Source organism: Accipiter gentilis, chromosome 3 (assembly GCF_929443795.1).
Source record: "Accipiter gentilis chromosome 3, bAccGen1.1, whole genome shotgun sequence".
NCBI classification, from domain to species: domain Eukaryota; kingdom Metazoa; phylum Chordata; class Aves; order Accipitriformes; family Accipitridae; genus Astur; species Astur gentilis.
The window spans coordinates 21397410-21669982 of NC_064882.1; the positions used below are offsets into that span (position 1 = coordinate 21397410).

Sequence of the window (272573 nt, forward strand, 5' to 3'; positions counted from 1 at the left end):
GAACTCCATCCCCGTCTCACTTTGCCAGCAAACACTCCCTACACACTCTCTAAAGCTTCATTTTCTCTCTAGACTCATCAATACTGAATTTATTCCTGAAGCCTGTGACCTCCCAACAGGTGTAGGCATGAAATGAGTCCCTAGATGCTCAGGCAAACCAGAATGGTAATGCCTGCGGTCACAAGCAGCTGCAGAGCTTCAAGCATCTGAGGAGGCTTTCTGGCCAAGATTTTGGAAACGCAGGCTCAAATCTTTCAGCAATTAGGTGGGGCTTATTGCAACTTTCTTTTGAACAACAGGCATGAAAATACTGCTCTGCAGCCCAAGTAAAATCACAATTCTTGTGACTAAACTCTAAAATTACTTATTTTCCACCTACAAAACAGAAACACAAATGATTAGTGGCATTTCATAGCGCTAGTGGTTGCCACACTTCTTTCTAAAATGAGGTGATTTGCTGTATTATCAACTAGTATTATTCACACAGAAAAAAAATAGGAAAAAGTAAGAAGTTGCAAGAGTTAAAATGCATTGCTTCTCATCTTTCAGAGTAGAAAAACAGCTTGTATCAAAGTCTTTACTAATTTTGAATACAGTTATAAGACACCTTGTGAAATTCAACTTGGGAGGGGGGGGGGGTTGAACCACACTGATTATGATACAGCCACCTGTCCACAGAAGCTTTGATAACAAATATAGTTCATTATTACTAAAACCTGACTTAGAACTAAGAACATTCTGTAGCAGCATGAATATTTCAAAATACCTTTTATGGAATTGTCCAAACAGGGCTGCAAGATACCTGGTGAAATCATTTAGCCTGTTACCTACCCCAAAGTTAACTGTATCATAGTGTTTCCATGATTATCTGAGTGATCTCCTCTTAGAAACCTGCAGTAATTAACTTTGTTCATATTCTTTTTTTTAATTAAATAATAAAACCTAAATGCCCTGCAATTAATTGCCACAAATAAAAAAATCTGAGCTTCTATAACAGAAATATTTTTCACAACACTTTCATAATATTTTTATCTCCTCCAATTGATGTTATATATTCTTTAACATACAAAGCATTTTATTCCTATTGCAGGCAATGGGAAAGCTTGTATTGCCTGTAGTGCAAAGGATATGAAACTGAGTGATTTAAAAAGTTAATGTAGCATTGAATAAATGCAGAATTAATCAGTACCACATTTTAAAAACATTCCAAATACTGTTAGCATCTTGTTCTCTGTTACTAGGAAATTAGCTCATCGTGTAGTTTCATGGCAATTCCATTATTCAGTGGGAAATATTTTTATGTCTGGTTATGAGAAGTGAGAAACTGTATGCACAGTTTTCTCTGCAGAAAAATAGTTAAGCACAGTGGAGCATGCCCCTTTACAGAGGCATTTACACACATAAGATTTCATCTTGATGTTCCAGCTGTGGACCTTCTCTGAGCAAACATGTGACTTTGGGGGCAAGTGCACATAGCCAGCAGGAAGCAGATTACAGACTCTAAACTGATCGTATTCATGACAGAAGACATTTGAGAATTCAAAGACCTGAAATGCACATATTTGTACTATCTGCTGGGTGCATGTTCTCAAGAAAGGCAGAAAGGATGGAACTTGACTAAACATCTCTGTCCCTCCTATAGAATAAAATCTGTAGTAAATGTTGACACTAACTCCACCTACCGAGTTTGATGCTGCACCCTGTCAGCTGTTATATTTGTGTTTATCATTTTCTAACTTCTCTAAACAAACTTCTTTTCATTCAGAAGGTTATTTCATTTAATGAGCAGTAACCATTAAAACATAATGTGGTGGGGTTTTGCAGTAATGAGCTCTTTCTTACCTGTAATTATGACTCTTCCTGAATTGTTTGGCTGTTGTTAATTTTTGTTTCTGCTTAATTTGGTTCTAATGTACTGTCATTGATTAACTCAAGGTCAGAGGGTCCATCAAGCATAAAGTTGAAGCACACAGAGGAAAAAGTTGTCGCTACAGAGATCTCTCCTGAATAGAGAAGCATTCTGTAAAAAAACACCTGGAAAGAAGATATTACATTCATTGCCTCTTCTTTGACTCTGTCTCATCTCACAAGGAACTGGACCAACCCATTACCTTGATGTTGTGCTAAATAATATGGTTTCCAGTAAAATCGTCACATTTTATCTTGTTCAAATTACCACTAAGTTGAAAGGAACAAAGAAGATGATGCTTCTGCTAGTTTTTGACTTCTAATGCTTCTTCTTGACACAGAGTCAAGATAACAGTACTGGATGAAGCCCAGGGGACAGATGCTGTATGTATAGTGCAGCCTTGAAAGACAAACATCTGCTCTGAGACAGACATCTGAGAATCTTCCACACTCAATGCAAGAAGGTGCCTGCAGAGGGCAATTCATCACATCTTTCTTCCATGACAGAGAAAGCAGGGAAAGTCTAGCTAATAAGCTTAGTCTGAATATTTACCTTTTAAATGACTGAAATTAGGTCAGGTGAGTCAAACTCTTTAATACTTTTAAGATTAAAAGTTTGAACTAAGCTAAAGTAGCAATCACATTATGCCAAGTGAGACCTTTATAGCTGTATCAGAGCTATAGAGAATAAAGAGCAGTAGAGAATAGAAGGAAATTCTAGTCTCATTTATAACCCTGACACAATTTCTTTAATATGTAGGTGAGATCTAGCTGTCGGAGTTCATCATATATATATAAACCTATATATGCTTCAATTTCAGCAGCTTATACAAGTAGAGAATCTGTCCTAGGCACTCCATTTCTGTAAGTTTGGAGCACTACCAGCTTCACCTCTGGAAAGGACTACAAATCAATAATATTAAACTGTAGCAAAATGCTTGAAAGAGTATCTAGCCATATGTATTAAGCAGCACAGATTGTTTGCATTTTGCTGAAGAAATGTAGAGTGGGCTATTTGAAACTACTGTAAAAATGGACCTCATGACATTCCCATTGATCCAAGAATAAAAGGTATAAAAAACTGTTAGAATTGGTAGTATTAAAGTAGCAGTGAAATGAAACCTGAATCATGAAAATGAGACTTTAGGAAGAAAATAGGTGTCCAAAAAAGAAATAAACTAGGTTGAAAGCAACAACTGCCTTGTTCATTTCTGAATATGTGATAATTTTAATAGAGTAGTTTACCCTATGACAAAGTGTTACTCTGGTTTGATGCACAGTGTAAGTGGGGCCATTTTGCCTTACGTATTTGCAGGTTACTAAGTATATATAGCAAATCTGTAGGTTGACTTGAAACCATTCACACTGGTGTCATTGATCATTAGACAGATGGCATGAATTCACAGTGACATGCCTTGTGATACTAATTTGCTTCACTCTACAAAGTCAGTGTGCAACTGCCTCTGACTTTATTACACTTGTAGTAATCAGAAGCATATTCTGTAATCTCTAATTGTTAATGCACAATTAGCAGAGCAATCATCAGGACCCAAATATTCAAGAGCCCTAGATTTCCCATCTGTTGTTGGGAAGCAAGTACTTTGTTTTGTAAAGGCACATGTGGAAAGTTGAGTTTGTTTATTCTGTTACAACTAAGTAAAGTTTGTGAAGAACATGCTCTACGCTTTAGAGATTACAAAAGCAGATATTTGAACAGCAAATGCTAAAATTGCTTCTAGCTGAGACAGATTTAGTGCATTTCTCACTTCCTCAGAGAAGGAATGTTCCCATTTGCTAAGCTGGCAAAACATCTATCTACTTTTCTGCAGGTCCAGAATAACATTTTAACTGTAGTGAAGTTCAGGAGGACACACAGAACATGTTCGGGTACCCATCAAGGAACTCTTGCATCTGGCAGTTGTTTGTCAGGCATAGCAGCTGCTAAACAGAAACACTACAGATGAGAACAGACCAAGCATACTGTTGCTATTATAATGTCTAATTATTCATATGACAAGTGCTTGACACTGCCATTTCATTTCATTTGTAGATTTCATTTAACTTCTGTTAAACAACTGTTAGAATGGCAGGGTTTCTGTGCCTATGTTTCTGCTTACATTAGTGAGTTGAATGCGTTGTTTCTTCAATTTATTTAATGAAGAGGGTAAATGAATGAGGAAATCAAGACATGTATCTAGGCCATGCACACAAGCGCACAAGGAGGTAAGAGGACATATGGGATCTTTCTGCTACCCTTTTTGCCAGGGGTAGCAGAAAGCCTCCATTTCCAAACTCTTCAGGGAGAAATGCTCTACATTGTATCTGGAAAGGTAGTCAACAATTATCTTTAACTTGAAATTCACAGACATTTCAGCATAGTTCTTTCATTTCTGCTTTTTCCACAGTAGGTTTCTGTAGGAGCCAAGCTGCTGAGCTAAACGCAGAAGCAGTGGTTCATGAAGAGCTTCTGTCTTTACGTGGTAGTTCAGCTTCTGCTGAAAACTTAGTTTGTTTATTTACTCTCTGAACAAAGTAAAAGGTCAGCTCTTAAATGTGTTAAATATCTGAGTTATACGAGGCACAGACCAGTTTTCCTTCTTCAGAAAAGCCTGTCAAATACTTCTAGCCTACTGACTACGGTAGTAAGAATAGTGGCTGGAAACTTTGATCCATGTCAGATGGCTGATAAAAGGCATAATTGTTTATTTCATCTCTTACACAGCCAGTCTCAAAATCCGTTCTTTGTAGCTCCATTTTTTCTAGTCATGTAAGTGGTCATCATAGGATGTGTGTGTTAGCTGCCTCTGCAGAAGCTTTAGGCGGTAGTTGGCCACCAAAATTTGTGGTGGTCACAAATTTTAGAGTTCAGAATAGGATTGAATTTATATGCTGATCTCCATTAAGAGCTTTGGTATATTTTCTCAAATGTTCTAGTTTAACAGGTAAAAACAGTGAGAGAAAAATATTGCCACTATAGCAGCAATTTGTAGAGGAAAGAACAACTGTGTTATGAAAAAAAAATTGTTTTATAGATACTACACATCAGGGAAAAAAAAATCTCAAATTCAGCAGAGAACAAAGCAGCATGTCATAAGAGGTAGTTGCTCAGCCAGACTGTTCCCTCGTTAGTGTACTGGCTAGATATTAAGCTAGACGTTAAGTTCTGTCTACCTAAGCAACACCACAGTGAATTGTGAACCTACCAGTTTGGGGAGCCACATATACAGTCCAGACATGTCCTGCTCGGTGTAGGATTAAGAACAGAGTGTGCACCTCTTCACCAAGCCACCTACCAACTGAACATGACAAGTGCCAGGGAAGGAGGTCTGGATGCCAGAATCCAGCATAGAACACATTTGAGGGTCACTGTCAACTAAAGGGCTGCTACACTGCGGAGCAACCATGAAAAAAATATGACAAAAATGTTGTTTTCTGTCTGATGATTCCACAATGGCTCTGCTTGAGCCCATCTCAGATCGGGTTTACTGTCATTAATACTGGAAACTGTATGTGAGGCCATGTTGCAAAAGAGAAAACTGGAGATTAGAAGACATTAATGGTAGAAGAAAATATTTGTACAAATTTCTTGTAAGTTCTGCTTAAATTTCCTAAATGTGAAAATGTGCTCCCATCTTTTTTTGGTGTGGTTTATAACACATTTGTTTGAACTCTGGTCTAAAATCTGATAGTCCTTCTCCATCAAATGTCACAATCCAAATATTACCGAAGATTTGGAAGAAGAACCTGCTACAGTAAGCATTGATTCGCTAGGAAGAATATCCTTTCCTGTACCCATACTTCATTTATCATTGTTTCAGTGACAAAGGAACAACCAGGAACTTTTAAAAGAGATTTGTTCTTTACTTGGAAAGAAAAATGATACTTAGACTCATGATAGTTTTCAAGGCTAATTTTCAGGGACTGCAAACAGTCCCTCTTCACTGTGAACAAAGATAACAAAATCAACATGAAAGTTTCAGAGAGTCATTTCCATTCTCAGAGTTCCACATGGAACAGCCTCAGCAGCAGCAGCGATACCTGAACCCTGTCCTGAGATTCCTCATACATCTATTTCTCTTAGCTCCCACTAGACACACAGGCCATCTTTCTGTGTTGAGCCCATTGTTGAAAAGTGAAAATAACACAAGTATAGGGATTAAAAGGATCTGGCATTCAGTTACATTGGAATAAAATGGGTGGAAATAACTAACACACTAGTGAAATTCACTTTAGTACTGCTCTTCCTCGTGTGATTTATTATGATTTGTTAAGTACCCCAAGTACACTTTTGAGCCAATGCATGTTCACGGATAGCATCTCTGGATAATATCAGCTAAATAAAGTTTAAAACAAATTCTAACAAACTACTGTCATTTCTGACTCATAAATACTTATATTCATATGTATACCAGACACAAAATCCCTATAGCCCTTTTTAAAAGGTTAGGTATGTTAGGCCTGCATGTTGCTTTCAGTATTTTGGACAAATTCCAATTAGATCATTGAATGCTGCATTGTTAAATTTTGGATGTGGTGGTCTTCCCCTTGCGTTGCTATGTTCTGTTAAACAGCTGCTGAGTCCTGCTGCTGAGTCCTACTTCTGAGCTGTCAACACTTCATTAGCAAGTGACCTTATTTAAACACATCTCTTAAATGTTCCTTGGAGACAAGGAAGATTTAATTATATAGTTTTACTGGAATTACTCTGAGACTCTTATAAAGAAACAGAAAGAATTTATAAGTACTGTGAGTAGGCTTATGGTTTTTTAAATTTTATTCTTAGATTATGAAAATGTTTTCCAGGTCTGTTTATATCCAACCTGGGGGTTTGGATGAGTGATATTTATTTTGGGAATTTAGCTCTGAGGGAATCAATGCTAACAACATGTAAGCAGCCCTTTTTTAGTCAGATTTATTCTTTTGTGGGAGTACATACAAGTTACTGCTTGCAGACTGTATGGAAATTCTGCTGATGAGCATGCAAATGTCTGCCAAAACCCTATATCTGACTTGAAGCACAGATCTTGCATGCGTCTCTCAAACTTTCCACTATGTAGCATTTTTGACATATATTTTTGAGCCAAAAATATGTCTACTAGTGATATAGGTTTGTTTTTTGGGGTTTTTTTTTTGCATCTCTGGCTTTCATAGAAGAAAATCATATTCAGTGTTTTCTTCCTATCATTTTTTTTCTCCTTAGAAAACCACATCATTATTGTAGACAGTAGATATACTAGAGATAATAACATATAATAATGCAGCTTAGCTCTCATTTCACACATGGGAATAAAAGTGATGAAAATAAGATAAAGGACTTTCATTTAGTTCCATTGTTACTGGCTAATGTTACCACCAGTATTCTTTCTGTGGGTTTCTTTTATTCAAAACTTGAAAAATCCTTAGATGCTCTTTGTTCTCCATGTCTTCAGATCATTGCTGAGAAAAGAAAGACTCCAAAATCTTGTGAAGTTGGGTTTTTTTCCAACTGCTGTTCATGTATGTAACAGCAGACTGACTCCTGTATAAGGAAGATGATCTGCATATACTGTGATTTCCCATATGGCCACTAGCTGATAAGAAAAGTCATCCAATCCCTGGATTGCTGTGCTATTTTTAATTTAAGACAGGGTGGATATCAGTTTTGGTGAAGGAAATATTTATGTATATACAAATGTATTAAATCTTAGATGGAAAGGGAAGGATAGCATTTCATACAGCCTTCACGATGACAGAAACATATCAGCTTTGCCTTGCGTGCCCCTGAGGAGAGTTTAATAGCCATGACTTCCCTGTGGTGGGCTGACCCTGGCCGAACACCAGGTGCCCACCAAGCCGTTCTATCACTCCCCTCCTCAGCTGGACAGGGGAGAGAAAATATAACAAAGAGCTTGTGGGTCAAGATAAGGTCAGAAGATATCACTCACCGATTACTGTCACGGGCAAAACAGACTCAACTTGGGGAAAATTAACTCAATTTATTACCAATCAACCAGAGTGGGGTAATGAGAAGTAAAACCAAATCTCAGAACACCTTCCCTCCACCCCTCCCTTCTTCCCAGGCACAACCTCACTCCCGGATTCTCTACCTAACCCCCCCCAGTGGCGCAGGGGGACAGGGAATGCGGGTTACATTTTTTCTGCTGCTCCATCCTCCTCAGGGGCAGGACTCATCACACTCTTCCCCTGCTCCAGCGTGGGGTCCCTCCCACAGGAAACAGTCTTCCATGAACTTCTCCATCGTGGGTCCTTCCCATGGGCTGCAGTTCTTCACAAACTGCTTCAGCCTGGGTCCCTTCCACAGGGTGCAGTCCTTCAGGCACAGACTGCTCCAGTGTGGGTCCCCCACGGGGTCACAGGTCCTGCCAGGAGCCTGCTCCAGCGCGGGGTTCCCATGTGGTCACAGCCTCCTTTGGGCATCCACCTGCTCCGGCGTGGGGTCCTCCACGGGCTGCAGGTGGACATCTGCTCCACCATGGGCCTCCCTGGGCTGCAGGGGGACAGCCTGCCTCACCATGGTCTTCCCCATGGGGTGCAGGGGAATCTCTGCTCCGGCGACTGGAGCACCTCCTCCCCCTCCTTCTTCACTGACCTGGGGGTCTGCAGGGTTGTTTCTCTTCCATGTTCTCACTCCTCTCTCTGGCTGCCATTTCTGCCTGTCCCCACAACTTTTTTCCCTTCTTAAATCTGTTATCCCAGAGGCACTACCACTGTCACTGATGGGCTTGGCCTTGGCCAGCGGCGGGTCCGTCTTGGAGCCAGCTGGCATCGGGTCTGTTGGACACAGGGGAAGCTTAGAGCAGCTTCTCACAGAAGCCACCCCTGTAACCCCCACAGCCACCCCCCTACCAAAACCTTGCCATACAAAGCCAATACACTTCCCAAAGGTAAATCTTTATGAGATCTGGAGGCAGAAGAGCCATCCATCCATGGACACAGGAGAGATGAGACTGGTTTGACTTTTCTGCATGACAGTAACCCATAACCAAGTCTAGAGGTGAACAGAGGAAGACCAGGTGGAGGGCAGGGAAGTAGGGTATTGGTCTGTTTAATGGATGAGCTAATTGCAAGATGGATAAATCATTAAGTCATTTAGGCTCTGTGGATCTCGGCCACCAGTCCAGGAATTGCCTCACTCAGTTTGATTTAGACAAATCCTTACTATGAGCAGAGAAATAATGTCAGCAAATGCTTGTCAGGCCTGACTGATGAAATCGCTGCCTTATACCAACAGAAATTCGGAGCTTAGTCAGTGCAAACGGAGGATCCTGGACTGGTGATGCACCCATTGGCACAGGGATGTCAGGTCCCGTCCAGCCGGTCTCTGGGTAAGGCTGGCACACAGGAGCCACAGGCAGGGGCAGAGGGGGCTGGAGACGCACCACCAACAGAGGAGAGAGGCCTTCCTTTTCTGTCCGCTAACAGAAAAACAGGTACTTTTTGATCTATAGAGGAAGGAAAAGCTTGGGAGAACAGATTATGCTTTCTTCTTTTAACACCTATTGCTTCAAAATCATTGGGAACAAATGGTGCAGTGCTGCCCAGCTCTTTCCCCACATTTTGGTGCACTGTTGTAATCATAAATCCAGTTATTCATGACTCCAATTTGCAGTCACTTCCCTGGGCCACTCATCTGCTGTTTAAAAAAAGAGATGCCAAACATTGTCCAGAAGGATACGCACATATCATAGCACTGGGGGGAAAAAGAAAAATACAATGCCTTCTCCTTTAGCTACCCTCAATCTCTTTAGAACCGGGAAACACTGACTCACCAGCTGAGTACCCAGCACTCTGATATTTGAACACTGTTTAATACGTTGGTTTGTACATTATAATGAATCATATGTCTTCAGTCACATATTCTTTTGTTGTTGTTGTTGTTATTATTTCAGTCTTACTGCATTCCTCAGGAAACCAAAGGCACCAAAACAAGTATAGCCTTCATACACTATTCTAATCTTGTTTTCTTTTCATTTCAGCTTGGATTTTGAGCACTTAGACTCAGCTAATTCAATTTACAGGCTCATTAACCAGGCTGCAAATGAAAGGGGAAGACACTGTGTCTCCACAGGAATCATCAATGGTCCCTGGGTTTTAAAACCTCAGGAGCTCCTGGTGCAGCATCAGTCTGATTTCTCATACCTGCAATTCAAAATAGGATCCAATAGGTAAAGAAAGTGGCAAAGAAACTGACAGGAAAATTGTAATGTTTCTTCCTCCAGTGAATATTCAATTGTGTGTGAATTTCTCTATAGGCTTCCTGGTCAAACCTTTACAAATAATGACTGACTTGCCAACAGGCTTTTATCGTAAATCACCTTTTTTTTTCTGATTGATCTTAAAGCTGTTTCAAAACAAAAGAAATATTTCTTTCTCTCTCTGTATCTCTCTCTTTCTAGCTCTACCTCTGTCGCAGCTGAGGGACAGTAACAGTATTCAACACTGTTTCCAGAAGGCATGTCTGAGGGCTGTGTCCTGAGCCTGCCTGTCAGAGCTCTTCAGTGCACCCAGCGCCATAACGTTCGTTACTACTGACCATGTGGTAATTCCACCTTTAAGTTAAAAGATTCTTCCCATGAATGCAAGATTGCTTAATTTATAAAATGGTTTTCTTGTAAGAACACCTTTTGGGGGGGCTTTTTGTTTTGTATTGATTTGGTTTGATTAGTTTTACTGTAACTGTTTGCTTTCTATTTCTTATTTCTTTGCTCCCTGGAGCTGAGGAGACTGTTGAATTACATCAGTTCCCAGAGGATGCAGCCTTCAGCTGAAGGCTCGGATATAAATGACTATTTCCTCTGTGGTGCATATTCATCAGAGGCAAATTCAAATGTATGCTCTCATTTTATTATTCTTACATTCGAAATATGTATTCACAAAGGCAAGATTTCAAACCACATCTTTGGCAAGGTTCAGTGGCAGTCCTAACTCTTAAGTAAGCTCAGCAGGAGCTCAGACCTCCCCATCACCCCCCATCAATGTTACTGAGCCCGAGATATTGACTGAGCTGCAGCACATTTAATTTAAAAGTTTACCTTTAGTCTCCAGTTAATAATACACACATGCAGTCTCTTCTTTCAAACAAACCCTTTTCACAAGCAGTGGCCTTTATGCCCAGCAGCTAAATGCCTGATGACTAAATGTCACCTCTTTGAATGCAAAAGCTATTTCATTGTCCAGAACTGTTCCTGAAACACTGGGCAGCGTAATGATTCCTGATAAAATAGGCACCTGGGATGTCTGATACTGCAGTGAATTTTCATCGACATGCACTGTCACTAGAATCCCTTTTTATTGTGGTCTCCAAAGACTTGGACCATTTATTGGACTCAAAATCTCCCTTCTGCTGTCATTTCAGTTCCAGGCCAAGTAATTTGTGATGTTTCCCTCACAAATTTTTCTGCATCTTACATTTTGTGGGGCAGATTCTCATTTTTCTGCAGCAGGCTTCATTTATTGTCAGCAACAAAAACCCAGATCAAAGCTAAATCAGCTGGGCAGGTGAAGAGTCCTTTTAAATAAGTGAAGCATTTTGGTCGTTTAGCTCTAGCACAGATATCAGATTACATAAGGATGTCCCAGTGAGTGACCTGAATGAATCTTAGTCACCAATGATACTTCCTAAATGTTCAAAAATCATGAGTCAGGCCCCCTAAAATCTTGAGACTGGGTAAACATTGTGCAATTTTAAAATGTGCATATTTCTTTTCTCTTTGATTTTGATCCTGTTATTGCATTCCTTTTATATGTTCAAGCCTTCCCCTGTAACAACATACAGAGCAATCACATTTTTCATGGAAGCTGAGATCTTCATGCAATCCTAAGTAGTCGTCATCAGTAGTTATGCACTTGCCCAGGACCATGTCTAGTCAGGTCTTAAGTATCTCCACATTTTTCACTCTTTTGCTAAAGATCACCAGTTATTGTGAAACTCACAGCAAAATTGTAAGGATTGCCAGGTTTAGCCTCTTAGGGTGAGGTGCAACAGCACCTTGCATCTCTCTTGAATATCCTCAGTACAGTCTATCGTGTAAGGTATAGGTTAACAAAATAGTCAATCATTAAGTCACACATCAAAAGTTATTCTCTTCAGCAAAAGACCACCTCAAAACCTGCCATCTGCTAATCCACCAGCCACCTGCTTACGTAGATTTCTACTGGCAGTTCTTACCAGGTCCCAATTACTGCAGTGTGTAAGCACCTAAGCTTTTTGTAGAGTATCTTCACAATGAGGTGCAAAAGCGTTCATCAGTCATCCACATTGCTTAACCTGGGAACAGCCGGGAAGCAAGTCATCACTCCTTGCTGTGGGAGGACTTGTGATCTAGAGTGACCTCTGGGGTGAGCTTCTTTACAGATGCTGGATACAGCACCACCTAGAGTTCACATGGCCTCAGTTGTCCTTCCTGGCATTTTAGTGACAGCATTTTGATATTTCATTACAGACCAGGTCAATACAGACCTTTCCCAGAGGGTTGCCCATGTTGCCTGCTACAAGGGCAGACAAGACTTACGAAGGTTGGTGTAAACACAATAGGGATGCCAGCAGCTAATAGCAGAAGCACTCTGATCTTCAAAGTAACCATACATGTCATGCCATTATACAGACTCTCAACAATATTTAGGCACTTCACTCCTACTGGACAAACCTAAGACTCAGAATAGGGGCTGGAGTCTCTGAGCAGCTCAAAGACAGATTACACAGCAAATGCGGTAACCTACAGCATCGACCTGAACTGGCCCACTGTTAGCACTCAAATGGCTGTCCCAGTCTTTCTTGGTGAAAAAATTGAACTCTAGACCACCTGTCAAATTTTATTTTTGTTGTTTCAGTCCTTCTTTCCTTTAAAAATATCAGAAGCATGCAGTAAGCCACAAGGTTAAAGCCACACTGAAACAAGAGAGGGTCAAGTGCTAAAGCGGGGGCTTTTTCTGCTCTCTCCTTCAGGCAGCTTGACAGCGGAGGGCAACACAGAGTGCAGCAGGGAACCGAGTCATCATTCACATAAGCAAATAGGATAAAGTTCACTTCAGGAACACTAAGGGCAGTGTTTTTTCGCTTTGGAAACTCAGCTACAGCTTTAACACTGTATTTGCTTAGAGGTAACATTAAAATACTGCTTTTTAAAAAAGACTAATTTGTCAAGTTTGGAGCAAAAATGAAGAAATTCTCACAGAATGCCTTTCCATGTTTTTACAAGCTCTGTATTACCATTATTTGTCCATGTAATACAGATTGATTATTTTTCTGAGACCCAAGGATGTCATTTTTCATGTAGATGGTGCCCACAATTATACAGAGAATACTTTAAGCAAATACTGTAGCTGGAAAAATAAGAAATTTGTACACCTTTGATTACTATATTTCTGTTACTTATGACATTACTTATTGTGGTTCATAGGTCTGAAAAATTGCTCAACAAGGTATAAAAGTAAGCATATAGTGTGATGATATATCTTACAAGAATACCATTATTGTATTACTGAAAACACATAAGGTGGTAATTTTACAGTACATATACTGATAAATACTTGATTAGAACAAACCTGAAGTTTAAGTCCAAGTTTTGGTTGTCCATGACTACAGCTTGCATAGATGTGCACACATGCACACCCACTGGAATGAAATGCCTGAATGTGTCTTGTTATTTTCCTTTTTGGAAGAAAAGGAAAATCGCTTCCTCCCTGTCAGTGCATAGTTGTAACCTTTATTTATTTCTTAAGACCACACTAGCCATCATACATGAGATGACTGATTTCAAGAGTTGGTAGGTTTCCTTGTGCAAAGTAATTGAATTTGGTGTCAGCAGCTGGAGCCAGAAGAGTCTCACTTTACCTCAGAGTAAATTAAAAATGCTGGTGACCTTTCTTTTTTCAAAAACACTTATTGATGTATTTCACATGTATATCACAATTTCTTTGGCATATGTTGTTCAGTTTGACACACTATTTGTACACCTGTTAGTGCTCCTGTTTCAGTGTCATATTTACTGTCCTTGTACCTCCCTTTCTCTGTCCAAACTTCTCCCAACTTCAAACATTTTCCTCTAACTGTCAGGCACCATTAACTAGAAAATAAAGCAGAGTGCAAAAGATTAACACAATAATTGAGAAAGATATTAGTTTGCATAATAATTTCATTTAGTTTCTTATGTAATGATTTCATTATGAGCAAATATTTTGTTATGATCAATTTTTTGAAAGCCTTTTAATCAAATTCAAAATTCATGGCAAATAAAGTAGTCAGAGCAGAAATGTTTGGATATTGAGCACAGCTTCCACAGTCCCAGTTTTTATTTTCTTCATTGCTCTGATCCCCTGCTCAGTCTGCTTCCCCCATCCCTCAGCCTCACCACTTTGCCTGCCTCCTATGTCTGACCTCCTTCCTGGAACTTTCCTTGGAGGAGTTAAATCTCTACACTACTTTTCACAGTAAAATAAAATTATTATTTAGAATGTCTAGTTTGTAAACTTTCAGCAGTATAGGTATTTGTATTCAGTAAAGTCCTGGTTTATTAGCTATATACAAGAAATACACAGTTCCTCTGACCGGAACAAGATAGATTATAGCCAAGACATTTCCCAACAAATTATCAAACTACGGAATCTGCTGTTTCATGATCAATAGATGGTGTAATGCAAGTAGTAATTTCATACCTCTCTGGCTCCTGCAATGAAATAATTTTATTATACCAGAATTATATGTATTATCCTCAAACTAACTGTACAGCTGAATGTGTTGTCTTGGGAAACATACATATCCCCAAAGTGAACTGGCTGATGCTTTAACAGTGCTTTCTTTTCCAACTTGTTGGCCTGAGAAAGCAATCTGTCTTGACTGTTTCTAAGAACCTAGTGCTTTAAGGGAAGAAGCGTAGTATTTCATTTGATCTGGGCATTTCAATTATTATTTCCTTTGCTGGAAACAAGAAAGAACCAGAATTTATGTAGGAATAAGAAATTAAAAGATCTTTTCAAATGGAGCTTGAATTGAGGCAATTACTGTAATTCCCATTGATTGAACTGATTTCTTGTTTAAATATTTAAACAGTCTGACAAGGCAGACAGCCATTTTTGTACCTAAGGTCCAACACTGCAAAATAAGAGCTGGTATTTACATCTTTGCTGGTTTAAGTATATTCTCTTTTGGACATTGTTGCTTCATGGGTCTAACTTACACCCTCTAACCTGCAGGCTTGAAATATTACTGATGTAAGAGACTACAATGATTAAGCATTTGCTGATTAAGCAGTGCGCTACTAACAAAGTAATTGCCTAATAATATAATTAAATAATAAGCATATCACTACTACTGATTTAGTTATATCATTTTGCATAATTATTGCATACCATTATAAAGCTATTATCACTCAAGTATTATGAAACACACACAACTACTACTGAATTACTGCTCTATCACCCTTCTCTCCCCCTACCACTTAGTACTTGGCTGCAAATCCATCTGTCTTTACCATACCCCACACCAAGTCTTTCAGACTCCATAGAGCTGACGGAAAGTTCAGTGGGTTGTCTACGAGAGCTCCCTCCAGCACCCCAGAAGATGGGCCAGCATCCCAGTCCACAGATCACCTTCACTAGTGTTTGTGGAGACATGCGCTCCAAGCATCGGAAGATTCACCCCCTCCTGTGTTCCTTACCTGATTTTATACCTTATTCCAAATTACTGAATTTCCAGAGCCACCTTTCTGCCATTCTTGCACTTCCTTTCCTCTGACCAAACTCTTTCTATGGACCAGAGGTGGACCAGATCCTTTGCTTGAAGACATATCCAGCTCCTCCTCACCTTTGAGTGTAGTGGACCTATTTTGTACTTGTAAGTCCTTCGATGGGGCAAGATCCTTCCTCTTGGTGCTAGAAGTCACCAGCTTCCACCCTTTCCCTTCTCCAGAGGTTGCACTTAACATAAGACTAGGTGCGGACACTGCCTAGTTCTCTACTGCAGTTAGGGTCCAGGCCTATTCAAGCTGCTGCATCTCAGAGAAGATCCCATATGTCCAATACTGCAGAGCCTGCTCTCTTCCTTCTTTAACTCTTCCACTTGGTAGCACATCTCCTCCAAGGTGACACAGCTCCTGCAGGACAAAAGGTCACCTCTCCTGGCATCAGAGAGAGGCTCCAGGCACTCCTGCAGTTTGGGAGTTGTAGGACTGCATCTGCCATCTGAAGATCAGTCTGTGCCAAAGCCTCTGCCCCAGCACAGACAGCTGCCCAAACACCTCCTGGAGAAACTGCCCTACCACATATCACCACTACAACTAAGCGCCCAGCTCTTACATAAGCCCATCCCAAGCACTGGCTAAAAAGGTGTTTGATCCTTCCTAACTGGGGGCAGCTGCAACAAAAGCTTCAGTCACTTTGCGTCAAGAGTAGCTGATCATGCTTGTTAGAAGCTGCTAGAGCTTCCTTGGGATTGCACCCTTGTATCTCCCCTTACCTCGTCCTTACCCAGGAGTAGCAGGCACCCTTAGGTTTCTCAGAGGTTTCCCAGGCATTCACCAGTGATACTGGACTTTGTCCCCAGAAGATCCAGAAGCTCCCGAAGCAGAACCCGCAGAGTGACACACAAACTGTTCCATCTGTGGCTGCCTCAGTTAGCTGTGCTCATGAGGGTCCCCATAACAGAAATTACTGAAACACCACAGAGAAGCTAAAAAAAACCGGACCCCCACCAGCTTAGACCAGCTCAGAGATAAGCAAGCCCCCTGAAGTTGTGTAGAAGGGAGATATCCGTTAGATAACCCCAAATACCTGGAAAAGCCTAAGCAATCTCTGTATAGGCAAGCTCTGAATTTGGAGGGGAAACATTTGCTGTTCTGGTTTTTCATGGTTGTTTTCCTAGACCAACCACAATGCAAATCCAAACTTAAACTGTGAATGGGGGATATACTAAATTAAAAGGCTGTTTCTTAAGGCAGTCTATTGGCAATCCTATGACACTGGTAGCAGAAGTAGGGCACAAAAGCCCTTGCCCAAAGCCTTTGACCTACTTGTTGTATTGACCTGATGCTGCAGGTTATCTGGTTGTGGACTGACACTCAGGACAGCCAGAATTTTTGGACTCTGGCATGCATCTATGTGACACACCATCACAAGGACTTTTCTTTGTGGCCTCATACTTTGTTGTATCCCCTGATGGTAAAGTTGTAGTTTGGTACTTACTACATGTGCAGACCTGGCATTCATCTATTTATTTGCCTCTCAGGCTGTATAATGGAAGATTTTGCAGACACCCAACTAACCTATTGACCACTAAAAGAGAAGAAAAAGAAAGCAGCCATGAGATCAGGCACAGATCTACAAGAAAGCCTTTTCTCTAAGACTGAGTAGCCTCAAACTTCTCTGTCTTTAAGCTTTGCAATTTTTTAAAATCCCAGTGATTGCATGTACACTGCTATGTGGAGCATACTATAGGTCAAACTTGAAGTCCAGATAGATGTTCCTCTACATTGCTGCACTGTAGGATGCCCCCATGATCCACAAAGTTGTGAGTTTTCAGGCTAAAGGGAAATCTTGGGTATAGACAGCATTTAAAGTGTCTCTTACAGCTTACTTGTCCTATGGACAGGATCAGGCATCTTTCTACCCAACATATCCTCAGGATAGCCGTGACAGACGATACAAAAATTGCTGGTATAGTGCAGATGAAGCATTTGCAGTCAAGATGTCCAGCAGCAGAGTTTTCTTACATGCTTGTTTGCAGTTCATTCATGAGGACCTTTGCACAGATGGCAGAAAATTAAACAATAAAGTCTGAAGAATGTAAATATGCTCAGGGCAAACAGAAACCTGTGGAGACCTATAAAGGGAAATCACTACATTCTCAGCCTCCATTTTATCAATGTTTTGTTTACTATACAAATGTAGGAGAGGCAGAGGTGATGGGGCATTTGCTCAGGAATTATTCAGCACCATCTGGCACCTTGAGGTAATTAGTCTGCACTGTACCTCCTTTGGAAACCATAGCAACTCTACAATAACTTAATTGTGTTCTCTGATGATGGCATAATAAATAATAAGTGCCACTGCTGTAATATACTAATTAATGCATTCTCAACTGCCCAGCTGCTGTATACAAATGCACTGTCTATTATGGGTTTCTTGGTAAGAAGTGTTTGCAAAACAGAAAAAGAAAAGGATTCAAAAAGAGCATAATTTTGCATGACATCAGTCCTGGATAAAAGCAAAGAGAAGCTGGTACATGATTTAATTGATTAACAATTGCAGGAATGTAATTAATGTCAGTCAACATGGTTTTATGGGAAATAGATCCATTTTGTCAAACAAATCTAATTGCATTCTTTAAGAGCATAAGTTTTGTTGTTTTAAAATAACTAAGCAGATGTAATCCACACATCTCTGTAAGGTATTTGATGTACTGCAACATGACCACCAATCAGTGTTACATAGTATCAATAAAGTGCATGTTAAAAAAGATAAAGAAACAGCTAACAAATCAGAGAGGGGAAAGCCAAACCTCAAAACCACAGTTCAACTCAGCAAAATGTAGGTTTTTACATCTAGAAACAATGAATACAAGCTATACAGCCAAAACGAATGAATCAGAAAAGTAGTGAATCTGAAAAATATCTCTAAGTAACACTAGATTCAGAAATTCATCTAGAATGTTGGAAAAATAATACAAGCTAGTGGAACCAGTATTGATAAACCTGGTGTCAGAATATGGTAATAAAGTTCAGGTGCATGCTTGCATGCAGTGCAGGCAAGAGTGAAAGAAATGATTCAAGATTGGAGGAAGTACTCTAAAGCATAAAAATGTGGACATGCTGCAGCACTGGCCAAGATACTGTTTGTCAAGCTAGCAGCGGAATGTCGTACAGCCACAGCAGCGCAGTGCAAACAAGCCCAGTGTCATCTCCTCCTCAATTGCTTCCAGAATTTGTGCTAGTACTTCAGCATAAGGCTGCCCTACATAGTGAACCCATGCCAGCTTGCTCAAAACTAGCCCAGGGATCTCTGACCAAGCACAGCATCACGTTATTTAGACGTAGCAATACTCTGCTGAGTTTGTGTCCAATTCCATTCAGACACCACGGAATATGAGAAACTGAAGCCAAATGCACATTAATGTCCTCAATTCAAATAGAATACCTTTCAGGAACACCCAAGGGACTGGGCTCAGTCCAGGAGTAGATAGAAGAAATACAGTGGGCTGTGATACATTGAGGATGTTACAAGAAATGATCACATGGCCCCAATCAGTGAAGATAAACCTATGATTTCATAAAAATATACAGTCACCCCATTCCCAGTCCGTGATTACCACCATTACACTGTCACACTGTGGAAAACCAGCAATGTGATGATCCAGTCCTGGCACAGTACAAAATTTGTAAATACCGTGTTTTCGTTGAGCCTGAATTTAATTAGTCAGACATATTTTAAAATCAGGTATTTGTCAGCAAAATAGCTCCAGTAAAACCGGCATTCCTCAATAATAGCAAACTGAATTCTGAAATTTGTATAGGAAAAAAGTGAGATTTATCCAACAGAACACTCTTTAATGAGAGTTAAGTAAAAGTGCCATTGCCATGCATTAAGAATGGCAAGACAAATCTCTCCTTAGTGACAACCATATTCATTTTGTAAAACATTGGCACAAAACATCATGTTTATACTTCTCTTATCCTCTCCCCAGGCCTGTCGGTAGTGTTAGTTTTGACCCACCTTTTTTCCTAATGTAGATATGACTGTGTTGTTTTCCCAGCTCCCTAAGAATGAATGCACATTATGAAATCCAGTGCGAGTAAATACACTTGTATTCAAAGTGGTGACGGAAATATTTTATAACCTTATTATTACAATGCCCAGTCCCATGCTAGCTTAGGCCTAAACTGTGCCTCGATCCCTCACAATAGACCTAGCATGCTTTTATGGCAGTATAAATGGTGAGTTATGAACAGCTGTAGAACAAAGATATTGAAGATACTATCCTATACTGTAAAGAAAAATATTTGTGGTTCAAAAATGTGATGACAGGTTAAACACCACCAAAAAAATTTAGCGAAACATATACACAGGGCTTTCAGAAAGAGCAAATAATCACAAAACATTCAGGAATTATGCTTCTACCCATCATGATTCATATTTGACTCATCTGGTAAGTGAAATTAATTTGAGTCACAGGCGTAAGTGCGAATACTTTTTCCTGTGGGAAGCTAAGAGTTGTTTTGACTCATTATTAGTACTGTCCCAGATGGCCATTCCCAAATATCTAGGGAAAACCAAAATCCCACGAGGCCTAATTCTGCTGAACTCATCCCCATTCAGGCTCACAGAAAGAAACAGGAAAGCGATTGAGCAGTTTCTTCCCTTCTCCGGCAGCCGACCCTTCCTTTAGATACATGTCGTAACATCTATTTATGTTGATTTTTGCCACAGTGGTGGCAAAGGTCTTTTGAAGATTTCCAAGCCTCACCTTTTGCGCGTCGATGCAATACATGCGGTCTGCCACAGGAGGGTACGCGTCCCAGTAAATAAACACACTACTCCATCATTTACACCTTGCCCTGACCAGAAGGAACTGATGGCACTACGAGCCGGGGGTATTTTCTGAGGGCAGCAATATCTCACTCCCACCAGCTCTGTGTCAGAAGGACACACAGCAACATCACAGCAAGAGCTCTTGGGCAAAAACAACTTTTCACCACTTGCAAGACGACCACAATTATTTGACAGGCTCAGACAAAAATCTATAGCTTTACATCTACTTCTGTGAAAAGCAGATGATAGTGTAATAATTTCATGCAAGCAAGTAAATAGAAATTTGTTAAATTGATTTCTATCTTTTCAAATACTGAAAAAGCTAAAGGGCTACAATTACCTTCAGTTGAACTAGTCTCAGCCCAGGGCTGAGGAACAGGCTTCCCCATACATGCTATAGACCTGTGTAACTGAGCCAGAATTCAATGATGCATGTATTTTTTCCTGATTCCATGATATGAGCATACTTCATTGTTCATTTTCAGATATACTGAGAGTTAAGCATAAAAATAACAGTAACTGTGTCTATGTAATGTGTGGAGTGGGAGGAAAAGGGGGACTTTGAAACAATTTCAGAATTAATAATGGTGTGCTATTCTAAGCACTGCTATTTTATACTAACTTCACAGAAAGTTCAAAATTGTTTAAATGCCTTTTGTCAGATGAGCAATACTAACTGCACAAAGTATCTCATGTTCTTTGCAGAAGGAGGGAAGGGGATTACTCCATTTCCCTTCCTTTCCCCTTCTTTCCCAACCTTCTCCTTTCCTTCCTCCTTCCTCACATTTCCGCAACTTGCATTTTCATGTTAGAAGTAACTCTTAGCTTCACAACCTCAATAGCACTAAGCTAATAGCCAGCTATCTAGCGATCACCAGAGCAGCTAGCTGGGGCTTTGTCCTTACTAGACATTTATGGATATGTGCTGAACACTAAAAGTTTGTTCCAGATGAAATCCAGCCTGAACAATTCAATGGATCTCACCCCTACTAATAAGTCTAAGTGAGATACTTCAGCAGCTTGTGTTGACAGCCATCATCAATCACAACACAGAAAGCAGTTCACATCATTTACTGCTTAGACAGGTTGAGATCTTCCTCCATGACTCTAAATCCACAGCGTCACTTAGGTAAACTTAGCCTCATTTCCAAGAATAGATGGATAGATGCTAGCTGCCCTGGTTTAGATATCTTTCCAGGCAACTTAAAAATAGATCTAGAATATCTAAAAGTTCAGATCCAATTTTGTTGGGAAATGTCCCTCCACAGACACTGCTGCCCAAGGACCATCAAGATAGAATAAGGTGTTAGACCTTATGCTTCATGGCAGAAATTCACATGCCACATTCCCAGGCTGCTTTAATTCTCTGTCTCTCTTTCTGGTCTAGATAAAACACTGACTGACAAACTAATCCTGTTTGCTTCTTTCTCCTATGACACATGAGATACCATAGCTAGCGCCATTGGGAAATGCTATCTAAAAGACGCAAAAGAGGAATTGCGAAAGCTTTTTGTTGGTCACAAAGTAAATATAAGGAACTACAGTTTATGCCATGAACAAGAAAGCAATGACATATCAATGATTTCATTTCTTGTTGTAAACAGGTCATTTTCCCTCCCGTTTGGGTACAAGCACACTGCCAAAGTGAAAGCCCTCAAGCCTCGTTTATAGAGCCTTTGCTAATTTAGTACCCTCCCAGTAATCGGAGAGTAAAGGCTTGAATATGTTATGTGAACAATATCTTTTTAATAAATTACTGAATTAAAACTAATGGCCCTGGAATTCCTATGACATATGCAGCCATGTAGCTGTTACAACTTGGTGTTCTCTGTGCCATGCGTTTAGTTTTCTAAGCATTGACCTCTTCTCGGGGTTGCTGTCGTGCTACAGTGTAGTTGATGAAGACAAAGGCAGCACATGGTAGAGAAAATACTCCTTTCAGGCGAGCTTAACTTTTTCCTACCATGTTTCTGCCATTTCTTCTCATCTGAAATAGAAGGAACTCAACCCTAAAATAAGAGGGTGCTCTTCAAAGTTAACCGAAACCTCTAAGGAACACCTCAAAAAGGGAAAATGTTCAGGGATGATTAAGGCAGAGGTGTTCTGACAAAGACAACGTCTCATCTGGATCTGCAAGGGAAGTGTACAGTGCCAGGAATTTTCACAGCTTTCACCCTGAGGACTCTCACGCTCGAGACAGCCTTGGCTCTCCAGCTCCCCCAGAGAACGTGCTACCCTGGCTCTCCTCCTCCTGCCTCCCACAAGCTAACATCTGCTAGCATTAGTTAACGCCAGTTAGCAATAGCTGACATTCTCTAGAGAAGCAGTAGCTTCTTGAAAAGTTTCAGCCCAGCACCTCAGCAGCCGGCAGAGGTCTGCCTGCAGACAGAACTGCCGCCGACCCGCTCCCATCCTCTCCAGGTCTCAGTCCCGCTTCGCGCTTGCTGAAGTCCTGCCACAGCCTCCCCAGGAGCACACTGCATGGCTCACAGCCTACTTGGACGACAGCATGTCCTTGCCCCGTGCTCCTGCGGAGGGGTCGGTCTGGGCCAGGCACCGGGCTGTGCGATCTGCTGGACTGCCTTCATGTAGAGCAATGAGAAGGTTCTGTCAGACCACATTTCAGGGCTTCGTTCTAATCTTTGGTTTTGCTAGACTAAAATCACAAGCGATTTCCATAACCCCATTAGGCAAGGTAGTTCAGGAAACACTGACAACCTACATTATATGATTATTGTAATAATGAGGTCTTTCATCAGGGAAGTCTATGAATAATTAATTCTAATTAAGTAGCTGATAGACACAGTAAATCATTCATCAGTGCTTGAGCCCTGCACATTACAGACTGTAATAATTTTCCTGTTAGCGTAAATGCTGAGCAAGAGAGTCTAATCAATGAAAACATTATTAAAGATTTGTGTCACTGCTAAGAAACAAATTGGAAAATTTCTCCTCTGCCTTTGTTTTCCTTATTTGCTCTTGCAATATTAGGCGGCAGTTGTCCTTGGCCAATGACTCATTCTTACTGCAGCATTATTTGAAAAATAGGAGTGAAGCAGTAAGTACAACAGTAGGAAGAATAAGGAAAAGAAGAAGAAAGATAGGCTACAGACAGAATGTCGCTGGCTTTCTCTATTAAGAAAAGTGATGAGGAAAATTTTTCTAGAAAGTGCTGAGCCAAAGATAGTAGACACAGCAAGTCTATTTTGTAGAGCTTTACGTTCTCTGGACTGTCATGACACCTACTGCATATAATTCACACTTTTGGATTAATAAGGTAGCACATTATACCTAACTCTGGGATCAGATACCCCTGAATTGTCCAGGCTCTGTCAGTAAATTCTGCAAAAATTTATGCATATTTGAAAACTAATGGCAAAATCAATGTAATAAATATGGCTGTGATTACATATAGAACCATAACGCAAGAAACTATAAATATTAACACAGGATCCATATTAACTCAAAGTCTGTGTATATATATATCTCCATTATCTATGTCAACTGGACAAAGCTCTCCTTAAACCCCAGTGCTCACACCCTGCACCAGAGAGGGAACAAGAGCACACAAAGAATTCTGGCAATGTTGCAGGCGAGGAGATAACGCATGGAGGAGCAGTGGCTGGGCCACTATCTCTTTGATAAATGCTGAGCCTTTAGACAGGCTGGCTTAAGATTTATGAGTTAGAATGCTGTTGAAGTTTTTGTCTTTTGACTTGTGAATTCTGCTGTTTTCATAGTGCCAATCTTACTTTTTTTTTTTTTTTTTTTTTTTCCCAGAAATGGAATAATAATCTAACTCCAGGAAGGAAAGCTTTATTGAGATTCTCCAAGTATCCTGAGACTCTATATAAAGCCATGACAGACAGCAACTTTTGCAGTAGCTTAGACATTTAGAATTTAGTTAAGAATCCAGGTCTTAATGTGCTTGGGATATGAGATAATAAAAGCAGGCTTTCACTGTTGCATCCAATGTGAATAAAATGGAGAAAGTATAAGTCAAACTACATAATATAATTTTTAGAGAAAAACCCTAATTACAAAAGGCAATAGCAGCAAATGTAAGAAGCAATTTCAAAAAAAATGCATCAAGAAGATTAAGGATGATTCAAAAAAATTTAAATTGCCAAGTCTGTGAAGAAAAAACCATGTAAAATCAATGCCCATTAAAAAAAAAAGAAAAAAAAAAAGGTAGTAATGCAACTATACGAGAAGTAATTCCTCAACAATTTTCCTATTTTTTATAAGTTTTCAATTTTTGATGATAGCAATATTAAAAAATACAGGAATTTTAATAGATGCCTACCAAGAAACCAGAACCTGAAAAACGGAAACACCAGTATAATTTAAAAAAAGCAAACCTGTAAACAAAAGTCTCAGATTTTATGACAACATTCCTCCAACAGGATATTTGCCTATTTTGTATTTTCACAGCACTGCAGTAGCCACTGCCATAGGAGACACTGATCACCCCATAGTTATGTTTTTTCACTACTGTGAATTGTATGTATTGTCAGAAACATATCTTTTTATCTGGAGCGGAAAATAAAAACCTCGATAGCATACAAGTGCCTACTTGCTCAGACCTGTAAGTACAAGCATAATGTTGGTCTGCAAGAAAGCAAATGACATTTGCATCTGTCTTTGTAGAATCAAGGCTGGAAGTTCCCATTGATGTAGAAGAAAAAAGATTTATATGGCAGCTGGAAGAAATGCTAAATCACGCAGCACACTTCTCTGGCATGAAATTGCAATAAATATTGTACCTTTCTTTCCTTCCCTTTCAGCGAGTATATACTTTGCCATCTCTAGTTACACACCAACACAAACTCAGAAATAGGTTTTTTTAATTTTCAAATGTGCTCACACAGCATTAAGGAGGCTATCAGTTATCTGCAATACCTGGGCATAGCTCAAGGTGGAACTCTCTTATTTTCCTTCATCTTGGCAAACAAAAAATACCAATAGTGACATTTTTTTAGTAATATGAACAAAAATATCAAAGCCCGTGTATTCCTCAATAACATTTTCTTCCTTGAAAAACAATCTATTTCCCAAGAAGCAGAAAAAAAGTCCAGGGAAAACGGATAAAGCAGTGTTTTAATACTTTTCTCTGTTTTACTTGATAAAAACTGTTTTGCCTGTTTTGAGGCCAAGTGGAATGATCCAGCAAAAAGAGAACAAAGCTCTGAGCCAAATCCACGGCGTCAATGGAAAGCACCTCACTGATTCAATAATATTACAGTGTGTTGAATATTACATTCGCTGTTCAACAAATATTGAATGCCATCATCTTCCATACGAGCCAGATTAATCCTAGTTTAGTTCTCTTGACATTAGTTTACTGTCTAAAATGTATCATTTTCCGCTTGAGAGATTCCACCCTCGTTTTTTTCAGAATGCCTCCATTAGGAGAAGGCGGAGTAATGTCAGTGTGCGGGAGCTGAAGAGGCTGCAGGTGCCCTGTGGCACTTCAGTCGGCTGGTGCTTTGTCACCTGGCCATGGAGAGAAGGGTCCCCCACTGATGACAGCCAAGTGAGCTGCGGTCTACCCGGCAGGCTTTACAGAGCCTTCCTCTCATCAGCAGGTGTTTTATGCGTGGCGTAAAAGGAGCACAAAAATCCCGTGCGTATTCCAAAGTGCAGTAGGGCTTCCAGAGGATACGCTGAATCGACCCGCACAAGAGTAGGGCTCTTATTGCTGAAGGAGGCACGGAGGAAGGTCTAGCAGGCGAATGAATTAAAACTTCCACGTATCCGCAGTTACACGAATAAGGTGTTTAACAAACGAGCCGACGAAGACGGGATCTGCCACAATGCTAAGCAGCAAGCCAGCCACCGCACAAGGTCTCCCTCTTGTTTTAACAAGATGGACCCGTGCTTCTTGCAAGTAAACCCCATTACCATGGGATTCGTGAGTCATGCAGTCATTTCTAATGTAAATCTTCTTGTCTGAGAACATTAATATGACGGTTGATGTTCCACTGGCAGGGCTGGCAGACTACAGAATGGGAACTGGTGTACAGAGGCCACCTCTGGTTTTATGAGCAATACCTTTATAGACTATGGGGTTATAATGTTTACCAGAAATTTTTACTGTGTCCTTCAATATTTGGTCAGCTCTATGAGTCCACAAACGGCTGAGTATCTTTTCTGGGTTTAATTCATATCCTGTACATTGAAACGGCCAATCTAAATGTTACTTTCAAGTTAAAAATGTGTATCTAAGTTACAAACACTAAACCCCATCCTCAGGCAAACATAATTTGTAATTCCCATTTACCACTTTCACATTTTAAGCCAGTCACATTTAATTAAAACTGCAGAAGCAGTCTATTTGTTGTAAATCCTAGTACAGCCAATACATCAACAACACTGTAAAAAATAAATAAATCAATGCTGCTTTTACTTAACCAAGTTTTCAAGCACATGATGCATGATTGCTTTAGTTTAATCTTTTAACTCCTCCAGAGATTAGAAGAATGTTTCAGGATTGTTGCAATCAGGAGAAAGAAAGTCAGTAGTAACACACATGGGAAAATGTTTCATTCCTTTTGCAATCAAATTTACAGGGTAATAATACAGTAGCTCTTGAACACGTAAGTTTGAAAATGAATGTATTTCAGATGCACTGAGAATACAGGCTCCATTATCTTTATTGTGTAAGAGCAAAAGACACTCTATAAAATGAATCCATGTATTTTACAGGAGAAGTTTATAACTCTTCTTTATACTGGAGCATTATTATAACTCCCAAGTATTTCTATATTGAAAGAGTGGCTATTTCCTTGCAAAGTTATATTAATTTAGTATTTCCTAGAAGAGAAAAATTCCATTTTTTTGAAACTGCTTTTTAAAAACATCTGTATCAAGGACTGTATCAAGTCAGAGGACCAAAAGTCCTTCTAACTTGATAACCAGGCTCAGGCAATAACCAGTAATGGAGGCCTAGGAATGTTCTTTACTTTTGCCATTCCCAGAAAATCTCAAAAGAAACAGAAAAAAATTATGGAGGGAGTAAGAATTTTCTCCCCTGTATTTCCTTACTGTTATGACTAACTGCATCTAGTTTTAAACTATAGTTATGCAAAAGTTTGTTCAAATCATCCATTCCTTTACTGAGATTTTGTGCAATAATCACAAGTAAAAATATCTAACTAAACAGGCAGATAATCAATCACCAGTGCATGAAATTGCACCCAAGTGTCAAACTGCACATGAAACCTGAAACTCTATGGTCACATTTTTGCATAACTTTGATACAGATTTCAGACCTTCTTTCTGAAAAGTTAAAACATTATGTGTCATGGAAGTTTTATATGATATGAAGAAATTATGCTAAATACTCCCCATTAATTATGTTATCTAAAGCCACAAAATGTTTTGGAATAAAATTAGTGTAAAGCAATCATCTGAGTTATTCTCTTACTACATTACCTTTTTTTCTCATTTATGGAAAAAAAAACAACCAACATTAGAAAAGACCAATTACATGGGGTGTACGTGGAATACTTCTGCCTGACAGTACAAAGTGCCCTGTGACATTTAATTGCTATTAAAACAGTTCACAGAAATTGCAGATGTCTATTTATGACACTTCTAACACAATGCAGATGCATGCTTCTCATATACATAATAGGATTTATATATATGTCTAACAAATCTATTTGCTGCATACCTGCAGCTAAAATTTCATTACAAAACTTGGCAATAAGGTAATACCCTAAGTTGCCTAACAGGGCAGCAGACAATCTTAGTCTGTTTCCAGAAAAGTGACAAAAGCAATTTTTTTTTTTTTTTTTTTCCCCACACACAAAATCAAAGTAGAGTTCTAGGTAAAATCCTTTGAGTTCTTTGAAACTGATAAACTGGCTTCTACTGAGAATAAGACAAGGACATAAGAAACAATAGCAGCCTGGGGCACCTGGCAATGATAGCATTAAGACATTCTGTACATCTCCCAGCTGAGTGTTTTTCCTAAGGTTGTTGAATTAGCCACTTTAAAAACGAAAGCACAATAACAGTGGTTTGAACAAACTGAAGTTTTGTACCAAGGTCACTTGGTCATGCCCACGTGGAGCCAGTGATTGCTATACTATTTCTTGGTATGTAATTCTACGTTGGCAAAGTACGTAAACAGAAATGAATTTATAAAAATAATTGCACTGTGACCTTGAATAGAATCTGAACTCTGATTCGATTTCAAAGTTGTGATCTCTGGAGTGCCTCATCTACTTTCATTCTTGGAGTGAGACCTGGGAGACTGAAATCACTGCATATATCTCCCCTACTTAGGGGAAAACAGTAGTACAACTAAGGTGAAGAGGTAAGTAAGTGTGCCTGCTACAAGGAATTTTAAAGCAGCTGTTCACAGAGAAAGTAGAAGTTCCACATAGAAGCTCAAAGTGAAAGACAGTTCTCCATCTCGAGTACTTACATGATCAAGAGCAAAATTATTTGATCTTGTTCTGCTGTTACTGTTTGGAGGATGTTCTGGAGACAAATACTGAGTTCAAAAACAATTGTGGCAATGATCTTTCTTTCAAGGCCTTGATGAAAAGCTGGATAAACAAAGCTTCTGCCTGCCACCAAATTAATGACAGTCTTTTATGATAATAATCAAAGAAGGCAAGGGTGATTCAAAGTCCCAAATTTAGATAAAAGATGACTTCTCACAACAATAACCCATCAGTTCTCTAACCACTGCTTCCCCCAGTGAGCACTCTGAAGAGGAATCTACAAGATTTTCCTCCAAGTAAACAATCTCCTAGTCATCTGCCTCACTGTCTTTACTGCTCCTCTTCTTCTAGGCATTGACCTACAAGAACTTGTTTTCTAAGGGTTAATATAAGTTCTTAAGTTTAGAGCAGGACACATTACAACACTGCAATAACAATATCCTCTTGCAGCTAATATATAAATTTCATCTTTTTTTGTATCAGGTGCTCCACAAAAGATTAATAGTGCTTTTAGGCTGGCTTTGTTTTCTTTGTCGCTTCTTTTTCACTTGAGCACTGTGTTCAGCCTCTTATTAGAAGCCCAAGGGACAGTGCCATTTTAAAGATCAACTCAGTCGGAGACGATGACCTATTAGGGCACAAGAACTGGCCATAAGCTGTGTATATATTGCCCTTTGGTAGGATCACGCAATTTTTGGCCAGTTTTCCAGGCTCAGTGATGCTCTTCCACCCATCCCAGCTGCATCTTCACTGAAGGGTGTCCATACAACACTTTGGCAAGGAGGCACACAAGGTTTGCCTACGCTTGTTCACCTTGCCCTTCGTGCCTTTCTGGCATGACAGACACCAGCTAAACCAGGGCTGAAGTCCTACCTGAACAAGAGGAAAGCCTGTCCTTGGGTCTTCAGTTGCCTCCTGGCTTTCAAGATCCTGGCTTTCAGGCTATCAAAGCCAAACCAGAAAGACAGGTCTCATGCAACACATGAAAATGAGACTACATGAACATGGTGGCTACCCCGCAAAGCATTTCAGCCAACTTTTTCTCACTAAAGTAAGTGTCCTGGAGCAGTGAATAACACCAGTGATACTGCTTATAGCTTTGTTTTTAAAGCATGGCTGTTCTGCTCATAGGTGTGCCAGGAAATGTCTTCCATGAAGGCATCCTATTTGTCATAAGAATGCACATACACAAGAAAAGAGAAAGTACTCTAGAGCACGCAGCATGAGTGGCATAGAGATGGATGGGGACGTGCCTTAGGACAAGGCAGGCTTTGTAAGGTCATCTCATCCAATACTTGCAATACTAGTAAAGGTGCTTTAATATCTCTGATATGAAACCTAAGAATGGCACCGATTTGGTGCCATTCTTCTAAAGACTATGCAATTGTCTAATTGTTGAGTAAGTTCACTCCTCCTTTGAGCTTAAAAGCCACAGTAGATCATTTCCCGTACCAGGGTAGGTGGTTTGAAAATGACTGCCTCTTTCTTATTTTGGACAGTGATTTGGATCTTAATGTTGTCTGGAGAATAAGAGAATAACTTACTAAACATACCACAGGACAGATGCCTGTTAAATGCAGCCTTAAACTCAGATCTGACATTGCCATCAATAACCTTTCACCACTTCATCAGTTCTTCTGTTCTCTCTTAAACAAATGTTAAACTTATTTTTTAACTAAATAACCCACTCCACTAGATCTCTTTCCAGTTTCAGTTTTCAAGTTACATTCATTCCACAGGGCATCTCTCAGCATTACAAGTCAGCTACTTTTGCTTCACTGAGTTACCTGTCTTACTGAAAGCTGCTGCTCTCCCTCTCCTTTTATTAAAAAAATAAAATGTCACCACCATAAAATATCAAACTTGCTTCAGGCTAAATAAGCATTACGCATGTCTGTAGCCCTACTTTCAGTATTGCCCTCTTCTTAGAGCACTTTGCTAACTACCTTGCTTCAGTGGTTTCCTGACTGTCTCCTTGCAGCTTAGTATGGGGTCATCTAATATCACCTTCTATTGGATCTCAAGGCTGATTTTGATATTATCACTTGCTTTTCTTCACTGTCTACAAATGCGGTGGGAGAAAACTGTACAAATGTATCTATTGCATGGGAGATACAAGCCGTAAAAGAGCAGCAGGAAAGGAAATAGTAATTTAAAAAACAAAAAACAATAAACAAACTGTTGGATATTCTACAAGAATGTGTTTTGTGTCTTGAAGTGAAAAACACAGCAGGTTTCTCTCATATGTTTTTAGTTGCTCATCTTGATATCTTTACCTAGTAGGAGATTGCCTTAGAGTGAGAATTATAGCCATTTTCCAGATGATTTCACCCCCTGTTACAACATTGTTTCGGTTGTTTCGGAAGCAGTGAATCTCCTCCGTCTTGCCACATATCCAGATCCGTACCTCCTCTTTCCTCACCATTGCGGCTTTTTCCAACCACCTTTAACTATGCCATTTTATGACAATCATTCTTTAATTTTTTAGACTCCCATCTTTGGAGATTGCATCTCAGGCCAATGAGAGAGGAACTGCCCAATAGAAAAGACAGGTCAAGGGTGAAATGGGTCCGGGAAAGAGAAGAGGATTGACTAAGACTACAAAAGTTATGAGTGGAAATAAGGCAAATTAAGGACAAAAAGGCCCTGATGAAGGAAAAGAAGAAAAAAGTAAAAAGAAAAAAAAAAAACAAACAAACCAAAAAAAGAAAGCCCAACACTGAAGTTTAAACAGATTATGAGAGTCAACTTAAATCCCCAAAAGCTCACACACATATGCTAACTTGACTCTTCTGGGAACGGCATGGAAGTTGTGTGAGAAAAATATTTTACTGTATAAAGATCTTAAGATGACAGCAGGTCAGTGGCAAAACCATGATGATAATTTGCACACAGGGTGACAACAAGTCCCAGAAAATCAAGTGAGATAATCCCTGTTTATTTAGAGAAACAAAGCTCATGATTCACTATATGAAATGTAGAAGCAATGGGCCAGAGCTCGACATTAAATCTTATATCTACAGGCACTATGCCAACAAATGCAAAAGCAGACCTGAGGAAAGAAGATAGAGAATGAATTATACATAAGCATTTCTGCAACATTACAGGCATTTAAAAAAAGGAAATATAGGAATGAATATGCAAGTAACTCCTTTCTATGTTGCAAGGTCTACTTAATAGCCTGGTGTAACTGAAACCCTACCTATTGCACCTCAGTGTCCCCAGGGCACATGCAGGGCCTCGAGACTAGCTCTTAAGAGGAGACATGCTGCACTGTGTAAGAGAAGATGCAAGAAGGAGACTGCTGGGAAGGATCTCTACAACACTCCCTGATGTCTCTTCCCCGAAGCCAGTATCCTGGCAGTGTATTCCTGAAATCTTCACAAGGCAGGATTCTCGAACATATATATACGTATACATTTACATATATAGACCAGGAACATACATATCTTTACATATATTGTAAACTATTGCCATTACTGAACAAAACCGTGGAGCACATAGCTACCCAGGTAGCAGAGACCTTGAAACTGAAGTCAGTGGAAGGTCTGTACAAAGAGCTCCTTATAATACAGAGATGGAAGATGAAGATTTGTAGGCACTATGTGTGTCCAGATAAGTATGTCATTTCAGGTATTTAGGTTTAGAGTTAGAGTTTGTAACTTTAACATTTTCCCACTTAGAAAAAAAAAACTTTTTTTTTGCTTCTGTGTTCTTACCTAATATGTTTTACTTTAATGCATCTTTCAGAAACGGCCAGGCTATGTGTAACGGGCAAAGAATGCAGTGTGTCTTCCTTCTAGAAATGAGAACAGAAAACACGGGAGCTGCAATCGCAGATATTTTTAAAAGAGTACATGATCTGCAGGTACATGGGCATTCAACAAGAAACACAGTAATTTTACCGGAATCTCTTCCCCTGCATGTGAACATACCCTATTGACAGTAGCAGCCATGTTGTACTACGTACAGCTACAATATAAAGGACAGACAAGACCAACATCTCCTGAGAAAATGATGAATATTTTTGGTTAGACTTTAATCTGTTCCATTTAAATTCATGACTCACTTCTTATGTGTAGCTGAGATTTAAGGAACTACATTTAAATCAAAGACAGTGAAATTACAATATTTTGACAAAGCAAAATGGTTAGTGTTCAAAGTTTTCTACTTCAATAGCACCACAGATTTTTAATATGTTAAAATTAGCAAAGTATTATTAGAAATTATTCAGTGGTTTTAATGGCATGGTCTTGTCCCCATTAAATAAAAAAAAGAGAAATTTCAACAGACATTTACATCAAATAGGCAACTGTTTAAAACCCTTACTGTATGTTTAATTTCCATTAAACTTCTCCTCTAAAATTTCAGCGTGATGGTGATGAGTACTGGCTTGGACTGAGCCCACCCCAGTAGATCTCCTGGCCATGCTTACACCTCCATAGCACTACATGCCTCTCTTTCCCACCCTGCCTGAGAACTGGCCAGCATTTGGCAATTCCACCCCAAATATGATCTATCTTAGGTGTTTATTCCTATGATTGTCTGGATATAGGCAAATCTACCCTATCATTTCTCCTCCTCTAATGCTGTCTCCAAGTCAGAATCATGGTCCCAGCACCCATAGTACCCCAGATATTAGACACACATAGTCATGGCTTCTTCCCAGTATCTAAAAAACCCACAGTCAGTCCACTCCCAAGTAGGACTGCAGGTAGTTGGTTTCCAAGAGGGTTTACTCCCACGATAGACAGAAGGGGAGGTGATAGAGACAGATCAGCAAAGCACCTCTTCTGTGAGCAGGCTGAGCCATGTAGAAGACTAGATTTTGGAGACCTCAAGTCTGCCACAGCAGAAAAAGGAATGCAACCTCCTTGCGGCAAGCTCCTGTACGGATCCCAAGAAGCCACAGTGTCTGTGAAGAAAGACTTCAGTGATAGCTGATGTGATCAGTAAACACCACTCCAGCAAGTATGTTCACTGTTCAAGAGAACAAAAACAGCCGTTAGCTTGCACCTGCATCAGCTGACAGTAGATGGATGGGTTGCATGGCAGTTTCTGCATGAAGTCCAGGAAGCTGTGGTGTGCTGGGTTTTTTTCTGTCATCTATACAGCTTTGCAAAAGACCTCCAGATATGCAATACAAAGGTATTGTCTCTGGTTTTGACCCTACTCTCTACTGTGTGCTCAAAGGTGCTGGAAAACTGATAAACTGATGATGCAGGAGTTAGTTGCTAAGTCAGGAGATACAGACGCTGGTCCGGCAGAGAAGGGAGCTGACTCAGCAGGACTGGCACTAGTAGCAGAGAGATTAGATGAATCTGGAGCCAGAAGTGGGAAACAGTTCTTTCTCAGCAGCCAGCCTGCAACAGCAGTTTCTTGTTTATGAGCCCTGAGGGAGACCTGGATCGACAGCAGCTGCAAGACCTGTTTGTCAGGACCTTTCAGTCTGGTCCTGAATCTTCCCTTACTCTTTGCCATTTCCAGTGAAAGCTAAATGGCAGAAGTCCTGGGCGAACCTAGCTGACTCAGGAGGACGTGGGGCTGGAGTGACCTCTCTGGCTGGTCCCTCAGCTCTCAGGGTCCTGGGAAGTGCTGAGCATGAGGTTGGAAACTCTTCCTGGGCAGGTGAGTGGGCAGGATTCAGCTGAGCGTCCAGCCAGCAGTCAGGCTTGGGCACCCAAGGAAGGTCCTCAAGGCATATTCCTAAGCTCTCTTGGGAGGGGCTGGGGTTAATAGGGCTTGTTGCATGTGTCTCCTCTCCTGACTATTGTACAGGGAAAAAGGAGGACCCATCGTTCGATTTATATTTTTCTGCACTGACTGAAAATAAGCCATTTCTTAAATATGTTTTCATCAAGGCACCACCAGCTTGGATGGTGGTCTCAGCTGTGTTCCGCGGCGGGGCCATTGGCTGGAACTGGCTGTGTCCAGCACAGGGCAGCCCCCAGTCCCTCCTCAGAGGCCACACTGCAGCCCACCCACTACCAACACCTTTCCACCAACACCCAGTACACCTGGGCTTGACCGGCTTATGGGACGGCACTAGACACAGTCAGAGCTGCCTCTCATGGCAAGTATTTGCCAAAACTATGTTCTCTGTAGGATTTCAACAAACTCAACGCTTACAGCATTGGAAAGGCATGGATTAATTAATTTTCAGCTTTTCCAAAATATCTGACTGTTCATGGAGTATGTGACACGACATAATGCCTACTTAATACTCTAAGGAAAAAGGTGTTTCGCTTCCACAGCTGGACTAGGTATGGATATTGAGAAGAGCAGAGGCCAAGAGTCTTAGGAAACAAACTAAGAGATCCCCCCCACAATAGCATAAAAGAAGTCTACATGGTAGATAGCAGAAGTGAGATTAACAGCATGTGACAGGCTCTCCAGAGGGATGTCTGCATCTAAGGAGATACCTGTAGCATTGTCTTCAGTGAATATAGTGAGATGTCTTTCAGATCTCTTTTTTGTACCTTCAGTGTCTGCCTGGAGACATCACTTGTAGCTGTTTTGCTGGTGCTTTCAAATAACCCACCCAAGTTTCTCTCAGGCAGGCAGAGAACCCCTTGTCACTGTGACCACAGAGGCTGGTATGCAAAATATCTCAAGTTAAAATTGTACTGTAAAGCATTACTTCATAGTCTAGACTTACCTCTTCTGCAACAATTCAAGGGAGGTTACGTAAGTTACATAAAGCTCTTCATTAGAAGAAGATAAGCCTTACCAGAGTTTCATAATAAAGCATAATAGTGTGTACTGATGGGGGGGGAATTAGTTTCCATAGCAATAGGAAAAGTGTGAATAGTTTTCAAGGTCTTTGCTTTCTTTCTTTTATCGTTACTGCTGGTTGTAAAATATCTGAAGGAGGAACAGCTAAGGTGCCTCTACCCCAGAAGGAGATACAGGGATCCATCATTCAAATTACATCATCCATCAGGGGTTAGTTTCCAGCAGTCTGGGTTGGTGTGGCTTGAAAAATTACTTTAGGCAGTTCATGGGCGGGAAGGGACGCGTATAGCAAAAACAGCAAAGCAAACACCAACCTTCCTCCAACCAGCAGTACTGAAACAGTAACATTAGATTTCCAGCTAAATATTGTCTCTGTATTCAAATGTTCTCAGGACTCATTCTATTGTACAGCTCAATAACACAGAGCCTCCTGCAGTCAAGGTTAAAAAACCTCTGCCCTGAAGTTTATCTGAGATTCTTTCAGCTAAGCCTGCTCTGCATTAGCTGAAAGTGGTTTGGGACCTTTCACCCCCTTTGTACAGCTGTGTAAGGTAGAGCCATCAGAGGCCAGGCATCCCAGGAAAGGTGAAGAGATACAGCTGCAAAAGAGCCTCTCCCACAGTCTCCACCAGCCAGGGAAGCCTTGCTCTTATTCTCCCATTAGGACTCCAGCATCAGTCCGGCCGTTGCATGAAATTGCTAAGTTCCTGAGGCTGCTGTTGCCACCTGGCCTCTCTGAGAGCTGTTTTTGGGACAGCCAGCCTCACGTCACTGGAAAAGGGTGCTGGACTCCCAGATCATCTCTATATAGTCCCAATCAGTTTGCAGGATGTTCTTATGCACATGCAACCCACCAGACGAACAGAGATGAGTCTGTGGAGGAGGTGGTAGAAAACAAGTCCAGCTATATTTCTTATTGTTGTGGTGGTTGTTGTTACTGTTTTCAACTGCATGTGGATTTTGTGATGGAACTGCCTTCCATCTCTCTCCACCACTATCAAACAGGGTAAAAAGCACTCATTCCTGGAGCAATGCACTACTTAGTCATCTACTATTACTATTAGTAGTAGTACACTCAGTCTACTCAGTCTAACATGGCAAGGACTCAAATGTCTGGTGGGGGGCAAGATGGCAGTTCTACTTCAGTCTCAGGTCAGCCAACGAGTATCATTTTCTTCACTGTGAGTACTTTGGGGGAGAGAAAGGGGTGTTCTAGGGTAAAGCTCCCCTCTAACAAGGGAGAAAGGCTGAGCTGGTAGGATGGGGTAGATTACAAATTGTATTTGTTTGACTAGAAGGTGGGAGAGGCTATTTGCCACTTGTTCTGTAGAAAAGGCCACTTTTACTTAAGGATTGCCCATGACAAGGAGCTATTTATGTGATTAACCCCTGAAAGACTTGTATAAGACATTCAGAAGATCTTTTTATTTCAGTAAAAATATTAGAGTTTTCTTTTTGCTTTGAGCTAAAAGGATAATTACTTTTTCCTAACAGGTATTGAGGTAGCTGTAATTTTAAGTGTGTTACGCTACATCAGTATCTTCTAAGTATGCTAGTCAGTTCATGAGTACAAGTTTCTTCTTGTCTTCTTGAGAACTACCTGTCTTTCTCTACTTTTTCCCTTTTTTCATTTAAGCATTTTACATTGCTCCTTTGGCTGTCTTTAAAATGGTGCATAATTATTTATGGTCTGAGACCCAGCAGAATACTTAAATCGCTTACTAGTGTATGAATGTTACACATTTACTAAAGAGTAATATAAAATCAAAAAATGTCACCTAGCTAATTGTTTAATAATACTCATGCATTCGTTATGCTACATCCTGCCACGGATGCCAATAAAATGGAAAACATCTGAACAGCTATAGGCAACTTACAGAGAGAGACTCAAACGCCCTTGGTCAAGTCTTCCTTTCCTCTGAGCTTGCCCCAGTGAGCACAGTGTGTGCACAAAGGCTGAATATACATGGCGGTAGACAGACCTGGTAATACCACCTATTGTCAGTTGCCTGACAGTTTCCATTGAAAGATCCTGTTTTGGTTGTTTATATCTCCGCCTAAGTATTTGGACTAAAATTTTCTATGCCAGGTTGTCCGCCTCGGGCTGAGTTTTATTGGAAGCATCACAAGGAAAAAAATGCTCTGCTGTGTCAGACAGCAGAGCTGATGGAGGAGGGGAATGTGCTGCTTTTTCCACATTAGTGAAACAGGTCAATTAACTAAATGGGAATCTGCTTGCTGTTGTTTTTCCCACTCCTTGTGAGGTGCTGCAGCTGATCAAGTGGCTGGTTCTGTGTGACTATGGAAAAAAAAACCCACCTGGATGCTGAAAGGTGCAGCAGAGTAGAGGTGCTTGAGTAAAGCAAGGTTCACATCTCCATTTTGGTTTCAGGGACGCTATTCCCAGCTAGAAAAAGAGGCTGGCTCTAACCATTTTGAGATAAATTGGTGTCTCAAAGCAGAGAAGGAGGAGAGAGTATTGGGATGAGACAGAAAGAATCTGCACTTGAGGGAGGGAGAAGGCAAAGGGGAAAAGAGAAGCACAGCCTTGGACTTGCACCAGGCAGCACTCTCTGCTTCAGACCCTGATGGAGCCAGAGATCACCAGATTACCCATCCTTCCACTCCTAGCAGAAGGTCATCTTGTTCTCATCATATGGCTGCTCCGTGAACAGTGACAAGCTGTTATCTCACACAGTGATAGAGTCAAGAGATTCGTGTATTAGATCTAAAATGTTCAATACTGCTGATTGATTGACCCTGCCATGTTATTACAGTCGATGTGATTTTTCTATGGCAGCATTGGTTTCCTCAGTTCTTGGAGTGGTTACATGTAGGAAGTATGCAGGAAAAAACATACAGATAAGTTGCAAAGTCAGCGACAACAAAGTTCTAGAAAACTAGATTAAAGACTGACTCTGTCTTTCCCACCACATCTCACGTGGGATTGCTCCCTTTAATTTCTCACAGCATTTAGCTGCCAAATTCTGCTTACATGCTTGGAGCAGAGAGAAACATTGACTGATGGTCTAGAATGGGCAGAAGGGCTGAGGGGAAGAGTCTGGGCAATTCTCAGTCCCTCTGGCTCTCGCTCTCTCTCAAAAGTAAGGGGACAATTGGGTTTCCATCTATCATTTAAAACCAAACAGCTGGTAACCTTCCTGTTAAACGTATTTGCATATATAATTTACCATTCCTCTTAACTTTAAACCTCCATTTTAAGCTCTTTCAACAGAGAACAGATTTCTCTGGACAGATTTTTTTTTTTTAATTTCCTACCTTCATACTTGATCTGCCACAGGCAGTGAAGTGCTAGAGTCCTCTCTTCTTCCCCATCTCACATGGAGGATGTATTTACAAATCACGTTTTACAGGAGGCTTCCAGACTCTAAACACCCATAAGCAATGTAATGAATCACAAGCACAGACGTAATGCTGTGTTCACAGGAAGCAACTGAAGTCACTGAAGAAAGTAACTGAAAAAATGAACATGTTCTGTGGTGGGGTTGGAAGTGATGGAGAGGGAGGAAATGCTCATTTCTGAACCCATTCATTCTGAGGTATTTCAGGTGTCATGAGGAAAACAGCCAGCAACATTACCTTCCACACGTGATGTCTTTCATCAGATAAAGGATGCCAGGCAGAGACTAACAGCTTCATCAGCTGTCAGACTCAATGCGCTCTTCCCCAGCTCTCACGAAAATGGGCTTTGCAGTCACATTGGCTAGGAAAAAAAAAAGGGGGAGGGGGGCATTTTTAGTGGTATCCATTTGAATCATAGTCAAATATCCTGCAATTCACCAACCAGCATCCAACCCTCAGGCCTTGTGCAGGTGGAGACTCGGTGTATCTCTGAGGTGGCACACTAGCCAAGGGCAAGAGGCAGGAGCCAGCTGGCCCCCCGGCAAGTGCGGCTCTAGGCGAGCAGCCTCAGGAGAAGGAGCTGCCACTGCTTTAGCTACCCAGGAGGAGGACTGGCGGAGGGGGAAAAGCACTCTCCCAGCGTGGACCAGCCAGCCAAATGCCTCCTGTTCCCCTTCATTGGATAGATGATCAGACTCAAAGTCAAAAGCAGTTGTCTTGGTCATTTTTCTTCCACAACCCGCCCCAAATAGTAGATTTCACGATAGCCTGAACAGATGAGTTCTAACAAATCAAACAGGAAAGCCCATTCAGGGAGCATCAGCTGCGTATGCACTTTTGCATCAGACCCACTGCTTCGGGACCTGCTCTGTGCCCTCCTTCAGCTCCTTGTGTGCAGCCAGATGTGCACTACTGAAGTGCACTGTCATTCGCTCAATGCAGTCCGTGAGGTGACTCGGATCTAGTGTGCTTATCAAAGATTGAACAACAATACGAATACATTAATAGGACACAGATTTCAGGGCATATCAACAGTTACCTGGAGCACTATACAAGTCTTGATAGAAACGGTGTTCATGCACATGAAAGAGATTGAGAGCTAAAAATCAGTTAATGGTAAAACGGAAAAATACAAAGGAATACCGCAAATAAAACCCATCTCTGCTGTGGGCATATTTCTCTTTAGTGAAGAGAAGAGAAGATCATTTCCAGAAGCTGCAGGAGGAAACAATTGTGAGAGTCTGCCAGACAATCTGCGACACAAAAGCCTGGAGTGGAATGATAACCAGAGAAAAGCACTTTATTCCCTTTACGTGATGCGTTTTTTTCCATCAGAAACCACAGAGCCACGATAAGCTGCTTGTTAGGATTCTGCAGATCTTCCCTTGTGATGGATAGTTAATGAATGGAACATCGCTATTCTAAAAACTTCTGCCTTACTTTATTATTTGGGGGTGAAGTTTAGCCTTCCCTGTCCCCGGTCAAGGAAAGGCTCTTTTTAACTACACAGATAGCATCTCTTGGGTGCAAGACAGCACACGGCATACGCAGGTCTTGCCATAAACTAGTGCAGGAAGGCAAGCAATTCTGGTAACTAAGAAAGGGCTTCCCGGAGCTTATTGCTATTCTGGGACTGCAGTTGTTTTATAGTTTTATAGGAAGATTTCTTCCTCCACTGCAATTTCCAGCAGATTCCCTGCAAACAGCTCATTTGCTTGAGCTACGGGTGAGAGAGACATTTCACTTTTAAATAGCAATATCTGACCTAAAAACATTTTGGAAAGGAATGGGGAAGTGAGTCGGGAAAGGTATTTTTTGTAGAAAGCAGTGTAATGTTTCTTTCTTTCCATGATGTGTATGAGTGTTTTCCACAGGCTAGAAACCCCCAGGGAAAGACAGTCCTCTGAAGCGATACACAGCAGGAGCAAGGTCCTGCTCTGAAGTGCGTTACTGCATGCTTAGCAGAACAGAAGCGGTTTATCATGTTATGCAACACATAAAGCTCTCATTTGAATTAGCCATGTAAATTACAAATATGGTTAGCAGCCCAAATGAACCTGCCGAAATTTAAATGAGCAGAATGTAATTAATGACTTACTTATATCGACAATGAAACTAGCTATGTTAATCTTTCAAAGACGGTCATTAAATTTTTCCTAAGCACAGTCAGTATACAGATCAACAGGCAAAGTCAAAAAATTGTTTTCTTCATGAAGTTCCTTACAACAGAGATTTCCAAGCTGCAGAGAGCTGGTTAGTGAGGTATTCATTCCATTTTCTGTTAGCTATTAAGTGTAAGGGGGTGCAGCAGAGGAAAAGAGAGAAGGAAATTAAATAAGCATGTGCGTGCGGAAGTACACGGAGTAATTTAAAAAAAATAAAAATTAAAAAACTCCACATGCATTCTTTTCTAATGTTATTATACCTAATTATATCTTGTGGTTATCAAGGGGATGTTCTCAACTGCAAACAGGAGGAAAACCATTCACTTGAGACTGGAAATAGAAGAGGTTGTGCAGTTTCTCTGAATGCAGTCCGTGCTCTGAAAATGCAAAACTTCTTTCTATGTAATGCATTGAATAATCTTTGTCAGTACTGAGTTAGCTGTATCCATATTAACATGGGGCCTACACCATAGATTTTCTTTGAAATTAAGTGACCAGGTTTTTTTCTCTGCAGCTACAGAAAATTAATAACATAACGCATTACAGCATTTTGTTTTCCTCTCCTCCTCCTTTTTTTGGTATACATATTTAAAAAAAAAAAAAGTTTAGAGAGGAAATAAAAGCTCTTTCAACATTTACCCCATCTCCAAAGTAACGCATACCACATAAAGGTTCTGTTTGCCGCTTTTGTTAACACTTGAGTAAGCCCTCATTCTTGCCACTGTTTGGTATATGGCTTTTGACGGATACCTCACAGTACTCTCATAGTTTGTCCATCGGGAAGTTCGCAGACCCTGCTGCTTAAGGATGCTAGTTTTGCAGAATTCGCAGTGTCCCCTTTTGCTTCTGAGCTGTGCCAGGATTCTTGTGCCTGAGGCTGAAGCCCGCTTCTTTAGGATGCACTCTGAGAAGAAGTTCTGCTCCTCAACAACGTTTTGAAAGTAAACTGCTTCCAATCACATGTAGAGTCTGTTTGAAAGTCTGAATCAGAAAAAAACAAAGTTATGACTGCTATCTCGCAGTGCATGTTTCTGACCGCCCACAAAGCAAAAGGAGCCTGCCCTGGGCAGCCTCTACTTTAAACAAGTATAGCTAGAATCTGAAAAAGCTGAATTGTTGAGAAGCAAAATCTGTTCACTGTAATGCAGTTGTTTAATCTGCTGCAAACTAACAGAATGTTTGACCAACATCAGATTTCCAGAGTATACAGCAAATGTGGACCTGTGCTGGCTCTTTAGAAAGTCTTGGAAATGTTTACATCTCATAGTGCTTGATTCCTTCTGCTTACCTAGTAAACGTAGGAAAAAAGAAAGAGCATGATGATTTAAAGTAGTCAGCCTTCTGTCATTGATTAATTTCTTTAGACATCTAAAGGAGTTTATACTCTGCAGCTACAGAAATTCCCAGATCCTGGTCTTATTGTGGACCCCTGCAAGCACAGGTTGCCTCTGTGTGATTAGAGTAGAGGTACGGAAATAACCTGATGCAAAATCTGAATTCTAACTTATAAACTAAACAACAGAACACACTCAGGATATAGCTGTGTTTAAAAGTCTAAAATCTTTGTTTGACAACCTCGGATGACCTTTAGTCTGAAACCAGAGAATTAACCTGCAAATAAAGATCTTATCAAACTGGAGTGGTGGATATTATTGCGCATTACCTTAGCAAGGTGGCAAGTTGCTACTCAGTGACACTTATTGAGTGGTACAATTTCTTTGCACTTGCCACTCAGGGATCTCTGCTCTCCTCTGGTAAAACCTAGCTGTAGCTTCGTCCTGCCAAACAAATGAAAAATAGCTATCTTAAATAGCTAAAAGAGATAAGTAGTCTAAAGTTAAGGAAAGCATGCCACCTCTTTTGCTCAGGTGTTCCTGCCGAGTTGCATGAAGGGCTGCACTTTACATCTGGGTCAGGTTAATGGTAGTGCTTTTCCCTGCCCTTTGGCTGCATCAAACCCTCTCCCTACAACACACCCACAGCCATAGTGCTGCAATCATAAATTCTTCTCCCAAGGAAATAACAGGAGAAACCTTAACTTTTCTGTCACCTTGTTGATAACCAGTGAGCAGGGTAAAACAAGTTGAGGTTTTAACAGCAGCTGCTCTGGAAAAGTACTCCCGTATTTACATGAAATGGTGCAGGACCACCACCAATACCCTAAGAAGGAAAAAATGATATCTGAGTAACTAAATGCGGTGTAGTATGGCTATGACATTGCTGTAACACCAGTTTTTCCAGCCCTTGCAGTGATACAAGGCTTGCTAGATTCTGTCCCTCTTGTCAGCCTCCAGCACTACCTGCTCTGGGAAGTTTTGTTTCATATTTGATCTTTCCTCCAGCAATTGTGTCTACAGGTGTGGATTTCATAGTATCTACAAGGAAAATAAGTACATGAAAATGAACAATGTTAGGCCTGAAGTTGCACACTGATTGTGGATAGTAAGAAAAGAGGTAGCTAGAATACCATAGACAGTAACACAAGGTTGATCACAGACCCGTATTAGTCTGTGTCTTTCTGCGGAGTGGAGCACAGGCCCTGTGTCATGTTGCCCAGGGTGCTGACAGATAAAAAAACACTGAGGGGCATTACTGTCTCTCCCATCATCCTGTCTTTAATGACCATGCATTCAACCCAGTAATCTGTCATGGTGCATGATGCAAGACGGCACAGAATTGCTTCAAGTAATGTGGGTAATATCTGACATAGAGGGAATAGCTTAGATCAGTGTTTAAAATTTAATATCCTAGCCATTTCAAATTATTCCTCACTTAACACTCTTTTAATATTTAAATATAAATCTCTTCAGTGAAGGGGAGATGGAGGAAGTGTGAGTGTGATGCCAAGAATGACTGGGTGGTTAGAATGAAGCAGCTAATGTAGAAAGTTAAAGCAATATAGAAGACTGAACGATTCTCGCAACTGTGCTTATCGACTAAAGTGGAAAAATCACATAGATGACTTTACTGCCTTGAAAGTTAACTGTTGAGTTGAATGTGATAAGACATTGCTGGTTCAGAAGATAGGGTGGTTTCACTATGAACCTGACCTGTATAATCCTCAGTTTCTCAGCTCCTGAGAGCTCCTAGCCCATCATGGTCTCTGCTCTCATTAGAGCTTGTAGCAAAAACAGAAGGCGAACAGCAAGGGAAAAGGATCTTCCAAAAAAAGTGAGGGGCACAAAATCAAAAATTCTTCCACTTTTTCTCGTTATCATTGTTACAGAAATTTATTATCCCCTCAAGAACCAACTGAAGCAGATTTGCCATCTTTCAGATGTAAGGAACAAATTAAATGAACCAGAACTACTAAAATTGTTCTGAATGAAAAAAATAAACCCTAACCATCCTGCTGAATGTGGGATACTGAAGAGAAAAGACTTAAAGGAAGTGAGAGAATGAGAGTACCGCCAAAAAAAATACAGACTTGCTTTCCCCCTGTTGCCTGTGCAGGGCCCATCAGAGAAACAGACTGCAGTGACGGGAGTCATGGGCTGGTCCCCAGAGCTTGTAACATCATCAGTAGTAGCCACTCCATCAAGACGGATACAAAGGCTCAAATGTCATTTTCTACGTGGACAGTCCCACCTGTGCTGGTTTAACACAAGAGAACAAACTCATTCAAATTATCTCCACAGTGGAGGCATGTCCAGTGTTGCATGCGATATACAGAGCCTGGGGGATGTTTGGACACCAGAGACAAATTCGACCACTCCCCCAGAAAACGAAATAAGCCATAAAGAATGAAGAATGCTCAACACTTCTATAATCAAGCACTAGGAATCTGCTGCTGTGACATCGTTGGCAGTTGAGAGAAATGTTTCTTTTCTAATCCTGGAGGAACCTGTGCAATGTGCAATGTCTTCTTCTGCTTTCCTCCTGTTCTGGTGGTCATCAGCAATACCGACAGAACACCTTCTGCTATCACGCATGCTCACCATTTATCTCTGAAAGCAGTGCTTTGTAGCTTCACCTTTCCTAATTAAAAAAAAAAAAAAAAAAAAAACTAACAAAAAAACCCCCACAAACAACCCACATATTTTCAAGGGTAGCATTAAAATGTAACTGCAATTCTTTGTCATAGTGTCAGGGGACTTTACTGTATTTTTAGAAACTAGTCAACCAAAAATAGAAGAGTAGGTCTAATATTAGTCTCCTCTCATGACATATAAGCAATTACACAACCAGTTTAATCAGATTTTTTAAATTAATCTGAAAACACTTTTTCTTTTCTTATTTTACACTGCCAATTGCTCAATCAAACTATAAACTGTAATATCTCTTGATAGAACAATGTACAATAGAATTTAAGTTATATCTTATTACTTTTCAAAGCTCAAGGCAGTGAAATAATCATCTGCTAGACACTTTAAAGAACAAGAGTGCAAGAGTTTCTTTTTAAAAAGGGAGGGGAGGAGAAAATCTCAGATATAGTTTTTACCATCTCTATCCATAATTGTTTATGTTAGATGCTCAAAGGTTTTGAAATGCTATGATAAGAGGAAGTGGGGGAAATTGGGGGAGGGGGGCGGGGGGCAAAAGGAAGCAGCAAATGCTTTGAACTGGAACTGCTGAGGGCAGAGTTTGGTCAGTTAATCTGGATGCAATCAGATTCCCAGTCCTTTCTGGACATTGCTTTGCTAAGGTCACTTAGCTTAAAAAAAAAAAAAAAAAAAAAAGGCTTGAAGTACAACTGAATTTCAGTGTTATGGCTACTACTATTATGTTTGAGAGATAGACTAATATTATCTTATTACCTTAGCTTCTCAGGTCATAAAAGAGCAATGTAGGCAAAGCCAGGAGATAAGGCAAAATCACTATACTTGAAGTTCAGAGGGATCCTGAATTTCTAGAGTGAGGCTTTCATTTTTCACTCACTATCGTCTCTCAAATATTTTTTTTTCTCATTTGGTATAGTGTGTAACTATATTTCAAGAAAGAAGAAACTGATGAAAAGTAAAATATTTTTTCAGAGCAAAGAAAAGTTGCCATATAAAATAGCTCCAGGAACTGAGAAAAAAAAATGATACAATAGTATATAAACTTTAAATGCGTCCTCCAAAAAAGAAGCAGAATCAACAGCCCAAGCAAAACAGCTGACTTATTTGACCAGCTTTTCTCCTGTGTTCTAGGACATTCAGGTGTGAAGGGGTGAAAAAAAAATGTTTTCTTAAAAAAGGAAGATAGGAGTTCTCATTGTGTTGGAACAGGTGGCCTGGAGTGACAAAGGAAGAAACCAATGTATCCTTTACTATTAAGTGAGAAGTAAAAGTCTTTACTATCTTCTAATTTACAAAAGAAAGCTTATCTGGATGAATTATTATCCTTGCTAGCAGAAATAATTTGAGAAGTATTCCATAAGGTGAGTTAATGAAACTTAACCACCAAAAACCAGCAGATAAAAAGAGAAAGCACAGATGAATAAAAATTTGGCAAGGTTAGAAAATGCACGATTAACATCTTGTTGAAAATGTTTAATACAGGGGATGCATCCAATATCTCTCAGGGATGGGAGGGGAAGGCAAAGAAAGGTAACTGAAGCAATGCATTTCTGTAAAAAGCATATATTCAGCACAATGCTAGCGCTTTGGTGGCGAAAAAATAATCAAGTGGGAAAAAGCCTCAGGATACTTCAGTCCTGCTATGGAAAATAAAATTTGACCCAAATTTCCTAAATTAGAAGGTTAGTGAAGCCAAATCCTATGTAGTCCTGCACTCTTGCATTCTTAAAGCAGTTTTGTTTATGTGACACCTAACTGTAACTCAGACTTTTTCCAGCCAGGTCCAACACTGATCACCAGCACATTCCACAGTGGAGAGTTCCTAGGCTAAACAAAATAAAACACTAGGCAAATGTTAGGACTTTTATGGTTACTTTTCTTTTCCTTCTTTCTTTCTAGTGTCTGTCTCAGTTTGTAAAAATAACAAACACAGACAAGAAAAGTAATTAGGAAGAAAATAACCCCACTGGCAAATGAACTTAATGGTGTCATAAAATCAATGTATGCAAGGAAGATTCAGGTCGAGTGGAATTATAATGATGTAAAACCCAGGAGGAGAATTCAAGGCCTACTTGGAAACACGAGGGGAAATACTATCGCTGTATTAAAGCATCCATCATTTCCTTCCTCTTCTCCACAGAAATAAGAATTTCCAGAGAATAACATACAATTATAGCATCACAGCTGTATATACAGCTCAGAGAATGGTTACTTTTTAATTCTTACAAAATATATCTCTGATAAACAGTACTTTATTTGAAGCTGCATTCCTTTTTGTCTTTTGTCTCTAATGATTAACAAAATACCTGGGATCTGGGCACCCGAAATCAACTGAAATTATTTCCTTCTTTGTTTTCATAAAGAAATATAGGCTTATATCTAGTGTGTGTCCCCGTACATGCATGCACATGTGCATACACACAAAAGCCATTTCATACCCTATTTTGAGGGCTCAGACTTTGTCCTTTTTCTCATACTGAGACAGAAAAAGCTTTCAGGAAGATGTGAGTCTGGCAATAGGGCCAGGGAGGCCTGGCAGGGCAGGGACTGCTCCGCTGTATGCGAAACCTGCATTGGGGATGGCAGCTAAACCACCCGTGCAGGTGCCCCAAGCACAGGGACTGTGGAGAAACTGTGTTAATCTTCTGTTACAATAGTCATCTCTGATCACCAAAACTGATTCTTGCGCATATCCTTTTTTCACTTATTTTAATTTATTTCCAGGTGGATCGTCAGTTAGATACTGAATACTCTTCTATGGTTAGCCTGGTGGCAGAATTATCAAGCCCTGTCCTGATATACATGCTCTTCCTCATATTTTCAGAATAACCGGGTACGTTCACATTGCGATGCCATCAGATAAATACTTTTGACAGGGACTCTTTCAGCCAGCTCGCCTTGCTGTCCCAAAGACAGAGTCTGTGTCAGGTCGAACAATCCTCAGATCTTTTACAAGAGGACGAGACAGATTAAGCACACGCTGAGAATAAGAGATGTTTCGGGGCGGGGAGGGTGAAGGGCAGCTTTTTTCCTAGAAAGCAAGTGCTTAGGAAAACTACTGGCATTTTTGTCAGCGTGCTAGCTCTTGATCCTAGCACGCAGCTGACAAATGCGTTTGCTCGGCCCGCCGTGACTGCACACGGGCAGCGGTGAGTCCAATGCTGCAGTGAAACGGAGGAGTTCCCAACACAGTAAAGTTGCTCTTCAGCCACTTAACTGTCTGCTGCAGGGATACAGTAAGGGACTGACTGCACAAGTAAAAATTGCATCAGGTAAAGGGCACGTCCCATTTCACCGTGTAATAGAAGCTCTTCACTGCATCCCTTTTGCTCCCACCTTAATCAGGGCATAATTTTAGTAAGAAAGGCACTCACCAGAGCAGTGACGTCTTCACTTTAACCATATAAACAGTGGGTTTGGACCAATATACTAAGTATTGCATGGTAAAAAAAGAAGCAAATTGGGTCATCTATAAAATACGTGGACCGATTTAAAAAGAATGTCAAGTGCATCTGAAGTCTGCAGAAGGACAGAGCACTGAGAGTTGCAGCCCTGCGACAAAGCGCAAGGTAGCAGTAGCCTGTGCCATAAGGCACCACTGCATGGTACTCCAGCAAGCACTTTAAAATCAGCCAAATCTTTTTCACCTAAATGTGTAATGAGGATTTGTTCAGTACTTTGCCAGACTGTTCATCAAATGTATTGATTTTTATCAGTTCATAAACACATATCAGTTTGAACTTTACATCACTGTCAACATAAGACCTAGTTTAAAAATAAAGTTTAAAACCTAATGAAAGTGTTCCAGGCATGAAGAGTCCAGATAAGCTGTGTTTACTTGGTGGCTGACAGATACTGTTAATATCTGAGACAGAATGTCTACAATAGACTTTTAAAACATCAATTTTTTTTTTAATGGGTTCATTTCAGAAGACTTGTCAAGTAGAAACACAGATGGGGGTGGTTCTTGTAAACTCAGTGATAAGAAGCAAAACACAGGAACTAAAACAATAATATTTGGCATTCTGGAAAAGCAAATTTGAAGCCTGTCAAACATCAAACTAAATTAATAAATACCATAGCATGTGCTCCTATAGCATGCAACATTTATCTCCCCGGACAGGATTAACTGAATAATTCGTAAGTGCTGTGGAATGGGGAGTGAATGGGTTTCCTGTACTAATTCTTGTAAAAGTGATTACCAGCATCTCATGGGGGTCCCACTACTCCCCTTTACTCTGTGAATGAATGTCCAACTTCAGTTTCATAAATGACCACTCACAATTGGTTTTTTCCCCCTGCGCCATCCTTACGTATGGAACATACGTAATAAGAGGATTGTTGCCAGGTAAGATTTTTTTTTTCTTCTTCTTCTCTTGCAGTTTATATTCTTTTCAAAAATGGTGCAGTATCACAATTGGCCATTCGTCTTCCATAGAAGCAGAGGATTTTCATGCACAGGACTAAAATCAAACTCTCACTGTACAGAAAAAAGCATGCTAAAGTTGTTGTTTGGGTCAGAGATTGTAAGGATAAGCTCACGACCGCTTCTTTTACTCTCAGCTATGCGCGCAAAGGCAGGGACTTCAACCGATAATCGGAATTTTATTACCTGTCAAATGCAGTTTATAACTGGTGCTTTTTCAGTGACAGCATCCCCCGTCCCCAGGATGATTTAATCAGAAAGCCAAGTAAAGATAACGTTCTTGTGCAACCAACGAGAAAATTAGTGTATGTGTCTCCTTGGTTTTATCTTAGCCCTTCAGGCATTAAGAAAGGGAACCAGCTTTCGCAGCCTCTGTCTCGGCCTTGTGCAAGCCAACCTTCCTCGAAGCAGCGGCGCTTTGCACGGACCAGCACACCCGCACCACGCCGTGCGTTTGCACGACTCCTCGGCCTCCCCTTTACACTGGGCCTGCATCTATCTTTGCTTTCCATGGGGGATCGTACTGCCCGCATATATCTGACCCCCTAGCACGGCAATTGTAGCAGAGGCTACGGTTTTCTCTCCAGGTGGCAACAGGCAGGTCCCCTTAGGAAGAGGAAGGCAGTAAGAGCGAAAGTGCTGGGAGCGAGGCGGCTGGCCCCGCTCACAGAGAGACCCGAGAGCGGGGGAGGCAGAGCCCGCAGGAGCCTGAGCACGTTTCTGTTCCTCTCTGCTCCCTCCCCATGGCGGAAAGGAATCCATTTCTTTTCATCGCTACATTTTCTTTGGGACGGGAAAGTAAGGCAAAGGTCACGTGCTGAACGCTGAGTCACTGCTTTGATTGAAGAGCCCGTTGCAGTTTGTGTGCGATCACTGCATGTTGAGCGATGATTCGACATTGCCAATCATTAGAGTCAAGTCATCTCCTCAGCTAAAATGGTTCTCCATGAATATACAGGAAATGCTCAGTATGACTGTAAAAGAACACACAAATGTATAGATGGCTATTTTATAAACTCGGTTTGGTTAGTTTTCTACATTTGCCCCTTCACTAGAGAAGAAAGAATGAAAATTGAGCAATGCTGTTCATTTGTTCTAAACTAAGAATTTTATAATGTTACCAAAAACTATTATCGGCTACGTAAAGAGCTGGTAAAGAGACAATTGTGGAAATCACTGCAGGAAATGAGAGGCATTATCTGGAGCTAAATTCATGTCTGCTTTCTAGCTAGTGAAGAGAGCAAGTAAATAAAGGGGGATGCTGTCAGTGGGATGCATGCTGCTCTTCCATAATGGAGGGTACAGCACCTCCCCTTTCCCAGAAAAGCATCCAGTTTAGCAAAAAATCATCTTCTTTCCTGGTTTTCTCGCATTTATCTTTAGTAAACTACAGTGTCCCCTTAAATCAGCTCTGCGTAAAGTTCCATTTGGTTCAAGACCACTCGGTTCTCTGGGTTCTAAGCACGCTGCAGCTGTTCCTGGTATTGCTGAAATATAAATAGATTACCATCTCAGTGGGTTTTAAAGCCACAGCTAAGACTATTAAAATTGAGGCATTGCATAAACCACATTCATTTCTACTAATTCTGATCTTTACATTCAGTAACACTGAATTCAGTTTATTCCAGAGCATTGCAGGGAGAAATGGCAGTTAAAGTGATCTCTCTGGGCCTAAGTTTACAGCAAGTACTTCTCTGAGCAGGAATAGCCTCCTTTTCAGCAGGCTAATGTTTGAGAATTAAAAGAATGTATAAAGCTTTTTCTTTTTCTTTTTTTTTTTTTTTTTTTTTTTTTTTTTTTTTGCTTGGAGGAAGCTAATCTTTATATCCTAGCATGCATCAAATCAGCTTGCTAAGAGACACAAAATGAAAACTGGCATTGCTGAAGCTGGTAGAGCTTTTGCAGCTGACATTAGATGAACTAGTTAAACTTCACCCATGGTCAATACTGTTCTGTATTTCAAAATCTGACTAATTATCTGCTTTAATTTCCAAACATCTGATGTAATAGTGCTTTCACTTGGTAATCTACATTTTATGATCCTTTTCTCCCAGATAAACATTAGATTAGTCTCATGGAGTCTAAATAGATGTTGGTATCTCTAGAGAACTAAAAGAGAAATGGAAATGGAACACTCAGAGAAAATGCTTTTTTCATTTCCCCTTCAATTTTCCTTTTCTGGGATAATAGAGCTTTTTGACTTCTCTGAAATCTTACCAACCTTCCACTATATTTGCATCTTGTTACAGATTTATTTATATTTAGCATTTTTCTTTGGCCAGCAGAATAGGCTATGATGCTGGATTAGTGCTTTGTTCATAGTAGGATTTCAGATGAGTCACAGATATATCTCTGCAGCAGCTGTTGCAGACCTTGTAATGCCATTAGGCTCTGACTCAGAGATGTTGCACTGGCATACTGTGGCTATAGTCTTAGTGATCTCTACAACACAGAAGCCATTCAAGGTAGATGATGGGGAAGTATCAATGACGTTTTGGAGAGCATGTCCTGAAGGCATAATGCACAAAACAGGCACTTCACGAGTTTTGTGACCTTTTCGGAACTTAGGTGGAAAAACACTGCAGAAGATGAGGAAATTCTACTTGCAGAAGTTTCTGACTGCTTCCTGTCAAAAAAGATTCACTTCCTACCTCGTGGTAAAAAAACATTTCCTAGCTCATGGTAAAAAAAAGCAAAACAACACCAACAAATAAAAAAAACACGAAACCACTTCTTTGCTCATAGTAAAAAAAAAAAAAAAAACAACAAAAAAAAAAACCCAAAAAAAAAACCCCCAACAATCCCTTGCTGATGATTAAAAAAAAAATCCCACTTCCTTGCCTATGGTAAAAAGCCTCTGCAGACCCACTGGGGACCTTTAGCGTCCATGAGAACCTTTAGAGGTCCTGCTGAAAACCTATGCATTCATAATACAGAAGAAAAAAAGGTCCCATGTGATACCAGAAATTTGGTCAGGATTTTAGCTGGATGTCTGCAGAGGATCAGAAAGCTTCTTACATATTGCCGACACTATTATAAAAGTTACAGTTTCTGAGTTCATAGACACAGATAATGCTTGGCATTTTCAGCTTCAATGCCAAGAACTCTGCTAAGCCTCCACCCTTGAGTGATGCCATCTGTACAGAAACATTAAGCCCATCTTTACCTCTAAGGTCTCATATGTTAAACTGACACACTCAGCTAAATTCAGATTTAGAGCAGATAACCTGCTACACCTGGGAACGGGTACATAAAGTACAGCCACTTGTCCTAAGTGCTTGATAAGTAAGAGCTGTAATAATCTTGTTTCTGCCAAGTCATCCAGTCCGACAGCAGGCATTATTTTGGACTAATGGAAGACACATACCTGGCTCCTTGCACACCTTTCTAACACTCCACTTGCCAGTCAATGCTTATTTCATCTGATTTCATTCCACTGCCTTTATCTGAATATATCTGGAATGAATCTAGTCTATGAAGATATAAACAAAGTAATAGAGGACATGCATACAGACTAATCATGTAACAAGTTATGTTTCTGAAAAACAGAAATAGAACAGCACATAATTATTATAGTGTGAAGATACATAAATAAAAAGGGAGCAGAAGAGAATGAGCTAAATCATGTTACACTGTTGATTACCCAGACTGACAGAGATTTTTTGGCATGTCAAACATCTCAAAAATAAGACATGAATTCTCACCTCCTTAACACAGAAGAATGGGCATCTGTCATGTTACATTCACTTGATCTATATTAGAACCTCTCAAAGTTTTTCAGAGACTCCTACAATGCTGCATGTTTTCATTTTGTAATGAACCCAGCACAAGGACATTATTTTGTTTAAAGGTCATGCAAAGTATTAGCTGAGTACACTCTTTAAGAAAACTATTTCATAAATGCACATGGTTAGAATATTTCATAAGGGCCCAGTGTTGCAAAGTTTTGAGTACACGAGGGATGATCTCATTCCTCAGAATTGTCTGTATTTATTGCCCGTGTAAAAGAGAATACGCATTGTAAATGCTTACAATCACATCCACACAACGAATCAGTCTATCGGAGAGATAAACAGACGAAAATAATGCTGTTCTATAAAGGTAAATATTACCTCTGGGCGACTAGGTATATGCTAGATCCAGTCTGTGCAAGCAAATGGGTACTGTTGAAGTGGGATGTTTTAGTCCCTCACATTGGTTGTTTGAAAGCTCCTGAAACAAAATACGTAAGAATCTTCTTTTTTGAATGCATTATGGCTGCCTTTCTATCTAGGTAGTCCTACATCACTCTTCACTGTGATGCTGCAGAGCTAAATGAATGCTGAAGATGGAATTTATTGCATTAGAAAGTAAAATACCATGTCATGTACATCCAACACAGGCTATACATTCTTCATTTAGTAATACCATTCTTTTAAAGATTACATGAGAATGTCCTCTGCCCTTCGTCTTTTTTTAATTGCCCTACACTACCTTGCTGTAGAGGACAGAAAGAAAATGGATAATGCAACAGGTCAGATCATTGCAGAATAATACTGATTTATAGCATAACATCATTTGACACTGTATTTTTTGTTAGAAGAGGTTTGTGGTTTGCTTTTACAGACTAGATAGTAATATGATGGGTTTAAAACTACTGAAAAAATTCTGGGCAGTATCCTTGCACTCCTAAGGTCAATAGCAAAAAGGACGGTCATGTTCAGCATATCTAGGATTTCTTTCTGAGCTTTTCTTTTTACTGAAGGGTGTGGAAGATGTCAAAAGAAAGTTTTCACAAAAGCAGTAAGAAAAGGAAACTTCTTTGGGAACTAGGGAAAAGTGACCAAAGTCTAAAAGGGGCAGTGTTTCATGCATGTGTTAAAGCCTGTAAGGTTCAACAGGCAGCCAGAGAGCTGTGACTTCTGACAAATTGGCTCTGTAACCTTACAATGCAACTTCCTATATTTTTAAAGGCATTCTAGAATCAAAGATTTAAAAAATCCATTATGCAGGTTATTTTCACTTTTCATTAAAACTATTAGATGTAAATCTCAACCATTCGATGTCATTATTGCAAAGTTATCTTTTTATAGATGGACTAACATCCTCCTGGAATCACTTGCTGAAGTGTGCGGTTAACTCCATGAGTATCCTGATAGTCACAAGTTTCAAACCTTACCTGTTGCTGGAATTGTTAGATATTTGGTTATTACCCAAACAATCCAAGAGCTGAGACTCTTAACCAAGGACTACGACAAGCACCCACCTCAGTGTCAAACACCAGACATTTGTCCATGAGTCTGCAGAAAGCATGACTTTCTTGATGTCCCAGAAGAGGTGTACTTTGGTAACTAAAGACACTTTATCCATTGTTTTAACTGCCAGGCCAGACCTCTCCCACTTTGATTTGTACGATGTTCCCTTACTCTTATCTTCCCTACGCACAACTATTTCCTGACTCCAGTCCCCAATGCTGCAATAAAACTTCATCCTCCTTGGCACACAGTTGTCTCCAGTAGTGACACTGAAAAGCACAGGAAGTTTAATTTGTTTCTTGGTTGAACGTTAGTCTAGTAATGGCCCTCCTGATACTGGGGTAGACGCTGGGAAGAGCTATTACAAAAGGGAATCCTGCTCTCTCCCTGTACTCCCTGCAAACTGTGTAACCTATGGAGAATGTTGACTGCGCTGAGAATCTGCAAGCTCAGATGTTCAGAGCCACGACTTGCCCAGTTTCAGCTGACTTTATCTTCAATTTCTTCTGAGCAATGTCATAAAGCATTCCTCTGATGATCAGGTAGATCACCTGCATCTCTGCAAAGGCTCTGCAGTTTCTCAACTAAAGGATCAGTTAATATTTAACATAGGAGTCTGACACCACACACTATTTTCTCTCGCTTACAGGGCTGTCTGCTCGTATTTGGGTGCAGTGAAAGCAGGGAGAGAGAAGGAGGCATGGAGATGTGTTTCCAAGCTCAAATCTGTTACACTGCAGGACAACAGCCAGTGCCTGTTGTACTGCCCTGCTACTACAGAGAGAGTGACACCTGCTCGCTCTCTCCAAAACACAGAGCTGACTCATGCACTACATTGCTTTGTTTAACAGCATCTATTCTGCTTTGGGTAGATTTCAGATTGATGATGCATTTTTTGCTTATGGTTTCCTTCTCTTTACTAACGTTTGAATATTCCTGCTACCGTAGCTCCTGATGGTATCTATATCAATAGCTATTTAAATCTCTTATAAGTGCGTTTTGTAACTGACTGCCTGGAAAATTGAAAGCATTTATTTTGACAGAGGTTCTTCCTATTGTCCCTCCTTGCTCTCCCAGAAACCTGCATCTAATTACATATAAGCATTTTAACAATGCTATCGGAAAAGTATCTGCAGCTGTTTTAAATTTAAACTACAGGGGCCTCATTCACCATCCAGTTATTTCACATTTACAGTGTCATAATATCTTTAAAATTTAAAGTGTTAAAGCCAGCATAAAATGGAGGAAAGCAGCAAATTATACTATTGCCATCAATGTAAAGCCATATAACTTAAATTTGCACTGCTTTCTTGAAGTTAAAGTGATCGCTGAACAGCAGGGTTAAATGGTCATGCTGTATAAGACCTGTGTATGCTACTTGTCACTACCCTTTCAGCATTTTCTTACATGGTTTGCCCTCACAGAAGAAACCAATCTAATAGAAACATCTGCATTTTATTTCTCTTCTGTGGTTTTAGTCCAGTATTTGCATAAGCGTGTGGTTAGCCACACAGAGGCCATCTGGTTGGCCACGCTTATCCCGATCCATTTTCTTTTTGTGCCAGCAATGCTTGCTCCTGTGCCACGTTCCTTGTGTGATAAATCTGCTTGCCACAATATTGAAAACTGAAACTACCAGCACGACTGTTTCGGTTTCTGTCTGCTGAGCAATGGGTGCTTGTGTGTTTGTCACAGCTTCACAAACATCAAGGAACGCCTGCAGAATGCTAAAATAGCCTTGAACCCACTATGAACGCCAAGTACTCGGCAAGAGTTCAAATCTTTGCCTTGTTTTCTGGCAGAGCTTTTATTTCAGGCATGATGTTTTTCCTCCTCATACTTTCTACAGCTATGAGTGACTATCAGGAGAGTCACATACAGACCTGGACTTTCATGTTCTCCTTATAGCTGTCTGCTTTTGTATGACTGCTTTTCCTGTTTACCCTGTTGTAGCATATGAGGTCCTGTGGGTACAGCAGCTACTTACCGGCAATCCTGTAAGAAACTGTCTCTACCGTGGACGTATATCCACTACTTAAGACCATGGAAGGCCAAGATGAAGATCATTTCAGCCCAGCCTCGCATGGTATTGAACACCTCCTGTGAAAGTCTAAGCATTGTTGTTAGCACTGTTACTGAGGCCAGGACCCCACTGTAGTGGGGCTGGCGCTATTCAAATGAGTATCGAGAGAGAAACTTTCCTGCAAACAGCTCAAATCGCAAAGAAATGGAATTAAAGCAGCAGGGAAGTGTTTATCCAAGGTCACACAACAGGTCCCTCGGCACACTCAGGAAGAGAATATAGGTATCTCATTTCTTCACACTCCTGTAAAAGTAATAGTACAAATAAATAGGCAGTTCCCAAACGTGCATCTCTTGCTATGTCATAGTTACCCTAAAATCCATTCAAAAGATAAAAGCAAGCTTCCAAAGTTGAGAATTTGGAAGCCATGTGTGACAACTGCTGTAGAAGTATATGGCACAGTTGAGACAGCAGAGGTCCCCAAGGATTTCTTCTCACATGGCCTTTGTCTCTGTCTATAGCCATCCCATCATTCTGATGTGCAAACTGAGTTATAGGAAAGCCTATTTTGGAAAAAGAAAAATAATAACTTCCCTTCCCTCCACTTGTTAAAAAAAAAAAAAAAAAAGATATGATGCTCATGATGCCCACCTTCTTCTCAGAAAAGGATAATGAGGTGGATTTGAAGAAGTATTGATACATTCACCTTTGTTGACCAGAAGGAATGTTCCTGATGGCCCATTTAATAGTATCTGTACTGTCTTTCCAAGGCCAAGCTACAAACCAGACAAAGAACTGACCACAACTGCATTGCACCATTGTGGACATCTGTAGGTTGGCTGCTTCCAACTACCACAGTTCCTTTTAGCATGTAAGATCATGTCTTTTCAGGAACTAGTGTGCCTGATGTGGGCCATTTGATGCTGCCACAAGTTGTTACAGAATGCACACCAGAGAACTTGTCCTTGCACGTTTCCACTGCAAGCAACTGTGAGTTTCAGTCTGTGCTATGGAATTATGTATCCCTAAGTCTTTTTCCTCCAGTGCCCTGAATGAGAATCTAACAGTGTACAGAGGAAATTTGAGTAAATGACATTTAGGCTCAGGTGTAGAGCTGGGTCTACAAAGAAAAGGACATATAGATGTATCCTCTCTTTGTTACACTTTGGATCTGCTTTGGTTTTGTTTGTCTGGGGTTTTTTGCTTCCCTATGCTTTGCTTATACACTCAGGCACTGCTACAGCAGCTGAGTGAGAAACTAATGGGAATGCCTTCATGGGTTTCTATAAATCAGCCTAGAGGTTGAATTATCTGATGTGTTTTGTGGTATGTTCTATATGTCTAAATATCCACTTTAGGGGTTTGAGGTTTCTTTTATTAACATGTCTTGCCTCAGGGAAGGAGAAGTTTTGTTTTTCATAATCATAAAGGATACACACAATATAAATTTACACTGGCTTGTACCGATCAAACACATTCTATAAGGAAAACTTCACAGCCTGTTTCCACAGGTGATCTATTTTTAGGCTAGAGGGATGGGGTACTGAACAGTTAAGGGCAAAGCATCATTACATAAACAACAGCAAGTAGAAGACAAATAATTTTTCATATCTTACAGTGAGATATTGATAAGTACATGTGAACACAGGATAGATTTGCTGGCTTAGACAGTATAGGCTAGTTGATGTATTTGATGTCACATTTGGGCAAACAAAAGATTTGTTGGTTTCTGTTAAACCACGCAGAGAACTGTCAGGAGTTTCACCAGGAGTACGTGAAATATCAGCAAAAATAGTCAAATAATTTAAATAAGCTTGCTTTGGAGATATATGTGTCTGAGAAGATTAAACAAAGCTAACATGAGAGATTTCAAAGTTTAGAAAACACCAAAGAGTTAACATACAGTTTCGTAAATAAAACATCTTGTCACCATTTTAATGGCTTCAGGTAGAATTTCAAAGCACTTTATCTGATCTGCTTACAGAATTAGATAGGAGAAGCTTATGCTTAGACATACGCACAATGGATTTAAAAATCAGTACACAAAGCCTGCAAGTGTTTTCCTTTCAGAGGGTCAAAGAGGGTAAAGAAAGCAAGAATGTGCTTTTCCTCCTTTGAGCACAGCACTGGTTTACTCTTCGGCAATACCATACATAGTCTCTTAGCTGATAGGCAAATTATAGACTCATCTGAGCCAAAATGGTTGCTTCCCTGTACCTTTTCAAATTTTAGATCTGGCTATTTATAAAATTTCATTAGAAACTTCCCATGCTATGGGAGTATTTTATGTATTAAACTACAAAGGTATGGGTTAAAATATTGAGAGTTTGAGATTAACTGCACAGCCTCCAGATGCTGCAATATCTTATGAAGCAGAAAAAGACATATGCCAGAAATCCTTTCCAGACAAGTCTGGAAAAGAAGACGCAGTTACACTATTGATTTTCCCTTCCACTATTGTATGAAACCTGGCCACCTGTTTTCTGACAGTATACCACAAAGGAAAATTGCACCACTTCATATACATTAATACCATTACAGGAAAAATTTAAGTTTTTATATATGTGAAGTTTGTGAAAATTGCGTGCCTGCAGACCTCATTTTCCCTGTTTATACATCCATTCATTTTAAAGAGAGTATTTCTTACTATGGGAGGCTACTACAGCGGACAGTTGGTACATCATAAATAATGGAAACTTCTATCCTTAAAGTTCTAATAAAGTAAGTGCTTACACCATTTGCAAGAACAGATTTCAGTTAAGTAGTCTACTCCACTGAAGGCCGTTACAGATGAACTGGTGAGGTAAGATTGCCTCATCATAGCTCAGCCTAATCCATAAAACTTTGAAGTATAGTATACATGATATTTTTGACACACAAATAGACTTGTAATCAAGGCCTTTCACAGTTTTCTTTTACTAGCTCAACATTTCAGCTGTTGTTGCAAGACTTTTTCTCCATCTGAAATAACTTGTTCTTCTCTGTGGATATGCAATTTTTCTGCACGTATTTAGAGAACGAGGTTTCTGTCCTCTTTTGTGCCAAAAGGTAGTGTCTGCTAATAAATTAGTGCTAATAAATTGCTATTGGTTCCACCAGAGCTTTCACATATTTCCAAATACACATTGAAATCAAAGAGGAAGCTCAATCTAGAGTGTCATCTTTAAAGCATAATATAGGCATACTGTTTAATTTACACCTTTGCTGGAAAGCTGACTAGCTTGCTTCCATTTTGCAGCCCTGTCGCGCACATTCCAAACAAGTGATGATCCAGAAACAAATACCAGATTCCTTAAACATAGAGCATACTCTCAAGTGTCTAAACTGAGCATACTCTCAGCTTAAAAAGCTGCAGAAGCCTTTTTTGACCTGTGTATATCAAAACAAGAATGGTGGTGTGTGGAGATGGAAAATGCTTAGAGTGACACAGGCTATATTCACCATAGCAGAGGTGAAGGGATGGAGCTTATATACTTGTTTTCCAAAGGAAAGAAATAAATACAAGGGCCAATTGGTTCTGCTAGCAGATCTTGTGGGGGGAAGGGAGGAAGCACAGAGGCTACTGGGCTACTCCTGCAGTAATACTGCAAGTGGATGGGGACTGTTACAAAATATAGCGCTTGAGTTTCCCATGTTTGGATGACATCTGGATAAACTGTCTGTTGTGTAACTAAATGGCTAACTGCATTTATCTTACCACTGAGGCTTTGTAGAATAAAACCTGGAAAACTGAGGAATTTCTTAAGTGATGGTAAGATTTAATAGAACCTTATTCCTTATCTTTATTCAAATATTATTCCATAATGCATAATAGATAAATGCAAAACCATAAATGCAAAAAAGGTTTTTTCTTAAAAAAAAAAAAGGGATATTAAGCATTCACAATAACTCAGAGTACAAAAATAATATACCAAGAATAAAGCTACTGATTTCGTTGCTGTGCTATTTTGTGATGTGGATAGTGGCCTTGTTTGTAAAATAACTATTCACAATTTTAAATAGCACTTGGCAGCATTGTTCTAGTATCTTCTGTACTCAAGTGTGTACATTTCCAGTTGCCCAAAGGTATCAGTAATAAGTGCCACTTGCCAGGGATCTTACAGCCAAAAAAAAGTTTAGACGTAAAATGGGATTTCAAAGTGGATTTAAGTGACAATTCTATTTGTCACTAGCAGTGCAGTGATTTGGGGGGAAATGCATGTTGACTGGCATGTATAAAAATTTACAGTGGCTTTCACTGTCTGATTGCAGCCTTTTAACAATAGTGTAGCTGCTATGAATTGCAAAAAAACCCCACACATGAGATCCTTTTTCATGAAAGGACGCTATTTATGCTGGGAGGGTTATATATATGTTGAGTCTCCTAAATGACTGCCTCAGTCAGGCTTCAACGGCATCTCAACAGAAAACTAAAAGCTGTTTCTTACAGAACGTAACTTGCATCGGCCAAGCGTCTGCCCATTGCTGACTGACCTACACCGAGTATTTCTTAAAACTGGATGAGCAGTGCCTGTTCTTTCCAGGCATTTTGGTTTCCCAGTAAAAAAGCATGAAGAGAGAGCTTTCTACGGTATTTGTTTCTGGTTCAGAAAAAAAAGAAATCAACAAAACAAACACAAAAAACCCACACAGACTGATGCATAGGATGATGCAGAAGAGCATTCTCTTTCGAAGAGGAGTCTCCAGCAGGATTTCTGGCCCATGGATTGAAAAAAAAAAAGCTGCATTTATTTTCCCATGCAGTTTTCTGTGACGCAAAGTATTCCTCTTTCCTGGCATCTGAGCTCAGCATTTAAGAAAAACAAATCCTTGGTTCACTTTTCTCCATGAATGAAGAGCTGCTTGATCGATTTACACAGATTAAGTTTAAACAATTTTATCAAACAAAAAGACTGACTCTGTTGCTGTTAAGAAAGACTATATCTATCTTCTCATAGCATGTACGTACACTCTGCAAAGAAATCAGCAGCAATCCCACATCCATAATCTGACTGTGTTACATACTTTCTGGGGGACACAATGGTAGCCTTTAGTGGACATGTCAGCTTCAAATCCTCCCAAGATTCGTGGGACAATGGTAGCTTTATTCTGTTTCATAACTTCCATCATCCTCTAGGCAGTCAGTATGCTTTATGCCTGACTGAAATGGATGCAAAACATAATTATGCCAAGAAGACCTACCTCCAAGTCCTATCACCTTTCCTATTTTCTTCCCCATCCTGTTTTACTGTGGCTGTTTTTAGCAAGACATAGGGACAACACGCCAGAGACACATTGCTCAGCCTGTTGCAGTCACCCAAGTGTCACGTTAACCGTCGAGAAGTAAAATTGCTGCTTCAGCCCGAGGCATCTGCAGCTGGGACCTCCTTTCCACCAGCCCACACAGGAGGAGCGCTTGGATTCACACTGACTCAGGGCTGTCAAACTGCGGCACTGTGGCTTATGAGAGATTAAAAATAAAAAGCTGGGCGAGAGTTTGACAGATGCCTGTCAAACAGAGAGCGGCACCAACCCTCTGCCCCCCGAATGAGGGCTTTCCAGCAACGTTTCAAATTCCCTCTCCGGACGAACGCCTCCCGCCCCCCACCGCGCCCTGCGCTTCCTTTACACCTGGCTAAGCTGACCAAGAGACCAAAGGACGGGAGGAGTCCCCTCTGCAGAAAAACAAGGATGAGCAGCCCGGGAGGCTCCCCCCGCCCCGCCGCGGCCCTGCTGCCCTCCGCGCCCGCCCCCCCTCCCCCCCCGACCTCCTCTGCCCAGGCCGCCGGGCTGCCACCGCCCCGACAAGCGTACCGCCGCCCGTGGGTCGCCAGCAGCCTCCAGCAACCCACCTCACCCCCCCCCCCCCGGGCCCCCCGAGGCTGAGCTCCGCCGTCCCGGACAGGAGCCCCCACCGGCCGGGGACAGCGACCGGCCTTCCCCAGGGCTCCCCTCGCCCGCCCCTAGTGCCGGCCAGCGGCCCAGGGCTCGGCGCGTTCCATTCCCCTCGCGTCACGGGGTGGGGGGTCACATCGGAACCCCCTCGCTCTTTCCAGAAGCGGGACGCAAACCGCCCGTAGCCCCGGTGCCCGGCTGGGCGCAGCGGCCCGGCAAGCCCGAGCCCCGGGGGGGGCGGGAGATGGCGGCGGGACGCCGCGGGCCGAGGAGGCGGGGTGCGGGGGAGGGGGGGGGAGGCAGAGTTGGTAGGTTCCGGAGGGGGCAGGCGAGCGCGGAGCGCTGGCGCCGCGGCTGTCAGTGAGGAGCGGCGGCGCGAGCGGAGGGCGGCGCAGCCGGGGCGCGAGCCTGCCGCCTCGGGCTGCCGGAGGAGCCGCCGCCCTCGCCCCGGGGCCTCGCTGCGGCGCGGGGCGCGCTCCGGCGTGCGGCAGGTGCAGGGCGCGCGGGCGGAGGCGGCGGCCCCGCCACCGCCCCCCGCCCGGCGGCGATGCCGGCGGTGCAGAAAACGGTGTCCGAGATCCGCTCCCGCGCAGAGGGTAAGTGCCGCCCGGCGCCCGCCTCTGCCCGCCCGCCCGCAGGGACGGACGGGGGAGCCCGCCCGGCGCTCCGCGACCCTCCGGCGCGGAGCCGCGGCGGGGTCTGCGCCGCCGGGCCAGGAGGAGGAGGAGGAGGAGGAGGCGGCGGCGGCGGGGGGAGCCGGTGTCGCGCCGGCTGCCGCAACGCCGCCCGCCGCGCCGCCCCTCACCGCGGCCTCCGGTCGCGCCGTGCTTCCCCCCGCCCCCCACCGCACCCGGGGCTGCGGCGGCGGGCGCTTGCGGCGGCCGCGCATCGGCCTCAGCGCCGGGGCGTGAGCGTTGCTGGCGGCGGCGGTGGTGTTCCCCGGTCGGTCTCGTATTTATGGCTGTCCATTGTCTGCCGGGGGCGGTGAGCCCCCCGGCAGCGGTTTGCGCGTCAGCGATGGCAGCGTTTCAGGGCGAGCGGTTGTTTTCTTTTTGCCGGTGTGTCTTTTTGCCGCACGGCCCGCCGGCCCCGGGGGGGGATGGGGGGGGGGGGGAGAGGCAGCGGTGGCCTGGGATGTGGCATGGCCTGGGATATTTGGCCTGGGATGGTCGACCTAGGAGTAAGTCGGCGTGCCTCCCTTATCTGTAGCACGTAGGTGTACGGTGATCATCGGAAATGAACGCTTCTGATAGAGGGAACGTGCCTGAAAGCTGCAGCCTGTGCTGGTGTTTCGTGCCTAACTAAGGGTTAGGATTGCTTAGCCTTCGGATAACAACGTGTCAAGAACTGCCTTCTGCGAAGAATCACTGCGGTGAAATTGTCCTAATGTAATATTTATTGCCTGCAAAAGTAACATCTGAAACCACTGATACCCAAGCAGCAGTCTGTTGGGGCAGCTTATGATTTTCAGTTGCTGTAGGTAATGATAGCGGTGTCACCGTAATGACCCATACTTCCTGAGACAGGTATGCAGGTTTTATGCCTTTGTCTGAAAGTTTTCGCACTTAAACCATTACACCAGGTTGATTATCTTTTGGCTTCATTTGGCTATGTAGGGAGGTAGAAACATTCTCCCTCTATTTTTCTTCCAAAAAAAAAGGATTTTTAATTTTTTTATTTTATTTTATTTTATTTTTGGCTAGGAAGAACATGAAGAAAGGTAGATTCGAAGTAGGTTGCTCTTTTCTGTTTCTCCCATGTTACATGCCTTCTTCCCCCAAAAGTAGGTTTATAGGAGGTCTGCCTCTGCCTTTACCTGCAAAATGTTAGCTGGCCAAGAAATAGAAGAATGGATCTTTTTAAGAAGAAAGGAAGAAGGTACATCCTTCCACTTTTGAAATGTGTTTACAACCAGAGCAACTGTGCTGCTATACCCGCAGTGATTAGTAGGTACATAAATGTCCAAATTTTCACTGCTTAATTTCAGTTCTTTTCCAGACAGTTGGTTTTTACTGCAAGCTTAGCACAAATAAATTGGGAATATTTATGCTCTCTTTAAATTATCTAATTACAGAAATGTTAACTGTTATTAAATGAACAAATGTGGTGTTCCCTAAAGGTAAACTTGTAGCTAAGTTGTACAGATCCAGTAAAAGGGAACAAAAAGTCTAGCTTATTTGAATAGTGTTCAAGGTTGGATGACTGTAAAACAGTTGAATACAGGCAGTTTAAGAGGTTTCTCAAAAATACTTTCTTTAGGACTGAAAATAGTTACGAAACTTCTTTAAAGGAACTTAACATTTGGAAAATGACAGTTTTTCATCATAGCGGTGGCATTATTGACTCATACTATACTATATATGTGATTACGCAAAGAAAAAGAATTTAAAAACTGATACTGTTTTCTTACTCTTAGATTAATGTGATACTTGCTAGTTTTATTTCTTTTCAGTTCAATTTATTTATACTCGGTTCATTCACAAGGAAATTCATGTCAATGAGTCTCTTATTTCTTTTTTTCTTTTTGAGATAAATGGCTTCCAATTTAGTTAGTCCACATACTTGGCCTGTGTGGCTGTCATATCTAAACAGTTCTTCGTAATTAAGTGTTACTGTTTTCTAAAAAAGAGAACTCTGGAGTTCTGCAGTGTGGGTCTCATCCTTAGCATTTTACAGTGACATAAAGGAACTGTAAAACCCTAGCTCTGGCCATCACAGGAGTCCCTTAGATAAGCGCTGTGCAAAGTGATGATAAGGCTGCCTTCTGAGACCTCCACCAAAGTCTTACCTACAGTGCAAAGTAGGAAATTCTTGTTATTGGCAGGGTCCCTGTGTGTTCTTTGGAAGTCTCTGATAATACCGTAATCACAAACAGCAGCTTCCATAAGTGCCGTCATGGCATGGACCACTCCTCAGAGTAGCCTAAGACTTGTGGGGACAAGCTTCACTTATTCTGTTTGGCGTTTTTTTTGTTTGTTTGTTTGTTTGTTTATTGTATCTTTGGGGTTAAAACCTCATTTTTCTTTCCTGTCACTGCAGTAAGTAACTTCTGCTTCAGAGACCTTTTCCGTGGATCATGAGCTACCTTATTGGCCTGGACTGCCTTGACATCATCTCAGAACTAAGCTCTGACATGAAGAGATAATAATACTGTTGTTAGAAAAAATCAGCTGTTGTGCTCAGATGAAACAAACTAAATCAGAACTGTCAGAACAATGCACACAGGTATCATTTCCAAGAGTTGGTCGACAGTCACACAGAATAATTGACACTACAGTCTGTAAATTACTACAAAATAAAAATTGTAGGTGTTTTAACATCTGTAAGACAACATGCTGCCTGCATAGAGAAAGGAATTTGATTAAAAAGGAGCTATTTTTGTGGCCTTCTTCCAAACCTGTGCAGGTTCTTCTGTTCTTCATGGCTGACAAAAGATAACCAGGCATGCTTAGAATCTTTTTAAAATAGATTTTTGTGCCTATTATCCCTATTACAAAGAACACCTGCAGTTCACCGTAAGCATAGGAAATAGAGGAGTTCTAAAGTGGTATGTGTACCAGTAAGTCTTGCTCGTGGCATGGAGGTTTTGGCCCTCCTAAACGATTCAGGCAATCTCCACATCTGTTTTCACCACCAGTAACCTGAATTCAGAATCATACCTGGGCTTCAGACAACTGGTGCAGTGGAAATAGCATCAGTATCTTGTATTTTGCAGTTGCAAAACACATGGGGAATCTTTGAGTGGTGTAGTCTACCTCTAGCCTTATTAAATACAGTAATTAACTGTGGTTGTTTTAGCTATATATAACTACACAGTTAATATATGCATCCATTAAAAATTATGAAATGGAATAATTCAAAGCGTTTTATTTCTTTTGAGAGACTCTGGGAGAGTGGAATTGTTGGCAGTTCTTACTAGGATTCTCCTGAAGATTGAAAAACATTAATGCTTTTCTTCCGTGTGTTGGTGGAGTTCAGTGAACAATATAAGGTCATTGAGAAAAGGTAGAAATTTGAGGTGCCATGGTGCTGTCTACCAACAACCATAGGTAATAACTGGTTCTTTATATTAGTGGAGATAAATGCCTATATGAAAACTAGGTGAAGCTGAACTTGTGCAAGATGAGATGACTTTAATATCTTCATCAGTGAGAAAGACAATGGGATTGAGTGCACCCTCAGCACGTTTGCAGATGGCACCAAGCTGAGTGGCGCGGTTGACGCGCCTGAGGGATGGGATGCCATCCAGAGGGACCTGGAGAAGCTTGAGAAATGGGCTCATGTGAAACTCATGAGGTTCAACAAGGCCAAGTGCAAGCTCCTGCACATGGGTTGGGGCAACCCCTGGTATCAGTACAGGCTGGGGGATGAAGAGATTGAGAGCAGCCCTGTGAGAAGGGCTTGGGGGTACTAGTGGATGAAAAGCTGGACATGAGCTGGCAATGTGAGTTTGCAGCCCAGAAGACCAACCATATCCTGGGCTGCATCAAAAGAAGTGTGGCTAGCAGGTCGAGGGAGGTGATTCTGCCCCTCTGCTCTGCTCTGGTCTGGTGAGACCCCACCTGGAGTACTGCATCCAGCTCTGGGGTCCTCAGCACAGGAAAGACATGGACCTGTTGGAGTGGGTCCAGAGGAGGGCCACAAAAACGATCAGAGGGCTGGAGCACCTCTGCTATGAAGACAGGCTGAGAGAGTTGGGGTTGTTCAGCCTGGAGAAGAGAAGGCTCTGGGGACACCTTATAGCAGCCTTCCAGTACCTAAAGGGGGCTTCTAAGAAAGATGGGGACAAACTTTTTAGCAGGGCCTGATGCGATAGGACAAGGGGTAATGGTTTTAAACTAAAAGAGGGTAGATTCAGACTAGATATAAGGAAGAAATTTTTTACAATGAGGGTGATGAAACACTGGAACAGGTTGCCCAGAGAGGTGGTAGATGCCCCATCCCTGGAAACATTCAAGGTCAGGTTGGCTGGGGCTCTGAGCAACCTGATCTAGTTGAAGATGTCCCTGCTTATTGCAGGGGGGTTGGACTAGATGACCTTCAAAGGTCCCTTCCAACCCAAACTACTCAATGATTCTATGACTTTCATATGAAGAGGGAAAGTATTTAGAAATTCCATAGTAGTCATCAGATGGTCTGCTGAAGACCATCTGTTTTTGTAATGCCTTGTAATATATCCTTAAGTGTTTCTACTCATGGACTGTAGGACTATATAGCATTGTACCATATGCAGTGCTCATTATAATTACTTGTGTCTGGTGGGGTTTTTTCCTGACAGGTCTGTTTTGCAGGCTATGTTGAGATCCCAGTACATCACAACTGGAAAAAAACTGTCTAGTTCTAGCGCAGGCTTGGCCACCTGAGCATTATCAGCAGGTTCAAGCAGGTCGTTCCAATTCCCTTCTGTGCTATGACTCCTCAGAAGGACAGTCTGATGGGTCAGGTTCCCAGTGCCTGTTCTGTTATTCAAGGTCTATCATGGCGTTATGACAAATAACTGAAGGCACCTTCTTTTTCAAAATGATACCCTCTTTGAACAGTGCTGCATTCTTCAGGAATATGAGCTAGCAGACTTATTCATACAAGACATTCTTGGCTCCAGCATGAAGTTTCAAAGCTTTTGAATGCTGTACTTTGAGAATTAAAAAGGAATTTTTAATGATTAAGGGAAGTGAATTAAAATCCTTCCGGTGGTTTGAGTGAGGGGTTTTTTTCCCTCCCTTTCTTTCCATATTATAGTGTATCTGTATTTACTCTTGTCCATTTCTTGTAATGAAAATGAGACTGTTTTAAGGAATGAAAGCTGAAATTCCTAAACTACCTACCTAAAGGAAAAATTGAATATATGGAAAATATTTGGACAGTGTTTACTCTTTAGAATTTACTGTTGTTGTTTTACTAATTTAGAAACTTTATTATCAAAACTGCTTTAAGAAGAATCACTGCAAATATGGTGGTTTGGAACAGTTACTTCTTCCAAACTTATTCTTGGAAGCAAAATACGGTCTTCAGTGGGTCTCTTGCGGGAGAACACTCAAGTTTGTTGTTTAGGGGCCTTGTTTCTTTGTTTCATTGGTTACTCATTTATTTGGGCTGTGCTGTTGTTGAAGATGTTATTTTTGCTGGCAAAACTGAAAACATGTATTCTATGCAAAATACACATTTTGCTATGAGGGTTTTTTCAGGTACAGCTTGTACCCTGGGAAGTAACTACCCAGTCTCCATATTCTCAGAATTCAGGGAAACTCTGTTTCCAACTTTGTCTTGCCTTTTCCCACTCTCACATATAATTATACTTCCATTATTTAATTTTGAACAGATTAAAAGAAATCCTGAACCAAAACCTCAGTTATTTATTGGGTGACTCTGAAGGAAATTTGTGGTGTTTTGTGCTCATCCATCAATAATTTCCAGTAATTCCTGACTTTAAACTTTAAAAAAGTCAGATGCTTTTCTGTCAGTGGGGGCATGTAAGAATGTATGTCATAGAATCTGTTTGATAGTTCAGCTGTGGTTAAATACGACCTCATCTCTGGTTAAATATCATCAATATTGCAAGCCACAGCAGAGGAAGAAAAGTTTGGGATTATATTAATTCTTCTTTCTGAATGTCAGGTTTTACTAGTACAGCATCACAGTTCCTGTCTGAAATGTGATAATTGCTGTTTTAATCTTGCTAGATATAAGACTTCAAAATGATTACTAAGAGGCACTTCAGAATTTGTTGTGGCCTTTAGGCTAAAAAGAGTGATGCTACTTCTAATTTTAAGCCCTGGAATAATGCTTTTTCGATAGCTTAAGTGTGATGAACAAGAAGTGAGTTAGATGGACATTGGTTTAATACCTGTAACACAGCAAAAAATACACTTTTTTGTTTTGTTTTTAAAGGTGAGTAGAATGATTGCTTCATTTGAAGTTCTTACTCTCATTCTTCTCGCTGTTTTTTCATAATGAAATTTTGTAACAGCTGACGCTTTGCTATTGTCTGTGCATGTGTTGTGGTTTTTTTATCCTTCCTGTCTGGATTCTGTACTTCAGGGGTTTTTATTTTTTTTTCTTCATCAACTTTCTGAACGTTTGGGTCAACATTCTTCTGTTGTCTTGGAACCTTCTGATGGATTACAGGAAGGCAACCAACTCTTTTTAATTTTTGCTGTGTCTTAAATGCATCTTTTCAAACATGCCTTTGTCAAAAAAAGCTACTTTCACCAAGAGATGATCTAGTGAAATTTCCCTTCCATTCTTAAGTATAGGTATGCTTTTATTGTTCCTGTAATTACTTGCAGGCAATATTTTTGTGACAGGCCAGCCTCTGCTTATTTAATAGGCTGAGTTCATACGAATTGGTTTGATGCCAATGGATCCTTGCTCTTCTGGAGGAAGAAATACAGCACTTAATGTAGACCTGCTGCACTGATATGTGAGACCTTTTCCTAGGTTAGTCAGCAGTTAAGCTCTAGCTTATAGTTTTGGTTTTTAAAATTTCATAAAGTTGTAGCCTGTAAGAGTCAGGGGGTGATGTAATGCAGGTAGGCTCAGGTTTGCAACTGTAGTTTGATAGATGTCCTACTTCATACCTGAAAGTGAATAGTTGAAATCTTAGACGTGATTTCCTGTAAGGTGCCGCATTGCATCAGGGATTGTAATAGTGGGACAAATATGCAGTCTTGACTTCTGTCCTCTTGGTTGTAGATTGGTAGGCATTTCAAATGAATGTATAAACCACCTCAGCTTTTAACATCCTTCCTTGTTGAAAAGCTTATCCCTTTTTAATTTTAGTTCCTGACATTATTTTGGCCCATTTGAGTACCAACCAGTTGTTGTCAAATTCTTTACTCACCTTATGAAAGAAAAATAAATTGAAGACTTCCTTTCAGGTCTTGTTTGAAAGAACGAATATACTTAAATAAAGCTTTTGATGATTTAATCTGTTTATGCTAGATGAGTGTGGGTGAGACATGGCAGAAATTGGAAATGCTTTATGATAGTTTTCTGAAGGTGCAGAATACAAACAAACCCTGGGAACATGAGAGATAATTTTTAGTTGCAATTCTAGTAAATGCATCATGTGGGGAAACTCCCAGTCACACTCAAAGTGATAGTTATGAACGTACAGTCCTATATCTGACAAATTAGCGGAAAATTTCACTTACCATAATACAGAGAATTTAAAAAACAAAAACCGAAAAAACCTGTTGCAGGGTAGGTCTGCCCAGCACATAGACCAGAGTGATATAGTGTCCCTTGAAGACATTTGGCATGCTGAGAGCCCAGAAGCAGTGCCTGAGCTTTGGCTTGCCTTGCAGCTGCGTAGCAGAGTTCTCTTTGACCTCAGGCAGCTCTAAAAATCAGCTGCTACCTGGCAAGAAGAGTCTGCCTAATTTCTGGCATTGGGCATCTATTAGCTAAGCAGGATAGATGCATAGCTGCAGAGGAGCTGAAAATCAGGTTTGCTGACTCTTGGCTGAAGTTCTTGGGTAGGTAATCCAAGCAAGATATAATGGTATTGTTGCAAAGGTTGGTACATGGATATTTAAAGAAACGGCATTGTGGGAGGGTAGGATGTAGAAGCTCTGTATCAAATGTTGAATTGGAATTCCATGTCTTTTTTTCTTTTTTTTTTTTTTGTTTTTTTGTTTTTTAACATTCTTATTGATAATCTTACATGTAAGTAGAGCATTTCAAAGAACGTTTTATGTCTCTTGTTGCTTGGAAAACATTTTAGTCATTTAAGTTAAGCAGGTTTACCATTTGAGACAACGTAACCACTTCAGTAATGTATAAGCTTTTAGATATTTTATGTATATACACATGTAGACAAACACGGAAGAAAAATTGTATCTCCTTGATACTGAGTTTTGTGTATTAATCTAGTCTGTGAACTCTAAGTGAATGTATTCTAAAGTTTAGGCAGGGAGGTGATGGGACATGTGTAACCTTTAAAGCTTTCAGGGTAGTATAATGCACCTAGGGTGGGATAGCTGGTTTTACTGAAGCTGCAGAGTAGAGAGGGCTATGTGTGAGGCTCAGAACTTAACTCCTAAGATTGCTTTTCAAGGGAAAATTGAGAAATGTGAATTCAAGGTAGTAGGAAGTAAGGCAGTGAATGTTTATGAAGCTTCTCAGAACTTTTTGCTGTCATTTTAATTAGAGGAGAACAAATAAATGCCATAATACTGATAAATGAAAATAAATTGTCTATAGTTTGGTAGTGTTTTTAACAAACAGGTAATATATAGTGTTTAATGCCTGCTAACATTTGCTTTAACTCTATTCGCTGTCAGTATACAAGGCTTATACTGGCATGAGTTTTAAAGTTAATGCTTTAAAATTAAAGTAGTACATTCCACAAATATGCAAACTCTTTCCTTATTTCCTGAACTTAGGCTATTTTCACACAGTAGTTTCCAGCTTTTTCATCCAAGTTTTCTCACAGAAGCCATATTTCATATTTGCTCCTTCATTGAGCAACTGGAAAGTAAATGTCCTATACCTGGAATGAAGGTGTGCTCACCATGTGATGGATTTGGGCTCAGTCAGGTATAAACATGTGATTGGATGTGCACCTGCAGCTTGGCTGAAAACCTAGTCATCTTGAAGATGTGCCTATATCCAGTTGTGTTATAGGGATACATGGTTATGGAGTTGTGAGCTGGAGGTTGTGCATAGCCAGTTGTGCAATGGTTGTCACTCCAAGGAGAGGTAATGACAAGAATAGGAAATGGCATGCTTAGTCTACCATGCATGCCTGTGTGATTCCTTGAGTCGAGGACTATTGTGTGAACACTTGTTCAGTTGGGCCCAGTCTGTTAGGACGGCTGCCCTTCTTCTGAAGGATCTTCTTGAGATACATACTGAAATTTGAATAGAAGTGTGTTGGATATGTACCTTTCATTGGGGGAGTTGGAAGAAAGGAAGTAAAGTCATTGCAGTGGATGAATGTAGTAGTGGGGATTTCCTGTGTAGTAATGGAATCTGTGAATTCTGAATGGGAAATAGCATGAAATTACAAGTTTCTGCTGAGTCTTTGCACAATGTGTGGAGACTTGACCTTGCAAGGTAGTGTCTGATATGTATGTTCTGGAGATAATAGGTGAGAAGCTATGTCATGGGGAGTGGACTGGAGGATGACTTGGATTTTGCATAACCTGTTTGTAAGAATTTATAGAACATGCTAGAAATAAGCTTTAAGTTTTCGTATACAGCCTTAATTACCCTTGACATGCATATACTTTATGATGAATTCAGTTGCATTCTAACATAATTTTTTTCTATGTATCTTTCTCATTTGGCATACAGAATGAACAGTGCTTATTTAACAAGCAGCTATACACACACAGATTGTTGTTACTGTTTAAAACGTTTTGGTGCCTAATTTATGCCATACCCTTATTTACTTTACAAGCTCCAACCTGAATAGATTGCTTAGGCCTGTTGGTCATCATTGTAATGGCTGAGTGATTGACAAAACATTAGTGAAAAGTCTTAAGAGAGAAGAATACATTGGTATCCCCTTTTACAGGTGAAAGTTATGATGCAGGTTGGTACAAGATTCCTCATAGCTTATAGAAGAATATATGAGAAGCTCAGCTTTCACTGAGTAGTGGAGGCAGGTGCTGAGAATGTCCGTAAGTCTAGTAATACCATTTCAAGTTAAGCCCACACAAAATGAAGAATATACTGATATCACTTCTCTGGGAATAATCTGGCTAGTGTCATGCAGAAAACTTGTAGCAGGTGAAGGAATGGTATTGCATTAACCAACAAATGCTTAGTGGTCTTGCTTCCCAAGGATCACCTCCTCCCAGGTCAAGATTATTGGTCTATCTCGGTGAGCAAGAAATCAGGTGAAGGTGGCAGTGGAGCTACATGGATGAGCAAGGAGCCCCTGACAAAACTCAGATGTAAAAAGGGAAGATAAAAGAGCTGGAAGTGAGGACAGGTGTCTGGAGAGGAGTACAGAGGGATGGGGTTAGCAAAACGAAAGCCCACCTGGGGTTTAATCTGATGAGGGATTTGTAGAAACCCTTCTTCTCCTCCAGATGTAACAGCAGGAAGAAGATGACTGTGGAAAATGTGGGCATGATGCCGAATGGGGAGGGGAACCTGGAGACAAAGGACACAGAAGTGGGTGCAGTACTTGGAGCTTTCTCCACTTTGGTCTCTACTGATATGATCAGCCTTCAGGAACCACAGGTTCCTGATGCCAGTGGGAAGGTCTGGAGCAAGAAAGGCTTACCTCAGTGGAACAGGACTGGGTTAAGGAACGCTTAAACAAACTGGGAATACGTGAGTCTGGGGCATCTGATCAGATGCATTCATGAGTGCAGAGGCAGCTGGCCGGTCTCACTGTCAGGCCACTCTTGGTTATCTTTGAAAGGCCATGGTGGTCTAGGGGGTGGTCCTGAGGACTGGAAGAATATAATTGATCTCACTGTAGGGTAGCTTACATCCGTTTCCTGTGCTTGCTTAGTTTTAATGGTGACAATGAATTTTCTATGAGTATTTCTCAGAACAGTTGATTTGTGCAAACAAATAGAGTTAGTAATTTTGATTTAAAGTAGCTATAGTACACACATGCTTTTTGTATTTAATGTCATTGTTTAGACATCCTCTTGGTAAATTGTTTTAGTACCATTGAGACTAATGGTTAAATTTTAATGAAATTTTTTATGAGAAATTTAGCTATTTGTGTGTTCTTTTGCAAACTCCTAGTTGTTACACTGTTATAGGGTGTGTGTGTTTAAAAGAAGCACAAAGGGGAAAGTGTGTTATGTGTATATGGGGCAGATATAGTGCAGGAAAACAGTATAAAATTAATTGTATAAAGGTTGTAGTAAATATCCCTTTAAATATTTGACTTTCCTGTAAATTCAGCAATGACCAATGTTAACTTTTACATGCAAAACTTGAAACTGATCTGCTGAACGATCTTGGTACAATATAGAGATCTTCTGAGCATGTAATGCTTATTTGTCAGATAACTACATTTTCTGTTGCATGTTGCCCAGAATTAACTGATACTACTGGTATATTCTTGAACTTCTTACTTTTTTCGTATGGTAGTGTTCATTTATTTCTCTTGGTGTCTTTCTTTTAAAATATTTGCCTCAGTACCGGAAGTAACTTCCAGAATTTTGCATGTTTTTATCTCAAGATCACTCGGCTGAGAGAGCTGGAAAAATTAACCCTTGTTTTGTTGTGGTCTGGGGTTGGTTTTTTTTGCTGTTGGTGTTTTGTATGTTCACTTCTGGATTCAAATGCATCAACAGACGATAGTTCATATTGCCATGAGGTATCACAAGCTATTTAAGTGTACTCATGAATTCAGCAGATTTTACAGTTATTATTCCTTATCAGGTATACAAAGCATATTGACTAGATACCTTTTATCCTCATATCTAATCAAAATTATTTAAAAGGCTGAAACTTCTTTGGTTTTAAATGAACAATATTTGTTATTGTGAGATGTGCAAATGCATTTTCACATTCATAATAGATGTCTTCTTTTTGTCATGAAGTGCCTTGAATCTTGCGCATATAAATCTATTTATATGGAAAATCATGCTGTGTTTTTTACAGGCTATGAGAAGACAGATGATGTTTCAGAGAAAACTTCTCTAGCTGATCAAGAGGAACTGAGAACTATATTCATCAATCAGCCCCAGCTAACCAAATTCTGCAATAATCATGTCAGGTATTAACTAGTGGTGGTGTTAATACATACTGAATTTCAGAATGTTGGATGGCAAAAATGAAGGAAAGACTCTGTTTATTCCACTTCTGCTATTTCCTCTGACCACTAGTTACAGTCTCAGGCTCTGGAGTAGGGAATGAAGCTGACCAACGAGAGCAGCAGAGCTGTTTCATTTACAGACCTGACCTTCCAAATTTTTAAGAACAGGGTGAGAAACATCTGGATGGTGAAAGGGTTGCCTTTACAGTTGCACCATCAGCATATCCCTGGAGCATGTATTTGTTCTTCAGCTTTCAGTTCAGTTGAAGTTCAGTTCATCTGCCTTTGAACATATTTCTGGCATCTGGTACCTGGATGCCAATTTACATGTACTTCTCTTGAGCATGACGTTGTTTGTCTTTGGAAACTCTGTCCTTTTCAGTCAACCAGCTACAAAGATGCTATGGTTGCTTATGAAACTAGTTTTGAATTTTGAGTTCAGGCTCTAGGACTCTGATGATTTATGGTGTGGGGTTTTTGTTAGCTTTTATTGAATTTTAAGTAATACACTGTATACTCATAAATGATGTATATTTAGATCTGAAAACATCCTCAGTTCTGTTGTTAAAAATCAAAGTAAATGAATGGCAAAGATAGCCCTGTCCCAAGTAGGTGTGTTTTTCTGAAGGTACCTTTGATATATTCAGAAATCTTACAGGCATTGAGAATAACACGGTAGGAGTTTTCATGGACTTGAGATTACTTTGTAATGGTTTTTGTTTGTGTACGTAACTTGCCTTTTCTGTCCTTCCCTTTGTTTCCTCACAGTGCTGAGGTTTTTGCAGGATATATTCATTCCACCTTTAAAGTGACTGATTTATGCGAAGTTAAATTAAATATTACTAACTTTAAAAGGGGTTAAAATATGCTTCCGAGTCTTTAGCTTCTAAGTTTTTGGCATGATTATTTTCACTGTTACTGTTTCAGGACCTTAGATGGTAGCAGTCTGTTCTTAACAAATGTAAGGCTGACAAAGAGCTGGCTGTTCAAACATTTCATGACGGCTTAGTAGAGATCATTACATGAGGATAAACTGTATTCTGTTCTTCCAGCTTAGCAAAACTACACTTAATAGCCAACATTTATCACTTAAAAAAAAAAAAAAAAAAAAAGTGACCTTTCCATTCAGTGAAGGGTATAGCTTTTTTATCTTTTAATAGAATTTTATAATTTTCATCATTTCTTAAATGCACCATTTAAATTAAGTTGATCCTGTTGGTGGTGTATCGTGCAAACTCATAGCCAGTGCAGAAGCTCCGCAGCTCCTCAGTCCTGATTTAGCACCCTCCTCATTATGCTTATTACACCTCCTTCCCCAGGAATTTTGTCTGAACTGGAGCCGCTGTGCAGTGCTACCTGCCCAGCGTACGCCATGGCTTGCAGGGCAGGGTACTCCTCTGGGCCCAAGAGCTGCAGGCCTGGGGCCTGCCTCACCTGCTCTCTCAATGGTGGTGGTGTAACTGCTTGCCTGCTACCTTCTCTTTGTTTCTTTTCCTCTCCTCATCACCTGTAACTGCGTGGCAGTAGGGCTTGGCTGGTTCCTACAGAGCAGGCAGAGGTGACAAGGGAACTTCTTGCCTCTACATGGAAGCCGGTGACAGTTTCTGTGGGGGGCGGGCGCTTCCCTGGGTTAGCCGGTTCATGGATGCCTGCCCATCTGTCTCCACAGAAGTCTTCCAGTTTCTCTTTTAGCCCAAACAAATATGTTTGCTAGCACAGAAATCACAAAGGTTCTGTTTGAAAACTTGTGTAACTGAGAGGGAAGGAATATATTTGAAGAGGTTTTTTGTACTGTAATAACAGCACGTGTTTTTGTCTCTTTCTCTCAGCACTGCAAAGTACAACATAATCACATTCCTGCCAAGGTTCCTTTATTCCCAGTTCAGAAGAGCTGCTAATGCATTTTTTCTTTTTATTGCATTGCTTCAGGTAAGATCAACAATAAGATGCTAATGTTTGAAACTTGTTGAGAAAGCATTTATACCGTAGGCAGTGTTTTTCAGAGATACTGAGGTTGGCGTACCGTTCTTTCTGAGCTTGTTAGCCTTGCAGAATAGCTGAATTGGGTGAACGTACCTTTAAATGTTTGGGTTTGTGGGGTTTTTTACGCCTTGGAGATAACACAATACACAGGTTTTTCTGTAAAACAGGTTAAGCGTAGCTGAAGTACTGTCAGGTGAAAAAGACTGCTGTGGCAGGAAAATCCTGTTTAAAAATATCTAGCATACACAGAAAAATGTTACCTGTGGTTGGCATTTCTCATAATGGGGGGTACTGCCTAAAAACCTGAACCTTATGAACTTCAATCCTGTAGTCTGTTTTGAGGGGTAGGAATTGCAGCTGAGAAGTGATTATTTATTCTTGGAGTGTTGCTGATAAGGATTGAAGCTGAGCCTAGATGAAGAAAAACAGCAGGGGAGTCCAGTACTATAGCAGCTATCTTGCATATCCCAGCTAGTTAGCTGTGCTGGTTAGGAAGAAAACACACAGTCTTTTTTGATACCACCACTGTAGCTTCATTCAGTATGTTTGTAAAGGGCTATCCCTGACCCAGCTTACTGAGACTTTTTTGAAGAAGTACATAATGTTTTGCAGATATATCAGAATATTTTAATTTTGCAGTAGTTGATAGTTTTTGTATACTGTTCTATGAATGCAGTAGCTGATGATGAATGAAAATTGAACTGTGGGCAGGTACAGTGATAATTACCATTGGCTAGTTCTGTATTCTTAACCATATATGATAAAACCACTCTAGTGCATATTTTAGAATGTGTTGATTTGTCTGTTGTAGAGATTATTGTGTTAGGAATTGACATACCAAACAAAAATTACTAAAATAATGGCAAGTATACTACCATGTCTACTTTTTCCTCCCTCACTTCAGATGTTTCAGCAAGTGAAAGTTGATTCGTCTGTACTTACTTCGATTTCTTTGCTTTCACTATAAGTGCTTGGAGCGGTTTCTTAGGATATATCTGGACAGGTAGCTTACACTGCTTTGTAGGTATAAAAAAATCTGAAGTTCAGAGTTTCATTAGGTTGTCTGCCTGCAAACCTCTGGCTTCTAAATAAACAGCCTTTTGACCCATCTGGCGTCTTGGACTAGTCCAGTGGTCCAGTAGCACTCTTGTGGTGCCACTGTGCGTGTCAAGCCAGTGACACAGAATGTGAGGTTTCAGAAGCTGTTTGAGGCTTGGCAATAACTGGGTGAGAGCCTGGCAGATGGGTGTTTGGGGTAGAGGAAGTGGAATGTTAGGAAGTGGAATGTTAGGGCTTACAAGTCCACCATCTTCTGTTGGGCTGTCAGTGAGACCACAGTGGCAGGAGTAAGAAATATGGGGTAGTGGAACCAGGGTACAGGCTAGTGCCCGTTTTTCTGTCATATTTTGCCTGGAAAATAATGTGTAATTGGAATGGGGGAGTTTGAGCATACATGTAGGGAGGAATGAAAGGGTAAGAGTAGCTGGTGAAGTCATAGATCCCGTTCCCTTGTAGCCAACACATAGGCACTTGCCCAACAGTAGCTTTCTGCCTGGTTTCCATGTAGTTGCTTGAAAAATGTGGTCTAGAGTAACCTGGAAAATAGATGTGAATTGGTCTTACTCCAAGAAAGATAGCATACATACATATAACATCCTGTTTTCTTTCAGATGCACGTGGTGATAGCAAAAAGAAATATATGTAATTCTTAAGTAGCATTGGCTGTTTTTCAAAATGTTTTATGATGAATTGAGGATGTCTGCTAACCACATTGATGCATCACTTATTATTGTACTCTTTTTCTTGCAAAGATCTCATTGTAGTCATATGGGCTGCATTGCCTATTAAAAATCTATGAAGGCAGCAATCCTTTCGCCTATCAATGTTGCCGTTAACAACTCTAGTCAATATAAAGATAATTGTGGCTAGTCATCCATGTATATTGCATAAGCAGCTGCATTTTCTCAGCATTTACTTTACATACACGTAGACTTGCATCATCTATGCCCATACCTGCTTAGCAAAAATGTGTTTCTTACAATAGTCTGGCAGAAAGCAGCTATTTGAAATTTCTCAATTAATAACTAGTATGATACAAAATATCTCTTAGAGATTAAAACTGTAAGGAAGTAAAAAAACTTTGGACTTGTGTCCGCGCTAACAAAAATCTAAACTGAGAAAATTAATTGTATTTTATAAATATGTATTTTAACTTAATTTGAAACACAGGAAAGGAAGGTGAATATTCTCCAGACACTAAAATCTCTGAAAGTAACTCCACTGACTGCTATGCGATTTAAAATGCAAATGTCGTTTTATTGTATCAGCTTCTTTTGTATTGAAGACAATAACACTTTCTGGGAAATAATCACCACTATGTCTAAAAAGTGAATCCAGTTGCCTTGTCTGTATTTGCGTAGAAAGTACTGCTTCTTGTATTAAAAATACCTTTCAACCAGCAATGGAAACAAATTTTTTTTCTCTTTCTCTTTTTTAATAGCAAATACCAGACGTATCACCAACAGGCCGTTACACAACATTGGTCCCTCTCTTATTTATTTTAGCTGTAGCTGCAGTGAAGGAGATAATAGAGGATATTGTAAGTATTTAATAGCAATATTTTGTAAATAGCTTTCAAATTTCTCATAGATTATATTACAAAAATTTTGTTTAATAATTCTGTGTTGAACCATTCTTGCCTTGTGATACTTCTGAAAGCTTCTAAAGCTACTTACTTCTTTAGAATACAGTGTTGTGATTTGGAAGTGTGTTTACTATATATACAAGTGATAATAACATGGTAAAACAGTGACTGTGGTGTTTATTATGTAGATTGTTTCTAGTCAAACGCTTCTCATTAATGAAGGACAAGCATATTTTTAAAGTGTGAACTGGAACCAAAGACTCCACAAAACGCAGTCAAGTCCAGAATATTGCCAGTTTTCTCAAATGAGGGCTCTGCTAAAAGAAGATTGGAAGCTACTAAGTTCATTTCAGGTGGAATCTATTTTGAAACCAAATAACCTTTAAATACTTACTTGGTTAGAAAAATATTTTTTTTTCTTCCTGCAGGAGCAGAGTCCTTTACTCCCACTAATTATACTTGTGAGCTGGATTTAAGTTCAATCTGTGAATGAGATACTAGACTAACATTTTATAGAAAAATTGTGAGAACTTCTGGCTTTAGTCCAGTCCATGCGGAAGGTAGGATTTAAAAAAAAAAAAAATCTTCCCAGAATTCTTTTTATTTTTACATCTTTATTTGAGGTGTCTTCAAAAAAATAGATAAGCCCTCAGGAGCTCAGAGTTGAGGATCTAGGAGGCTGCATAGTCTCAAGCATCTTCACTTGTCCTCCATACTTGAAACTGTATGGATTTTTGTTTCACGACTAAATTCCTGGACTTTTCTAAAAAGTGTCTTTTTACTTGCTACTGAACTTATAATGTGACACTTGTAGTATGTTTAGAATAGCAATCTATTTGGTTTAATTTATTTTAGAAGAATGAGTATAGGTCACTAATGTGCCATTTTTTAAGTTTTAAAAATGAATTTTTTCCAGTTGTCAAATTCAGGTCCGTGCATCTGATGCATCTCTTTATTTCTAAAGTCACATGCATAAAATCCTTGGTTTCACTGTTGTGGCTTTGCATGGTTTTGTAGACAGCAAGGGGAATAGGCCTTTTTCAGTTTTTCCCATTGCTCCAGCCCAGTGCAATTTACTGTTAGTCTTTCATGTCTTGGTGCTAAGTGTGATCTGCTGATGCCTGATGGCCAGGGACAGACTTGGAGTGCTTGTCCTTGTTAGGCAGGTGCCCCCACCTATGCCAAGTTTTCCTTGGCTCTCTCCAGTCAGTGTTTGTGGTAGTGGTTGTTTTGCTTTCTTGTTGCACTGAATGAAAACTTTAAAAGAGCTGGGATATTTCCATGACTTAGAAGTGTCCATCCTGACTTCTTGTATTTTGTGGGTGGGGAAAGGAATTTCAGGCTCTGTTTCACTTCATACAAAAGATGTTGGGGTTTCCTGAGTACCTTCCTGCTGGCTCTTCACTGAAGGTGTATGGTAGAACAGGTCTCTCTAATTTGCATAAAACAGTTGAGTCATTAGTTGATGACTTCTGTATCTAAGGAATTAGTCTTGATGATTTACCAAATCACTGTAGATGCTAAGAATTTCGTCTTGTAGAAGAATTTCTAAGAAGTTCTGTTTTAGTTCTGCAAATACGTTATCTTAGATACATCATAATATGGCAGAGTGCCTTGTCCACTGGAGGAGTAGTGTTCCCAATTTTTTTTATACTGTGGGCTGTTCTCTTGATTTTTGGAAAGGGTTGCAGGTAGTATAGTCTTTCCCTGCACACAAATACTAGGCTTCCTGGGAGCATCAGATTTATTGTGTTTAAGCAGAATTGCAATGTATGTGCAGAAACTTGATCACGAGGAAGAGTGGTGAGCTGCAAAGCTCTGAAATGGAGGGTGGCTGGGCACATGCTGCCTTTCCTGCTGACACAGTCAAGTCAATCTTCTCCTCAGTTACCTCTGTGAGTGGATGGTAGGCAAGTTGTATTGTCCCCCTGGTTTGTACGAAGCTCCTGTGCCACAGAGTTCAGTGGTCCTGCAAGAGACAATGACGTTTCCGTTAAATGTTTTTGTTCTGTTTTGCATTTCTAGTATCTTCTGCCCAATAGTTAGCTTCTCCTTAAGTGTCTTTTGTTGCTTTCTCTTTACATAAACAAAAGCAATTCATGTTCTTTCAGATATTTTTAACCATTCTGCTGTTAATGCTTACAGACTTACACCATCTGTCAGTGTCTAGGCAAATATAAAACTGAGGCTGCTGCTACTGTACAAAGTGTCCTTTTTAAAATTACCTCATCCACTCGTTTTTCTTTTGTCATTTGTTTCTACCGTTTGCTCTTTGCAACTTAAAGGGTACAGTTTGGGGGGCAGGGGGGGTTAAGGGTTTTTTGCATATGTCAGCTAAAACAATAAAGTTCTCATTACCAAATACTACAGAGGTACCTAGACACAAATTAAATACTATTATTCTTTCTGTTAAGTTTACATTGCCTCAACATGTAGTTAATTTCTGCTGTACTTGGTTGAAACTGAGACAGATGAAGGAGCTGACTGAGAATTTAGCTGCTAATTTAAAGGCTCTGTGTGTGTATATATATGTGTTTGTATGTGTGTATATACACAGCTGATGGTAACTTCATTAATTTCTCACTTGCACAGCTGAGTTTTACAGACTGTAGTCCAAATGAATCAATTTACTTTGTTTTTGTAGTCAAACAGGTATGAAATTTAATGTTGCCTCTGGTTATATCATGCAGGAATATTTGGCTGACTCTGACAGCTGTACTTTTTTTCCTGTGAAAGCTGACCACTTGATGCATAGTAAAATATTCAGTGTTTTCCTTTAACCTTTAGTTTTCATTATATCTTCGTTTCTTTACACAGTGAGATATCTAAGGTCTCCAGGAATGGTTGTCTTCATCTAATATTAAAGCAAGATGAAGTGGCTTATGGTTGGGAACCTTATATATCAGTATCAGTAAATACACTTATGAAAGTAATACTTCAGCTCAAGAACCAAATGCTTCCTTTTCCGGAGTGAAATCCCAGAAGCAGAAGACATTATTGATTAGCAGCATGCGTTTTCCATATATGCTTCAGAAGTGCTAGCAAAATTTGTGACATGCAGTGCTAGATTCAGCTGTTTCCAATGATTTTCACCCAGCATAGCTCAGAAAGCAACTGACATCAAATTGTTACCTTTCAAGCTGGGGGAGACTCTCCTTGTGGGCAAATAAACACCTGCTTTGGTCCCGTTATTTTGCCTTTCCATTGATCAAAGGTTATTTATCTGTGAAATCAGCCATCTTTTTGAAAGGAGAATCTGCTGATACTGTGTGAAAATCTAGTAAAAAAACCAAAGAAACACTACACCTTAACTTACTCTTTGCAAAGTCATAAGGTGGCCTTTTAAGAGGTGCTAGCTCAGTCATACCAGCATTTTATTAGAAATACATCTCTTAAGTAGCTTGATTTATTTTTCTTCCAATTTACAAAATTGCTTCTGACTGTATTTCAAAGGCATGAATTCTGCAGCTCTATTCAAAAACCTTACCTAGACTAGTTAATTCTATTTAAATTAATTTTCCAAATTACATTCCTGCTCAGGAAGAACTAAGTTCATTACTCTTAAATACTGTGTTTAAACTGGTAGTCTCCTAAGCTTTTTGTAGCTGAGTTTGATTATACCTTGAAAATGCTGGTGTTTAGTAGCTGCATCAAAAGATTTCTATGAAAAGGTTTCTCACAGCTATATTAAAACTGAGACACATCATGGGCTGTTGAGAGTGGAGGGGGTTGGATTTTTGTTTGTCTGTTTGTCCTTTGTCTTTTACTGTTGCTGAAGTGTGCAGGCATTTATGTGGAAGTGAAGTCATATGTTTACACAGTCATTGCTTGACTTCAGATCTTTATGAGACACTGGTATGAAGAATGGTTCCATGATCTTTGCTCTGGTAGAATCATTTCCCAGTTGCAGGAAAGGGCAAAGTTATGGTACACAAATAGACCACTTTTGTTATATAAGGAACTTGTTCAGATAGCGATTGCCCACATGAGAGGACATTTTAGTACAACATGATTAGCCTGGAACTGGTGTGCCTTTCCTGATGATCATAACTATGCAAGTAATCCGTAGTCCTATTTAAAGTGTTTTTTGAATTGGTTTACTGAATTGATGAGTGGGAGGGTGTAATACACATGTTTTTTATCTTAAGTGTGAAAGCTTTATTATGTCAACAGAAGTCTTTAACCACTGTGCGTTTTTAATTTAGAAAAGGCATAAAGCTGATAATGCGGTGAACAAGAAACAAACTCAAGGTAGGAAATTTTTTAAAGCCTATTAATAGAGGTTTGGGGGGGTTGTTATTTGAATTTTTTGCAAATGGTAGTAATGTAATCTGAACTGATGACAGGTAATTGAGTGGGAAATTGCTTATGCAGATTACTTCAAAATTTGGAATGTAAACAGTTGAAATAACAATTTGCAGTCACATTAGCCCCACAAATTGGAATATATTCTAGATTAAGTTTGAGGTTCCTAAGAAACTTTAAATTTACTCATTTAGCACAGGTGATGCTGTAGCAGTTAAAAGACTATAATCACCACTATATTTAGTGGGCCTAGATTATGATGAAAAGTCTGTGCATTTCTAAGTACACAAATTATAATTTTATTCAACCAGCATATCTTGAATTATTCAGTTTTGGAAAACTCTAGAATTGGAAGGAAAAGTCATAAAATGGAATTTTCTATGCTGCTTCAAAACTGTGGATAAAGATGCATGGGGTTTTTTGCTTTTGTTCTCTGTGTGTTGTTTTTAAATATGAAATCAATTTAATGGTTTGATTAGAGATAATGAGATATTTAGCCAGTGTACCCAACCCAAAACTTTGGAGTGTGATTATTTTTTTTTAAAGATTTTGATAAAGAAAAGAAGTAGTATTAAATCAGATGATTATTTTAGCTCAGAAAGGGAGGGAGATGTTGGCTAATATGTCCTAAACACGCCCGTCAGGTAGGAAGTCCAAGTTTAAGTTCCTGCACTGCTGCTCTTTAACTTTTCGTGTTACCTGAGGTAGGCCTCTCTATCAAAAGCTGATCTTGTTTTTGTAAACGGGAGGAGGAATGAGTGTCATGTGAATTTAATTGCCAAAATATGAAAAATACCACAAAGAGGAGAATCTTGCATGGAATCTTATTTAAATAGATAACAAACATAACCTTCACGTTTTTAGGGAGGGATGTAGTCACTGACTAAAGAAAATCAGAATTGTTTAGCACTGCTAACCACTAGAAATGTCTCTATTTTAAAAACATAAATTTTAAAGCCTACCTAAATTGTACATAAATCTTAAAGTTTGTGGTAAAACTTATGGGGGGTGGGGGGAAAATAGCTTATGAAACTACTGAGCATGTAGCTCAATAGGAGGTATGGAAAGATTAGGACAGGGAGACAAATCTATTGACTGAAAGCACTGGGAATAGAAAACCCCAGAGAACAGGCCTGGAGAAACAGATAACCTCTTATTTATACGTAAAAAACAAAGGAAAGCTTAATGTAGACATCCAAAACTCTTTCATCTAGCATTCATAGCTTTTGAGATTGGAACCAAGTTTTAGGTGGCAGTGAATGTTGAAGTGCCTTTTAATTATTTTTTTTTTTGTCTGGACTGTACAATGGTTTAAATTAATAAAAGACTTGTTTTACTGTCTTTCCTGCCTCTTCTCCTTGCTTACCTCTCATTAGACTCTTTGGTGACTGTTCCTAAAATTCCTGAATGTTCCATGCATGCAAAAGAGCATCTTGGAAGTTGAAAGTGTAATGAGGATACATAAAATATTGCTAGCACTGAGAAATAAGCTTCTTAAGCTAATGCAGGATTCACATAAGTACAACATTGATCCTAGTGTACTGTCAAAGCAATACTTACATGTATTGTGAAATATAGTCTATTGTCAATAATTAAAGAGTTAATCAGTATGGTACTCTCTTACTCTGTTTTCATGTATTCAGCAGTTCCATAACACTGAAAAGTAGCGATGTCCCTGGTACATTATATATCCAGCTCCTCCTTTGGTTGTCCTTTAAACATACAAAATTGTTAATGAAATGACATGTGCATGTATAGATTCTGTATATGGGTTTCTCTTCTTCTGTCTGTTCCCTAAAGACCATCTGTATCTCAGTTAACCTTAAGTAATTAACTTTCTAAATTTCCAATACCATAAAAAAACCTCTTGCAGAGGATTTTGATTATTAAGCTGCATTAGGGATGGCTTTTGTTACCTAAGGCTGCATACATATACAGCAGGACACAGTCAGACATTCTGACATGATGAAATGTGCTTTTCTGCAGTGTGGTGAAGTAATCTTCTGTAGGGCAGATGGAGCATGCTTTTGAAAATTTGTTGTTAGAGACAGCTGAAAAATGGGAGATACAGGTGTGAAAGGCTGCAGAAGACTTTATGGCACAAGTTCTCTAGCCAATTATATAATAACGTGTATAGCAACACCACTTCTTTTTCTGTTCACATGAGGAAATTGATTGAATTGAATGTCAGTGTACGTTAATTGTGCTTAAAAGCTTATTGGATCAAGCTAGGGTTAGAATACTCTTGAGATTTCAGGTGTTTCAGCATGTTTTCATGAGTCTGACTCATCCATTTGTGAGCTGACTTTAACCAGTTAAACCAGGAGGAAACAAATCCAGAAAGAAAAGCTGACAGTTTCCTCCCATTTAGTGGGTTAAACTGGCTCATCAAAGGGTCCGATCAATACCAGAGGCAGCATGCATTAAGCAGTGAGGGCACACACCTTTGCATGGGGTGAGGGCAGAAGGGGACCTTCCCTTCACAGTGGCAGTGCTATGTTAGGTCAGCTTGGCTGCAAGTGAAACAGCCCTACGATGTATTTCAGCAGTGCGAGTGCTTCTGCAGCCAGCACCTAAGCCCCTGGCCGCCTCTGGCAGCTTATTTACATTTCAGACCTGCAGAACTCCACTGTCAGTTATTCCACTGTAGCTATTTGTGAAACTTAGTCATCTGGATTGATGCGAGGTGTATTTTTAATTCTCATCAGTTCTCTCATCTGGTTGATACCATGGCCCCACAAACTACTGCTGACACAAGGGGATGGAAGCAGGTAGTTGGTGGCACAGTTACCGAATGTCTTGGGTTCCTTAGGACAGTATTACAACCAGTCCTCACTCTGGGTCTGTAGTTTTCCCAGTGAAGGGAAAAGGTTTGTCAAAATAGACTTTGTGCAGCGATCAACTGATTGGTGAGACAGTCATTAAAATATCTTGCTTACTGTCTGAAAGGGGAACGGCTCCATTTGCTATTGCCCTGAGCATATCGGCACTAATAAATTTGGGGGAAGGAAGGGTAAGAGAATTTATCTCTTCCTAAAGATTTATTAAACAGGTTAGATAATGACTCGCAGAAATCATTGAGATATACAAGAAGAGGGGTCAGTCTGGACAGAACCTCAGGAAAGCTTAGATGTAAGGGTCATATGTATTCCCAGATTTTGATCCACTTTTTTGAAATCACTACATGCTTCCCTAAGAATTGAGTCCTGGTCAGGTACTTAGATAAGCATCCTGACAGTTTGAAAGCTGGAAGACACAGTGAAAGAGAACAATCTCTTGGACTTACTTGAGTATTGATACATGGCGATATGTTTTCATTTAATTTTCTTTTTGTACATCAATCTTCAATAGCTTTTTAACTGGTGCTAATTAAAAAAAAAGCCACCTTTATTATTCTCTGAAAACGCAATCTTGGCAATTAACTGGCAAACAAGCCATGGGTTTTGTATCATAGTAGCAATACTTAAAACTAGAGTAGTGGAGTGTGCTTGCAATAGTAATTGCTACTGCCAGGGAAAATTTATACTAAATCTTACACTAAATGGCATGGGTCAGTTTGGGGGATTTCCAATATATTTACGCAGATGACTGCAACGATGTTGAAGTTCTCTGACATGCCAATAACAGTAAGAACAGCTGAAACCTAAGAAGCTGCTGGTGACTTTTTATGAAGCTTTTCTGTATGAACCTCATCAATATTTGAACTGAGGAAAAAAATTCCTGAATTGATTTCTGCCCCACCCCACTCCTCCCCAGTTTCATAACTTTTTGACTTTGGAACTTTTTATTTCAATTGCCAATTTATTTTAAAACACCACATTATCGCACCATCTATATCAGGTTTAACTGATTCTCAAACCCTGTAAAATGTTGTGATTGACTTTGTAATAAGATTCTATGGTACAAAAAACTGTTATTACAGAATGTGTGCTGTATAATTGAAATGCTTGACCTGAATTTATAGAAACAAGGCATGCTCTAAAATGTTGTGTAAATAAGCTGTGTCTGTATGGCTTTTCATAAGGAATCTAACGCATACCTGTATACTGCTGTTAGATTGTACAACTGGAAAATTCTCTTTCTTCCTTTTTTTTTTTTTTTTTTTTCAGTACTGCGAAATGGTGCATGGGAGATTGTCCACTGGGAAAAGGTGTGTGTTTATGTTGATGACTTCTAAAGCATAATGCAGGTTTAATACTTGCTTTATTTCTCCAAATAATTGTCATTGATAAGAATTAACTGGTAGGATGGGAAATGTATAATCATTTGTATTTTATTTTTTGTTTGTTAATACTTGTCTCTTAAAATGTACTTTTAAGTCAAGTCAGTTTTGATGGCATGAGTTGGGCAAAACTGCCGTTAATGATGGTCTTCAAGTTCAGTGAAAAATAATATGATTTGGGAGTATTTGCATATTGCAAAATTATTCAGTTCCTTAGTATTATTTGGTGTGCCAAAGCAGAAACTTCTTTCTGGAAACTAGTTACTTTGTGTGTTTGCTGAGCTTCTTTGGCTTAAACCATTAGAAATTTAAAGACTGTTACACCATAGTTAGGAAGCGACTGTTAAAGGTAACTCTCAAGGACTAAATGTTACAGTGTCCATCTAGTCCCTTAGTTTTCTTGGTTTCCATACCTGAAAGCTTGAACAAAACTTGACCCACAGTAATTTGGAGGCAAGGTTCAGATGAAATTGGTTTATAACATTGGAGAAGCGAGGATAAGGTATATAGCGTGATGCAACAGAGCTGTGATCTTAGGGGAAATTAATTTCTTCTTTAACTCAACTTCAGTCTTCCAATAAAATATTTTTTACAACAACTAGCAAAAGTAAAGAACAGCATAGAGAAGGTCAGGGTTAGGCCTATTGAAGAATAGATTTCCAAAGAATTCCAGGGACCTTTGAGACCTAGGCTTCTCCAAGTGTGTGAGTTTCTAACAGTCTTTCTAGCAAATTCAGCAGGTAAATATTTACTGTGCTTAAAACAAAGGGATAACATATTTGTTTGAGACCATTAACCAATTCCCAGTTTTCTTTCAGGTAGATGTTGGAGATATAGTTATAATAAAAGGCAAAGAGTATATACCTGCTGACACTGTACTGCTCTCATCAAGGTAGAGATGCCCACTGATGCTTATAGTGTAGAGGCTGGTTTCTCTACCCTGCATTTATTTATTTATTTATTTGTGATTGCTCCAAGGAAATAAGGAATAAACAAAAATGCTGCTGTTCTGAAGTATAGTCTTTTGTTCATTCAGACATTTATAATTTCAGGCAGTTTTTCTTTAAACTTTGACAATTAAAGTTTTAAAATCATACTGGCATTCAATTTACTCCTAAGAAAAATTCAGTATGTTATTTTGTTGTTGAGTATAGTACAAAAAAGGCTGATTCTCTGTCTAAAAATTGGACCTCAACTGCCATATTTGAACAGGTTGGCTTTTTGATATGTACCTAACAAATTGCATCCTATAAATTAATTAAATTTGCTACATTACAGGAAACAGAAATTTTTTTTTTAATTGATATCCTCACCAGTTTGACTGTTGAATCAGGAAAAAAAAGTGAACTTGATGTGAGCCATCAAATTAGCACTGTCTTTGAGCTGAACATTCACTTTATTACCTGATATATATATTATGAATAATTTCAGCACTGAAGGCAATACTTAATTTATAGCATGTAATGCTGTGACTTTTTTTTATGTGGACAATCAGAGGTTGTTTATCATCATTTCCTTGGACAGTTTTACTTAAGAAATCCACATATTAAGTGGAAGATGCACATTTTTTCAACATCTGTTTGATCAGGTCAATAGACAACATATTCTAAGATTTTTTTTTAAATTAAGATTATTTAAATATGATCAATTGTATCTTCATTTTATTACTGTATGTTTACAATGCAATTTCCGCATTTTTTTTCTGGCACAAGCAGAAGCATTATTGTAATGTGTATGATTATGGATTAGGTATAAACCCTCCGTGATCCCACTGAAGTTGATGAATCCACATATATGTACAGATAATAAGGCCAGGATCTTATACATTTTTGTGATAGATTGTGGTATAGACTAGTACCTTGTTTGTTCCATCTTCCAGTGTATGTCAAAATTAAGTATAGCTGTATCTAAAACACTTCTATTAAATTATTATCAAGTGTAAAGTAGTTGCCAGATAATACTGTAAATTTTCCCCACAGTCTGTCTTCAGTACTAATATTTGTCATAACTTCAGATGTTTTTATGTTGAGTATTCTCTATAAACCTTTTACTTCTGCACTTTGAGAAGCATTTATAAATTTTATTGGTGCTTCTCCACCAGGATCTTCATAGGCAATACACCATGCAACAAGAACATCTGTTCTATTGGCCTGATAATAGCTTCTGTCATGCTAACCCTAGTGTTCTGCAAGTGAAACAGATTACATCCTCTCAGAGCAGCTTCTTTATTATCTTCCTGAGTAAGCGCCTAAATTTGAGTCTTTGCCTAGATGTCTTCACTGTTTTTCCTGTATGGATTTGGAGGACGCTTGAGTCACAGTGTTCTGCAGTTGTAGTTTACACACAGAAAAATACCAGTTGTCTGCAAAGCCTTTTTTCCAAGCTTTGTCCCTCCTGAAGGAGTCCTACATCACATGGTGACAAATTGAACTAACAGTTAGCTGCTACTAGACTTGTTGGGTCTGTTACCTCTTTGTTTAACCTCACTTTACGGCCCTTGTCAGAACACACTGTCCTAACTATGACCATTACTCACCTTGGATTTTCTGTCAGGTTTTCTTCTAGGATCCAGTTTGCAAAGGGGACCCTTTGAATTCTGATTGCTTTTCTGGGCCCAGTTCGGGCCTTTCTTCCAGCTAAAACTTTCTTCTTGGTTGTATTACTACGGTCCTGTTGCAGCCCTCCTTCCAGGAGAGAGCCCTGTGCTGCTACATTACCTCTAATTCTGCCTGCATAATGGCATGAGTTCTTCTCCAGCTCTCATCTCCACGTGACCATGTATTCTCCAGGAAGACAGTCTTGCCAGTTTTGCTTTCCAGGTTATTGATGCCCAGTTACATTTTAGGTTTCAACAGCAACAAGAGCCTGTGGGCCTGGTTTTAATTTAAACTAACTATAGTTGGTTCTTTTTACCCGCAATAGCAGTTTCTGGAGAATGAGAGGATCTTAATTATTTTAGGAAACTATAATCTCATACAGTGAAAGGACACTAACCTCTGAGATTTTATTCCTTTTGGGTCTTGCTAGTTCAGTGTAAATCGAAATTCACAGAGCTGAAACAAAACATGATCATTTTCAGCATGTCTACATAGAAGGGTTCTTGTCACCTGACTCTTCTGAAAAGTTGGTGCAAAATCTTTTGTTGTGGTTTTTATTTTTTTAATTAATCTATGGAGTGGGTAGAAACTTTGTCAGTTGAGAAACAGCTTTTTATTTTTACTGTACAATATCAATGGGTTCTGCAGCTTAAAAGTGGTGCCTTACAGTAGAACAGTCCACTTGAGTAAAAATGAAAATATTCTAGCTCTTTTCTTCCTGACCTGATTAAAATAGATTTTGAAAAAATTGTCATCAGATGTTTTAATTAACATATATTGTTTGTATAATAATTTCGAACTCTGTCTTTTTGTCTTTTGTCCATTTGTTTGGTTTTGGTTCTGGTTTTGGTTGTTGTTTTTTTTCCCTGTCACTTATTTTTCTGTTCTAATCATTTTCAAACTGGGATGTGTAGGTGGCAGTAGGGGAAGTAGTGAAAGTGACCAATGGGGAACATCTCCCAGCTGATCTCATCAGTCTGTCATCAAGGTTAGAATAAACTAGTTACACAGGATACGTGTACGTGGGTCCTCGTATACCAAATATGAAGAGCACTGCCATGCTGGTAATCTTTGCTTTGCTGTTCACCTTTCCTCACCAAACCCCCAACATTTGTAAAATTAGAAAGGGTTCGGTCGATAAAAGTACACATTGTTAAAGTGTAAATACATGATAACACTCCAAGAAATGAAAATTTATTTGTCCTCTTTGTTTTTACACTATCCCCATGAAATTTTATCAGACAAGTTGTCATTGAATAAACACACAGTAAAACACCAGGATAAATATATGTTTAATTCCTTAGAGCAAATTAAGAAGAACATACATGTGTATGCCACCCCACTATTTTCAGCAAAGAATATAGCTTAATGTTGGTAGGACTGGTAGAGGACCCTCTGCACAAACTTGGATGTTGCACAATCTCTGCTGCATGCAATGGCAAAAGCAGCACTGTTCTTGTGTATTGTGACAAAATGCATGTTTCTTAGACACATCAGCTTTATGCTATTGTCTGCACTGTTACTGCACTTTGTTTTTCCCTAACAAATCAATGGGCCTGCCTTGATCTAACTGTAACTTACTTTGGAGGTCACTGCTGTCTGCTACAGTAATTACAATTAAGCATGTGTCTCACATGAAATGTCACTGCTGCCTTAGTCCATTTTAAAAGTGCTTCACAAAAATATTGTTTGGTTTTTACTATTAACTAATAAAAATGCTAGAATTGTAATAATGTTTTATACAGGTGATTCCTTCCAAAAGATCTAAACAGAAGTTGTTTACATTTTTAGAAAAGTTTGCCAAAAAGAAAATGCTAGCCTGAAAGGAGTTTATGATAATGATTTTTTTTAATACTTTTGCTTTACAAAAATGTTAAAATAACCCACATAACTTTATCCTGCAAGCATTTTAAAACTAAGTTGCTTATCAGTAGCCACTGTTGCATTAAGAAAGCAAATTTTAAAAAACACTAGATGGTTGAATTTCATGCTAGAAAAAAGGAAAATCTTAGAAGCTTTAAAGTGGTGTAGAGACTAAACGTTTATTCTTTTAAGTTGTAAGGGATTTTTATGACTCCTCTCATCCTTTACAGGAATGAACCTTCTTTCTGTTGTAGATACAAGTAGTAGGTGTTCTGTCCTTCATGTCCAGAAAATGGGAGCTGAGTGGAATATTTCAGAAATCCTGACCTGTTATTTACCAACTACTTGCAGAAAAGTAAATTTGTCCTTCTGTATCTCCGTTTTCCTAGTTAAAACTTTTATAATGGTTGTAATATGTTTTGAAATCTGAAAGTATTTTACAAAATATTGCTGTTACACATTTAAAAAAAAAGTATTGAAAAATTAAATGCAATAAGCCTTTTATCAGTATATGTCAGATAGATGAACTATTCAAATACTAAATGCTCTGCATAAACTTAAAACTTTTAATTTATAAAAAAACTTTTTAAATTGCATAGAGGACAGATATATTTCAAAAACTATTATGTTATCCATAATTTAGACTTCTTTTTATCAGAGGACCCTTTTCAAGAAAACTTCCATGTCTAAACTACTGCTGCCTACAGTAGTAGGCACTACAAATGTACTACATTTGTGCCTGTATCTTCATCTCATGTGAAAACAAAGAAAACTTACTATGTATAGCATTTTTAGCAGTGTTTCATCTCACGTGGGTAGGTTTTGGCAAACTTTTTTGAAAATGTAAAGTACTGTTGCTTTTACAGACATGGCTGTAAATTATTCTAGTTCTGAGGATTTTAGAAAAAAACCTGATTGCATAATTGGCTATTGAAAGATTACACAAAGTTCATGGATTTTCACATAATAATTTAAGAAATTTTTTTTCTTGATAGTGAACCGCAAGCTATGTGCTACATCGAAACATCTAACTTAGATGGTGAGACAAACTTAAAAATTCGACAGGTAGGAATTTCATTTTTGAGAATATTGCTAATATTATTTTAATCTATTATTGCTTATAAAAACATACTTTATGACATTAATGGCCATTTTAGAAGACTGTGAAATTTTAATGGTTTGGATAAAAAGCTGTGGGTTATTGACATCATAAAAGTTTTTGTTCTATTAATTAAGCAGAATGAACGATGGTTACTCTTAAGCTATACCTTGCACTTTTGTTTTAGGGTTTTTCTTTGGGTAAGTAGGTGGAAAGAGTTGTAGTTGGGTATTGGTTTTGGTTTTAGAGGTTAGGTGAGGGAGAAGCCCTGCAGAAAGAAACTGATAGTGCCAGTATTGTCCTTGAGGGGCAGGTAGGGAATAGCAGGTTTTGATTCAGTGTGCTGTCTCTGTGCAGGGACATTCTTGCTGAGTTATATGGTGGGTTATGAACCTGTCTTCGTCATGATGTTTTAAGATACCAAGGTGACTTTCACTGTCTATAGCATCCAGCAGAGTGACAGCGAAGTGTAGCAGTCCCGTTTTGTTCCCATAGGGATATTAGTTTTCTGGGCTTGCACTATCAAACTTAGAATACGTAGATTTACATATTGGAAAGTGATTTTTGTTTTTTTAATGTCATGACAAACTAATTTTGTTTACAGGGTTTGCCACTAACATCAGACATAAAGGACATAGAAAGCTTAATGAGACTTTCAGGCAGAATTGAATGCGAGAGCCCAAACCGACATCTCTATGACTTTGTTGGAAACATCAGATTGGATGGGCATGGGTATGTAAATCCAAGGAAGATCATCTCAGTAGATTCAATCTAACAGTAGATAGCTATATGTAGTTAAACTGCTCAAGTTAAAATACGAATAGTAAAGTCTTTATTCCGTTAAGACTAGAGAGGTAAAAATCAGAAAAGTCTAATAAAGAAGATATTATCTTTATTTTTTTAAAAAACATGAGGGGTAAAACCATACTTCTAATGTCTACAACTTTAGGTTTTTATACTAATTAACCTTCATAAAGCAATAGCTATTAATAATAGAAAGGAGTGCTAATCAAATTCTAATAGTTCTGGAATATATACCTGGTAACTCACTTCTTAACAGGCAAGGAATGAGATGCTTAAGTTTCTATTATAGAAGCTGAATAGAAGTAGTTTCTTGTCTGTTTTTTTTTATTTTTGTTTTCTTTTGTTTAAGTGTGGAGTGGAACTGAGTCCATCGCTTATATACTCAAATTCTTCTAATTTGGTAGCTGAAAGACATTTAATACCTTAGCTTAGTGAAAGTATGTTTCACTAAGAAAGTATGTTTCTGTAAAAATAGACAGCCTCAGTGCAATTACAACACACATGCTTGTAAAACTGCTTCAAAAATTCGTAAAATACTTCAGTGCTTACCAAATATTGATACTTGGAGTTTTCTGTGGGTTTGAACCGATGTATTAGGAATATGAAGTTCATTACTAGATCCAGAATTGTTGAGTCCTTCATTCCCAAAGATTTACAGGATTTGTTTTTTATTTGGTAGGCATTTATTTCTCCATATACAATATTATTCATGTTTGTGGTTTTTAAGTGATATATATAGTATTAACTAATTATTAAATACTTTTTTTTTTTTAATATTCCATTCTTTATTTACTGATTTCTTACAGATGCATTCCGGGAGTTTTCAGTCGCAAGAGTGTGGATCTATTATAATTCCACTGTACTTGTCGTTAAGAAGAGAAAAACATTTACCTGTAATTCTTCTCTGAAGGTAATAGTTATAATAGATCCACACATTCATCCTTCCTCCCTGGCTAGAGAGAAAAATATATTTTTCTTTTAAATCTAATTATTTAATTGTAAAATTTGATTTTAAAATGAAACATTGAATGTGCTGATGGCTGTTATGCCTCAAGAACGTATAGGAGCACGCCATCTGCTGGTCAAGCAATTTGCCATTTGAGAAATTCAGTTTTGGAATATTTTGAATATAGTTCTGGTGCACTAGGATAGTTCCAAAAGTGTGGCTCTAATATAATATTTACCTTCAGTGAAAAAGAATTGCAGGTAAGTAACTCTTTTTGGATCCTGATCTTATTTCCGACCTGAAAAATCGGGGATGAGTTCTCTTTCTGCTTATATTAGAGGTAGCACAGGTTCATCTAACTGGTATTTATTTATTTATCCAGATCTTTAAGACCTTCCTACCAGATTATGTAGATCCAGAAGCTGTGATTTCTGCTTTATCCACTACCATCTTAACATTTTTGCAAAGGCAGTGGAGGATACTGAGAATGTATCTCCCTCTTCTTTCTTCTTTCCCTTTAGATAACTCACTGGAGTGCCATAAATATTGTATCTGGTTGACCTTTTCAGTCTTTTTCCCTTCATGGGAGAGCAACTCCAAAAAACAAAGGTTCTCTTTCTCTTTTGGATACTCTATTCAAGGAGATAGGACTCCACTGACAGTTACTTTGCCTTTTGGCTAAATCTGTGGACTAAACGAGGCCAAAAAAGTTTTTGTGGTATCCTCATCTTTTGAGTGTGGTAACTCTTATCTCCAGAGTTTGCAGCTCTTTGTTATGCTCATGAATATACAGAAGCATGTCACTTAATTTGAGGCAATGAAGACAATTGGCTAGAGAAGGGAGAAAAGTTCTTTAGCCTGGATAAATTTTAAATTAGGATTAGACAATGGTTCAGAAAAAGGGTGAGCAAGTTAAAAACAACAGCAGATACTAGTTATCCAGACCTAAAGAAAATGTTTTCCTGAAGACATTCTTAAGAAAATTTTGGATAAGAGTGAAGTATGCTTGTTAAGAAAAACATTTTGATGTGTAAGCTTTCAAATGAGTCTTAGAAATTATTAGCTCTTAATATACCCCATTGAGAACATCCCTTGCCGAATACAACCCAACTACATTGCTGAGGAGTCATTAGTATGTAGCATACAAGAAGAATCAGATGAGTTGGAGCAGTTTTGAGAAGGCTGAGGCCAGGAAATCGAGACCTCAGAGCTCTATCAAGTCATCACACCATCACGTCATTACAGACTGGGATAAGATCACAATGTTGAGGATCAGCATGACAGCTGGCAGATCTGGGCCTTTTATGTCCCTGGTTGGTTTTCTGTTTTCATCTCCTTGATACGTGCAGCAGTTCTGCTGGAGACAACTCCCACTGGCTGCAATTTCAATTCTTTTCTGATTGTCTTCCCAATAACAGACCCTTGAGGATAAATTCCTGCCCCAAGCTGGAGAAGCGTATCTGTTTGAGAGCCAGTGTCCTGATAAAAAACAGAATCAAAGGATCCTGCAATGGAAAGGACTTTACTGCATATTCTTCACAGTTTTTAAGAGGGGAAAACAAAGAGGGGGGTCAGGAGGTGGCAGGAAGAGTCTTAGAACTCACCTGACTCTTCAAGGAGTACAGGAATTGAGAGTGGAAGGTTTTGACTTCTGCCTTCCTAGAGGCTCTTGTGTTAGTAGAAGGGACAGAAGGTCTTTTGGCATTCCAGAGAAGGTCCATAGTTGAAAAGGTTTCCAACTTATCTGTGGGGAGCTTAAAAGTAACTTTGTCTGGTTATATGCCTTTCATCTTCTGTGACATTCTTGTTAGTGTTAATAGACTGAAAATACCTAATTATTCTTGGAATGACATGTAGTCCATTCTTTAACTGAAACGTCTACGTATCGTGCTGGTGGATGGTCCAAAAGTCTTAGAATGATTCTGATCCAGGCATGCAAATAAATAAATAAATAAAAGAGCAGAAGCAATCTTTGGTGGCAACAGGAGTCCATCTTAATGATTCTTTTGTAATTCAAACCCCAGCAGTTCCTTTCATACTAGAAAGGACATTTATTCTCTTAATTTTGCCATGATATGAACACACTTCAAATACAAGAGCAGTACAGTTCAGATTTAGAAAGTAAGTAAATCTCAGTATGTTTTATATTTCTGATTCCTTGTTTTGATGAAGTGCCCGCACCTGGAAATTATTTTCCGTGGCAATATCATTCAACAATTCAGTTGCTGAAACGTACTTACTTGGTAGGGAGAATGATTACTTAAACAGGTAGTATGCTCTGTGCTAGTTTCCTAGAAAGTAAGTGGACTAAGTTGTAGTGTAGTGGTGTTCATTATTTGTTTGGGTCTTATGGAAAAGCACTCAAATATTTTTCCAGATCAAATATTTTTTTTAGTTTCTGCAAATTAACATTGCCACTGTTAATTTTAGGGGAGGAAGAATGTGTTGTTTCCTTTTTTACTTATAGTCTTTGAACTTAAAAGCTGTTTGTTTGAGAGAAGGGGACATGATGAACCAGAAAAAATTATTATCTGAAACTTACTTGCTGAGGCTGACTTTATGCTCTTTGTGCTACCAAAAATGTTACCAAATATCATGGCTTCCTCAGACTCTTTATAGCTTATGTATCAGAGATATAGTTGCTGTCATTAAGCAATTTATTTGTGATCTTCATAATGTGTTGGTTTCAAACAACTGTAGAGATAATAGGTACGAATGCCACTAGAGCACGTTGACAAGTCTGAACTGCTAGCTGGTACTTATAGAAAGAAAAGTGAAAAATTACAGTATTGTTTGTCCCAGGGAAAGAGTAATAATTATCTAGAACTTTTTATATTTTTAGAAAAACCTGAGCTATAGTATATGTGTAAAGTCAGCTGTCTGAATTTAAGACATTTAAATGTTTCCAAATCTTAAGAGGTTTTGTTGCTCACTTACTCAGTGCAGTTCTAAAAGAATAACACAAGTAAATTTACTTGGTTTTGCAATTAAAAGAAGGTCCAGGAAATATTGTTGTGAATTTTAAACAGTTAATGATGTTCATAAAGGATACTTATTTCACTGGAAGAATGAATGAAGTTGAGAGTTCAGAAAATTATTTCACCTGAAAATTGCTTTGGAAAATCGGTTTTTTAAGAGTAGTCGAGTTTCAGCATACACTTAGAAAAAACTTCATAATAATAAATCAAAGGAAAATTAGCCTTTGTTAGTTTCAGTATGTTTGCTAAGTAGTACCATAGCTTTAGTGTCCATAGTCAAAATTAAGTGGCAAGTAATATTTTTGCAAACTTAAATTTTTGGACTTGCTTTAAACTGTCAAGTTTTCTCTCTGTCAACACTCCCCAGAAGTTAACTTTTAAAATTAGGTTCCTAGCATATTTACAATAATCACCTAAATTTTGAGAAATTATCTAATAAATTTTAACAACTGCTGGTTATGTTTATTCACTGACATTGATTGTTTTAATGCTAAAATATAAAACTCCTTCCTTCTAGTACTGTTCCATTGGGATCTGATCAGATTCTTCTACGAGGAGCTCAGTTGAGAAATACTCAGTGGGTTCATGGGATAGTTGTCTACACAGGACATGACACAAAACTTATGCAGGTTTGTCACTTGGATTTTCTCTAAATGACCTGCTTTGTTACCTAATAATGCCATTACACAGCACAGAAAATCCTTTCAGAAAACGTGGCTAGATTCAATATAGTAGTTAAAATGTCAGTAATAGAGCACCTTTGTTATGAATTAAAACCAATAAAAATAAAGCCATTTCATGTTACTATTAGTCACTTAGCCACAGAGTATTTTTTCCACTAGTAAGCGTATTTGTTGATTCTATATTTTAACTAGTGTTTTGAAAACTGGTTCATTAGTAAGTTGGATCATTATAGTTTGCCTGTTCATCTTTTTTTATTTTTGACTGCTTCTAAAACTGTAATCTTGTGGAGCTTTCTTTAAAGTACAAAGGTAAGAATTCTTGTCAGAAAATAAAGTGAAAGTTTATTTGCAAAATGAGGAGGGAAGAGAACCATTCTCAGACTATGAAATTACATTTCCTAGAGCTGTTTGAAATATCAAAATTGAGATCCATTTGTTGAGAAAACAGTGCTTTTGGATTGGTCATGTGTGTCTCTTATTTATTACTTTTCTGATTTGTAAAACAGTCACTTGAAAAAGTTTGATTGTATTAGCAATTGTGTTCTACAGTACTGGTAAGGTGTATGCACATTCATTTTTAATGTTTACTGTTAGCTGTTGCTGTTACGAGTGTTCTGTGTGATTGTTTAAACTGCTTGTAGCACAAGTCTAAAACTCTAATTCATGGATTTATAAACTGCTGCTTTTTTTTTCTTTTGAGTGAAACAGTTGTCATTTATGATAATGATATATTTGGGAGAATATTTAGAAGAGGATGCAGTAACATGTAATTTGAAAAGCAAGAACTGTGTGTACCTCTTCTAATACTTAACAACCACTGTTTTTTATGTCTTGCAGAATTCAACAAGTCCACCTCTTAAAATGTCTAATGTGGAACGAATTACAAATATTCAGATTTTGATTCTGTTCTGCATCCTTATTGCCATGTCTTTGATCTGCTCTATTGGTTCAGCTATATGGAATCGAAGGCATACTGGAAAAGATTGGTACCTTGATCTAAATTGTAAGATGTAAAATAATATATTAATATTTTGGTGTTCAGTTGTCTTTCATATTTGGAAAGGAGGATGATTACCATCCTTTACATAGTGTGGTTTTTATCAGTCTTTCTTTATTGGTTGTTGACTAAAGTCATTAGGCTAGGTATATCACAGCAAGAGTAAAATTTACCTTACTGTCCATCTGAGGCCTTGCTAAATTCGGGAAGGGGAGCTTTGTTGTTTGCCCCTACAACTTTCAGCCTTCACATCTCTGCAGCTCAGCAAGGTCTGTATCAGCATTCCACTGGCATAAACAGTCAGCTTCCTAGACATCAGACTAAAGCCGTTTTCAGCTATTATTGATGGATTAAATTTACAGCTGCAGTGACTTTTCTGAATTTTTAAGCTCCCTCGTCCCAGGAAATTGTGCTGTGGCTTTGTAATTTTTACTTCACAAGGATCTAAATAATTACTGGCTGCCAACATCAGATCTTGGCAGACTGCTCCTAAAGAGGATAAAACAGACACAAAATATCTCATGTAACATATTATACTGGGCAGCTGTTCTCACAGTGGATGCAAGGCATTGTGATGTTATATGGACCTTCACATGCAACATATTGACATAATTTGACCCTCAGTGAAGGAACTAGATTTAAAGGAAGTTTTCATAAATATACCTTGTGGTCAATTATTCATGTTTTCAGAATTTCTTATGGTGGGCCTAGAGCCTTCTTTACTTAGGCAGTAGAGCAAGAACTAGGCTTTCTGCTCCTGAAACAACAGAGTCTTGAGCACAAAGTTGCTGATTGTAGTCATCAAAGTAGGGATTATGGGGTGGTTTGGTCAGTTTTAAAAGAAAAATCTTAGAATTCTGATTTGAAAGCACTCTCTTAAAGTTTCTGTTGAACAAAACAGTTGTCAGCATTTATAATGAACTTTTGTTTATTGAGAACCTTGCTTCTCTTCTTTTTGATTCTGAGGAAGGAAAAAGGGGGGGGGGGGAGAAACTAACTTTCATATTTCCATCTTGAGGTGGAAAAAAGCGAAATCATTAATGGAATGTTGACAATTTCCAGTAATACAAAAGGATGGCATTAGATGTGCTTCATCGTTTGTTATTTTTCATCTGATTCTTCTTCTCAGTGCATTTTTTTCTTCTTTTCTGGGAAATGTAGAAGTTTTCACAATATGGTGCCTAGCACAGTAGTGAAGCAGCTCAGAAGCTTTTGGTTTTATTCCTGAAAAAAGAAACATGAAATAGTGGCAATTGATGTTTTGTGTGTTCTTCAAGTGATTAACCATGTCAGTTTATTTTCTCATATATGCCCCATGATTAAATGAAATTGTGTTGGATTTTGTAAGGTATGCCCTTTAAGGCTGCATTCAGCTCATAGTTGTTTTTGTACCAGGTACTTTCAATATGTAAGAAGCATTTTATTCCCCTTTCCCTTTAGTTATTTAATATTTATGTGGTAGTGACACAGGTTCCCAGCAGTGCCCCATCTTACTGAATGCTGTTAGTATTTAGGTAGAACAATCTGTTGCCTGCAGATGAAAAAAAGTGGTAATGTTAACAAGAAATATCTGAATATTATTTTATGTACAGGTAGCAATAGGTATCGAACTTCATTTAATCTCAGTAGTCACTATTGAGAATATCAATGTGATGGTGAATGTTAGCTTTCTGGTCCTTTAGACTTGTATTTTGTTTGATGCTGGAATTGGTTTTAATGAAAGTATCCAAAACCTGCTCTCTTGGATGTTAGAGTAACACATTCCATAGGTAGTGGAACCCTGTCTATTTCCCATTTGCATCCTCTCTGAGGTGCTACTACTAGAGTTATCTAAAACTTTAAAAGGAAAAAGTAGTATAAAAATGCTTCTTATATATGTTAATATTCACATTTCCAGGTCTTTTGGAACTTTCATTAAACTCTCTAATTTCATCTCACCTTTTCACATGGTGTAAATTTACCTTTTTCACAGTATTTTGCTGGGTTGGAGGGAAGGTGTGAGGGTGGATAGATAAAAAATTCATTCCACTCCCACATTTCCCCCTTTAAAAATATAAAACTCTAAAATTTAGAGTTTAGAAATTGGTTGTTATAAATAGATATTCCCAGATTGTGATCTTAAAATGTAGCAAAAGAGGGAATGGCTGGTAAATTTGCTTTTCAGAAATCGGAGAAGATGGCAAAGATCTCTAAATTTGAACTCCACTTTATAATAGAGATCCTTAACTCTTACGAAGGTCATTTATAGGCAAATGATACTGTAATTAATTCTCAAGTTTATTCTTAGACACAGAACATTTTAAAAATCAGCAGTTAATGCAATACTCTGTATATACATACTTTTAAGTATGGTCTTAAATGTTGTGGTTTTTTTATTTGCCCCCTCCTTTTTTTTTTTTTTTGGCAGATGGTGGAGCAAGCAACTTTGGGTTGAATTTCTTGACTTTTATCATTCTCTTCAATAACCTTATTCCAATCAGTTTGTTGGTTACGCTTGAAGTTGTTAAATTTATCCAGGCGTATTTCATAAATTGGGTAAATACTATTTTTACAATATGCATTGACTTCTAAAATCAAGTAGTTTACAAGTGAGTATAATGATCGATTGCCTGTCTATGTGTACATTTTTTTCAAACTCCTTAATGCAAGTATGTAAGTATGCTGTTTATTTATTATTACTTGAATCTGAGAATGTAGTAATAAATGGTTTTATTTAGTGCTTTTTATACCTACACCAAACTGCTTTTTGGAACATGTTTTTATGTGGTTTGTACTTTCTCATTATAAATATTCAGGTATCAGTTTCATCCAGAATGATCAGAAGAAAGTCTTTCACAATCCAGTAGAGTTTTGTCCAGTTTCATTTTTTGTTTCTAAGCATAGCCCATGTTTTGGGTTTTTTGGTTTGCTGATTTTCCCACCACCACCATAGTTTAATGGGGGGTTTTTTGTACAAAACCAGTGTCTGTTAGTATTCTCTCATACAAAGTATATAGGGACCATTTTGCAATCCTTTAATTTTTTTTCTCAATGGATTAATAAGGGGGGGAAAGAATTGTTTGGGGTGGGGGTGAAATATTCTCCTTAAAGCCATTTAAGTGCTTTTAGTAGCATGCCTTCAATTTTTCCATTTTTTCCAAATGTAAATTAATCATATCATTCTGAACTCTTTTAATTAGATTCCTTGATCAAATGCATCAAATAGATTTATGTGTGTGAGCTATGATGTCATGCAGATGTAGATAAAAGTATATGTGGAGTAGCAGGTGAAGTGTGTGCTTTATTTTAAAAGTTAAATCTTTTTGTGAGCAGTCAGCTGGTTTTGATTTCTTCATTTCTTTTGTGCTATAGAACAAATTGTTGACAAATAAGAGAATGCAATGAAATTCTTCCTTTATGTTCTGTATTCTAAAATAAATATTTAACAAAGGCTCACCCATTTTGAATGTGTAGATTGGCAGCTATTTATACAACAAATCCAAAAGATGGTTTTTCTTTTCCCCCCATTTCACATCATGAGGGTTTAATTGTCTTTAATTTATCTTATCCATGACTCTGGACATTTATTATCTTAAACATTATCTTTGTGTGTGTGCATATCATATTGGTATAGAAAAGTTGGTCATCTGCTGTACTACATTGCCATACTTCACAATGTTTTAATCTTTTACTGTATTTTAAAATAAACTGGTTTTTTTATTTTTTTGAACAAGTTAAACCCACCCACCCACCCACCCACCCACACACACACACACACACACACACAAAAACACCCACCACTTATAACATACCATACATTTACTGTGTACTTTTAAATTTATCTTCATGTTTTTATCTCAAGGTATACTTATCTTGCTATTTAGAAATTAATGGTTATGCATACAATATAAATAGATAAGACTCATCTCTCTTTAAGTGCTACAATATAGTATTTCTGCCTGTTGCTAAATCTATTTTAGATGTATGTGTACAACAGTTTTTCAATAATACAGATCACTGGAAATAATCAGAGTAAAATCTCAAAGAATCACACAGATTTTTGTTTTAAAGAGGAAATTAATTTTTTCTGGGGACTCTTGGAAGTGATCTGATTGTGTCTCTGGCTTCCTGTGTTGAAATAACCATAAGCAGATAACTTGTATTCATGTTCAGTCAGCTCTTCTACACTTACCTTTTCTATGTATGTACTAGATTTCTTGTAATAAGTTCTGGAAGACTAGTTTTGAAATACGTGTACTTTTATTTGTAGGACATAGACATGCACTATGAACCTACAGACACTGCTGCGATGGCTCGTACTTCCAATCTCAATGAAGAACTTGGACAGGTAGAAAAACATTACTGGTTCTATATGTATTGAAATTATTCATGTTGGTTTACAATCTAAATTATTAATGTGAAGATTCATTTCAAAAAACTTATATTCTTGCCTTAGTCTTTGCTTATTTCTATTCTCTTAATTTTGTCAGATATTTTTAAAAAACACTTTGCAGTACGTGGGAGTTAAATTTTTGAAACCAGTATTAAATGAACAAATGCTCCTTTATGTATCAGTGTGCGTGTGGTAATCACAGAAGGTTGAAGTGTATCATTAAAGTTACAAAATCGGAGGAATTTTGCGCATTAAGGCTGTCTGTGGCACAAAAATTTAAGCTCTGTATATACATTATGATAGTGTGCATCTTCAGTATGTAATTTTTTTCATACACTCTGCCTTGCTCCGAAGAGACAGTGGGTATGCTCTAGGATTGAATCATGATTGTATACATTCCCTCCTTTTTGCCACTGAAGATTGAAAGCAGTGAATGGAATGGGGGCTCATGACTGAATTGGACCCTGGAAATTTGGGGTTAATTCCTCATGTTGCTTTGGAATTCTCTTTTAATACTATAAAATCAGTTAGGCTTTTTATAAGAGATCACTTATTGTATGTTCTACATTTTATGGAAGTATGACTTTGTAGAAGAGTGTCTGGGGCACAGGGCAGGCTTCCAGAAGCAATACATGTTATATTTGCTGTTTCGACCAACTGTATTTGCAGTCTTGCTTTAAAAACATGCTAAACGGTCTCTGTTACACTGACTGGTGATGGTAAACTGATTCTGTGGAAAAATTATTACGTGCTCATTTAATTGAGCTGTTATACGCTCAAGAATCCATATTCTTGCCATTTCCTAACCTAGAAGTTTTCATAACTAATTCCTAAGTTTATCACATAGGAATGTATAAGTTGTTTTTAGCTTTCCAAGAACAATAAATAATAACATAATTTTAGCCATGTAGCGATCAAGTCTTTAGGAACTAATGCTTAAGACATCTGCCTTTTGGGAAAACAGTAGTTGCAGGTAAACATGCGTTGACATCGGTCTACATAGAGAAAGATAGGGCCTTTACCTACTGGGTTTAAGAAGTTAGGTGCAGATAGCAGAAAATTTCATTCTCTCCCTGTCCTTAATGGGGACTATAGCTCCTCTAGTGGGGAAGAGACTCTGTTGAATCGTAGCTTTCCTTCTGTCTCATTTTACACTATCTGTCTGTTTTTTCTCTCCCTGCAGTTAGTTTGTTATTCACGTTCCCAGACGCATTCCCTCTTTTTGACTTCAACAGTTCTTGTCTTCATTTCTTAAGTTTCTCATCAAAGTCTCCTTCACCACCAAGATCTAGTCAGACTACTTGGGATCTCCACTTTCACTTTTTTGACAGTTTCTTAATTCGAGCAGATTTTTGTAGGGAGAACAAAGGACTTTGCTAACAAAAAGAACAAGTGTCTTTTCTGAAGTACACGAGGGCTACACATAATGAAGAGAAGATTTCCCCCAAGAGATCTTCAGGTTTTAAGAAAGGCAAAACTTTGGTGTTGGGAAAAAAAAGGTTGATTTTTTTCTTAGCTGCAATTCCTGCTTTCCCATTCTGCCCCCACAAAAAAAAATAGTTTGAGGCATAAACCTGTCATGAAAGATTTCTTCTAACTGCTGGTTTGGCTTAGTCATAATCCCTCAGAAACAGAATCTTTAAATAGGAGATGCTGAGTGTATTTTACTAATACATATCCTTATTAGCTCTGTGTATAATGCAGTTAATTCCTAATTAAGAATACTGTGATTTTTTTTTTAATGAGAAATAAATTTTAATGAATTACAGTTGAAGTTTACCTTTGACTAATAGAGCCTTTGTTTCATCACAAACCATATCTTAATATGTTAACTTTTTTCTTAAGATTAGGTTTGAACTAAATTGAAATACATCACAGATACATGTATTTCAGCTTTAATTTTTAAAATACTTTAACTAGTAGTTTCTGGAGAGGAAGAGTTCATGATGCTACGGAAATAGGAGAACTGGAGTAGGTAGAAATGAACGTATTTCTTCTATTCCTGCAACTTGGCATTTCTGAACTGTTGGATTTTTACTAATGTTTTGGCTTTTAAGAAGGTATTTCTGTCAAAAAGAGGGGTTTAGAAATGCATGTAGATACTTTTCCTTTACCGTATTGCTTTCTGCCAGAAATTGAGTGTTTTACTAGCAAAGCCATTGGTCTTCGCTAGTTTCTTGCATTTCAACAATATGTAGAGTGAGGGATAGTTAAGTATACCACCATGCACTGAAGCAAGCTTGTTTTTACTATAAACTATGAAGATTGCAGAACTGGTAAAAATATTTGGTGTGTTGATAGTCATGAATTGTACTAGATCTGTATATAACTGCTGAATGTTAACGTATAATGAATTTTATCATTCATTTAGGTCAAATACATATTTTCTGATAAAACGGGTACACTGACATGCAATGTCATGCAATTTAAGAAGTGTACTGTAGCAGGAGTTGCTTATGGGTAGGTATTTTTATATACTTCTCTTTATCTGTTTGCCTTCCTTTTCCTCTGCCTATGCATATGTACCCATGTATTAGTACTACAGTTAAACTTAAGCCTGGCAATATCTACAAATAGGAGTCAGTTTGTGTGACTATGAAATCTTACTTACAAGAAGTATCATCACTTCAGTCATGACATCTCTTTTTGCAAAAGGGAACAAAAGTTTAGATACCAAAGGCTTACTGCTGTAACACAACTTCAGCATGCATGTTTTCTCTATCGCTCAGTCTGTTTAGTGTTGTTACTAAAAAGAAGTCTTCCCTCATACTTGCAGAGACTTGTGCTTACATAAAATATGAGCATGGACAACAACACATGTTCTTGCACTAAATAATATGCAGGATGAACAAGAATTTGAATTACAGTACTGTAGCATGAACTACAGTACTGTAGGCACCATCCAAGTGGCTTTTATGAATACTGTTATAGTGGCATAACTCCAAATATCAATGTTGCTATTAAGAAATCTCTCCAAGCAAATGTAAACAAAGCATTTTGCTATTCTTTGTCAGCAGTTGCAGCCAGCTCCTTCCACAGAGTTTGTAAGAGCCTCAAGCTTCTAAGGCTGTTTACTTGAAAAAAAATATATTAGAGCAATAAATAGAGCAGAAGCACCTGCATTGTAAATGCCAGTGTGGCTTATGAGTATGTGAGATGCTGGACCTGGGCCCATCTTGGAGCATTCAGTAGCAAATAATTAGACACCTTTAGAACTGGGCAGAGATCAGACAGAGGTTATGAAATTAAGTGTTGGGCTTGTGCTAAAGGTAATGATTTGGCTTTTGTGGCTTTGTCATTAGGATCCTTTTGAAAATCCTAATTTTCAGGAGTCTACTCTAGGCTTTCCGTTTTGAAAAAACTTAGATCCTTAATGCATTAACCATACTGATGATTTTTTTTTAATTCATTATTTTTAAAATGAGTATTTTATACTCTGTTCATTATATATCTTCATCTGAAGTCGGTATATCACAAATTCTAAAATTTCTCCTTTATGAAACCTAGGTGGGAATGTATTTTTTACAAAAAAAATCTGATTTTTTTGTTATACTTTCCAGCTCCCATCCACCCCATTTTGAAAAAGACAGACCAGTTTTCTGTTTAACATCTCTGTTTAGAAAGCAGAGTTTCTCTTTACAGTGAATAGCCATTACAGCATCTCTCATAGCTACTTGGAGAAGAGACTCACTCTGTCTGTTCTGTAGTGATGCAAATAAGTTGGAAACACAGAAAAGGGTCAAAGTGACTGTTCCATCTCCCATGCCTCTTCTAAGTGTGTTACAAATTGTGATATTCAAACCTGTGTCATCACAGGGCAGAGTCCTTCATGTGCTATGGCTAGCTTTGTTTGTCAGCATTTTATGAACTCAGCCAGGCAAGCTGCATTAGCATGGCTTCAGATAATTAAAAAACTACCTTTTGTTTAATGAGAAACTGTAACAGTGTATATATACGGAAATATAAACCAAGATTTGTAAAGAGGGCAAATGCCTTTATATCTGCTGTTGTAAGTTAGTAAGAAGACCAGCGTTCAATTGAAAAAAAAAAAAAATCATTTATAGTTTTTGAAGCCTCAAGAGAAGCATTATATTTTTGCAAAATTTTATTGTTATCTAGGCACTAGAAAATACTCAGTTGAGATACCTTCAAAGCTTTTTTTAGTAATTTAATTTCATTAACTATCTTCTTCTTTATACGTGATCCAGTTTTTTAGCCTTTGTGATTCTTTTTCCTCTCCCTGTTTCTATTCTTTCCTTACTTCTTGTGCAGCCATTACCCTGAACCTGAGGATTATAGTGTTCCTTCAGATGATTGGTAAGCTCTAAAAATCATTTAGCATGTGGTGTTTGTTGAAGATTCAAGCTTAAAACCAGTAAGCAAGATTTTTAGAAACAGATATTTTTCTCAGAAGTTACTTCAGCTTCAAATTGATGCAGACCGACAGAGTCTTACACAAATTTATGCCATCGGAATTCTACAGCATTAGGTTGTGTGCTCTAGAAGAGAATTGCTAATAGGGTTACTGAGGTATAGTACAGTTATTCTAATGACAGTCCTGTACAATTCAGAATTGCTTATTGGAGAGAAAGTTTTGTCATTTATTAAGGTAGTTGGTATGGTGGTAACTTTAATCATGCTTTTCTATTGTTACTTAGTAATAGGTTAGTAATAATCTCTAATATGTTTGAAAAAAGGTCCATATTTGAGAGTGAAAAATATGTAATAAGTTATTGTTAATATTTTACTTCCTACAGATAGTTTTAGAATAATAGCACTACCTAGTTCTTAACTGAAACTGATATTAAAGCACCCAAATACACTTGAGGCTAACATTAATCTATTAATCTCTCAGGAAAGACTAATTCCTGGCTGCTTTTCTGCTGCCATCTGCATGATGCCTTGTAGTTTTTCATCATACTTTCTTAAACTAAATATTTACAATACCATTCAAAATAAGCTCAGATAGATCGGGGAAAAGATGTTATTTACAGTCTTTAAATTATCACTGTTGTATTTGTTGAAAGTGATAGCAAGGTATGTCACACAGAACTAATGTGTTTGTCGTCTTATGCTTAGAAAAGTTTGCTTTTCTAAAACTTGCTTTTCTAGATTAGAATTAATAATTCTTTCTTTAGATTAAAAAAAAAAACACCTGAAAATTATCCCCCACATACACATGAAAAGTGGCACACATGCACATCCCAAAATCCTGCCTGACTTGAATATGCTCGTTTGATGTAGCAGCAAGATGTTTCTTACAAAGATGTACAAGTGTGCTTAATTGCGGACAAGTGAGTGGTTTCATTAAAATAATGCAATGCTTAAATGAAATTAAGCATGCTTGCTTGTAAGGCATTTATGAAATAAGACTGGTTTTGACTCATACACATCAAAATTTTTATAAGCAGATCTGAAATGGATAAAATTATGCCAGAACAGTAGTTTAAAAAAAAAACAACCTCCCTTTTATAAGCAATGAACATCTTGTAAATACTTAAGAAATGTGATACTTAAGAAGAATTTTTTTGTATGTAAATCTATTGTGATTAATAGAATCTGTTTATGACAGTAACATTTCTAATCCTAAAATGACTAATGTACTGAATTCCAAATCTTTTAAATCTTTATTTTTTTGTATTGGAAAAAATTGTTTTCCAATTTGACACAACATATACCTGCAAATATTTCTCCTTTTTTTTAGCACTGAGAATCTGGAAAATGTCTTGAAGTCTTTCTGTCAGAAGGCTTTAAGCAAACAAAGCTCAAACCTTAGACTCTAAACAAATTTAGCGTATCTGAAGTTGTTAACTTTGGCACTTCAAGATCTATTTGCTTTGCATTTTAAAAAAAAATCTTGGTGAATGTGGATGCTTTGAATTTCTCGCTTTAATAATAGGTTTTTTTAGAAAAAGTAGTCCTTAGGTGGTTATATAGATGAGGTACTGCAAATTTATATTCCTTCATGGTAGTGCAGGACTAAAACAGCTCACTTCTGGTTTTCATAGAGAATGTTTAGATTGCCTTTGATGTATATGTCTTATCCTTCAACTTAAATCACAGAATGTGTTCACTCTCTTGCAAGATTACGTGAGCCAAGGCAAGATCTACAGTAAATGAAAAAAGAATACTTTACTCCAACTGGGTTCACTTTTCAGCACTGTTTTGTTTCACTGAGATTCAAACTCAACTAGATTGTCCTAATAATCAACAGTCAGCTGCAGTAACAAGTCTTCCTAGAAATATCTATATTTTTGATCTCTCAGCTTCAGCCAGAAGATTTGTGCAATTTGAGAGATGTTAGTGTATGACTTTATTTCTCCAGAACTATCTCCACCTCACAAGTGTTCAGTCCCTTCCTACTTCACCACTGTTGCTGCATCTTCTTTATCCATGAGTTTAGTAGGTTCCTTTTTGGTCATGAGTAATAGAAAACAAACCCTCTCCATGCAGACTTCCCTGATGTCTGAACTCAGTTTGCTTACCCCTTTCAGATACTGGACTTTATTTTCTGCAAACATTTGCGAACCTATTCCAAAACTGCTAACTTCTCAAAGAAATGTGATCTCTTCAGGCATATCTTGTTCTGAATCTCTTCAGTAATCCCATTCTAGAGATCAGACAACAAGAAGCCACAGTCTTACATTGTACATTTATTTTTACCTCATCCTGCATTATCTGAAGTCAGCAGAGAAAATTCCCTGGATTTAAGTGTGTTTATATAAATCAAGGTTTCTTAAAATTAGGTAAAGTTTGGAGATGTGAAACAAGTACCTTTTTACTTCATTTTGTTGCAGTATGTGATTGCAGCCTTTATTGTAACAGCTACAAACGAAAATTTGTTTGACCTTAGCACAGTAGGGTGGATGATTTGTATATGAATTGTTGAGAATATGCTAATGATGATCTTTTTTCTACTTAATTATTTCTAGGCAGGGCTCACAAAATGGAGAAGAAAAAACATTTAGTGACTCCTCATTACTAGAGAACCTTCAAAGCAATCATGTAAGTTATATAGAAACAATTGAGATTGTTTTGTGAAATCAAACCATTGCTTTCAGGAAGTCAAAAGATTATGTCCTTTGAAAGAAAATAAATAAATTATGTATTTACATCAGCAAAAAAAAAAAATCAGCATGCCCTCATGAATACTTTTATAATTGTTTGTTGCTGATACTTGTTAATTAGATTATCTCCTTTTTTTTTTTCTTTTTTTTTTTTTTTGTTTTTTAATGGCATGATTCAGATGTTAGGAGTCTGAAATATAATAGTCACAAGTTCTTCATTCTGTGGGTGTTTTGACATTAGCTATGCTGTTCATATCATGTCATGACATCCATCAAAGCTTTCAGAATCAGTCAGGTTAACTTACTATCCTGACATGACTTAGTATTTCTGTGCCCAAGCATAGACAAGAGTCAGAACTTAACTGTATACATTGTTTTTGTGTACATGCTTCCATGAGGTTAGATTATTAGTTCAGATGACAAAATGAAACAGGCACTCTGGAGGCTGATATTTGCCCCAAAGAGACTATACATTTCACAGAAAGTTAATAGCTTAGTTTATGATTTGACAAAAGAAACAGTACCATCATTACCCCTGTTTGTCATTTGTACAAGAGATGTTTTTGCCTAGTCATAACCAAGAACGCCTACCTTAAATAGTGTGACTGTTCTGTTTTTGAAGAGTGTAAAAAAGTTACTTTTTTCTTTCCTTAAATTTTGTCTTCCTGGGAAAATAATTTCAGGGTAGCTGGCAGACAGTGAAGCATTTTGTTCTACAAATGGGGCAGTCTGAAATGCTAGACACCTGAGTGCAACTCTCAAGCCTAGCTAAAGCGGAGGGGGCTCTTACACTTACCTGCACAGGCCATTTTCAGTGCTAGTAATGTAGAATGCTTGGAAGAGGCATCATCCTGTTACTGCTTTTGTCTAGAGAATCCTTGGTATGCAGGTGGTTGAATCTTGAAAGTTTCCTGGTAGATATGTAGTATTAAGTATATGTAATACAAGCATACAAGCTATAAAATTGCATTTGTATACATCTTAAAGTAAAAATTCAGGAACACATTCAAAGAGAGGTTTCATCATTGTATGTTAAATGTGTTCTGAAGTGCTTTGGAAAAGAATCTGTAATTCAGCCTTCTCAATACTTCTTAGACGATCTGGGGGCCCTCAGTGGAAGGAACCTGCTCCCATTAGTGTTTCTGCACTATGGAATTAAGTCAGGCTTTCAGAGCTGATTGTATTTTATAGAGTCATTGTAATATTATCTTTATTGTTCACATTCTTAGTCTGCTACTAATCTGAAATATTATAAATATGCTACAAAAAACCTCAGCTGAGGTGGCAGCTGCTTTGGACTTACTTAGGGGGAATGCTGGGATTTCGTTTGAATAACTATTCAGGAGTCAGTTCATTCATTTTGCAAATTTCAGCTGTACTAATAAGGTTTTTAGCTGTATTCGTCAAAAACAACCAACTATTTTGCTTATATACACTCTTTTCCCCTCTTTGGGCTAAATTATTTAAAATTGTTTCAGCCCTGTGGACTCTGAAGTGCTTGAGACATTCATCTGAATGTCTTCCTTTACAAGCTGTCTACCTGACCTTGCAGCATTTTCCACATGATTTTCGGGTTCAGTTGCTTCATCTTTCTGAAGGTTCTTAAAAAGTGTTGTCAAATATAGTATAAGACAAAAGTAATGTAAAAGGGAATATTTTTATTAAAAAAACATCCAAAGAGACTTCAGTGAATAATGTAAAATTCTTTCAATACAGCGTTCAGATTTACCTTCCCTATGAAATGCTTATTTGAATTATTCTATGTTTCTAGTTATCTACTTTTGATTGTTATGATAGAAAAAGACTACTAAATTCTATCTATATAGCCAGTATCGAAGTAAAGCAGCTAGAAGTTATTCTGCATGCTGAGATTAGTGTGCAGATAATGCCTGTTTTGTTTAGCTGTTGATTGTTTTTGTCATGGTTTAACCCCAGCCAGCAACTAAGCACCACACAGCTGCACACTCACTCCCCCCACACCCAGTGGGACGGGGGAGAAAATTGGGAAAAGAAGTAAAACTCACGGGTTGATATAAAAACGGTTTAATAGAACAGAACAGAAGAAACTAGTAATGATAATGATAACACTAATAAAATGACAACAGCAATAATAAAAGGATTGGAATGTACAAATGATGCACAGTGCAATTGCTCACCACCCGCTGATCGACACCCAGCCAGTCCTCGAGTGGCGATCCCCCGCCCCCACTCTCCCCAGTTCTTATACTGGATGGGACATCCCATGGTATGGAATACCCCGTTGTCCAGTTTGGGTCAGGTGCCCTGGCTGTGTCCCCTCCCATCTTCTTGTGCCCCTCCAGCTTTCTCGCTGGCTGGGCATGAGAAGCTGAAAAATCCTTGACTTTAGTCTGAACACTACTGAGCCACAACTGGAAACATCAGTGTGTTATCAACATTCTTCGCATACTGAACTCAAAACATAGCACCGTACCAGCTACTAGGAAGACAACTCTATCCCAGCTGAAACCAGGACAGTTTTTAAAGAAGAGAGGAAAAATCTTTAATTAATTTTTTTCTTGACTGTTATTTGTCCGTATCTATGATTACATTTCAGTTAGTTATTGCTTAAATGATTAATCACGCTCTGACCTTTTTTTTTTTTTTAAGCCAACTGCACCTATAATATGTGAGTTTTTGACAATGATGGCAGTGTGTCATACAGCAGTTCCAGAAAGAGAAGGTGATAAAATTATATATCAAGCAGCATCTCCAGGTGAGACTCAGATAATTGAGTGAACGTAAAGTGTTCTATCAGCTCAACAGGCAAGTTTTATTCAAAGTTTATTGGTTTTTGAAGTATCTTCCAAAATTAAAAAAAGAAAACATATCCCTCAAAAAAAGAATTGGTGTCAGCTAAAATCAGTTTTGTCAAAAAAGGATCTAGACTTTTCTAATTTGCTTTAGAAAATTTGTATGGATGTCCTATGGATTATAAGGGTGAAGGGTGATTAACTGTACAGCACTAAGGTGTTGTCAGATTGCTGTGGAAGTTTGAAGGAACTGCTCAAATGCAAATAGAAATCAAACCAGGAGACAAATTGATGTCCTTGCTTGTGAACCTATTCTGTACTTGATAACCATGGTATTGATTTAGAACAAAGAATGCATTTGTAATCCAAAATGAAAATGTTTTTAATAGGATAAAAGTTGTGATAAGTGCTACTAGAGAGTGAGAAAAGATTATAGTGCAAAAAGTTGGGTTCAAGCCTACTGTGGTTCACAGACAATTTTTGAATTCAGGAAGTGATGAAGCAAGGCAAAATGATTAAAATATGCACAGCTCTGCTGAGGTAATGTATTATAAGAAGTTATGATGGGAGAAATGACAGGAAGTGCAGAGAGTCTCCAGCCTTCGCCTTCCCTGTCTGCCCCAGCTCCCAGGTGGCTATTCCTCTAAATTCTGTCCTTTAACAGTTGGAAGACAAGGGCAGAGGTAGGGCCATCAATAAAGGTAGTGGGTCAGGGCAGTGTTTTACTGGGCATTGCAAGCAAATTCTGTTCTGACATCCTGAGCCATTTGGAGAGAACTGATGCGTATGGGAGACTGGGTTGCTGCTTGAAATGTTTCCTGAATGTAGACACTGAAGTTATTTGTTATTTACAGCAATCGCTTACCACTCTTCTCTTCTAAAACAGAACTTATACAAAAAGAAATGTACTTTGTCCAGTGCCCCACTGAGGACGGTGCTTGCCTAGGTGCTTTGAAAAGGATGCTCTCGTTAGTGAGTTGAGAGGCGTATTCCTTTGGGGGCTTATTTTCTCTGAGCCATGAACTCATTTCATCAGTTTTAACAGGAGAAACAAAGAGTTCTTTCCAGCACCACATCTAATCTTAAAAATCTATAAAGGAAAAAGGAAGCCAAAAGTAGAAAAGCTTGGACTGTGTCCATTAAGTCATGGGTTAAACTAAGTTTTCTGGTATATCTGCAAAATAACTAATTGACTTGTTGCAGATGAAGGAGCATTGGTCAGAGCAGCCAGGCATCTTCGTTTTGTATTCACGGGAAGGACACCTGACTCAGTAATCATAGAGTCTGTAAGTACATTGGAGTAATGTTACAATTTGCTGTATCTACTCTTGCTGTATTAAATAATTTCAGAATAAGTGCATCATGGTACATATCTATTGAGATGTTGTTTGGTTTTGATTCTTTTGGTTGAGTTTTTGCATTAATTCTCACTTTTTTTTTTTCTCCTATTCTTCAGTTGGGGCAGGAAGAAAGATATGAACTGTTAAACGTCCTGGAATTTACCAGGTAAACAGCATGTTGTGCACTTAGTGTATTTTTGTGAAAATACTTTGAGTTTCTCTTATGGGTAAAAATGTTGGCATTTTTTATATTTGTACAGGCAAAGTATGCAGGTTGTGTGGCTTTTATCACTGTAATATGTGATCATACTATAGGCAAAACAGTGTACATGATTAAGATCACACTTCTGATTTATTGTAAAACATTTTCAGAGGCATATATTTTTTCCTGTTGTCTCCTTTTTGGCTAATTTTTTTCACTTTTGCTTTAGTGCAAAGATTGAACAAAAACCTTTGTCTCAAGACTTAAAAGAAATATGTGAAAAGACAGTATAGGAAAGTACTTGAACTTTTAAATGTATTTCTGAAAGCAGTGACACCATGTGATTTACTAAAAATTTGATATTTGGGAGGGAAGATTCAAATAAGTGTTATACATAACTTGTGTTTGGCTTGACTGATAGAATGAAAATTTGCATTTGACCTTAAATATACTTGCATAATTATGATTTGTTTAAATACTCGAGACTGAAACCTGTTCTCTTCTGAGCAGCGTCACTAGACCATTGGCCAGTTTTTTTTCTTGGAAGTTGAGTTTATCACATACTTTGCTTTCAGTAAAAATTTTCTGTGAAAGCTGTTGGAATTATAAAGGTACCCATAAGAAATCTGGATGCAGCTTCCCTTGTTATGTAGATCAGTTTAAATTGTATCCACGTATGCCATTTGTGTTTTAAGTGTTTGTGTAGGCCTATTGGTTACTTTGGCATAGGATGGGGAATGAATTTGTATGTAGAGTAAGCTTTTTTTTTTTTTTTTTTTTTTTTTTTTTTTTTTTTTTTTTTTTGTGATTACTTGTAATTGTGCCTGCGGAAACTGGTCATTGTTTTCCTTTCTGTCTTACTACGTGTCCCTTGAGCTTAGCTAAAGAAGCAAAAAGATCAAAAACTAAAGATCCAAGGCAACACTGGAGAGACAGGCTGAGGATGTATAGATTGGGTGAAATGAGAGTAGTTGCCTATAGTTATAATAATAGGAATAATAATGTGAAACATAAAGAAAGATCACCACAGTGAAAAAAGAATAAGGCAACAGAGTAATTTTTATAGTTTTGAATGTCTTTTAATGACTGTTTGCAGTTAATGTTTTTCTATACTGTAGAGGGCATACTTGAAATTTTTAGGATTTATGCCATGGTTTCATTTCTCTGTAGGCACTTCGTTCAATTTCTGTTCTGGAAAGTTAGCGAGCATGTAGCACAAAGTGCACTGTTAGTTTGACATCTGTGAAAGTTTATACTGCATTCATGGAGCAGCAGTGAAGGATTCCTATGTTTTTTCTGGTTTTGATCTTTGTCTTGATTTCATAAATCTTTTTAAACTTCTGTGTCAGTCTAAAATTGTAATTTAAACAGTGATATTCTATGATGAGAGGAGAATTGCTTTTAAACCTTAATTTTTGGAGGATTAAGTTTTTTGGTGGATACCAATCACCCAACTTTATTAAGCATTCAGTTTTAGAGCTGGTTTTGTTCTTATTCTGTAGTCTTTAGCTTTGCTTGGAACTGACTTGTTGGAAGCACTAGAGGTCACCCTTGTTCCACAGCAAGAGAAATTTTGACTCCATAACACCATCTGTATGGGTGTACCTTCAGAGAAATAATCTGTAGTGATTCAACTATTGAGTGAAGAGTTTCCAGGTGTTCCAAGTTTTTCCCAGAAAAAATGCACACTAATTCCTTGCTACCTTCCAGTACAAGCCAGATAAGACTATTCTGCAAGTAGAGTGCAATAGTGTCAACATTTGCTAGGATAGTCTTTCAGAGAAGTATGTTATGGAAGTAAAGCTTGTAGGAATGCTTGGTAGAGTTGTCTTTTATGGTATTCTCTTTTTACAGTGACCATAGCTGTGCCTGTGAAAAGAGAAGTAGTAGACTTATACAATATGCTAATTATACTTTGTTCATAGCAAGGAAGTAGCTCTCGGTCTAACTGGCAGGTGAGCATACTGAAAGCAACTGATAATCCTTAACCAGCTGACAAGTATTCCTAAAACATAGTGCTAATCTCTGTGGAGCAAACAGTGTCTTGAGAACTTGTGCTGAGTGTAGGTTGCCTCCAGTAGATAATCTGGTCAGATGCCACAACTGCTGTGGGTACCTTAAGCTCAAGGAATTGGGGAGTTGTTCAGACCCTCTGTTGTTCAGGGCTCCCCATACTGTCAGGGAAGAAATTGTGTGGCACTGTGCCCCCTTCTTGGATTCTGTCATCTGGAACTGTAACAAATAGAAAAACCACAGCTGTCTCTTGGGAGCAAAAACCAGATCCTAGGGTATGTGTCTGCAGGGCAGGGGAAAGCAAGGCACTATGTCAGTGAAGGATCCAGAAGCATAGAATTTTTACGTTTACTGTCATCCCTGTGCTGACTACATGCACTGTCTTCTCACCTGGGCCTGCAAAGATTTTGAGCATGTGATTCCTTGTTTCAGTAAGCATAAGGAATGTCCACTATCAGGGCACAAATTGCACATCAACGTGTTATTACTACAGTGTTACTGAATGAGGTTTTGACTTGTATCTAATTGCTTTCTTAGAGGAATTAATTGAATTTTTAGCACCAGAATTAATTTCACTGGCAAGTATTGAGTATAGACATAGTAATAATATCTCAGTATCTGAAGTATGTACCATCTATTGATTTAATGACTGATTTTCATCTGTATCCCTGGGGCATACCTCCACAGTTTAGCAGAAACTGTCTGTGATATTATCATGGTTTAACCCAGCCAGCAACCAAGCACCATGCAGTGGGGGGGGGGGGGGGGGGGGGGGGGAGAACTGAAAAAAGAGTAAAACTTGTGAGTTGAGATAAAGACAGTTTAATAGGACAAAAAAAAAGAAAATAATAATAATGCTAATAATAATAAAACACCAATACTAATAAAAGGATTGGACTATACAAAACAAGTGATGCACAATGCAATTGCTTACCACTCGCCAACTGATGCCAGGTTAGTTCCCAAGCAGTGATACCCCCAGGCCAACTCCCCCCAGTTTCTATACTGGGCATGATGTCACATGGTATGGAATACCCCTTTGGCCAGTTTGGGTCAGCTGCCCTGGCTGTGTCCCCTCCCAATTTCTTGCGCCCCTCCAGCCTTCTTGCTGGCTGGGCATGGGAAGCTGAAAAATCCTTGACTTAATCTAAACACTCCTTAGCAACAACTGAAAAGATCAGTGTGTTATCATCATTCTTCTCATACTGAACTCAAAACATAGCACTGTACCAGCTACTAGGAAGAAAAATTAACTCTATCCCAGCTGAAACCAGGACAGATAGTTACAGAGTAAAGCTTCTTGTCTAAAATGTATTTTTGATTTAGAATGCCAGTGTATTTACCTGAAATACAGCAATAGTTCAACTAGTGCTGCTGTGTCTGATCAGTTTTATGAATAATCCACGTTACCTTGGCTGTTGTACTGGGCAGACAGAAGGCCTGCCTCTAGTGATTTGAGACCTTATCTCCTCTCCATCATTCAAAGAGGTCCAGAATATACTGATCCTGTTTTGTGATGGAAGACTGATACTTCTAAACATAGAAAAAGAATGAGTGGCTGACAGAGGATGTACCCCAAACCTCTGTAGCAGTGCTTATTTTCTGTGCTTGTGTGCTTACACTCTGAAGAAATTTTCATCTTAAACCTGAGACAGATTTTACAGTAATGGGCCCATCAAGAGCTACTCCTGGAAGTGGCAAATCTTGGGACTGAGGAAAGTATTTTGTATTCTGAGTGAAGTATTAATTATTCTATCCATCTGTAATCCCATGGTAACTCCATGGGAATTACTAGCTATTCTGCCTCCTCATCACAACCCAAAGGTACCCAGCCTGTGGGTGTATAAAGATAATGACAGTGAGTTTGCAGGATTCCATAGCACACAAGGACACAGAGGCTTTATTTTCTAAATTTCTTTATTACGGATTATTACAAATTATGATTAGTAAAGCAAGTATACTCATGAGTAATAAAGTAGACATATTTTAATAGTAGCAGCAATCAATAGTAGCAGCAAGTATATATTTCCATATACTACAAGTTGCTATGAAATTATCACTAGTGAAGAAATACACTTACAATCAGTTACCTGTATGTGCATGCATACACACACATATATACTATTCAAAATAGTACCGGTACAGTGCTCACCAAACCGCTCCCAGGAGTGGGGCCTCAAAGTCAATGACGGACAAAATCTCACTTCAAAGAGTGAGAGTCTGGAGTCAGCCAGCTGTTCCTGGTGATGATCCAGTAACTTGTCCAGGAGATCACAGAGAAAAATGCATGCAGGGATGGCTCTTAGAGGTAGAGGCTCCATTTTGGGTAAAAGCAAGTCATTTTTATATGGCAGAGACATAAGGGAGTGTAGGACACCACCACCTGGAGCAGTCAACAGATGCTGCTAATTTCTATTTTTCACCGGGGACAGTCAATAGATGATGGTGTTTTCTTTTCTCTCAGACCAATTTTTTTTTTTCCAAACTGTTTTCCTGTTCTTTCAGCTAGAACAACCAATAGCAGTTGCCAATTCCTACTTTTGCAGGATGTTTTCTCCCTTTTCCAGACTTTTTCACCTTTCCAGACAATAGGTTGCAGTTAAAGTTACTTATTTTGCGCTTATTGATGGTATCTCAGGATGTCTCCAGTTTCTAGGTACCCAGCTGTACTTCAGAGATGCTGGCTGCACTTCTCAAGGATATTTCTGGTTCCCAGGCCTAGTTTGCAGGCTAGCAGTTCCCAGGCTGGCAGGCGCTTCCTCTGTCAATATTTCAGCAGACTTCTTCTGTTCAGTATTTTCCCCCTTATAACTGGGTCACCTTTATGGCTGCTTACATCATTTCTATGGTGAAGAAAACAAAACAAAACAAAAGGTCTCATACTGACAGTTACTCGTAGTAGTGCAATTTTGTGGTTTTCTGTATTTCACCAGGAAAAGTAAATAAAACTCTCACTGCAATGAAAAGGCTCATAAAAAGTTAGAAGTCCTTGACAGTAAGTCCTGCTCATGAGCTTTATTGAAGTTTCACTAAGAAAATGTATGTCAGTCAAGATTCAATATCTGTCTTCATAGCTAAAGTTTCAGAATGCTACAGGAAAACATGGGTTATTCTCTGATATGTCTTCAGTAGATTGATAGGCAGCTGTATGCAGAACTTCAGTATTGCAATCTTCTGGTACTGGAAGACAAGTACAAAACTTCTGAGTTTTTACCTGTCAGGGGCATATATATCAAATTATTGTTTATACAAACCCTAAATTATGTAATTCCTCCACAGTTCCTTAACTGAACATTCAGGCAAGTGTGATAAATTTAAGTACAGTAGGTTAGATAATCTTGCTGGGATCAAAGTGGGTCTGAGACTTGCTTTTATTTTAGGCAACTCAGCTGCAGTTTAGACCTGAATTTCTCCACTGTTGTCTAAGCAGATCCCCAACTGGACAATGTCTAAGGGTTTTTGGAATTCTGCTTATATGAGGTTTTTTGGATTAGAGATGAAATGGAGGAAGAGTTGTGGAAGTTAATGTCTTTTTATGCTCTCTTGTGCAATATTCACAGTAAAAATGTAATTTAATATTGCTGTTCTGATGTCTGTCCTTGAAGCAAAGTGCACACACAGGTGGAATAGGAAAATATTTTCTTGAAGATACTATTCAGTCACTTTATCAGTAGTTACAAAATTCTTTTCTCCATCTATCTCCATACATTCCACTTACATGATGTTTTCCATGTCAGTCTGAACTTCAGGAACCATTCATACAATAATGCTATGTGATGGTGTATAAATGGGATCCAGTTCTAACAGGAACCAAAACTGTAAAAGGACCGTTTACTTCCATCTCTTTTGTGTATTTTACTATGAACTGTTGTGTGAGAAACATGTTTTGTTCCCTGAATAGTTTCTGTGGATTTATTTAAAAAGTTGAAGTTTGAAAGAATTATGGTATAAATACACATTTTGACTGGACATGATCTTGAATCCAAAGTATGCTTGTTGGAGGACCTCAAAGGGAAGACAGAAAGCAGAGTGACAGTCTTCATGCTTTCCTCCAATTCCTACTGCAGGCGTGAGGACAAAAACTAAAAATACTTATATCTCATTAATGACTGAGAGCCAGAATAGTTAAAATGAGGTGAGACCCTTTGCAATTCTTAGCACACTTAAAACTTTGTGTGATAAATGAAACTCTGGGATGACAGTAATAGGATTACAGTACAGTGTACGAGAGACTGTTTGGCTGGGAAGAAAAAGCTGAAACGGTCTGTGATGCACTACCTCTTTATGATATTGGTCACAAGTGCTTTGTGCTTTAAGATGTTTTTTTTTGTGATCAGTAGACAGTATTCAGATGAAGGTGAAGATTCTCAAGTTTGTTTTTACAGGGAAAAAGGCCTCCAGAAGTATGCACAGAAAAGCAGCACTCACTCTAATTATTAAATAGTAAAACTGTTTTTTCCACCCCAGTCACTTGAGAACATAATTCAGAATAGATAGCATTTATTTCCTTTGTCTTATACAAGATATATATTGATATTCTTAGGTAAAATGTTGGTAGATATTTATATAGGGCATTTATTTCTTTTTCAGCTCTAGGAAGAGAATGTCAGTGATAGTTCGCACGCCATCAGGAAAGTTAAGACTCTACTGCAAAGGAGCTGTGAGTTTTATTCTGTTTTCACTGTATCAAAGAACATGTGCTACCAATATAAATATGAAAGCAAAAGGTTGTTATAACTGCAGTCGAAACGTGGAAAATGTGGAGGAAAGAATGTTGATGCCTTTTTCAATTTACATCATTTTACTATGTAGCTGTTTCATGTCATGAACTAGTTAATGTCCGTCTTTACTAACTGTCTATGATGGCATGACAGACCTGTTCATCCTATTCTTTGTACTGAACTAAAACCTTTATGCTTCATATTAATTGCTTCCTTCTGTACTCCCAGAAAATGGATGAATATATGGTTTAATCTATCAGTTACTTGCTGGAGTAGCTGAGCATGAACCACTAGGTAGAAATAGTAATGTAGCATAAGTGACTGGATGGGAATTTTAACCTACCATTGATGTTACACCAGAATTAAATTTTCCTGAAAACAAGATCTATGGGAAGACCTCTTAATCATAGTATATCTGGGAATGGCAGAGTTGCTCCTTAGTTCTTGTTCTGTATCTTAAGGCAAGTTTGAAGGAGAGAGGGATGCAAGTCCTTCCCGAATGGTTTAAAAAAATGAAGTTGATTGAATATAAATATCCATTCTGTGTCTTCTCAAGTGGAGAGAAGAAGCTGTTGTTAATATTCTGTGTATCAAGCTGGCTACAAAAACCTGAGAATGGCAGTTATGAAACACTGATTTTACCTTGTGGGCTTAATATTAGCGAAAGACAGCATTTTTGGAGATCAAAAGAATTCACATGGCAAACCAAAGGAAGATGCAGCACTTTTCAAAATGAAGGGAAATAACAGCAAAAAATGTGGTAGAGAAAAACTGCATCATAGCAGAATTTTTAAATTTAGAGAATCTGAGGATTTGGAGTGTCCTTTTTTCTTTCCTCTGAAATAAAATTACTTCTAATCACTTTTGATGCTGAAGTAAATTAATACAGTGCTGCATATTTTTCTGCCGTTTTCCTACATGATTTATATTGTCTACACAAAAAAATCCTCATTTTTCTATTAAATTCTTCTGAGTTCATTTTATTTGTTTTTTAGGATACTGTAATTTATGACCGTCTTGCTGAAAGTTCAAAATACAAAGAAATCACCTTAAAACATCTAGAGCAGTTTGCTACAGAAGGTGGGTGATATTATTCAATATAAAACTAAATATGAAATTCAGTTACTGCTCAACTTTTCAATTCTGCAATTGTATCTTGCTGTAATGTTTTATTCACATTAAGTTTGAAAATTATGTTTTAGTAATGCCTCCTAAAAAAGATCTTCCTCTTCCTGAGAAGTGTCAGTAATAAGTTCATGCTTAAGAAAGAAAACAAAAAAACCCCACCACAGAGTACACAGTGGACTCTTCAAAACGGAATGTATTTTTCCAGTAAGCAAACACATTGCTTTTATTTCTCTGAAGATCTCATTTCCCATGGTTGCTTTCATGTCCCACATACAATGAATGCTGTAGGGGTAGCACACAGGAAGAAGTAGACGAAGTGAAGATGCTTGGAAATGATTAGTGTGGTGCTTTTAAGGTAGCTTTATGCCATATTATTCCTGTCACCAGTCACAATAAGGGGAATTGCCATTGGTAGCTTTCTGTATGGTGTGTTTTGTTCTCTCTGCTGTATTAACAATCAGTCTTACAAAGTAGTTGCTGAAGGCAGGGAACCCCTTCGTGAGGGTTCATGAAGTGGGAATAGTAAGTAAAATTTAAAAGACTATGAAATTAAGATGACTGATACAAACAGCCAATTAGTTATTTAATAACAGTGGATTCCACAGTACAGACGTGAGCCACAAAGCAGACTGTAGAAAGGTTTCTGCTTTCATGTAAGTTCTTCTAGCACAGTTGCTAGATCTTCCATGCCATGCCGCCTTTCTGGTATCTTAGTAAAGGATTATAGAGTTGTACTGTGAAGTATCATAGTGTTTTAATTTATCGACGAGTTGGAAGAGAGTAGTTGGAAGCAGAATTATAATAGTTACGAGAATCTGAACTGCAATTTTTTTTACCTCTTCATTTTTTTTAATACACTGTTACTAGAACATTAAAATTATCTTTAATATGTCTTAAGAAATAAGCTTACTTTGGAAAGCAAACTTTAATAAAATATTTTCTTTCTAAAATACAATCCTTACCTTTTGGTAACTGATGTCTGGCTAAATCTTCTTGTATCAGGAAAGATCCTTCTTCTGTCTGTTACTCGTATGACTTCTCTAATTTTTTCTCTTTTGGTTTATAATGGAATTTAGTGTTTTGATTAGTGTTGTAGTCAGCACCTTCAGTCTCTTGATTGTGTCAGTGACAGCAGAAGCAAGGCACAGATCTGTTTCTTGTTAGTTTTCTGTAGCAAGATCCCTGCAGGAAACATTTGGTTACCCTTAAATAATCTTAGAGTATCAAAGTTATAATAAATAATACAATAAACTTGAAAGCAGAAGTAAAACCAAACAAACTTGACTGATGGTACAACATGAAGCCTCAGATACACCCTCTGAGCTCATCAATCTAGTAGTATGAGCTGGTTGGCCAGTTTGGGGATTTACAAAGGCCTAACCAGGATCAGTCAAGGAAAAGTTACTTAGATGTGAAGTTAGTTTGGATCATAAGGCTATATATTTGGTTACAGAAGAGGTAAAAATAGATCAATATCTGCTATCCTGTGTGAATTGCTATGAAAATTTCAATACAGTTCTTAATTACTGTTCTCATTAAATCAGTGGTACAACTGATACCATTTTTTCCTTAGCAGTCAGGTTGGACCAAATGAATCAACATAAAAAGTGAAAAATTCCACCCATCTTTAAAACTACTGTACATACATATTAGTGTTAAGAAGTTTGTTCAAGTACTCTTTGTACCCTTTTCAACAGATGAAAAGATTTACTGTTCAGAAGAGTGAATTGCTAACCTTTCAAAAGCATTAAATTCAATCTTAAAAAAAAAAAATTAAGTACGTCTCTCTCTCTGGAATCAATTAAAGAAATCGGTATTTATTTTTGCATCAGATTTAAATTGCAGCCGATGACATTGCAAAGTTTCTTATGAGTATCCTTTCATGTGGCAGTACAGTATGTCCTTGGCATTTGCTGCATGCTCTTGGTGTGTTGTTCAAAAATGAAGTGGTTAGCATGGTTGGCATTTATATTTAAACATTTATTAAGTTTGAGTGTTAATGCCTGCCTGGATAAATAGAAAAAGTGTGTAATTTTCCTGTGTTGTTGTTCCAGTCTGTTAAGAAGCAGACTTAATGATACTTTGTTTTCCCCTTTTCATTTGGAAAATTCTTTTAAATCACAATGAAAAGAATCTTTTTAAAATGAAAAATAGAAAAAATAATTAGTCTCTGATTTAAAAAGAAAAAGAAAATGCCTTGAAAAACTTGTTTGCTGATATTCCATACACACTGATTTCTCTTCTTCATTTTATCATTTGCATAAAATATTTTGAAAGAATTGTGGAAATAGTATCACTATTAGTCAGTCATAAATTCCTTTCCTCCCCTTGGCGTCATATTCATTGCTTTGGACCTTGCTAGTGTATCCTTGTTATGCAGAGAAAAAAAAATCAGTTGATTTGTCAGCCTTAAGTTTATTCTCTAGGTCTAGATGGTGAGACGCTGTGTTCCTAATGCTGTTCAGTTGTCAAGATAATTAGGATTACACATGGTTTTCATCCTGAAGATATTAAATTGCTGTATTACATCTAAGACACATATGTATGATTTCATGGCCAGGCTCTTGATCATTTCAAAACTGCTGCTGGTGCTGAGCTGTACACAACAGAAACCTGTGAACAGATAAAGATTGCATTTAGCCATCCCTGGTTATGGTGCTGTTCATGTCCTAGAGGAGTGGGCAAATACCAGAGGCACTAACTACATTAGTCCTGTCTATCCGCCACCTAAATCTACCTGCCTGCAAATTGTGGCTTCATAAGACATCATTTGGCTAGAGCAGTGCTCTTCTCAGTATATAAAGAGTTATGTCAACTTCACGTTCTAGAAATCTAAGAATCTGATAATATGTGAAAATTAACTGTTAGAACATTAACACCTAGCTACTTAAATTGAATGTAAATGTGTTGTCAAAAATTAGATATCTTGTAGTCTCAAATTCTCTCTGTAGTGCTGAATTCAGATTCTGCTGAAGGAAAAAAATCTTTTATGTATAACTTGCTCAAAGATTAAGTAAAATCTCCAAATGTTGCCTGTACACAAAGATTTTATTTGAAGAATTTGGAAAGCTGAAAGAATCTGTGAGGGGGGAAAAATAAATCTGAGCGGTTTCAAAGTTGGCTTCTAGGTGGTAAATTTCAAACTTCAACTGAGAATTTCCTAAGGATATTGAGGAGGGGTGAAGCAGAGGGTAGTTGTAAAATTATGCTGATATATTTTAACTTTATTACTTTCCAGCATAGCAACATCTAAGTTTATAAAATTTTTGTTCAGAAATATAATTGAATCTTATAGCTTTAATGTTACTAAAAATCTAATGTATATACCTGTTCAGCAAGTGTAATTTGGGATTGCTTCATGTTTTGTTTACAGTTTAAGGTAAGTCAAATCCTGTGTAAAATTTTTTTTTTTTTTTTCCCCCCCTGAAATACATCACCTGTATTACATTCAGCTACCTTGAAACAGTTACTCTGTTGAATACATTTCTATTTGTATCATGTTTTTTACTTTTACATATATTTTTAAAAGTTCTTCAAGACACGTAGCAGTAAGTTGAAAATCAGGTATAAGCATATGTAAAATACAGAATAAATTCAGCTTTTAGCAGTTACTCATTGCAGGCATATCAAGTAAGGGACTAACAAATACTGAATCATACTTACTACCTGCTTTCTCTTTAGGCTTAAGAACTCTGTGTTTTGCTGTGGCTGAGGTTTCAGAAAGTGATTATCAAGAGTGGTTAGATGTCTATCACCGTGCTTCTACAGCTATACAAAACAGAGCACTCAAACTTGAGGAGAGCTATGAACTAATTGAAAAAGTATGTGTAGCTTTCTTGTTTTGGGTTTTTGATTGGGTTGGGGGCAGGGGGGAGTGGGGGGCAAGGCAAGAGGGCAAGGAGAGTGTTTTTTTTAATTTATGTCCTTACTTTCTATACCATGAAATCTGAATCATTATTGAGGAATAATGCTTAGCCAGAAAAAAAATCTAGCAATATACTGACAGCTGTGTCATATAGTCCTTGCAATTTAGATGATCAAAATGAAGGAAAGATTAATTTGACAAAGTTTTTGCAGCAAGTAGCTACCTTGCCAGAAGGTGTTGATTTTGAGTTGAACTCTTGGAAAGGTTTTTCTGAGTTGCTTTATTGTGTAAAAAAGCATAATAACAGGCAAACAACTTCTGCTTCGTTGTATAATGATCTTAGAACCGTAGAGTAGTAAAGGTTGGAAGGGACTTCTGGAGGTCATCTTAAACACAAATCCCTGCTCAAAGCAGGGCTAATTTTGCTAGCCCAGCACTTTGATGAAGTTCTGAGTATCTGCAAGGAGGGAGTTCTCCCAGCTGCAGTAGGCAATTTTTTTTTGTAGTGCTCAACTATTCTCTTTCTGCTTTTTCTGAATTAAAATTTCTATTACTGCAGAATGTGACTGTGGCCTCTTGCCCTTTCCACGTGCACATCTTGGAGGAAGATGGCTTCTCTGCAAGCCCTCGGGTTAGCAGAAGGCAGCTGTGGAATCCCTCCCTTAGCTTTATTTTTTTCCCCATGTTAAACTCGTCCTGCTTCTTCAGGCACACTTAATATAGTGTGCTTCGGACCCCAAGCTATTTTTGTGTCCCTCCACTGCACTTGCTCCACTTTGTTAACCTCTCTTGTACCAAAGGCCCAGAAAGGGAGGTAACACCCAGATGCCTCGCAAGAGCAGAGCCATAATTTTCCCTCACTTTCCCTTGAGTTTCTGGCAACACTGCTGCTGGAGTAGCTAAGCGTGCAGTTAGACTTCACTGCCTCAACAAAGGCTCCTGTGGCTCTTAAATGTATAAGCAAAAGGAGTCCATGAGACCAATGTTGCTTAAAGTTTTGATACTTGACTTTGGGGCGGGGAGGTGGGGGGTGGTTTAGTTTATTTTTTCTTGGAAAGGATAAGAGAGATTACATTGATGAAACTGCTTAAAATTCAGAGCCTCAAAAAACTGCAGTGTTTAATTCATGACAAAGAAGAGTGAGGGTATATGGCTTCAGTCACTTGTGGGACTTCAGTTTACATAGATGAGCAGTTTATCCAGACATGCGTAAGACAGTCTTAAAACCATATGTCGTGGTTTCAGCCCAGCCGGTAACAGAGGACCATGCAGCTGCTCGCTCACTCCTCCGCCCCCCTCCTGTGGGATGGGGAGGAGACGGAGGAGAGAAAAAGAAAAAAGAAACTGGAACCTCGAGGGTTGAGATAAAGGCAGTTTACTGGGACCAACACAAAGAAATTAGAACAACAACAACGGCACTAATGGAAAAAAAATGTATACAAAAAGAGTGATGCACAGTGCAACTGCTCACCACCCGGGACCCGACGCTCCGCCACTTCCCCCACCGAAAACAGAGACCACCCCCCGGCCCGCTCCCCATCTATATACTGAGCATGATGGCACATGGTATGGAATAGCTCCTGGGCTAGTTCAGGTCAGCTGCCCCGGCTATGCCCCCACCTCCCAGGTTCCTGTAAAAAAATAACTCTATCCCAGCTGAACCCAGGACATTATCCACCCCTTATTTTATACCATCTACATCATGCCCAGATCTTACATTTTTTCCAATCAACCACTACTACTTTCCTTGTCTTATAAGTATATGGACTCCCCCGCCGACCTTGCGCGCGCGCGCACACACACACACACACATGGTGTTCCTTTAGCCTATGGGCTATCCCTCTAATGTGTCCATCGATTTTGGGGCTCTATCTGTTGTAACAGTTCTTCAGGACAAGAGAGAGATGGTGTGAGATGTTGGGTTATTGTATGTTGTCTCTGGAACTTGTGGCTAGTACAGTTGGTGCAACTCATGCCCTTGGTCTGCAGGTCGAAGATGTTGATCTTGAGGAATTTGCTGGGTGCCAGTTCAAGTTCTATCGCTGTTGTACTTGGCTCAGTTTTAAAAGTCCATTCTGTAGTCATTTGGATGATTCTTACAATAATATCCTTCATATGGCATATAGACACTATAGATACAATGACATGCATTGGCAGGTTATTTAGCAGTTAAATATCATACAGCTCAGTTCACTAGCTATTCTCTCCCAAAATCAAATCTCCCTGAGGTACACATTGAACTTCCCCATCCTTCTGCATCACTCACCAGGTGTACCCAGGTCCTTGAGCAAAAACAACTCCTTGAATGGGTTTGCCTCTGCTTGAGGGAGGACTAACCCAGACTGTCTTTCCTAACATACTCCTCATGCGCACTACAGGGACTTTATCCCCTTCCACAGTATGTGGAACTCTTGGTTGGGCGGGGCCAGCCCAATTGGCGGATCCTCTAGTATTAACTAACCAGGTGGCTTTTGTTAAATGTGTATCCCAATGCTTGAAAGTTCCACCCCCCATCGCTCTCAATGTAGTTTTCAGCAGTCCATTGTACCATTCAATTTTTCCGGAGGCCGGTGTGTGATAAGGGATGTGGTACACCCACTCAATGCCATGTTCTTTGGCCCAGGTGTCTACGAGGTTGTTTCGGAAGTGAGTCCCGTTGTCCGACTCGATTCTTTCTGGGGTGCCGTGTTGCCATAAAATTTTCTCTTCAAGGCCCAGGATATTGTTCTGAGCAGTGGCATGGAACACAGGGTATATTTCCAGCCATCCAGTGGTTGCTTCCACCATTGTAAGCACATGGCACTTGCCTTGGCGTGTTCGTGGGAGTGTGATGTAGTCAATCTGCCAGGCCTCCCACTGTTTATATTTCAGCCATCGCCCTCCATGCGACAGGGGGTTTTGCCGCTTGGCTTGCTTAATTGCAGCACATGTTTCACATTCATGGATGACCTGTGCGATAGTGTCCATGGTCAAGTCCACCCCTCGATCTCGAGCCCATCTATATGTTGCATCTCTTCCCTGATGGCCTGAGGTATCGTGGGCCCACCGAGCCATAAATAGGTCACCCCTACATTGCCAGTCCAGGTCCACCTGAGACACTTCAATCTTGGCGGCCTGATCCGCCTGCTGGTTGTTTTGATGTTCTTCAGTGGCTCGACTCTTGGGTACATGAGCATCTACGTGACGTACTTTTACCACTAGCTTCTCTATCCGAACAGCGATATCTTGCCACAGTGCGGCAGCCCAGATGGGTTTACCTCTGCGCTGCCAATTGCCCTTCTTCCATTGCTGTAGCCACCCCCATAGGGCATTTGCCACCATCCATGAGTCAGTATAGAGATAGAGCACTGGCCACTTTTCTCTTTCAGCAATGTCTAACGCTAGCTGGATGGCTTTCACCTCTGCAAATTGACTCGATTCGCCTTCTCCTTCAGCAGTTTCTGCGACTAGTCGTGTAGGACTCCATACAGCAGCCTTCCACCTCCGATGTTTTCCCACAATGCGACAGGACCCATCAGTGAACAGGGCATATTGCCTCTCATTTTCTGGCAGTTTATTATACAGCAGGGCCTCTTCAGCCCGTGTCACCTCCTCCTCTGGCGACATTCCAAAATCTTTGCCTTCTGGCCAGTCCGTGATCACTTCTAACATTCCTGGGCGACCGGGGTTTCCTATGCGAGCTCGCTGTGTGATCAGTGCAATCCGCTTACTCCACGTGGCGTCAGTCGCGTGATGCGTAGAGGAAACTTTCCCTTTGAACATCCAGCCCAGCACTGGCAGTTGGGGTGCTAAGAAGAGCTGTGTTTCAGTACCAACCACTTCTGAGGCGGCTTGAACTCCTTCATATGCTGCCAAGATCTCTTTTTCAGTTGGAGTATAGCGAGCCTCGGATCCTCGATATCCCTGACTCCAAAACCCCAGAGGTCGGCCTCGGGTCTCCCCAGGTGCTTTCTGCCAAAGGCTCCAGGCAGGGCCATTCTCCCCAGCCGCAGTGTAGAGCACATTTTTAATATCTTGTCCTGTCCAGACTGGCCCAAGAGCTACTGCATGAACAATCTCCTGATTAATCTGTTCAAAGGCTTGTCGTTGCTCAGGCCCCCATTTAAAATTGTTCTTCTTCCGAGTAACTTGGTAGAGAGGACTGACAATTTGACTGTAATTTGGAATATGCATTCTCCAAAAGCCCACAACACCTGAGAAAGCCTGCATTTCCTTTTTATTAGTCGGTGGGGACATAGCTGCTATTTTGTTGATCATGTCCGCAGGGATCTGAAGACGCCCATCTTGCCATTTTACTCCTAAGAACTGGATCTCCTGCGCAGGTCCCTTGACCTTACTTTCTTCTATGGCAAAACCAGCCTTCAAAAGGATTTGGATTATTTTCTTCCCTTTCTCAAAAACTTCTTCTGCCGTGTTGCCCCATACGATGATGTCATCAATTTATTGCAGGTGCTCTGGAGCTTCACCTTTTTCTAGTGCAGCCTGGATCAGTCCATGGCAAATGGTGGGGCTGTGTTTCCACCCCTGGGGCAGTCGATTCCAGGTGTACTGGACACCCCTCCAAGTGAAAGCAAACTGAGGCCTGCACTCCATTGCCAAAGGAATGGAGAAAAATGCATTAGCAATGTCAATTGTGGCATACCACTTAGCTGCCTTTGGTTCCAGTTCATATTGAAGCTCTAACATATCTGGTACAGCAGCGCTCAGCGGTGGCGTGACTTCATTCAGCCCACGATAATCTACTGTTAGTCTCCATTCCCCATTAGATTTCCGCACGGGCCATATGGGACTGTTAAAGGGTGAGTGAGTCCTGCTGATCGCTCCTTGGGTCTCCAATTGGCAAATCAGCTTATGGATGGGGATCAGGGAGTCTCGGTTGGTGCGATATTGCCACCGGTGCACCGTCGTGGTAGCAATTGGCACCCGTTGTTCTTCAGCCTTCAGCAACGCCAAAACTGAAGGGTCTTGGGAGACACCCAGAAGGGTAGACAGCTGTTCAGTCTCCTCCGTCTCCAATGCAGCTATACCAAAGGCCCAACGGTACCCTTTTGGGTCCTTGAAATACCCCCTCCTGAGATAATCTATACCAAGGATGCACAGGGCCTCTGGGTCAGTCGCAATGGGGTGTTTATGCCACTCATTCCCAGTTAGACTCATTTCAGCTTCCAATACGGTTAGCTCTTGGGATCCCCCTGTCACACCAGAGATACAGATGGGTTCTGCCCCTTTATAACTTGATGGCATTAGGGTACATTGTGCACCAGTGTCCACTAGAGCCTTATATTCCTGTGGGTCTGATGTGCCAGGCCATCGAATCCACACTGTCCAGTAGACTTGGTTGTCCCTCTCCTCCACCTGGCTGGAGGCAGGGCCCCTCTAATCCTGGTTAGAATATCCGTTACTCACTTTCTGCACACATGAATCAGAAGTCCCTTCAAGGGGATCAGAAATGAGATCAGCCCATCTACTGTGTCTGAGGGACTGCTCATGGGAAACTGGAGCAGCAGTTTTCCAAGAAGAATTCTCTTTTCTGGTTGCTTTTTCTCACAACTCCTGTACCCGTGCATCCAAGACTGAGGTAGGTTTTCCATCCCACTTCCTCATGTCCTCTCCATGGTCACGCAGGTTAGCCCGTCGTGTGTACTTTTTCTCTCCTCTCTCTTGGGCAGAGGAACGCTTACTCCCAATAACTGCGATGCGGGCCTGTACAGGTGAGGAGGAGGACAGATCCACTTTGAATTGCTGGAACTCTCGGGACAACTCCTCTACAGCTGAGACACAGGCCCATAGGGAGGAAGAGAGACTTCCTTCGTATTGCCGGAGTTGTACAGCCAATTCATCCACCGTTTGTCCATAGCCTTCTCTCCAGGACATTACTGCCAGTGAGTTGGCATAGGTTGGTGGTGCACTTCGTAGAAACTTCTGCCACATGGGTTGTGTGCATTGGACTTCATCTGGATCTGTGGGTGACTGCACATTTTCTGGATCATTATAAATCACCTCCAGCACGGCTAATTCTCTCAGGTACTGGATACCTCTCTCCATGGTGGTCCACTTGCCTTGGTGACATGTAACTTCATCCCTGAAGGGGTATCTTTCCTTTACACCTAACAGAAGTCACCTCCAGAGGCTGAGGACTTGTGTTTTTCTCCCAATCGCCTTGTCGATGCCCCCTTCCCTAGACAAGAGATCCCAACTGCTTAGCTTCCTTACCCTCTAATTCCACACTACTAGCCCCGCTATCCCAGCATCGGAGCAGCCAGGTAACAATGTGCTCACCTGGGTGGCGGCTAAAATCTTTTCGCATGTCACGCAACTCACTCATGGATAGAGATCGGGTAATTATTTCAGGTTCTGCCTCTTCCTCCTGTTCTCGCGATGACCCTGGTTCATCTTCAGCTCTCGCTAAGCAAACTGATTTCTTTGTGTGTTTCTTTTTCTGTACAGGGGCAACTGATACTGGCACAGGTTGGTTCTCTGGTTTAGCTGAAGTGTCTGTCACCGGGGTAGGGGTAGTCACGGTACCTGTTGTCGTGGTAGGGGCAGCCATGGTGCTTGTTGTCGGGGTAGGGGCAGCCACGGTGTCTGTTGTCAGGGTTTGGGTAGCCATGGTGCATGTTGTCCTGTTTTCCATCTTTTCCCCCTTTTCCCCCTGAGGGTGCTGCCTAGTATCAAGCAGTGTTTGGTAGATACTGGCCAGGGCCCAGCACAGTGCAGCGAGTTGTATGTCTTTGGAACAGCCACAGCATTTGTCTTTCAAATATTCTACCACTTCATGAGGGTTCTGTAGTTGTTTGGGAGTGAACTTCCAAGCCACTGGAGGTGAGAAGTTCTCATATCCTCCCACATGCCATGCCACCCATGAATATCCAGCTTTGGGGCAGATCTCTGGGTGGTCCTCTTAAAAAGCCTTTTTGTAGCCCTAAACAAGACCTGAAAAATATTCAGGAGGCATAGCACTAACAGCACACTGGCTTGCGCATCCCAAGGATATTCAAAATTCTTGAAAGCTGTTGTAATTAGTCGGAAGGAGAAAAGGGAGGTGAATGGACGGGGGGAAGTATCCCCCCCTAACTTCCCCTTGGATGGGGTGTAATTACTAATAAAATCCAACAGAAGGTGCCCAAAGTATGGAAATGATATCACTGCCTCATACAGATACCAGCTTAACCTCATGACCAGTGATGTAATCATTTCATAAGTCGACATTGCCCAGTACAGCAAAATGATAATCCCAGTCACTCTCCCAGAGATGAGATACGCAACTACAGGCAATACATAGAGCATATAAGAGCTTACAAAACGCCACCATGTAAACAAATGAAACAACATTGTGACTAACATCTATTTATCCAAGAAACGCGTTCGGCAAATTTGTTTCAACACGCTCTGGCCAGATCTGTCGTTATCTCAACCCTTCGTGCCCCACGTTGGGCGCCAAAAAGGACTGTCGTGGTTTCAGCCCGGCCGGTACCAAAGGACCACGCAGGCGCTCGCTCACTCCTCCGCCCCCCTCCGGTGGGATGGGGAGGAGACGGAGGAGAGAAAAAGAAAAAGAAACTGGAACCTCGAGGGTTGAGATAAAGGCAGTTTACTGGGACCAACACAAAGAAATTACAACAACAGCAACGGCACTAATGGAAAAAAAAAGTATACAAAAAGAGTGATGCACAGTGCAACTGCTCACCACCCGGGACCCGACGCTCCGCCACTTCCCCCACCGAAAACAGAGACCACCCCCCGGCCCGCTCCCCATCTATATACTGGGCAGGATGGCACATGGTATGGAATAGCTCCTGGGCTAGTTCAGGTCAGCTGCCCTGGCTATGCCCCCACCTCCCAGGTTCCTGTAAAAAAATAACTCTATCCCAGCTGAACCCAGGACACCATATAACTTTGTTAAGATCATGGCAACCCTGCTACCATTACAAATTCTTGTATTAGCTGCACAAGCACTTTCTCAGCATGTAGTATGCAGGCCATGCTGCAAGCAGGATTGCATGCTATTAGGTTCATAATGGCGTCATTAACAGGGTTCTAGCTAGTTTGAAAGGTACAGAAATATGAAGTATAAAAATGGCTGTGTTCACAAAAACTATATAGATTTGCTTCATGGGAAGTTAAAACCAAACATAGTCAAGATTATAGTTTTAAGATTAAGATGAATTGACAGGTGGTTTTTTTACAAGGTGAAGAGAAATCATTACAAGTGAGAGAAGAGGTAATAATAGCACTCCTTAAGTTTTCAAATCAGAGAGGTGCCCCTCAGGAAAAGGTAGCTGTTGCTGAACAAGCTACTGAGCACGTGAATAATTTGAGTGGTTACACTGCACAGTTTGTCAAGCCACGTAGGTATTTAACTTAAAGCTCATAGGGATAAACTGGAAGATCTTTATTAGTTGATACCAAATCTGATTAATTAATTTAGAGTGCATTAATCTTATTGCAAATATGGAAAGTTTAACAAAAGAAACGGAAAAGTTAAAACTGAATTTAAACCAAAAAAACTGCATGTACTGAATATTTTATGTTCACAGAATCTTCAGCTGCTTGGAGCAACAGCAATTGAAGATAAACTACAAGACAAAGTGCCTGAAACCATAGAGACGCTCATGAAAGCAGACATAAAAATTTGGATACTTACTGGGGACAAACAAGAGACTGCCATTAACATCGGTATTATATTTGCTTTTATTTGATGGCTTTTTTACAGATTTAGGAATGATAGAAGTTGTTAGACTAAAATTGCTTTCAGAACAGAAAGGTATCTTGTAAAAAAGAAAATATTATTATATGGCATTCCAGAATTTAAATGTTAACTTATTTTTCAGTCATTGGTAAGGGGAGAGTGGGGAATGGTGGATTCTTCCTCCCTTAAAACAGTAACAGAAAAAAACCCTTATATTATCATAGAGAGGAGGAAAAAAAATAGGCATTTGTGCTTTTTTGTAGTATCTAAAATGAATTTTAAAGAATACATTGTTTGGGTTTTGACAGTGAGAGTGAATAATATTAAGAAAATAAAAGTATTCTTAGTCTCCCTTCTGTATTTTTCCTTCTTTCCAAGAAAGCTGGTAGGGACCATAATCTTAACTAAAGCAAACAATATATATTGTGCATTAAAGTACTATAAACTTTACCATCAATCAGAGGTTTCCTTTTATTCTTTTCCTTTTATTATAAAGAAGAAAAAAAGAATCATGAATTAACTAATTTTAACAACAATAAATCTGTATTTTTAAATAGTAATACATGAAAGCTACATTTAAGATTGAATATTCTTTGCATGTGAGCACTTTTGCAGTAGCCTAGGTATATGCCTGAAATAAAGCATTATTTTGGTCATATGGATCCTTTTGATTACTATTAGTATTTTTAATCTTAAAGAACTTTTTGTATGCACATGATGGAGTTGATCTAAGGTTATTTTCATTAATGCTTTCAGGTCTGAGGCAATACACATAACACCAGTATTTTCACTTTATTAAGAATGGTGATCATTTGTCTAAGCAGCCTGCATCATTAGCACACAGCATACATTCTGTTTAAAGCGTCAAACAATAAAGAAAAGAATGGGAACATGTATATATGCAAATTTTGTATAAAACGCAAGTTGCATTCCAAAAATTTGCAAGGCTCAGGGAGATCTGTTTGCTGTTTTCTGTAACTCCCTGTAAAGATGTTTCTTGTCCTTCTGCTGAGCACCTCTCTGAATAAAGTGCAACATTTGCAAGTTGCAGCAAGGAAAATTCTGACTGATCTGACTCAGTAGCTGTATGTCTAATTTTTATGGAATACAGTATTAATTTTTTTTACCATTGATTTCAGCTGGGGAAATACTATTTTTAATTCTGTCTGTAGTTCTCTTACAGGAAAAAAAATGCTTTGTTATATTATAATGGATTTTGTGGAACAAATTTTTGAAAACAAAAATATTTTTGACAGGTCACTCCTGTAAACTTTTGCGAAAGAACATGGGACTAATTGTTATAAATGAAGGCTCTCTTGATGTAAGTAAAATCTGCAAAGTTTTCAGTTAATGAAACGTTATTTTACTGCTTAAAATACCCAGACATCATTGTGGAGATGGCCTGAAAAATAACTTGGAGCATCTATTTATCTGGACAAACACAGAAAATTCTGCTAAAACTATGGCTTTGGGGGGGGCGGGGGGGGGGGTGTTGTCTGTTTGTTTTGGGGGTTGCTTTCTTGTTTGTTTTGATAATCTTCTCAGTTAATTTAAGTATTGCATACTTGGAAGACCATATGGTCTTTGTAACAAAGTGTTACTGAATAACTAGAAACTTAGTCTACAGTTTCCAAAACCGCAGTGTAGCTACTACACAAATGAACTTCAGAATGATGAGCAAACAAATTCCATGTAGTGAAATGACTCCATCCATGCAGGCACAAAGCCAGGAGCTTCACATGCTTCTAGTAGCACCTAGCAGTGCCCAAACAAACTAATCCTAAGTTCCTTTCTAATGCTGTTTCTTACAGAATACTCAGTATCTGCCAAAAATTAATTGTTACTGTGTGGTTAAACAGCTGAAATTGTAATCAGATGTTGAAGTACAAGTAAGGGTTAAAACTACCAACTTGCAAGTATACAGTGCTTTGTAGAGAAGAGGTTCTCCAGATAAAGTAGGAATGCAACATTAAGTGAAAAATCTCATGAGGGGAAAGAACTTAAATCCTTTTACCACCCTCTAAGGAAGCCTTAAGTGAACTTAGAAGTGGAAGAATTTCCTCAGTGGGAAAACTCACTGTCCAGAAGGCTTCAGGAGGAAACCCTGGAATGAAGTTTACCTTACTCTGTGTTGTGGTCAGGTAGCTCAAGATAGGACTGCGGGAGAGAAAATGAAAAGAAACTATGAGAATCAGCAAGAGTGCCTTAACTGAAGGGTTCCATGGTAGCATGTAGGAGTAGGCTACAACATTAATTAAAACATGTAGTACTTTTTTTTTAAATAAGTACTTATTTAAATGTTTTGACCCATTTAGAATAATGCATTTTCAACATTAGCATGAATTTAATCATGATGACTATATTTCAAATATAAATTGTTTTAAGCAACTTACTTTTGCTGATAAAATTTAAAATAAAATCCCAAACGCCGGACAGGCAGAAGCTGTTGATTAATGTCTGGAACCAGAGTCTGTTGATACAGTAAGCAACTTTTGATGCAAATAGCCTGTGATATTAATGAAGAGAAGCAATTTTCTCTTCTTTTAGCTGGATAGCTTTTGAACAATTGAGATAGTTGTTTGTTGGAAAAACAGGGAAGGTTTTTGGTTCAAGCCCTTAACTTCGCTTTTGAGTTTTTCGCTCCTCAACCAATATCTGAGTAAAAATTAACCAACACAAGTAAGAACTTCTGTCCTATATTTAGGTTATTTACACAGACTGCTGGATTTCAGAACTACGGCAGTACTTAATAGATTTGAAGTGCAAAAGATTGACTACTTTGTATATTTTTTCATATGTAATGAAATAAAGTGAGGTAGCTTTATTTAACTACTAAAAGGAGTCCAATAAAAACTCATTAAACAAGCATTGTACATTAACCACTTCTAGTATGATGGTTAAAAAGTTGAATAAATATTAAGCAATACATTTAAAAAATAACTGTATTTAAGTATAGTTTAAGAATAGAAGATAGTATCTAATATGATAACTGCACCGTACTCCGTATTTCAAACTGAAGTGTCTACATTGTGTAGAGATTGAGAGATCCTTTCCGTACATGCAGAAAGTATGTTCAGAGTACATGGGGATGCAGGTATTGTATGGCAGCTGAAATTGCATATGCAAACTGGTTGTTTGCAAATCTGTCTGTGGTGATAATATAGATTGTGGTTTTTGAGGAGCAGATAAATGTAGCAATCAGTTTGAGGGCACGAAGCAGTTCAAAAAATAATAATAAACTAGCTCTATGCCAATATTTTAACAAGAGACTCCATTAAAAGTTTTCTGCCTTATTTGATGGTGCATGTTTCACTGTTCGATTAATGTATACCTGGTTTCCTACCTTTTGCTTGCTGGTGTGGTTGGAATCAGATGTCAGTCTCCATTTTTAGTGCAACTGGTTCAGTCAGACATGGCCTTGAAAATTCTGATGGAGGTGTGGAGCGGGTCTCAGGAAATTGAGAGAGGGATGAACTGCTGTGATTGCAGATCCTTGAGTCAGTGCAGCTGCAAGGCTGGATGCAATTCCTCCTTCCTTTCTGCATACGAACAACAGCTGGCAAGAGGCAGTAATAGTTAGTTGGAATATTGTCTCTTAAGGAATATGGCTTAAACTTTGGCTTTTGAGCAGCATAGGTCCATCTCTCGTACTGGGACTGTGTCCCTTGCCTTGCAGGGGAACTGTGCTCCCATGAGGGCTGCTGGACAGCTCAGTTCCCTCAGCACAGGAGGGCCTGAGCAGCCATGAAACCTTGAAGAAAGAGATCCCAGTGTAGTGGGACCTGTGTATTTAGGATCTTTGAGAAGAGTTGCTCTGTGGCAGTCCTCTCCTCTTTGGCTCTTCTTGGCTATGTAAAAATGTTGGTATGTTCATAGGAGTTAGGAAGGTTGGCTTCTCTTGGTCTGCATACTCTTCGCAGTAATGAAAAGAGTGGTGGTAGGTGAATGGTTCTTGCCCTTGCTGTTAAAATAATAGTACAGTATCTGTTGCATACCAGCAGCTTCTTCTAAAAAGGATTTATCTCAACTCTAATCCTTTTAGGGACAGGCAGGGTACCCTGTCCCTAAGACATGTAAAAAAGATTTAACAAAACAAATACTTCCTCAATTTGGTCATTATTATGACCTTAGCATGCAAGACAGAGGAAGTTACAGTGAAAAAAAAAAAAATATGTTTTTTTAGACTGTATCCCAGCTCTGTGAACTGAGTTTACAAAGAATATGCTGAAATACGACATCCTCTTTTGTATGAACCAATACTCTTATTTATGGAATTAAAATAAAAACAACCCAAACACCCCCCACCCCTCCCCCTCCCCAACTCACATTGGCAGGTATAGAACTGGAAAGACTTCCAGGAAGCATTTAGATATCTCTATTTTTGCAACATTATTTGTTTTGAGGCTGCACTCCCATTAATGCCTGCTTAGCTTCACGAACAAAATGTGGTTTTGTTAGTAAGTTCTTACAGTTATATAAAAGAACACTGGATTTTATTTTGCTTTCGTAGTAACCTAATGGTCTGCTAAATTTCAGTGTAGTGCTGTTACTCATAGACAGAAATCATAACATCGCCTTGTTCTTTTAAGTGTGAACTTAATACTTAAACTGAAACTAGAAAATAGTTTGATCACCATTCAATTTCACTGAGAAGTATTTAATGGATACGGTGTAGAAGTGAATAAGGGACGTTTTGATACTGCTTTTAATTGAAGGCATTGGATTTCAGCATAGAACTACATGTAAGCCTACAAAGGAATTTTAAATATGGCAGTTTTATAGTTGGGGTAGGTGTTTTGTATTGTCTTGGGGTTTTTTTTTTTTGAATATGTAGCATGCCTGGAGCTACCTGATGGCATGTCTGTGGTAAAAAATTAAGGTCAATTTAAGCAGAAGAGTTTATACTGCATGTATGAGAAGAAATAGTAGGTGATAGGAGTATGAATTTTCAGGCTCTTGCATTGCTTAAATTTAGTCAGAAGCTAAATAGTCCATGGAGATGAGAAAAATTGATTCTTTCTTTACATTGCAATATTTCTTAATCAGAGAAGACACTCTGGAAAATAGTTACAGAAGTTATTGTCATTTTAAAGCCTTTCTAACATGTGATTTTAAACAGTGGCACTTGATTTCCCTTGCAGTTTCTATGGGGGGAGAGCCAGGAAACCAGAGGTGCAGAATTCCCCAACAGCCTAATCTTCTTTTGCATAAACCAATTAATCCTTAGAAGGCCAGTGGAAGCAAAGTAGGCAAAAACCATGCACAACAGTGTGTGGAACTTGGAGGAGCAAGTTGGGTGGGAAAGGCAAAGCAATATCTTTAATTTCATTTCAGAGGGTTTTGAGACTTGTAATTACTACTCAGTGTTTTATTTTTAGGTGGTTACACCAAATTTTATTTACATATGCCTGACATCACTGAAGTAGCAGGATTATTTGGTTGCTAAACTTGTAGAAAAATCTAGGAACATTGTGGTCATAGGATGTTACTGGTTTCCAAATCTGATATTTTATGAGCAGAAGTTTTGTCTTCATCTTCCTTTCTACTCTAAAATGCTTCTTACTTCTGGGCTGTGAAGCAGGAAACAATAGCAGAGTATGTTGTAGCTCTATGAAGGCCATTCAAAAAGAAAGAAATGCAACAAGCAAATTTTTTCTTCTTTTTGACAGTCTATGGTAGAGTTGTACTGCTAACTAACAAGATATTTAGTGACCTTCCCAAAGCAGGCAGTGAAGCCCTGCTGCATAAGTACAGATTAATGTATTGTCTACTGAATATAATTTGAGTTCTCAGTACTGGATCACAGAATAGTGACTTGTGTAGGTGTGATTCAAACGGTCTTCAGCAACTGGAAAATACAAAATATGATCCCTTATATGTAGTTGATGCAGCCTTATCTTAAAATATATATCTAATGTGATAGTTAGAATTATCAGTTATAATGCATGTACTTATAAATTCTCTCTGTCTTTTACTTTCTTCTAAACATTTAGGACCATTTTATATAACAGTGAACAGAAATTGTCTCTTCTGGTATCTATATATGTGTGAATCTTCTTTTGCATAGGTATACAGAAAACTTTTATTTAATTTTTTTTTGGGGGGGCAGAGTGCAAGAGCAATCCTACACACTGTTTCTACTGTGGTTTCTAATAGTACAGCTGTTGCAAATACTTTTTTTCATTTTATACTGTCTATTTGATAGCATAATCAAAAGGTAATTGCCTCAAAAAACTAAATGCCAGTGTTTCTGTTCACGCTGAAATTAAAAAAAAAAGCTAGACTTAAGAATAGTAGGAATTAAAAATAATGGACACAATTTTTTTGTGTAACAGGGAACAAGAGAGACACTTAGCCATCATTGCAGTACTCTTGGTGATGCTTTAAGGAAGGAAAATGATTTTGCTCTCATCATTGATGGTAAATCTCTGAAGTATGCTTTGACATTTGGAGTGAGACAGTATTTCCTGGATTTGGCTTTGTCATGTAAAGCTGTTATTTGTTGCAGGTAAGGTTTACGTTATTCTTTCTCTACAGTATTTTTATTGACATATAAAAACTAAGAAAATTCTTTTATTTCAGAGAAAATACACATCCATGTTGTCCAACCATGAAATAAAAAAAACCCAAACAACTTTAGTCACGGAAGTTATGAAATACAAGCCATTCAAACAAAATATTTTTGTAGAGCAGTCTGCAGCAGAGTGTACCTGTCAAAGTCATTCACATTGCATATACCCAGAAAAATAATTTGTTATCCGTCAAGGGTGGTCTCAGCAAGATTGAGACACTGATCTTAACCTTAAATTGATACTACAGTTAACTGCAGGTTTTAGCACATCTGGATTCTTTTGTAGAGCTTCCTCCACAGGCAAGATTTTACATCTCTGCTTTCCCGTAGGCTGTGGATTACACTGCATAAGAAGTGCACAAAAATGTTAAAGGTACTATTCTGGATGATTTTTATTTCCTGAAGCTGATGGAAACACCTTTTTTTTTTACTATTATTATTCCTGATTGTTTGGGGGTTCTTTTATATAATCAGACTTTCATCCTTTCCTGTAAACATCAGCTATTAGAGCTGTAAGCTTACCGTAACAAGGGAACTTTTTCCAGATCAAATAAAATTCAGTATCTGCTTTCTTTAAATATACACAATATGAAAGCCATTGGGCTTGCCTTTTAATATTTCCAGATTTATACAAAGGAGGGAATACATAGAACTGTGTGAGTGACAGCTTATGTGTTTGGGGCCTTCTTGCATTTTTATGGCATTAAACACAAAAACCGCAAACATCTCCTAAGCAGTATATCACTGTTTCTACATTTGAATGATTGAACAAAAAGGGAAGTTGGGTACACAGTAGCTAGATAAACAAGAACTGCTACTGTCAATGTTTAAAGAACTTGGTTTAGGCCAGGTGATTAATCTGTCAAAAAGCAGAAGCAAGGACTTTTCTTTACAAGACCGTTGGCAACACAGGTAGGATATCTGTATTAGAAATGCAATCAAACATTCCAGAACTGTGGAAATCACTGCTATTTTCATCAGCATCTGAGGTAACTCTTAGAAGGATAACAAGTTAACGTTCTCGGAGTATTTTTCAGTATTTTGACCTTTGTAGTAATGTGGAAAAAGCCATTTCCTATATTAAAACAAGAAAAGTTAACTCAGAAACAAGGTATTCAAGCTCTTCTAGAGTCCTATAGCTTGCTGTTTCTCAATATACAAGTGTCACAAATTCAAGTTGTCATAATTAATGTAGTACTGAAATTTTTAGGATTGTCTTTGTATTCAAGTTACATCTAATTCCATATTTAAATAAGATGCGATGTCTGATAATAATTGCTTTAGAAAGAGAATCTATGAAAAAGGAGGTCAGCCTGGATTTTATACGAGAACAAAGTAATTCTTAGAATTCAGCATCACTTCCTACCAAATTCAAATCTTTTTTTCAGTAAATTCTATAAGTTTATTGCCTACGACCTCATTATTGCCTATATCCTGTTATCTGCATGAAGGTAGAGACATGGTCTGTACAAATGTGAAAACTGTTGTACATACACTTGAATAGATTGTCTGCTTTTGATTAATAAGATAAATAAATGGAAGGTGCTTGTGTTCAGGTAGAGAGTTTAATAATGTTCCATTAAGATAAAGCAGATTCATCTGAAAAATCAGTGTTCAAAATGGAGCTATTTTTCTGCCTGGGAAAAGCAAATGAGGTTATAGTATCCAAATAAAGACCTGGTTTGTAGTCTTTCCATCCTTTCTGTCAAGTGGTATGTTATGCCACCAGGTGATTTTCTTTTTAATTAATTTTTTTCTGGATTAGCTTCATAGACATGCTCCAGCATGAAACGCTCTGAATTTCAAACTAAGGTGTTACTGTCTTTTAAGCTGTGATCTTAGACTGATACACAGTTTATACAGTGTATAAACATTTTTCTAATGGCACTAGTCTTTCTGACTGGCAAGTTGGAGCTTTGTGCTTGTTCTACTAGTTCCAGTTTTGCTCAGTATAGTAAGTGACAAGCAGGACATGCAAGTAGAACTGCTCTTTCAAAACTATGTTTCTTTTTCTTCTTTTTCCTTGATTTGAAAATACATTTTATGCCATTTGAAGAGACAATATTGCCATTTTTGTTGACCTATAGAACCATTGAAGAATATTCTCTGCATATAGCTGTTCTTTAGTGGTAGCATTTTTGTGATGAAACAAAGTGCAAAATGAAAATTTCTGTTATAGTAGCATTCTCTCTGCCATTTCTACATTTCTGTGATATACTTAGGTCAGCTGGTATCAATATATGTCTAGGTATATGCTGTGACATACTTTTTGGTTGTTTAAAAATTGGCTCTAGGTTTAAAACTAAAATATTTCCTTGTAACACTCACTGGTTTGGTATGTGCTTTTTTAATATCACATGCTTCTCAAAAGTCAGAATTCTGACAAAATATTTATTTCTGTTAATGCTCCATCTTTAGTAACAAAAACTTCATTTCCTGGTTTGTGAGCTTGAAAATAAAAAGTCTGAAAATGGTAATTTTTAATTAATGTAAATCACTTAAATCTATATCGTCCTAAGTGAAAATGTCTTTTCTCCATCCATATAAAAGCAGTAAATGTTTTAAGTCCTCCTTGGTTTTATAAGTACAAATTACATCAGTTTCTTTGAAGTTTTCAGACTGTATTCACTTGTTCAGAAGCATTTCTTACCAATGGATTCTTCCTAAGACTAGCCATAACACAGATGAAGCCGACAAATATTCTGTAGACATTTCACTTCAAAAATCTGTGTATGTTATTAATTCCAAGCAGATGTTTGGCTTAAAGACTTTGACAAACTGAATTCCAACTCTATATTGGCATCAGCTTAATGTGTGCAAGAAGAATGTTAAATGGATTATTCTGTAGTAAAAATGTACAGCTAAGAGTGAAGAAAATTAACAAAGTGTGGGGAGGGGGGTGTTGCTTGGTTGGTTTTTTTAATTGGTTTCACCATGAACTTGATGCACCAGGCAGTGAGAGTAAGTGCCATCTCCCAGCTGCCTCTATAACACTGTCTGAAAGGGAAATAAACCACTGTTCCTGGAAAGTTCAAAAAGATGAAAAAGAAGTTCTCAGGTCAAGAATCTTCTATAGAAGCTGGCTGTAGCAAGCCTTGGTACAATACTCATCAGCAGAGTTCAAATAAAACATGTAACAAAAGATGATAGAAATGCTTTTTGATATACTTGGACCACAGAATTTTTCTGAAGGGCTGTTGCCCAGAAGCTTTCATCCCAAGTTCACCATAAGGCTGTACTCATCCCAAGTACTTTTTTCAAAAGTCTGATAGCATGTGTTGCACAGACTGCTGAATAAAGTAGTTAGCTGCCTTCAGTGCAAAGGCTGTATTATTTTTAATTTCTTTATTTTTTGCTTTTGAAAAATCATGCAATGAAATTTTATGCAACCATTTTCTCTGATTCATTGCACTTAAGTTGTAAGTAATTTTACTTAATTGGCACAGTGTAGGATTGGGGTTTTTTTCGGCTGAAGGAACATCACCCAAAGGTGAACCATGAGAAGGTGTCCTCTGGCAAATGGAGAGGAGAACCAGAAGAACTACAAGGATGTTACTGGAACCCAGTGGGAGTTGGAGTATTGTACGTGAGCAAAGACGAGCGTAGATACCACATACCCAGTTTCCCTTCACAACACTGTCTCAGTGTTAAGCACGATGGTCTAGCAAGAGAGGCAACCACCGTTAGTACACTCCTATGCTGGGAACTCAGATCTATCTAATGTTGAGGTTTAATCTAGTTGTTGAAACATCCTTACTTTTTTTCTTCATATAACTTCATTGGGTAGGTAAAATGCAAAATCCTGACACTTGCTAGAGAAAAATGAAAAATATTTTCTTTTCTTTCTTTTTTTTTTTTTCCCTCCAAATGAGCTATGGACCTTATACTATTCCTTCGTATTTCTTCTATGACACTGAAATTGAATCAAGTATCAGTCTGTTCCATAGTAAAAAGAGAACCGTGGTGATATGGACTGAAGTCATAAACTGATACTGTTGAAGTATGGTGTATAGTGAAGTTGTGTGATTATGATGCATACATAAGACCTCATTCTACAAAAGACAAGAGGGATTGTAGTTCAAACAAATAATATAACAAATATGCTTCAACTGTAATATTAATGAATTTATAGAAGAGATAGTGTGCTTTAATTTCAGAAGTTGTGTATCTGGGTCTAAAATATACACAGGAAGACAGATCACAATGTCTCAATTTTTAATAGTTTTTTCAATCAATTCTGTTTAAAATTTGATGTTTTAAAACAGTTCTCTCTACTATGCTTGGTAAATTGACTTTTGCCACCAGGAATAGTTTGGGATCCTCTTTCAGCTTTTAAATAGTCTAAGTTTCAGAAATGTTATGTAAGTTTTAACTAGTAAGAGTTGTGATTGTTACTGTAGTTTACTGGTTTAGACAAAACTTAATTCTTCATGGAGGTTATGAATAAGTGTGTGTTTCAGGACAAAGCATGTCTAGAAAACCTTGGTTTTCTCCTACAGTTTTAAGCTATGTTTCAGAATAATCATGATCAACCTTAGATGGCTAAAAACTTCAATAGCCTTTATTTTAGTGGGAAAGGGCTTTCCTTTCATAGGAAATTAATGTTGGTTTGGTGAAATTTGCATTTCTAAAGGACATATTCATCAAAATCTGTCAAAGACTGTTTCTACTTTTGCCCTTATTAGTTAGCTTTTCTCAAATCTTTGTAACTTGGATTTGTTAATAAAGGAAATGGATAATGGATAATATCAGCAGTGTGATGTCAGAGATTTGAGGTTTTTTCTGAACTTTTTTACCACTCTGCTGGATTTACTTTTTCAATGAACACCATGAAATCAGTCACCCGCCTCAGCTGTTAATTCTAAGAAAAACTTTGGTTTCCTTTTTTTAAAGTTTATAGCTTGTCTGTCATGTGAACATGGGATTTTGTTATGCTATCTCCCTGTTTGGGTTTCTTTTTTAAAAAAAATAAGGGGGTTGTTTTCTAATTGCATTCTTATTCAGGCAGAATGGAAGGTAGCTGGCATGACCATTAGCTTCAGCAATTATGTAATTGCTTGTTGGTTGTGGTTTTGGTAGTTACGGTAGAGTTTACAGATAGCTAGAAAAAGTGGTGGCCAAGCATTGGTGTTAGTATCTGTGTGCTTAATGGAAAGAATATAATTGGTGCTTCAGTGTTCTTTAACTGTAAAAACTTAGTGTTGAATGTGGAAAACTTACTAGCTCTTTCTTCTTTATTTGGAAAGAGATGAGGGGTTTGTTTTGTTTCTGTTTTTTTGGAGGGGGGACAAAGAAGTGTGATGAGGAAATTTATATGACCAGTTGAAAAAGAAAACTTTTCCTCTCAAGTTGAATTATGGATCAAAAGTTTGGTCCAAATAGAGAGCAATGCATTTTAACCTGTAATGTCGGTCTGTCCAGTGTCAAGACAGGCAAATCATTCAGCCTTGGCTGTAATGCCAGAGATCAGTGGGCAGACATGAACATTTTATTATGCCATGTACTGAAAAATAATTTGATTAATGCATATATTTGGAAAGATTTTGTTTCTCTTTTGTAGGTGGCTTGTTTTTGTTATTGCCTCCATTAGCACTGGTTTTGTGATCTTAAAAAGCAATCAGTATAAATAGGACAGTATTTTTTTGCCACATTCACTTACCAGATTTGATAGAATTCTCTGAGCAATAACTCTTCAAACTAGAAAGGACTTACCCGTCAGAAATCTCATTAATAATATAACAGTATAAATTTCTCAAGTATCATGAGGCTTGCCGGTATTCATGTACTTATAAGAATGGTGCCTTTGGGACCTTCAGCTTGCAGGATCTTTTGTGCAGAAATTTAGGACTGCACAGATGCCATACATAATACAACTGAATTTTTGGTGTCTGGTGGTAACGTTTCTTTTTGTTAGTAAGCTTATGAGTGCCTGTTGTGGTTTAACCCCAGCCAGCAGCTAAGCACCATGTAGCCGCTCACTCACTTCCCCCCACCCAGTGGGATGGGGGAGAGAATCGAGGGAAATAAGTAAAACTCGTGGGTTGAGATAAAAACAGTTGTATAGAATAGAAAAGAAGAAACTAATAATGATAATAATAACAATAAAAAAGTGACAAGAATAGTAATAATAAAATGATTTGAATATACAAAACAAGTGATGCACAATGCAACTGCTCACCACTTGCTGACCGATGCCCAGTTAGTTCCCGAGCAGCGATACCCCCCAGACCGGCTCCCCCCCGAGTTTATATACTAGATGTGACATCACACAGTATGGAATATCCCTGTTGGCCAGTTTGGGTCAGTTGCCCTGGCTGTGTCCCCTCCCAACTTGTGCCCCTCCAGCCTTCTTGCTGGCTGGGCATGAGAAACTGAAAAATCACTGACTTAGTCTAAACGCTATTTGAGCAACAACTGAAAACATCAGTGTGTTATCAACATTCTTCTCATGCTAAATCCAAGACATAGCACCATACCAGGTACTAGGAAGAAAATTAACTCTATCCCAGCTGAAACCAGGACAGTGCCATACAGCAGTCTTGGTTCAGGTGAGAACGATATTCATGAACTACACAGGCCATGTTACTTGGCAGTATCCCAGTGAGCAGCAATATACAGAGCATGTTCAGGAAGGAACATCATTTAAAAGTAATTACTCTTTTGTGTTTTCCTTTGCAAATTTGTTCCCTAATACTTGTATTCTTAATTTCTTGTATATTTCTGTGTTTTTATTCTTTGACCTGGAAGAGTTAGGTTATGAACATCCCTATATGATCCTTAACCCTGAAATTTTTACACTGCAGGGGGGATCTTTCACAGCCCAAATTGCAGAGTTTCAGAAGCTTATGGTGCCAGAGGGGTTATTGCCATGAGTGTGCATATAGAAGACTTGTAGGAAACAAATTACACATTTTTTCCCCCCAGTTTTTGGTGTCAGTATATATCTAGTGGCAAGTTCTGCTTCTTATCCGTGTCTAGTTTTTGCATGGAGGCATCTAGAATGAGTTTGTGTAGAAGGCTGGAAAGATAGATGAGGAAAGGATGGTTCTTCACCAGCTGCATATCCCCAGCTCCACGGCAGGAGTCATGCTTTGGTATCAGAATTGCTCTGTTTGTAAGAAGTGGTGAACAGCAGTGGTGGGGGAGACAGGCTCGCAGAGCTTTTTTGCATTTCTTCTCGGTTTTCTTTATACCATGAAACAAGAGGGGCAGGGTTTGATCCTTGACACCAGTGCCAGGTAGCACAAAAGTGGATTGCCACACTGCTTAGGGTTTGCTCCTTCCCTTCCCCACCCTGTGAAACACACCAGTCCTAGCACATAATTTCTGTATATTATTTTCAGTTATGATGTCTCAAATACTACAAGGACTGAATTTCAGCGTACGAAGTAGAGCTTTTACAATGTGAAATGGAAGGTACAGGTCTGACACACAATGGTAGATGGAGCCAAAACTGATACAGTTTCATCAATAGAGCTTTAGAGAGTCATCACTGGAATAATTTGTCCGTTCAACTGTGGACAGGCATTTTCTTAATGACAGATAATTAGAGCAGTCCTGAAAAGAACAAGGGAGAAGTTACCAGCAGTTAAAATGGAGGACCAAGAGCTATGTGCAAAGTTGCTTCCTCTAATTTAGCTGTGTAGGCTATGTTAACGTGGTGGCAGTCCACTCTGTTCCTGTTTCCATTGACATCTGTGTCTTAAATATCTTGTTCGTTTATAAAATAGAGAGAGGACAGAGAGGAAAATAAAAAGTATAACAACAAAATATGCCAAAATCTGTAATTGTAAGTTAATACTGGTAGTGGCAGTGTTTGGGATTTCTTCCATTAATTCTGTTTTAGGGGCCCATTGCTGTTTGACCTGTGTCTCTCCAGTTCTTTTAACATCTTGCTTCAACAAATCCAAGGTTTCTATGAATTTTGCTGGGAATATGCTTTTAGCATACAGCCCTAAAGGACAATAACAAGACCATGTCGCTGACCAGGATGTTAGTTGGCCTGTTTTTATTACCTTTTCACAGAATATAAAGTATGTTTTGAAAGTATATTCATTTGAAAGTCCTGTGTTAAACCCTTTTCTTTCTGTTACCCCTTAGGGTATCACCACTTCAAAAATCTGAAGTTGTAGAAATGGTTAAAAAACAAGTTAAGGTAGTAACTCTAGCGATCGGTGATGGAGCAAATGATGTTAGTATGATACAAACAGCACATGTTGGTGTTGGTATTAGTGGGAATGAAGGTCTACAGGCTGCTAATTCTTCAGACTACTCAATTGCTCAGGTAAGTCATTACACTGTAAAATACTACAATAAAGTAATTTAGTATCAGATGAATATTGGTGTTATGAATGTTCTGATTGTATGTTTGTTCATTTTTCATTTTTTGCAGTTCAAGTATCTGAAGAACTTGTTGTTGGTTCATGGAGCCTGGAATTATAACAGAGTAGCTAAATGCATCTTGTATTGTTTCTACAAGAATATAGTCCTTTATATTATCGAGGTAATTTTACAGTAAATTAAATATTACTTCTTGAAAGTAAAAACTTTATTATTTTGAGGTTTTGATCATTATATATGACTTTAAAGAAGCACTTAAACTGTCACTAAACACTTACTAGTACTGAATCTTGTTTTTTAATAAACTGATTAATATTAGTGATTTCTTTTTTTACTTTAAAAGACCCAATTGTCTAATTGTACATATTTCTAATAGAAATATGTACTAAAGATTAGCATTGAATTTTTGTGTTGCATAATACTGCTAGCTTATTAAAATTCCGCATCTATAACATAATTACAGTATTTAAGGAATACAGTTACAAGTAGCCTTTACCAAGAGATATAGGTGGTTAAGCTCTTTGAGCTGGTGTCAGTAACTGTCCGGTTTGCAATCTGAAGCCCTTTTTCGGGTCACTGTTGAACTGCAGGGCTGTTGCTGTTCAGAACAGTAGTTAAGGTTTTTACATACTTGTTTAGTCACACTATTGCATACCTTTCACTTGTTGATGGGGTAACCGTGCCTCCTTAGGCTCTAGTTCATGAACAGGAATACTTTCCTGAAAGTAGCTGACCTGGTTTTCTCTCCTGGGATTTTAAGGAAGCTGGAGTCTTGTGAAAAATAAAGTAGTATGAGAGGACTGTGTTGTAATAAATGTACATTTATTGGTAGGTATGGTTAAGACAGCAGTATAGGTATAGTTTTCATGATCTTCATGATCACATGGCAACCATAGAATTTGGAATGTATTTTTAAATGTTTGTTTGGTTTTTTTCTCCCTCCCCTTCATTTAGTGTTTTTCTTTCAACAGCTGCTTGCCTTCTTATAGCCAAATATGTATCTAGTAATTATGTTTATAATTGATTCAAACTTTGTATTCACAATGATACTTTGGGTTAAAAATGTGGAAAAAAACCCTAATTTGTTGCAAAGCTTGATCACAAAATAAGTTTTATAGGTCAGTCTTCTGTATTTTTATGCTAATGGGGTTAGCAGTTATTCTTAAAACTTTCTTAGTTTTTTTGAATATATTTTCAAATTAATATCTTAAACATGTGCAGTATGTGTCTGTTTTTTACTGAAAGAAAATGCCTTATTTCTGTTAGCCCTGATGTAAGCATTAGGTTAATATTTCCAATTGTGATATTTATGTATGTGATCTTACTCTTGCAATATTTGAAAATACTTTAAGCATCTTTTTATGTACAAGTGTTGTAGCCAAAAAGTGTGCGTTTTTCCTAGCATATTTTTTACATTTTCTAAATTTTCCTTTTTTCTCTTTATTGTGTTATTAACATAAATAGATTTCAATCTATAGTAGCAAGCTTGTAGCCTGTTTAGAAAGACTTAAAGTAGGAAGCCATAGAAGAAGCAAATCCATTAAAGATCCCTTATTGCTTTAGAAGTGATGGCAGACTTTAGATCCTGCATTTCAAAAGCTGAATATCTGATTAAATGATCAGACTTGCAGAAGTACTGATTAGCAGTAGTTCTTGAAGTATTTGAAAAAACAGTATTAATGTATACTTTGTGTTTATAGAAAACATACATGTTTTAAAACATACATGTTCTAAAGTTGGGCTGTAGAACATACTACCTTATTTTTCTTAATTTGCTGCCATTGTCACCTGCAAACACATTGTAAATTTATAACTTAAATCAGATATAAATATCCCACAGTTTGTATTCTTTGTGGAAGAAAGTTAAATGCAGGGTACAGCGATCATAGTCTAAAAATACAAAAGACTAGAAGAGGTAGTCTCTGCCTCCTGAGCGGATGGAAGGGCAAAGAGATCATTTTTGTATGGGTTATGACCCTTTATATATAATGCGTACAAGCATTTTACCATATACACCTTCTCTGAAAGACAAGATGACTTCTGCTTGAATTCCTGTATACCCAACGTTTGTCACTTCAGAAAACTTTCACAGATGTTAATAGCTCGTGTCAATACTGTGAGTGAATGGGCAGAAATTCATCATTGAATGTCTCTAGAAAGGACAACTGCCAGTCTTGAATCTCTCTTTTCAGTTTTTTGTACGGATCAGGCGTGGGAGCAGAGAGCTCAATGAGTATTTGTAAGCTGCTGCTTACTATGCAGAAATGCTACATCAGGAAAAGGTCTGTGAAGCTTTTGTGGCCACGCCTCCTCTGTCCTGGAGTTTAGAAAATAATACTATGAAAGGCATGTCTGGAAGTTGCTTATAATAAGTTTCCTTTTATTAGCTGACAAGAACTAAAAATACCTACCTTTACTTAATAGATGCATATTATATTTTTAAATGTCTGCTCAGTAGTAATCAAACAAGTAATGTGGTAGATTCCTTTTAATCTGAAATACAGCCCTTTTCCTAGGCATTTGTGACGTGATACAAAATAAGTGCCATTGGTTTCTTGGTTCAGAAAATGGTAAAGGTTTGTAGTAGTACTCCTGCACACTGATTAGTGTTTATCAACATTTAAATTCCTATTCATAAGAAACTAGAAGTGATCTGTAATAACTTTCTCTACTCTGTGTCTTGCCTCTATAGATATTTAAACACGGACCTCATTTTTTGTACAGGACTAGTCCCAGTAACTTTAGAGGTTATATTCTGAAGTATCATTCTAATTGCAAGGGAAAACTTTGAATCTCTAATAGTCTGCTAATGTGAATTATTAAGCCTGTGCCAAGCCTCACACTCACATAGGATGCGTCTATGCAGAGTCTCATACTTATTTTGAGGGGGCTGTCATTACCTGATAATGATAGTTGGGATTGATATTGATCCAGTGATTGAGAACTCCTTTGTGGATTGGTTTTGGGTTTGTAATTACCATTACTGCATATACCCTTGTTAAACTACTCGTTTTGTGAAGTTATGTAAATCTCCCTTCAACATCAGAGAGACAAAATTTTCCTATTCCTACTTTTTGTTCTGCTAGCTAGCAATAACTAGTAATAACATAAAATAACTTTCATGTTAAATAAAAATGTTTACAATTTAAAAAATAATAATCTTTGAAGATCTGCATAGGTCATTCATGTTTCATGCAGGGGAAAATTCAAACAACCAAGTAAGAGACCAGGGTACAAGCAGAAGAAACAGATGCCTAGAGTCCACATTTAAAGCTCAGTCACAGACACTTAAACATGGTCATTTGTAACAATTTAAGTGATACTACATAAACAATTCAATTATACTAAGTAATTAGAGCTGTAATGGCCTCTTTTTCATTCAGTAAACTTTGGATGATGGTTACCTACTCCCCCCCGCTCCCCTGCCCAAGCCCTTTTCATCCCACTGCTGAGTTACAGGCTTTCTGCTGCTCATGTCCGTAACTGAAGTTTACCATTTTGTTCCCGATTCCCTTTGCCTGACACATCAGATGAATGCCTGTGGTCATATTGAGACCCATATCATGATTAAGCCCAAACACGGCTAGGCTTTCTGTGTATACTCACACTGCTTCTGAGCCATAGAGTTTAGGGACTCTTGTTCAGTATGCCATAGAGTACTTAATGTATGCAAACTGCATCGAGTTCAGTTTAAAACACAGACAGCAGAAAGCGATTGTGGTAGTGCCCGCATTTTTTGCATTATGTGGTTTGAAAACTTTGGAATACAAGGATCTGCATTGAGGCCTGTCTCATTTTAGATGGACTGTGAACCTAAATCTTTTATTTTCAATGGAAATTATGTAGCCGCTGAACTATAAAATGATCTGAATTTTCACTTTCCTCCCATTTACATAGTCTAAATTACTTCTTAAGGACACCTATCACCTGCCCTTCTGTACAGGGGTGCTAGATTAGTAATTTGAGCTGTTAAGAGTGGGACCTACGCCCTAAAAGAGAAGTGGCTGAGTCTGCTCCTAAATTAGTATCATGTACAACATGGCCTAAAAACTTATTTTGCAGGTACAGCTGTCTTCATTGTCCATCATAATTAGAATGAAAGACACTTGTGCATGAGTAAATTTCCCACTGTGAAGCAAGTGTTCATTGTCACTCACAATTAATAATGCAGTAAGCACCATAGTAGTTTTTTCATGTATGGTTAAGAGTGTAATTTTCTAGGGTCGGAGGTTTCAAAGTTAGGGCAGGTAGGTGGCTTATTTTCTTCCCCTCTTACAGTTGGAGATGAGGGCCATGTTTATCCTTCCTGCGCTTTTTTTCCCTTCTACATCTGCTAATTATTTTTGAGTCATAGGTGTCCTTAATGTGAACATTCAAATACTATCTTGTAAACAATAGAAAATCCATATTTCTGCTTAGATATTAAAGGTGCTCTGTCTCTTGTAGTAGTATATCTTGTATTCCACTAAATACTACTGTTTCTACTACAGAGGGCATTGTTTTTAGCCACATTAAAAGGTTTCTCTTCCCAGCCATTTTTTTGATAGATTCAACAAGAACTTTAGAACCCAGGGGTGCTACCAAATTTCATTTCTTCTTGGCTTGAATCTAGAACTCTCACCAAGATATGTTCCAGCTCCTTATTCCACTAAACTGAACTAAAATGCCTATAAGTTGCATGCTTTCTTTGGAAGAAAGTAAATGCTAAGATTTCAGGAAGTTAGTACTATGCCTTAAAGGATTTCGTTACATTTCTACAGTAGTTTAAATAGCTTGGAAATTTTAACTCCTGTACAAAATAAAATTGAAAGCAGCAGGGTTTCTAAGGAATAAAATGATGCATAGCATTTCTGAGAGGCCTGATAGCAACTTCCTGTATGCCATTCCATTATAAATTAAAATTTTATCTTAAATACTTGCATTTCTTTAAAACAGTTGCTCCAAAACATTTTCAAGTGTTGCTTAACATCGCTTACCTTTAATAGTAGTTGAATATGTGGAATAGATTCAGTACACATATTTAAGCCTTTCTCTTTAAATCAGAGTTTTGTAACATTGTGACTGCTAGGTAAATCACAAGAGAAAGTTAATGTTCTTTACATATACTCCTTGGTTATGAAGGGTCAAGTATATATCTGCTTGTGGCCTCTTTTATTTTCTTCCTGGAGAGTAGTACTTTTGTTAAATTCTTTCTGAAATTACCAGCAATGAGGTGTACATATATTTATGCCCAACTACTGAGTCACATATTCTCTATGAAAACTGTCCTTTTCCACCACCCTAACTCTTTCAAATTAAGAATTCTAAAATTTACTCCAGCATTTGATACAAACAAGAAAAAAAAAATAAGGGGTAAATCTGTCCTTCTCTCCTAAGAGCTGTCTTCCTAGCCATCTGCCTAGGTTGGGAGTAAAATAATGTAGGAACTAGGTATAATGAGAAGGTTGAAAAGAGAGAAGGCAGTTGAGGAGCACAACTTGTATCCAGCACTGGTAGTGAGGTTCTGAATTAGGTTCACACATTTAGCTTAGTTGTAAAACATCCAAAAAACTGTGCTGATGTTGAGTGTGTAATTAATTGTTCAGTAATGAACAACTGATTATGCACTCATCTTACTCCCTCATACTTAACTACTGAGAAGCTGTTGCTAACAAATGTCTACTAAATTCATCACAGTTAAATCATAACTCCTCTTTCAAAAGTCAAAAATCAAAATACACAAGAGCTTATAAAAATCTCATTCAACTAGCAAGTAATTCCATTACGTTTTCAGTGAATAGACTGAAAGGTTAGAAAGCAGTGCTTGTTACTGTTAAATCAACCAAAGTAAAAAAATTTAGTGTTATAAGACTTCAGAAAATTCAGCGTGTTCTATATCTCTGTTTTGCAGCCGCTAACATTCATGACTTTGCATGCAATCTTGTTCTAATAATTGGCCACCAAAAAAAAAAATCTATTTACTCTTCATTTATTGGTTGAACAAATAGCAATTTCAGCTGGATTTTACCTCCCATTTTTAGTTTTAGTAGTTGTTAATTTCAGGGGGGATTCCATCTCAAAGTATTCACAAACATGTTCAAACATTCCATCACATGATAAAAAAATCTGAGCTTGGTCATAGAATCTGGTCACCTGGAGGCCAGCCTGGGTACATACTGATAAACACACATATTGATTGTAGCAATTTATGCTTCCATAATAAAGTCAAATGAAATGTTAACTGTAGGAAAGTCTTTACAAAGTGGCGTCTAAAAATTCACTTGAAAAATGAGTCTTAAATTGAGTAGAATGTTGTTTAGATGATCCTAACTTCTGTCACCTTACAGCTTATGTTTGTCATAGGCAATATAGTTTCAGTGTAACTTGTTAATAGCTGCTTCTCTACTTTTGTCATTGAACTAATAAAAGCATAAAGTAAGAAATAGAGGAAAGCAGTCATGCTGCATGCTATACTGAAAAGCATAAGAAAATGTTATTGTTCCTTTCAAATTAAATTTTAATTTTTTTTAACCTTTCAGCAAAAAGCAATAAAACTTACGCAATGAAAGAGAGATCCGATTGCCTCTCTAAAATACTCTGTAGTTGAGTTAGCGCTTGTTAACTAAGTAGTTGTAGTTGATTTAGTGCTCTGGTAAAGCCTCACCTTCTCGTAAGTTTCATGTATGAGGAAAGAATATTGGTATAGTTTTCAGTTTCAAACTGCAGCTTACTGTATGAATTCTATTAGTTCATACAGTTTGCTAATGATAAGAAGATGACTGCTTCTAATCTTTAGGCGTTTCCTGTGATTTATTCCCCCCCCCCCCCCCCCCATATTTCTTAGAATTTTTATTTCATTAAGAATGAAGTACAATACAAATGCAGTGAGGTTAAATCACTCTTAAATACGTAAAGAAATTGACACTTCTTCTGAAAATAGCTACTTCCTTGAAATATTTTCTTATTTAAATGGAATTGCTCACATATTTGACTAGATTGCCTGTTAACTGTTCTTGAACGCAAGTTGTTGGGGTTTTTTTCAGATGGGTTTAAACCGGAACATTTTCAACTCTGTCGTAAATGTATTCTAGCATTACCCCTTTTTGTGAAGCTGAGGAAAAATCTGTTAATCATACCTTGCAAGACATTTGAGTAATATACAGTTCTCCTCTTTTTCAGATCTGGTTTGCATTTGTCAATGGCTTTTCTGGACAAATTCTTTTCGAAAGATGGTGTATAGGTCTTTACAATGTGGTAAGATGATTTCTGTATTTTCAGTTATTTTCAACCATAATTGTGAAAGTTTCTTGAATAAGCAGTCTTTAAGCAAGTCCTTGCCTATAAAATTTTGCTATATGTTGTTTGGTTTTTTTTACATCCATCTACTAGATGTTTACAGCAATGCCTCCACTAACCCTTGGAATATTTGAGAGATCCTGCCGAAAAGAAAACATGCTGAAATATCCTGAGTTATACAAGACTTCCCAAAATGCACTGGACTTTAATACTAAGGTAGATAAAAAACATCAAATATAATTAAAGCAGAAATTAATAGGAATTCAGTATAGTTATCCTTTTTGTTCTATGCTGCTCATAATTAAAAATTAAAGGGATTTTTATTGCTACTATTTCCAGTTGTCCACTTATCCATAAATAGCACAAATCATATTTACCCATTTTTAGCAAGTATGGAGATGGACAGCAAGCGTTTTATGTTTTTCAGCCCTGATTTTTTTAATTTTTTTTTTTCCTCTGCGGGTAATAAAGCTGTCTTCTATGGGCAGAAGTGATTAGACCTCTCTGTCGCTGGGCTGTATGTATTTGTACTGTTATATGGAAATGGATTACTGAAGCCTGTGGAGAAGTGTTGCAGAGGACAATAAGAACTGTCATTAGATTTGTAGAGGGAGGGACTTGGTACTATTCTTTGTCAATTTGGAGTTGAGATTTTATGGTTTAATTTTGAGTTTTTGGAAGAAATACTTGGAGACAGTTAAGAATGTGTCAGGGTAGATCAAAAGGAATCTGAGGCTACTTTTGGTGGGAAATGGGCAACGTTCATCTTGGAGAGACTAGCACAAGAAGTAGTAAAAGAATGTAGGACTCTTTAATACATAAAACATACACAATTTCTACAGTATGTCCATAAATAATCTCTTCAAAAAACTAAATTAAACTTCTTGCTGAATCTGCAATTTCATGAATGCTGTGATGTTTGTAAAAGTTCCTTCTGATTGTATTAGATTTTTCTAAATATAATTGGAACATTTCAAGTAATGTCATTGTATGTTGAACTGGGGGACGTTTTCAGTGTGTCATTGAATTAACAACGCCTACCTGTGTTGGTCTGTAGTAGATGTGCTGAGCTGGTACAGCATACTTAGCTCTCGTATATTTGCCACTTGTGCTGTATAACTGGAGTACCCCTATCTATATAGAATTACTTGCCTAAACTCTCTTTGTTCATTGAAGCATGTGAGATTTTTCTCCCTCTTCCTCACTTCATCCGTTCACCCACAAAAGTAAACCTGAAAGTTTTAAGAAAACTAGGGAAAATAGTTTCTTGTGCCACTGTGAATGCTTTAAAACTATCAGACTTCGCATGGTCCATTAATACAGACACTTTTGTGTTGTGTTTTAATAAATAATGTAAGTCATGAGTTACAGTTGTTGGATTTTTCTGTTTTCATATAAGTCTGTAATATTTTTATTATTGCACAGATGCATTGTTGACTTCATTAGAAATTCTGTGGCTATTCGCATACAATGCTTGCTATGAGTAAACATCTACAAACTTGCCAGCTACAAATTCCCACCTGTATAAGTTGAATAGTTGGTGTTAAAGATTTAGAAGCATTACAGCCTTGAATGTTGATGCAGATGTTTGTTATGGTAAAAGGGATCAAAGGTTATGAGGTCATGACAGAGGTTAAAGGATTAGCATGTGACAATAAGAATTGGTCAGGAAAATGGAAAAGTAGAACTAATTTTTCTTGCACCCACCTGTGCTTTCTGTCAAATAAAAACTTCTGGTAATGACATAGCAAGAAGGAGAGACAAAGGTTAATGAGTAGCACAAGTTCAAATGTGCAAACTATTGGAGTGTAAATTGGATCATACAACCTAGTGTAGTTGTATAATCTAACAAAAGACTTTGAGACATCGTGGAAAATGTTGTGAGGCAGGCAACTTAATTTCAATTGTTTGAACACCTTAACACTCATAATACACATCAGTTGGTTACAATAAAGGCTATGATTGTCAAAAGCGTTGTTAGTGAAAAAACATGATTGCTATCCTGAACAAAATGGGTTACATATTTTTTATTAAGTCTTTTTATATCTTTATACAATATATTATGGAAGGCATCAATAGGTTGTTTATCCTGAAACTTAATACAGTTCTCTTCAGAAGGCATATTTTACAAATTAAAATAAGTTTGAAAGTAAAATTTGAATTATTTAGCAAATACATTAAAGGAAGTTTAATATGATGAAGCTGTGCACTTCAAGAATGGCGCATGTAAGGAGAAATCTAAGGAAGATGCTTTTATTTATCCTTTTTAATTCCTTTGTATGTGGAAATACATAGGTAGGTATATGTAAAACTCAGGTTTTGATTGTTCTACTATCCAAATTTCTTATTACACAAAATGTAAATTATAAAAGCTAGAGTCCGTTTTACTTCCCTACTTAGAATGTAGCAATTGTTCCATTTGTCTTGTTTAGTTTAATTTTTCTGATGATATTCCCATATGTATACATTTTCATTTCCCTTCTGATTTGAAATTAAAAGGAGGAGATAATACGCACTTTTTTTTTTCAAAACATAAAAATAAACAAATGACCCATGAAGAGCTAAGAGGCAGAAAGTGCCTGTCAGTTATATTACTTCACAGTGGTGGCGTGACAGAAACACATTTTGTGAATCTAACACACAGATAAAGAGAAAGGTCAGGGTTCACACAGCTAGTTTATTGCAGATGGTTCTCATGGATTTTCTGTTTTCCCTTAGGTTTTCTGGGTTCATTGTTTAAATGGCCTCTTCCACTCATTCATTCTGTTTTGGTTTCCACTAAAAGCCCTCCAGCATGGTAAGTATTATGAAAAATAAAAATGTTGAAAGGTACGAAATATCTAAATACCTTCTTTTTTTCTTAGGAAAGCTTCATAAATATGAAGAGTTTCGTGTGGTTAAATTTCAAGATACCATTTCTAGAACTAGAGTGGATGCAGTACATTCTAAATGTTTTATTTAAAACCTGTTTAGGAGTAATATTACGTACATATGCATAAAACTATACTTAAAACGTGAAACAAGATGGAGAAAAAGAGATTGCAATTTAATTACGCTGTTTTTTAATGCATTATGCTATCGTGGTAAATACCTACAAGATCCTAAATCACTACCATCCCTTGCATTGTCTCATGTTTTGTAAGCTTTTATGGCTGATGTGTATACCTTCTCTCCTGTTACTTCAGGGGCATACTAACCCATTAGTTTACATATATATATGAGTAGGCTTATGGCAGAGGAAGCTGGGACATCTTGGACAGCTCAGTCCTGTCATTCTTCTAGTTCAACTGTTGTATATGCACCTGAGCTGCAGAAGAAAATGAGACACTTGGGAGGAAGGCTGTATTAACTAGAGGAAACTTGAAAGCACTGTTTGCAGTTTGTGGGAATGTTTGCGGGGGGGGGGGGGGGGGGGGGGGGAGGGGGGCAGAACTCTCATAGGGCTGGGGTTTTATTTTGCTTCTGCTTTGTGGAGAGAAAAAAACCCAAATGTGTGCTTTGCAGCTTTTCTGTAAAATTAGTAGTCTTCTCAGTTTCCCTCATATAGCCAGGAAGTCTGCCCTGGCACAGGGGACAGAAATACTCTCATGGACATTTTGGAACTGCTGAGACTAGGTAATGAGACAGTCGCAGCTGCTTGTGCCCAAAAAGGTTAAGGGGGGAAAACTTCTTGTAGAGTATTTTATACTCAGTGACTTCTGATGGGTAAAGGGAAGTAGGTTTATACTCGGTGACTTCTGACGGGTAAAGGGAAGTAGGTAGCAGCCGTTTTCTCTGAAAGGCCACTCACATCACATTGGATGTGAGTCCCGTGGCAGTGGTTTGCATTGGAGAAGTTTAGACATCCCAGGAGGAAAGAGGTGCCAAAATGTCAATGCGTACTGTAACACCACAACCTTGAATCCAAACAAAAATCTTCGTTCAAAGCTGTAGCCAATCCATGTGAGAGATTTAAGCATTACATGGTAGAGAAATGTTTAATGAGTATTTGTGGTGATGCAGAGCAGAGTTCCTGTAAGAATGGCAAAGCTGAGATTCTTGCACGAGCGCTTGTGAGAGGACTGTAGCGCAGGCCTCTTCAGCTTGCAGCCCCTGGACTAGAACTGACGTGCAGGCAAGTGGCCTCTGTAAGTCTGAACAAATTGCCTTCTGCCTTCCTCTTTCATGCCTAGAGAAAGGCCAAGTGAGCAAGGAGAGCAGAAATGGGACCCGGGGATTGTGTACATGGTGGGCAGTATAACCAGTACTTGCCGTGGGTCCGGCTGGTGCACAGAGCCCTGCATGAAGGGGAAATGAGCACAGGATGGGAGCTGCTGTTAATTAAATCTCTGATGGCTGTGTGTGCGAAGAAGAAAGGGAAATAATGTTAGTTTTCTAGGAGGGAGCTGATGACTGCCAGAGAGATCCACCAGAGACAGGAACTTCTGAGAACAAGTCTCCACCTTTTAGCAACGAAGAGGCGCAGGAGGATCGTGAGACATGAAAGGAGGAACGGGAAGAATGGGGCATAGCTCAGTTTTGTGCATAAGAGTGCTGAGTCCCAGCACTCTGACTGATGGGAACAGATTTAGCTGCCTGCCTATTCCTCTCTTTTATCCTCATTTTGCTCTTTACTGCTAGGTATATATTGTTAAGCAGCAAAGTGCACGTTTGAGCAGGTATTTATTAGAACATTGAAAATCAAATCTTGAAGATCGTGAAAATCTTTCAGAGCTCACAGTCATCCTCTTCTTTGAGCATTTCTCACTTACCCACCTCTTTTTTGCATGTAAATGGAAAATTTCAAACTGCATGCATTGTAGTGGTGTCTACCAAGAAGTATGCAATCAGAGAATAGGTATGGATTTGTAAGAATTGTCAGAATTTGCTCCGTGGGACCTAACCATTGTACAGTACACAAAACTAGAGTCTTTGCACGCCACGTACTGTCACGCACATATGAAAAATGACGAGGACATAAATCTTCACAGAAGCTTCTTCTGATGCAACTTTGTCAACATAACAGTAAATGAGAGTAGCCAAACTTATATGTACAAGTAAACCCACCAACTGCTCCCTCTTTTGTATAACCTTTAAAATGAGCTATGGTTTCGGCTTTGTTTTCAGTCTTCCAGAGCTCTTGTAGACCTTTGTGGTGTGCTGCTCTGTCCAGGGAGAAAGTTAAATTGGGGAAGTGCCAGGAATGCAACAAGTTATCATTAGAGCTAAGGAGGCAGCCATTGTGAGCTCCTCATCTTAGAATGGGAGAGGGCTATGTTAAGGAGGACTATTTGCAAGCATTTTTATTCTGTTTTTTTGTGTGACCTTTCACCTGCTGTCTCTTCCAGAATATCAATAAATAGAACTTTTATTTCCTGTGATAAACTGGCCTCACAGGCCCTGGAAAGCTTCTAGAAAGGAGCGCTCTTCATCCACAACTGACGTGAATTTCATTTCAAGCATGTGTAAAGGTGATACGAAGGCTGGAAAAACACTCAACACAAATATGAAAACATACTTAATTAGCAGCATTTAATATACCATATGCTAGCTGAGGATAGTGGGAAAAATAAACGTTTTCAGCTACAGACCATTTCTATAAGCTTGTCACCTTCCTCTAACTAGCCCAATCAGAGGAGTTTTAACACCCAACCCCCACCCCCCCCAAAAAAAAACAACTCTAAACACCTCGATTCTTCCTTTTCCCCAAACACAGCTTTTAAAAAACATCCTTCCTTATGTGCTCTCAGCATTAGTGGGTTGGTTTGTTTGTTTTTTGTTTTGTACTTTTATCCTTCCTTACTACATGCACAGTATTTTGATCTCTCTTTATATGATGGCAATAAAAAACAGTATCCCAGTGATTAGAACCTCTACAGCAGAGTAAGTGTTCTGGTTTAGCTGCAGTATATGAACAATCTTGAGTGCTAAAAATTTCTAAACTGAACATGTAAAAATTTAGCAAGCTCAATATTTCTAAATGAGAATGAGGAATTCCCTCTAGATAGTTGAGTTGTGTGTTGTCCCATGTCTGCCAAGAACTTCCATAGAACTGGGATCAGAAAAGCCTGTTCTCTAGCAGTAGTCATAAAATAAGTTCTGTTAAATAAGCATACATGCTCTGATTCAGAACTTAAGAACCATAGTAGATGTGATTTTTATGCAAACACATCTCTTTAGGGCACTGGCTCTTTGCATAAATGCTGTGTGTGTATCTGTATGTTCAAAATGGTATGTATTTATATAGATCCACAGATTTGAGTTGGGTAAATTTTGAAAATGCTATTAATAACAAGCATCTCAAGAATTAAAATTGAGAATCTTTTATATTTTTACTTAAACTGAATCTCAGAAATATGGATAAGAGCAAAGATAAGCTTCTATACCAAAAATATCCAGAATCAGTGAAAATCTCTCTAAGCTTTCTGTTTACTTATATGTTACAATCAATATACACTATAACTATTATATTTCATATTTTTCTGAAGATAAGATACTGTATCTGCGATCTTAAGAGTCACCCTAATTGAATTATTACTGAATGCAATATTACTCACATTGGTATATGATGTTACAAAAAGGTCCTGTTTCTAGCGTAATTCCTGAAGTCAGTGAAAGTTTTAAAGGACTAAAAATTATAAAAGTCATAGATCTCTACTGTTCAATACAGTTCAAGGTGAAATCTGCTGTTTGTACCCTGTAGAAAGTACTACCATCTGTTTTGTACCAAAAATAAGATTTTAGAGAGAGAGAGAGTGTGTGCTATTGTGGATATTTAAATGTTTAAATGTTTTTATTTTTTATCACCATTTCCTTTTCCAGGTACTGTATTTGGCAATGGTAAAACTTCAGATTACCTGCTCCTGGGTAACACTGTATACACTGTAAGTCTTCCTATAGCTATCTGGTGCTCTATCAGTGAACTATCTATATTGGCTCTATTTTTAACTCTTTAAGAGATGTGGGTTTATTATTATTTATAATTCTCTACATAGACGACTTGATTCATTGTAGTGCCTTAAGAATAAGAAATGGCTCTTGAATGACTCTTTGAGAAGCTTTGAAGTGCATTTTGCTTTCTAATTCAAGTTCTTAAAACAAAGCAGTTTAATAAAGATGCAGAAGATGCATCTCTCCTTTACTGGAAACTGTCTATTTTTTTAAGTAATGGGAATTGTAATTCCCTAATTAGCATGCTCATTAATTTGAGGTAAGTTTCTGCATTGAAAAAATCCTGGGTTATTGAATATGGAACTGGTTTGTGGACTTCTGAAGATACAACTCTGTTCTCCCTCTCTTAATTTGTCATGGGGCCTTGAAAAGAGGGATAGAGCTACATGGAACCAAGGTTTGTGGGATGCCTCTTTGGAGACTGACAGAATTACACCTGACCTGCACCTAACAGTAATCTGTTACTCTCATAGATATTAGTCATTATTGGGGTTTTTCTTTTAATATTTTATCTCCTAGAATAAGTTAATGAAGCTAAATGCCTGTTTTTCACTTACTAGGTATCAGTGTTACCTACTAGATGAGGGTTTTCCAGGATCTCTCTTAGAAGCAAAATTAGACTAGTGCTTACTCTCCTCTGTTCTTCAATGTTAAGAGTTTAACTAATTCTTCAACTTCCTGTTGTTGGCAGATACAAAAAAGAAATTAATTCTTCCATCAAAATAAGGGGGCTGTAGTACAAATACAAATTCCATCAAAATCTATTTCCTTACGGAATAGGGAAACATCATAACTGAAATAAAAGCAAAGTATTCTAGAATACATTGTAGTCCTTTGAGAATGTAGCTACTGTCAACATCTCCAGTGTATGAGAGAACATTTTGAATAGTGTTTTCTGGTCAGCTAACCAGAAACGTTAAAGAGCATAAAGGGCCAAGTAACCACAGCCCATTCTGTGTATTTCCTATTGCTGTGGCAGTTAAAATAAACTGTTTCCTCTGCTAGTCAGTACATGGACATTAAACTGGTACTTTCAGCACATTTAAAAATGGTTTGTTCACACATTCTCTTAAAAGTTTTATTTGCTCTACACTTCCCTTTCCCCGTTCCAAAAGGCAAGCACAGCATGTTTTGTCAGTAGTAGTCACATATGATCATGCAATCTATCATATGATGGACTGATCTCCATTAGGGATAGATGACACATCCTGGGTAAGTGTTTTCTGTGCACGTCTTAATAAAATTAAGATGTAAGGCCACAGTCATTGTCATAGCTCAGTCCTGACAGAAGTAGTTCAACTGACACAGGTCTATTTGTATTATCATCTCATAACACCAAGCAGTGTTTAGAAGTCAGTCATTTATCTGAATGTCACTGCTTTCCCCAATATTGATAAATACTACATAAGAATATCTACCAGAACCACCTGTTGTTCTAAGTGAAACAGGTTCTTCTTGGGGAGAGGCTCTCCGCACAGGGTTTTCACCCTATCTACAAATGTTTCATTGTTTACTGTACTTAGAAGTTGCAACCTTGCTCTGTTCAGCAGAAGTTTGTTTTATGAATGGTATGTGCATATACATAATTGCATAACTTCACGTATCCTAGAACCTAAGCCGTGTTTTCTGATAGCTTCTCCTTTTCCTTGATTGCTCTAAAAGTATCCTTTGTACTGGCCATCATTTTGTAGAGTGAGTTAGCACTGTACACTTCTTAAACCCAATTAGTCAGCATACTGCTGCAATCACAGCTGAAGTTCTTTACTGAAGTGATCTCAGAACTTCATCCTACACAGTCACTCTGTTCTGTGCTTGTGTTCAAAAGCCAAGGTTGGCACCAGGAGAAAACAAGTTACATATGCTGTACTAAGCATTTACTGGATTGCACTAGGTCCTGTGGAACTGTGTTCAAAAAGTGCTGTTGTTTAGATAGTCACCCATCAGTTGATAGATGTCTTGAAATCTTACGGTACTGCAGAACATATGAGCATCATCTGTGACAACAGTTGACACTAACATTGAAGCCTACATTTTGAGATTTGTAGCAACATTTTCCACCACCTTCTGAAATTAGTTAATTTCTGATACTTTTAATATAGTAACCTGGACTTATTCATTACCGTTTGTCAAGCTCTATCCATGAATGCTAAAACAGAGGTCACAGTGCAATTGTTCTGTCACCTTTTGCAACTGGTTTTCAACTAGGAGAGCTGAAACTTCACCATCTTGAGAAGCTAATTCCTTGCTACTAACCTGCAGAATGGCCAAAAATTTCCCAAGAAAACATTATAAGTCCAGACAACCTGCTTTTTATCTGTTTTCCAGATTCTCCACTTTCCTTAACTTCAGATTGAAAATCTAGGGAGAGATGGGGGTTGCAATTGATGTATTCCTGCACTTGCACAGGTATTCAGGCAGGTCTGGAGCACACATGAAGATTTGAGAGACTTTCAAAATTGGGGAGGGCATTTTTTGAAGATTTTTGAAAAATCTGTGCATGTGAAGGGTATGTGCAGTGACAGTTGTCAGTCATTGTGTTGAAATGAAAATTATAAGGCTAAGGTACTTCTCATTCTTCCCACTGCTTTTAATCTGGTTTTAGGAAGTCTACATTCATCACTTGTGCAAAAAATCAGTAGCAAAGGGATTCAGAAATGAATCTAGTTTCTTTGGATCCACAAAGAAAGTAGGAATGTGCACTGATTCATATCATGTCCTGGAATTATTTCTTCAAACCTAAATTTCAAATAGGAGTGCCATGAAAATATTTGTATGATCATTCTTGAGCGCTCCTTTTAGAAAAGCTCAGTGCTTTATACAGAATACAAGTTTGATTTCTTGTTCCCTGGGTAGGATTCAGTGAGCTATTGTTAAGTTTGGATCAAGGGGAGGATGGAGCAATAAAATCCACATTCTTCAGTAAGCCACTGCACGTAGTTAGGGGTATCAGTTAAGATGCAAGGAGGATATATATTCACACAGTGTATATCTCCTTTTACAGACCTGCAGTGTTTGTTTTGTGTATACATTTTGTCTATGCAATAAGAATTCTTGATCTGATCCTAAAGGAGGATGTTTCCTTTTCTTACAACTGACTCAAAAGTAGCAAGCAAGTGTACCAGATGAGTATTTTTTTTGCCATAATTCATTTTTTTTACTTATCCAAATATAGCACCAGAACTGGATAGACTAAGTAAATTATAACAGTCATCATGGTCCTTAATTTTCTTCGAATTAGATTTCACACATGGTTTAGATAATGGAATTGTGGCACAGTGGGGTTTGGTTTTGTCCTTAATAATGCAGCAATAATTGAAATAGGAGAGTCCAGAATGAAAAGCATGAACTTGGGTGAAAGCTTTCTGGCAGGATTTGGTATCCTTCTGCACATCAGACATAGTGAAAGACTTGTCATGTATATTTAACCAGTTATTTTCAGCTTGTGATTGAAGTAAATTTCTTCTGAGTTTCTGAGGCTCCTTGAAGTTCAGCCACAGACAAACTCACGTTGTTGCTGCCAATCTGGCCAACAAACTAGAGTTTAAACTATAGCTGTTACAGTTGCAGCTTGGTCTTTGTGACTCAGTTTTTCAGCCTTGTGCTCTTCAGATTGCACATAAAGCAAAACTTGTGATAAATGTTCACACATGAGTTACAAAATGTAATAACTATTTCTTTGATAAACAGAAAACTTGTTTGTGTGAATTTGAAAAGGAGATAAACAATTTTCCTGAATCAACTAGTCCTTGCTGTGGGATTATAAACTTTCTACTACTGCTCATCTCTAAACTAAAATGGAGCATGTCCTACAGGACAATAACATGATGTTTGCAGCGACTGCTCCATAAAAAGAGTAAAGATAAGAAAAGAGTAAAGATGAGAGGGAAGAATGAAAATGGCATAACAGACTTATTTCAACATGTTATTTGTATGCAGAACATAGGCTGCCAGCATTTAACTCTGGCTTTTCAGGGTTTGGCAAAGGTGACTCCTTTGCTACTGAAGTACTAATGAATTTGTTTTGTTGTTTGGGGTTTTTTTTTTTCTAATTTAGACTAATGTAAGTTTGAACAATTGCAAGTTTTCAGCCCAGCCTCTCGATCTTCTAAATCTGTCTTCATGTAGAAAGTAGTAGTCATCCTCTCCATAACTAGGGAGTCTGCCATCTGTGCTGAAGTGGGCTACACTTTCCACAAACCTTTCTGTGTAACCAAAATACCATCAATAAAGAAGCTAATGACTCAGTAAGAGCCAGACTTGCAGAGTTCTAAGAGGCAAGGGAAATGTTTAAGATTTCTAATACAAAACAAGAGTTTTCAAAATCAAATGAGTGGCAATTATTAATGGAAGCTAATAATTCTTAGTGTTCTGTTCCTAGCTCATTACTGGGGTGTATCTTTAAATCTTCTAGTAGCATTTTACTGTGGTCGTTTCATATAGGCACTTGAACTTCAGATGTTAGTGCACACACTTACAAAAAAGAAGAAAAAGTACAGCTAGCTGTGGTCTAAAAGAATTTCACTTTGGGGCTGCTGAGAGTCCTACATTTTTCGGGGAGCAGATGCTATTAAAGTGGAAGGGCTATTTCATAGCTTCTGCAGGTCCATAGAAATGATTGCCTTTTGCTTTACGAACTTTGGTTTGGATCCTATTACACAGCTAGGTGCATTGACACACACAGTACTTTGTTGAATATTATTAAAGAAATCATATTTAAACTGAAGGGATTGATTATCCTTTCCCTTATTTCATTTGTGCAAGTAAACATGAAGTATGAAAATCATAAAACTTTTTTCTTCCATTCTTCTGAATGTTTAACGAAACTAATAAATTCTGTATGTTAAGTAAGATTCCCATATTAAATAAGAATCCTCTCTTTCTCTCTCTTTTAAGTTTGTGGTCCTAACTGTGTGTTTGAAGGCTGGATTAGAGACATCATATTGGACTTTGGTAAGCAAATGTCTTTACCATATTCACAAATGTTCTATAAAACATGATGGATGAATAATTGTATTCTTTTATTATTTATTATATTATGCCCTTACAGTTTGTCAGCTTTCCCCACAGTGTCAAACTAAACCGTGGTTACTGTATGGAAAGACAGAATATCCATGTACAAAAAATAATGCTTAATATTGAAAAGGAGGACATTGGGATAAGCCTTAAAGTAATCCTTAAACTTGAAAAATCAAATTACTCTGAACTGATTGTAACTGAACTTAAATTGGCTTAAAATGCAGTAATATTGCTGCTGAAAGTATCGTTTTGCTTTAAGAAATAGTTAACTGAAGTAGTAGAGTTAAATTAATACAAGGCATGGAAATTTCATCCGATATATTAGAATCATGTTGTAAATACTAAGTAGCAAAATTTATTTTTTTTTATGTCATAATGCATCTGCGCTGATTGTTCTGTTTTCTTCTTTGTTTAACAGTTCAGCCATATAGCTATCTGGGGCAGCATAGCACTTTGGGTAGTGTTTTTTGGAATCTACTCTTCTTTGTGGCCAGTCATTCCTATGGCACCTGATATGTCAGGAGAGGTAAAAGTATATTTTAACTAATATCCAAATGTGTGCAAAAAATACTGTTTCAGTCTTATTACGGGTCTAATCTTTATTGGATTCTTCTGCTAACTAGAGGTGCATAAGAGGGTTGCTTTTATACCTTCAATGTGGTAGCCATGTTTATTTAAAATAGAATGAATTTTTACTCTTGTGAAAATGGAGCTCAACCAACAGGCTGTGATTATATGGTCTAGTGAGGAAGAATAGACAGGTAAGCTGCTTTGCAGTTCTTTAGACTAAAGTTTTAATTTTCTTAAGAGAAGTCTTACCAAATTCAGAACTCAGAATTACAGTGCTTATTTGGCAGGAGGGGTTTTTTTATAATGAGGTAGCACAAGTAGTGCATTGGTTAAGACTTTTTTCATCTTCAATTTTACAAATTTGCTAAGTAATTGAAACTGTAAAATGACTCAGAAAATTTGAGGTGCCGTAACATTGCATGAGCAGCTGCTTGTCATGCATGCATTTCCTTTTCTATTAATGTGCTGCTTGGAATGCATTATTATACTGTATCTTTAACCTTTTGACAGTAATTACTGGTTTCTCTTTCATTTATTAATCCATTTGTGTAAACCTGCTCTGAATATTGCAAATAGGACTGAATCCATAGAAGATCCTTAATTGCTGCCTGCTCTGATCTAATTGGAACTTCAGTCCCAAATTCTCAAAACCATTCAGTTCCAGAAACATCTGAAGTTTAGTATTAATTTCCCAGACAGTAATGTCTGCTTCTGGGCATGGCCAGTCCCTCCTGAACTGAGAGTTTCGTGTCCATTCTCAGTGGGAATCAGAAACTGAAAATACCTGCTTGTTTCAGAAAGATGCTCCTTTAATGGTTCTCAAAGCGTATCAACTAAATCAAACCTTACACCAGTAAAATAGTGAGTGCCTTTAACTCCACCACTGTGATATAATTCAGCAAATTAAAAATTTATACAGGATGTAGGAAATTTAGGTGTATATCTCTCCCTCACTTGGAGGTAATTCAGACCTGCAAATCTCACCTCCTACATAAGCGGTTATGGGAAAAGTAGTATATAGGCATTTATGTAGTTACTACATTTTAATGGAAAGCACAAGGAATTAACTTGAGTGCTTGGACACCTAAGAAAAAAATGACTTTGAAATTACACAATTTCTTGCTGTTTCCTGTCCTGTAACCTCTTACCCATGTATATATGTAGATTTTGTACATTAGCATGTTGCCTCTGGTACTCAAAATTACGTTATTCTAAATTAATGTAGTTGAAGCTATCATACTTCAGCATTTTTCTTCATACACACTGTATTTTATAGAATGGTTTTGGAATTTGTTGGTTTTAGAGATTTTGTAAAAACTTGATACATTGTTCTTTAAGATAGAAGAACTTTTATGGTGATAAGCATAGTGGGAGCAGCAGGGTGTGTCATACTTGGTATGACATAAAGGTGGTTACTTCACTGTTGAAATAACTAAATGTTTTACTCAGTATGCATTCAATTTCTGAAGTTACTGTGAGAAAAAGGTTTTTTTGAAGGGAATGTAATTTCTACGAACTTGGAAAAACAGTTCTTTGTAAAGAGATTTAGCTGTCAACAAAAAATAAATACTCCTGGGGTTTGAATTCAACATGACACCAAAGCAGTCTGACTTACAATCCCAAATTCATTTATTTCTTGTGTTAAAAACTGTCTCTGTACTTGAAATGGATAGTCTTATTTTGTTAGTGTGTTGGCTTATGCATATATATTATGTATATAGTAGCTTTCGATGTGTGTATGTGCATGCAGATGTTTGAGGGGGGTGTTGTTGCGTGAGGTTGGTTTTGGGGTTGTTTTCTTCCTAAGAGTATATTTAGAAGTCTGTAAAATCAGAATAAAGTCTCCTAAATATCTCATAGACCATAAGAGCTTATTTCAAAAGCTCTGGTCTAGCTTTTGAGCTATACTCTCTGTGGCTAAAAGTCCTGGTGATGAATACTGCAGCTCAGATTGAAAGCAGGATTTTTGTATGCTCTTCTGGAAGCCCCCTCACTGACTGGGTGGTCTCTGGCAGGGCAGAATTCACTGGATTTCTCTGAAGCAAGTCCAGGCCTTCCATAAGTATTCAAACTAAAAGACTGACAAATTTAACTGTGGAAAAGACTGTGGTGTGATAGAAACAAATCCATATGGACATCTCTGCTTGCCTGTGCAAATACTGCTTGTCTAATTTTTTCAAATGTGCAAGTCAGACTTGAAGACTTCATCCAACTACGTTTGGCAGAAATTAAATGAAAAGTCAAAAGCTGACCTCTACTTCTGTAGCTTTTTGTCTGTTTTGCCTTGGCCTGATCTGAAGGGGGTTTTCAGGGATTTTTTTTTTCCAAATATGTTCATTAAAAATGCCCCTTTTTTAATAAACTGTAGATTTATAAGGCAGTTTTACCAGCTATAATCCTTATAAAGTTTAAATGTATTCTCTTTCCGCTCCTTAGAGCTGGTAACAAGAGTTGTACCTTATTAGGTTTATAGTCTTACCAGTCAGTATTCTTGATACAATATTCATCCAACCATTCAGTCCCACCTAGATGTTGATATCTGTCTTCTACAAACATCTTTTTCATGGCTTCTTTTAGACCGAAAATAACTTAACTGAAACACTCTAATAAGAATTCAGTCTAACTTCTTCATATTAATGTCATGAAAATAATAAGATTCTTGCTGCTTATTGCTGGTTCTATTACAAGAAAATAAAATACTAATGCTCTTGAAGGGGAGAGAAAGAGCATATGGAACTGATGGAAAACTTCATTCTTTGGATGCAGAGGAAAGGTTTCATCTAAATATTTTTAAATTCGGATTTTTCATCTATTCCTATAAAATACCTATACAGCTCTGATAAATGTGTTTAAATGGAGAACACTACAAGATAATGCCTCAAGAAAAAAAATTGAGTTGTAACAATAAAAGAGTCTGTTTACACTGCAAAAACACTCTGGAGCACTGAAGGTAGTAGCCCAAAGTTGAATCTTAAGAATTGTTGGTTTGTGTTCATCTTTTAGTATCAAAGCATCCCCCCAATAAGTTACTGAACAAAGAAACAAGTATGTCACATATTGTTGCAGATTTTCCCTACTTTTTACACTAATTGTGTTTCCATCATTTTGCGTATCATTCCAATTGTAGAGAAGATAATTAAAGTTGGCTTTTACGTATTTGTTGGTGTATGTTAGTAATACAGAAGGAAAGATTGTAGAATGCTGCGCTCTAAAAGAAAATACAGTGAAATGAAAAATGATGACTTTCTGACAGAGTGCCAGCAGTTTTGTTCATTGTCTAGGCAACTACCACCCCTTCTTTGACATGTAATCAAATGTATTTTTCTTTCTCTCTCTTTTTCTCTGAGTTTTCCCAAAAAAGCCAAACAAGGACCCTTTTGATCCAAAATTCCCTGTTGATCTAGAATGCTGAGGCAGTTCTGGCATGAAGACCTTTGTTTTCTGGTCTTTCAAGATTGCTACTCCCACAGTGGACCAACTCATGCCAACTGTAGAGTACTGTCCCTCACAATGTGGAAATTAGATGGCTCTGCATGTTACAGTAATCCTGAGTCCTATAAATAGTGGTGACTAGGTTGCCAAAAAGGTAGCGCACCACAAGAGTTGAAAGGTGTCTTCTGGCTCATGTAAGCTGAGGTATCCTGGCACAAGTCTTCTCTTGATATGCATAACTTGTAGTTATATAGCTGGTATCTGTTTGAGATTAATAACAGGCATCTGGGTTATAGTAGCTGAAACATGTTTCCTTAGTAAAATTCTGACAAAACCTTAGAATCAACAGTCAAACAAGAAACAAGTTACGTTTTGTGAACCTTAAAACAGTTTCTATTCCAGTTTAAAAAAAAAAAAAGTCCGTAGTGAAGAAAACTTCATTCATTTTCCCTGATTGATGATGTTCAGATGAAAACTGTCAGTTCACCATTGTCTTTCAGCAGACATAGCGTAGAAGGAAAAATGGATGAAAAATGTGAGAGTAGCAGTGGGATTTATGAAGTAGAAGAAAATGGAAAAACAGGCTGTAAAATTGAAGACGGATATGTGATTAAAAAAGGGGTGATAACCTAAGTAGTTAATTACATAGTATGCATGGCTAGTTCAGGTACTGCAGTAGATTAGCTTTGAGTCTTTTAGTAGTCTGAAACAAGACTGATGTATTTTATCATTAATTAAGCTGAAGTTATTATTTACCTTCATATTATTTTTATTTGTACTTCAGACTCACTCATTTAAAAATTTCTCTTCTTGAGTTTATTCTAAGAATTAGGGACTATATTCTCCTAGTCTTAGACACAGGTCCTAAAATACTAGGAATTCAAGTTTTATCTGCTTATAGCAAAGAGTTAAAATACCTCTTCTACCAGGAGGATTTTGGTTTCTGTTGAAGAGAACTTGATGCACAGTGTATGAGAGAGAAACATGGAAAACATCTTAAAAGTTTTCAGTGATTTTGTAACAAATGTGCAGTCTCTGTAATATCGTCTTTATTACAGTGCAATGTTTATCTGCAGTAATGTTTATTCCCGCATTTGTTGTCTGTCAGTACTGTCTAGTGTGGAAGTATCTGAACAACCAGCTTTACAGATTATTTTCTTAATATTTACCTGTAAAGATTGTGCTTTTAAGTATAGATGCACAAGAAAGAAGGGGAGACAACCAAAAAACTTCCTTGTAGGCATTTTGTGGTTAGATTTAACCCCCATTATGGAGAAGTGGGTCATAGCACAGGACATCTATTTTGACCCATTACATGACACAAGCTCCATTTAATTTCAAAAAAGGTGCCAGTACAGACTAGAAGAATATTTTCATTGCAGACTTGAGTAAATCAACTGCATGGATCTCTTTCTCTACAACATTGATATAACTGAAGTTGATACTTTACTTTTATGTGTAACATTTAACAAAGAAAGTGAAGTATATTTCTCAATATTTTTCCAAACAAATAACAGTATTCTCTCAGTTTAAACCACATGTAGTTTGCATAAATATCTAAAAGTAAATGCCAAGTCTCTTCGTATTTGATGCAGTATTTACATTGTAGATGTAATTTTTTTTTTCTTTGAGATTCTCCAATACACAGAAAGCTGTTCTGTGATGCTGAAAACAATGCATTTTAAATCTGTGGTCCAGTCAATTACCAGAAGTTTCCTGTTGTCAGTGTTTTGTCATATTGTGCATTATACCCACTTGAAAGAAATAAACGATGATGTGTTAAATTGTTAAATGTTTTTATATCTATGTAGTCCTTTTGCAATAATTGCATGAACTAATGAAGTTTCTGTAACTTACATCACCTAATAAGAGTAGATACCTTTCATGTGTCAGTAGGCTCGGAACGCTGCTAGAACCTTCCCATTAATGCTTCCATACTTGCAATTCAAAAGGCTACTTTTTAATGCCACTTAAAAAAAGCAGATTGATTTTTAAAATTATAAAATAGATACATTTCTAAGTTCGTATGGTTATCTTTCTTGAACAAATATGGTTGTGCTTTGAGTTGAAAACCTGTAATTGGGGAGGAGGGAAAAATAAACCAACCTGTTGGATATTTTGCACTAGTACAACTCTTGACTCTTGGGTTTGTTACTGTTATGTGCTCTTGAGTTGTTAGGCCTCTTCTTATACACCTATCTGATGAATAAGTTAGCTTAAAATTATAACACTTACTGGAATAAGAAGTATGACATTGAGATTAAAAGCAAAGTTCAGTATCTGCAGAACTTCCTGATTTATTGTGGTAGTGTAGATAATGCACTGTAAAGTTCTCCAGAGCACCCTCTGTTTCTGCTCTGTCTGACCCAGGGGATCTATAAAACTACTGATGGAAATTGAAGTTAGGGAACAAGCATGTATTTTACAGAATTTTAGATCATTTGATTGAGGTTTGCAGAAGACTTCTATTGTGAAAAACAATAATATTCCTTGTTGGATGATTTAGCTGCACTATGTAGGAAAGATGTATTAGAATATGCTAATATTAACAGTCTTAGTTTCTTAAATATTGCTTCTCTCTGTATTATTCCACATAACCTGTTTATATGGAACTGTTCTTGTTAAAATATTAGATACACATCCTTTAATCCCCTTACTGATTTTTTTTATTTTTTTTACACACACACACACACTCACAAAAAAAAACCATACCCCACACTTCTTAAAAACGTAGCTGTCCAGATACTTCAACTTCTAATGAACATGTCTTCTGTAGGGAGATGTTTGTCTAAAGTCTGATCTGAAAGCGGGAATTTGTTTTAGTCTAATGGAGAGCAGGGCCAGTATTCAGGCTAGTATACAATCATAGGATGGTTGAGGTTGGAATGGACCTCTGGAGGTCATCTGGTCCAGCCCCCCAACACCTGGAGCAAGTTCCCCAGGACCATGTCCCAGATGCCTTCTGAATATTGCCAAGGATGGAGACTCCACAACCTCTGTGGACAACCTCTGCCAGTGTTGTCACCCCCACAGTAAGGAAGTATTTCCTGATGTTCAGATGGAGCCTCCTGCGTTTCAGTTTGTGTTCATTGCCTTTTGTCCTGTCACAGGGCACCGCTGGAAACAGCCTGGTTCCATCTTCTTTACAGTCTCCATTCAGGAATCTATCTCCATTGATAAGATCCCCCCTAAGCCTTCTCTTCTCTAGGCTAGATAGTCCCAACTATCTCAGCCTTTCCTCTCATATGAGAGATGCTCCAGGCCCTTCATCATCTTTGTGGCCCTTCATTGGACTCTCTCCAGTATGTCCATGTCTCTTATACTGGGGAACCCAGAATGGGACACCTATGAGGACACACCTAGAGAAGTGCTGAGTAGAGGGGACCTGCCTCAACCTCTGGTCACAATACTTTGTCTAATGAAGCTGAAGATTCCATTCACCTTCTTTGCCACAAGGGCACATTGCTGGCTCATGTTCAATTTGGTGTCGATCAGGACCAAGTCCTTTTCTGCTGAGCTGCTTTCCAGCTGGGCCCGGCAGAGAAAGACCTGGGGGTGCTGGTTGACAGCCGGCTGAATAGGAGCCAGCAGTGTGCCCAGGTGGCCAAGAAGGCCAACGGCATCCTGGCCTGTATCAGAAATAGTGTGGCCAGCAGGAGCAGGGAGGTGGTTGTTCCCCTGTACTGGGCACTGGTGAGGCCGCGCCTCGAGTACTGTGTTCAGTTTCGGGCCCCTCACCACAGGAAAGACATTGAGGTGCCGGAGCGTGTCCAGAGAAGGGCAACCAAGTTGGTGAGGGGCCTGGAGCACAAGTCTTACGAGGAGCGGCTGAGGGAGCTGGGGCTGTTTAGTCTGGAGAAGAGGAGGCTGAGGGGAGACCTTATCGCTCTCTACAACTACCTGAAGGAGGCTGTAGTGAGGTGGGTGCTGGTCTCTTTTGTCAGGTGGCTGGACATAGGACGAGACGAAATGGCCTCAAGTCGCGGCAAGGTGGTTAGGTTAGATATTAGGAAAAATTTTACTGAGAGGGTTGTCAGACATTGGAATAGGCTGCCCAGGGAAATAGTTGAGTCACCAACTCGCCAAGTACTCACCAATTCTATGATTCTATATACTGGTGCATGGGGTTGTTCTTCCCCAGGTGCAGGACTTTGCACTTCTGCTTATTCAACTGCATAAGGTTCCTGTCAGCCCATTGCTCCAGCCTTTTGAGGTTTCTCTGGATGGCAACATAACCCACTGGTGCATCTGCCACTTCTTCCAATTTTGTGTCATTAGCAAACTTCCTGAGGGTACACTCTAGCCCATCATCCAGATCTTTAATGAAGATGTTAAATGCGACTGGACCACAGTGTTGACCCCTGGGGTACACTTAGTTACTGGCCTCCAGGTAGACTGTGCCGCTGATCACCACTCCCTGGACCCAGCCTTTCAGCCACTTTTCAGTTTACCATACTGTCTTCATCCAGCCTGTGCATCAACAGCTTCTCTGTGAGGATCTTATGGCATATGCCCTGCTGTGTTGCCTCTCTAGCTGCAGAAGGTGCTATTAATGGATACTTGTCTCTTGCATTTTTAAAAACAGATGAGTGTTATTTTAATAACTTCTGCAGAATACAGCATAATAAATAAATTTACATGGTTGTATATTTTAAAAAATTGCTATGGTACCTTTCCTCAGTATTAGAAGGGGAAGTTATAAATAATGCCCCTAAAATTTGAAAAGTAATGATTCTCTTTAAGTTCTTCAGTGAAACAAGAGAAGTACTGTGCCATGCTTTTAAGGGAACCTGTCAGATAACTCAGTTGATAATCTTTATTTCTAAAAATTGCCTTGAGCCTTATATGGTAAACAAATACCGAAGTCTCTCAATTCTAACTTCATTATCACAAAACTTGTGGAAAATAGCTGTTCTTCAATGGCTAATATCTGGGGTAGTTATGCTAAGTTAGCCAGTAATTATTTTTTTTTCCTGCTTCACTGCTTATTACCAATCTGGATCAAAATAATGTCTAAAATTCAGGGTCTTCATTCTAAGGGAGTAACTGGTGTAGTAAATTTTTGGTGAGGGACTATTGCTTATTTACAGAGCATGTTTGAAATACAGTTTTCAAGAACATTGAAATAATTGAACAACAAAAGCTAGGGTCTTCTTCATAGTCCAAAACTTTTTCAAGCCTTTTCTCAGTAAAAGGCCCCTATAGGCATTTTCCCACATTTTTAGCACATTTTCATCCTCCAGGTTTTTTCCCAGCTTGTCTTTTACAGACCTGTGAGTCTTTACAAAACAATAATGAGTAATCTCTATCTGTCTTCCCTTCTGTACCTACATGAACCTCTTGTTTAGAGAGATAAAATGTTTCAATGTATGTTTGTGGAGAGTGTTATTAGTTCATAAAAGAAGTCAAATGATTTATTGAAGATCTTTTAAAGTGAATCAGAATTCATCCCATAACAGATACCCATTTTAGTCATGTATTCCTCACCTGAGAGCCTAAAATTATGTTACCATTCTGGTACAAATATATTTTAGCTTATTTAGTTCTTTAAATGTAAAGTTTGCTTTTGGTCTTTCACTTCAGGAATCCAAAATATTTTCATAAGGGGTTTTTCTTTTCCCATTTAATTCCCATTAGGTGGTTTCCATTTTGAGTCCTCAGACCTTCATGGTTTAATTGTACTTAGTCTAGTACTAGATATTTGTTAGCCAGAGTCTTCTACTCCCAGATATACTTCAAAGATCCTTTTCCATATTCAATGGTTACATTCTAATTCTTGCTCTTTGACTGCACAGGTTCAAATAGAAACAGCAGAGCTGATCTTCAAACTACCAAATTTACGTTTTGTGCTTATGATGGTCTGTCTTGGTAATATTACCATTCTAATATTCTTCCTCTTTATTGATTAGTCTTTTCCTTGTATCAGCATTTAACTCAGTTCTTTCCCTTGGCATATTGTTGCCAGTCTCCTTTATAAACTAAAGTTAGGGGGGGTGTACGTTTAAAATGTTAGGAATCAAATTCAGTACACATTCCTGTTGTAGTTATGGATACCACAACACTTAAAAGATTAATGATATTCAGCTGCCACCTTTCTTCATAGCAACTTCCTCTTCTGATGTGCAGTAGTGAGGAATGACTTCAGTTCTTTCCAAATTCTAGTGAAACTCAGTGTTTCCTGTACTCCTGCCTGTTACAGCTATTGCAGTGCAGATGGCCCCTATCCTGGTAACAAACTCTGTAGAACCACCAGAACTCATCTGCTCATCGTGGCTTTACACTCCTTTGCTAGATACTATTTCTTATATCGTCTTTCAATCAACTCAGATAGGTTTCCCTGTGAATCTTTTACTTTGAGGCAAAAGAGGACAGTCCAGCCTTTTCTTGCAGAACAACTAATGTTCTCTAATTACAAGCACAATTAAAAGTAGCGTGATAAATCTCAGCTTGCCAACATTTTGTAGTTTGTCTAATTTCACATCCAGGTGGCTAATTCTCTTTAACTTTCTAAAGGTTATTTTTTAGATCTGTTAGTTCAAGCTGTAGCATAGCCCTGTTAGCCAAACTTCTGCTAACAGAACCTTCTTCTCTTCCTAATTCTTGGGGAAGCACTTTTTGTTTGTGTCATTCTCCTCCCCAGCTTTTTGAGGAAATTTCCAGGTATTAATATTCATTGTGAAGCCTTTATTTTCTTTACTGTTTTCTTGGGTTTTATCTTTGAAAGCACTTCATCACTGTTTCTGTCTATAGTCAACAGAGAGAGCAACTCATAATTTCTCTTCATAAGAGCTATTTCTGGCACCATGATTTATTGCTGATTTGTTTGGGGTTTTTTTCCAAATGTGAAATATCTACTGAGGTAACCTAGGCTTTCATAAAATGCAAGAAAGGAATTAAATGCCTATGAATTTAATTCACAAAGTGAAAATGAGCGGCCACTCTAAACTAGTCACAAGAACATGTAATAAGGTGCAGTCTTGCATTTCATCCCTTTCTGGGCTCAAATGCCTTACTGTGGTTAGAGATAAGTGCTAATCTGATAATTCACAAACCTGAATTACCTCCCACAGTAAGACCCTTATCACCTATGTTTTTTAAAATACCCATTTATCCAACAGTTAAATATGAGAACATTCACCCCAAATGAATGTTACCCAAAAGCCAGACTTAAATTTGTCTCTACTTTGCAATTTTCAAGCTAATGCTTTCTGCTGAAAGGGTGATTGAATAGAGAACTGTGTCTTCCACTGTTCCACTTCCTATAGAATAATCAAATATTTACTAGATCAGACGAGACAATATACTGGCTTTTGCTCAGCCTGAGTGATTAAGGTACTTTCTATGAAAAGGCAAGATGTGTTCCAATGGATACTTAGAATATTAAAATGTTAGCTGAAACTAGGGACTGAACTAAGGACACATCTGTAGGAGACCTAAATCTCTGTTAATTCTGTGCATTGCTCTGTGTCACCATAGAGGTACTTCTTGAAGCTTTATGTTTTATAGTACATGTCTATGTTTGTAAGCTTTTGTATTTATTATTTATAATATTATTTATTATTAATGTTTATATAATTAAGACCATAATCTTAATCATTCCTTTGTGGGATAGAGTCCACCCTTCATACCTGCCTGCAGTGAAGAAATTGGTGATCTTGCAATGTATCCTTAGCTGAAGAAAATGAGAGGAGCAAGGGAAAAAGTAAAGGCATTTTTCTTAGTCTATCCGTACTCATTTTTCTCATCTCATAGTAGATTTGTTCAAGACTTTATAGATTATGCCTGCAGATATCCACAGTTACCTGCTCCCTAACTGCCTGGTACTCCCTCTGTTTCAGTATCTCTTACTATTTGTTGTATACCAGTAAGGCTTTGTTTTGTATTTGCAGAAAATGGAGACACTCCCTTTTTAATTAATATACCTATTAAGTAGAGTTCCTACTTAGTTAATAGGAAATATGAGATTATTTTTAAACTCTAAATAGCAAAGAAATACTAGAAGTATTGCAAGAACTCACTCGTAGGAACTTTGCACTCAGAGTTAATGCACATCTGTTTTAATATTACAATAGTAAGTACTTTGGCATGTATGAAGGCAAACACATGCAGATGACTAAAACTAATGAAGTTGTCTCTGTAGGTTGTTGAGAAGAGAAACTGTTGCTGGTTTGGTGGTGTTGAGGAGGTATTATTTTAAGAGTTCTCTAGTTTATAGGTAGAGGAAATGTACCTAGATGATATCTGAAATAAGATAGGCTGGAAAGGGTTTTCGTAAGCTTTTCTGCAGCAAGAATTTTACCGTTCCTTTCATCTTTCTCTTTACTTTTAGAAGACTTTCCAAAATCTGAGCTAGCTGTTTTGGCAGATCATTTCATAGTGAAGAAAAAGGGAATATTCTCTGTTCTTTTTGGCATGTAATTTCATAACAGTACATCATCAGTGCATTAAAAATATTTTGCAGCCAGGATTTCTAATCTGTCACTAAGTAGTGAAAGGGAGTATTTTTCAGCATTTTCTTCTTTTTTAAAAAATAAGAACTTATATAAAAATCTGTACATTGCACTTAATAAACAATGTTAATTCATTTTAGAAAGTCCTAATATTGAGCATGAGCTACACCTACAACAAATTATTTATTCTCCCTGCAAGATTTGTAAGTCCTACAATAAACTAGGCTTCCCAGCTCTCATTTTGGATTACTTCTGAATTCCCCTGGGAGCCACTTTTGTGGCAGATTCCATTTGGTTTCACAAGGCCTAAAGGGGGGAAACTTGGCATAGACCACAAATCTCTCACATTAGGAACAATTTGTAAACCACGAACAGAGGCAGCCAGAGTCCGTCCCCAGAACAGGCTGCTCCTGTTAGTGCCATTGTCTGAAAAGGATTGGTTTGCCATTTCCCAGATGACCTGCCTATGTGTAGAGAGATGTGAAAAGTTAGAGACAAAAATGTTTTCTACAGAGTGAGGGGGGAGCTTTCTTGTACAGAAAGGAAGGAAATACCTCTGTGGGATTTTATTTTTTCCCCTCTTCGTCCAAAAAATACAAAGAGGCCCTCTGTCTTTAATGCGAATGTCGGCTTTAAATCTTTTAGGTTTGGATTAACTCTGTAAAAGAAAAAAAAAATCTGACAGGCTTTCAAATATGACGCAGAAAAACTTTTTTTTTTTCCTCAATTCATGTTGTTCATTTGTAAAGCCAAAGGCTGGATGGACTGAATAGTAGGCGCCAGTTGTTCCTTCATTCATAGTTAGCATTACAATGGTCAGAATTAACATCCTAAGACCTACATTATCACTTTTGCTGTTTCACTAGCAAACATTTAATACAGGGTGGCTAACACAAGGACGGCTCTTTGCTACGTTCTTATAAATTAAAAAATGTTGTTCATTATAGGAAGTAAGAGTCGTAATTACTTCAAGTTGTGGTTTTTATGCTCTTTCTTGGGTTTTAGGAAACTTTGTCTCTCTAATTCCTATTTAATTATTAAAAGTCTTGCAAAATGTAGTTGTGGTAGACATTTCCTATTAGCTGCTGGTTTAGGAAATGAGTATTTCATCAAGTATGTCAAAAGTCATGTTTTGCTTATAAAGTGACTGCACCATACATTTTCTCCACTTCCTGATGCAAAATTTTCTTTCTTTTTTCTCCGTTGAAAATGTGGATTGTTTTATTTTGAACCTGTCACTGCTCAGTGTTTATACTTTGCTGACAGCTGTTGGCAGAAATAATTACTAGAATCTCTGGGCAATATCTGTGTCCTTTTAACATAGCTGTGGAAAGTTGACCAAATTTTCAGCTCAAATGCATTCTAAAGCTTTCCGAACAATCAGTGTCAGCAGGAATTTGGATATGAAAACAAAGTAAATAGCACTTTTTACCTATATGAGAATGAAATTTCTTTTCTGAAAATAATTCACTTTTGGTTTTACACATGAACATATCAAGCATAATTCTAAAATGTTCATGTGTACACATTCAGAAATCAGACTTTAGCTAATGCAAGCTACCTGCATTTGTCTGCTAATTAATATCAGTGAAATTTCAGCTTGTTTATGTTAGTTACATACTGATGTTTAACCTTTGAAAGGAATTAGTCTCCAAGTAATGAAGCAAAGGATTTGAAAGGGTATCATTGTGTAGCAATGTTACTTTCAATCTCTGTGCAATCTAATTACATTACAAAGGTATTTTTAATACTGACTGCAAAACAATCTTTCAGTAATATGCCTCATTAAGTATTTATCATACTCCTTGCATCCATAGTATTATTGATGTAGATACTTGGGCATGAATTACAAGGGTAGATTGAAGGGGGTTTTTTTTCCTTTAATGTCTGTACATTATGATGTTTGTTTTGGGTTTTTAGTGTGTTTTAGTTTTTAGTATGTTTATAGACCAAGTTAGGTTATGAACAGAAGAAATTCCTATGTATTAATATAAAGCAGTGTATAAAAAAGCAAACACACAGCTAAAGGCAATGATCTTGTTTGCAAATATTTCACCATGTGTTAATGTGTTAGATCTTCATTTAACAATATGTTTCGTACTTCCATAATTAACGTAATTAGTTGTTTTCTTAGTTCTCATTTTTAAGCCGTTTGTTGAACAGCAGTCTGTGGCAGTGTGGGAACTGTGGTGCAGTGAGTTCTGTTGGAGATAACTTTGATCCGAGTTATATAGCAAAATGATTCTAACAGCTCCAATATCCATATGAAGGGTCAGGAACCGTTATGTCCTGTTAGGGTTGATTGCAGAGAAGAAATTGTGCTCATAATGTATTGACAAAGATTGTGCTGGGGGCCCAGGGGCCAGGGGGGCGTGGATTTTCAATAACTCTGATTTTAATGGAAATGTCTACAATCAGCACAGTGGTGTAGAGCAGGATTGTGGAGGGGTAGATTCCCCCTCCCTCAAAGAGCTAAGCAGTGCGATCTTTCTACCAGCTTCTTAACATGAATTAGTGCTTCCTATCTACTGGATTTCTATAGTGACTCGGGATTTTAAAAAGGAGTTAAAGTTTTGTATCACATTAGAGAGTCTAGAATGGTTCATTTAAATTTGCTTTTGATACCTGCAACCAAGTAACTGATATTTCTAAGGTTTTTTTCCTACTTCTTGTCACAACATCATCACATTTTGTGCTTTTTTCCCTCCAGGCAGCTATGATGTTCAGCTCTGGAGTGTTTTGGATGGGACTTCTATGTATTCCTATGACAGCATTACTTTTTGATGTAGTATACAAAGTGTGAGTACAGAAATGCTAAGGTTTACGGGAGAAAATACTGACTTTTAAGTGTGTTCTAATTACTAATATAAGAAAACCAAACGAAGATCGGCTCTGGTGATTATATAAAATTATTTTTCACCTTGTTTGTTTCTGACAGACTTTATGACAAGTGTTACTAGTATTTTAAATGTTTCAATAATTGTAATGTCTTTTTAATAAAGATTTATTGTTTCTAATTTGCAAGAACAGCTGATAAAATGTATTATTTAGACTTGCTTTATAATATTTCTTCTTGTAAAGCTTAATTTTAAGTCATCTGGGAAAATGGATTTGTAAATTGAATGTTTATATAAGTGCTAAAACAATCTGTTCTGCTACTTTCAAAAAGAGTAAATCTGGCAGTATTTTGTATTACTTACAGAGTAAAGAGAGCTACTTTTAAGACACTAGTAGATGAAGTTCAGGAGTTGGAAGCAAAGTCTGAGGATCCTGGGGCAGTTGTGCATGGCAAGAGGTACTGTAAAAATATGTAGATCATTGTCTTTTTTTAAAAAAAAAAAAAAAAAAAAAAAAAAAAGAAAAGAAAAAAGGCTAAATATTTTCAACCTTATACATGTATCAAAGACAAAAGGTTATTTTTCAAAAACCATACAAACAAAAGGCATCTGTAAAGAGGTTTCAGGTCTACTGAGCCTCTATGTTTTTTCATGTGCTTAGATGTAGGTTTTACCAAAGGCATTAACTGATGTGTTTCTGTGTAGCTGACTGTTATGGTTTTAGTTAATATGTATAGAACAAACTTGAGGTACAATTTTAATTCTTTCACTTTTGGCTGTGTTAACAATTAATATAAAGTGAGTTCAAACCTGCCTCTTCCACTAGTATAGTTATAAATTGGGCCTAAGCACACACACACACAAAAAAATAGAATAAATTTTTAAAATTTGCTTGGTAGCATAAAGGAAAACAGCAAAATCTGTCTAGGATTTGCTGAAATTGAATAGAACAAGCTGGCTTTGTACCTAATGCCAGTCCAGGGCAAATAAATTTGACAAAGTTATTTCTTACCTCATATAAGTTAAACTTAAGACTCCACAAGAATTCCCTTGTTACATCCTCTGTCACGGGTCAGGCAGGTAATTTGAAAAGGGAGAAGATAAAACTGAAAAATTGGGCAATTTCTATGTGTAAACTCAGCATAAAGGTGTGCACTCACTAAAATACTTAAGACTTTTTAACCCTTGCTGAACTTGTAGCAAGCACTTGCTGAACAGGTGTATGAGTTGACAAAGCCCCTCTCTCCCCAGCTTCCAATTCATTAGTGCCATTTGAGCTAGAGCTTTCTTTCTTTGTCTTCATTTTCATGAGTTTTATGAATTCAAAAAAAAAAGCCGAAACTGTTGATACTTTATTTTCCTGTTCATTCTTCCCTTTGGACTGCTGGTTTTTTAGTATCCTCATGGCAAAGGGCTTAGCCAAGAAGGCTTTTTTCCTACCAAGGTATGCATGGAAAGAGACCAGAAAAAACACAAACAGCCACTTCTTTTATTGTAGGTTCAATTTTCAGGAAGCATCTTTTGTTCATAAAGATACTTAAGTTCCCTTTTTCCTTCAATCTTACTGTATCCCTCCTCCAGTTCTGTGGGAATTAACTTACTAGGATTTACCAGGTTGAAGACCAATTTGCATTGGATACCAAGGTGATGACCACCATTTCTAATGGGTGGGATATCCAGCTCCTGTGAGTGTTTGCTCCTACTTATCCTTTCTTTTCCTAGAAAGCATTTTCACAAGAATGTTTTGTCTCTAGTGCAGTTCATCTTCCCTGGCACCATAGACAAATACCAGGAGAGGTACCGTGAGGCCTGGAAACTCATCCCATCGCCTGTGGAACACCTAGTCTAGTGTGATGGGCTACATAGGAGCTCATACCTGCATAGTGTCTCCCATCAGGCTCTATATGCTGTCTTAGTAGCATAGCTTCAGACTGGAAGTACTGCAGAATCCCCTAGTTGATGATAATTCCTGCATCGAGCATGCTTTTCCTTCATCACTGCAAGATGCAACTAGTGCTTGCAAGAGTAAGTTCTCTTACCTTTAAAGGTGATTTATATTGATTGTTATGGATGCCTCTCTCCAGTGGCAGTGCTGATTCAGGCAGCTTCAGGGCAAGATCTTCCTCCAAACTGACCAACTCTTATATCAATGTGCTGACTTCTGAGCCAGAAGCAATGTATGCTGTGCGCTCTTTTGCAAAGAGCAAAAGTTGTAAAAGAATAAATTGCAGAAAAGAAAGCAGATGTTAGTACTAGACAGTGCTAAAAGGGGAACATCTTGTAGATGTAGAAGAAAGTAAGGTAATGTACCTTTTTAGTGTTCCATACTTGCTTTACCCAAGACTTCTTGTATTCCCAAATTCAGCTACTTTTACTTCAGTTGTCTAGGCAGTATGCTCTTCCTTCACCCTACAGAATGTCTTCCAAATCCCATCTTACTTAGGTAAGAGGAACTTGGTGTTTTCACCACTAGTTTTATAATTATCTTTTTATCCCACAATTAAGTAGTTAGGAGGGCTTCATGAAGGTTGTTCAGTTACCTGCCAGAATGTCTTTCTTAGATCCATTCCTTCTCCACAAAGTCATTTTTAGGCCTGTATTATTTGAAGTATACAAGCATCCACCTAACATGCAAATCAGTGGATGTTAGACATCTTAATATCTCTGAAGGATTTATTCCCTCCATTACTTTTTTAAATAATATCTTAATTCAGGTAATAGAGCCCAAACTTCACCCTTTATGGAGAAAGTATTCTTTGTTGAAGGAATGGTCTGATGAACTGACTTACTTGCATCTTCAGAAATTTGATTGAACTATGGTAAACGTTTTTGAGTCTTCTAACTTGCAGAAGCCTGGATTAACTAGATACTAGTGCAGAGTAAGTAGTTAAATTGATAAGGAATGTCCTCTACATCTGTTTTAAATACAGAGACTTTATACATGAGACTTTCTTATACTTAAGTTGTAGCGCTTTTCATGCAAGAACAAATAGTTATTTTTTAAAAACTAACTGTGTATTCTTCAGCACCAAATAATACCTTTCTAGTATGCATACCTCTGGAAGTACCCTTTTACATCATAGTAGAGTAAGGGATTTGTTCTCATGAAATGCCAAAATAACCTAAGAAGATATAAATCACTGCTTGCTTAAGAAGTAACTGGGAAATAATGAGAAAGATAACTCACGAACTTCTCCACTCTGTCTATTCCCATCTTAAAAATGCTACAACACAAAGTAAGAGGCTCAACTTCCACAGATAACAGGTCAGGATTCTACTATTGGCTAGATGCTGTAATCAGACAGTATCTGAATGTTTACTTTGAAGTATATTAGTGTTAATTTTTATTGTTGTTTTTTCACCTAGAATATATTTGTTGCAGATTTTTAGAACTGCGTTGACCTGATACTGCATGCATTTAAATACAACTAAGATTGTAAGGCTCTACCTTTTGATGTTTTTCCACCAAACAATCTTAGGATGGGAATTTTTTATTTAAATTCTAAATTTACGCTTTCAGCTGTTTTCTTAAAATTTGGATAAAATTGATATTTACATTGAAATAATTTAAAATACTGTTCTTCAAAGATGTTTATTGTGTTTTAGCATATGCTTTAAAAGTAGGACATGCTAATATAGTCTTAAAATCTGTCATCCCTTGTATTTTTACAGTGCTGATTTGAAAAGGTTTTTAGACTGTTATCATTGAAGGCTCAGGAAGAGCATTCCTGTCCTGTCTTGCTGTTTCAGTGTACATAAGGATGTGTAATGAGATTTTTTTCCCCAAAACTGTCCAAAAATACTTTATTCTTTCTTCTCTAGGCAACACATTGAAATTGGTTTTATCATACATATTTGTCAGTTAAGGAAGAACATGTCTTGAGCAAGAAAGTGTGAATTTTGCATGGTCACTTTTCCAAAAGAAAGTAAACTTCCACGTTGGAGTAGTATTCACTTGAGAGTGCCTTGATAGATAATAGATAAATAACAGAGCAGCTTCAGTGGATTAACAAATCTGTGCCACAAAAAGTATGATTTTTTATCATTAGAGCCTTTGTAATTGAAATGCCACAAAGGCATTTCTACTTAAAATTGAAATTACTAAGGTAAAAGGATACTTTTTGTATATAAACCATTGTTCAAAAACAGTTTTTCTGATACCTTGTATATAATGCTTAGGCAGAAACAACAGTATTAATACTTAGTACAAGAATATTTTTACGGAGTTGAATACTACATAGACTAACAGTAACATGAATAACAGCGCAAACTTGTGGAAATGTCTTTAGAGATGTATAGATGTGTACTGCAAATGGTGCTTCATATAATCATTGTTTTTCATTCAGTCCATTTGGAAATTATTTTTAGACCAGCTAAATGGTTGGTCAGGAATATATAAAGTAGTAATTTTTTTTTTCTAAAAATGAGATTAATTGTCTGTGTATCTGTACATTTTATGTTCAAAACCAGTTAATATTCTGCTTGTCCATATAAGTATGTATAATGAGCATAGGGGTTTAGTTACTATGATTTATCATTGATTAATTATGAAACCATCTTTTCTTGGCTTTGCATGTAGGTTTTTAAATATGCTTTTGAATGGCAACAGGATGATTCATAATAAAGAGCCTTCAGTATTTCAAGTATAGAAATAGAGCAGAATTTAATACCTGAATAGCTGGAAGCACTTTTCTTTTCCCAAATGTATTTCCTACTTAATTTGTGTTTTCTGTACCAGCAATCAGATCTGTGCAGTGGAAACTTCATTATACATAAACTAAGAAATGTGCATACTTCATGTTCTTGTAAAACTTAAGGAAGTATTTTCAGTGCTTAGCATTTAAGCCATCTGAACATTTCATTCTGGAACACATGCAAAGAATAATGATGGTACCAAAAATGCTAGAATAGGCCTGCTATATTTTTAGTAATAGTTATTTATTAGATAATAGTTTTTTATTAGAAAGTAACACCAAAAGTTTCATAGAAATTTGCTGATTTCAACTCATATTAAGAAGTGCTTCTCAGATCTATTGCAAAGGAGATACAGTTGATAACTGTATCTAAGTATTCAATTGGTCTTCCACCTCTTTTGACTTCCCATCTTACATGAAGATATTTATTTTTCACTTTGTGTTTCCTTGTGGTTTAAACCTCAGTCCATAATTTTTATTAATCTTGTCACTTCAACAGTTTGTAGCTCTGAACTAAAAAACAAGGCTCCTACACAGCCTAGAGGAGCAATTAGGATTTAAAAAAAAAAAAAAAAAAAAAAAAAGTCCCAGAGAGCTAGCTTATATAAACACGGAGACTAAGGTATGTCTCAATACTCCAACCTCTCCATTCTTGGTTTAGTCAGCAGATGCTGACTGCTTTCCTGGAATTGGTACCTAATTCCTTTTTTTACAAGGAAGTCTCATTCCATCTTTTCATTCAAAACACAGCCACAGAAGCGGTTTCCCCTGCCTATCCCCTTACATTGTAGATTTTGCAGTTAGCATTCCTCTATGGGTGTGGGAATAGTAGGTTTATTTCCCTGTTTCAACTTAGAAGAGCCAAGCTTTCACATCCTGGTATATGCTTTAACTGCCAGACTGGAGGGAAACAGAAAGGGGAGATAGACCACTAGTCTCTCCAATTTAATACAGTGGTTCAACTTCATGTATAAGAAGTACATACTCACTGAAGAAAGAATGAGCATTTCTAATTTAATGGTTTGAATGCTAATCTAGTAAGGGAAGCAATCTAGTTCCATTCCTTGCAACCACTTAGTCTGGTCCGTAGCCTGGGAAGGTCAGTCTGTTGAGCTAACTGACAATAATATTAAAAAGTAATTTGACGGATCAAAACTCAGTAATGTAGACATGTGAAATCTGTTTTACTTGCTACATCCTTACACAAGAGACAAATTTGGTAATCTAGCAAAACTATAACAAAATCAAATCACTATATACTCTGAATAAACATAAGATTTTTTTTAATTTTTTTTTAAGTGAACTGATTTTTAGACCATTTCACATGGGGAGGGATTTTTCAGCATTGGAAATGTTTCAAATGATAGGTCGGTGTTTCTCTGAAACACAAGCTCTAATTCACAGTGAATATCAAATCTAGAGGAAGAAGTTGAAGGTTTTGTGTGTTTTTTTAATATAGTCCCTTGCACATCTTTGATATCTTATCAAAGTTGTCAGATTTCAAAAGCTTTCTGAGCTATGGCTAGTTTGCCTGTTATTTATTTAGTAATGTACGGTCCTATTTGAGAGAACTCTGTAAGAAAGATGGACGGTAAGGAAACCTGATACCTTCACTACTACATTCAGTTTGCAGCACTCAGCTGATGCTTGAGTCTCAGTTTGAAAACTGTTTAATACTTCTGTTTTCTAGTTGGGCTGTGGAGAATCACTTCAGTCCCATTAAAGCGTAATAAACGCATAACACAACAGACTCGGTACTGCTGAGAAAGAAGGAGATGGGCTGAAGTGACCAACCTCTAGTAGTAAGAGTAGTCTGTTATTTGGGTATGATCTCCAGGAAAACACCTTCTAGAGTTTCATGGGGAATACACCTTGCTTGAACACTTTCCATGGAAGTAATACATTTCTGTACACACAGCTGATGGCCATGGATGTGACTTTCCCTCCATCTTCTTTTTTCCCATCCCTTTGGTGTACAGTAGAGGCTAAGAGCACTGTCTTATGTAAGAAAAAGACACTAATTCAGCCTGGCACTTACCAGGCCATGCTACGTCAAAAAAGCCACATGTTTCTGAAGGAGCCACGCTCAAATGTTTACGATATTATTCATTTATTTGTATTGTCAGCGCACAACAGTGCTTCAAATGGATATTTTTGCCTGTGCTGTGACGAGTAAAAACATTACCAGGCATCTGGACTCCATAATCTGCCCTCACACACACTTTTAACCATCTTCTTAACAATTAGTTCAGGTGCAATTGAAGGAGAATGGACACTTTTCATTTAATAATTATTTCTCATTTAACAGACTCAAAGATAAAGGGATAATGTAATTAGTAAGTAAATATTTTTCACACGTGTCCACTTTCTTTCTAGCTTAACTGAAAGAGCCCAACTACTGAAGAATGTTTTTAAGAAGAACCATGTGAACTTGTATCGCTCTGACTCTCTGCAGCAAAACTTGCTTCGTAAGTGTTCACTGACAATTAAAAATTAATATCCATTAATAATATAGAAGTAAAATTCTACCTTTCACCGCATTTGTTTGTAGTAAAGATGCAGTATCCTAAACCCAGCAGACCATGTTTTTTGCCTGTTGGTAGGTTTTTCTTCATTCCTAAGACACCCCACAGAGTTCTTTCTGCTATTTTATAATTGCAAAATTATGTAGGAAATGGCATGGTTTTTCTACCTACTGGTTGCTGAAAAGAGGTTTATTCCCATCTATTGGCCTTTGTTAAGTTGTTTTTATTAAAGCTTTAACAAAAAAATCAGATCAAAATTTAATTGGTTTCTCTTTTGTTCTGTATCTGCAGATGGCTATGCCTTCTCTCAAGATGAAAATGGAATAGTTTCCCAGTCTGAAGTAATAAGAGCTTATGATACCACAAAACAAAGGCCTGAGGAATGGTGAAGGAACACAGCTTGAGATTTAGGCCTTAGCAGTTCCTTTTGTGAGACAGACTACTAGATCTTTGCTGTGAGCTGCAACCATGGCCCAGTTATCAGAGATTTAAAGATCTATGATGGTCTTGTTCCATAAAGTTTGGATTTGTGTATTCAGTAGACATAAGCACTGTGCAACTATACTGTAACACACCATCTCTAAATTTTTTAACAAGTATTTGCTTAGCCTTTGTAAACAGATTGGAATTTACCTTGTATCTTGCCAGCTTGCTTATTTTACAGTGAAGTTGAAACAACACTGGTCATATACTCGGAAGGCAATGGTCAAATCGCTAAACATACTTCACATTGACAGACCATTAGCATCTGTGAAGGTTTTTAAGTGTTAATGTAATTAAATACAGTTGATAACAAGCCTTTGATTTCAACAAGTGCTGAAAAAAAATAGTATCTTAATGGTGTTAATTCACCTTCTTTGAGAAAGCTTTTGAGTCAAGATGTTTATAGATGTTTGTGTCAAACTAACCTAAAAACGTTTGCCAAAGAAGTTCCGTAAATGTTTTCTGTTGTTACAAATAATTTGAAAGGAAATTAACTCCAGTCCTGATCTCAGAACTGCATGCTTAAGTCTCCGCACTTGAGGAGAAAGATTTACAGTATAGTGAGTCTAATTTGAGTGGCCTTTACGGCATTTGCTTTCAAAACTGCAAGTCTTTGCACCTTTGGCCTTATACAAGCTTTTCCCTTATTTTCATTTACTATTGCGTATGTTGAAAACGGCTGCCACCTTGTAAAATTGAGTACACATATTATTTTGTTCGATTTTTAAGAATTGCTCTGCCTTACTTCCCTTTAGCAAACTTTAATTATTTTTGTGATGCTTAGTTGTATCTGCTTATACTGTAGGTTCAAAACAAAGTTTGTTTTAACTTATTTTTAAGAATTACTTACATTTTCAAAATTTTTATACTAAAATTATTTGAAATGCATACATTGAAATAGCAAAGCATGCCCTTCGCTAGTCAGTGGTGTGTACTTTTTTATTTGCACTAAAGCCACTTCCTATGAAGGTGTGAAATACATTGCAGCAGCCTCTTTACAACTTACTGGTCATACAGAATACCTATATACTCTCACCTTTAATGAAAAATGGAGAGGAAGTGACTACAGAAAAAGATACACACCTGGTTTAAGGGGGAAAAAGGGGGGAGGGGGTGTAAATGAGAACATTGTGATAACTTTTTTAAGTGGTTATACTTGGTATTTCTCAGCTTACCACCTAACAACCACCAGGTTTCAAACTAAGAAAAGCTACTTTAACTTCAGAATTTAGTTAAATCTTGCAGCTTTTTGGCCCATGTTTAATCCTGAGTTTAAAAGCCACCATAATGACATTTAAAATACATTTTTCTATACTAGCAGTTGGTTTTATTTTTAATTAAATTTCTGTGCATTACATAGAAATTATCTTTTTTTTTTTCTTTGAACGGAGATCAGCTAGATGGAAAAGCAGAACAATGACATCCCCAATGATCTGTTAAATTAAGAATTTCCTCTTTGCTCTCCAAATCATATCCACTTTCAACTTATAAGTAACAAGTCATCTAATCCCATCTTTTCTCTGCCCTCCATCATTACCCATATAATTAGTAAAGGTGACTTTACCTCACCTTTCATCTAACTAAACACTTAACTTACAACTTTATTGCACTATCCAAGTTTCTGATGCTCTGTTCTGAAGGAAACTTAAAAATGCACATGGAAGGCCCAACAAAAGGCACTATATGAAAGTACATATTTAGGAAGGCGTTATCACTGGGAAGACAGTCTGCATTTCATATGCATGTTATGCAGTGTCTTCCTCTCACTTTCCCGGAGTGATCTTTAAACAGAAACAGAAGACACAGAAACAAAGGGAACGTATCCCACTAGAAACAGTACTGCCAGTCAGTCATGCAGACAAGAACTGCCTTCAGAAAAGCCATTTCAGGCATAGATAAATAGATGGATCAATATGGGAGGGCCAAATCACTTGACCTAAGGCAAGAAAAAATTTGGGGGCATGCCCCTTTCCTAAAATGGGGATCCCGATTTTCTGTCATCCAAGGGACAATGACCAACTTCAAAACATTTCTGAAATTAACCATGACACTGTTGCTCCTTTATAATCTTTCAGTGTACTTAACTCATATAGAATGACTCAATCCATACATACATATTATTTATGGGTACATTTTTTATTATTATTGGGCTTTTTCTGTTCTAAATGGTTTAATTGCTGATTTTGCAGAGAAGGACATGAGGACTAGAATACATTGTAAAATATTTACAATGAGAAATTCACATGATGTCTTATTCTTCCTATGAAATAGAATTCTGTCTCACCATTGTAATAGTTTGTGGAAAATAACACACAGTACATCCCCAGTTTAACTATCTTAAAAAGGAAGAAAGCAACTGAAACAGCTCTAAGATCCTAAACTTAGACTGTAATTTAAGGTTTTTAAGATAGTCTTACCACAGCCTTTCATCCTTATGTCTTTAGAGATTTTGAAGTAGTATTTCGCAAAGTGCATCTTCCAGTTTTATTACTTCTGATTGGTTTTTCTCCTGTCTCTATATTTTTTCTGGTAATTAGTGGTTGGAAGATAGCACTGCTTGGAAATAGTAAAAAAGACAATGTGGCCATTCTATCTTTTTCGATTGCTCATACAACTCCATTTTAAAATATAAGATCATCTTAGCTACGTATCCCCATTTTTAAATCAGGTCAAGTATACAATACGCACTTTATTTTCATGTTGAGTACACAGTAATATAATCTATTACCATCCTGTTAGTACATCATATCTTTGTTAAAATAAGGGGATTGTGTTGATGTTTGTTTAAAGAAAAAACCGTTTAGGCAAAAATGCTTGTAACAATACCTCTGTTCTTACTGTTTGAAAATTCAAATTTGTTTTAAATATAGAATTCACATGGACTTTTCCATCTGTTTCATGTGCACTGCATAACAATTACAAGTTAGTATTAAAAATTTCCATTAAAAAGTTGAACCAGTGCCACTTAGAAATGGGGTATCTTATATAAATACTGTTACTTGATTATTTTTAAATATATACATATATATATATAAATGATTCAAAAGAGTAAGTAGCAGGAAACAAATTTTAACAAACCTATTGGCAGTTTGTATTTGGAATTTTTTCTTGCCATTTCCTAATTTTGCACTTATTTTTGCAAAGCAGTTTCAACAGATTTATACTTACTCATCGTGCTATTTGTATAAAATGATAAATAAAATATTTTGAAACACTAATAAGAGATAGCTGAAGATTCCTGTATGTCCACATGCATCCATAAAATTCACCGTGTTACAAAGATGCACGTTAAGTGTCTTAAGACTTCTTTCATTTAGACCCATCTTGAATGATGAGTAATTTCGAATATGTGTTAAATTTAAGAAGTTTTTTCCCTTTTTTCCTTATGTATCGTGTAAAAAGCACTTGTAGTTCTGATTAATTTGTCATTCTGTCTGCATGAGGCAATATTTCTAAGTGTTCTGAGGCAATGCATGGTGGTTGCTGTTCCCTGGTTTTTAATGCCTTTGTTAAAAGTCTGCTCATAATATATGGAGAAGCTAGCGCTATGTAAGCAAATGAGTTTGTCAGTTCAACTTTCTTGGTACTGGATGTTTTCATTGGTAACAAAACTCAACAAATGAATTTCTCCTCCCCCCCTCCCACCCCCCCCCCCCCGCCCTCGCTCCCCCAGTTTCCTCGCTGTTAACCGATAGATCTGTATTAAACAAAGGAATATTTTAGCATTCCAAACCTCGTTCCTGCTTATGCAAACCGTTACTCACATAGGCCTCGACTGGACTGTTTGTGAGTATAAGGACTAATCATCTGAGCAATGGTGTGCAAAGTTGGGCACTTTGGAGGGCTGATACTTTAACTTAAATGAAAGCATTTCCGAATAGAGAGTGATCTGTTTTTGCAAAGCTGTGACCAGAACAAATTTTTTTTAAATCGTATTTTATGGTGTTTCTTTATTGTAGAATAGAAGCCATAAATGCATTAATATTGTTTTTCTACTTCAATGTAATTTTTCATTAAGATTTTCAGTGTTCGATATGTATGAACCGCTGCAGAAAGCGGTCAGTATGTAATAGCAAAATTTGCATTCAAGGTAAAGTGAGGTTTTACAGCTCCACTAAGCCATTACTGCTGAAACTGTTGTGGAAATTATGAAGCTGCATGAATGAAGACTTTTTGACTTGGTGTTTATGGTAGTTTCTCAGGTTTAGTTTTAACTGGATGTTAAATGCACTGTGTTTTATAAGTAGTTCTTCTCTTTTAGTAACACATTCAGTTCTATGCAGTGTTACATGTCATTTGGCATTTGGTGAATGTGCATGTTCTGAACTGCAAATTTTAAATGTTTTGTCTTTTAATTGTTAAAAAATGAATAAACTTTGCCATTAAATGAAGAAGCTTTGTTGAATTGATTGGTTGCAAATGCTAGGGATTACTTTCAAAAGAAGACACCTCATCACTCTTGTTTTTGAATTCTTTAAAATGGGACACATCAGAAATAGCATTTCACAAATAACAGAGAATTCCTATGTTATTAATGTAAACTGAAGAAGTAGAAAATGTTTCAAATATTTTTAAACGCCTATTTTGAGATGTCTCTCTCAGTTCTCATGTGAAGCCCAGAAGAAGGTTAAAAAGAAAAAAAGGGAGCACCAGAGTACAATTTAGTGATTTGCAGCAGAGCCCTAACATACTTTGGTCGCGATACTGTATTTTGAAGAAGTATGCAGTACAAGAATGATAGAGTGTGAATAAGGAAGCATCATCTCCTTTTTCAGATGCCAGTGATAAATACTGTTTCCTTTGGCTACGACAGCAGTGGGTATTTCTTTCCCCAAACAGTGCCCACCCACTGAATAAAAATCAATGTATCCAAAGCTAAACTGAGTTTTGGTTGTAGATAGGTGACTGATTCTTTATATACACACTAGACAATTAATTTATTTTATAGATTCTGTATTTTCTAATAGATGCATCTTTCACACTGTTATTTTCATGATACCCAGTCTTTAATGGTAGAGCTGCTTAAGGAGATTCCACCTCATGGTATGTCACCGCCTCTATTACTCTGGCAGTCATGAGGTCATTGAAATTATTCAGGTTGTAATCCAGTTTAGAATGATCCAGGCTCCCTTTCAAATCCTTTCCCTCCTTTCTTATGGCAAACATTATTTTCAAGCTAAATCATTTCACTAACCTGATTTACACCACAGCCCCCTGAATTTGCAGAAGTCATAGATGGAGAGAATAACAGAAAGGCATTTCTTCTTCTGCCTTTGGTAATGAAGACAGCATAGCATGGAATTACCGGCTCCACGTAATCGTGAATGAAAAAGTGTTTACATGGGTATCGTGGAGCAGCAGCCTCCTCAAAAGCAGCAGCTCTGTTCAGAGTATCAAGTCCGCAGAGCACATCACAATACGCAGAGAAACAGCACCGAAAATTGACTCCATATCCTTAATGTTACTGTCAAGCTGTAACTGAACAGTAGTGACAAACTAACATTGAAATTGTCAACTTTTTTTTTTTAATTCCAGTGGGATTAGTGTTACAAATAATCCATGAGTTTACATAGCCATATACCATACCACTTACCTAGTTTCACATAAAATCCTTCAGACATTCTTGCAAGTACGTGTAACGTTTTCTCAGCACTGAAGAGTTTTGATGCTTTTTGGAAATACGCACTTAAGAAACCCAGAATGTAGAAATACAAAACAAATGGCTGATCTAATTCATGTCACTATTATTCTTTGCCCACAGAAGGTTTGGGTTTCAGACACACCATTACCAGTTAATGGCAATCAAAGCATTCTGTGCATAATGTGCGTGAATGACAATCATGAATTTACTGTGATTTTTGTTTCATTTTGATGTATTTTAGATCTGCGTCACTCTAGTGAAATGAGTATGAAGTAGCTCCAGCATTACAAAAGAAATAGTTCAACCTACTGTGTTAAAAAATAAGCACGGCAGTAAAGCACTTACTGCGTAAACGTTGCTTCTGAGAGCAAGCAATTGCTTTTAGTTCAAGCATACATCTAGCCCTTCAGACCGTTTCATTAGTCATTAAAACTGTATCGGAATGGAATTTGCGTTCTGTCTGCAAGCTTTAGAAAAAATTACTGTTTCACAGAAGCATCTAGTGCCAATAGGTCCTTATCATTAGGAAGGAAAATCAGCATTCTCGCCTGCACCCCGAATCCATCTGGGTTGGAAATACGGGCACAGGCAACAAGCATTTCAGTCTGGGGGCTTGTATTCTGTCCACCTCCCTTCCTCTCCCTTCAGCTACGTATGTCACTGCCACTGTAGCTACGTGAACAACAATTTGTAGATTCTTCTTAAATCACAGATTCTTCTTCGTCTACTTGCAGATGGTACATCGTCCCCACCTCACCTGCTCTACAGGTACCCACGCACAGCTATTTTCACTACGCCTGGTATTTCCCAGCCTTAGACCCCCGTCTGCGCTCTGGCTACCAATCTGTGAAGCGCTTAGCACTCCGTAAGCGTACAGACTTGCCTGACTCAATGAAATTATTCCTGTGTGTCAAGTTCTTAAAGCGTTTTATGAGGTCAAACCCATTATGCAGCATCAGGGAGAAAAGGGAAGTAGCTCAGAGGGCTCTTCCCTGCTAGGTTGAGTTTCACACTACATGGCAAACTGCAGAGCCTTTACTGAGGCTGAATAATCACTAAAATCTGTAAGCCTGTACGCAAGTGTAGCAAAAATCCACCCCTGTGTTAAAACATCAGTGAATCTGACTGTAGAGCCCAGTGAGACGATTATGGTGAAGCAGCCTGGCCTGTTCAGCGTACACTGACCACCAAATGTCAACGGGCAATAACCGAGTCCAACTCGTGACCTGTATACAGCCTATCTTTGAGGAAAACGCTGAATTGCAGCTACCCACCACCCGTGCCAGTGGCGCTGATGACTAATCGCTCTTTAAAGGTACAAAAAATTGCACCTTCTTAGCTAAAATTGATCAAGTTTCCGCTTCCAGAAGGATCTGCGTTGCCTTGGTTTATTAGATAAAGAAAGATTTCTACAAATTGAAGACTTATAATTTGTAAAAAATAAAGAGTTTAATTGTTTTACTATCTGCTTCTGCTGCATATAGAAATGATCAGCAGATCTCGCAGGACGCTTCCGAACAACAAAGCCGCTATCTGTTGCAATATTAAAGGAGTTTTCCAAAAAGTTACTTGGAACAGTCCCGTATTTCTTACCCGTTCCAAATACGCAGTGGAAAGAGTCCTATGAAACATCAACAAAGGTGGGCAAAAATTTACCCGCCCCTTTCCTTGAAGACTGTTTCTAAAAAAATTGCAAGCCAAAACACTTACTTTTCAATTAATTCTCAAGTACTCAAAATCTACTTCTTAGATTTTTATGAAGCATATACATGACTGTGTATCATGATTTTAGTTTGTAATTGACAATTACAGCATTCAAGCCAAAGCCTATTACTTAAAACATCATTCTATACAACTTGTCTTTCTGCTTAGAAACCGCATTTCCACCAGTAATATCTGTTTGATTGTAATTATGCAATAAAAAAACATATTAAGAGGGTTATTTCAAAATACTTGTTTCATAAAAGCTAAGATACTGATTGCTAGATATTTGCTAAGAAAAAAAATGTATTCAACTCTTGAGAAAGAACCAATGAAACTTTTCTAAAATACAGAGAAGTATACTGTAATTCAGAATAGAAGTGCTGTAATAATTTTAATCTGCACAGATATGCTAGTGCTTGTAAAATACGTCAGCTATAACGCACTTCAACAGATCATATACAGAGGGAGTGTGGGGCTGATAAAGTAAGAAAAGTTCAGCCTGTGATATTGTAGATTCTGACACACAGAATGACTGACTTTGTTCACAAAAGTAAGCATACAGAGAAGCCCTTTAATGACTGCATTTTTTTCATGTGTATTTTCCATTTGCTTGCTGCATGTGTTTGGTTTAGATGCGTTTTTTTTCCTCCATTTGGTTTGTTGGTTTACTTGGGTGAAGGAATGTAGAAGGGCAAACAAAATTTATTCCTAGGGCAGGATGTTTTAAATTAAAATACCCAACTAACCAGTGTAGTTTTAACCACATTTTTACCACTGTTACATATAAAAGGCATTAATTAATCTATTACTTTGCTATATATATTCAGAATTTTATATTATATTAAATCTGCACAACAGGTGCAGTTAAAGATGGAAATCATTTACAAAAGCAAGATTAACTCTTTTTAACAGGAAAAAATACAGTACAGTTACACCACCCAGATGAAAACTTGCTCATCAAACACTGTCTGTCCAGAGACATACAGATGACACAACATTTCAATCACACAGTTTATTGATAATTCTTTTTTTTGTGTGACTACTAAATAATTAGTGTTGTCAATGCTGTAAATACATTTTAAATTACAAGCATGTCTTTACATTTTATACATGGCTAATTTTACAAATACGCCTTTATGATCAATCAGTTTGTCCAACTTACGTTGCTGAGCAAAAAGCCAACAATAACTACTTCCTTCTGAAAAATGCTTTAATATAACACCATTTTCAGAATTTTATGCGGAGAAGTTATTAGTGATATTGCTGAATACATTCTGCTTTTCTCATAGATAATTATTTGGCTGCTAGGGATTGGCTCATTTTCAACCAGCCTAATTAGTACTAGTTTTATCTATCGTTCAAGTTTACAAATACAAATATGCAGTCTAAGTTCAGGTATATTATGTGTATTTTAAAAAACCTACGCATTTGGATTATCTGTAGTAAAGTTCTTCCTCTTATTTTCATTGCTCGTGGAAGTGGGAAGCAGTCAGCTGTTTTCAGGATCCTCTTTACTAAGTACTACTCCTGTCTTACTTCTCAGGCTTATTGCTGGTTTACAGAACTAGTCTGAACATCACCAGTGGAACGCAGCCACCGTTTGTTAACCAAGTTAATAGCATTTAGGGTTAAAATGTCATTTACAACACCGTGCAACGAGTACCTTTACCCCAAAACGGTTTTTCTACTTGTCTCTGAACACGTCCTGCGCAAATTAGACTGAACGATCAGAGCGCTCAAGTTTTCAGAGTTCAGTATTCCGTTTGGAATATTTTACAATTCTTTTGGAAGCGTGATCCAAGTTTGGGCAACGAGATCCCAAACGAGACCTTGCACTTTTCAAGGGCAACTCACCCACAGGAACGGTTCTGCCTTCCGCGGCCACACAGCAAGTCAGCGTGACACCCAGCAGCAGCAGCGGTCCCTGCGTTGGCTCTTCACAAGTCCTTTCAGCTCTGACTAAAATCGGAGCAGCTCTTCCCAGCCAGGGCAGGCTCTGCCTGGAGGGGATACGCAAAGTACGGCGGCGACACCAGAAACCCCGAGGGCTGGCTCAGGTGGACTGCGTGGGCTGTCTGGAAGCAGCCAGACGTGTAGGGCGGAGGTGGCGGTGCCACAAGGCAGCCCGGCTCTGCCCGGGGAAAGGAGAACCTGCGAACAGAGCCGCCAGTCGAACTGGAACTTGTGGCGGTACTGGACTGCCTCGACGGCGTCCGGAAGCTTGTCGAGGCCAGGATCATGGGAAGAGTCTCGGTCTGATAGCTCCGCAGAGAAAATCCTATCGGCTGCGACGGCTGTTTAGGTCTTAAACATGTGCAACAATAAACCGCCACCAGAGAGCCCACGATAATGAAGGCAATAAATATTGATCCAACAATGAGGAACGGAACGTAGATTGGTTCTGGGAGAGGAAAGAACAAGAAAAGCCACGCGCGTTAGCCTACTGAAGCGACAGGTCTGCTGCGCAGAAATAAACTCCCCAGAGCTTATGGAGCCCCACATCGTTTCAGCCCCACTAACACACGGAGCTGCTCAGAAGACGGAGCTTCCAACCGCTATCACTAGAAGAAAATTAGAGTTCAAACCCTGCGCGTAACCAGTCAAGACTCCTTCCAGCCGACAGTTTTAACAGCTCCCAGTGGTAAAAGCTGTCTAGGCTGCGTCCCGTTTGCTGGTTCTAGCTAGGCTTCGCTCAAGAATCGCACTCCTCTCCCCCTCCCTCACCCCCCAAAACGGTCGGGGCCGTCCAACGCAACAGCCTGAACCTGCAGGCAAAGCTCAAACGCCGCAGACGCCGTTCAGGCGGTTCCGCCCGTCAAGGTGGAAAGCAAGGGCAGAACGCGCGGCTCGGGCAACCCGCCTCCGTGGGCGCTGCCGGGTTTCTTTCGTTCGGCAGCCCGACGGCCCCTCGAGGGCTCGGTGGGGCTGTGCCCGCAGAGCACCGGCGCCCAGCCTCGCCTCCGCGACAAACGGCGTTCAAGTTTAAAACGGACGCCGTGAAGCTTGCGGGCGCGAACCGAAGGTGCCGACGCGCCTTCCCGTTCGGACGGGCCCTGCCGCGGGGGCCCCTTCTCACCGTCAAGCTACGCCGCGAAGCGCCGCCGTCCCCGGGCGCCCGCTCTGCCTCCCGCCGCGGGGACGCCCCCGCAGCCGCGACCCGCCGCCCCCGCGGCCCCGCACAGCCGGCGCCTCCGCCCTGGGCGCACCGGCGGCCGCGCCCGCCGCCGGCCCACCCGCCCCGACGGGACGGGACGGGACGGGACGGGACGGGCCAGGGACCCCCGCAGCCGCCGCCGGGGGCGGCCGCCGGGCTCCTGCCGGGGGACGGGGCCGACGACGCTCCGCGGGGTTCCGGCTCCCGCCCGCCCCGGGACCCCGCGGGCCGGGCACTCACGGGCGGTGACTCCCGGGTCCGGGGGCTCCCGGTCGTTGGTGCAGCCGCCCTGCTCCAGGCGGGCCTCGGCGGCGGCGCAGCAGTAGCGCAGCGCGCAGGAGCCGCAGCAGATGGTGGCGGCCGCCGTGTCGAAGCCCTCGGGGCACTGGAAGCCCTCGTGGTAGCCGCCCTGCCCGTCCACCCAGCCGTGGCAGTACTCGCCGCCGCCGGGCTGGCCCCCGCCGCCGCCGCCCAGCAGCCCCAGCAGGAGGCAGCGCAGCAGCAGCAGCGGCGGCGCCCGCCGCCGCCCCGCCATCGCCCCCACGCCGCCGCCGCCGCCGCCGCCGCCGCCGCCGCCCTCGCCGCCCTCGCCGCCGCCCCGCTGCCCGCCCGCCCCGCCGGGGCAGGCAGGGGGCGGCCCCGGGTGCGGTGCGGGGCCTCCTGCGCCGCGTCCGGGGGGTGGGGGGCAGCTCTCCCGCCGGCCCCCCGCAGCCGCGCCCCCGCTCACCTGCCGCTCCTCGGCCGCCGGAGGTTCACCCACCCCACCCCCCCCCCTCCCTCCCCGTCCCGCACGTCGCTGCCCACCCCCACCCCACCCCCAAGTCCCCGTTAGTCGCCCGGGGCCGGGCGGGGGCGATCCTGGAGGGAGCGGGGGCTGCGGCCAGCGCAGCAGTTGGTGCCCGGCGGCTTCTTCCCGCCGGGGGCTCGGCCTCTGCGCGAAGCGGGCCGAGGTGCCGAAAGGCGGCATGGGCTGCCGCGCCGGCCCGGCCGGAGCCCCGGCGCAGGAGGGGCTGTTGCGGGGGCGGTTCGGGAGAGCGGCCCCGCGCCTCCCAGCGTGAAGGAAAGCCAGCGCAGCGTGCGGTTCGCGGCTGAGGCTCTTCGCTCTCTAACCTGTTCCCTTTGCCCGAGGCTTTTGACGCGCGAAGGCACGGCAGCGTGTCGCCGGGCGGTCTGTAGCCTCTTTTAGTCAAGCAAACGCCGGGCCCGTCACCTTTATTTTGCAAAGGGAGCGGGCGAGTGTGGGGCTGAGGAGGAGGGACGCATCTGTTCGTGTGAGGCTCTGATCCTTTTTCTGCTGGAAGAATAACAGCGAGTCACCAAGCATCAGGAAAACCACAAAAGGAACTGCTTACTCGTTTATTCTAGGGGGGGCGGGGGGGAAATATTTTAAATGAACTGAGCAGATTTGGACTTTTCGTTTAAGCAAAGAAACATTTCTTTAAATGATGTCTCTCCTGCGTGCTAGCCAAGAGGCGCTCCTGCTTCGACAGTAAAAGTGCTTACGAAACTAGCGTTATATTAAAGTTGGGCCGAACTAAAGAATTCATTTTTACTGCATCTGAAACTTCCTGCCATCATTTGCCGCTGGGGTATGAATATGTAGATCGGAGTCTGACCACTCGTCAAACATTTTGAATGCCCGTGTCACTAATTTCCAAAGTTGGCAGGTTTGGTGAAACAAAAGGAACAAAGTGTGCTGTGTACCAGCAATAAAACTGCGCGCCGAGAACCATCTATCAAGACCTTAAGACTTCTGGCCAACCCCTAAATACAGTCCACAAGCACAGTATTTGTGTTTGTTTTTCTTTTAACTAAGCTATTCTCTTGGGGTTTTTTCCCCTCTGACCCTTTTTTTTTTTTTCCTGTTTTGATTTCCTTAAGTATAACCAGTACTACCAAAAGGGAAAAGCAAATAAAAAAATTGTATAAATGCAAAGTATTTTTCATGGCTATTTAACAGGTATAGGTATGGAAAGAACAAAATTGGATATGAAAGAAAAGAAAACAGATTTTGAACATGAAGATGTGATATTCTGTCCTCTTCTGCATTTTCATTTTGAAATGATGATGTGAATTAAACTTGTACCAGCTGTCCTGACTCTGAGTTCCTAGTTTTTATAGGCCAATGTTAAATATTAATATAGTTTTGCATTTACTTCACTGTGGTTTTAGAGCAAACATAGCCTCCACGGAATGTTTTAAAATGTATGGCTTTTAAAGGCCTAATCCAGCTTCCAGGAAGGTCAAAAGCGATCTCTTTGTTGACCACGATGAGGCTTGGAGCAGGAGCCTGGTAAGGTCTGCTTGGAACGTTTAGCTGTCCTCAGGTGCAGAGGACAGAGAGACAACAGATCCGTCCTGTCAGATTTGCAGGAAAGCCACATTTGGTAGCAAGTGCTAAGTAAATGTGGCACAGTTCATAAGAATGTTGATTTTGCTAATTAAGTCACCAGCTTCCAAAAAAAAAAAAAAGAGATCTGAAAAAAATCCTTCCGATACATATATTTTAGATATTAAGCTATTGCAGGAACCGCAGAGATTTTCTTCAGGGGTTGCGGGGAGGGGAACTGGGGGACTTCCAATCCACAGGCATCAGCAAGATTTTGACCGGGATTTATTTATCCTGTGTTGAATCTCTAGTGCTTGGATCGTTAATCAAAAATTTGTCTTTGTGGCACCTTTTAGGCAGAGGCTACACTCCGCTCCCCTCTTGTCTAAGCTGGTGGCAGCAGGACAGGGTCTCCATCAAAGGGGCACAAGTGTCTTTATTTGAATCCCAAATTGCCCCATCCTGCAAGAAAAATCCTCTAAGAGCATAAGTATTTGCTTGAAGGTGCGTATGTAGTTGGTTTATTTTTGTGTGGACAAATGGCATTTCACACACTCAAATGGATTTGTCTCACATGTGCCAAATAAAAATCAGGGGCAGATTTCGGTACTGCTCTTGCAAAGACAGCCAACCTTGAGAGTCTGAAGGTACATGAGCAGTTTTTCTTTACTGACTTCTTTGGGCTTATTTTCTGCTTTGTCTGAAATACTGATGCAGTTTACAGAGTGTGATGTGACTTTTGTGGAGATGAACTGGCTTGTTCCGACCCAGAGAGACAAAGCCCTTTGCTCTGCTCCTCTTTTGTAAAGGTTGCATCTGTGCAACCACATCCTTGAAGAATTTGAGAGGCTAGCAGATTCATTTGCATCTATTTATGTCATTTACTTTAAGCTAAACCCACAAATAATTAAGAATACAGGAAAAAAATGTCATGCAGACTGTTGGTGAGCATCCTTCATCTGGAGCTTGAGGGCATCAGATGGCTCTCAGTACCTCACCTTTAGACTGTTTTTTGTTGGGTAACGTTCCTGCAAAGTACCCATGCTGACTTTTCTTATTATTTATTCTTAGCTGAAGCCTTCCAGCTTCCAGGTGATGTGTCATTAATTTTGAATGAAAAACACTGGTTTTTAAAGCTCATACAGCTACTGCTCTGATTGCTGTTGTTTATAAAGTGTAGTGTTAAAAACTAATGAAGGTGAGATTAGGTATATAACAGGCAGAGAAGATAATTTCATTGTAGTTTAAGGTATTATTATTTATTTACCGGGCTTTTCTTACTGTCCCCACCTTACAGCAACCCTATGGGGAGAGCACATTATAGTGCTCCTGATCTGCAAGATCAAACAATTTTTCCTAAATGACTTCTGAAATCATTGCGTCCATGCACGCAGCAGCTACCTCACTTCTGCCAAATGGATTGATTGTAAAAACAGATGTCAAAATCTCCTTAAACAGATTAATAGTTCCTACTAATAATTTTACTACACTCTGGGTTTTGGGGTTGGGCTTTGGTTTGTTTGTTTGTTTTTTGTTTTGTTCCTCACTATGATACTTTTGGGGTTCCTTCAGAGTATAAAACAAGTCAGTGATCCATGAAGCTCTAGCATGAGAGCCAATCGTGTTACCATTTCAGGCAGGCACCACCGACGTTAGTAAAGCCCTGGGACTTTGGCTTGGCTACTAGATTCCGAGCAGAAACTGGATCTTCCAAACACTCCTAAATAATGTCACATTTCTGTCTTGACTAGGGTAATGATACGTAGGCTCGGCTCGTATCTTGCTTGATGTAACCATCAGGATTGGTCATTTCCCCCTGGCTCTTCATTAAATATTGGCTTGAACTTCAAGGAACATAAAGCCTAAATTGAGTTACCAGCTTCTAAAAACAGCCTGGTGCAAGCAGATTTCCCTTTAAAAATAAAAATTAAAAAATTTACCATCTAAATCGCAAACTCTAGCTACGTGAATTGCTTTATTAAGCACGTAAGGACTGTGTTGAATAAAACCCCGTCCGCTGCTCTCTAAAACTGTATGCTTATTCTTGGCTGGTTTGTTGAGAAAGCCCTTCCTGCAGCCGGGAGATCCACCTGCCAAGCCACACGCATCCCTGTCACCTGCCAGGCCGCAGGCGTCCCGTCCCGGGACGGCTGGCAGGAGTGCCGGGACGTGCCTCAGCCTCAGCCCCAGCCCCGTGCCCCGGGGAGGCTCCCGCCACGTCTCCGCTCCTACTCCGGCTGCAGAGCCCCGTCCCGTTGCCTGCGTCAGCAAATTAAGACGGACCTGTAAAACCCACAAAGCATGTTTTGGTTGGTTCAGTCAGGGGGAAATGTGCTGCTTTTCTTCTTCTTTCTTTTGCCTTGCTTCTTTTCCAGCGTCCTTTCATACCTGGGAGGGAACTCTGACAGTCGACAACTTATGATTTATTTCTGAATAAACATTTCTGGGATTTGACCTTGTTTTTCACCCCAGTCAGGAATATCACTGTGTTTTCTGAAGTCACTCGGGAGTACTTGAGCAGTAAGGTTACGTGAGCCAGCTATTAAAAGCAGCACCTCTTATGCTTGCCCACAGCTAACCCGTTGAGAAAGCCTGTTACAGCTTTTGGAGAAAAACGTACAAGTCAGGCTATCTCAGCCTAATGACTGTCAAAGTAAGTGAGATTAGTCATGCTATAAATGCGTCAGGGCTCACTCAAGAAGTAGGATGTTGGGTTCCTGGTATCTTGATACATATATACGTATATCACAGTACTGTTCCCTTATCTGAATTCTGTAGCACTGCCAGGTGGAGGAGTTGGGTTCAGACTTCAGAAATCATTATTCTCCTTCTAAGGCACCAAGAGCAGAAGACATTTTCCAGCCAGCAAGGCAGTCAACCCTCTTCAAGGGGCATATTATGCCAGCCACCCCCCATCTATCCTTTAGGAGATCACTCTCAAGCTCTATAGAGACCACGTCACGAAAGATGAAAAGATGTGCTTACATAGGGTAACTTACGCGCGCTGAATGCACCTCGTCTCTACAACCACAGCGGTGCTCTCTGCTCTCTCTCTCAGCATCCAGGCACACGTATACTCTACTCCTATAGCTGTTAGGAGTAGAAGAGCAAGGACAGATGTCTAGAAGAGATAGGACTTGGTGATCTTATGGGATGTGCAGTTGCCTTTCCTTTACTCCCGCTGTGGCTAAAAATAGCCTGTCTTATGGCTACCAGGCAAGGTTTTCTGAAAAGGTGTTTCATTTGCTTTTAAACCAGAAGTTCCTGTGCTGTTGAATTCAGAAACAAATTCTCCAGGCAACATTGCTCAATTCTGAAAAAACCCAGTGAGTTTTACTTTACACCACCAACTCTTGCCAACAGCAATAGCCAATAAAATGCTCAAGAAAAGGTAAAAAAATAAAGTGCAAAAATGGCTGTTTTGTTGTATTTCTAACAGCTATTTAAAAAGCACTGAACATGGGGAAATGTTTTGGCAACCAAAAAAAAGATTGAAAAATGGTCACATTTTGACTACTGTTTCACCTGACAAATGTTAATCACCTATAATTTGGCACATAGCTCCTTCTGTGTAACTTGCAGAGAAAGAATAAGTTATTGCTAGTAAATAACTACATTTTCTAACAGTCTTCATACCTGTAACCATTTTTAAGTAGTACCAAGCTTACCAGCTAGAGTTGGAAAGCTCAGTATGCTATTGCCGTGCAATTCCCTAATCTCCCGAACAGAAGACTTAGTGGTATAGTCATATTAATGAATAGTGCTACGGAAAGGTCAAGGGAGAGAGATAGCATCAGTCAGACCTGCTTTGCTCTGTAGCAGGGTGTGTGTTTCTTTTTCCTTGCAACAGAATTAATGACCAAAAAAAAGTGAAAGGATGTGAGAGAACACGACATTTGAGTGTAGAAAGAAAATGCGCTTACCAGGGAATGAAGACAACTGGGGTTTTTTTCACTCACACCGAGAAAAAGAACATTTGAACATACAAAATGAAAAAATTAGTACACACCAATGCAATTTATTTTTTTTTTCAGACTGAATAGTGCTGAGTATGAGGGCACTGTTTCAATCCTTAATTAACAGATTGCCTAATAAACATGTGCCTAAGTTTAAAAGAATGCAGTTTCTTTTTTTATTATTATTATTATTGTGAAACTAAAACATGAGAATAACTGACAATTAATGTGTAAAGAAATCTCCAGATGGACTGGTTACAGAGCGCCTTAAAACTTAAGTAAGATGCATCCTTTACAGAACTATGGGAGAACTAGTTCTGTTGGATATGGTAATATCTAGCACTAGTAGATTGTTTTTAACGCATCAAAGATCTACACAAATAACTCATCAGCAGTGGATCCTCTGGATCTAAAAGAATAATTCCTTTGTAGCACTAGATCTGGTAAACTAAACTGTTCCCTGACACTTTAGTCAGCAACCAATCAGATAATTTTATTAAATATTTTAATAGTACAAACAGGAATTTAAGAAATGCTTATATTACTGCTGCTAGCAATTTATTCTAAGCATTAAGTAGCTGCTGTCCAGTGCTAAAAAAACGGGGCCAAATTTTGCATCTTTGAACACGGGAGGATTCCCTCAGTTCCTCTGGCTCAGGTCCTCCACATCCGCTTCCCCAGGCTACCTTTCACCCAGCTGAGGACCACCCATTCAGGTTGGCATTTATAGCATTGCAAGTTCATAAAAGATAGTTACACTTCGTTCATTCATTCTATTTGTCCTGTCTTTGGTATAGCCTCTTAACACTTCCTATGTACAGCAGATTTCCCAAAGTACGTAAGACATTGCAGGTCTGAAAAAAAAATAGCATTTGAGAATATAAATTAGATCTATATTTATGATAATCCAATCAGTGAATGAAAGATTAGGTGAGCGTAAAGACTGAGACCCATATTCTTTGTTCTGGCTGCAGGTGGGTAGGATTTAAGGAAGAGCGTTACCTCAGGTCCCCCCAGTCTAGGGCAAGTCAGGGACTGGCTCAGCCTGGTGCCATTTTGACTAGCAGCGGAGTTGCTGCGAGTTGTGCTCAACTGCTCGTTGCTCCTGATACGCTGCCTTTCTGGATCCCAAACCAGAGGGGTCCTGCCATTCACCTCATCTAAAGTCCTCTCTCTGGCCATCAACAGCTGCTTCAGGGGAGGTAAAAAGCCCTCCGGCGGCACCACCTCCACCTCCGCCGCGCAGTGAGCAAGCTGTCAGGTGTCTGCTGGATGGCTGATCAGGGTGCACGCAGAGGAAATATTTGGGGATTCTGGTCTGAAGTGCATAGTCCTGAAATTTACCCAAACAAGATTTATGTGCAGGAAAGAGGTCTTATCTAGTGAGCCCAATATATGATAGCTTTAAACTTTGGATCAGTAATAGTTCGGGACTGGCTTCAACTCAAGTCCTAGAGCAAGCACACTAATACTCTTTCCAAAATATTTTTCTGGTAATTTCTTTGACAGCAGCTGAACATTGAGCAGATGTCTTCACTGAGCTGTCCTTTTTCTGAAATAATCCAGTGAACGGAAAGTCCTGTAAAGTGTCTAAATCGAAGTCTGAATGTGCCTCTCTAAATGGTATTACCCCGGTTTTGCAGGCACTGCGTTTCATTTGCCTTTGTGTTGCCCGCTTACCTGATTCTCTCAGGTCTCATCACAGTTCCTCCAAAGTTGGCTGCTCTGTTTGGCTGTCTCATGGGATCTGTCATCCTCAAACAAGTTGGTAAGTTATAAACTGGCTCTCACCATCATCACAAACCCAATTCAATAGTGCCGGGCGTGGTCTGCGTTTGTGTCCCACCGCAGTTCTCTCTGGAGCAATCTCTTCTGTTAGTTGGTGCATCTCCCTCGCCTTAGTCGGAGAGATGACGTGACATACTCCGGTGTCTGCCTCCCCCCCCCGCCCCAGCACCTTCCTTCGTGTGAACGGCTGCCTTTCCCCAGCTGGAGGGCACCTGCGCGGTGGACTGCCTCGCAGCGTCCCCGGCACAATGTCTGTGAACAGATCCTCTCACTGCTGTTTACCAAGTGCTGACTCTCAGACGTTCCATCTGCTCCTCGAGGGGCCTGGACCGCTTGCACCTCCATCTTTGTGTGCAAGTGCAATAACTGCGCATTCAGTGGTAGCTCGATGTTGCTAACACAAGCCTGCTGCTGCTGCTGCTGCTGCTGCTGCTGCTGCTGCTGCTGCTGCTCAGGGCTCAGCTCGAGAGGGCTGGGGTCGGTTTGCAGCGGTTAGTCATCCAGGGAAGATTTTCACTGGAGAACTTTTAGCAGGCAGCCACTAGTGTGATTTATAGCTGTCTCACCTAATATCCCCTCTGCTTATGGCTCTGCTGGAGTGGAGAGCAAAAGCCTTGCGCAGCAGCGTTGGACCTAGGGACTTGTCAGGGGCTCCTGAGTCAGCCTGGGGGTGACTTCTGCTCAAGCCAGAAGGCCCAGCGCACACCCTGTCCTTTCCCATCTTGGTCTCTGCACCAATTTCCCTGCTTGGGAGAAAAAACCTTTGGGAGAAGGAGCAAAAGCCTTCTCTCTTCCTACATGCTTAGCTGCTAGTCATCAGCCGGCTGTCCTGAAGCCCAGCTTTAAGGAACAAAAGTCAGCTCAAACCCTCCTGGCTGGCATCAGCTGTACTTCGGTGTCACGAACAGCGGGGTCTGCACAAGCCCGTTTCACCCTTTGCAGTTTAGAGCGTTACCACCGTGTAGGTACAATGTAGTTGTGAAGTCTGATTGTTACTCAAGGGAAAAAAAAAAATAGTAGAAAGTCATCTTTGAATGCGGAACCACTACAGGCTACGCTCTGCCATGTAGGAAACCTAAAAAGGACTAAATCTTTAAAGAACTGTAAGTAGATTCATAAAAGGTTTCGGAGAACACATTAGTTATTTTGGAGAGCAGTAATGTTGGCTTAAAATATTTAGCTTTTGAATTTGACTTAAAGTATTTGCGTGGACCGAATATAGTCATGTGTTTGGGGAATTGATAACTTCATTTCTAAGTATTACTTAATGTTCTTATATACAACAGCCCGAGGAAATTTTCTTCTGCTTATCTACATTTCGGTCTCTTTGCTTAGATTTCTTCTGGGATCTGACCTATAAAAACGACTGGATTTACGATACACTGAAGTTTACAGCAAACACTTAACAAATACTCCTATTTCGGATATGAAATTAATAGCGTTTAAATATAGTCTCAGATGTTATCATTTTGGCTGTTTACTGAGTGAAGTAGTTTTCCGGCAAATGTCAAGGAACCAGCGAAGAGGTAAAGACGCCCGGGAAAGTGACCGCACACCGCCACCTACGGTGCGGGCGGGGGGTATTGCAGGAGCCGTTTGTGGCCGGGAGGCGTGAGGGGGGGGGGGGGGGGGGGGGATTCGGACCCCCAAAACGCCGCAGGTTCTGCTCTGCTGGCAGCAGCCTCTGCTGGCGCAGAGCGCGCGCTGCAGAAGGGCCGCTGTGAGACACAACGTGCACGACCGTGGCGAGGGGGGGGGGGGAGACTTAACGCGGAGTCTGGAGAGCCGTCCCGTCTCGGAACGATGATGCTTACAGCGCCAAGGACGTATTCGGAACGGCCGGGTGAAACCAGGCCGGGGGGCGGGAGGAGCGCACATCCCCTTTCTGGTGGGCGAGCTCCCGCAGGGACCCCCGGCTGCGGGCGCCCCGGCAGCCCAGCCTGCGCGGCGGGTTGCCAGAGCCCCACGGTGTCGGGTCCCGGCTGCCGGTGGAAGTGGAGATTTTGGGACGCCGGCGGTCTCTCCCTGCCTGCTCCTGCCCTGCCTGCGGCTCTCGCCAGCTGCCTCCCACCTCCCCTCGCCTGCCTGCCAGCAGCCGCTCCGGCCCACTGCTTGCCTTTTGCGAGACCTGGGTTGGGGCGATCTACGCGGATTGCAGGAGGGCTCTTCGGGCCACCCCCAAGCCCAGGCCACCCGTACGCCAAGGCTGCGAGCGTCTGCTCGGGCACAGCCAGCGGCTCCGCAGGGACACGTCGCCCGCTCCTGGGGGAGAGAAGCGGGAGGGTGCCCGGCGTAGCACGCACATAGCTTAGCCAAATAGCGCGACGGGCCACTTTCTACCCTCTCTCTTGCAAGAAAAAAAAGCTCAAGAGAAAACGCATCACTGCAGAGTCCTCCTTCAGCTCCCCTTCTAACCTGTGCGCAGCCGTCCTCTTCGAGAAGCTTTTGAAGGACGCTGAACGGTTAAAAGAAACTGGGGACCATTGCATCACGCAAAAGTAGACACAGAGGAAGAACCAGTGCAGCTTCGGCTTTTACCGCCCGCTCCTGCGTGCCTTGCAGACCACCAGCTCATGGGTTGTCCCTTGACAATCCCCAGAGCTCAGCAGAGCATATACTTTGCTTTTATATAACCTAGCTGCTGAGGTCTTTGCTACTGGATGGCTGCGAACTGAGTGCATCCCACTCGCGTTTATTACTTTATTACTGAGCCTGTTTTTACATCTCCTGTAGTAGTAAACTGCCGGTTTAGACTGAGGTAGGCGGAGCGAGGGCCGGCACTCCTGTGTGCTGGGACACAGCCTAAGCACAACCAGGTTCGACAGCTGGGTTTGGTAGTTAGCTGGCATCTCAATATAAATCTTCGACGGCATCAATAATAGTTAGCAACCTCAGCCCTAAATTACTGTTTATCCAATTATAAAAAACAGTCCTAAATTAGGTGAATCACGAGACCCCATTAGCCTCCCTCCCAGAAGAGAAGTTAATATTTATCATACGGGCTGCCTGTAGTCCCCTGTATTATCCACGTTTTGCTTCCTCCAATGGCTTATCTCATCTCGTATTGATGATGAATTGTTATGAACTTACTTTGGATATCTTACCTTAGACTTTTGGCTCAGGGTCCTAGAAATTTCTTCAGTGCCAGATTGTTGACTTCAGTCTTAATTAATGGTCACTTGTTATCAGTTTAGTACAAATGTTTGGTTTCTAACTTTTGGTTGTGTAGTCTAAACATTTCCAAAGTCCAGATAGACGGCTTTAACTGAAAATGTTATGATTTTGATACTGACTTGATGCCTTCCTGGCTGAGTGTGAAGATTTTATTCTTCCATCACTTTGATTAATAGACCTATTACAAATCCTGCACTTTAGGGTACCGAGGAGTGAAGCAGCTAAACACCATGTGGATTAACCTAGTCAAGAGTTGATCTTACGTTTCTGTGAGAAGTTTTTTATTTGCTCAGAAGCTGCTTCACTCTTTAGTACAATTTTCAAATTATGAATTATTGTACTTCTCTGCAGTCACCTATTTGTATTTTTCTTAGCCTAAACTTTTGTTCTGCAGCTCACGTGCTGTAGGGTTAATCATTATTACTCTGTTACACAAGCACTTAAGAGTTCAATTTAGGTATCAGGAGAGTATTCTGCAAAACTCTCTGCTAGCAAATTGCAAGGTCTTTACCCCTAAGAGTTCAGGCAGGATATAAGCTCACATCTTTACACGAAACACTGGTGCTTCTCCCATCATTGCCCAGTCATCAGGCATTCTCAGCTGCAGATGCTAGACTATTCACAGATTTCATAATGGCTTGTTCCCACACCCTCCATCAAATACCCCTTAGGCATTAAAAATGTGCTTTGGGAAATCACAGTCTTTAGCATAGTAAAAATAGACATGCTCAGGTTCATTTTTACTAATACAGCTCATTTTGTCATATTGGCTTGTAATCAAAGATGCATCCATGTTTGGCAGACTCACTGTAATACCCTCTTACTAACTAACCAAGCAGATTTTATCAAATGTTTCGTAAAACAGAATTTGGGTAACTTCTGGTTAACAAAAGCTCTGTCTGAATCTGAAGAGACTTCTCATATTCTCAAGTTCAGGGCTTTTTATTTGGTTGTGGAAATTGCATTGAGACTAAGACACTAAAACAATGAGCAGTCTTGAAAATCTTAAAAAAAACACTTCATATTTTGGGGGTTTAGTCATCTAAGATTCTTAAAACACTCATGAAATTTATTAATGGATGTTCTGGGATGGATGTATGTGTATTCTCTCGCTTGCATTTACCAGCAGTTATAAAATGGAATTAACATCCTGCCTTAGTGCATACTTCAGGTTTATGCAAAGAATGCTGTAGAGTATTCCCATCACTTTGCGATGAAAGATTAGATACGGTCAGGTTTTTTGTGAAGATTTCTTCATCTCTCTCTCTAAAGAAATAGCATCATAGGTAATTTAGTTATCAGCAGGGCCAAAAGAGCACTGCACTTAAAACCATTGGAAGTGCACAGAGTGAACACGTCTGCTCAGCTCCTCGCGCAGCCATGTGGAGACTCAGCACAGACACAAAAGGGATTTGTAGACATCCTAAGACTTAGTTGCACCCTAATTCAGGTAAATAAAATAGCAGCATCCATGGGATCGAACTTGCACATCTCGCTGGTGAATGAATGGCACATGAGCAGCAGGGAACCTGCAGGAATCTCTATGGAAAATGTGTAGGTGCCCAGAGTAGTGGCTTCCTTACCGTGCTAGAACCATGACTTCTTTATTCCGATGGCCTCTTGTGACCGCCCTCATTCACAAGGCAACTTAATTACACAGATAATTTATTTGTTTTGTTCCACTCTCATCTCTAATAAGTTTATACAAACCTTTGACTTCTGCCCCGCTGTACAGGTCAGGGACATCAGATACTGTCTCTTTATGTGCACAAAACTCATGACTATTATCTGCTTATTAAATGGGAAGCCTGCCTTACCATCAGTTGTCCTGATTAATTCCACGATGAGAAGTGGGATGAACTGTTAAATCCTGCCTTTATTGGAGTGCTTAGACCTCTGTGCATAGGCAAATCATAAATGGAGGATTATTTTGTACCTTGGCTGCAAGCGTGATTGCTCTGGCAATCACAGTTGTTGTATAAGCAACTGTTCTCAAAAGCAGATGTGTAAATGCAGTTCTGGGCATAAAGTTATAAATCCTGTCACTGAGCAAAAAGTGCAAAGTTACACCGAGGCAAATGTAGAGATCCCTTTCCTTCTGTATTTATTTATTTATTTGTTTGTTTGTTTGTTTGTTTGTTTATTGGTTAGTTAAAGAGGTCCCCTGATAGACTTATAATGAAGTTATCTCTCTTAAGTTGTGATACTTACCTGCATTCCTTTTTACTCGTTCAGATACTGGTGTGAATATCATAGAGCTCAGGAGGTCTCCTCCGAGATAACTTCAGAGTCATACTGATCTTGGTCAGATAATCTGTCTTGAAACAGCAGATAAATTTTAATGGGTATCAGATTATTTTTCTCCCGGCTAGCTGCACCCGATACTATAAGACTACCACTGGGGGTAGTTAGCAAACAGGCTTTGGTATTGATGTCTGAATATTTTCTAAATCTCATTGACTAGCTCAGCAGTATAATGAAACGTTATATGATGTCTGTGGAGTTCTTTCCTGCAAAGAGCTTTTTCTGTCCTACTGGGATGTCTATAGAATAGAACAAGTTCTTTAAAATCTAAGTGATTTACAAACTTTCCTCTTTTTTTCTGCAATTCTTCCTAGGAATTCAATGTCCATTTCTTAAATGACATCATCCCCTGTCTGATAAAATCTGGCATTTACTACTGTGAATTCAGTTTAACACCAATAACATAATGAAAATAATCATCATTTAGAAAAGATGGGCAGCTCCAACCACATGTGTGCCTCCAGCCCTGCGCTGCTGACATTCCCGCCTCTCCCTCTGAGCCCCGGGGAGCCTGGCCAAGTCTCCACAGTGCGCTCAGGACGTTGCTGCCAGAAAACTGTGCAACCAAACCATGACCGGTCACGGGTGATGCGAGCATCCTTTACCCAGTCACACACCTTATGTAAAGATCATTCGTGCTCTAGGAATGACAGAGTTAGTCTCTCAAGGTACCTCTGTGTATTCAGCCACCCCATCTCTCCCTCACTGCAACACTACAGCTTCCTCGGAAACAGACCTTTTCTTTGCAAAGCAGCCGGAGTTCTCCTCACGTGAAAGAACACAGGGACAATTCAGTGGAGACAGGCTGATTGATCAAGCTTGGCTCCTGTTCTTCTAAGGTGATTCTGAGTTTTGGGGAAGAATCCGACCTACAGACTCCATCGTTAACATTGTTCTTTGGACTAACTATGTCATATCTATCTGGAAGATTCCGAGAAATTGAGGGAGACTTCTGAGTAATGTGCCTCAGATTCAGCGTAGACAGAACCGATGTGATTACAGGGAAGTATCCTACCACCCTCAAGAGTGTGTGTTCCCTGTGAACTTCACTTAAATTTATAGCTTCTCTTAGACAAATAGCTGCGAATGAGATAGCTGCTTTCTGGCTAGGTACAGACGGAAAAAGAATTGTGCTCAAAAAAAATAATTGCTACTATCCATCATCTGTTTGGCATCTCAAGAGTGGTCTGCTGCAACTCTTCTCCTTGGGGTACCCACAGGAGGAAATACTATCTGAATCTTCCAGGACTTGGTGGCAGGAAAAAGTATCATGACATAACTTAGTGCTGGATACCAACATTTTTGGCCAAGGAGCCTACTTGAGTTTCTGGGTAGAAGAAGGAAGGTTGTTTTTTTTTTTCTTCCCTACATCTCCCTCTGCCTCCTCTCACTGAGCCCCAGCTCCTGAGACGCTCTCATCCCACTCTTCGACTGGGAGCTCTCCCAGAGGAACTGAGTGGAGTCTCCAAGGACTTCTCTATCCCCCACCCTCAGCAAGCCCCTGAGGACCTGCAGACCATTACCCCTCTAAGACCATGTTCATGGCAACTCTGCTTTGCTTCAGCACTTTGCTGGGGGGAAGAAGAAAGATTCTGGCCGGGGGAAGGGGGAGGCAGGATGCTCCAGGCATTATCCCTCCACTGCTGGAGCATCATCCCTGCACGAGCAAGCAGAAATACAGCACAGCTGGGCAAAGCGGTGCAAGGCAAGCTACTGGTCTAGCACGGTGAATGCCACCACCCCACGGGATTTTGGTGTCAAGCGGTTTCCTGTGCGCTTGAAGCCACAGTGCTCCCAGAGCGTCCGTGCCCTGATCGGCACTAACTGCATCGTGAAGGTGCTCAGAGGTGCGCTTAGTGATGACACGACGGTTGGCCAGGGAGGAGGCACGCGGCCGTGGTGCAGTCTGGCTGCCTCCCCCCAGCCCCTCTCCAGGGGTCCCGACAGCACCACGGCTTGGTGGAGTCAACGGGAAGCTTCCCGCAGACTTGAGTAGGCTTCGTGTCAAGCACCCTGAGTAGATGTGGCTTGGGAAGATGCTCTCCCCTGACTGACCACAGAATGACTGTCTGTCCTCTGCACAGGCCGCTGGGGACAGCCAGGAAGATCTGAGGAATGGGGAAGACCAATTTATTTTGCTATATTTTTGGCATTTGTATGTGTTATGTGGGCAGCATAACAACTGATATCTTTTGCTCTTCTCTTGCCTGCTTTTACTAACTTGGATTTATTATTTTTTTTATGCAATGGTAAGTACATTAACCTTTAGTTTAAAATCTAGCTTGCTTTTGAAATGAAAATCTTATATAAATTACCAAATTAAATCCAAAACATTCCTCAGGCAGTTCAATATTTACTTATTTTATTTTTTTTAATTACATTAGCTAGAGGCATACTTTTGGATTTGTAGGTGTTTGGATAACTTAATTTAAAATAGCAAAACAGACTAGACTAGATAAGAGAAACTGAGGTCAAATTATTCTGGTTGTGACATATGTGATACATAATGCTGTGTAATTAGATATTAAAGTGGTTGCTGTGCAGCAGGATGTTTTATGAAAATGGGACAAATGTTTTTTAAATGTACCACTGGAAACCAGACAGATGGTAACCTATATCCCCAAGGAGGATAGCTGAATTCCACCAAGTTTTTGATATGAATTTGAACTGTAGTGAACAGGAAAGGAGGGAATTTGTGATTATAGCTTAGCTCGCCATTAGTCAATGTTTGGCTGAATGTGCAAAGGATGCTTATATGGTGCTTAGTCTGGACAGTAATGTTTTCTGGGGATTTGTTCTTTCTTGAGCAACAGCAGAGCAGATGGTGACAAAGCAGATCTAGCAATAAATCATGGAGACAGGATACTTGAAGCAAGCAAGATGATCTAGAGGAACAAAATAGAAACCGGGGGATAATTGTTACACAAATGCAGAGTGTATTCCCACTAATTTTATTAATGCTGGGGACAGTACTTAAAGGCTGAGCATTTTCATGTAGCTTGGCTGTTAAAACCCCTATTAAAATTTTTAATCAACATCCTTTGGGAGTAAAACTTTTCAGGGCACATACAATAAATAAAAAAAAAACAACCCACAGATATGTACTGAAACTTCTGCTGACTGCACAATTAAAAAATGCCTGGCAATCTTAAACAGCGACATGCCTTTCGAGACCTTTCAGTTTTGTGGCTCCGTAGGACTGAGCTCTGAAATCATGACAAGCTTCAGCACTACCTGGTGCACATAATAGTAATGGGAAAGACACCTACAAATATTCTATAAAGCATAAAGGAAGAAACAGAAGAAATAGCAATCCCAGGAAACAACATCTCGATGGACCGATTTTAGCACGCTAGCAGTTGGATGGTGTTCCCTCTGCTCCCTACCTGGGAGGCAGCACAAATCCCCATCCCTGCCAGAAGCTGCTGCTTCTTTGCCAGCTGCTGTTTGCTCTTCTGCCATAACACCAGCACCCGAATCGTCACGACAGTCGCTCTCCCTGTCAGATCTGTAGTCCCACTTAATATTTCAGCTGGAGACCCCAGGTAGGAGGCTGCTAATACAGAGGAAGGCAACGGTGAGTGGTCCGTGGCCTTGGGTGGCAAAGGGACCCTTAGGCCCCCATTCTTGCACTAGAGCTAGGCAGAACCTGGCTTTCAAGAAACACCATATAATGAGGAGACGGCAATTCCCAGCTTGCCAGGCTCGAGCAAAGGATTACCATTGCACTTTGTATGCAACGCTACAGCTCAGATAATCCGAGAGATAGAAACTACCTATAAATTTAACAAATATTTTTCTCACAGATCTCCATATTAGATCATTCTTGGTGCCTTTCAGGATGCGCCACAGCACAAGCAGCGTCACGCAGCCTTGACATGCAATCAAGCCACAGCGATGTTATCACGCGGCGATTATCAAGTGGTTGGTAATCGTGCGTCCCCTTGGATCATTTGTCATTCACTTAAAGTTAGCATTTCCTCTAATCTGCCTCATCTCAGCGACACTGTGAGACAGCCCTACTACAAATGATTGCTACACCAAGGTGTATTTTTGTGCTGCACAAAGGAGCTTTACACAAAGGATTCTCTTTTTAGCAGAGGCAGGACTAGGCAAACTAAAGGCAGGATTATTGAGCAGTAAGTATTGGCATTTTTGGTGCAAAATGTATCATGAAAACGTATTTCAACAGCCCTCAGAGAGAGTAATTTTCAATCAATAATTATAAAAATAGAGCTATTAAACTCAGATGAGCAATTCCCTGATATCACAATGTCTCCATTTTCTTTTTCTGATCATGTATTGGAATGAGTTGTTATAATGTGAAAACAGGTAGAAAAGTGAGACAAGCCATTAATGGGAACAGCTAAAAGCATAATATTTTGTTCCGGTTTTCAGTAGCTTGTACCAAGTTTGAATGAAGAGAGCAACAAAGCCTTACGTCTCCTGTCTGCACTTATTCTTGTGTAGTGGCTGGAATTCAACTTTACATTGTAGACTTTCAACAAGAAACAGCCTGATTTCCCATGTACCCATATGTATTAAGCTCCATATAATCAAGGCTTGCATGCTGAGATCTATTTGAGATGTGATTGCTGATTTGTCCATTCCTGGCTATCATCAGGATGTTTGGGTATTAGTTAGATACTGCAGAAGTAGCATTCTTTGAATACTAGAAGATATATAAGGAGACAGAATTTCTACTAAATGATACAAACAAATTAGTTTGATTGTAAACTATGTAGTACAGACATATAAATAGCTAGAAAACGTTACGTGCTAGAAGTGGTGAGGAGAGGCTCAGAAAGATAACAGGACAACTGGAAAAGAAAAGAGCATGGTGCCAAGAGTGGGTAAACAGAGTATCTCCGTTACAAGGAGTAAGAACAGACTAAGGCTCCTAGCATAGAACAGAAACAGCACAGGGAGGATATAGTCAAATTGTGAGTAGCATAGAAAAAGTGGATAGGGAACAGTTGTTCCTTATATCTTCTAGGAATAGCAGGTGGCAGCTACAAAATTAGCAAAATGCTAATCAAGCTTTGGGATGGGACATTTCAAATGCTAAAAGTATACATGTGCAAAAAACCCCAAACCCAACAACCACTAGACAATCTCGCAGGGAAAAAAATTTCCACCCAAGGAAAAGATAAAACTGCCATCTGATGTGACTGGAAGCACAACTACAAGCTATACCATCAGCAACTTCACTCTGTCTGGTACCAGGTCACCAAGCCTCAGAGCAGGTGGTTGCGCTTGAGGTACATCTGTATGCCATGGTTTTCCCTTGCGCTTGTGTTTGCAGCCTAGAGCCATGAGCTTGGACATGCTGCTGGTGCGTTCGGAAATGCATCCTTCCCAGCGGAGCCACGGCTGAGGCTGCGGACCAGGGGAGGACCGGGGGCACCCACGGGCTGCGTGGACGCAAGGTCCCCTGGCCGTTAGGTCTCTCCTAAGCCAGGCTGATAGCTGGCACGAGTGTCACTGTTGGTAAAGACGTGGTACAGGCGTTACGGCCTTGCAACCACGATGGAGTCGGAGTAGCTGCCAGGAGCGGTTACTGCACCTGCTTTTCCCCAGGTTGCATGTTGGAGCCGGTACTAGTTGCACTTTGTCCCTACTGTCTTTCCTTCCCAGTGTGTAGGTTACTTATTTGTCCACCAAGAGAAAAATAAGAGATCCCAGCAGCAGCACAAAAACCAGCTTCTTAATGCTCGGGGATTTTTTCTCTCACCCCTCCCCTCCTCTCCCCTCTCCTCTCTCCTCCTTCCTGTCAAAGAAGGGATGAAAAGAAAATGTGATACGGTAGAATTTACTTATCTTTTTTTCAGTTGTAGAAAACATTTATAAGAAATAGTGTTAGAGCAAAAAGTTTAATGAGTCACATCTCAAATGCTTTACTTAATGTTTCCTTCCTTATAACATTAAAAGATCATCAGACTAAGGAGGCTGAAGTTTCTACATCTGAAACCTTGTATGTTGTTTTATTACTTAATGCTGTACAAAGCCAGGGTCATGTTAACACCTTTGATCCTCTAGGGTCATTCATTCCATCAAAACCAATGCAGCCAGACCTATTAAAGATTGACAATAGCAAAAAAAATGACCAACGTAGGAGGTAAATGAATTGTAACATGGTGGCTCAACCTTTCCATTTGTGAAGAGAACTAAAGTTTGGGGGCAGGGATGTCTTTACTCCTCCCAAATTTTAATTCTTCAGCAAAATCAATGTAAGGAGAGGAACACGATATCTGGATCCATCTCCAGTACCATCTGTTAGAGAGAGCTCTTTTTGACAGGGTTACTTCCATGTTAAAGAAAAGGGGGAAAGCTTTAGGACGCCAGGCCTGGGAGCCCACCAGCAGTGGTCACTGGCGGGGTTTTGGTAACGCCTGCTGTAGGAGCAGAAGGAACATCCTCATACCATTCATGAATGAGACCACTGTCTTGTTCCTTAGAATTATTTTACAGTGCTGTGAAGTGCAGCACTAAAATTTTAAGCAGAGAGGCCATATAATTAATGAATTAGCAAAGAATCTTTTAAAAACTGGTTCTGTTAGTCTGACATGTAATGATGACAGACGCTACCAAGATGCCACTTGTCCATACATAATTTTACTGAATAATAAAACTTATTTCATCTTACCATTAGAAGCTGGAAGCATGACTGCTTCTTTTGCTTGGATTTAATATTAAGGATTTACTTGAAAGGTGTTACTTCAGTGAATGAGTAGTACAATTACAAAATAAACTTAAACATCCCAGGAGAACTATCTTTAAGGACTGATTCAGTAAGATATTAGTTGCTGGTATAAAATTTCCAAGACTATCTTGTGCACAGATGCTATTTTTAAGAATAAAAAAACCTTCTGGTACTAAAGCTGTGGGAATGAGGCCCTTTTCATGTCAAGAGTGATGTATGAACTGATAGCTCATGAAAGGTGAAGGCTTTGACTAACTTATCAGATGTCTACCTTTAGAGTTAGAGTTATGGCTGGATGAAGTAATTTGACCAATTACCTTTACTGATGTCCTGAGCAGTCTGTGAGCTTGTTTTTATTACCAGTGACAATACGGTCCAACTTGATGCCCTCAGACCAACATAACTAAACAAATTAGCTTTCCATTCCAAAGAAAATGTAACCTAAAGCAATCCATGATTTATGTGAAACAAATGCTGGCTACAGCCCATGGGGTCTGCAGCTCTTACCTCTGGCCAAATTACTTTTAAAACCACGCAGGAAAAACTCTGAAGTTCAATGAATGAGTAGTACTTACTACCAAAAAATAAATTGCTAGGGCCTGTGCGGATACTGGCAAACATATCAAACCTTCCAGAAGTGCAGCTTTTTATGACATGTTCAAATGGCTGGAGAGGTTCATGCGCCGAGCTACCGGCTCTGCTCAGTAAGAGCAGTCGGGGGAGCAGCGGCACAGAACCTGCTGCTCCGGGCTGACTTTTCAGTGACACCATATATCGTGCAATTAAAAACTCAAATCAGGGGTACCTAACAGAAAATGTGTCTATTTTGTTGGCGTCTGATACAGAAGCAGAAATCACTTGGCACTTTTCATAGTCCAAATCCCTTTCCTTTTGCTGTTTTCCCATTTAAGGGAAGTTCAGTGTTTGCTTTGCAGGACCTTTCTGGCACAGGAGCACAATCCTCAAAGGGAGAGTGCTATGAACAATGTTAGCTTCAGAGCCAAAAGTCCCAGCTGAGAGAAGAACCTGCAGTGTAAGAGCCGAGCTCTCAGCAGTGGTCCACACACTGTCCGTGCTCAGGTCTGGCCCCATTCACCCTAGCTTCCCCAGCACTAGTTAGGTCTTATTCTCAGAAGGTCCTCCCCGAACCACAAAGGCCTGCGATGGGGTCTTCAGCCTCCTGTGGGATGGTGGAAGTCAGTGGGACCACTCCACAAAGGGGATCAGATCCCATGCTGGTCTCTACTGCACTAACGTTGCTCAGCTTGGCGCAATCTTGCCTCTGGCCTGGAGCACCTCTTTGAAGTTATCCATGTGGTGGTGGGTGCTATAAAAGAAAGACAACAGCAATGTTAACTACCAGCGGCAGCAGTACACTGCCTGCACCATTTCCTCCGTGGGGATCCAGCTGTGGGACTGTTTCCTCATAGCAGAGAGCAGATGTCTCTTTACAACATAGGAAGAAAGTGCCACATGTAAGGCTAATGAAAAGAAGATTTGGGCTTCCCAAGAAACCCATTCGATGGTCATCCTTGTGTACTGTTTTGTTTCTCCTGATCTGTTTTCTGTGTTTAATATTCCTGTAACTCCTTTGGTGTATTCTCTACAGACTATATCCACCCCTCCAGCATCCTTTTCCCTTTAGGTTTATATTTGCTCTGTTTACTATTAATTCAGATTTGCAGTGTGGTTGAGGAAATTTGCACGGATTGAGGAAACCCTGACAAGTGCTGGGGCAGGTTCCTCCGGCAGAGCACTTGCTCCTTAGAAAGAGGCAGTGGCGTATTTGCCGATTGAGGACTGAAGGGTGAGGAGGGACAGGGCTGCCCCGGCTGCGCGACTGCCTGGGTCAGGTCCCTGCTCTCCTGCCCAGACCTGAAATCGGAGGTGTAGCAGAGACCTTACGTTTGGAGGAAGCCCATATCCAGAGAGTATCCAGGATCAGAGGATGGTGCTGAAGGTGAAGCTGCCAGGAGGGAACGCTGCCTGTGCCACGGGGACTCTCCCGCAAGACCCAGTGAGGCAGCAGAGGGGAAAAAAGAGGGCTCTGGGTGTCTTGTCCTGGCAGCCCTTGGGCCAAGGATGGTTAAACTCGGGATTTGTCTCAGACAGCCTGTGTTACCTGACCTGCTTACCAGGGGGTGATGCTGGACAGTCTCTTATTCTTTGGGTAATTCTACAGTGAGTCAGTGTGCCACTGCCCCTCAGAAGGTGGAAGGATGGTGTAGGATAAAGATTAATAAATAATAAACCATTCCTGTTACAATCAAGTTTCTTCCCTTCGTTCCATTTTGCAAACTCTGTGTGGTGCTGAGGTCTGGTCTGAGTAAAAACATAAGCCAGAAAAAAAAAAAAAAAATCCAATCCCTGTTGTCTTTTTCACATCTGGTATAAAGTAAAATAAAATAAAATAAAATACAATTTTAAAAAAAAATTAAGTGTTTGGACTGCCTTTATAACACGGAATAGGAAATGTTTTGGCAATGTTGAGAAAAAAATGCATTTCCTGAGAGTGTGAAACAAGAGCTTTTTTCCTCTCCTGTCAGGAGAGAGAAGAGGAGGAGGAGGAGGAGGAGGAGGAGGAAGAGGATGGACAGTGACTTTCCTACAGCTCCAGCCCCTGGAATCATGGCATTTTAAGAATAATCTTTTTTTCTTTTCTTTTCAAAGTAGTTGTTGTCTAGCCTTGGAGTTGTAGAACTAGGCTATTCTTACAATAGTTTGCTTAGGAGGAAAGACAAGAGTCTGACTAATGATTTTAGGAGAGGTGAGATTGGTAAGATTCTACAGTGCCTCTTTCCCCCACTTTTCTTTGACTCCTGAGCACCTCCCTAGAAGTAATGCATTTCTTCACTAGTAGCAACTGGAACTTTTTTAAGCTACATGCCCAAGAACAGAGGGATGTGCACACATCTCTCTTTATGCTCTTAACTTTAGATGAATGTCAAAAATGTTTATTTTTGTAAGTAACACTGTACTTGTTGTTCTTAGAAAGAAACTCATAATGCAAGTTGTTTATCCTGTTTATCCCCATTACCCTGGGCTTGACAACGTGGCATCAAATTATCTGGGTATATATGACAGTCATAGGACTTATAACAGTACCTGAGTAGAATTAGGTGTCAGGCTGGACTTTCTTACAATGAAAATATCCAGTTGTACTTTCTAGGTTTCTTGTGCCTGTCATCCTTACTTTGGGCCAACCAGTCAGTAACTGCAGTCACATGGATTTACTCAAGCATAGGATGCAGACTGGAGTGTGCAGCAGAGACAACTCATAAAATACTCTGTTGAAAAGAGTTTGAATGAGACTTCAGATGTCCTCCAGAAATTTTCCTTTTACAGGGACACCATGAACTTCAGCTGCGTGCAGCAGCCGCACTGAATAAAGAACAGGTTTCTTACATATGCCTGCATTGTGCAGGAATATGGTGTGGCATTTACCAAACACACCCCCCTATGCACAAAGTGTAAGTTTATAGGTCCCATTTCTGAGTGTAACCATGCGTGGGATTTTGCTTTTGACAAGTACCATCAATGAGTTTACGCTTCTGGAAATTGGAACTGGATTCTTGCAGGGCGCAGGACTGCCTTTATTGCATATAGGAATACAAATATACTTCCAAAAATCACATAGGCAGAGCTCTAACTCTGAGAGACTTGCAGGGCCATATTTCCACCCTTTAAGTTGAAATTATACTTTTGAAAAATCCCTTGTTGTTTTCTCTCATCACAAATAACTCTTCTAAATACGGAGACCTGGTTCAGACTCAAAATGGGATCTGAGATCCCGGCTGATTTCTTTCTATTCACACAGTCATCCCAGCCGTAAAGGTCTGTAGGTAAAATCAGGCCTTTAAAATGACTCCTCTGTAATTCTGTGTCTTACAATTCGGCCTTTCCCAATCATCTTTGTAACTCAACTGCCCTCCAAGGATTCACAGAGGAGTGACTGACTGGCACTGAGACTAGATAAATTATTCTGTTGATGGTGCCTAGGAGGTAATAAAATCCAGTTTAGTCCCTCAGATCTGGAAAGCCAACGAAGTCAGAAGAAGGAAATAGCAGTAAAAGCTGTATTTTGTCAAAAAGTCAGTGAGTATGTGACTATGAATACCTACAAAGGTAGCCTCTAGAAGAAGAGGGTACCGTTTCTGCAGCCACCTTTAAAAGCAGACAAAACCTAGAAATAATGGATGATATCTCCATTACATGGGACTGTAACTCATTCATTTTCTTTGTGACCAGAAGAATATTTATGTAGCAGCTTCCAGCCAGGGAGCTTAAGAAGCTTTAAAAACTCCAATTAGTTGCCCCTCTGAGTTCAGGCAATGCTATCTCTATTGTACAGATGGAATGACGGTGACACGGGGAAGTTGTTTATCAAATGAGCACAACAAGCCTGTAGAGAAGGTAAAGCATAAGCCCTCAAATGCCTGCCCCCTGTTCCTGCACTTTGACCATCCCTCTGTCTAAGAGTCTTAATGAGCTTTATATATGTATAGAAATATCAGTGCATAATAATCTGCCTTAGCATTCTGAGGGAGGGCTAATAAATGTAAGAATAAGACATAAATCATTGATTAAAATGTCGGAAGTGATGAGAATAAAAGATTGCTCCTGCCTTTGCTGAATTACATATGCAAATTTGCATACACTACAAAATGAACATCTTTAAATGAATGAATTAGAATCTCATGTAGAAATGACTGAGCCATATTTGCATACAACATTTATTAGGAGGAGATGTGCTTATTTTTGGAATAAACAGCGAGAGCAAATCCCTGGAATCTGCTGAAGCAGCCTGTGCCTGCAGCTCGTCAGAGCACGCTGTCTGCCCTGCCAGTGTCTGCAAACAAATACGAGTTGTGCCCTGGAAAAACGTAACTGGCAGATTCAGGGAAACATTGACGCATCCCAAACATTTGCATGAGTTTACCGCATTGTTTGTAGTCTGAATAAATTAAAGCCACTGACTTTTTCTTGATACTCTTTTATTTTCAGACCGCCAGATTAATACTTTGGCAGACTTTGAATTCACCATTAGGACAGGAGCATCCATATTTATTTGAGGCAAACTCTGTACACTGTTAGCTGAAGGGCAGGACGACTTCTCAGTAAGATCCATCCCAAAGGTATCGAGGCAATTAAAAAGTAGTGGACTTGGAAAGTACAGTGTACCCTACCTATATCTCCGTCATCCAAAATTATCTGGTATAGAGAATCATGAAAAAAAAAAATCCTGTCTGAAGTCTAAGTTACCTCATTTGATGTATTAGTGCAGAAAATTTTACTTTTCCTAAGATTTCGTGAAGCACTGAACCTTCTCTGAGGCTTTATTTCCCCCACAGCTCCTCTGATTTGAAGTAAAGGTGAGGGCGCTCAGCATCTGTGTTTTCAGCAATGCGCAGAACTATTCGAAGCACAAGAAAGTCTTTTTAACTAGTTGTAGTTACAGCACAAGGGAGAGAGAGGAGAGCAGGAGGAAGCATGGCAAAACCATCCTGAGTCCCACCACAGGCATCCCACGTAAGACTCTGACCACCTTTTCTTCTTCCTTTGGTGCTCGTTCCTTCTGGAAAGGAAGAGCTGATGGAAATACACGTAAGCCACGTTGCCCTGTGTACGGTCACTGCAGTAGCACTCCTCCGACTGTTTCCAGAACTTTGTATATTAACCAAAACGATGGTTCTTAATGAAAAAAAAAAAAAAGAAAGAAAGAAAAAAAAAAAAAGAAAGAAAACCCGCCTTTTCTATCCTCCTTACTGTTTGTTGTCTTGTTTTGGTTTTTTTTTTCCCCCGTCAAGTCTGATGGTCGCGGCAGCAGCTTTCGTTAGCAAGCACGGTCTCTGTTGGGGTGAGCTGCCCGAGCGAGATCGGCTCGAATCCCTGGGGGACACGGGGAGCGCCGGCGGGTAGGGGGCAGCGGCGGGGGCCGGGGGCCGGCGGAGAGGAGCCTCTTTCAAAAGGAATCTGCGAGTGCCCTCTAGGGGCACTGCCGAAACCGCGGCCCCGAGCCGGCGGGGGGGCTGCCGGCCCCGGCCCCGGCCGCTGTGCCGCCGTGACCCTGGGGGGAAGCCCGAGGGGCTACACGGAAGCTCATCACGCGTGTCAGCACCCTTGGGGTGCGTTCCGCTGCGTGAGCATCCCCCGGCAGAGCCTCCTCCGCTCACCCACCCGGGGCCGGAGCGGCGATTGCTCGTCCTGCCGGTAAGACCTGAGCGGGGCCGCCGGCTGGGCACAGCGGGGTGGAGGCGAGGGACCCGGAGCTGCTCCAAGGGGCACAAAGCCGCTCGAGGCAGGCCCTAAACCCTCTAGGAATAAGGTGAACTGTTCCCAGATAGCAATGCGTCACCTCCAAGTAACGCCGCGAGAAGAAGAAAGTTAATGTTTGTGACTCTTCTTGCTGCAACACATGTCCGCGTTCGAATCACCGCCCAAGACGGCGACAGTAACCTTCCCGGTACGGGACCGATAAGCAAAGATTTCGGGTTCAAGCATCATCCCCAAAGGTGAGCGCTAATATAATCCAGACGCAATCCAACGCCACGTAACTCAGAAGTAGGATTTAAAAGAAGCCTGTATTCTGCTTGCCAAAGACATTTTCCTGTGACATTCTCAGTTCCCAGAGACATAATACAACACAGATTGCCTTGGTACAAATGCGTTTTGGACAGCTGGTCGCATTATCAGTAGTGCTATCTACCACCTACCTCTTCAGAAAAACTGCGCAAAAAGGAAGGCTGTGGCACCGTGGCCATCCGTGACCTTTCTGGTTCTCTGTCACTCCGAAGTGTAGGGCACGTGACAGCATTCCGCGTAAAGGAGGGTCTCAAAACACCACCGCACCTCAGCAGAGCGACCATCTGGCTTCACACCCTAGCTTCCGTTCACTCGGAGTTTGCTTTTAAAAGGCATGAAGATGTATCCTCTCACACTTAGCAACCTTTCCCATCTTAGCAAATCTATCTTACGTTTGGCATCCTTCGGTATGTCAGTCCCTTCAGGCCCATAGCTCTTATTTGGAGGAACTAATTTTTAAAAAGGAGAGCAAAGCACAGGTTTGAGCAAGGAACAGGGCAATGCTTTTCACCACTGTAGCACTTCAGTGGCTTGGTCATAACATGGACCCCTCTGGACAAGCCACGGCGCAAGCACAGAGCAACAAGGTGGCTCCCGCTCTGGCGCATTGGTCCTCCAGGGACTCCATTTTTAAAGTATTCAAGTTCAGAAACCTTGGGAAGTTCACTTATAAACAAATGCATTTGATTCCAAGGAAGAGGATTTCTTCTAGGTTTGATCTTAGCAGTGTCACCAACAGATCTACTGGCATTTCTAAATTGTTTTTCAAGGCAAGGTGCAGCCTGAAGAGATCTTCCTCATCTTTGCAGTGACACCAGCTTTCACGTTTTACTGTACATTAGTTGAACATCTACAGACTCCATCCTCATTATAAATAAGAAAGGCTACTTCCTAGAACAGACCCAAACAAAACAGAAATATTCCCTCCCCAAGAGGACCCCCCCAACCTATAAATCCATACATAAACAAGACTAATAAAAAATATATATACAAGTGGCTTATCTTTTAAAGACAATCATATTCTTGAAAATACAGTATGTGCTGCTGTGCATACGGTTTTGGGGGAAACAGTATGTGCTAAATGTAGTTTCTCCATCTTTAAATACAATCTTTTAACACTGGAGAGATGCCAATCACCTTGCATTTCCTGCTCACCATAATGGACTGAACATGTCCCTGGAGTCATTCCTCTGAAGTTGCACTCTGGATGAATTTGTCCCTTTGTGTCCACTCATCAGGTTTCGCCAGACAGCTGCTAACAGAGTGGGGGGAAGGAAATATTGGCAAATGTGTCAAAAAGTGGTCGTATCTATCTGACCATTCTGAGTCTGAATATAATAAGTATTGACTTTTTTTTCTCTTTCTTTTGTATTTGGTACTACTAGTTTAGCATTTTGTTACCATATAATTATTAGCAAAAAACCAGAATCAATATAAATACAGCCCTTCGGTTCTTAATTTTCTTGTTCTATCTACAGTCATCTGTGCGCTGGCTTTGGATGTATGCATTTTTGTTAAAAGTTCTCCATTATCAATTTAAAAAAATGAAAAGAAAAAAAAAAAAGAAAGTCCAATCCTATGATTCCAGAAATTTCTGGTAAATTCAGTAGGGGAGGCAGTAGGCATTTACAAGTGAAAATCAGACTTTTGCTTCAGGAGCTTCATTCTCAGTCTGGAAATCACAAACTGCTGTTTATTATGTGGATTTGTACAAGACCCAGACTGATGGGATTCTGACCCAGCAGTCATCCAGGAGATACTGAAAAATAAGTATTTCATGACAGAAGGAAGTTTGTTTAGAGACCGATGTAGAAATAAGTGAAAATTTTACGCAGCTTCTGTTGTCATGGTTGTCTGTGCCCAAATCACAAAACCTTTAAAACAAGTCCCAGTAGCAGGTACCGTGTTGTCACTGTCAGGTAGAAGCACAGGAGCTCGTTAGTGTTCAGGATACAGAAAAGGTGGACCAATCTCTCTCAGAGACATATTATGGAAGCTGTTAAAAACTCAAGTGTCACAAACCCTTCACAATATTTTATTCAATTTTACACTTGCCTTGAAACACTGATGAAAAAAAGAAGAATACTTTGAGGTCTTGGTTTTCTCAAGCCACTCCAAATTTGTTATTATGACAAAATATGGTCTTAAATACCACAAGCCTGCTCAAATCCAAAGAAACCCACTCAGTATCCAGCTAGCCTAGTGAAATGCAGCTCTTGGGGAAGCTCTGACGAACCCTCCAGTTCAGCACACATCCATCTCCTCTGTAAGAGCAACCGACAACCAGAAACTAGTCACTCTTCTCCCTATACCCCAAAGATCTCCTGTCCACTAGGCTCTGAGCCTGCCTAAACCACACCATCAGAATCAAGACCTCAGAGCAGTGATCGTGGGGGTTTTTATACCATGGTCAGACACAGAGGAGTTGTACCCGGCAACCTCACAGGTCAGTCTTGCTAGACTGGAGCTGTGGCTCTCGTCCCAGACCTCCTACTTCTCATGTCTTCACTGCAACCACAGACTGTTGCTGAAGAGCAAGCAGATTCCCTGACTGCGTTTCATGCTCCAAGGGGCGTGAAACCCCCAAAGAGAAACGATGATCTCTGCTCCACCTTTCTGAGGTACCGGTGCATGTTCTTAGCAGAAGGAAAGACTCTGACGTGGAAGTACTCACCAACAGCCCTGAATGGAGGACGTGGTGATCTGGAAGGAGATGACATCATTTTCTGAGTGGCCATTGAATGGTTTTTGGCATCTTTCTGTTGGATAATACACCTCCCCCTAATCTTCAGTTGTTTTTGCAAAAAATATTCACTACGTTTAGTTGCTGAACAGTTAGCGTCTGAATTTCCAACATCTGCAAGAATACTACCAAACCTAGCAAGTAATTACAAGTTTCCCAAAGCCCTGAAAACCTTGCCCCTCTGTCAGCAACAGCTGTTCCATTAGTTTAATAGTCTGCACACTGCCCTCAAAATTACTGTATTTCTGCCTTGGCAACATTGATGTATTTTGAGTGCTCCTTTGTCACCAAACCGCTCTCCTCCTTCCAAAGAGAGATATATGAAAAAAGGAAACTCTCTTCTACAGGTAAAAGCAAATGGTACAAATGGTCCATGAGAAGTGGAACTTCCCCAGGAAGTTTCCCCCTCCTGTCCACTTCTGGAGGGGATTTTTACAATATTGTCATCATAAATTAATGAAAGCACTGTAACATCTAAGCATTGTATAAAAGAAGACTGGTGCTTACAAAAGTAATTGCTTTTCAGTGTGAAACAGTAGGAGTGTACAGGCCACTTTAAAAATACTTTCTGGGTTTGCACTGTCCATTATTGCTAAATGTTCTCAATCCCAGAAAGAGTTTCTTTTGCCTTTATTATTCTTTTTTTCATTTGCTTTGGAATTATAAAAATGCATTAAAAACACTTAAAAAGCACAGCAAAACAGGCATAGAGTGTGCTTAAAATCTTCTGTCAGAAAATGTTTCAATTAGAAAAATTCCCATAACTCAATACTGAAATGTCTCACAGGAAGATTTTCAGTAACATTTTGTTCCAGTTAATAAAACTTTTTCAAAAAGCTATAATGTCTGTTGCAACGTGTTTGGTCTAGAATAATTTGATTTTATCCTCATCTTATTTAGTGCAGGGTTCAGAGCTTCAGGACGGGGTAGGCTCCAAGGTAGGTTGGCTCCTGCACTCCACACAGAGAAACCTTAAGGAAGATGTCTTTGGATGCCGGCTCAGCTGAGGGCACCAGCCCAGCCGGGCACAGCACATGAGCAAATGCAGCAGGGCTGCAAAGGCTCCGCTCCACCTGAGGCAACGTGGATGGAGACGAGGAATCATGTAAACCAGCCCTCAGGAAGCCCATTTTGGTGGCATACGAGGAGGACGCCCTGCCTTTACTTCGGATCAAGAGCCCTGAGCTCTTTCCCAAACCAGAATACTGAAAATGAGGCTCGTCCATGAAATCAAACAAGCTGTGGGCCCATTCGCCTCTCTCCAGCTTGTCTCCACAGGAGTGCCGTGAAGCAAAATCTGCCTTTCTCAAGTGCTCAAAGTACAGAGGCGGGCTCCATGGCATGGTCAGAGGCAGAGTGAGGGTAGCCAGCCCTGGGGTCCTCCCCAGCACCCATCACCAAATGGAAACCCTCACTCTGCAAGACTGATGGCACCCCTGCAAGCCACAAAGCCAGGAGGAAGGGGGACAAGGAAATTAGCTTTAGTCTTTAGACACTAACAGGTGCTTAGCCAACAGAACGATGTTAAAGATCAAGCAAGCTGGCAAGAGAAGTGCCGGGTCTGAGCAAGAGTCCCCGCGGCATTTGCTCAGGGAGGGCCAGCACAATCGCTGCCCTCCTGCGAGGATGTGCCAACTTGCTTTGCTAACCAGGTTGCAATAAGGATCGCCAGGTTTGTCCACACCTTCAGGTGCCTTGGCGTTATCTGGAGCCCCACAGCTCACCTCTGCATAGAAACTGCACAGTTTCACGTCATTGTTGTTAAATCTGCATATTTCTCTATTAATGCATGAATTAAAAGCTGGCCTAGGTTTAGATTGGCACTCTTCAAAAGTAAGGTTCTGTATTTCTCTTGAGGATGTAGTATATAGAAAGAAATAATAACAAAGGGCTGAGAACAAAATGGAACATATTCTACCACCATACAATGGTACAAGACCACGGTATACACAGATTTTGAAGACTGTGGAGTTCAAGTCTTGGTAAGGAGATGAATGGAAAGGAAATATGCGAAAACAGTCTTCATTTACAGGCGTTCATCATACACAGTTACCTGTATGATGACCCACAATCTCATTGATAACGTACATCACGCAATTAATCATTGTTCTGGCGTTCTCATGTTTCCACATAATTATTTTCTCTGTTTCTTGGAAGCCTGTAAATCTCACAAAGGCTGGTAAAGTACTATTATTCCATTTTGCCAGGCCCGACCTTTAATTGCGCAGGCCTTTGGCATTGTCCACTCCCACACTTTAGTGTTCAGCCTCACACGCCAGATCTATGTGATCAGCTTCACGACTTCCCTTCTCCATTGTAAAAGCATTATTAATTGCCATGTATGCTCATTTACAATTAAGAGGCCCAGGTCTACACAGGAATCAAAGGAAGTACTTTTTCTCACAAAGTATAATTAAATTGTTCTGTAATACCAGAGGATGTTACAAAGGCCAAAAGCATAAATGAGCTCAGAAGAGCTTAAACACATTCGTGGAGGATGGCGCCTATTAAACACGGGTTCAGAGGCAACCTCTAGCTTAGAAACTCCTTCAGTATCTGAAGGGAAGTCTCATGCTACATGTGCACTGTTATTTATGTGCTTTCTTAGGCATCCACTTCTGGGCGCTTTCGGAGAGCAACTATTGGGCCAAATGAAGGTGCCTTCTTCCCAGTGTGGTGTCTCTGATGTCACTAACTTTGGTGCAGCAGGATGGACACACTGCTCCTCTCCTTGTTCATGAGCAACTGGACAAGAAGGGTGCAGTTTCCACTCCTTGAGCTGAAGGGAGGCTTGGTTTAAGTTTGGGATAGAGCTGCCTTAAACAGCACTTGGGGGGTCTGCAGTGCCTGCTCTCAAAGCCCAGCAAGGATGCACAGGAGCTAGTACTCAACACATTTCTTTATTTCTCTGCTCAGAGCAGGTGGACTGTGTGATAGGAGGAGGGATTGCAAAACAAACAAACAGAAGAAAATCCAACCAGCCTACCCATACAGACACCTACTACGCACCCACTCTTCAGTTTAATGCTACTAGTCACTGTATCACCAATTCAAACTAGATCCCTAATTTACAGGCCCCCGCGTGCATGTGGAAGATAACTGGTTTCAAAGAAACCAAAGGATCTCAGGTCCAGAAACACGTGCAGGATGGGGGCCTGGGGTGGTACCTGCCTCTGGACCCAACCGACATCCTCACCTCAGCCCAGTGCCCTGCATGCCAGTGACACCTTGCCCCACTTCACCTGCTTGGGAAAACACCTACAGCACAAGCTGGTCCCCAGCACAGAGGAGAGACAGCCCAGCCTTTCCTTTTCTAGCCACCCATTTGCATTTTGACAGCATTAATTCATTGCTCTACGACAGCATCCTTCTCAGGAGCACGTCACTGTGTCACCCTTTCACCTTCAGCTTTCTCAACATTGGCAAAAGCTATGTATTTGAGGCATAAAATCTTCTTATTTCACCTTGGCAGCACTGCCTTCCTATACAGAAAATATGCCACCATTTTTTGATCTCAGGTCTTCTATCTCTAGCTGGAGCCCTAAATCCTACTTATAGCAATAAATAATAATAATCAATATATACCGTATGCTTTCTTTCATATTCTCATGTATAAATTGTCGATGTCCCTTAAGAATTGGTGTGGGAAAATATATTCTGTAGCATTCTTCATAACAAAATAGTTACAGCCTATTCTACATACTAGGAATTCAGCGAGACACAGCAAGAAATCAATAAAAACACAAATTGCTCCATCAATACGTACATTCATTTATACTCTTCAAGGTTATCTTTGCTATGCCAGCACAGAGACGCATTTTCTCCATATATAGCCATGCATATTAAACAAGGCAAGAGAGAAAGGAACGGAAACAAAAGCTATCAGTACAAATCTAATCTAGCTAGCATGCATGTTCAAAGACTTTAGAGTTGGTTTTCCCCTCTCTTCAGAAAGCAGTGTGAAATCTGGGCACAGCAGCTGACACTGACTCTCCATTCCCTGTAAAATCACCTCCTCCTAAGGCAGGTATATTTAGTCATATAAAACCTCTCCAAATTCATCTTATGTATGTATCATTCTACCCACTGGTATAATATCTATGAACAGGACATTTTTTGCATCAGTGACAGAAGAATGGGTTATGACCAAAGAATTGATGGGTTCAGTTCTGGTCAGTGGTCATCCATGTCAAGGGAGAACAAAGAACACTCACGTAAGTGTCTTTTGGGCGCTTCATGTGCAAGGACTTGCGCTGAAACCCACCTGTTGGGGTTTAACCCCAGGCAGTAATTAAGCACCACACAGCCGCTTGCTCACTGCCCCCCTCAGTGGGATGGGGGAGAGAATCAGGGAGAAAAAAAAAAGTAAAACTCATGGGTTGAGATAAAGACAGTTTAATAGGACAAAAAAGGAAGGGAAAAAAATAGAATTAGAATACACAAAACAAGTGATGCACAACACAATTGCTCACCACCTGCTGACTGACACCCAGCCAATCCCTGAGCCACGGTGTCCCCCAGCCAAATCCCCCCAGTTTATATACTGGGCATGACACAATATGGTATGGAATATCCCTTCGGCTCATTTGGGTCAGCTGTCCTGGCTGTGTCCCATCCCAGTTTCTTGTGCGCTCCCAGCCTCCGCTGGCAGGGCAGCGTGAGAAGCTGAGAAGTCCTTGACTTAGCATAATGACTGCTTAGCAACAACTAAAACATCAGTGTGTTACCAACATTATTCTCATCCTAAATCCAAAACACAGCACTATACCAGCTACCAGGAAGAAAATTAACTGTATTCCAGCTGAAACCAGGACATCACTGATCCGGGAAGACCCCACAAAACTTACATCTTTACTGATGTTCCCATTCATAGATTTTGAAGGTGATAATTTCAAAGCACAACTGGACCTGTTACACACAAACCCAGATTCTGCAAATATTGAGCTTTAGGGCCAGAAGAGTTCATATTCCTAGTCAAAAGTGGAAAAATACCAGGGAAGACGTGAGGAACGACCCGCCTGAGGTAACAGACTCTAAAAGAGCAAGGTAGTGACAGGGAAAGGTTTCTTTGCACCCGGTCTCTGACACGGGCGACCTGTAGTATGAGATACTTCTTTTTGCCTGTAGTAGTCAGTCACTGCAGAGAAATAACATTTCAAGAGATTGCACTGGTGAACACATGCACTGCTGGTTTGGCATGTTATTAATGTTGTACACAGTAATATCCTACTTAGCTGCAGAATTCTTATTGCATCGTTTATTATTTGTACAATTCAATTCAAGTTTGACTTGCCAGGTCAGTGTCATTGGTATTTTTCCATTCTGTCCAGTCCTGGGACAGTCTCTTGTCTCTTATTTCTATTTTGTTTCCTGTTATATGCACATTTTCTGCAAGGTCAAGCTGAACATGCACCTTCCAATAGGAGCTGAACATTACATTGTTTATGGTACATAATCATTATTTTTCTAGGTTGTTCTTCATGGTATGCCCAAGAAGAGAAAATGAGTCTTGAAAAAGCACAGAAAGATCTGCTTCATCGGTGCCACTTTCCTGATGCTGAGTGTATGGCTAACAGATATTCTGTTTGCTCTCATTCATCACTAGTGAGAATATCAAGGTATAGATATGATGATATATATGATGATATAAGATATAGATATTGATATGTTCTGGGCATCTCAAACCTTAATGTAGGATCAGCCACGTGTTACTGGAGAGTGTGTCTCGTGGACTAGTTCTTCTGTTTCTGATCAGATCTCCATGCTGGATGGATTCACCTAGAACTTACGTGCCTTGATCCAACTGGTTTTCTCAGAACCTACATAATTTTTCATAAATATGGATTTTTCTTTTCTCGTCAAATAAAGTCTTCTACTTCTCAGATGAAAGCTTCATAAAAGGCCTTACCAATACTATGCGAGAGAGTAAGATGGAAGTCTGTATTCTTGGAAAGCATCTCGCTGCTCTGGAGACACTTGAATACTTCTCTTTGGCCATACGACACCGAATTCAAATCTGTTTCTTAATCTGACTCCCTTCCTCTGCATGTGAGGTGCATTTTTATTACTCCTTGCTTTTAACACATTTACAGGTAAATCTCTGTCTGAGCTTTCCCTGATGAAACCTCAGCAAATCTTGCAGGCAGTAGCAGAAGTCAGTACCGGAGAACCCAGACGTAGATATACCATAGGAGATGCACAGCAGCACGGTCTCAAAACTGTAGAAACTTTGTGTGCTGGAAAAGCTAAACAGACCAGTGAGCAAACTTGTTTGTTTCCCTCTCCAGAGGCTGAAAGCAAACTTCACAAGTGTTTTCCCCTACATGGGGTGTCTCAGCAATACATGCTTTGTTATGATTTTTGCCCAGTCCATGTTCAATATGGAAATGACAGTCTTGCAATTTTTGTAATCATCTCACAATCTAACTCTGGATTTCAGCATTTAAGCAGACAGGAGCACTGTAATGCCCCATGATTAGCTCTGATTGTGAAACTCCTTCCATAACAAAATGATAAAAGTGATCAATCACCTTAACAATAGTTAATAGCTCTTATCCAAAGCCATAATAATTCCACTCTGCAGTTTGACTATAGCAAGCTATTACCCTATCAGCCCAGCCTTGTGTCTGAAGCAGCACTATTCTCTCTTGTCTAGCGGCCTGAAAGGACACCTTATCTCATGGTCCCACAGTCTTCTTTCCACCTTCCTCCACCCCTGCACAGTAATTCCTGCTCCTCTCTGACTCCCAGCCACCATCCTAAAATCTCAGTTAGCTCCCCTAGGAGGCTCTCATAGGAAGCCTCCAGGCCCTGAGGCTACCTCTTGTTGTCTGGCAGGTTTTTTTTTCCTCACCATATGTCACATCAATACCAGAACCTTCCTTTTGACACCCATCCTTTTTCCTAGCAAAATGGAAAAATTACACGAGTCTTTAAATACTTTCTCTCTTGGCATGTGCGTGCCAATATAGAGCAGGAAAATTATCTTGGATCGTAACAAGTGTGATCCCACTGGTCTTTATGTCAGACCTGAAGGCCTGCAGTGGGGCAGACACAACTATAGCATCTCATTGAAGGGCGCAGGGATGCAGTGACTCTACCTTTTCCAGCCCAGCTACTGCCTCTCTCAAGGAACAAGCAGTTACTGATGATGCCACAACTTTAGGAAGAGGAAAGGTCATTCCACTAAACTGTCTCTGCCTCTCTGGTTTGCCTCAAACCTATTTTTGCTTATTTTTAGTTAAACTCATCTGTTAAAGGACTTTTCATTTTTTTAGGGTATGAGATAAGGCTTTCTGAGAAAGTGAAGACAAGATTTATGGGGTTGGTGGAGAATGAAGACATGACACATTTCCATGCAAAAGCTAAACCAGCTAGGCAGAACACAGGCAGGATGATAAAATCATAGAACAGTTTGGGTTGGAAGGGACCTTTAAAGGTCATCTAGTCCAATGCCCCCTGGAATGAGCAGGGACATCGGGATAGTCATGGCCATTTGTGTTCCAGAAAGGACTCATCTTCCTTATGCTGGACTCAGAGAGCAGCAGGATCTTCAGCATCCTGTAACTCTGTGTTCATTATTGCGATCTGCACATGTGCTGTCTGAGACTTGCTCCTATTTTCACACAGGTCTGTCATTTCATTCGTAAAGCCAGGCAGGGCACTTGTGATGCTGATCTAGGGACAGAGTGAGTTTTCAGTTAATATTCCTCAGTCACTTTTCTGCAGATTTATCATTGTGTGCTAGTCCAGCCCACCAACCACCTGCATGGGTGAAATCATGAAAAAAAAAAAAGGAATTACCTGCTGAGATAAGATTTCTTCTCTATAATGTTTGGAGAGCCACACAGACCTCTGTCCTGAGACAAAGAAGCGAAAGGCACCATGGAGTTGGGGGAGGTCTGTAACCCAGACCCCAGAACGAACCAGGAGCACTCAGTCTCCCAAGGCTTGAAGAGTTGCAGAGCCTCAAAGTATGCTCTCATTAAATACCTTTCATGAGGTAATTCATTAAATAACGGTCAGAAAGAGGAAAAAAATCAACTCCTCAGTGCTGTAACATAGGTAGGATCATAAACAAGGTAGAGATAGGACAAAATGATGGTGAAAGTGGAGACAAATTTCTCAACCAAGGCAAGGGTAAAGCTGGGTGCAGGACAGTGAGGTGTTGCTGAACTCTGCCTGGGAACATAACTTGGTCCTATATAATGATTTAGTGCAGTCAGCAGCTCCTCAGCTGCTCCTTGAGAAGACACGATGTGGGGTAAGCAAACCCTGTTTCACTGAGAAAGCTTCCCAGATGGCACTGGCACATCACACACACAGTATCTTTGGCAATGTCCATGTTTCCAAAGATGTCACTCTCTGAGAAGCATACTTTAGCTTTCACATCCTTATTTAATATGTCAGTAAGTAACCACAGGTTCTCTTTGCCCCTGCAATGCCCAGAAATTGTATCCACTTTGGAGGGATGCTTCCCTGACGCTGTGATTCAATAGCAATGACTTCACTGGCTGCACTTTTGCCTTCTGGTTTAGGATGAGGGAAAACCCTGTCTTGGAGGCATTAGATGGGGGATAAATAGGTTTATTCATACTTAGGGGGGGGGTGGGGGGTCCTTCTTCTCTACCCTCTGGAAGATCCCCTGAAATTCTTAACAAATAGATTTAGTCTTTTTTCACTTTAATAACTGTACTTTTTTATTACGCATTTAAGTCAAAAATAGATCCCTTCACCTTTGGCATTTCTGCAAATTCTTTTTTCTTAATTTATTATTTGCTTATACATTTAGTTCTTCACACACTCTCTTGGTAAAGATAAGCTTCCCACTATAAGCCCCAACATTTCCAACTCATTTCCTACTGCCTGTGGCTGCTATCTCTATAATATCTGTGTTTCTGGCCCCACACCAGCTTGTCTACCTGTGTCCAACTTAAAATTCATAAATGTTCCATTTGATTTCAAACTAATATTCCACTCGTCTTCTGCAAGCAGTGTCCATTGTTCAAAGAAGGAAATGCTCTGAGCTAGTGATGCTGTTGTCATCTTCTTTGTCCATGCTGTGCACACTCTGCTGGCATATGGACTCCTGCAAAGTAACATAACCTATCTCTATTTTGCATATCTTTCCAAATATCAGGCATTATCTTTGCTTACATTGGTTTTCAGTGCATCCCTATATGCTATTTTTGTTCGCCATGACTTTCTGCCACTCTCTTTTCAAATAACATTTTGGATTGCCCTTACCAGCCACAGTGTCACCTCATGTAGTCTCCATAAGAAAAAAAATGCAGCTTCAGTTACTGCCTTTCAGAAATGTGGGGTTTTTTTTTGCCACAGATTATTTCTGATTTCTCAAACAGTCACTCCTGTGAGTATTTTGCCCCAGATTCTTGACACTTCCTAAAGACTTTGGACCCCAGAACTGGCTTGTTGGCCTTAAATGAGTCAGAGACTTGTGTTTCTCTTTTTTGAGTCTTGGATTTCTGGACAGATATTTCTATATATACACACATACGCTTGCATGTGTATACATATGCATATATACTATGTATTTTTTATATATAGTATATTTATGCAATGTTAGCAACATGTTTTTCTTCTGGGCAGCACAGTACACCTCACATTTCCATATACAATTTCTCAGTGATATCTCCAAAGGAGAGTTAAACGAAAACCATTAAGCACATGAGCTACCTCAGATCAAAGTACTGCCAGAAACAAAATTGCCTTCTGATTTCCTTCTTATTCACTGGCTTCCATATCGTGTGGATGGTGAAGTGAGAATTAAACCATCTCCAATTGTCTGGCACACTTTCAGAGAGTTTCAGCTTGCGCCTTTTTCTCAGGATACTTTCTTAGCTGGTTCTCCTCCTACTGCCTTGTGTCGTTCAGTAGTCATGCAGAGTCAAAAAGCATAAGACAGATACCCACTCTACTCAACACCTGAGCTTACCTGATCTGCTGCATAACAGCTGGTCTGAGCTGGCTCCTGCTAAAAGCTACAGTTCCCTGCAGCTTGAAACCCCCAGAGCTTCTCGCTTAAGCAAGATGCTGACATGAGAAGTCATGAGACAGAATTGCCTTTCTAAACCCTGGAGCCCAGCGGAGCTGGTTGCAGTGAGGCATTACAAACCACTCTCCTCCAAGGTGAGAGGGTGCCTTCCTGGGCCAGCAAACCGATGAGCTCAGACCAGCCCCTTCAGTGCTCAGGGGTTTGGGAGATCACAATATCATGCACCGTTGAACTTTTTTGGTTCCCTCAGATCAGGTGAACTTACAGCCATATCTTCCAGGGACTTGAAAAGACACGCCAAATTTGGGCTGGGCTGATATAGAGAAGACAATGGAAACATCTGGCCCCTGCAAGAAGACTGCAGCCAAAAGAATCCCTCCAGTGAAGGTCTAAGAGATGTAACAACATCACAGGCATAAAGACAGTGGCCAAGATAGGGCTGGTGCAGGGAGTCGTATACATTCCCAAAACTGAGTGGTTTGTGAAAGACTCAGAATTACATGAATACCAGTCCTCAGACTACAAAATCACAGAGACGTTGTCTTGAACAACCCTGACTGCAAACCCGCTCTGGGCGAGAGCTGCTCTGATATGTGATGTCTCTCCAGAACTTCCCAAAAGATGCGCCTGCCACAAGAACAGCTATAAAAATTCACTGCCTCCAAAGGACTTACCCTTATTGCTGTGATCCTCCCACTTTTCTTTAAAATGGCACTCTTATCCCTCAATAAGAAAGGCCACATGAGACACTGGGCCTTGGATGATTGTGCTGGGTCTAATTCTTTTTTTTATTATTATTTAAAAAAATCTGAGGCAAGATGGTTTTTAACCTGAGCAGATCTTATTTAATCAAACTCCTCAACAATGTCATTCATAATAATGACAGTCCAGAGGGAACTTGCAGCATCCTGAATTAAATCAAGTAGTATATAAATATAACCAAGGCATTCTCAAAGTAAATACAACTAACCAGTTTTTAAATGGCAACTGGCTTTTGCTTTTTAATTGGGGTGACATTTTGCAAGGCCATTCCTTGGTGAGTTTCATATTCTTCCATTCTGTTCTGCTTTTCTTATTTGTATAGTGTTACCAAGGCATATATGAAATACATTTCAAAGTACAGATATCAGCTCATTTACAGCTAATTATAATAGGCAAGTGGTGCAGTAAATGGAACACCCGATTTTCTCCCCTCTTTTTTTTCCTTTTGGTTGAAGCTTTTGTGATGTTCTCCAGGTGACTCCCATGCATAATGTAACACTAGCAATGCTGTTTGCATAATAAGCTATTTTCTACCACAGAAGCAGAAACATTTTATCACTATAGAGGAGGCTTGGATTATGAATACATTTTCATATAAGTTGATTTATGTGAAAATTACCAATAAATGCATTCTAGCCATAAGTAAAATGTTTGTTCCTACTTTAAGGAGTAGTATTATCTGAAACTTAGGGGGAGGGGAAATGCATATCCCACAAAGGGAAACTATTTGATTAATATGATTCAAATGTCAGAGCTTGCAGTCACCTTCCAAGGTAGAGAGCTCCCTCAGTTTCCTCCAGCTAAGTCCGTGAGAGTGGAAAATGCTCAGCACTAGACAGAAGGACTCTGCATCTCACCACATGGAACCACCAGTTCTATGGTGTCTAATGCAGTACGAACACCAAACCAAACTCTGCCTTAACCTGATGACACCTTCTACAGCCTCCAAGATGGTTGTTTGTTGCCATCTTGTTTAAAATGCAGCGACGTTTTCATATTATGAGGTACACGTTTCCTTATTAGTCTTTTTTTAACATATTTATTTGAATGAGAGCAACATTCTCAGTAAGACCAGCTCTGGAGTCTCACCTACCTGCCGGTGGTATAGGAGCAGGACTGCAGAGTCTGGTCCAGTCCAGCAAATACCGACAACAGGCATCAGCACCTCCCTGCACTCGAGTAGCCCCACTCCGCTCTCATACCCGTGCTGCAGCAAGTGGGGTTAAAAAAGGCTCCATGTGGCCCTACACCCCTTTTGAGATCAGGACAGGATCACAGCGCGCGCGTTTGGTCACAGCTGAAATGTGACCTAGATGCATATAAAGCACCAGCACCAGTCTCAAAACTGACACCCTTGAGACTAAGCTGGTGCCCTTTGAAGCCAGCAGAAAAGAGGGCTTTGGATCCGGCCATTTGCATTGGAGGGTATCCCAGAACCAATTAATTGCCATTGCAAGTGCGTTTTTGATGGGCTAGGGCAAAGAGGCATTCCTCAGGAAGTGCCGGACTTGCTCCTATTCAATGAGGAGCTGATCCTGCAGAGTACATGCTGTAAGCCAGCCCTGGTCCTCCTGAGCCTGCAGGGACCTCGGCAGAGCTGCCTGACAGCAAGGCTGTGTCCCAGCAGAGCAGATCATGCCTCTACCTTTGAAACAATGAATAAACGTACACCTCAATTTTTCAAAGCAATACGCTGCTCAGATCTCCTGCTACTGTAAATCAAGGTGGTTTTATTGACACCAGAGGAGTTCTGCTGATTTACATGAGCTGAATGTCTGATCCAATGCTGGTGATCAAGATTATTTCTGCTTAATAGAGATAACTCACAGAAGAAAACTTTTCACGCAATATGTCATTGGCTTTCAACTCTACAAAATTAAAAAGCTAAGACTTTGGTTGGGGGGAGGAATTCACTACTGCAGATGAACAACACATAACATTTTTTGCTTCAAACACCGTTCTATAATTGTAAACATTGCTTAATGTCACAATTTCCCTGCAGATTTTGTAAACTTCTGTAGAAATCCATTGATTTCAAATGCATTATACCACAGTATAATTGTGGTGTGGATTTTCTTCCAGATACACTTTTTTTTTTTTCCTAAATGCCTTCCAGTTTTATTAATTAACTTCCCTCTCTTTTCCCTGCAGACCTGCCTGTGAGGAAGAGCACTGTTCAGCAAACAGCCTTGAGCACTACACGCCGCTCTTCAGTTCAGCAGCTGAGAAAACGCTGTGACTCTTTAGCAGGTATCACTGGACCTCAGTGGGAAACGGAGCCCTCCGCAGCGGGCTCAGGGGTGCTCAGACCCGCGCCGCTTGCGGTCCAGCCCTTGTTGACGGCAGGATACACAGTGCACTACCTTTGTGCAAGATCTGACAACGCTGCTGCCCTGGGTTGCCTCCAGGCAAAATCCAGCATCATTCATTCCCACTCTCTGCTGCCGAGAATTGTCTGTACCTACCTCTGCTTCTCATTTGCATTTGCTATTAGGTCACCTTATAGAGTCCAGCTCGCTGTATTTCTCACTGGAGTGAGGGATGTTTTGTTTTAAAAGGTAAATTAAAGCCTTCTCCAAAGGGGGCTTTTCCCTAGAGACACATCTGGGTCCCAGCTTCCCCGCAGCACCAGCACAGCGGTGCCCTGCCCTGAAGTCTGCTGCTTAGGTGGCCAGCTCTGCACCGTCGGCCCAGTGGCACAGGTCAGCCAGTCCCATGTTATATGGTGACCCATGTTATATTTTCAGCCCCTCTCAAGCGAGCATTGCCAGCCACGCGTTTTGGCTCAGGATCTCTTTTTATGGGTACCGCAAATCCTTGCAAGCCTCTCCTGCGTGGTGTCCCCTTCCCGCTACGCGCTCATCCAGTCCCCACCGCAGACAGTTCCTGCCCTCTAGCCTGCTTGGTGGCTCTCCCTTCAAACCCAGGAGACTGGCTAACACTGCTAAAGATGCCTTAGCAAAGTTTCTTCCCCCTTGAGACTTCTGCCGGCTCCCCGTGCTCTGCCACTCTCACTGCTGGCACTGGTGCTCTGGCCGCTCCATTGGCCCCAGGTGTGGGTTTCTGAGCCAAAAACTCTGACGTGAAGAAGGAGCACCCCAGATTACCCAGCTGCGGACACGCCAGGCTCTCCTAGCAGCAGGTACCACCAAGAAGCCCTGGAAAAGTTCCCTCATTCATCACTGAGTCGGGCACTCCCAGCGTGAGGAGTCTGTTTGAATTCCCCTGGTCCTATCCCCTGAATAACACAACTGATGCTAATTCACAAAGTAACACTGACCCCTAGGTCTTCATATTTTCAATTTAAAAACATTTAAAACTATATCTATTTTACTACCATTAAATAAATTCCTGTCTCTAAGATAGTAACTAGTACTGCTGCTGGAGCATGGATTCAAGAAATTAAACTAATTCATATTCGGATGAGACGGTGTGGAGATTAAAGGTGGGAAGCAAGCTACAGCATAGGGGTGTTAGATCATGCATTCTTAGTTACACATTTACTATATCTATAACAGCTCACTTTTCTATTTTAAACCCTACTAAGTGGAGACTATTTAAATGTACTGCTGTAGTAATAAAGAAAAGGTCAACTCAATGTCTGTCTTGGCCATTAATCAATCTTTCCCATACTTTCTAATTATCTTGATTGCCTGATTGAATGAAGCATGGGACACTGATCATCTATATGTTCCTTGGTTATATCTGCTCTTGGCACCTTTGTTTTTGGAGACCGGAGAGGGTATTTTCATATGGCAACTTTTTTTCAAAAAAGATCCCCAACTTCCTCCTCTGATAACCAATTCCTTTTCTGCCTTATCTCCCACCATTTTCTGTGGCAATTTTGCAGGCTGTTCCCTATAAAATTTTGAAGTGTCTTTAATCATCTCAGGCAGCAATTTTGTGTTGTTTTTTTTCCTCTCCTTTTCAGTAATCTGGGATTCCCAGCATTATTCTCTCTCTCTCTCTCTGATTATGAATTGTAGCTTTTTATTTTTAGAGGGAGCTTAATGCAATGCAGTAACACACAAACACAGGAACAAATTACAGACATGAAAAGATCAGATTTTTTTTTTATAGTGATAATTCCATTTTACTCCTGGGTGTCACATATCCATGAGGGACCCCAGAACTTCAGCAAAAGCAGCCAGATAGCTCGTTACCAAGACACCCTGGGGCTGCACAGCAGTCCTCCATCCCCAGGTGACAGGGAGGGCCTTTTGGAAAGAGTGTGGCAGGGGACAGCCAACAGGTCACATGCAGACTGCTTAGATCCAGCCCAGGGACTAGAAACGCATGTAACGAATATCGTACAGAAAGGGGCAGTTGTGCAGCTCCCATATGAGCTCTGGGAGATGGTTTAGTCTCAGTTCTGCTGTACAGAAAGTACCAGGGAGACGGGAGACCTGCAAGGATGGAAACCTCATCTTAATTCTTCTGTACTGAATTCACGAGGACTTTGGGATGTTTGAAGAATGCAGAATGGGATCCTTTGGGAGCATTTCTCACCCCCTTTGATTATCTCTACAGCTTGATTGAATGAGTCATGCAACCCAGCTCCTTCAGATATCCATTAATGCCAGGCAAACAAAGTGTATTCAACTCATCACTGGTTTTTTTTAGTTGTTTGGTTCCACCCCCCCACCCCCTGTTCATAAATAGCTTGAGAACAAATGTATTCATTGTTCAGAATCTTTGGCCAGTGATTTTTGCAACTTGCACAGAGCCTATAATTTGCTCAAGTAGCTTATGGTGAGCAAAGTCTTCCTCCAAAGCTGCATTAGCCGGCAGGCAGCCCCCACAGCCTTTCAGCGAGAGGCACCAGCAACCTCTGCAAACTTCATCCCTTGCTAGAACTAGTGTGCACTAGTGAGGCTCATGTGCTCCAGCCATATCCCAGAAACCTGGATCAGACCGGGTTTCTGCAGCACGATATAACAAGTGGAGCTAGAGTATTGCTAGCAAGGTGTCTCCTATTTTTCCTGGTGCAAGTCCTGTTACCAGAGAGAACTCCAACTGCTAAGACCCCCGTTCTTTGCATACTGTCACCCTCAAAATCAAGGTAATTGCCCCATCAGCTCGGGGGCAGGGGGCTGAAGCTGGGGAAACTGAAGCCCACCACACGCCCCAGTGCAGCACCAGGATCCCCGAGCCAGGGCCGAGTGAGCCGGGACCTTCCCAAAGCAGGTATTACCTTGGGTCCTGAAAGAGGTCCGCTGAGGTTGCGTGAGTGTCACACCCGTTCCTTCTCCCCTCTTCCACGCTTTAATGGCAGAAACAATCCACAACGGTGTTTGAGTAGATCCTGCTGCTCGGCATACCCGACTGGCTAACTCTTGGTGCTTCCCTGCTCAGCCTATTCACCACCTGCCAGATGTAAATATCTCTCCCCACTGACGATCTAGAGACCCTAGCAATCTGACTTCTTTTCTTCTTTTCTTTTTTTTTTTTTTTTTTTGGAGCACTTGTTGTTGGATCCAGCCGCTGAATTTATACATTGCAGAGCCACGCTGGCAGCACCTGTGGTACCTTGCTAGATCTCACCCCTGGCAAACAGTGCATGCTACTAGAAATAAACAGCACAGCCAGGTTAGCATGGGTTAAAGGGAGATTACAGTTATAGGACTTTGTCTTATTTCCTAGCCTTCCAAAGACAATCCCATAGTGATAAATGAAACAGTACCTCTAATGGAGAATTACTAGCCGCAAAATTACAAACTTTAGTTTCAGTAATAGTGCATTCAGGCAATATTTACATGACAAATAAGAAAAACCCCTGACAGAAGAATCTTTCATGTACTTGTCTGGTTTTATCACTCAGCTCACAGTTTTATCTTGCATTTAATCATATTGCCCTTCATCTGCCATCCAGTAGCCAAAGTACTAAAATAGCCTTAATCTCTCTGTATCTCATTACAATGTGAGACTATGGTTTTGCAAAACTTTCTGTTAAGTATGATATATCTCAGCTACATAAAATATATGCCCAAAATGCATAGAGTACACGGAATAGTACTATAAATTCTAGGACCATCTTAAAAGCGAAAGCACTGGGTAAAATGATGCAGAAAATACAGAGTGATGGGTAGGTAAAGTGTTATTAATAGATCATAAAGGCAAATGAAAAATATCAAATGCAATCTCATTTAATAAAAAACATAGAGAAATACACATCAGTGGGTCTGATGGGATAAGACTTACTTTGAAGATTGTATCCTTCCTTCCTGAGAGCTTATAATAAAGGGCTCCATGACATCTGTTTAGGGCAAATACAACTCTGGAGAAATCACTTTGTTTTGTTTTTAATCTCTAAATCTGTAGTCAGTATGACATAACATATTTTCAGGCCAGCACAACATGATACAGTAAGTCAACAATATTTATAAAGATCACTATTTACTTGACTAACTCTTCATCAGCTTTAGGCCATAGGTACTCAGTACTGCATAGCACCAGGTCCTTAATTGGATGTGATCATTGTCACACCTTGGTGTTAAATTTACTCTTCACCTGCCTGGCATTTACAAGTGGAAATCCCTTTAGGCAAATGTATGTGTGAATAACTAATTATTATTATTGCTGTTATTTTAGTCTCAGCTTGATGGAGATTTACAATCTGAAGAGTAGCAAGTGGCACTGTGGAAGTCTCTGGAATGACTGAATTTGGGCTGTAATATTATACCGCAGATAGTTGGCAATTTATTAGTTACACATTCCATTTGTCTACACTGGTTTCTGTATATTTTAAGATCTCTTCTTTTAAGTATCTCTAAGACCCCTGTTGTTTCAATTACTTGTCACTGTGGTCAGAAGTATCATTACTACGCTGAGGATAATAAACAACTCCTCCTATTTCTGTTGCTGGAGCTGTGACTAACTTCGCATGATCAAGAAGCAGCATAGGATGGAGAAGTAAGTGCCATATGGTAGGTGGTTGATCCTAAATCATATTTTGCTCTGCCAGCTTTGTTATGTTGTCTTGGGCAAACCTATAAACCTTACTTTTTGGAAGAGCTGAGCACTATATAAGCCCCCAACATATACTGAATACACAAGATCGCTTAGTGGTTTTGAAATCATATATGCTCTGCAGTTTCTTTGTTGTAATAGGGTTGAGGTCTGATGCTAGGAATAGCAGGAGTCTATTTAATACAGCAAATTTAGAAATGCAACATAGAAGGACTAAGCGTTGGAGTCATTTCATTTGCATTACAGTGTGTGGCTGGATGTCAGTGCACATTCTGATGGGGGTAGGTTTAATACTTAGGGTTTGGGATGTTTGTCTTCTCACACAAAATCTTAATGCTTGGCTGCATATCGGTTCTGACAACTGTCCCACAACCCTACTGCTGCCATCAAAGTCTGGATACAGTTTCATCTGGTTCTTTCTGTGAATGTCTTATTAATGCTCTCTCCATAGCTTCTTTTTATTTTCTCACAGCCAATATTGACATTTGACCCATTTAACACAGAATTTGGGCCATCTAACTTCTGCTAATTTATTATAACCAGCTTCATCCTTGTCATGGTTTAACCCCAGCCAGCAGCCAAGCACCACGCAGCCGCTCACTCACTTCCCCTACCCAATAGGATGGGAGAGAGAATTAAAAAAAAAACCAAACAAACAACTTGTGGGTTGAGATAAAGACAGTTTAATAGGACAGAAAGGAAGAAGGAAAAAAAAATAAGAATATGACAATAATAATAATAAAAGAATTGGAATATACAAACCAAGTGATGCACAATGTAATTGCTCACCACTCGCTGACCAGTGCCCAGTTAGTTCCCGAGCAGTGATCCACACCCCCTCAGGCCAACTCCCCCCAGTTTATATACTAGGAATGATGTCACATGGTATGGAATATTCCTTTGGCCAGTTTGGGTCAGCTGTTCTGGCTGTGTCCCCTCCCAGTTTCTTTCCCCTCCCAGATCCAACCTTCTCGCTGGCTGGGCATCAGAAGCTGAAAAATCCTTGACTCAGTCTAAGCACTACTTAGCAACAACTGAAAACATCAGCGTGTTATCAACATTATTCTCATACTAAATCCAAAACACAGCACTATACCAGCTACCAGAAAGAAAATTAACTCTGTCACGGCCGAAACCAGCACAATCCTGTTGATTAAAGAAGTCCTAGCCTACAAGAACTGTGCCAGCCCTGAAGAATGCAATAGTTCAGAGTTATAGTTCATCTGTGTCTGTGCATCATCTAACTTATGTCAATTTTAAGGGCAAAGAGTTATGCCATCTTTTATTCGCTTAAAATCTACATTTACAATGCCACAGAAGTTATACATGAAGAGCTCTTTCCTTTATGGAGGAGCAGAAAAAACACTGTAAACTCAAAGCTCATACAGAATCCTGCTGTTACCATTCCTGCAATCATATCTTTCAGCTAATTTGTTCCCATTAAGCGTAATGTTACAGAGAAAAACTGCTTTGCAAACATTTAATGGCTTCTATCAGTCTGAACAAATGAATCCATAAGTTCCTGCCTCTTTAAATATCTTTTCTTTTTCTTTTTTTTTTTTTTTCTGATATTCAAAAGAAGCAGTTTCTGGTTGCTTTCTCCTGCAGGTGGGAAACTGTGAGGTCTCAGGCATTTGAACATCGCTTCTTTTTCTGGGGTTTTGTGGACAGACCAACCCGCAGGCTCAGACTGTGAACTGCACAGCTATATCACAGGACTACATTCTCTCCTTATTCTGCCTGTGATAGGCTACAAGCAGAAAAATCTCTGGTGGTGGGACCAGACAGAGAGCTGAGATCACATGAATCTTAAAATGGCAGGTGTGATCTGTTAAAGAACAGTAGTCAGTGTCCAAAATCTTTGATGCTACCTTCCCTCACGAATTTTGCTACCTCAGACTGTTTGCTTGGGCAGGTGATCTTATCCATTTGATCTTACTGCCTTTACCCTGTCTTTCACCAGCAACTCCAAAAGAAAATACTCTGTCCCATCAAACTGCTGGTTCAGGCTTGTAGGAGGTTTTGAATTGTGCCGGGAAGTCACACAGCTACAAAGGGTTCCTTCTGAGGCTGCCTTTATACCTGCTCACCCCTGGACATCACCGTTGCAGTAACTATTCTAGCCCAAATGTCTCTGTGCTTTGGTCTAGGGATGTTGTCACCTGCAAGGCAAGTGCCAAATCCTGCTCGTGGCCAGGCACAACTGTAATGGCACAGAGTAGGGGACAGGCACTGGAGACACATCTTGAGAGACAGAGTTTCTTCCAACCAAGTCCACCCTGCAGGGCAGCTGTCCTCCACAGGTCTGGCTCTGGAAGGAATATCAGCCCGCAGAGCTGCGTGTTGGACAACATCAGGATGCTTTTGGAAGGAAATTCAGCTGTACGAGATGGGAAGAGCGCACAGAAGATTCACACAGGCCCCCCCGCCCCGGATGGACCATGAGCAGACCAAGGCTGCTGAGCTCTCCAGGGACCCCGCTTGGTCCTGCTACTAGCAAGCTGGTAGCTGCTGGTAGCTGCTGGAAGCTGGGCCTCTCACAGAGACAAAAAGATTGGTGGCCTTTTGTCTATCCGTTACTGGAATGGTTAGTCTCCAGTTTGGGAGAGAAAAGAAATATTGTCGATAAATAAAACTGAGAGACAAAAGGGTTGTTTACGATCTCAGCATTAAAGACGTGCAATGGGACACAGAGTTACATTCCCCAGTGCTGTGAGTGTTGTGCAGTGATTTACTGCAGTACCAAGTGTTTCTACAACGCTTGTATTTTATACTCCACCTAAATGGCAGAACAAAAGGGAAGGAAACCCCCCAAATTACTAACAACCTCTTTTTTACCATACAGGTAAGTAATGGGACAGCACTTTAAGTTTGTGTCCTTACTGCAAGATTGTAATTCCTCTCACATTTACTTTTCCCCTCCCAGCTTGAAAATCCTATTGTATAAGCCACTGTAGCATGGCAGATGTAAGCATCAAGCTTGTTTTCACCACGTACAGAAAAAGAACTCCTCCCTCAATAAAGACAGACCAGCTTTTTTATTTGGTACCTCACCCAGATGTAGGCTTGAGATGTTACAGAGAGATCAGCATTACAGATGGTTACAGACATTTTACAGAACACAAAATTAAGAATTCAGGTCTTTTAAAATGAAAATTGACACTGTTTTTATATTGCTCAATCTGCAAAGGCAAGAACCTCAGACTTCAGAGGGAGTAAAAAATCATCACTCGTATATTTTCTTAAATATCATTAATTTCCCAAAATAACCTTTGTATATGCATAATGTTCTAATTGTAGATTATTTGGTGTTAATTATACATAATACCTTGCTATGTGTCAAGACTTCCTCAAAATCTAATTCCCCGAACTAATATTTCTTGATCTTTAACTATGTAAAATACTGACTTCTAGACCCAACGAAGAGTGAAATAACAGACCTTAAAACTGCCAGTGGAACAACACTGTCATTTCAGGCCTGTCAGGGAGTGAAGGAAGGACTGTTCTGCATTTTGGGAAAAGAAAAGACCATTTCTCTAGCAACTCAGTGAGTTTTTAGCAATAATTGTTTAAAGAACCTCATTAGCATAAGAAAAAGACTCTTGGTAGAAATGAATTAGCAGTCACAGTGCAGGTGAAGCAGACAGATAATCTATGCAAGGTAAATGGAATTTATTGCGAACATGGCGTGTCACATGGCTGACATCTCCACCTGTTTTTTTTCTGACATGTACTCCCATGTCATAGAAAAACAGCCCCTCTTAAGTTTCCCACTGCATGTGGGAACAGAGCCTGTACCTGAAGAGAGTGTCTCCTCCTATGCCGCTTCGGGCACCTTTGGTCCAGAGCTCCCAGGGATGCTCACCACCACTGGCTGGCCCACCGAGGGCACCCCATGCCAGCCAGCAGTGAATTGCAATAATCTCATAACCAACACCTCTGGCACCCGAGTCAGGTCACCTCACGATTCAACCCACGAGTCAGGGAGAGAAGCCACCGAGGCACACGTGCATGTGCCTCAGACTGCAGGGAAATATGAAGAAGGACTCAGTTGTCCTCCACTCAGTGCTTAGAACACCCAGGTCTACAAATCCAATGTAAGATCCTGCATGAGTGTGGAGCAGTAAGCAGAAATGGAGCCTCACAGGGATAGTCCTTCGAGGTTTTTAGGTTGGTATCACTGGGTTATTTATGTGCACAGGAATGCCTCCAGTAAAGAGTGGTTCTGATACCTTGGATAATCACTAAAGGCAAAGTTGAGGAGATATTGCTCAATTCATGTTTACTCAAGTATTCTTGAAATCCTATTGTGTAACATAATGTGTTAATAGGTAACAGACCTTAGACCCTGCTGGATGTTGTAATCAAGCCGGCTAAAACCACTTTAGGACCAACTAAATGAGAAGAAGAGATGAACCATCTAGGATAACTCCCACTGCGCATGCCTTAAGGGAGAGCTCAATTAGAGGACACCAAGAAAACAACCGCTAGAGGGTCTCAAAGACCCCAAAAGACCACCGACCCGTTCAATAGTGCATGCCCCAAAGGGTGGACACTGTGTAAATAATTTCTGGGACATAACATGAATATGTACGACAATTCCGGGAAATGTAATTAATATGTATGTATTAGAACAATATAAGCTTTGCTTGCTCTAGACAGAGCAATAGATAGAGGAACTATCGCCCGTGCATCCAGCGCTGCAATAAAAGAATGCCTACTTTCTAAAACTCCAAAACTGAGTCTTAGAGAGTTTCTTTGAATGGCTTTTACGGTAACAGTTTTGGCGACCCAGGTGGGACACTGCTTCTAGACCTCGATGGATCCATGGGATTACAGGACCTCCAGCCAGCACCAAGGGATTCTCGGGGAGAACCTCTAATCCCCAGAACACAGAGTTCAAAGTAAAACACCTGGTAAGCTTAAAGGCATTCTATCTGTTGGTTTTTGGTTGCCTGCCCATAAGACACAGCAAAAGCTACACAGGGTTGGGCTAGAAAGGTACCTATTGGATTTGTTCTGATAAGCCCGGGCTCTGGTTTGGTAAAAGAGGTTATAAGTCCCCAACTTGGCTAACTGTCTTGATTTGGTCTCTGAATTTTGGTTCGGTTATTGGAACTTGGCTATTGGAATTACAGATTTGTTTCTGTTTACTTGGATCATATAGTCATCTTGCTACTCATATTTAATATGGGTGGGGGATCGTCTAAGGGAGGCATCCTGAAAAACACACCTTTGGGGTGTATCTTGCAACATTGAAAACAGATTGCCGGACTGCCGGGTGGGGTTGCGACAAGGGAAAATTTTATTAAGTATTGTAATCAATGGTGGCCACTGTATAAATTGGACGATGGGGAAAAGTGGCCCATGAAAGGTACGTTAAATTATAACACCTTATTACAATTGAAGTTATTCTTGTGGAGAGAAGGAAAGTGGGATGAAATGTTGTATGTGGATATGTTCTTTACTTTGAGGAGACATCTGGAATGGCAAAAGGAATGAGGTATAAATCTTGCACCCAGTGATCCCCTCATTTTAGCTTTGGAAAAAAGAGAAGGGTAAACACTTTGAAAGGTGGTGTTCTGCCTGTGGTATAGGGCAACAGTGTTTAAAAGTTTCCAAGCAAAAGGAGGATGATATGGACTGAATAATAGCCCCTGAACGAAGATTGGGAACCTCAAATACTGGGTATGATGTTCAGGGGCAGAGAATGGAGAAAGTCATGAAAAATGTCACCCTCAAGGGGATGAGTCAGTCCTGGGGTCTGAAGGTTTTAGCCCAATAGCTGGGCAAAACAGTGGCAAGCAAGGGGAAGTTATACAGGCACTGTGCGACAAGCTGTGGGAAATGAGGGACCAGCGACTGTAAAAGTTCCGTTTTCAATTACTGATCTTAATAATTAGAAATTTGCTGCTGGAAGTTATAGGGGTGATCCAGATAGGGTAACTAGTGCTTTTGAAATGATGATTAAAAATCAAGATCCTGATCGGAAAGATATCGAAGAAATTATGCAAATTTTGTTTGATAGCACAGGAAAAGATATGGTTTGTAAAACAGCTAAAACACAAGTGGAGGCGCAAGTTGCTTCTGGAACTTTACCAGGGACCTTTGAGGTCCATTTTCCCTCTGTAGACCCAAATTGGGATCCAAATATACCAGGATCGAGACAGCTTCTGAATCAATATCAAAAGTGGATTTTGTTTGCTATTCAAAACGCAGTACTTAAAGCTATCAATTGGTCCAAATTATATAAAATTAAACAGGATTGGAAAGAATCTCCTACTGATTTTATGAACAAATTTAAAGAAGCTGCTTGTAAATATACGACTATAAACCTTGATTCGAAGGAAGGAAGAAACCAACTAGCTCCTTTATTTATAGGGCAGTCATCGGATGACATAAGGAGAAAACTGCAGAAGCTACAAGGAAATGACACTCAAGACCTAGGCAAATTGCTAGATGTAGCTTGGATTGTGTATAAAAATAAAGAGAGGCAAAAGGAAACAACAAACAGTAGGCTGAGAGCAGTATTGGAGGGCAGTCAAAGAAGAGGATTGCACCCTGGAAGAGGCCGGGGAAGGGAAGGTTCTATACCATCACATAATCCCGGGCCCCACCTGGGAGAAAATCAATGTGCTTATTGTAATAAGGAAGGACACTGGAAGAATGATTGTCCCCTCTTAAAACAAAATACCTCTCCGACTCCTTTACTTACAATGGGAGAGGATTGACAGGGACCAGAGGAACCTCTCCCAGTGGAACCTCTGGTTAAAGCAAAGCTGGGGTGATGAGAAAATAGAATTTTTAGTCGACACTGGGGCTACATAGTCAGTCTTAAATACACTAGAAGGAAATTTAAGTAACAAAAGCATTTGGTATTTGGTGCAACGGGGACTTGTGAGACCCAGCCATTTTTCAAACCCCTGAAATTTAAACTTGGAAAACAATGGCTTATCCACCCATTTTTATATTTGCCAAATTCTCTGAAAACTTTACTGGGTAGAGATTTACATGAAAATCTAGAAGCTGAAATCAGATTCAAGGATGGAGAAGTTGAAATTTTAATCCCAGAATCTAAATATGTTGAAGCCACAGCCTTGTTGTTACAGGATATAAATCCCAAAAGGGATGAGATACCTCAAGAAATAGAAGATGCAGTGATTCCCGTTGACTGGGCAGGAGAAGTTCCAGGAAGGTCTAAGAGAGCGGAACCAGTAAGAATTGATCTAAACCCAGAATTGTTATGGGTAAAAATCAAACAATACCCTTTAAAATTAGAAGAAAGAACTGGCTTGATACCAACAGCTAAAAAAATTTTTAAATGTAAGTTGCTGATAGAATGTGAGTCAAAATATAATACACCTATCTTACCAGTAAAGAAAGCTAACAGAAAAGATTGCCCTTTGGTTCAAGACCTTAGAGCGATCAATCAGACCGTACAAGATATACATCCGGTAGTTGCAAACCTGTATACATTACTAACTACCCTCACCAGTGAACAAGACTGGTTCATGGTTTTAGATCTGAAAGATGCCTTTTTCTGCATTCCTTTGGATTCTGAAAGTTAGGAGCTTTTTTGTTTTGAGTGGGAAAATCTTGAAACAGGGCAAAAGATACAATATACTTGGACTGTTCTACCACAAGGCTTCAAGAATAGCGCAACTACTTTTGGAAATCAGCTGGTGAAGGAATTGGAGATTTCCAGGAAAGAAAATGGACAGGGGACTGCATTACAATACGTAGATGACATCTTAATTGCAGCAGAAACTCGAGAACGATGGTTTTCTTTGACCATAAGTCTCTTGAACTTTTTAGGACTTAGCAGATACCAAGTATCAAAGGCGCAAAACATCCAGGAAACAGTCATTTATCTGGGCTTCGAAATTCTAAAAGGGCAGAGACGATTGGGAATTGAACGGGAAGAAGCTATTTGCCACCTGCCCGAGCCGCATACACCAAGAGAACTGTGAGCATTCCTAGCCATGACAGGATGGTGTCGCCTGTGGATTATAAATTATGGACTGTTGGTAAAACCTCTATATGAATTACTAAAAGACTCCCACAAAGGGACTCTTGAATGGACAAATGACAGCAGAACTGCGTTTAAACAACTGAAACAAACTCTGATAAAAGTAAGTCCCCAGCCTGGGATTGCCAGACCTGACAAAATTTTTTGAATTTTTCACTTATGAGCAATGAGGAGTGGCACTAGGGGTCCTGGCACAGTTTTTAGGGGGGCAATGGAGAGCAGTAGCATATTTTTCCGAACAACTGGACAATGTGAGCCAAGGATGGCCCAGCTGCCTCAAAGCAGTAGCATCCACAGTATTATTAATTCAAGAGACTTGTAAACTTACTTTAGGGCAAAAGATGACCATGTATGTACCACATATGGTAGACACAGTTTTACAACAAAAAGGGGGGCATTGGTTGTCCCCCAGCCATATGCTGAAATACCAAGTAGTACTACTGGAACAAGATGACATCGATCTCTAGACTACTTCAATTGTCAACCCTGCAGTGTTTCTCTCCACTGATCAAGTGGAAAGTCCACCAGAACACGACTGCTTACAAACAGTGGAAGAAACACACTAGCCATCCAGATCTTAAAGACGTTCCATTAGAAAATCCATACTGGGAGTTACATACTGATGACAGTAGGTCTGTTCGTGACAGGAAGAGATTGTCAGGATACACTGTGACGACCTTAGATGGCACAGTAGAGGCATGAGCCTTATGTCCCAAAACATCAGTCCAAAAGGCAGAACTAATAGCCTTAACTCGAGCATTGGAACTGAGCGAAGGGAGAAAGGTTAATATCTGGACAGACTCTAAGTATGCTTTTGGAGTTGTACACGCCCATGAAGCCATCTGGAAAGAGAGGACTACTATCAGCACAAGGAACTGAAATGAAGCATGCTGCACAAATACAAGAACTATTAGAGAGCATCCAAAAACTGACAGTAGTTGCAATAATGCATTGCAAAGCCCATCAAACAAGAAAGACCCCACCAGAAATAGCTAATCAGTTGGCAGATAAAACTGCCAAAGAGTCTGCAGAAACAGGTGTCATGGCATTATTACCAGAAAAAGAAATAACTTTACCTAAAACACCACCTAAATATGATAACAAAGATGCCAAATTAATAAAGGCCTTACAGGCACAAGAACAAACAGATGGGTGGACTGTTACAACCACAGGGCAAGTAGTAATCCCACCCTTATTAATGAGAGAAATTGCTAGGCGAGAACATAATAAAGTACATTGGGGAACTAAAAATTTAGTAAAACATCTTTGAAAAATAGAAGCCAGGCAATGACAGAAATTATCCGATCCATTATGGAAAAATGAAACTTGTTTTAAAAATAACCCAAATACCAGCAATAAGTTAATTTTTGGAGTTTTAAAAGGATGAAATTCCCCAGGAGATTATTGGCAAATTGATTTTACAGAACTGCCTAGAAAAGGGGGATAGAAATACATCCTTGTTCTAGCTGACGCTTTTACTGGATGACCAGAGGCTTTTCCCTGTCGCACCAACAGATCTAGAGAAGTGACTAAAATCTTGCTAAAGGAAGTTATCCTGAGGTTTGGTGTTCCTTTAGTAATGTTCTCAGACAGAGAACGACATTTTGTTGGTGAAGTTATAAAACAAGCAAAAACTTAGCCATAACATGGGATCTCCATAGCCCTTATAGACCACAATCAAGTAGAAAAGTAGAAAGAATGAACTATACACTTAAATTGCGAATTGGAAAAATACGTCAGGAAACATCAATGACTTGGATACAAGCACTACCTTTAGCACCATTAAGAATTAGAATACAACCTCATGGTAAAAACAGCTTGAGCCCTTATGAGTTACTTTACGGAAGGCCTTACCAGGCCCTACATATACCAGGGACAATCCACATTAAAGGGGAGATGGATTTCAATAATTACTTAATGTCTTTGGGAAAGACTTTACAGGAATTGCGAAAGTACAAGAGAACAAGCAGGCCTTTGGAATTGGATATACCAGCCCATTCATTTCAGCCTGGAGGCTGGGTCTACATCAAGTTGTGGAATTCAGAGCCGCTAACTGAAAAGTGGAAAGGACCATTCCAAGTACTCTTGACAATTTACACAGCTGTCAAGGTCCAGGGGAAAGGGTCATGGGTTCATTACTCCAGAATTAAAAGGACTCCCACTTTGTGGACAGTCAAAAAATAGTCTCCCCTTAAGCTGAAATTAAAAAAAACTATAACTGAATTTTATGTTTTGTTTGTAACAATTATGGTAGCAATGAGTCAAGTGTGCAAGACATCACCTTGGGACCGACACCTCCATTTAATTCTAACACAAAATATAACCCAAGTGCTCTGTAAAAATGATTGCTGGATTTGTACTGAAATACCAACTTCAGGACAAGAGCTAGGCCTGCCTTTAATAGGGATACCACTTCCTAATAACATTTCCTGGACCTCCCCCAAAATCTGGAGCAATACAACTTTAAGTAAAGATCCTCCATCAATGTTTACTGAAATTAGAATTACGACAGAGAATTATAACAAAACCCATCCATGTATAATAAGTTAATTAAATGGAACCTAAATTGGATGAAATTTGAAATGTAACAGAACTCTTTCTCTAAATTTGACTAGTGATCTCACTCAGACTTTTATGGCAATGAATTATACTGGAACATGGGAGCCTACAGGAACAGGGTGGTATTGGCTATGTGGAAATAAAGCTAGAAATGTTCTACCTTTAGGAGGAAAAGGAACTTGTACTCTAGGAGCATTGGTTCCTAACATGACAATAGTCGACAGGTTGCATCAGTCGGAAAGATGGGTAAGGACCTTTCTTAAACAAACCAGGAGAACTCATAACACCATTGCAGATTGCTTCTCAGGTTTTCTTAGCTTTCTCAGGTGGTTTCTCCCATGGTTAGGGGTTAGTGAATTAGAGAAAACAATTGTAAATATATCTGCTGTTATTGAAAATACCAAAAACAAAACCATGGACGTTATACAGGCACTACAACTTGAAATATCCAGTTTATCCCAGGTAGTGATGCAAAACCAAATGACTCTTGACATATTGTTAGCCTCACGGGGAGAGGTCTGTACAATTATTAATACAAGCTGTTGTATGTATGTAGACCAAAGTGGTAGGATCTCTACCGACTTAGCAGAAATTTGGGAACAAACAAAAATTTTACAGAGGGTTATGAAGGATCCTAGGGATTTGAAGATTCATGGCATAAACTTACCTCATGGCTGCCAAACAGGACATGGCTAAGGAACTTGTTTGTTATTATAATAATTATAAATCGTATATGTATTGTGACCTATGTAATGGTTCAACTTTGTAGTTTTTTTAATCAACTAGGTATAAAAATTAAATCTGGTTGTTGAAAGTTTGGATTTATAAACCCAAAGTCTCAAGAAAAGGGGGAATTCATACCTTGGATGATCACTAAAGGCAAAGTTGAGGAGATATTGCTCAATTCATGTTTACTCAAGTATTCTTGAAATCCTATTGTGTAACATAATGTGTTAATAGGTAACAGACCTTAGACCCTGCTGGATGTTGTAATCAAGCCGGCTAAAACCAGTTTAGGACCAACTAAATGAGAAGAAGAGATGAACCATCTAGGATAACTCCCACTGCGCATGCCTTAAGGGAGAGCTCAATTAGAGGACACCAAGAAAACGACCGCTAGAGGGTCTCAAAGACCCCAAAAGACCACCGACCCGTTCAATAGTGCATGCCCCAAAGGGTGGACACTGTGTAAATAATTTCTGGGACATAACAGGAATATGTACAACAATTCCGGGAAATGTAATTAATATGTATGTATTAGAACAATATAAGCTTTGCTTGCGCTAGACAGAGCAATAGATAGAGGAACTATCGCCCGTGCATCCAGCGCTGCAATAAAAGAATGCCTACTTTCTAAAACTCCAAAATTGAGTCTTAGAGAGTTTCTTTGAATGGCTTTTACGGTAACAGTTCAGAGGATGGGTTCTCAGCCGGTAAAGAGGGGCCACATCTTCCCTAGACCAAGGGGTCACACTCATCTCTCCTTTCCTTCTGGCAGGGATCCCAAATACAGGGTATTGCTGTCATCGTTTTCGTCATCATCATTACTTTGTATGGAAACACTGGTAACTGCTACTCTTGAAACCATTGTTAGCAGAAGTTGTTTGGAGAAAGAATAGAAGAAAAGTTAAATGAGTCCTTTCCAGGTAGATCCTCCCAACTCCTAGCCACCAACAATTTAGTTACTTCTTGGCATGGGCATAGCACCCCTAACTTGCAGCGGCTCTATCCTCTGCCCATTTCTCTGATGTCTTTTGGATGCATTATACTTTGGACCTCCTCAACAGTCCGTGGTGGTGAGTTCATGTGTGTGGCAAGTAAAATAAGCTGGTTTTAAACTTGCCAGCTGAGTGAATGTCCCCCAGCTTTTACAGTGAAAGGAATAATGAATCATCATTTTTCATTCACCTTTTCCACACCACTCAAGATTTTATAACCCCTTGTTATAACCCCTTTCAGTTATCCCTTCTCCAAACTGACAGGTCCAGGTTTATTTGGAGTCTTTTTGTAGGGAGGTTTATAGAAATCTAGCTGGGTCCTGCCTAATTCACCTCACACTTTGCAAGATGAAAAAAATGTAGATATTATACTGTATAATCTGAGAAATAATATTTGATCATGTAATTAGACTGTATCATAGGCAAATGCACTAGGGAACAGAGTTAATGTTGCATGTACAACCTTAATTTTATTTCCTGACTTTTAAATGCCGAATTAGGCAACTTCAACATTTTCTTAATGCAATTTTTGTATGGAATATTATATAGCCTATTACATATGCATGCATATTGAAATATGGAATACATTAGGCTGTAGCATACAGACTGTGGCACACACATCTGAGTACTAGATGTCAGCACTAGTCTTGACTGGCACAAAGTTACACAGGTCATTTCATAGTGGTGCTCTCAATGCTTTTTGGTGTCACTGCCCTGTTGTTTATTCTCTATATACTGTAAGTCTTATAGAGCAGTGTTACAGAGAATTAGCTTGAGAACACTTTTAAATTGAATTGATGCTGCTTTTTACAACCTCCTTCTTACAAAGCTAGCCTTATTCAAATATTTAGGCTTCAGTAACTTAGAAAGTATGTCCTCAGAAGCTTTAAAAATTATGAAAATGTTAAAGAATACTATAAAAAACATAAAATAATTTTCCAAACATAATGATAACATGGCTTTATTTCCTGATCTCTGCAGACCTCCCTGGGTATGAAGACAGTACAATCGAAAGCTAAGAATCTCCCTTTTCAAGTGGTAAGTGTAAGAAGTCTTTTTCTAGCTACAAAGGGCTATAAGATGATTGACTTCAAGGCTGACTTGTAAAGGATTAGACACTGTCCTTTCTCCATCTTGTTCTGCACTGTAATGTCAGAGTCTCTGAAGCTACATGGCAATTTTAGGGGTTAGAAGAAATCCTTTGCAGAGACATATTACTGAACAAACTGCAGGGAAGACACTTGGATGAACCAGCATATGGGATTGATTGATATAGCTAATCTAAATAATTCAATATGCAGTCACCAAATGAAAAATAAAACACATCATACATGTGTTGTCATGAATGTGTGATACAAAAGGGTGCTGTCGGACATGGGATTTTATTTCCCTGGTCAAAGACATCTGATACGTGTCAAGATTACAAAAGGTTAATATCATATGACAGGAGCAAGAAATCTACTGTCTTCAGAGGTTACTCTAGAAGAATGTCACCATGGGCTGGATGGAATATACCACTAATAAATCACAGCAATGTTCTTCCAATAGACTAAGTGATTTTTGAAAAGGGCAAAAAAAATCAAATAACTTATTCAGCTAATAGGATTTGATCAGCCGATCATCTAGTGAATATTAAAAAAGCTGATCTGATGAATAAATTATTCAGTGGAAGCAGGCAAAATTAACAAATTATGTATTTGCTGAACAACAGTTAAACCGTTCAGCATATATATAATTAAATATTTATTCATACATATTTATAAATAGTTCTTACACATTTTTTTGTTTCATCCAGGTGAATAAAAACTCCTGACTCTTTTTTCCTTTCTTCTGAGGAAAGTGGAAATAGCCTGTCTTCAGAAAGCTTGATCTCAGGTCAGCATCTCAGCGAAGCCAGCTTCATTTGCATTTTTAATCAGATGCCTATGTAAGTGAACATGTAAAATGTTAACTGTGCAAGTGTCAGATTTTAATATTTAGTTTTCCAGTTTTCTGGACGCGTGTGTGTCTGCAAGACAGTGTAAAGAAAGAAAGGCTATATCTGTGCTCATGCTTCGGCCAGATGTATTTGGGCAATGTATTTTCTTTCAAACCTGGACAGCTATATTTCCTGGCACTTCAGTTTTCCAGGAGCTGCAGTCTTTTGCTTTCATACATACATATGGTCTGAAAATAACAATTAGGGAAGCTAACCCCCTTTCTTTGGAAAGCATGGTTTCCTCCATCATTAATAGAGCTGATCAGAAAGGATTTTCATCCCAGCAAAAGAAAATTACAATAAGCGTAGTATTAAAAAATAAAAGCATTTGGAGAATTACAGAGACAAAAAAACAACCAACCAACCAAACAAACAAACAAAACCCAAACCACAACCCTTTTTTTCCTTAACAGGCTAAATCCTACATAAGTGAAATGGATGTTTGTGGAGGGAGAGCAAGAAATACTGTCATCCTTGAAGAGCTAGTTTCCTACCAGCTGGGAAGAAGATTTTCATAAATTTTTAAATGTTAGTCCAGATTAAAATAATGTAAATGACCTAAATTCTGATCTCCTTTACTCTAACTAGGGGTGGCAGAATCAGCACCAAAACCAGTAGATGTTTTCAAGGATGGTAGATGGTATAAGATTTCCTCAATTATAAATTAAGAGATTCAGAGACAGACCATTAGCTAAAGTTAACTCTTACCTCTCTCTTGATCTGATGGGCAAGTCTGTCTCCCGTTTTAAGACGTAAACCCATTGTCACATAGCAAAGAAACAAGAATATAATAACAGGGATGCTGAATAATGGCCAGGACATAAAGAGATTCTCATGATACAGTAATCACAAAAGCAAAGCTGATAGATACCTGGGGTATTATCATATTATTATCTGAGACAACCACACACATACCATCATTTTTTTTCAGATCCTTTGCATTTAAACAAGTAAAAGCATACATTTTTATAGAACGTCGCTTACTTGAAGTGCTGTTCTGAGATCACCTCTGGATGTCTTTTGGGTGCAACTCATCTGTGTGAAGAGAGCCAGGGGTGGATGGTGCACCAGGTGAATTTCAGCCTCTGCAAACACAACCTCTGTACGTTTACCATTGAGCAAGCACAGTTTCACCTATTTATTCTTTTACTAAGCAGATGCAGCTTGTGATGGACACATTCCCAGGCACACAGACTTACAGGGTGATAGAATTTCTTCTCACTTGAAACCACAGCAGTCTCCTGGCCCTGCTCCCATACAATTTTTCCTTTACATACAGTTGTCTTTTGTTGGTTTTTTTTTTTTCATTTCTTTCAATGTGGCACACAGTTCAGTTTGTGTTTCAAAGATTTTAGCACCTCTCCCAAATAAGCCATTTTGTGCTGCACCAGCCGGTGTGCGACTGAGGTCTCACGAGACTCCAGGTTTTGCCCGTTGCTTTCCTCTTTTCTGGACTGTAAGTAATTATTTTGCCCCCCAAGGACAGCTTTTGGGGGTTTCCCCCAAAATTATCAGTATTACTTCTACAAGATTACTAATATAGAAGAAATCCTTCATTTCATCTCCATGAAGTGGTTGAACTCTGCATTTAAGAATGGGCTGTTAAGTTGTCATGATTTCATGTAAGGTTTAGGGGCTGCCTGAGAATGGAATAGTGATGAAGGCAAAAGCAGGGAAGATTTTGCGCCCTTCAATTCCTAATAGGCCCTCTTTAAAGCTGGGAAAGGCATCTAATCTGGGGTGAAGCCTATCTCCAGCAAAGAATCAGGTGTCCTTCCCATGCTTCCAGCACTGGTAGTATCTCCAGGCATCTGTCAGGCCTGTGTTTTTCATCAAAGTAAGCCTAGCTGACTCTCTGCTTGGTAGATGCCACATGGCTGACCATGTATATCCTGTTATTTTTGAACCGCAGTCAGGTTGCCCATCTAGATAAGTTTAAGGAAGATTCTGCTCTCAGCTGCTTTCCTCTGTCCGTCCCATCTGTGTTTTAACTGCAGTTGATGCGCACAGCCTGCTTGACAAAAGTTGACAGTATTTTTGAACAGCCGCTAGGCTGTGTAGGTGCTGGGCCCGAACGTAACACTTCAATGCAAAATATCAATAACGTCTCTACTTGGGGAAACAGGCATTTTCTACTCTTGAGTTCTAGCTCAGTGTGACTTCTGTCCTGCAAGGACCACCTTTTTGCAAGCCTGGATAACAGAGGCTGGAAAGTATAAGACAGGCAGGAACTAGCAGGACCGTCGAGAGTCACACAGGTTTGGCAAAGCAAGCTGGATCCCAACCCGTGGAGCACCAGCTCTCCGTTTCAGCGCACAGCCAGCAGACCATTTGAGGTGCTGCTTTCAAAGTTCCAAGTGCTGCAAGATGAGGACTCAACATTGCAAAGAGCAGCTACAAATTTTAGAGCAGCTCTGCATTACACGGTGCTGGCCAAGACGAGAGCACCAAGCTTGGGCAAAGGCTAGGGCAAGAGCTAATGCTCGAGGGAGGTGAACCTATTCCAAATCACTCCAACACGGACAGGGAAGCTTTTTTTAGGGCAGACAAAAGTTTGGGCTATGTCGTGTCATCTGTTTTATCCATGACATATTTCTAAAAAATTCTGAGCAACAAGTGCCTTATACTATTTCTCCCTTCTTCAAACTGCTTTATGTAAGCTATCTTTAATTAAAACGAGCTTTTCCATGTGTCCACAATTGATTCCTTGAAATATTAATAATTTTCCCTACATTGGGTATCGAAGCCATCTCTTTTTCCTGTGTGTCCTTTAACTATATTTAAATAATTCATTTATCCATTTTCCAGCCCTCAGGGAGACTGGTACTTTTTTTTTTTTTTTTTTTTTTTTACACAACGTGATCCTGTTTAAAACACAGGATATTTCCTTCTCCTAAAGTTATAGAATATTTTCTTTCTTGCCAGTGTTTACTCAGCACAGGAATCCAGTTAGCTACCATTTTATTAAGACACAAATGTAGCATGGAAATATGTGTCTGCCTGCGTATAAATGCCCTTTCCACTGCTCGTCAATCTTGCTCTAATTAGAAAGACAAAAATATTTTAAAACCAATTAATGTCACTGAGAAACATTCCAGTAATTCTCAAAATACAATGTAACCGTGATAGATACATTTCAATTATTTCAAAGCATTTTCACAGAGCACTGAGTAAGCATAAGGGAAAAAAAGCAGGGGCTCAAAGCCGCATCGCTCGGCTGATGGATCTCTGACATAGGATGTGGATTAAGGTTTAAGTGAGACCAGCAGTTCATGTTCTCCCTCAAAAAGCTCCTGAGTCACCTGATTAAAGTGCAACCTTGACAAATATGCACAGCGTTGTCTCTCACAGTTGGAATCACCAAAGAGGCTAAAAACAGCACCATGCGCTGCATAATCTCTAACCTCAGGGGACAACAAAAACAGAGAATTGCTGTGTCAATCTCATTTCCTTGTTAGGCTCATTATCATAAATGCAGGCCTTTGGTTTTGAATGCCACACTTCAATAACATTTACCTATCAACAGCTGCTGAAATATTGAATTCCACAGTCATCTTTTCCTTTTGATGCTTTCCCTTTTGTTTCTTTATCCATAAACATGAGCAACTGAGCTAAGCTTAAATTAACTAGCTAGGGTTAAATGTTTAGGGCAGCAAATTATGGCTAGCCTGCTTGCAGAGTGGTTTAGATTACAGAGGAGAGTTGCCAATCTTCGCTCTCATCATGCACTCCAAATGTGCAGAGCAATATTGGCAGTTCATGGCCAAATCCTGCATGCTTTAGTTATCACAGGAGCACTGCTCCCATGAATAAGTGGAGCAAGATTTAGCCCCTGCTCGGAAGATAGAGATGAATCACACTTTTATTCTTTGAGTACCTCACGGTACCTTCAACACAGGCATGTTCAGTGATTGATAGCCTGTGTCTAGATTGGGTATTTTTCTATATACTGACGAATATTCTCTTCGTAGTGATTTCTAGGAGCAGAGCAGTATACACTGCAGCAGTGTTGAGTTTCTTATTTTTTGTTGTGCCCTTTGTCTTTGTTTTGATTAGGTTTTTTTCTGAGGGTCAGTTACTTCCCATCCTTTTTCCACTCAGAGTGCTCTGAAATAATCCTGTTACAGATCTCCAGCCCTTAGCGTCAGTAAAACAGTGGAAACTTGCATCAGCAAACAGGTAGGGAAAGACACAACCTTCGCTTCAGGGTCAACTCCCAAGTGGTAATACAGTCTAAGGGAAATGAAGGTGTTAGGCTTTCTTGAAATGAGCTGCTGGTATCAGCGAAGGCTTTTTTTTTTTTTTTTTATCCCACTTGATCAAGGCAAGGGCTATGTGTTAACTGTCTTAATCCAGCATCCAGCCAAAATGAGACTGTAATGCAGAGGTGAATGTTTGGTTAATAATAATTTCATGACTACTTGCTGTTACTCATGAGACCACTCGGGTGCTGTAGGATGTGCATGGAAGGGGGCAGCCCCCAACTGCTCGCAGCAGGTACAGTGGCGTCTCCCCATACTTTGAGACCATCACTTCACCCAGCCTGATTCTGTGTAGGTCTAGGGCCACGCTCCTCAGCTACAAAGCCACGTTAGTCCTCCTGCAAGAGCAACTGCATACCTCTATAGAGCTTATGAGTAAAATGGTGTTCCCCTAAAAAAGGGCATCCCACAAAGCCAAAGGTGGGACCACCGGGATTAAACTCTTTTGCTCCACAGGCCTGAGCTGCAGGAGCCCCCCGGGTTAGGCAGAACACACAGCCTTTGGGCCACGGCACCAGGGTCCCTCACCTGAAACTCAGGGGAAGAGTCATAGAAGGAAAGTGGGCGGAAAAAACAAACCAACCCAATGCATTTTTTAGGTCTACATACCCAGAAGAATCACTGAGAGCAGAGCAGAGGAAAAGCCAAGCCTTCCTAAAAACAACCGAAGGGGCATTTTGGTGGTCCAGTGGTGGGCACTGTCAAAAACCTCAGCAGAAAGAATTTCAGTGCGTAAATTATGTCTTCCGTTTTCCTCCTGGCTGAGGTCCCCGCCTCATTTCAGTGGCCTCGGACCCTGTTAACCCCAAACCTGCTTCTCTCTCCATGTCCACAGAGACCCGGCACCTGGCTGACGAGCTGCAGGGACCCCAGATAAAGGAGGCAGCTCGGAGGACGTGACCCGCCAACCCCGGTTTTCTCCGGTCGTACAAGGCTCGTGGTAGGCGAGGGTTGTTTCCTCCACCAAGAGCAGAGGGGTAGGCGTCAACACCAAAGAGCAGTGAGCTCCTAGGAATGTATTTGACACCTGAGCAGGTAATTTGGGGCTGTTTATTTGAATCTGACTATTAAGAGCCTAATATTATCTTTATACAATCTCATTATTGTACTGACCTCCGACAGCTGCTGGCCACAGCTGTGGTAGAGGCCAGTCAGATGAGACAAGGTGGAGGACGCATTTCATTCCCGAGTGGAAGCAGTTTTCTCTCAACGCTTATTTCCGGTCTCTCTTTTGCATTATGGTACAGTATTTTTTTTTTAAAGCACAGGCGATCAAAGAGTCAGAAAACAGAAAGACTTATGATTGATTTTGCTTAAGTAAAATAGTGATTTCTATTACACCAGCCTTTACTTAGAAGCTTTTGGCTGCTATAAGGAATCGATTTATTCTACTTGTCAAAAAAATCAAAATCTGAAACAGCCCAGTTCCTTGTACGCCCTGCTTGAAAGAAATGCCCAGCTGGTAGAAGTTAGCTCTCGACTTTTCTGCAGGAGAGGGGCCGAAGACCATGGAAGTTAATTACATCAGTAGAGAAGGGTCGCTTTTCATTTCCAGCGAGCCCGACTCGGACTAAATAAATAAAGCTGAAATGGGAGAGTGATGACCACAATAAGTGGCCGAAACTCCACGTGATGACAGAGGAATGATTTCCCACCACCACCGCTTAAATATAACTAAGGTGTTCTGTAATTTTACTTCCACAAGCCAGAGGGCTTATTGTAATCCTGATAAATTATAGCTGCAGAAGCAGGAGAGAAGTGGGACAGAAGAAGGGAAATGTTAATGCAAAATATAAAATTGCCTCGCAGAAAAGAATGGGGAGCGCTAGCAAGCGGTTTGTTATCGTTTATTTTTCTTCAACATATCATTCAGTTTCAGCTGTCTCCCATCTCACCCAGATCTCCACCATTTCTCAGAACCGTCTCTCGATGGCATCTCATTCTCTTCCTGTCTTTCACCGGCGTTTCATTATTTCTTAACTGTCCCTGATAGGGTCTGGGCGGGAGGCGGAGGGGAGCGGGAGGCGGAGGGGAGCGGGACGAGGCTTCGCCCCACGTGTCCGCCTCATTTAAGCAGTTTGCGAAAAAGCGGGCTGGGGGGGAAGGCGGGGGACGCCGCAAATAATGTTAAATGTGATTAATCTCCCGGATTCCTGGAAATCTGACATGCATGAGTTACAGCGAAACCTCTTTTATTTCGCCATGAAACGCCTTTGCATAATGAGAAAGAAAATGTCCTCTGTGCCCTAATCAACTCTGACAGGTCCTGGACTCCCGAATACTTTTATTTATGGCATTATTTATTTCACCCCTAATAACCGGGGAGGCGCGGCTCGCCCCTTGCGGGG

General features: G+C 39.6%; 2 protein-coding genes across 10 annotated transcripts; one reads left to right on the forward strand and one right to left on the reverse strand.

Moving 5' to 3' along the window:
• The first annotated feature begins 63092 nt into the window (after window positions 1-63092).
• Window positions 63093-198229, forward strand: ATP8A1 (ATPase phospholipid transporting 8A1). 9 transcript variants are annotated; one of them, XM_049834500.1, is made up of 37 exons: window positions 63093-63303; window positions 75290-75404; window positions 77273-77372; window positions 79927-80025; window positions 84276-84321; window positions 88485-88525; window positions 89416-89489; window positions 94053-94122; window positions 94761-94888; window positions 99402-99513; window positions 100405-100570; window positions 102972-103099; window positions 104814-104891; window positions 107308-107396; window positions 109209-109253; window positions 111869-111941; window positions 114632-114737; window positions 115978-116060; window positions 116231-116280; window positions 122920-122989; window positions 124046-124130; window positions 127860-127999; window positions 136581-136719; window positions 137989-138053; window positions 143068-143240; window positions 151404-151587; window positions 151696-151806; window positions 158802-158876; window positions 159012-159134; window positions 161637-161715; window positions 165720-165781; window positions 170742-170798; window positions 171283-171390; window positions 186027-186115; window positions 186519-186611; window positions 193224-193315; window positions 193664-198229. In XM_049834500.1, exons 1-37 carry the CDS (start codon window positions 63255-63257, stop codon window positions 193759-193761), a joined length of 3495 nt encoding a protein of 1164 aa, XP_049690457.1. In that variant the 5' UTR covers window positions 63093-63254; the 3' UTR covers window positions 193762-198229. The 9 variants fall into 9 exon arrangements, with proteins under 9 accessions (XP_049690457.1, XP_049690448.1, XP_049690474.1 ...); XM_049834491.1 differs by lacking the exon at window positions 89416-89489 and adding an exon at window positions 92109-92182; XM_049834508.1 differs by lacking the exons at window positions 63093-63303; window positions 89416-89489 and adding exons at window positions 65713-65932; window positions 92109-92182.
• A 4118-nt stretch (window positions 198230-202347) lies between these two features.
• SHISA3 (shisa family member 3) lies at window positions 202348-204889 on the reverse strand. Its single transcript, XM_049834779.1, has 2 exons — window positions 204595-204889; window positions 202348-203601 (listed from the first exon to the last, which is right to left on the reverse strand). Exons 1-2 carry the CDS (start codon window positions 204887-204889, stop codon window positions 203150-203152), a joined length of 747 nt encoding a protein of 248 aa, XP_049690736.1. The 3' UTR covers window positions 202348-203149.
• Window positions 204890-272573: the final 67684 nt, after the last annotated feature.

Bases quoted from the DNA above. Each gene is read 5' to 3' on its own strand.
- SHISA3 (XM_049834779.1), bottom strand. From the start codon at position 204,889: ATGGCGGGGCGGCGGCGGGCGCCGCCGCTGCTGCTGCTGCGCTGCCTC. The intron at 203,602-204,594 runs GTGAGTGCCCGG...TTCCTCTCCCAG, and splicing joins GGACCCGGGAGTCACCGCCC to AACCAATCTACGTTCCGTTC.
- ATP8A1 (XM_049834500.1), top strand. From the start codon at position 63,255: ATGCCGGCGGTGCAGAAAACGGTGTCCGAGATCCGCTCCCGCGCAGAG. The intron at 151,588-151,695 runs GTAAGTCATTAC...CATTTTTTGCAG, and splicing joins CAGACTACTCAATTGCTCAG to TTCAAGTATCTGAAGAACTT. The intron at 165,782-170,741 runs GTAAGTCTTCCT...CTCTCTTTTAAG, and splicing joins TGGGTAACACTGTATACACT to TTTGTGGTCCTAACTGTGTG.